At 41.5% G+C, this 246,917-nt stretch overlaps 10 protein-coding genes and 1 pseudogene across 15 annotated transcripts in view; 7 read left to right on the top strand and 4 right to left on the bottom strand.

The window, feature by feature from the left end:
- Window positions 1–5,445: 5,445 nt before the first annotated feature.
- efhd2 (EF-hand domain family, member D2) lies at window positions 5,446–19,692 on the bottom strand. The gene is made up of 5 exons (XM_003454252.5): window positions 19,532–19,692; window positions 19,130–19,431; window positions 10,478–10,625; window positions 10,251–10,385; window positions 5,446–8,216 (listed from the first exon to the last, which is right to left on the bottom strand). Exons 2-5 carry the CDS (start codon window positions 19,414–19,416, stop codon window positions 8,085–8,087), a joined length of 702 nt encoding a protein of 233 aa, XP_003454300.1. The 5' UTR covers window positions 19,417–19,431; window positions 19,532–19,692; the 3' UTR covers window positions 5,446–8,084.
- A 6,557-nt stretch (window positions 19,693–26,249) lies between these two features.
- Window positions 26,250–37,289, top strand: tbc1d25 (TBC1 domain family, member 25). Its single transcript, XM_003454251.5, has 7 exons — window positions 26,250–26,450; window positions 30,860–30,969; window positions 31,050–31,204; window positions 31,492–31,619; window positions 31,707–31,895; window positions 32,220–32,495; window positions 33,277–37,289. Exons 1-7 carry the CDS (start codon window positions 26,406–26,408, stop codon window positions 34,975–34,977), a joined length of 2,604 nt encoding a protein of 867 aa, XP_003454299.3. The 5' UTR covers window positions 26,250–26,405; the 3' UTR covers window positions 34,978–37,289.
- Window positions 37,290–43,714: 6,425 nt separating this feature from the next.
- ndufb11 (NADH:ubiquinone oxidoreductase subunit B11) lies at window positions 43,715–53,249 on the top strand. The gene is made up of 3 exons (XM_003454250.4): window positions 43,715–43,962; window positions 49,026–49,156; window positions 52,822–53,249. Exons 1-3 carry the CDS (start codon window positions 43,789–43,791, stop codon window positions 52,949–52,951), a joined length of 435 nt encoding a protein of 144 aa, XP_003454298.1. The 5' UTR covers window positions 43,715–43,788; the 3' UTR covers window positions 52,952–53,249.
- Window positions 53,250–55,805: 2,556 nt separating this feature from the next.
- On the top strand, window positions 55,806–120,669 carry LOC100709275 (regulator of telomere elongation helicase 1). Of its 2 annotated transcripts, none has more exons than XM_025901769.1 (32): window positions 55,806–56,339; window positions 59,618–59,813; window positions 64,039–64,132; window positions 64,815–64,896; window positions 81,675–81,735; window positions 83,443–83,518; window positions 85,003–85,087; window positions 85,243–85,308; window positions 87,455–87,611; window positions 87,882–87,920; window positions 88,006–88,081; window positions 89,434–89,531; window positions 89,646–89,701; window positions 89,918–89,989; window positions 90,164–90,245; window positions 90,429–90,561; window positions 91,463–91,576; window positions 104,134–104,174; window positions 105,491–105,576; window positions 106,678–106,755; window positions 106,914–106,991; window positions 114,006–114,152; window positions 114,243–114,358; window positions 114,519–114,642; window positions 115,078–115,243; window positions 115,550–115,707; window positions 115,875–115,940; window positions 116,316–116,526; window positions 117,626–117,763; window positions 119,577–119,765; window positions 119,858–119,986; window positions 120,296–120,669. In XM_025901769.1, the coding sequence occupies exons 1-32, from the start codon at window positions 56,238–56,240 to the stop codon at window positions 120,364–120,366; spliced, it is 3,387 nt and encodes a 1,128-aa protein (XP_025757554.1). In that variant the 5' UTR covers window positions 55,806–56,237; the 3' UTR covers window positions 120,367–120,669. The 2 variants fall into 2 exon arrangements, with proteins under 2 accessions (XP_025757554.1, XP_005458863.1); XM_005458806.4 differs by having other exon boundaries at window positions 55,954–56,339; window positions 115,845–115,940.
- Window positions 120,670–125,269: 4,600 nt separating this feature from the next.
- On the top strand, window positions 125,270–136,265 carry icmt (isoprenylcysteine carboxyl methyltransferase). The gene is made up of 5 exons (XM_003454249.4): window positions 125,270–125,525; window positions 127,165–127,253; window positions 127,406–127,575; window positions 128,238–128,455; window positions 134,106–136,265. Exons 1-5 carry the CDS (start codon window positions 125,307–125,309, stop codon window positions 134,283–134,285), a joined length of 876 nt encoding a protein of 291 aa, XP_003454297.1. The 5' UTR covers window positions 125,270–125,306; the 3' UTR covers window positions 134,286–136,265.
- Window positions 136,266–140,691: 4,426 nt separating this feature from the next.
- Window positions 140,692–145,748, bottom strand: LOC100699862 (troponin C, slow skeletal and cardiac muscles). Its single transcript, XM_003454248.5, has 6 exons — window positions 145,598–145,748; window positions 144,901–144,931; window positions 142,190–142,336; window positions 141,939–142,053; window positions 141,587–141,723; window positions 140,692–140,892 (listed from the first exon to the last, which is right to left on the bottom strand). The coding sequence occupies exons 1-6, from the start codon at window positions 145,619–145,621 to the stop codon at window positions 140,861–140,863; spliced, it is 486 nt and encodes a 161-aa protein (XP_003454296.1). The 5' UTR covers window positions 145,622–145,748; the 3' UTR covers window positions 140,692–140,860.
- Window positions 145,749–151,964: 6,216 nt separating this feature from the next.
- On the top strand, window positions 151,965–155,951 carry LOC100699599 (60S ribosomal protein L22). Of its 2 annotated transcripts, none has more exons than XM_003454247.5 (4): window positions 151,965–152,118; window positions 152,990–153,097; window positions 154,515–154,639; window positions 155,562–155,951. In XM_003454247.5, exons 1-4 carry the CDS (start codon window positions 151,999–152,001, stop codon window positions 155,704–155,706), a joined length of 498 nt encoding a protein of 165 aa, XP_003454295.4. In that variant the 5' UTR covers window positions 151,965–151,998; the 3' UTR covers window positions 155,707–155,951. The 2 variants fall into 2 exon arrangements, with proteins under 2 accessions (XP_003454295.4, XP_005458862.1); XM_005458805.3 differs by having other exon boundaries at window positions 152,083–152,225.
- A 2,646-nt stretch (window positions 155,952–158,597) lies between these two features.
- Window positions 158,598–177,854, bottom strand: rcc2 (regulator of chromosome condensation 2). Of its 2 annotated transcripts, none has more exons than XM_003454246.5 (13): window positions 177,697–177,854; window positions 176,440–176,661; window positions 175,965–176,058; window positions 171,674–171,817; window positions 171,467–171,598; window positions 171,129–171,217; window positions 169,217–169,331; window positions 168,381–168,547; window positions 168,078–168,258; window positions 167,196–167,301; window positions 165,733–165,805; window positions 161,088–161,165; window positions 158,598–160,274 (listed from the first exon to the last, which is right to left on the bottom strand). In XM_003454246.5, exons 2-13 carry the CDS (start codon window positions 176,638–176,640, stop codon window positions 160,170–160,172), a joined length of 1,485 nt encoding a protein of 494 aa, XP_003454294.1. In that variant the 5' UTR covers window positions 176,641–176,661; window positions 177,697–177,854; the 3' UTR covers window positions 158,598–160,169. The 2 variants fall into 2 exon arrangements, with proteins under 2 accessions (XP_003454294.1, XP_005458860.1); XM_005458803.4 differs by lacking the exon at window positions 177,697–177,854 and adding an exon at window positions 177,442–177,513.
- Window positions 177,855–186,884: 9,030 nt separating this feature from the next.
- Window positions 186,885–190,962, top strand: LOC112843294 (polyadenylate-binding protein 1 pseudogene; annotated as a pseudogene).
- Window positions 190,963–191,186: 224 nt separating this feature from the next.
- LOC100709004 (uncharacterized) lies at window positions 191,187–244,155 on the bottom strand. The gene is made up of 10 exons (XM_025901751.1): window positions 243,872–244,155; window positions 243,392–243,574; window positions 243,057–243,304; window positions 240,034–241,177; window positions 213,947–214,081; window positions 197,878–198,052; window positions 195,338–195,436; window positions 195,026–195,117; window positions 194,534–194,674; window positions 191,187–191,766 (listed from the first exon to the last, which is right to left on the bottom strand). The coding sequence occupies exons 3-10, from the start codon at window positions 243,197–243,199 to the stop codon at window positions 191,509–191,511; spliced, it is 2,187 nt and encodes a 728-aa protein (XP_025757536.1). The 5' UTR covers window positions 243,200–243,304; window positions 243,392–243,574; window positions 243,872–244,155; the 3' UTR covers window positions 191,187–191,508.
- Window positions 244,156–244,600: 445 nt separating this feature from the next.
- phc2a (polyhomeotic homolog 2a (Drosophila)) overlaps window positions 244,601–246,917 on the top strand; it is a 14,212-nt gene continuing 11,895 nt past the window's right edge. The window contains exons 1-2 of one of the 3 annotated variants that reach the window (XR_267015.4): window positions 244,601–244,927; window positions 246,025–246,187. Coding sequence is in view for 2 of the 3 variants with exons in the window: in XM_003454276.5 (XP_003454324.1) it covers window positions 246,050–246,187 (138 nt within the window). In the remaining variant the exon portion in view is untranslated. Of the gene's footprint in view, window positions 244,928–244,970; window positions 245,065–246,024; window positions 246,188–246,917 lie in introns of those variants that run through there. The other 2 variants (XM_003454276.5, XM_005458802.4) reach the window with 2 other exon arrangements.

The following is a 246,917-nucleotide window of genomic DNA, read 5'->3' as shown; positions in this document are numbered from 1 at the left end:
TACTGCCTGCTTATAGCATTTATTTTCTAAAAGGGGCTGTATGTTATTTGTGACCATTGTGTTGCAAAAACCGATTTTTAAATAAAATGATCGCATCAACCAGTGAAAGAAACCCCAGTAGATGCGTAAAAACTAGTTAGATTAAAACTAGTGGTTTGATTAAATGAAAGACTTGTGAACAGGCTGACATTGTCCATTCAGAAGAAATTCCCATTTGAGTGGTTTATAAAATAAAAGGCATGCATCACTGCGAGCTGAGATATTGTCAGAATCACAAAATTAGTGTGATTAAAACACTATTACCAACACTTTTGACTAGATGTAAATAAAAAGCATTCCCACTTTGTTAAGGTGCACTGCGAAGCAAAACGCCTTCGACTCCGCCCGCAAAACAAAGAATTGCTTTTAAGAACACATATGTCTGCATAACTGAATGTTGAGACACGCCAAAGCGATAAAAATAGTTTAATTAAAAACCCTATGGTTTGTTTAAATTAAGTTAAAAACACATGAACTCATATGACCCCAGCACCTGAACGCGCTTGCGCACACGCACGAAACCGGTCAAACCGGTTGTCAAACCGGTTTGGTTGGCCGCCATTTTGAACTAGTGCCATCTTATTACTACTACTACTGTCCAACTGCAGAAATTTATTTTAGGCTTTTCTTTTTAAATCACTTAATCAACTTGAGCCCTTTTGATCAAACACTCAATTATTTTCAGGATTTTAACCCTTTGATTGCCAATTTAAACATTTGAATGATTCATTATTTATTTAAAAAAAACTCACAAAAAGTTAAATATTTGTAATATAAATACAGGAGATTAAGTGACCTATGGAGACAAAAAAACAGAAAAAAATATTGCTGTATGAGGATTTTATGGCAGATTTTGTGCATCTAGATTTTTATCCACAAAGGTGTCGAGAGGAGTATTTGGCACTACACAAAAAATAATAATGCAATCAAACCGATTTTGATGCTGATTTTTGACATGTCCAAGACTCCACCAATACCACCAATGTCCCATCCCTGTGCTATTTATTATTTGGAAAATATTTTGGTTTTTGTGAGTTTTTTCATTAAATACTTGATTCAAATGTTTAAACTGGCATTACAGGGTTCAAATTTGATCATTTTGAAAGGGGCTGAAGTCGATTACATGATTTACATGATTTACATCCACATCAACAGAGTGTGGATGTAAGAGTAAAAGATTAAAAAGAAGTTTTCCTGCAAAGATCCATGCCACAAACTATAACACTACCAAAATGATCACCAAATGAAAAAAGAAGAATGTACAAAAATGTCACAGAGAGAGAGAGAGACTGTTACACTGCTGGAAACACAGAACATACACCCACAATACCTGTTCAATCAGTAAAATTCATTTCACTTTGATCTGGAAATTGAAGAGATTTCAATATTTTTCTCATTTCTTAGGCTGTGTTCAGTTCAGCATTCAATACAATCCACCCCTCACAACTCATCAGGAAACTGACAGACCTGGGCATCAGTTCCCTCATCTGCAAATGGTTACTGGACTTCCTGACCAACCGCCCCCAACATGTCCGGCTGGATAACTGCTGCTCATCTACAATCACAATGAACACCGGTGTACCACAAGGCTGTGTGATGAGCCCTTTCCTCTACTCCCTCTTCACCCACGACTGCAGACCTGCTGATGGTTCCAACACCATCATTAAGTTTGCAGATGACACCACGGTGATTGGCCTCATCAGCGACAACGATGAGACAGCCTACAGGGAGGAGGTGGATCGTCTGGCTGAGTGGTGCGACACAAACAACCTGCTGCTTAACACTGAGAAGACTAAGGAGCTCATCGTGGACTACAGGAGGAATGCTGACCCACATCCACCCATCCACATTAAGGGGATGGCTGTGGAGCGTGTGAGCAGCTTCAAGTTCCTGGGAGTCCACATCTCCGAGGATCTCATCTGGACGACCAACTGCTCCAAGCTGGTCAAGAAGGCTCACCAGCACCTCTTCTTCTTGAGGACTCTGAGGAAGAACCACCTGTCCTCAGACATCCTGGTGAACTTCTATCGCTGCACCATCGAGAGCATCCTGACCAACTGTATAACAGTCTGGTACGGGAACTGCTCCGCCTCGGACCGGAAGGCGTTGCAGAGGGTCGTGAAAACTGCCCAGCGCATCGCCGGAGCACCACTTCCTGCCATAAAGGACATCTACAGGAAGCGGTGTCTGAAAAGGGCTGGGAAAATCATCAAAGACCCCAGTCACCCATCACATGGACTCTTCACCCTCCTGCCCTCTGGGAGGCGCTACAGGAGCCTCCGGACTAAGACCACCAGGTACCGGAACAGCTTCTTCCCCACAGCTGTCAGACTCCTGAACTCTAACGGACTGAACATACACACACCCACAACCACTAGCACTTTACCACTGCTGTATAGTTCTGTGTAAATAATCATTCTGTACATACGATAATTTTTAATCCTACAACTGTTTATAACTTACATAGTTCACATTTCTGTATAACTGTATATCTCAGATTTCTGTATAGTTTTTATTTCATATTTATATCCTGTCATAGCCTGTACATAGCTTGTACTCACTACAGCCTGTACATACTTATAGTTCTAGAATATTCATAACATACTTCACACTGTGTACATTATAACATACCATAATAGACCCATTTCTGTAATATACTTACACATCTCTATTATTGCTAATATATATTGTAATATATCTATATCACGACTAAAGCACTTTCTGGATGGATGCAAACTGCATTTCGTTGCCCTGTACCTGTGCATGTGCAATGACAATAAAGTTGAATTCTATTCTAATTCTATTCTATTCTGTGGGACATTACACTTCAATGTTTCAGTGGATTCAGTTAAAGGTTCCAGAGCTCTAATGTGCAGCCATCACTTTAGTAAACAGCAGTTTAAAGAGTGTGCTCAGTGATAAAACTATTAACTGAAATTAAAATGTTTGTTGCGTGTGCTCAATCACCAGATTAACTGAAGAGTTGTCTTTGACATTTATCTAGTCCTTTTTACAACAGTGTTGTATTTTACTGATATGTTTTTACGATCTTTTCACACAAGCACGCTCTTTATGCTTAAGTGCTTTCTAACATTCTCACACATTCATACTGTGATGGATGCATCGGAGAGCCCAAGGATATTTACAACGCAAACTGGAGCAGCCAGGTATCCAACCACCAACCTTTCGATGAGCAGCTCCACCTCCTGAACTTTTTTTTTTCATAAAGTCTCTGGAGTTGGCTAATCTTCTGGGAAAGAAGAGTTACATGATGTTTGAAATACCCCTTTGTGACACCACGGTCATCTACACTTATTAATAATTTGCGCACATACAGTTTAATATTCACAATTCATGGTGCCTTTAGGTGCACCTCGTAAATTCAACATTTCTAATTTTTCTTTATTGGGATAAACATATTTGTAATCACTTTGTTGTTCCTTATGTTGCAGTGTTTTATATAATTCAGTTCTAAAATCATAACAATAAAGTAAGTTTTATCACCAAATTCAACAAAATGTCTTTATTTCACACATCACTGGACTCTTTGTAATAGATTTTATGTTTTGCAAACACTAAAAGTAAAATACAAAAGAAAAACTGATATACAGGCATATTTACGCATTTCTAAGAATATAATAACCAAGCTGTAATAAACTGTTATCAATTATTAACCCTATGTTTTTCAAGCTGTCTTCAGGTCATTTTCAAGTTTTATGGCTGCACAATTTTGAAATGATAACATCTTAGAAATCGGGGGTCATATGATTGTTGGGTGTTTCTCTGTATGTATAATATAAAGTGCCTTGAGGCGACTGTTGTAGTGATTTGTATAAATAAAATTTAATTGAATTAAAAACCACAAGAATTTCTTCAATTCACTGGTGCATCAGCAGATATTTAAAAATTCATAAAAAATATAAGTCAACTTGTTTTCTGCAAACACCACCATATTATTATTAAACATGTTCTCATTAATAAAAGAACATTTGAAATGATTATCTGCCACAGTCACAGCAGAATCCCACTCACTGTGTATAGGGACGTATTTGAAAATCCATAAAACATGTTGTAAATGAACTTCTGTGATTATTTTACATTTTGGTCAAAGGTCAAAGGTCTCTCTCTATGTTCAGTGCTGCCAAATGTGAATTTAATTTATTGTGACACTTGTTTTGCCCTGCTGTGTCTCTGTGTCCAGATTCTGTACAATACATGCATTTCTACTAGAAATCATACCATCAAAGTCTGAGAACTCGTCATATTACCTGACTTCTGGGACAAAACAGGCTAACGTGGACGTGATAATAAAATAAAAGCACTATGAATTATTTGATGTTTTAGTCTCTAAAACTAAAAACATAAAAACAAATGACAGGAACAGAAAACACTTGAGCGTAGAGGCTTCAAACTTGATCCTGTTATTAAAATGATTATCAGGAGCTACGGGTGTGACGACAGATGCTCCTGTTGCTGCTTTTGGTCTCGTTTGATGTTCGCTGGCTTTTCTTCTGTGCTCTGTTCACATTTCCTATTTTGCTCATTTTTTGCAGGTAAGCTTTTATTGTATTATCAGTGTGTTTAATATCATTGTTATTACCTTCATAATTACAAGCTTTCTGTATGGTGGGTCTATTTCTTAATGACATGAATTTCAGATACTGTTCAGCTGCTATAGTTTTTTGTAGGCCTGACACTTTTTCCTTTGTCCTCCACTTGTCTAGAAGGACAACTTTTTTAAAGACACACTGCACACGATGCTGAGTTTCAGCTATTTGCTTGTAAATCTATGTAAAGCAACAGAGACTGTGAATGTATCATCAACTACAGTACATAATTGCATTAAAAGATTCAGAGAAACTAGAGGCTGAAATTTTGGACTTTGGATTACAAACAGGCAAGATTCTGTCATGGAAACCACTCCACGGTCTCAGGAACACTTCCACTGTCTGTAAGCAAAGTTCACTGTACAACTTACAAATACAGGATAAAACTGTATAATGCAAAGAAGAAGCCATAGATGAATATGATCCAGAAATGTCTCCATCCTCTTTGGGCCAAAATACAAAATGAAATTTGTAATTGTTTTTGGAAAACAAAAAGCAGACTTACAAAAGCAATGACAGAAATATTTACAGTATTTGTAACCCTTAAAGTAGCCACACCCATACCTAATAATAATATTATAATAATGATAGTATTTTCAGTAATAAGATCAAATTTGGAGCCTTTTCTTGGAAGAAGTTTGTGTTCCAGTCATTTATTTTTATTGTTGTGATTTTAGTTAAACACAGTATTTTTTGACACAGTGGTTTTATTATTGTCATATTAAATACTTTCGTCCCAGCAGTCAGCTAATATGACAAATTCTCAAATTTGAACAAATATAAAAACACATTGACACTGTTGACTCAAAATGATATTTTATTGGTATTGGGGTGAGTGTAGTAAACTAGTAAGACAAATAGAGAAGAGGAGGAAAAAGCAGTGATGCTGGCACATTTGGGAAGAACTGTAACTTCAATTGATTCGTCATTTAACAGTGATTTCCTTATCTGTTGATTTTTAATCTGGCAGTTTACCTGGTAAGAAGTAAACCATCTTCCTTACGTGGTTAACCCGTAAGGTTTGTCCAAAGTGTCCTGGATAAGCCAAAATCCTGCTCTGTAGTATTTGGCTCTGGTGTGTCATTTATGAACTAAAGCATTAATTTTAGTTTATTAACTGTGTGTCTATCATGTCCTTCATGACGCTGAAAAACAAACATTTTCCAAATTAAAGGGTAAAATTGCTCATACTAGAGATTTCAAAACCTTTTTCTTTTGAAATGTGCATGCAAGTATCCAAGCTTGGCTTTTTTCAGCAGTTCAGGTTGTTGGTGTAATGATGTTGGTTAATTTACACTTTGTGCCCCCTAATACCAAATCATGGCTTCTTCCAGCAGGGTAAAGTGCACCACGTAGAGCACGGAGAGAAGTGATTTGGTGTTTTGGTTTTTTTCTCCCAGCTGTAGGTGGATGGCAGGTTGGAAGAGACACAGCGTAGCTCCATTATGTTATTTTTCATCAATGTGCCTCATACAGTATAAAACAGCCTCTTTAAATTTATTAATACTCGTACTACACTCAAAGAGCTGCAAAAGCACAACAGTAATCCAGCTGTTAAACATGTCATTCAAATTGAAAAAATTATTTAAGAACCAATCTGTTTCAATAGTCCCGTATGAAGTATAAGAAAAGTATATGAACAAACCAATTAACTAAATGCCCCAAAAATACTTTACGAAGAAAGGGCATTGTATCAGAATTACATACATCTTGTAATCACAGTTCACATTATGAGCCATTTGGGACAGTAATTTGGAAATGTGAGCAGAAACTAACTAACATCATGAATACGCAACGCACCTCAGACCATCAATGGTTCATGTGAACAAATGTCACACGCTAAATTAAGTCTTTTTAATCTAAATATACCAGGGATGTGTATGAATAAATGAAAACTAATTCATTTGAGAAAACAATTTAAAAAGAAATTTGATTAGGTGAACTTAGGCAGTAGCACCAAGTTAAACTTCCAATATGTGAAGCAAAGTTAAACAGAAAAAAATAAAAGAAAAAATGCAATCAACTAATTTAGCAACGGAAGAATTACAAAAATAAAATAAAAATTCAGAACTCAATCACACAGAGACTGCTCGACAACCCCCCCAACCAGCGATCGCAGTATTCCCCATCAGTCTGAGGGTGGTCGCTGGAGGGTGCTGGCAGTAGTTAGATTTGTCACAAAGAGGTATAAGCCTTGTATAAGGCTTGATTATTATAAGTTTACTGGGCTCCACTTGGTTCCAAGTAACATATCCTTTGTCATCAGATGGCGAGTGTGGACTTCAAAGAAGTATAACCGGAATGACAGCTCAGCCATGATGTCTGCAGCTGACCGTCTCCACAACAGGCTTTAGACGGAGACGATGACTGATTAGTTATTCCTGTTATACAGTCTGCTGCCTCAAACGCATGTTAGTGCATTAAATTCTCCACAGACGAGTCTGTGTGGTCACAAAAAATCTGGCAAGTGCCCAGATGTCTGCTTGGCCCCCATCTGATGATGACATTTACAGAGCTCTGACCAATCACCTGTGGATGAGGTAATGCAGTGAAACCTTCCTTGTGATTGGCCACTAACAGGTTTCTACAGTCTTACATCGTTACCATGGAAGACACAAAGCTGTCTACTAAAAACACTTGCAAACTACTTGCCAAGAAGCAGTGAAACTGTACAAGGATGACACAACTTAGAAACAGATGTTCAAAGCAGAAGCTGCACCTTTGAAACATGTTTTAGCATTAAGGCACAATTTTTATCAGTTTTCGGTTGTGTCACATTTTTAAGTTTCACTACCACTTGGTGAGTCGTAGTATGAACCAGGAAAGATATTTATATAATACACACTTTATCATGAACCTGGTTTTTGTTCTTATGCCTTTCATTTACACTTCAGGATAAATCATTCTGATAGTCTGATGGCACATGTGGTTAAATCAAAGCAGAATACAGTAAGGTCACATCATTCACAGCAGTTAGCAGCAAAGTTGGTGAATAAAACAAAGAAGGCTGATTTTTAAAAAAAAATAGTGCTATAAAAATATTACCTAATTTCTAAAATAACCTCATTTTAAATCTCTGTAGTACACGAAGCATGACACTGAAGAATGATGACCACTACAACTGTCCCGAGGCTTCTCAGGACCAAGTTACAACCCTGGTACAGGACCATACAATTCTTTGTGCAGTAAAAAAAAATGTAGAGCATTACACTGAGTGACTCTCTTCTAAGACTGTGCAGTACTGAGTCTGGAAATTATGACAAATGTTAGAACTGTGTTTAGTAAATTGCAATTTGATGTTCAAGAGGCTTAACAGACCGATTTTAAGAGGACAATACTGCTATTTCATATTGTAGGATTTCTATTATTACTGAGACTAAGAGTCTTCAATCTACCAATTTGAAAACTGACAGCATTAGTGATTTAAAGGTCTTGAAGTTATTTGAAAGCTGACTGCAGTTCTTTGAATGCGGCTCGTCTTTGTTTCTGCTCCTCAGCTTGCTTTTTCTTGGCCTCTTGTTCCTGGCGGATCTCCGACTCAAATCGGTTGGATTCATTGATGGCCTTGACCTGTTCAACAGAAAAACACAAAGCTGCAAGATACCAGTAAAATGGGAGCCTTAGTGAAGAAGTGAGAATCACAAAATAAAAAAGAGAAACCTCTGAACTCTAAACAATAGCTTTCAGGGTTTTCATCAATCTACTGTTAATTTGTACCTTTAGTTTTTAGTCTGTGAGTGAAACGCATGCACATGTGACATAAATGCTGAGTCATGTTGTTATGGCCCTAGCAGGGCCTCCTGAAACTACTCTTGTGTGAGTGTGGTGTTTTCTCTCCGCCTCCTCTTCTCTTGCTCCACCCCTGTCTCTCTCTTGCTCTTCTCTCTCCCCAGGACACAGCTGCTGCTCATGGGCCTCATTTACCACCTGGGCCCAGTCAGCAATCACCTCTCTGAGGTCATATAAGCTGGGGATGAACTGGATGTAGGAGGGTGGTTTTTCTCTGGTGTTCCCACATTGTGTGTTGAAGGTGTCGGGAGAGCTCCTATAGTGTGGCGTGGTGGAAGCAGTGTGCAGTGTAGCTGCTTCACGTGAGTAGTGTGGGCTTGTGGGCCTCGGCAGCAGTAAAGCTAGCTCTGCTAGTGACAGGGTGAGCTTGTGGGCCCCTGGAAGTCCCTCCTCGTGGTGTGGAGTTTTTTGTTTGGTTGTTGTGTTCTTTGTTGTTGGAAAAACAGCGTTGCCGGCTCTTTATGTTAAGGTTCTCTATAATAAAAACGATTTTATTTACTAAACACCTCTGGCTGTTCTCCTTTCATTCTGTTCTGGACCCATTTGTTACCAGTCCCCACACACACCCCTAGACCTTCATCGTGGGGATGTAACACAGGTTGATACACTCAACCGTTGGAAAATATTCTACTTCCTTGCTTGAAATGCTTTTGCAGCATGTCTTGGCTTACTGTCAACACTCATTATGAAGCACAGTCCAATCAGTACAGCAGAGGATCGGTTTCCTATATTGGTGTGTAGAACTCACAGTTAGACTCACACAGCCACTAATCACACTGTTGCACGTCAAGCAGAGATCAACAACGAGGTCAAAAAATAAATACATTAAAAGTAAGATAAAAAAATAGAACAAGGAGAAATGTCTAAAAAATGAACAACCATAGGAAGATGAATCTACACAAGGTCTGTCAGCTTTAAGCAGAAGGAAGGAAAGATTTTAAGTACCTGTTTGTTCTACACTGAGGTGCAAGGTAACGACCTGAGAGCAACTTCCCAAACTCAGATGACAAAACATGTCCAGGATGGATAATAAGGCAGAGGCCAGCCACCCCTTGGAGAAAGCTCATTTCTGCAGTCTGATCCTCTCAGTCACTACCCAAAGCTTGTCACCATAGGTGAGGGACGTTGATCAACTGGTAAATCAACAGCTTCGCTTTTACACTCAGCTCTCTCCTCACCACAAGGACCGGTACAGCGTCCACATCACTGCAGGCGCAGCACTTATCCTCCATCTCCCGCTCCCCCCTTTCCCCTCATGAACAAGACTTCGAGATACTTAAACTCCTCCGCTTGAGGCACAAATTCATCCCTGACCCGGAGTGGGCACTCCACCCTATTCAGCTGAGGACCATGGATATAATAATACAATATTCTCCAAGGGTTTCTTGTATTCATTGTGAAAACAAGATTGTCCACAAATATTTTAGTCTGTTTTTCTTAGTGTTAACGCTCTGGCAAAATAATTAGCCTTGATTTCAATTATTTATACGTTTTTAGGAAGTGCAATGTATCCCTCTTTCTGTGCCACTAATGAAATGTGTTTTTCAATAGAAAGTTAGGAATCATCATGGAGTTTCCACTGTAACTTCACAGCAAGGAGGTTCTGGTTCAAATTTCTGTGTAGAGTTTGCACATTTTCTCTGTGAGTTTGCTCCAGGTGCCCTGGATTCATCCCATAGTTCAAAGAAATACATATTAGGTTAATTGGTGATGAACTAAACTGAAGTTAGATGCAATGACTAGATGACATGCAATGATCAGAAAGACTAGGAAAATTCTATAGAATAAATCCTAGTCTATTCCATTTCAACTTACTTTAGCTTCAAAAAAGGTCTTGGCTCCTTTGACCCCCTCTGTAGAGACGTCAATTTCAGAGAGGCGAGCAAGGGCACAGAGGCCGCTGTCCTCTGCCAGCTCTCCTGCTGCTGCCTTCCTGAAAATCAGTAGGAACTGTGGAAGACAAGAACAACAAACAGATACTGAAAGAACAGGAACTTCGATTCTGACTCTGAATTTTAATTTTTTGAAAAAACTTGATTCACCTCTCTGAAGCTGAGCTTGTTGTCTAGGTCTTCATCCACCTCTTTGATCATGTTCTTCAAGCCAATGTGTGTCTGTGGAGCTCCAAGCTTCTCCATCATCAGCTTCAGCTCCATTAGGTCAATGTAGTTGTCCTTACCAGCATCATACCTTCACAGAATTAAACAGAAGAACAACTTTTGCTACATTTGCTGAAAGAGTTGGTGCTGGTTCTGACAGAAAGATGACAGAATACACAGTGCATCACAGTCAGGGAAGAAATTATTTGAACCCCTGCTGATTTTGTAAGTTTGTCCACTAACAAAGAAATGACCAGTCTACAATTTCAGTGGTAGGTTTATTTGAACAGAAAAAATCCAGAAAAATGCATTTCAAAAAAGTCAGAAATTGATTTGAACTTTCATGAATGAAATAAGTATTTGATCCCCCATCAACCTGCAAGATTTCTGGCTCCCAGGTGTATTTTATACAGGTAACAAGCTGACATTGGGAGCCTTCTCAACTCATTACCTGTATAAAAGACAACAATCAATCTGTCCAGATCAAGACCAAAGAGTTTTCCATGGATGTCAGGGACAAGATTGTGGACCTACACGAGGCTGGAATGGACTACAACACCATCGCCAAGCAGCTGGGTGAGAAGGTGACAACAGTTGGTGCGATTATTCGCAAATGGAAGAACCATAAAATAACTGCCAGTCACCCGTTGCCAAATATCAGCCATGAAACAATGACTTGGAGAGGATCTGCAAAGAGGAGTGAGACAAAATCCCTCCTGAGATGTGTGCAAAAAAAAGACACATCTGACCTCTACGATTACCAACAAAGAGGGGCAGACATCTGACATAGCCGGCTGGGGATAAAAGGAGAAAGACAACCAGAGATTAATAATAAATAATTATTAAATGCAGAGTGGTGCCTAAACTGGGGATGTTTCTAGTGACTAATCATTTTGTCGACTAAACAAAGAAAAAAGTTTTAGTCATCTAAAACTAAGAGACACTCAGATATTAAGGTGCACTTGAGAGCCGTCTAATGGAGAATATCACCAAACCATTTATCACATTTTTCAGTAATGACTTTGTCGCACCGTGACTTAAATGAGGGGCTTATCTGGAGTCCGGTCCAAGGGGCAGCAGCAGGGAATGAGGAGGCATTTGTTGAAATGCAGGGAAGGCTGGACATATTGCTAATCCATCACCCAATGAGCGAGTGGTTTGGTGACGGTGGGAAGGAAAAACTCCTTTTTAACAGGAAGAAACCTCCAGAAGAACCAGGCACAGGGAGGGGTGGCCATCTGGCGCAACCAATTAGGGGTGAGGGGTAGAAGATAGGGGCAGCATGGTGGCACGGTGGTTAGGACTGTTGCCTCTACAGCATGAAGTTCCTGAGTTCAATTCCACCATCAGGCATCAGTTTGCATGTTCTACCTGTGTTTGCGTGGGTTCTCCCTGGGTACTCTCCCACAGTCCAAAGACATGCACTTAGTGGGGATAGGTTAATTGTAGAGCTGGGCGATATAAGATTTTTTCATATCACGATATGTTTTTTTCATTTCAGGCGATAACGATATATATCACGATATAAGCCAAATAACTATATTTGTAAGATTTAAATGTGCCGTTGCTCACAAGTAAAATGTGAAATAATTAGCAGCTTGTTTTAATTAAAATATTTATTTCCCATAATAAGTTCAACAGGGTAGATGTACTTAAGGAACATGAGACTTCAGTTTCAGATAAAGGCAAATATTGTAAACTACACAAAAGGCAGCCGCTAAAGCGTTTAAGTTTCAAAATAGAACAAACAAAACAGACCACTAAATTGTCAATTCCACTTAGAAACAAAATTTTAATTCTAAAAATAAATCTTAGGTCGTTTTACAGAAGAACAGACAAAATTGACTAACTTTTGTCAATATCAAATAAACTGAGAACTAAAAGGAAATTCTCAGGCTACGTCCACACGTACACGGGTATTTTTGAAAACGGAGATTTTCCGTTTTCGTTTTAAAAAATAATCCCGTCCACACGTAAACGCAGAAATGAAGGAAAACGCTGCTAGGAACATGCCAAAGCAACAGGTGGCGATATATTCCTAACCGTGTAGAAATGTTGGCCAATCAGAAGTCTAGAAGCCTCGGTAGGAAATAGTAAACAAAGATGGGGCATAGAAACAGAACCGAGTCGTATGTGTGGAGGGACAGTAACTATGTGTGTATATGTAAGCATTTAAACACTGCAGAGAGTACAATTAACAGTAACAGTATTGTAGAAATTCATTTCACCGAAACAATAACGTGGCGCACAGTGTGACGTCAAAAAAGGCGCACACCTTTGACGCTGCGTTTTCTCCGTTTTTCTTGTCCACACGTAAATGCAAAAACGGAGTTTTCGAAAATATCCACCCTGGCAGGCGTTTTTAGAAATCTCCGTTTTCAGTGACTGAAAACGCCGTTTACGTGTGGACGAAAGGTGCAAACGCATAGAAAAATCTGCGTTTTCAAAAATACCCGGATACGTGTGGACGTAGCATCAATCTCTCCTTGTTGTATAGCTTAGCTTTTCAAACAGTTTTAACAGTTACTTTAGTCTGACAAAAGCCGAATGACGAATTAGTGCTTTCAGTCAGAGATTGAGCATGCACCGCTTTATTGTATATCCAGACTTGCTTTCGGCACAATTTACAGTGCGCGCTACTCTGTTTTTGTCAGACTTGAAATAGCCGAAATACCTTCACACTACGGAAGGTAGTCAGAGCTCTACTGAGCCAACAATCCCTTTAACGTTAACTAGTAATGACTTCATGAACTTCTTCACAAATAAAATTTTTATCATTAGAGAAAAAATTACCAATAATCATCCCACAGATGTAATATTATCTACAGCTACTTTTAGTACCATCGATGTTAAGTTAAACTCTTTTTCTCCAATTGATCTTTCTGAGTTAACTTCAATAATTAATTCCGCCAAACCATCAACGTGTCTTTTAGACCCCATTCCTACAAAACTGCTCAAAGAAGTCCTGCCATTAATTAATTCTTCGATCTTAAATATGATCAACCTATCTCTAATAATCGGCTATGTACCACAGGCCTTCAAGGTGGCTGTAGTTAAACCTTTACTTAAAAAGCCATCTCTAGACCCAGCTGTCTTAGCTAATTATAGGCCAATCTCCAACCTTCCTTTCATATCAAAAATCCTTGAAAGAGTAGTTGTCAAACAGCTAACAGATCATCTGCAGAGGAATGGCTTATTTGAAGCGTTTCAGTCAGGTTTCAGAGCTCATCACAGCACAGAAACAGCTTTAGTGAAGGTTACAAATGATCTTCTTATGGCCTCTGACAGCGGACTCATCTCTGTGCTTGTCCTGCTAGACCTCAGTGCTGCGTTCGATACTGTTGACCATAATATCCTATTAGAGCGATTAGAACATGCTGTAGGTATTACAGGTACTGCACTGCAGTGGTTTGTATCATATCTATCTAATAGACTCCAATTTGTTCAAGTAAATGGAGAGTCCTCTTCACACACTAAGGTCAATTATGGTGTTCCACAGGGTTCAGTGCTAGGACCAATTCTATTTACATTGTACATGCTTCCCTTAGGCAGCATCATTAGAAGACATAGCATAAATTTTCACTGCTATGCAGATGACACGCAGCTCTATCTATCCATGAAGCCAGGTAACACACACCAATTAGTTAAACTGCAGGAATGTCTTAAAGACATAAAGACCTGGATGGCTGCTAACTTTCTGCTTCTTAATTCAGATAAAACTGAGGGTATTGTACTCGGCCCTGAAAATCTTAGAAATATGGTATCTAAGCAGATTCTTACTCTGGATGGCATTACCTTGGCCTCCAGTAACACTGTGAGGAACCTTGGAGTCATTTTTGACCAGGACATGTCCTTCAACGCACATATTAAACAAATATGTAAGACTGCTTTCTTCCATTTGCGCAACATCTCTAAAGTTAGAAATATCCTGTCTCAGAGTGATGCTGAAAAACTAGTTCATGCATTTATTACTTCCAGGCTGGACTACTGTAATTCTTTATTATCAGGATGTCCTAAAAACTCACTGAAAAGCCTTCAGCTGATCCAAAATGCTGCAGCAAGGGTACTGACAGGGACTAGAAAGAGAGAGCAGATTTCTCCTGTTTTGGCTTCCCTTCATTGGCTTCCTGTTAAATCCAGAATTGAATTCAAAATCCTGCTCCTCACATACAAGGTCTTAAATAATCAGGCCCCATCTTATCTTAATGACCTTGTAGTACCATATCACCCCATTAGAGCACTTCGCTCTTGCTCTGCAGGCTTACTTGCTGTTCCTAGAGTGTTTAAAAGTAGAATGGGAGGGAGAGCCTTCAGTTTTCAGGCCCCTCTTCTGTGGAACCAGCTTCCAGTTTGGATTCGGGAGACAGACACTATCTCTACTTTCAAGATTAGGCTTCAAACTTTCCTTTTTGCTAAAGCATATAGTTAGGGCTGGACCAGGTGACCCTGAATCCTCCCTTAGTTATGCTGCAATAGACGTAGGCTGCCGGGGATTCCCATGATGCATTGAGTTTTTCCTTTCCAGTCACCTTTCTCACTCACTATGTGTTAATAGACCTCTCTGCATCGAATCATATCTGTTATTAATCTCTGTCTCTCTTCCACAGCATGTCTTTATCCTGTTTTTCTTCTTTCACCCCAACCGGTCGCAGCAGATGGCCGCCCCTCCCTGAGCCTGGTTCTGCCGGAGGTTTCTTCCTGTTAAAAGGGAGTTTTTCCTTCCCACTGTCGCCAAAGTGCTTGCTCATAGGGGGTCATATGATTGTTGGGTTTTTCTTTGTATTTATTATTGTGCTATCTACTGTACAATATAAAGCGCCTTGAGGCGACTTTTGTTGTGATTTGGCGCTATATAAATAAAATTGAATTGAATTGAATACGGAACTTCTGTGGCCCTTCCGTTTGACAATCTCTCCAGCATTGGAACCATCATCTGTTTTTTCTTCGGTAACCTTCGCTCACGCTCTCGGTTGATTTTTCTCTAGTCGGCAAACTCATTTCCTTCATTACCCGGGCTGCACGGCTGCAAAAACAAATACACATGTGCGCCTTGGCGCTTGTGCTGTACGTAACAAGTCATGTTACGTGACGCTGCGGCTGTGATTGGTTCGGCTCTGCGCTACTTAATTTGGATTGGCTGTTCTTTTTTTTTTTTTTTTTTAAGAGGACAAGAGAGATGAGGTCTATCGCAATAGTTTAATTTTTCTATCGAGAAAAAGTTATTTCGCAATACATATCGTTATCGTTTTATCGCCCAGCTCTAGTTAATTGGAAACTCTAAATTGCCCATATCTGTGAATGCAGGAGTGAGTGCAAATGGTTGTGTCAGGGGTGTTGAACTCCAGGCCTCGAGGGCCGGTGTCCTGCAGGTTTTAGTTAACACCCTGGGTCAACACACCTGAATCAAATGATTAGTTTATTACCAGGCTTCTGGAGAACTTCAAGACATGTTGAGGAGGTCGTTTAGCCATTTAAATCAGCTGTGTTGGATCAAGGACACATCTAAAACCCGCAGGTCACCGGCCCTCGAGGCCTGGAGTTCGACACCTGTGTTCTACGTGTTAGCCCTGTGACAGACTGGCAACCTGTCCAGGGTGTAACCTGGGCCGTATCCCATTTTGACCTTAAGACTTGCAGGCCATACCTAACCTTCCTATATACCAGGGGTAGGGAACTCCAGGCCTCAAGGGCCGGTGCCCTGCAGGTTTTAGACATTACCCTGGGTCAACACACCTGAGTCACATGATTAGTTCATTACCAGGCCTCTGGAGAACTTTAGGACATGTTAAGGAGGTCATTTAGCCATTTCAAACAACTGCGTTGGATCAAGGACACATCTAAAACCTGCAGGACACCAGGCCTCAGGGCTGGAGTTGCCCACCCCTGCTGTATTCTGTGCCAGCCGCTTGGTTAAGGCATTGCTAGGGACATAGTTACACAGCCTGCACCTGGTTTCTTGCCTTGTGTGGTAGAGCCCAGCCTCTATCAATCTTGTGCTTAGGGCTTGTTCCTATCTTTCATTCCAGCCATTGGTAGGATTTCTCAATATCAGCCACTTCTTCTATGTGCTGGAGCTGCATGCCGTGCAGGGGCTTGTCTTCCCATGATGGTTCCTGTTCTTGCTCCTCTTCTTTCTCAGTTTCAGCTGCCTAAGGTATTCACTAAGCACATGATCAGTTATAGCCATCTTTCTGATGTGCTCATGGACCTTTGTTGTTTCATCCTGGATAGTGGTTCTGAACCTCTAATGTGTTTTAATTTGCTGTAAGAAGAAACATGGTGATATTCATAGGTGAGCACAGTTAGGGGGCAGGTTAAACATGCACTGGAGCCTGGAACAGGAGGTATGTCCACAGGGAGCAGAAACTGAAGGAGTGACAGAAATACTTGTTGACTAATTGACTTTAAAAAAAAAAAAAAAAACCCTGACAGATTAGTTGACTACCAAATAATCCTTAGTTGCAGCCCTACTCTGCACCTTACTAAATATCCCCTAAATACGTTAAAATTACATTTTAAATTTGTTTTACAACGATCTCATAAAAGCAACAAGATGAAACATGTTAAAACAAAGCTTTTCTATAGAATTGTGTTTCTTCACCCTGTGTTGCAAAAGAAAAGAAACTTTCTACGTCTCCAAAAAGGAACACCGTTGATGATAGCTGTAATAAATGTGCAGTAAGGAGAAGTGGCACACACTGTTTAAACATTTACACAGCAGGTTATCAGTTCAAACTGGAATGTTTGCTGTAATCCATTAGTTCTCACAGCTACAATTACTCATGAATGGGAAATGTCTTTTCAGTTTTTTAATCAATTTAGAGAATCCTGCAAAAATGTAGTTGTTACTTAGTGTGTTTACGAGGGTAAATACACTGTTAAATTTTAATTAAACTGTTAAATCTTAAACTAACTGTTAAATTGCAGTTAATGTCAGAGTAGAATGCTTGCATGTACACGCCAGCCTCTATCAATTTGTATAGTGCGTGCAAGTTTTCTTCTTGCAACATACAAATGTGATTATGTTTGAGGACAATGTATTTTCCTTATGTTCATGGCATGAAAATGTTTGGACATTCTGCAAAATTACGTGATTTGATTATGTGATCATCTCACAAAAAAGGCGGAACAGCACCCCCATCGTGTTTCTACGTCAGTAAGTCCGGTCATTTCATGTCATTTTTAACCTTCACTGTAACTGCATCCAGTTAACTGGACAAGACAAATTTACAAGAACAAACTGTAAAGCTCTGATGTCTCAGGAACATATACTCTCTCTAATAAAGAGGGTATGTCATAAGCAAAAAGCACTTCAGTGGCCTAGACAGGCCGAGACAAGATAGAAACTTGAAGAATCTGGGTTGGGCATTGCAAAGAAGCAGCCATGACTTGTGAACATGCAAACATTTCCAAAACATTTCTGCCCCAATCTGATTTTTACTGCACTACAAAATTCTTAAATTATGTTTTAAAAGAACAAAGAAAACAAAGTAGCAAAAACAAAAAACAAAGAAAAAAAAACCAAAACTTGATAAATGTTATGAGCTTGAAACGATCGTTGAATGTGGTTTTGGAACAACCATGTCAAGATTTCTGGATACTTCCTGCTGAGAATTTTAAATGCGTTTTCTGGCATTTGCAGCAGGCATATGGCATTTAGTTTAATTATATCTATGAGAAGACAGACAGTTCTACACAACATTTCCAAACCAGGGCAACTCAATCAAAATCATCAGGAATTATCAGTTCAGAGGAGGCTGCTACTCCTCTATATTGAGAGGTAACAGGGAGAACAAAGTACATTTCTTAAAGAAAGAGTAATTGAGTACACTGAAATTAAATGTCTGCAACATCTGCAAGAGGGTTCAGGCCAGCACACGTGAGACCACGATGGGCTCCTGATGTCTTCCATAGACAGAACTTCCTTTTTATTTTAGGTTAATCTCTTATTTGCAAAGACATAAAATGAGGACTGGTCTCCTAATACACCTCATAACGGTCAGACCTGCATGTAACAGGTTATTAACAAGACTCATGCAAAGCTATGTTTGTGGTTTAGCCATTTATAGTCTTTTGTATGGGGCCAAACAACATTAACACCATTAACTGTAAATAACAACTAATTATCAGTCTATCAGCACTGTGTCAGACAACAACAACCAAAAATGAATTTCTAACACTGACTTGAGTTGCCTCCATGTTTCTTCTTTACAGTGATGATGTGACATTTTTATTGTTCTTTAGCAAATGTGTGAGTGTTACTGTTACTGTTCACCCTGGAAATCACCTATGAAGGATAATGCAGACAGCCAAAGAAACAGCACGCATATATCTATATCTATAGGGAGGGAGAGATAGTTGTTTATTCTCTGTCATTCGTAGTACTTAGATAAGGCAAGTTATTTCCTGTTTAATTACGATTTGAGCTACACCAGCAAACTGTCAAGTCAACTTCCTTAATCTCAGTGCGTAATCTCAATGCTACTTCCTTGAAAACCAGTGCTGAGTAAAATGACATTAAAATGGGAAAGCGCTGTCTATAGACATTTCCAAATTGTAGCTCCATTTAACAGGGGGATATTGTGAAACACTCACGTTTTGAACAAAGTTTCCATATCTTTGATCTGCTTTCGAGAGAACTCTTTAAACTCGGTGTAGGGGTTGAAGATCTTCATGCTGGGTAGGGAGTGTTCACCAATCCCCTCGTTCAGCTCTTCTCGCCGCAACAGTTTAGCGCCCAGCTCCGAATTTGCGTTGGCCGTATTCGGTTTCTCTTCCGAACCAGTGTGCTGTCCGGGAGCATCCACGGCGACAGGATCCTCGGCTCCTTCTTCTATCTGCAGCCGACGGCTGAGTTTGGACGAGAGCTCATCTGTGGCCATTTTCAAACCAGGAAACTAATAATCAAGAGACGGACACATATGTCTGATAAACGTTTTACAGCCCAAGAATACAGGTACGATACAGAATGTATATCAAAATCACAGAAACACTCACCTTTCTTTATTTTTCTGTAAAATAATGCAAAGTTAACATAAATACCGCCACTCCAGAATGTACAGGACGCCAGATAACTGTTCAGTACGCTGTCACGTTTATTACCACACCTTTTAAAGTGGCAGTTAGTGTAGGACGGGCGTGTTTTCAGACTGTCGTGCTCAGAAGCCACTAAAGCCTTTTAAGCCTCGAATACTGTCCTGAATTTTACAAAAAACAGGCAGCCCCCCCCCCCCCCCCCCACACACACACACACACGCACACGCACACACACACACCACCTCCAATTCCACTTCCCACGGATTAAAATTTTAAAAAGGAAAAGAAAAGAAAAATCTTAAACACAGAAACAACACAAACTGGACCAGATTAAAACACACCTGGCTGTATTTTATTATTTCATCGAGACAGCTCTATACATCCACTCCTGGATGTCTTCACCTCTCTGCACTCCTAGTTATCCTTATTATCTATGTTTTATTTATTAGTTTTAATAACATAACATCCCACAATGTACCACCTTCTACTGCACCACACTGGAAAAAGTCCCATAGTCCTTTTAACCAATGGGAAAAAATGACTGATTATTTTAAACCTAACTCAAGCAATGAACCAGTGTTGTGTTTACACATATAAACAACTTAGCAGAGAACCAATGTTGGAACTTGTAACTATGGTACTGACGACAAACAACACATAGTTTGTTCCACTTTCTTTAGCTGAATCTTGGTGTTATCTCTGGTATTTCAGTTTGACAGGCGTTAAACGGTATTTTTGCACCAACAAGTTGATTTACAAAAAGAACTTGCCATATCTCAGCCTGGTGTGCAGTGTGAGCTTAAAAACAAAACTCCCCACTGCACACAAACAAATAAACAATACAAAGAATCGTAAGACACACCCAGACACAGTCAATATTTTCGAATTTGCTCATTTATTTACACATGCTTTTCCATGGCACGAGTCTGTGAAATGACATTCACTACCCATGTGTATGCTTTGCACACTTTGTTTCTCCTTCGCACAGCATGTCCTGCTTGCGCTGTCACACTCCCACTCTCCTCTTCCACAGACCAGCTTCTGACACTGCTTTTTAGCGTCGTCATAAGGTGCTCTGCCACCTACCCTCTTACCAGATACTAAAAATAAGGGAGGCATGATTAGAAAGATGGGCACCCCAGCTACTGCCCAATCTCACTCATAAATGTAGACATTATAATGCTTTGCAAAGCCCTTGCAAGAAGATTCGAAAAACTCCCTCCATTCATAAATACATGCTGATCAAACAGGTTTTATCAAGGCAGACACTCAGCCAATAATACACAGAGACTAATTAATGTAATAGATTATTGCTTTGATTCATTCTTGATAAATTGGATGAAAACACTATACAGCTCTCCAAATGCATCCGTTAGGCCAAATTATGTTACATCCCAGAGCTTTCTAAATCTAAAGAGGGGCACCAGACAGAGCTGCCCCATTGCTTTTTATTCATTTTCATCGAACCACTAGCAGCAGCACAATGTAGATATTAAAGGAATTCAAACTGAAAATACAGACCATAAGATAAGGCTATATGCTGCTGATGTATTGCTTTTCCTTCTGAAGACAATAACATTCATAGATAAGTTCTCATCCATATCAGACTACTCGATTAACTGGAGTAAATCAACAGTTCTAACTCTGAACTGCAAATTTCAGAACACCTCCACCAGTCCACTACAATTACGTAATATTAGATATTTAGGTATAGATTTTCCGACCAAGCTCTCACACTTGGTACAATTAAATCATATTCTGCCACTAAAAATAAAGAAGAAGAAGAAGATCCCACACATTGGAATACTTTACCTATATCACTCATGGGAAGAGTCGCACCACTTAAAATGATGGTTCTGTTTCAAATAGACAACTGGTTCTCGGTGATCTCTAATAAAGTCTTTACTGCCTGGTTTAAGTCACTAGACTCAAACGTCTTGAAATGTCTGTGGAAAAATAAACCATCACGTATAAGTTGGGTTTTTTTTGGCTTTAATAGAGTTTTCAATGGTGGTCTACAACTACCAAAATTGTATTACTCCTTCTTGACCAATAGATTGCTATATCTTTCAAAATGGATCAAATCAAGCTCTCCTGTGGCTGGAAGAAGCATTGTGTGGGAAAGTAAAAATCTCTAGTCTGCCTTTCATAAGCTTAGAAAGCATTAAGCATCATAACTGCTTTAAAAGCCTTAACATAAACACCTCTCTGAAAGCCTGGTGGGAATTTTTAAAAATAGCTCATTCTTAACTTATCCCATGTAAACTAACATCCATTTAACAATCCAGATATCTGCCAGAGACTTGCTGGTCTGGGCTTTGAAAGCTCTGAGGAGGGGAGGTCCATGGGGGTTTCCAGACTGTCTGGGGTGTAATAGCAGGCAAGCAGACAAGGAGGCGAAACAGATGTCCAGGTGAGTCCAAACTGTGAGAAACAACAACCTCTAAACTCAAGGAGAACAAGGTTACACAGGGAAAAGCAGGTAGAGGAGGTCTACAAGTGCTTGCTATGTGGTCTTGTGTACCTGTCCAGAGGTTTTGGCAGAGGTTATGTGAAGACTATCCACATGGTTTAATTGCTGTATCCCACCCTCATTGAAGCTGAGCATCTTGGCTGACGTAAGTGAATTAGATATGGAAACAAAAACATCACATATAGTCCTTACTGCCCTATGCATTGCTAAGAAAACTATCCTCATAACTGCAAATGAAAAAAACAGTTTGTGTATTACTCAATGCAGAACTTTACTTCTAGATCACATTAGTTTGGAAAAAAATGTCTGTCTCCTCGAAAAAACGAACAAACAAAAAAACTATTGAATGAATTTATTTCTTATTGGTCTGCACTGATCAATTCCTTTACCTAGTTGGGGGTGGTCAGCTATAGTCACATTTCCCTGTGTGGCTTGCAGGTGGCTGGGGGTGGACTCTGGGTCTAAGGAAGTCTGGCAGTTTTCTGGGGTCTTAAAAGCTGCAGCTGCTGTTTTGTGGCACACGTATGTCTGCTTTGGTCGGTGGTGGTGGGTGGCTGTGGGGAGTGCTGCCTTGTGGTCTTGGGATGTGGGGCCTGGGGTGGTGGGTGGCTGGTCTCCCTTGCACAGATCTGGGTGCAGGGCCCAGGATGGACCAGTAGTTGAGTGGGTGGTGTCACAACAGGACCCACACACAGATTCAATCACAGACATCAAGTTCTCACACAAGCTTTAGTGCAAAACATAAAACTATACAATAAAAAGCTATTCTATTCTATTCTAAACAATTGCACAAGGAGAGATTGCTTAATGTGCTGGGAGGAGAAGGCTAGGGAGAATCTTGTGTCTTACTTGGCAGGAGGAGCAGAAGAAGCTCCTGGGGGAAGTAATATTGACCAGGTGAGTGTCCAGAGAGATGGGAGTGTGAAGTGAATCCAAATTGGTTTGTACAGTGATCCAGAGCAGTGGAAGGCAGGCAGGCAGGCAGGCAGGCGGTGAAGCATGATCCAGAAAACCTGAAGCGGCTTGAGGATTTCCAAAATGGTGAACAGCATCCGGGTAGAAATGCAAACTGCACACAATGTGAGAACGAGGTAAGTTAATTATAGATGTGACATGTGAAGCAAAGGTGGCCTGTTACTAACACGGGTTAGATAACAAACTGGCGAGGAACAGATGTGGACACTGGTCTTAAATAATAATAATAAAAATAATAATGGATTGGATTTCATATAGCGCTTTTCAAGGCACCCAAAGTGCTTTACAATGCCACTATTCATTCACTCTCACATTCACACACTGGTGGAGGCAAGCTACTGTTGTAACCACAGCTTGCCTGTTGATAGTCCTGGATCAATGACAGGTGAGCATAACAGCCACGGTGCAGAGGAAAGCACAGTGTTCAATACCGTCGACCATAATATCCTATTAGAGCGATTAGAACATGCTGTAGGTACTACAGGTGCTGCGCTGCAGTGGTTTGTATCATATCTATCTAATAGACTCCAGTTTGTTCATGTAAATGGAGAGTCCTCTTCACACACTGAGGTTAATTATGGTGTTCCACAGGGTTCAGTGCTAGGACCAATGCTGTTAACATGATACTGCCTAAGGGAAGCATGTATGTTCAGATTATTATACATGCTTCCCATTAATGGCCTCATAGTACCATATCACCCTATTAGAGCCCTTCGCTCTCACACTGCAGGCTTCTGTTAATTTGTGCATTTTACTCTGTGAGAGGAAGTTCACACTCACTTCCTGTATTTATAGCTTCCTGTTTATTGGTGACTTCACAGAAAGGGACAAGGTGAAGAGAGGGAAGAAAACTGTCCATTTTAGGGTTTTGTTTGCTTTAGTGTTGAATGTATTATTGTAAAATGTAATGGCTACAGTTTAGAAGTGTGTGTTTTGTTGCTGGTGAAAAGTAAGTAAGAGGATGATTATAATATTTAGTCTCATGTATGTGTCTTACCTGGATGACTGTATTCTATTTGTATGGAATAGCCCATTGGAGGCAATTTTGTTTGTATAGCTTGAGAGTATTTAAACAAAAGAATTTAGTTGTTCAAGAGAAGAGGACTAGGTCAGTGTGCATATGAGATTCATTTTGGTTGGTTTAAGTTTCGTTATGTTTATTTGTCCAAGTCAGCTTTTGAGTTATTGATTTTTGTAAATATTTTTTGTCACGATGTTTGTAAATAAATCACCTGCTACATTGGTCAGCATCTGTTTCCTGTGCTGCTTCAGCCACTTTGGCCAAGCCATCTCAGTCATTTTGCAGAATTTGATTTCCTGCTCTTTTAGTTGTTTCAGCTGTTGTTGGGGGTTGTACAAAAATGTTTTCATGAGCTTTTAACTGAGATTCTGAGTTTTCTAAAGCTACGACTGATGTCTGTATTTAAATAGACTTTGCATCACATTGTACTAAACCTGTTCCCATGGGCAAGAGGGGCTTAAGAAGTTAATAAATTGTATTTGGGGAACTCCGGACTGAAGTTTCCCTGGGTCAAATCACCAAGAACAATGACTAAGGAGTCCCTGTTTGTCTGCTCCACACAGCATTTGCTGAGCAAGCAAGCACTGGGCTTGACATGGCATGTACACACAGACTAGAATAAATTAATACAACTCATGTGAGGAGTTTGCAGTGAATGAAAAAAATATTCCAGATGACTGTCACCAAAGCGCTTACTAATAGGGGGTCTGTGAAAAGATTTTGTTTATTATTCAAATATGCTTTGCTTGTAACTGTGTAAAACTCTGAATGATATGCTTTGCTTGTGATTGTGTAAACTCTGAATGACGATTCACCCTGATAAACATGAAGCCTTGCCTATGCTTATCATATGCCGGTGAAGACAAGTTCCTGTGAAGAGGAACGGAAAGTTCCACTTAAGCAGATGTTTAGTATAGTATGAACAGAACATTTTAGCAAGATATGCATTTGTCTGTTAAGCAATCTATATTCTTTAGCAAGATATGCATTTGCAATCTATATTCTGAGAACAGGCGGAGACTGCCTCCGCCCTGTTGAGTAACCTACATGCCTATATAACCTGCAATAAAGAAGTGTACTGGTGTGACTCTCATTAGAGACGTTCACCCATGTACATGTGATTGATTATATTGTCTCACTGTGTCTCTGTTTTACTTTGGCAGCCTTCTATTTGGGAGATTTCCCCCAACAGGGTCATATGATTGTTGGGTTCTCTGTTGTATTACTGTAGGGTCTGCCTTACAACATAAAGCACCTTTTGGCGACTGTTGTTGTGATTTGGTGCTGTATAAATAAAAATGAAACTGAACTGAAAGCAGTGTTTCTGAATAAAATGAGCATCTTCCTCAGTGTTATTCAGTCCCATCTTTGTCGAGTCCTCCAGCAGCTCCTAGAAAACAAGTTAGATGTGTAAAGGTAGGATGTGTCAGTTTCATGCTGACAATGTTTCCGTCCTTGGCTACATCACTGAAAAGGGTCAAATCAGAGCCAACCCAGCTCAGGTCCAAGCGGTTCTGGATTGGCCAGAGCTAACCACTTGAAAACATCTTCAGCAATGCCTCGGCTTCTCTATGTCTTTTATGTTGCTTCAGTTGTCCAGTCTCAGAATATACATGTCAATATTCACCTGTCATCCAGCCAAAGTTCAAGTTCATGTTTATTGTCATATGTCATATACAGACAACATTGTAGCAACATTTACCCATAATGTGAATCCTTAGACCCGTGTTCCCCAACTTTACATGAACATATAGAAACTATACAGGTATATTAAAGAAAAGAAAGTAATAATAATAATAATAATAATAATAATAATAATGATAAAAGTCTCAGAGACGTCTGAGTGAATGTCTGCCTGTGCCACCTGTCTTCAAAACAAAACTTCTGCCACTCTCCCAGTTGGTCTTCTGCATCATACCTGGAATTGCCACTGGTCCCACATTGCACTGGATTTCGTTACCTGACTGCCTCCATCTGCAGGTAACATTGTCGTTCTCACAACTGACTGTTTTTCACACGCTGTATACTTCATTACTCTCCCCAAGTTCCTCTCTGGCCATAAAACCAACCACATCGCTTTACTTAGAAATAACTGAGGAGGTAAAAGGTATCAGGCAATATTTAATTATCTTAGACAAACGCATTTGTATGATATTCTGGTCCATACTCCATACCAGTTGGTGGCGGTAATGCACCAATTCGTTGTTTGTCAACAGCCAATAAACACAAGGAAGAAAAAAAGAAGCAGAATATCGTCAAGCATAGGAACTCGGCTAGTGCCACTTCCATCATGTCAGGATAGAAAAGCAAACAAACAGCAGACAAAGCTCGGTAGAACCATCCTTTTCCGAAACGGAGTCTTTACGATGGAAGGCGAGGAGGAGAGGGGTGTTGTTCGTGTCAAAGTCAAGGTAGGAGAATGATGGTTTCTTTGACTTCCAAATAGGCTGCCAAAGACTGCTAGCAGCGAGCAATCATATTATCGCATATGTTAAATTGGCTGTTTGGACAGACATGCTCCCGCGTTAATGTTAAACGTCGAAAATATGCACTCCGTAAACAGGATGTTTAGCAGTGTGCCATAACAGAGGGGGCCTCATCGCTGCTATTTATTTGGGTTTTTTCGGTAGCATTGCTTCTTCTCGATGCCGATCAGTCATTGTCCCTGTCAGTTTATACTGAGTAAACCTGTAAGATACACCTGACACGGTTATCGGTCATAACACGTTGACAATATCCAATGCAACGCTAAACATCGGGCTGTCACAGAGGTGAGCTGACGTCACTTGCCTGCCCAGAAAATGTGTGCCTGTAGGTATCCCCGGCGGTGTCTGTTTCCCCTGCGTCGGGAGCACGTCCGGTTGACTCCGCCTCCATTACAAACAGCGAGACGTGGAAGTAGTGATGTTTACTTTAGTGAAAAACTGAAAGATGACTGTCGTTACTTTACCGTTCAGTTTGTGGGTTACAAACAGAAAATGATACATTTATTGTTCTCACTTTATGAGATTATTTTAACAAACCGACGGCATTTTGCCCCTTAATTATTTTAATCCTCCTGTAACTTTACTGCATAAAGAGCTAAAACTCCAAAATTTCAGGAGTAGTTGATCATTGGAAGAAGTGTTTGTGAACTAAAAATCAAGAATGATGAATAGGGATCGGTATTGATAAGATTTTTACTATTCCGATTCCATTTTCGATTCTGTTTAATGATTCGGTTCTTTATCGATTCTCTTCTCGATTCTTGCTTTTAAAAAAAGGAGATTACTAAGGTCGATTAGCTTAGAACTTTGTTTTATATCTTCTCTTTAAACAAGATAGAAATTTAGGAGTAACATGGCCTTACAAACCCAACAGTGAGATCTTAAGAGATCCACAGCCTACGGCTCTTCAATGGGGTGTCACAGGGTCCCCAGGAAAAAAAAAATGTAAATGTAAAATAATAAAATAAATATTTTTCTGTAGCAATAACAAAGTATAACATAAATTATTCTGTAGCAATTACACAAGACTATCCAGTAACCTCCCTGCCTACAATTAAACACATTCACTTACCGAAAATCGGGGGCATCTGCTGTGGCAAATGGGTGCAAGCCTTTGACCACAAACTTAGTCACTGCTCGGTGACATTCGTCTATCCTGGCCTGAAAGGAGACGCTAACGGTAGACTGCAGCGAGAACTGCCAGACTCTGTCTCTCTCATCATGGTCGCCTAAATGCACAGTAATGGCAGGTTTTGTAATAAAGCAGATCGCGCTAACATAACATGCACTGTTAGTTGATTATTTACCTGCCGCATTAACGGGAGAGGACGTGCAAACGTTACCGCTGCTGCTGGGTTGAGATTCACGAGTCCGGAGCGGAATTAAAAACACGACATTAATTTAAGGTTATGGCGTGTTTTGTGAGCAAATGCTTTTGCATATTCGTAGTGTTTCCTCCTTTAAATGAAATATCTACTTTGCAAGTATTGCAAGTTGCCCTGTTGTCATCCGTTATAAGTATAACCAAACTTTTTAGCGTTTGAGCCGCGTTTCCTGCCAGGTAAATGACCCTCCGCAACGTGGTGACGTCATTCGGGGCGACTGGAATCGATAAGGGAATCGTTTCCAAGGAATTGAAACAGTGGGAACCGGTTCTCAACAAGAACCGGGTTTTGATACCCATCCCTAATGAGGGAAACTCTTTGTTCGTGATTTGGAAGCAAAGTCTGCCGGGGATGCCTTGGCAGGACAGGTGCACCAGCATTTTTGTTGTGTAATTTATTATCTGCATCAAAGACATAACAGCTTATAATGTTACGAACCTTTTTGCTGTATATTTCACAATACTTAGAAGTTTAGAGGTCATAATATGACAAACTTCATGCAGAGGAAAGAAATGTAATGGCTTTTTGTGACACGTTAATGTTGTCATTAATCAAAAAGAAGTTCATAATACTGTTATAGTTGCATAAATAAAAGTACGGTAGAATGTGTAGAAACTAAAAAGCTATAGGTTCAATATCCGAATGTACATTTGAACAAAATGTATTCAAATATTGAAACAAATAATAATGTTGATTGATATAAAAACCAGAAAAAAAAAATCCCTTCATCCTTCAAGCTCGGGTCTACCAGAGTCTTGGGAGCTTAAGGGTCCTGCGCAGTATCTTTGCTGTTCCTAGTACTGCGCTCTTCTGGACACCACTACTGTATCTGGTTGGTGGGCCATCACCAGTTTATCTGTCTGTAACCGGAAGTCCCACAGAATCTTAACTCGGTCATTCTCAACCACACTGGGAGGAGTGTCCAATTTTGACCTCGGGACCTTCAGGACATAATTGGTGCAGATGTATCTGTATACTATGCCGGCCACTTGGTTATGGTGTTCCATGTATGTTTTGCCTGCTAGCATCTTACACCCTGCAGTTATGTGCTGGATTGTCTCAGGGGCATCTTTACACAGCCTGCACCTGGGGTCTTGCCTGGTGTGGTAGACCCCAGCCTCTATGTGCCTATGTAAATGGTAAATGGACTGGTTCTTATATAGCGCTTTTCTACTCTCACTGAGCACTCAAAGCGCTCATCATACCCATTCACACAAGCACTTTATCTAAGGTTTATCGTGCTTCTACTCGCATTCACACTCCGATGGATGCATCGGAGGGCAACATGGGGTTAATATCTTGCCCAAGGATATTTGGCATGTAGACTACGAACCACCAACCTTCCGGTGAGTAGGACACCCGCTCTACCACCTGAGCTACAGCCACCCATGTGCTGTCACTCCGGCTTTGTCCAGCCACTGGTAGGATTTCCAGCCACTTCGTCTATCTGCCGGTGGTACATACAGGGGCCTTTCTGTCATGATGGTTCTTCTTCTTGGTCCTCTTCTTTCTTGGGCTTCTGCTGCCTAAGCTATTCTCTAAGCACACAGTCAGTTGTGGCCATCTTCCTGCTGTACTCATGGATGCTTGTTGTCTCATCCTGGACTGGTTCTGACACTCACCAGTCCTCTGCCTCATTCCTTCCGCTTAGTGTACAATCTCAAGGTGCTGGATTTGGGTTGAAACTCTCCACGCATTGTAAGGAGATTGATGTAATCTCTCCAGCATGTCCTGGGTCTGCCTCGGTGCCTCCATCTGGTGGGCCATACCCAGAACACCTCACCCAGAAGGTGACGAGGAGGCATCCTAATCAGATACCCAAACCACCTCAACTGGTCGTGGTCCTTTTCCAGCTGAGGACCACAACCTCAGATTTGGAGGTGCTAATTTTCATTCCCGCTGCTTAGCACTTGGCTCCAAACTGCTCTAGTGTAAGCTGGAGGCAACCACCTAGGCCACATCATCTGCAAACAGCAGAGGTGAGTCTCACTGTTTTTCCCATGTGAGCGTTGAAGTTTTCCAGTAGGATGACAGAAACACCAGATGGATCACCCTAAAGCATCCCACACAGTGACCCCAAGAAGGCCGGCTAATCTGAACTGTCCGTTGGTGCAAAAGCACAGATGACAGTCAGGACCTATTCCCCAAAGGTGCAGGAAGGCAACCATCTCATCCACCAGCAAAAACCCCAGCATATTGGCAGCAAGGTGAGAAAATACAAGAATACCCATCCCTGCCAACCACCTGTCACTGAGGGCCTCCAGACTGGAACAGAGTCCAGCCCCAAGCTGTGCATTGAGGTGAGACCTACTGTAACTTTATGTATCCGTTAACCTCCGGCTTCTTATTCACCAGAGAGGTTACATTCTATGAGTGTGGCCCCATGATACTTCTTTGGGCTGTGCCTGCCCCCCAGACGCTCACCTTTGAGCTCCCTCTCCAGGCCTGGCTCCAGGGTGAGGCCCCAGTAACCCTATTGCAGATAGAATAAGTGGTCCCTTGATTTCTATTCTTTTCAAAGGGTCAACTTAATCGCGCTTTGTCTGGCCCCTCATCCAGAACCAATTTGCCCTGAGAGATTCTAGCAGTTAGCTACCCCCCCCAACAACATAGCCCCTGGGATCACTGGGACACACAAAACATGGCAAAAACCGAGTGCAGTAGAACACAGAGGATGACGTGGAGCATTATTCCATTAATTTTATGTGTTTTGTATGCTTTACATTTAAATAGAAGAATTATTATGTATTTTGTTTTATAATTATTTTATAGTTATAGTCTAGTAACAATGCATTATTTTTTATTTTATAAATATATAGTATGCCATTGACTTTCTATGTTTCACTTATTCTCTTACTATGGTTTAACTACACCATCAAGAATGTTTACGTTTTTGTCAGTGATGAGATTGTAATATGATTTTTGTTTATTTATTTATTTTTTTCCCAGAAATGTGATGGGGCACTTCCTGTGGAGTTTCGCTCCTTTGCTGTTGATCCCCAGATAACATCGCTGGAGGTTTTGCAGCACATACTTATCAGAGCCTTTGATTTAAATGGGTAAGAATAGTTATAATGGCTAAACAGAGAAGTGCCCAAAGAATTTTTCTTAACAAGTTTAAATATCTCTCTTGAATTAGGAAGAGAAATTTCAGCGTTGGCTACCTGTCTCGCGATCGCAGTGGTGCTGAAATGTATCTGTCTCTGGTCTCTGACTGGGATTTGGATGTTGCGTTTGTCAGTGCAGCCAGACCATTTCTGCAGCTCAAGATGGATATAAAACCTTCCGAGGACAGTAAGAACACCAGCAACTTAAATCAAGACTTAACAAGACTGAAAGCAAAAATGTTTCTAATTTATGACGTAAATAATATAAATTTTAAAGATCAAAACTACGATCTGATGTGGTAGACGGAACATTTTGTTGCCCATCACATCCAAACTTTTAAAAGTCTGTTTGCACAAGACAAATGATTAGAACAAAGAATACCTCTTTCAAATTGAAACCAGGCATCAAAAAGTGACACAGGAAGGACTAAAAAACCGATGCTGTTAAATCTGCTTGTCATTATTTAACTGCAGGCCCTGTTTTGGAAGACTGGGACATCATAAGCCCCAAAGACGTGATTGGCTCTGAGCAGCTTCTCACGGAGAAGACTAGATCTTTGGCATCTGCAGCTCTTCCCTTCACCCAGTCTCTACTGTCCCAGGTTCCTTTCCCTTCCTCACTCTGTTTAACCTGACCACACTTTCTGAGCTGCGGTTTTTGCTTATGCACCTTTTTCAATTCTTTTTAGGTGGGCCGGACCCTGTCGAAGGTCCAGCAGGCCTTCAGCTGGTCTTATGGGGAGGAGATCAAGCCTTTCAAGCCCCCTCTAAGTGACGCTGAGTTTCACAGTTACCTTAACGGACAGGGACAGTTGACCCGGCCTGAGGAACTCAGACTGCGAATCTACCATGGGGGTGTGGAGCCGTCGCTGCGGAAGGTTTAGCACCTGTGTTTGATTAATATTGTATATGAGCACCTTGTACTGCACGCTCTAAATAATCTGGTTATTATTTAAACTGAATAAATTCTTGTGCTAATTGTAGCGATCTTGCTATCCTAGCTCTCCCTCTTGGTTGAGAGTTTTAACAATCAGTCAGCTTGCAAGCAGATTTGAACTGATACATTGAGTCATTTGCAATTTTTGGATGAAAAGATGGAACTTGAAGGACAATTAAGAACATATATGTGCAATTATTGAATTTGTATTTTGTGATTTACATTTCTCAAGGATTAACTCCTCTGTTGTCCTCTGTTGAGTTAGGTGGTTTGGCGTTACCTCCTGAACGTCTATCCAGATGGACTGAGCGGACAGGAGAGAATGGACTACATGAAGAGGAAGACGAGAGAGTATGACCAACTAAAGAGAGAGTGGACAACCCGGGTTAGTCATGAGGACCTTGAATTTATCCGTGGAAACGTTCTCAAAGACGTCCTGAGGACGGATCGAGCTCATCCATACTATGCAGGCTCCGAGGATAGTCCACATTTGACTGCCCTCACAGATCTGCTCACCACATTTGCCATCACTCATCCACAGGTTTGTATTGGCACATTATCTGCAGGAGAAGATTTGTGTTCCAATCTGAATCTCTTAACCCTCTGTATCCACAGAAACATCAGAATCTTGGCTAAAAGCTCACCAAGCAGCTAAAAGAACAAACAAATAGAAGAGCATGTAAACACAAATGACATAAACACAAAGCACGGATTCCCTGTTTGCAGAGTCACGCAGACAAGTATGTAACACCTCTATTGAAAACCGGCATCTCGCAGATTCCAAAACTGCAAGTTTCATCACGCTCCGACCAAAATTCACCGAACCAGCAGAAAACCAAACCACGCTTCAAGTTTGAAGAATAGTAGCATGAATTTTGTCTTAGCTTTGCTGTCTTTCATCTAAAACCTATTTTGTCACTGTTAAAGTTCATTAGCTAAATAACTCCATCTCCTACAATGCCTCAGAGCAGTTTCCATCAAAAGAAAATCGCCATTTTCTGCCCGGTTACAGAGATTGCTGTCTGACAGCACGTATGAGGAGGAAAAGGAACAAACCAAGACAAAATAACGAGGCTGATATTTTTCTTTAAGAAAAGACTGATTTGCATGACTTTATATTTTCTAATGGTTTGCTGAAAAAGCAATCCAGTTTTGATTCCTTTAAAAGTATTTTAATGATGGCTGTTTTAAGGAGGAAAGACTACAGTCTTAAATATACATTTGGTTATTGTGACATGACATTATATAACATGATTTAGAAATACATTCTTTGTGAAAACCGTCATCTTTTATAACGTTTTGCCATTGTGTTGTTTTTCCAGATATCTTACTGTCAAGGCATGAGTGACATTGCCTCCCCAATACTTGCAGTAATGGACAACGAGGCACACGCCTTCATTTGCTTTTGTGGCATCATGAAACGCTTAGAAGGAAACTTCCGGCCAGACGGGCAGCTCATGTCTGTTAAGTTCCAGCATCTGAAGCTCCTCCTGCAGTACTCCGACCCTGAATTCTACTCTTACCTAGTGTCCCGAGGAGCTGACGACCTCTTCTTCTGCTACCGTTGGCTTCTTCTGGAGCTTAAACGAGAGTTTGCGTTTGATGATGCTCTAAGAATGCTGGAAGTTACTTGGAGCTCTCTGCCCCCAGATCCTCCTGAAACTGAAGTGGAGCTGCTGGGGCCACCCCTGGAAGCCGACGAAACAATGTTCAGCAACTTTGAGGACAAGACAGTTGAGGACTACTTTCAAGATAAGGAACAAAAAGAGAAGCAGCGTCGACGGCACATGCTGCGACCTTCAAGAGAAGAAGCAGACATGAACATAAATGCCATCGCTGATGAAATGGACAGGCAAAGCGTGAGCTCGGACAAAGTAAATGTGGGTGACGAGTGTGATATCCCTCAGGTAACCATGGGAAAGACAGATCTGAAAGGTGCTCCCTTCGAGAGGCAGACTAGTTTTGGGGAGTTTAAATATTATACTGCCCGAAATGAAGACAGCTTTGATATGGAGGAGGGTGAACAGCATCCTCCATGTCAACAGGGTGCGGTGGTTTCAGAGACAATAACGAGCATCCCGAGGCGCCAATCCACAACTGACACTGAGGAGGACACGGGAGAGCAAACACCACTGTTTAAAAATTGTGATAATGATGTTTCTCCACCTCTTTTCCCAAGCAGCCAACCCATCTGGAAAACTGGCTCCTCTGTCTCTCCCATGTCTTCAGTGTCACCATCGAGTTGGCCTGGTGTTTCTCCAGACTCTCCTCCAAAGTCCACATCACCATACGCAAGCAATGAAAGTGAGGCCTTACCAAGAACTGGCCTAAACGTGTCAGCTTCTTCTACTCAGTTGCCCAGCAGTACGCGCATCAGTTCACCCACAACCCCCACTGCAAGGACATCCATCGCCTCTCTTTCTACTGCTCCAAACAGATCCCTGCTGTCTTCACCCATTTTGTCCTTTGGAAGAGGAACATCTTTGTCTGGTTCCAGGTTGTACTCAAACAGTCTCCTCTCACCTGGCAACAAATCCCCCAGCAGCGCTGCTAATACGCCCAGTTCTCTAAAAGCCGAGACCACTGGCATCAAGCCGTGCTCCTTGCCACCTCCTCAAGAGTTTGGTAAAGGCAACCCCTTCATGCTGTTCCTGTGCTTGTCCATCCTGTTGGAGCACAGAGACCATATCATCAAGAACAGTTTGGATTACAATGAGCTAGCCATGCACTTTGATCGCCTTGTGCGACGGCACAACCTGAGCAGGGTGCTGCAAAGAGCCAAGGCCCTGTTTGCAGAGTACTTGCAAAGTGAAGTGTGGGACTCAGAAGAAGGGGATGAGGTTAGCTCAGACTCCCCAACAACAGCTACTGCTACTCAGCACTCCCCTTCTTCAGCCATCTCAGCTAAGCCCATTTACAGCCCTTTAGCGTCTCCACAGTTATCATCTCCAAATTCAACCTATAATTTGGCGAACACCATTCCTTCTCTGATAGCTCAAAATTCGTTTTCCACCAGTTCCTGAATCTGTTGTACATCACTGGCTACCTTTTCCGGACTGCTTAGTGGGTTCAGCTCTTTTAATTCTGTCTCTAATTAAATACATATATTCCTTAAGGTCAGTGTAATATTTTTCATTTTTCTTTCTTGTTCTCTGGAAGTCGGGATAAAGAAGCTAAAGAGCCTTTTTCCCACTGGGGTTGCCGACTCTCAGCTCAGTAATTCGGGAATCTTATATTTGACCCTGCGCCTGTCTGAATCATACACTTGGTGCATTTAACCTATATTGCCATTTTTATTATGTTTGCTTATTATGTTTCCTCTCCAGGAAGCCATGGAAGTATCTTAATTAAAACACGGGAGTTACATTATTTAAAAAACATAATGGGGTGATGGTTTCTTGAAATCATGAGTCAAGTCATTGCTTTCACTCATCCAGAGTGCACGAGCCACTGAATAATTGTAGAATCTGTATGTTTTGTTTTGTTTTTTGTTTGTTTGCTTGTTTGTTGTTGTTGTTGTTGTTGTTGTTTTTTTTTAATAACCTCAAGTGTGACTTGTTACTCATAAAATAACATGCTTGATAGGGACCCCAATAATTTAATCTAATAATCTAAATTCTTTTAGTTTGGATATTTTTAATAAGTGTGTGTGCGTGCACAAGGAGCCACTCGCTGACTATTTAGTTGGCATGTTGTTTCATTTCTTTGTATCTTTAAAGCAAACATGCAGAACGGCATTTGCAGTGACATTCACTGTGCTCGGGAGCACATGGTGCACCATCCGGGCCTCATTTCTGCCTGAGACTGCTTCCTGTTAAAAGTAGGTTGTCTTCTAATACACTCACTTGAGGCAACTAGTTGTGAACTGATGCCATACAAATAATATTGAATTGAAAACATACTTGGCAATATTTGACACATAACACAACCATTGCTGTCCTTTTCCAGTCAGTTTCTAGTTCTTTCTAACACAGCTTGGAGTTGTGAGACTAGCTCACCATAACCACAACCTACCCTATACTGGAGCAGACAGTATGAAGGGGTAGGTTCTGATGTTGAAACTGAGATGGGGCCACTGTCTCTGATCCAACCTCTGCTGAGCCGCTGTTAAAACAAACAGTTGTGACGTCTCTTTAAAACATGTTAGCCCAGGACAAAAACTGGCTGCCATGCTGTGTACACCAGTGTGGTTTCAGTCTACTTTGTACAAATGCCTTTTTATTAAGAGACCTTGTGCTAGGGTCACAAATTAAAACTACATCAGTAGTAAAGTGAGTACTGCACACTGTAAATGTGTTTATTGAGTAATGTTTCATTTTAGCACTTTGGTTATTGCTCTTTTCCAAAGACAGTGTTTTATGAATGTACAGCTCGCATCTTCTTTTGTCCTTTTTGGATGGAAAGTTTAGGTGATCTCACAGAGTGAACCCGACTAACACAATCAATCAAAAAGCAGCTGAAGGCTGTCAGGACATGCCCAGGAAGATTGGCCCTATTTTGTTGTTTTGGGTGTTTTTTTTTTTTTTTAGTTGATTTACAGATTTATTGATCACATTAGATATATGCCTGTGAAATCAAACCTTGCATTGTGCTAGCTCTGATATAAACTCCACTTTAACAAAGCTTACATTCATCATTTTCTGTTATTGTTTGTGTCAAAGGCAGTTATGCTCATACTGTGGTTATAATAGGTGGTGGTGATGTTCTGGTCTTATTTTTTTACCAGCTCAACATACATGAAGGGAAGCAAATACATATTTATGTTTAGGCCATGACACTGTCAATAAGCTGGGCAACTGGAAAAATGCTTACTCTGGATGGGTTTTGGCCCCAGTCACATGAATCCATCCTCAGACCACATGCTCGATGTTCCAGACCTCAGCTCAGTTGTGGGCCATCTGTTAGGGATATAGGGGCACAACTACAAATTTTGGGAGTAGATCTTAAAACTTTCTTCTTCCTAGCATGGTTTACTTTACCTATTCTTAATTTTAAGGGATAGGTCTTCTGTACACACAGTACTCATGCAAAAGGTTAAGCTTATTTGGGAAATACCTTCTGAGGACTGTTTCTATTTAAACAGAATTTGAAGTGACTGATCTCTTTGGAGAAGCTCTTATGGTTATTATTCTGGGGTTCTGTTTTGCCTCCTTTTGTATGTCAGTATTTAATATCAAAATAAACCAATCTGAAGTAACTGTACTCACTAGACTGTGAGCTAGCAATATGTACATTTATTTAAAAAGGTTTATCTCAAGTTATCTATGTAAACAAAAGTTAAAACACCATGTTACTGATTGTATATTGGACACAAATAAATATTCAGTGCAGCTGATTGCATGGAGGATGATTGTTTTGAACTGATTCATGAAGGCTACAAAAGTCCAAGTGTAGAATTTGAAATATAATCCTGTTCTCAAAACTGCCTCAATTTTAATTTTACTTGGGTGGATCTAGTACTTCTTTGTTAATTGGTTAAAAGCAATTAAGCATTATAAGAAGTTAGTCTAACTGATGCACACCTGAGGTTCATGCCTGATTATAAATTCTGCTTCACACTCATCATCTGATGACAAAATTGAGTTGTAGACACAGTAGGGTTGAATTTGATGTCAGCCCATCCTTTGCAGCTGTAACAGCTTCAACTCTTCTCGGAAGGCTTTCTACAACGTTTAAGAGTCAATTCTGACCATTCTTCCAAAAGCACATTTATGAAATCGGACACTGACGTTGGACCAGAAGGCCTGGCCTATTCATCCCAAAGGTGTTCTGTTGGGTTGAGGCCAGGACTCTGTTGTGGGAGAGCTTGACTACCCTGAACAAACTCTCTCATCCATGTCTTTGACTTTGGTTTGCACATTGATGCACAGTCATGTTGGCACAGGAGGGGAACATGTCCAAACTGTTCCTACAGAGGTGAGAGCATGAAATTGTCCAAAATGCCTTGGTATACTGAGGGATTAAGAGTTCCTTTGGCTGGAACAAAGGTGACGAGCCTAACTCCTGAAAAATGAGCCCACACTGTATTCCTCCCTCTACCAAACTTCACACTTAGCACAATACAGTCACACAAGTACTGTTCTGTTCATCTGGGAACTGGTAAATCCAGACTCTTCCATCCATTTGCTAGACAGAGAAGCATGCTTTGTGTCCACTGCTCAAGAGTACAGTGGCAGCGTGTTTTACACCGCTGCATCTGACAGTTTGCATTAAGGTTTGGATGCAGCTGCTCAGCCATGGAAACCCATTCCATGAAGCTCTGTATGCGCTGAGCTAATCTGAAGGCCAGATGAAGTTTGCAGGTGTGAATCCATTGACTCTACAGAAAAGCTCTGTGTTGCCGTCATTCCCAGTTGCTTCACTTTGTTATATTACCTGTATCAGTTGACTGTGGTTGGCTCAGAGGAAATTTAACATCTGGAATTGTTACACAGGTGGCATCCTGTGTAACAGTGTACCACGCTGGATTTCACTGAGCTCCTGAGAGCAACCCGCTCTGTCACAAGGAGCAGTCTGCAGACTTAGGTCCTTGCTTTTATACACCTGTGGCCAATGAAGTGATTGGAAAACCTGAATTCAATGATTTGGATGGGTATGTGAATTATTTTGGCAACAGCATCATTTATATTGCTCATGTTAGGTTTGAGCAGGGGTAGCTTGTCGGCAGTCACGATTGGCTGTCTACCTGCAGAGAGTGTTGTCAGTGGAGGGAGTGTGCAAAATAATCAGTCCACCCAGTCTGTGGGCTGCACTTCCTGTTGTTGTAGCCAGTTGTAGAGATGAGCAAAGTTGTAACTTACAAAAGTGTTGAAGTGAAATGAAGTGGAGGACTACACAGGAGCACATTTGCAGTGGTCGAGAAGCTCTCCCTGTACATTGCCCCTATGACAATGACAGATTTGCAGGACCATAAACCTTTAATACTTATTTTATGCTTGAACGTGGATAGTACAAAGGTAGCCTGTGGGCACTCAGACTGATATAAACGTAATACAACTGGTCTTTAGGCTACTCGTAATTGTTTTTGTCGGTCCATCAGCAAAATGCTGAGAAGATCAAAGCTATTATTTACAAACAGCTCAAATAAAACAGAATTTTTAAAACAATAAAAAATGGTCATTGCAGCTACTGTCTGTTATTTTCATCCTTTATTTTTCATCATTTATGATTATTTTTACTTTTCAACTCCTGCTGGTGAATTCTGCTGTGACTCCCTTCCTGGTTCAATGTCAGACAGTCAGCATTTTACTGACAAATAAATAATCTGCGTCCAGCAACATGCAGCTGGGAACTACATAGGAACACATTTACAGTGGGTGAAAAATTCCTCTGTATGCTCTCCGAACAGAAACCAATACACAGACTAACACATTTGCAGGACCATAAATTACACTCCAGATTGTACTCTGTTGCATACAAGGACATGGATAGATAGAGACCTGACATCCAAGTAGTCATTCCTATTGTGCATCTTTGGAGTCTCCCACCTTTGGTCCATTGTAATGTATGCAATGAATGCAAAACTGTTGAAAACATGACAAAATCAAAGCTCCAGAAATGTTTTAATCTTGGGATTTAGAAGAGAATGTTAAAAAAACAAAACAAGCAGAGGACGACGGCTGTAGTGATAGATGTAGCTGTACGGAATGACAGCTGCGTCAGGAAGATGAGAAGTACCAAGAGCTGAGAGGAGAACAGGAAGAGGTGTGGGGCGTGAAGATAACAGTAGGTTTATTCAATTCAATTCAATTCAATTTTATTTATATAGCGCCAAATCACAACAAATGTCGCCTCAAGGCGCTTTATATTGTACAGTAGATCGCACAATAATAAATACAGAGAAAAACCCAACAATCATATGACCCCCTATGAGCAAGCACTTTGGCAACAGTGGGAAGGAAAAACTCCCTTTTAACAGGAAGAAACCTCAGGCAGAACCAGGCTCAGGGAGGGGCGGGGCCATCTGCTGCGACCGGTTGGGGTGAAAGAAGGAAAACAGGAGAAAGACATGCTGTGGAAGAGAGACAGAGATTAATAACAGATATGATTCGATGCAGAGAGGTCTATTAACACATAGTGAGTGAGAAAGGTGACTGGAAAGGAAAAACTCAATGCATCATGGGAATCCCCGGCAGCCTACGTCTATTGCAGCATAACTAAGGGAGGATTCAGGGTCACCTGGTCCAGCCCTAACTATATGCTTTAGCAAAAAGGAAAGTTTGAAGCCTAATCTTGAAAGTAGAGATAGTGTCTGTCTCCCGAATCCAAACTGGAAGCTGGTTCCACAGAAGAGGGGCCTGAAAACTGAAGGCTCTCCCTCCCATTCTACTTTTAAACACTCTAGGAACAGCAAGTAGGCCTGCAGAGCAAGAGCGAAGTGCTCTAATAGGGTGATATGGTACTACAAGGTCATTAAGATAAGATGGAGCCTGATTATTTAAGACCTTGTATGTGAGGAGCAGGATTTTGAATTCAATTCTGGATTTAACAGGAAGCCAATGAAGGGAAGCCAAAACAGGAGAAATCTGCTCTCTCTTTCTAGTCCCTGTCAGTACTCTTGCTGCAGCATTTTGGATCAGCTGAAGGCTTTTCAGCGAGTTTTTAGGACATCCTGATAATAAAGAATTACAGTAGTCCAGCCTGGAAGTAATAAATGCATGAACTAGTTTTTCAGCATCACTCTGAGACAGGATATTTCTAATTTTAGAGATGATTTCTAATTTTAGAAACGAATTTTAGCAAATGGAAGAAAGCGGTCTTACATATTTGTTTAATATGTGCATTGAAGGACATGTCCTGGTCAAAAATGACTCCAAGGTTCCTCACAGCATTACTGGAGGCCAAGGTAATGCCATCCAGAGTAAGAATCTGGTTAGATACCATATTTCTAAGATTTTCAGGGCCGAGTACAATAACCTCAGTTTTATCTGAATTAAGAAGCAGAAAGTTAGCGGCCATCCAGGTCTTTATGTCTTTAAGACATTCCTGCAGTTTAACTAATTGGTGTGTGTTACCTGGCTTCATGGACAGATAGAGCTGCGTGTCATCTGCATAGCAGTGAAAATTTATGCTATGTCTTCTAATGATGCTGCCTAAGGGAAGCATGTATAATGTAAATAGAATTGGTCCTAGCACTGAACCCTGTGGAACACCATAATTGACCTTAGTGTGTGAAGAGGACTCTCCATTTACTTGAACAAATTGGAGTCTATTAGATAGATATGATACAAACCACTGCAGTACAGTACCTGTAATACCTACAGCATGTTCTAATCGCTCTAATAGGATATTATGGTCGACAGTATCGAACGCTGCACTGAGGTCTAGCAGGACAAGCACAGAGATGAGTCCACTGTCAGAGGCCATAAGAAGATCATTTGTAACCTTCACTAAAGCTGTTTCTGTGCTGTGATGAGCTCTGAAACCTGACTGAAACTCTTCAAATAAGCCATTCCTCTGCAGATGATCTGTTAGCTGTTTGACAACTACTCTTTCAAGGATGTTTGATATGAAAGGAAGGTTGGAGATTGGCCTATAATTAGCTAAGACAGCTGGGTCTAGAGATGCTTTTTAAGTAAGGGTTTAACTACAGCCACCTTGAAGGCCTGTGGTACATAGCCGATTATTAGAGATAGGTTGATCATATTTAAGATCGAAGAATTAATTAATGGCAGGACTTCTTTGAGCAGTTTTGTAGGAATGGGGTCTAAAAGACACGTTGATGGTTTGGAGGAATTAATTATTGAAGTTAACTCAGAAAGATCAATTGGAGAAAAAGAGTCTAACTTAACATCGATGGTACTAAAAGTAGCTGTAGATAATATTACATCTGTGGGATGATTATTGGTAATTTTTTCTCTAATGATAAAAATTTTATTTGTGAAGAAGTTCATGAAGTCATTACTAGTTAGCGTTAAAGGGATGGTTGGCTCAGTAGAGCTCTGACTTTTTGTCAGCCTGGCTACAGTGCTGAAGAGAAACCTGGGGTTGTTCTTATTTTCTTCAATCAGTGACGAATAGTAAGATGTTCTGGCTTTGCGGAGGGCTTTCTTATAAAGCAGCAAACTATTTCTCCAGGCTAAATGATGATCCTCTAAATTTGTGACACGCCATTTCCTCTCCAGCTTACGAGTCATCTGCTTTAGGCTACGTGTTTGAGAATTATACCACGGAGTCAGGTACTTCGGATTTGAGGCCTTAGTTTTCACCGGAGCTACAGTATCCAGAGTCGTACGTAGTGAGGAGGTAAAATTATTAACAAGATAATCGACCTCTGTTGGAGTAGCGTTCAGATAGCTGCTCTGCTCTATGTTGGTACAAGGCATTGAAGATGATAACAGTGGGTGGATTATATTCTTAAACTTAGTTACAGCACTTTCAGAAAGACATCTACTTTGATAAAGTCTACTCTCCACTGCTGTGTAATCAATTATTGTAAATGTAAATGTTATCAGGAAATGATCAGACAGCAGAGGGTTTTCAGGAAACACTGTTAAATGTTCAGTTTCTATGCCATATGTTAAAACAAGATCTAGAGTGTGATTAAAGTGGTGGGTGGGTTCTTTTACATTCTGAGAGAAGCCAATTGAGTCTAATAACAGATTAAATGCCATGTTGAGGCTGTCATTTTTAGCATCTACGTGAATGTTAAAATCACCCACAATAATTATTTTATCTGAGCTGAGCACTAAATCAGATAAAAAGTCTGAGAAATCAGAGAGAAACTCTGTGTAAGGCCCAGGTGGACGATAGATAATAACAAGTAAGACTGGTTTCTGAGTTTTACAGCTGGGGTGGACGAGGCTAAGCATCAGGCTTTCAAATGAATTAAAAGTCTGTCTTGGTCTTTCGTTAATTAATAGGCTGGTGTGAAAAATTGCTGCCACACCGCCCCCTCGGCCTGTGCTTCGAGATTTCTGGTAGTTAGAATGACTCGGGGGTGTTGATTCATTTAAACTAACATACTCATCCTGCTGCAACCAGGTTTCTGTAAGGCAGAGTAAATCGATTTGTTGATCAATTATTAAGTCATGTACTAACAGAGACTTGGAGGAGAGAGACCTAATATTTAATAATCCACATTTCACTGTTTTACTCTTTGGTTCAGATGTGGATACTGTATTGTTCTTTCTTTGTGATTTTTTATGTTTAAGTTGTTTATTGCTGGTTTTTAGTTTGTTTTTTGTCTTTTTGGGAGCTGACACAGTCTCAATGGAGATGGGTTTTTGGGGGGGTAGCAGGAGGAGAGAAGCTGCAGAGAGGCGTGTAAGACTGCAACTCTGCTTCCTGGTCCCAACTCTGGATAGTCATATTTTGGGGGGTTTAATAAATTGGTCCATATTTCTAGAAATGAGAGCTGCTCCATCCAAAGTGGGATGGATGCCGTCTCTCCTAACAAGACCAGGTTTCCTCCAGAAGGTTTGCCAATTATCTATGAAGCCCACATCGTTTCTGGGACACCACTCAGACAGCCAGCAATTTAAGGAGAACATGCGGTTTATGATTTGCAGTGTTATGATATGGAACATTCATTTTCTCTTAGTGCTTAGTGCACTTCTCTTAGTGCTCTTTTAATCTTAGCAAACACAATAGTTATAGCAGGCTAATGATCTTGCAGATATGCTAGGTGGTTAGTGATGTGTGGAACTGTTTATAAGTGTACACACGTAAATGCTGCCTGACATTTTTTTTTCCGAGTGTCATTTCGGTCCACACTCCATCACAGTTGGTGGCAGCGTTTCGTTATTTGGTAACCGCAAACAAAAATAAGAAGAAGAAGAGTTGAAACTGTAGTTTCCGGTTCCGGGCTAACAGTATCCTTCACGAGTGGCAAAATGTTGACCCGAATTTCGCGGTTTGGGCTGACTTTGCCCCGGTTACTTTATAATCCACCAGCCCGGTTCGTCTCCCAGTCTAAAGCGAACAGTGCTACAGGCTCGACCGCGATGACGGAACTCCACCCCGAGGTCCAGCATTCTGGTCACGGTGAGGTCAGCCCGTATGTCAAGGTGAGTTCTGCTCGATCAGATTGTAGGCATGCTAATGTTATTTTTAAACAGTAAAGGGGCTCGTACGCCGGACGCGTACAATTTTGTGCGTTTAAATTATTTTCGGACTCGCCCATTAATGCTGCCGTTCACACCGACTGCGTTTTTTCACTGGACGAATTTGCGGCATTTATTTTTTTCCAACCAAGCTCGATTTTTGCGATTCTTCAGATCCAAATAAACTGAGATCGGTTTATTTTGCAACAAGTGCACTAAGAGCTCCGCATTGCGCGCCAGTGCTGAATATACAATTGTATGGGAATGATTAAAAATAGAAATTAATTAATTAATTAATTACTTAAAAAATACTAATTTTACCGCAGACATACAGCTAGCCTGCTCTGGGTCAATCGGTTCTCTGAAATGATTTGTCTGCCTCCTCAGATGTGCCCCCAGCTCTGCTAACAAGAGTTTAAACTGCCCGTGAGATCTGATCAAGTGCTCGTTTTGTTTTTGTTTGTTTGTTTTTTAAGCAGTGTATTTTTGTGTGAATCTTACAAAGCCTCTACAAATAATCTCAGCTATCTTCACAACAGAGAAAGGAAACAGGAAAAATACAAAGTGATACAGATTGTACAAATATTTACTATAAGATGCAAACATAACCCACCTGAGGTTTGCACAGAATTGAAACATGATTGAAGTACTGAAGTATGATTAGACTGAGTTTGAAGGTTTTAAGGCAGAAAGAGCCGCACTGAGCTGGTAGAGCAATGGGGTACTTTAACACAAAGCATCTTAATTTAAAATAAAACCTGGATATGCTTATCAGAAAAACAATTAATATTTCACAAATGTGTAAATATCACAAACTGTCCATAATATTAGGCTGATGTTCAAAGCTGCTTTAGGCTATTCCCTGTCAGAAGAGGTCACCTGATAATGCAGGAAAATGTCTGTGGGAAGTTTAAGCGTTTGGAACTTCTTCAGTTTATTCCTCAGCAGGGCTCGCAAAATCGCTAGCCCGACGGGGCTAGCGATTTTTCCAGTCGGGCTACCAAAATCTATCTCAGCCCTGCCCGTCGGGCTATCATAGGAAGGGAAAATATATGTCAATGCTTTTGCTTTCTTTCGGAAATGTAGCTGAGTAATTATGTCATTGGCATCTATGAGCCACTGTCAATATGTGACACATTGAAATCGCGTTTGAATTTGTGCTTGTTTTTTGCTTTCACTTTGCGTTCGCGCGAACGGTGTGTAGAGAGCGGCAGCACCGATTAGTGAGTGACGATTAATTGCGCACCAATTCCTCTGACATCGTCTTATCACTCATTAGCTTACTGTTCAAACGTGACAAGTGAAATCTCCCACAGCAAGCTTAAACATGTGAGAGGTTGATTGCGCAGAGAATCACTGACCGTTATGTAAGTACGTGTGTAAAAGCAGCAGGATTTACGCTGGAATTTTAGTTCTGCTGAGCCAAATAAGACAGGTCAGGGTGAAGAAGGGACAGCCAAATAAAAGCCGACCACAAAACGGAAAAGTTATGACAAATCAGACTATGAGGCAAAAAGAAAGCTCAGCTTTTTTGGTTTCATGGACAAAAGAATTTCTGTGGCTGGAATATGACGAGCTAAATGGTGAAAAATGAAAAAAGAGAGTGTAGGAAAGCTGAGCGCAGATGGAGAAAAACAAACCTCCAGGTTCATTATGACATCTATAAAGAGAAACTTCACAATTATAACTTACAACTGAGGAGTGCAAGGAGGTCCTACTTCTCTGACATCATCACCAAAAACAGTCATAACACTCGGGTCTTATTTTCTACAGTTGACAGGCTAACAAACCCTCCTGTGTCAGTGGCAGCTGAACTTCATTCGACCATGGCCTGCAATGACTTTACCAAATTCTTCAAAGAAAAAATCCAAAAGATTAGACAAGCAATTAATACATCAACAGCAGATCCAGGAAATGTACTGTGTCCACCGAAAAACTGTTTAAACACCATCAAACAGTTTCACCCTATTAACAGCAACCTGGAGGACATCTTAGGTCAACTGAACTCCTCCTCTTGCTGTTTAGAGGTCCTGCCAACAAGTTTTTTCAAAAAGATCACACAGACTTTGGAGTCAGACCTGTTACAGATCGTCAACTTTTCTTTAATATCAGGTGTGTTTCCAGAATCACTAAAAACTGCTGTAATTAAACCTATACTGAAAAAGGACAATCTTGACAAGACACAAATGAATAACTACAGGCCGATCTCAAATCTCCCATTTTTAAGTAAGATTATTGAAAAAGCAGTTTCTCAACAGCTCAATTACTTCTTAAAACAGAATAACTGCTATGATGCCTTCCAGTCAGGTTTTAGACAGAACCACAGCACTGAAACCGCTCTGACCAAAGTGTTTAATGACATATGTCTGAATACAGACAGTGGAAAAATGTCAGTCTTAGTTCTACTGGATCTCAGTGCAGCATTTGATACAGTTGACCACAACATATTACTCAAACGACTGGAGAACTGGGCAGGTCTTTCAGGAACTGTACTAAACTGGTTCAAAACATACTTAGAAAACAGGAAATACTTTGTATCAATAGGTAACTTCACATCTGAGCAGACAAGTATCACATGTGGAGTTCCCCAAGGTTCCATCTTGGGACCCCTTCTGTTTAACATATACATGCTCCCACTGGCACAGATTATAAAGAACAACAAAATAAACTATCATAGCTATGCAGATGACACACAAATATATATCACAATGTCACCAGGAGACCGAGGCCCTGTACAGGCTCTTGGTAAATGCATTGAGGAAATTAATGACTGGTTGTGCCACAATTTTCTCCAGCTAAACAAAAACAAAACTGAGGTAATAGTCTTTGGTGCCAAAGAAAAACGATTACAGGTCACCAGAGAACTTCAATCTATACACCTAAAAACCACAAACCAGGCGCGAAATTTGGGTGTAGTGATGGATGCAGACCTAAACTTAGAAAAACACATTAAGACAATAACAAAATCAGCTTACTATCACCTCAAGAATATTTCAAGGATAAAAGATCTGATGTCTCAACAGGACCTGGAAAAACTAGTCCATGCATTCATCTTTAGTAGGCTTGATTACTGTAACAGCATCTTTACAGGTCTACCTAAAAAATCAGTCAGACAACTACAGCTCATTCAGAACTCTGCTGCTAGAGTCCTCACTAAGACCAAAAAAGTGGACCACATCAGTCCAGCTCTGAGGTCTTTACACTGGCTGCCTGTCCGTCAGAGGATAGACTGTAAAGTTCTGATGCTGGTCTATAAAGCTCTGAATGGTTTAGGACCAAAATACATCAGTGACCTCCTGACCCAGTATGAACCTTCCAGATCCCTCAGGTCATCTGGATCCGGTCTGTTATCAGTCCCCAGAGTCAGAACCAGACACGGAGAAGCTGCATTCAGCTTTTATGCTCCTTATATCTGGAACAAACTCCCAGAAAGCCTCAGATCAGCTGAAACACTCAGTTTATTTAAATCCAGGTTGAAGACTCACCTATTCTCAGCTGCATTTGAATAAAGCACCAAATCCACACTTAAGTTTAAATTTCAAAACCTACTTTTTAACTACTGATTTTATCTACTGTTCTGATTTTATCTACTGTTTTGATATTTGATTTTATATACTGTTTTGTTTGTTTTTGTTTGTTTGTTTGTTTGTTTGTTTTAATCAAATTTAAATCATGCTTTTTATTTGTTTTTGTTTTTAATGTCTCTGTAAAGCACTTTGAATCACCTTGTTGTTGAATTGTGCTATATAAATAAACTTGCCTTGCCTTGCCTAAATAACATGATGTTCTGCCAGGTGTGTTGTGAGTTTCATTTCATTTGAGTCGACAAGCGCCTTTGTAACTGGGACCAGTAATTTTAAGAAAGACCCCATCAGAACCCATGAGAAATGCAAGAAATGCATTATTGCTCAGTCTGCAATATCTTTCCCAGAACAAACAGCAATTGCAAAAAACATACTAAAAATAAACCAAGCACAAGAAGAAGTCCTGAAAAATCTTTCAAAAGCATACTATGTTGCAAAGAGCGAACTACCATTGTCAAAATTTAGCAGTCTTTGCAAACTTCAAAAAGCAAATGTCCTCGATCTTGGTTCCCCTCACCCCTTACCCTTGACTTCAGTGGAAATTTCAGATTCAGGATGTGACACAGACTGATTCATGTTCGTGGCTCAAGAGTTTGGAGTTCGCCTTGTAATCGGAAGGTTGCCGGTTTGAGCCCCGGCTTGGACAGTCTCGGTCGTTGTGTCCTTGGGCAAGGCACTTCACCCGTTGCCTACTGGTGTTGGCCGGAAGGGCCGATGGCGCGATATGGCAGCCTCGCTTCTGTCATTCTGCCCCAGGGCAGCTGTGGCTACAACTGTAGCTTGCCTCCACCAGTGTGTGAATGTGTGGATGACTGGGTATGTAAAGCGCTTTGGGGTCCTTAGGCGGGACTAGTAAAAGCGCTATACAAATACAGGCCATTTACCATGTTCTACACAGTTCTTACAGGTTCATAGAAATTTCTGTTCAATTAGAAACAAGTATTTGAGTTGATGACTGTGATTTTTATACAGTTGTTGTGATTTGTATTTTAACAACTTTCTGATTAATTTTTGTTTCCGTTACAATATTATACTTTAATGTACAATTTTGTAACAGATACAAAACATTAAAAAAATTGCTCTCTTTTTTATTCGGGCTACTTAAATTTATTTTGGGCTACCAAAAACTGAAGAGTGCCTGCCCAAAGGGCTACCAGAGATTTTGAAATTTTGCGAGCCTTGCTCAGGTTCAACTTTCCTCTGGCTTGTAGTCAGTTGTCTAGATGTAGTTGGGTAAGGCAGTTTCAGGTCAGGTTCTCCTGAATTAAACAAAGAACTTTAGTTGTTCTGTTAACATACAAATCATATCAGAAAGTGTAGACAGGCCAGTATCATCTGACTAAACCTATTCTAATCTGTTGTTGTGCCGGAGCCTGAAAATCCTCTCAGTCAGACTGAAAGCATGTTGGATACTTAAACTGGTCCCCTTTTGTGTTTTTTCAGAATCCGGATTACCATGGCTTCTCCAGCGATCCAGTGGAGGATGAGTGGAATATGAAAGTGGGCTTCTTCTTTGGCATTTCAGTTGCTCTCGTCATTGGAGGAACTTTTATCCACTATTTACCCGACCATGGGTGAGTTCTCAATTTATCTTTTCATATCAGCTCGTTCATACGGTGGCTAGGCTTGGGACTTAGCTATGGTTCTTTGTCAAAGGACAGAGTGAAAATGTCAGATGTCTTGTCATTAGTTAAAATAGGATTATATACACTACTGGTCAAAAGTTTTAGAACACCACAATTTTTTTTAATTGAAAATTATGCAGTTTAATGTCTCATTGCACTCTGAAATCAAAGCATGGTACAAATAAGTAGTTGGAGTTAAAAAAAGAAATCATGGAATCAGTTTATAGACCAAATTCTAAACTTTTGACTCATTAAAGTAGCACCTGATATAACAGCTGAGCACACCTGCGGCATTCTTTCTACAATAGAAATCAAATATTCTCCAGAAAGTTATTCCCATCTTGCTTTTTTCCTGAGGTAGTTCTGGCATAGCTTGGACTTATGTTTTGGATCATTATCCTGCTGTAGGATGTATTGCACTGCAGAAAGCTGTGGTAGCTTTTTTGGTTCAGGGTGTCTCTCACTCTGTAGGAGTCACCGACCCTGGATCAGCAAACAGCCCCAGACCATCACACTTCCTCCTCCATGTTTGACAGTCGATGCCACACAGTGGAACAATCCTTTCACTAACTCGACGGTGTACAAAGATCCTGTGTGATGAACCGAAGATTTCAAATGTTAATCCATCAGTCCATAATACCTTCTTCCAGTCTTCAGTAGTCCAATGTCGGTGTTTCATGACCCAGACAAGCCTCTTTGTCTTATTCTGACGTCTGGCTTTCTTGCTGCAACTGTCAAACCTGCAGCTCAAAGTCTTCTCTTCACAGCTGAAACTGAGACTTTCTTACTACGACCCCTACTGAGCTGTGCTTGAAGCTGTTGTCCTGTGAGCCGCTGATCACACAAGCTGTTAACTCTCAGAAACTTGTCGTCTGATTCAGGTGTGTCTTTGGGTCTGCAGACCTCTTCCTGTCACAGTTTGTTTCTGAGCCTTTGGATGGTGAAGGAAACTGTGCTCACTGACACTTTGACTTTCTTTGCAGTTTCTCTGTAGGACAGACCTACATTTATAAGTGTTATGATGGTCTGTCTCTCTTCCATTGTTAATTCCCTTTTTCTGACCATTTTTGTAGCATCACACTACTTTCTGCAGTACAATACTGTTCAACTGATGCTGACGAGGGTATGGTACCACAGTGTGTTCCAACACTTCTTTTATGCAGACAGAGGAGGTTGGAACAGCTGTAGGAATTAGTAGCACCAACTTTCAAGACTTCATCAACCTCCATTTTTGCAGAACAGCTTTAAATTGTTAATCAATTTTTGTATAATTCTGAAATCTCTGGCAGTTCACCACTTTGTACCATTTCAAGCTATTGATTGGACTTGAATTGCAATAAATAACTGGAAAAATTGCGGTGTTCTACAACACATGCACAACCATGCATGTGTGCGTACACGGATTCTCTGTCACCATACCACCAACAACAGCTGGCTCCCAGCACACAATTTTCAAAACCCCTGCTGACCCCCACCTCTCAGCATAGGTTGAACATGGGATATAATTCAGTTTTACTAGAGTAAAAATCAAATCAGATTAACACCTGACAGAAAAAGACTTAAGGGCAGCGAGGTGTCCTTTCAATTTAAAGGTATGATCAATAATGGTCGGCACCACCAAGACTTATATCAAAGTTTATTTGTATGCACTTGTATGTTACTGATATATTAAGTCTGATTATATTTCAGTATAGTGCTGTGCAATTCTTTACCAGTTTGTACTTTAACCTTTGCTCATTCCTACTTGGAAAGTCCACTGGTGTCTACTCAGATCTGCAAACACTTTAAACAATATTCTTTTAGGTATTATCTAAGAAATGTGTGTTTTGTTTTTTTCGTGTTTTTATTTTTTAAGTTTTATTTTTTTTGGTAAAGGATCATGGTCAAGGGACGCTACAAACTAGTCACCAGTTTTTGAAATTGTCCCCATTTTTTGCCTCATCAGAGTACCTTGTGATTAAAAACACTATGAATGCTGTAAAGTGAGCCGTCGTTTCTGAGCCGTGGTTAAGCCAGCCGCATTTTCTCGCCCGGGTGGAAATTGGCACCCCCGCTGGCCAAATGCGGGTTAATTTATGAAGTGGTGTGTAAATCTGAACAATGCACAAGCCACTGTGGTGGGTTTCACAGGAGGCTATTGCAAGCATCAGCCTTGAAGAAGTGCAGGAGGGATGCAGTCCCTACAAGAGAGTGAGGAAGAGACAGAGGAAGATGAAATATACCTAACCAAATCGATGGACGGACATAATCGACAATTCAGGCAAAATGAGTGGCTGCTTTGAACATGAGCCACCCCCAATATCTACAGTGTAGCAATTAATCCCCACATGCTGCCCTGCTGAGGAAACTAAGATGTCCTACCCAAGCAGTAACTGTACCAGCCCGAATAAAAAGGAAAACTTTCAGTAATCAAACAGAATGAAATAAACTTATGTTTGCATGATGTCTTGATTCATAGTCAACCATCCAGGTAAAGAAATCCCCACAATGTTGATTCTGTTTATCTCCCCCTGAAAACACTACATCCAATTGAATGAACTTCCTGTCATTAAATATAATTCTTTGAGCGATCACGAAGGGCCGATTTTGTTTGTTTTTAAATCGCGGCCCTGATCAGCTGTGTTCTTAGGACTTTGGTTAAAGGCGTAGCTGCCACTGACACATTACATGAAATGACTTTGAAATAATTCTGATTCCATTCTGGCCCCTTTGAGGCCCTCCATACTCGAAGCTCATCTGTTTTTAACAATTCACATCATCTTTGTCGTGTTTGTGTAATACAAAGCAGCAGAGGAATAGTGAATAGGGAAGTATGAGTGAAAAGACTTTCTACATACTTTTGGTAAACATGTTATTGTTCACACCCTCCTGCATACATTCAGTATTTTGTTCTCATGTATTTTATTTTATTTTTGTTAAAAATACAACTGCTTAGATCATCTGTGTTTTTGTCTTGTCTAAACTTGACAAAGTCCTGTGACACTGGACTTTGTCACAGGACTGTAGCTGCTGCTTATCAATATATTAATAAGCAATACTTAGGAGCACAGCAGACGCTAACTGAATATCAAGTTAATAACACTTTATTTTTTTTAAACAGTGACTTGAGATTAAGAAACTTAAATTTTACAGTTGGAATATTTTTAAAATGTAAATACAATGAAAGTATTTGCAAAACTCTTTAGAATTGCCTTATATAGAGGATTTAAAGTATAACATGAGGCTTGCAGACAGCAGCGTTTGTAAGTTAATGTGCGGCTTATGTTCTAGACTCTCACGTGAAGAGAGAGGGTGAGCTCCTAGTTGATGACTGTGGTGGTGAGCTGGATAGGTTGGTGGGGCAGGATGCAAGACGGGCCTGGTGCAACTTAACAACTTCACTTAAACCATGCAAAGAAAAGATCCAAAAATGTACCCTTCAACTCTGAGTCTGATTTAACATGGATGGAGTAGAAAGTTGTCCTGTTGACTAAACAATCACAATTTCATATTCTTTCTGGAATTCATGAAGGTCTAAGTGGAATAATGAAATGTTTACACGTAAACTTGAGTTAATTATTGTTTAATTATAGGTTTCATTCTGGTTTTCTTACTGGTGCATTTTTGTGTTCCAGCATGCGGCAGTGGGCCAGAAGAGAGGCCGAACGTTTGATTCAGCAGCGCGAGGCCGATGGTGTCCCTCTCATAGAGGAGAACTACTATGACACAAACAAAATCATTCTTCCCACAGCTGGAGGACAGTAACATGTCCACTGTCCACTCACTGTAATACCTGATTATTGTATTTCACTGATAAAAATAAAATACGTATGTGTTGAATTTTGTTGTTATTTTTTGTGGACAGTGATAACTTGCAGTGGCATTTTCCTCAAAGCCTTGCTTATGAGCGGATGTCGATTTAGATGTCGGCCAGTCGTGTACCTGTGTTTTTGTAATGGGTTTGTAATGTACTGTAAGTATTGTAAGATGGTGACAAAAATCTTACAGTAGGAGACAATCCTATCCTACCAATCCGAGCCAATAAAAACATAGAATATGTCAACTGTCAGCCTCTTCTATTTAAAAAATACACTGTAACTTCAGACCTTACAAATCACTATGTAACATGCTTTCCTACTTATTTAACCATAATAACTGTGTAGTCATTTGGTGTACTTCTAAGTTACGTGACTTATATAAAGCTCCTAGCCTGATATAATTCTAGAAATGAAAGACAATGAGGGAATATAATAACTACTCTGAAACATTTTTACAAACAAACCACTCATCCTAAAAGACACTATGATTAGAGTAATCACACTACTACACATATTACACAAGTCATAGTTACTGTTGGGACAAAGTACTGTTAACATATACTAATTTTAATAAAAGACCTGAAATAAAACTCAAATAACTTAAAAAAAGTTTTAGATCAAAAAGGATAAATTTTACATCAGTTTCCAAGTTATGTTGTCATTTTATCCTGCGTGTACGCTACTACCTGTTGACTGTATTCATGAAATAGACTAGAACTTACAGCTACACTTTCACAACCTGCACTTTATACAGTTTGTTCACTCCACAGACATGCAGAGTGAACTAACAATGTGAAGCCTTTGTATTTTCCATAAACACTAGCAGAAGTCACAACATAGTATAACATAACAATATTCAGTACAGACAAGTGAATCATATGTAATAGCAAACATTCAAAATGGTTGCAAAAGAGCGATTCTCTCGCTCCTTTAACGTGGACCTAAATTCCCCCATTGTGTATAACACTCCCATGTTTTATTTAAATGTAAGTACTGAGTGTGTAATGCATGCTTTGGATAAATACATTTGACAGCACGGGTAAACCTTTACACAAAGTAGCCGTCTCTCACACATCATAGAGCCGTTGGTATTATGGTTTGTTTTTGATTAGTAAATTATCATAGTGAATTTCATCAGTCTGTTAGTTAAAAGCGGAGTCTGAAATTAAGGTAATAAAAATATGGTGGTCAAGTTTTTGTTTTGTTTTTTTGTGGTTTTTTTGAGATGAGAGAAGATGAAGAGTTCAGCAGATTGGTGAGACACCAAAAGAGCAGAAAGGTGAAGAAGGAGATGTGAGCATCAAAAAGACAAGCAAGAGGGCATGCAATTTAAAACAAGTCACAATAAAAGCAGACGCTATGAAGCCAGGGCTGGTAGAGCGTACCGTCAGCATACTACCTTTCAAATAAATACACTTACGGTAAGTTAATTTATGCTCAGTTTCATAAAAAATACAAGAATTATTGAGGAGGAAAAATAAATGGGGATCTGTATGGGCTGCTTCCAGGCATTGCCAGGCGCATTTTCTATTAACCAGTCTTTTGGACTGGGGCTTGTAATTACTGCTTTTGATACTACTGCTTCAATTTACTATACCCGCATGTGTAAAAGAAAATAATACCCTCTCTGTCATTATTATTTTGCTGTGGATTGTGTAGACTAGACTATCCAATCTCTTAAACACTGGAATCCAAAGGATAGTCAAATAAACATTATATAGATCTATAAATAATTCATAAATAGCTTATTTTAATGATTACTTGAGAGAAAGTGAGAGACAGAGGCTGGTGGGTGAGCTCCATTCACTCCTATCAGCAGAGAGAGCGAGAGCGGCACACTGTGCTGTAAAATTATTAAAACATCTCAATAACAACAACACACCTGCTTTAAGGAGAAAATCAAAACTGTTCTTTAGTTTTGTCTGCTTTCAACAGAAAATGTCATTTGCAGCATTAAGTGACTTCATCCTCACTACAATCAGTTACATATGCGTCCCCATAAAGAATATGTTTATACTATAAAAAGAGCCAATAAAACATATTAATTAATTACAGGCGATCTATTTCTTAACAATTTTCATGACAGATGTGTTTTTCTTTTTCTTTTTCTTATGCAGGTTCACTATTGGTCAGAATTATCCCATGAAAATGTTAACTTTTTTTATAAAGAAGGAAAAAAACGTGCATTCTTTTCATTTAAATGTATATTTTTAAATTAATTAAAATCAAACCAAACGCTATGCCAGCTTCTAGCTTTGCTTGACAGTGTGTAAAACAAACCTGATGACACGAACTCCTAGAAAACTTAAAAGTCAAACAAACACATTCAAAGTTTCAGGGCTGTGAGCAAAATCAGCTGTAAATCAGTGTGGTCGTTACAGTGAACACCGCAGTCTTTTCTCTGTATGCTTTATAAAGCAGCGCGAATGTTAACAGATGGAGAAATTTGCTGAAGCACACCGATCACTATAGTCACAGATGTGTCTTTAACAGTCTCATTATTTTTCTTCTCTTGTTTGTATGAAAACATCTGCTGATCACAATTACTGACAGTCTGAGTAGTAATTAGTAAGTGGCTTTGTTTGGAATTGTGCAGGGCATGTCTGCGTCGTTGTTACACAGAAAGGTATTTTCAAGATGTAGTAATAGCCAAATTGGCCAGTAGATGTCACTGTGGAGATGGGTTTCAGATTGTTTCAAAGCCTCGCTACAATTCCAAGTCATTTGCGGCATTTGTAGGTACAACACCGGCATCGACGCGCGTTTTGTAGTCCATCTTCTGCACGTCGTAGTTTCAGCGTGGCAGACATCAATACTTTGGAGATTGTAAAAAGTCGTTGCGATTCTCAGTGCGCCGCTTTTCTCCTTATGAGTTATCCTACCCATTTGCCCTTACTGACCTGCTCACTTTTTCCATCGAAGACGAGAAAAGTGGTTAGAAAATTAGATAAAAGGTTGATGTTGGAGTGTTCAGGATTCCGTGACCCTTTGAACGCACCAGTCGTCAGCGTCACAGTGCGCATGAGCAAGTTAAGTGAAAGCTGGCGCGAAACAACTATAGTTGGGATTGAGAACTCCTTTCTACTAAGCCTAAACGAGCCAATGATAAAAGTACATTATACCACAGTTCAGCCATTTAAACTGGTCAAACAGAAGAAGTACCTCTCTGGATTTTAAACAACAACAACAACGATTTTCGTCTATGCTGCTGCCGACTGACGCCAGAGGACAGAATGCCTTCACTGACTCTCAGCGGAGTGACTGTAAATTTCCCTTTTTCTCCGTACGAATGTCAGAAGGCATACATGAACAAAGTAATCGAATGTCTTCAGAAGGTAAGAATCGACTGTCATGTGTATGTGTGTTAATGGAAACAAACTGCAAAGGGGCAGTACTGAACAGCCACGGCTATACGGCCACCATGCTCACCGTTTGCCGCATGACAGAAGTGATCTCGCATCTGCTCGCGCAAAACGTCGCTTCCCAGAAAGCACAACGACGTATTGCCGACGTATATCTGCTGTGTCTGTCGGGATAGGCGCTGTTTCATCTTTGGGAACAGGTCGCTTAGTGCTGCTTTGCCTGCGTTTCAGGTGGCCGTGGCATCTACGTATCTTAGCACTGCTTTAGCGACTTCCTACTGCTCTCTGTGCCATATTCATACAGGCTGATCTTCTCACTCAAGTCGTGGTGTAATGTGTGCTTTAAAATACAGCGAGCATTCCTATATTCTACCATAATAGAATATTATGTGTCATGTTTCCCCCTGTTGTGTCGGTACACTAAGCAGGAGTTATAAAGAGTCAGACAGATACACACGTTAGCTGTTTACATTCCGTCTTCTTCTCTTTGTTATCATATACCTGAAGAAGTTACACACACACACACACACATAACATGGCGTGGTGCCCACTACTGGCGATAGCTTTTATAACACACAATATACCTCAGCTCATACATAGCATTATGAATTAAGCAAAAAAAAAAAAAAAAAAGCACTTAGATACTTAGTTCCTTTCTAAAATTCAGTGTAGGCTACTGCAAACATCTGCTCAGGAATGAAAAGTGATCCAGGCACATGTATAACCTCTTTTGAAACCTCAAACGCACTGAAGATGACAGAAAGACGACATATCCTTAATAAAGGAGAAAGTAATGGTTTTGCATGTTGATTTATTTTCAAACATACATTCATGCACTAATATTTCACAGCAAGACTGTGACTGAAGGGAATTCTGATGCAGCACATTTAAAAAGAAAAGGGAAAAAGAGCCAGCTGTATGCAGAATCTATTATTGTTCTGTTATAAATTTGCCACATTTTCAAATTTTGAATGAAATAAATATTTCTTAGCCCACAGCAGAATGAATAAAGGAACAAAGCACTTTAAGGGAAGGGGGGGATAAGTTACTACATGAAATTGTAATCTTCAGTTGGAGTAATCGAGTGCAGCTGAATGCACAGATATCTTTCAGGACTGTACAAATACACAAAATGAATGAATTTTAAACGGCAAGACTTTCCATCTTCTTCTTGTAGAAGAGTATTCATCATCTTCAGGTGTGTGTATTTTGATATGAATTTTACTCCTAAGATTGCAACCATTAAGGGAACTAATTGTAATCAGAGTCCGCAACATTCAACTAAAGAGGTTTCTTCCAGGTGAATGTGTTAATGGAGTTACTCTGTGGTAAAAAACAAAATGCTGGAAAATAATTTATTTTAATGTACTTTGACTTTTATGGTTGAGGAACGCTGGCATGAAATGTGTTATCTGCCCAACATAGCAGCTAAGCAAAGCTTACTAACAGGGTGCCATCCGCAACAGGACATAATCATTAACTAGTGTTAGTAAACTCTCAATAGTTTTCAGACAAACATGTTAATGTGATATGAAAATTCACTTTATTTTATGTAAATGACTGTTCATCTTCTGTGTCTTCTATTTTCAAACTGCTAGCTTCATTCAAAATTCATGCTCTATTTTCAAGACACACTAAATCCCCAGGAGGATTGGCCAGAGAGGGAAAAAGTGTTGGTGAAATGGAGGTAAATGACGTCGGCAATATGTCGCTGTGCTATACTGGATGAAGTGTGATTTATCGAATACATTCCTATGTAATGCCGATGTTGTGGCGATGTGTGCACCACTGGATTTTTGTAACCTCTTCCATTGTGTCGCTACAGTTACAGCTGGGTTGAAGAAATGATTGTACATTCATATTGGTTTTTAATTCAAGTTCAGTTTTATTTATACAGCACCAAATCACAACAACAGTCGCCTCAAGGCGCTTTATATTGTAAGGTAGACCCTACAATAATACAACAGAGAGAATCCCAACAATCATATGACCCCCTATGAGCAAGCACTTTGGCGACAGTGGGAAGGAAAAACTCCCTTTTAACAGGAAGAAACCTCCGGCAGAACCAGGCTCAGGGAGGGGCGGGGCCATCTGCTGCGATTGGTTGGGGTGAGAGAAGGAAGACAGGATAAAGACATGCTGTGGAAGAGAGACAGAGATTAATAATTATTCATAATCTAAGGCAGAGTGCTGAACACCACTCTTCACAGTGAGTGAGAAGGGGTGAGAGACGCCGAAACGCGCAGTGCATCATGGGAAGTTCCCAGCAGCCTAAGCATAACTAAGGATGGATTCAGGATCACCTGACCTAGCCCTGACAAAAAAGGAACCTGACTTTTTGACAGTGGCACCAAAAGGCAGCACACACGATAATGTGTTCCAGAGTGTGTTGTTTCATGTAAACAGGCACTGATTTTCAGCATGCCTCCATAGTAAAAGAGATCGGTGATAAACTGACTTGGTTACAGTCCAGATCTGTTTTAATACTTGATGGGGAAAAAAAGATATGAAACGAGCCTTCACATCATGGGCCTGTCCTTACAATAGCCCCCATGTAAAATTGAGAACTGATTTTAAAATCCGTCTTTTCATGTGTATGAATGACTTGATTGTTTTTGAATGATAACATATTTTCTCTGAACCACAGCTTACTTGTGGTTCTTAGCCTAAATTTATCAGGCTCTTCTATTATTGAAATACCTCTAAGTCTTTGTTCTGGAGCCAGACGCCTTCCCTGCTTTTAACATTAGGCTTCAAACCATCCTTTTTGAACTGGATCAGGTGACCCTGAACCATCCTTAGGTTAGGCTGCTGGGGGACGTCCCATCTTTGCATTGAACATTCTGGTTGTCTGCTTGCTCTGATAGTTTGTTTTGTGCCATGGCGAGGTGTATATATCCACCTTTCCATCCACAAGTCACAAGAATTTCTACTTCTACAGTGCTGGTCGGAATTTAATCAAACTTGCACACAATTATCACCTAATGGATCGTGACCCACATTGTGCTGTTTTTATTTATTTATTTATTTACCTCCTTACCTTTTAGCTGATCTGTGCAGATAACTGCCCTGATAACTGAACCTGGTTCTGCTAGAGATTTCTTCCTGTTAAAAGGGAGATCTTTCTCCACAATGCCAAATGTTTGCTCATAGAAGCATAGTCTAATGCCTGAAAGTCTCTAATACTGCAATATTGTCACCATCACAATGTGCAGTTTTTCTGTATAGCTTTACCTGTCTGGTTATTTCAGAAAGTCAATGGTGTTCTGGAGAGCCCCACAGGCACAGGTAAGACTTTGTGCCTGCTGTGCGCCACCCTGGCCTGGAGGGAGAACTTCAAGGGCACCATCTCTGCCCGGAAGATAGCAGAGAGGCTGGGCAAGGAGATGTTTCCAAACACACCTCTGTCTTCCTGGGGGACAGCTGCCACTGATGGTGACAAACCAAGTATGTTTGTATCATCTGCACATCAGTCATTTCTAATTTTACAGGTCAAAAAAGAATAACAGATACATATGCACATATACAGATACGCTGTGTGCTTACATTACTGTGCAAAACAAAATGAGCTGGCACTGGTTTCTTTAGATTTTGGTAAATGGACTACTTCCTTTGTAGTGCTTTTGTACTCTATTTGAGTGCTCAAACCACTTTTATATTTTGTTAGGAAAATAACAACTTACTGAAACATGTATATGTGTCCAAACATACACAGAAATATTGTACATAAGGCAAAATCAGCATTTGTACAAGTCTAACAAGGATGGAAGTCAATATTTGGTATGATGACCTTTATTCTTCAGCATAGTCTGAACTCTCTTAGGCAAGGTTTGTTGTGATTTCTTCAGGAATACTTCCTTTGGATTTTCAACGCATGCTCCAAAGCTCTTCTTTGGTTGTCGGCTGCGTTGTGTTCCAATCACTGTCCCACACTTGTGAGTAATGGTGAGGTCTTGGGAGGTTAATCCATGACTGATGGTCTTCCATTGTGTGTTTCTTCTATTCAAGTATGCTTTTAAAGCATTGGCATTATGTCTGGGATCATTGGCAATGGCTTAATTTTTCATAACCAGATGGTTTTAAGATGGTATTGCATGCTGGATCAAAGTCTGTATTCATAATTCCACCAGTTCTGACAAAAGTCCAACACCACCTGTTGAAATACAGTCCTAAGCCATAAAGTCTCGATTGTGGTTTACAGATGACTGTAGACACTTCTGTTGTACTTCTCTCCTGACATCCTCCAAACATATTGACAATAATTTGAACCAGAACTTTGATATTTTGATTCATCAGACCTATCACCATTGATTGTCATTGATTGTGTAATTTGGAATACTTCGTCCTTTTCTCTATATTTTGTGTACAGAGAATGTAGTGTAATTCAGTTCAGTTTTATTCATATAGCAACAAATCACAACAACAGTTGCCTCAAAGCGCTTTTTATTGTAAAGACCCTACAATAATTCAAGGAAACGGAGAAAACCCCAACAATCATATGACCCCCTATGAGCAAACACTTTGGTAGGGATGGAAATGGATAAGAATTTAGCAATTCCAGTTCCATAATCGATATCAATTATTGATTCGATTCCTTATCGATTCTTAATGGCTCTGCTTTGAGGAGTATATCAAAGACATTACCTTTATGCAAATCAGTTACATCCTGCGTAGTCTAATGTTTGTGCATGTTGGAGGGTTTTCCTCTCTTTGCTGTGATCATCGTTGGGGTCATTACTCCAAAAAAGTAAAGTTTAAAAAAAGTTACTACACAACACTTTTCTTAAACATAATGCAGTACCTTACTTAATTACACCCAGGAGAAAGACATTTGTTATACTACTCTGTTACAGTCATAAAGAAGCATTGACCAGGCTGCTGACAGTAATAGCAATCGAGGTTGTGCCTTTGACTGCAATGTATAGGTTTCTTACCACCCCTAGGGTCCAAGCTTTCAGCACTAGTTGCCCATGGAGGTTTTACCTCCACAAACCTTGGTCTCCCCACAGTCATCTATGGGGAGCTAGGTAACATTCAGCCAGATTTGCAGCTTCCTCTTCTGTCTTTGGATTGTTCTCCTTCACCCATGTGCAGACATCTGGATGAAGCATGTGAAGAAACTGCTCTAAGATGACGGTTTCCCCAATCTCTTCTTTACTCTGACTATTAGGTCGCATCCATCGCTTATAGAGCCCCTTTATCCGATTGAAGGTTTCTCTAACACACAGTTCCCCTGGTGCTCTGGAACTGGTATTTGTAGGTCTCCTCTGTCAGATTAAAGTTAGATAACACTGCAGCTTTAATAGCATCATAAGAGTCAGACTGTTCTTAATCCATGTCAGCATAAGCCTCAAGGGCTTTGCCATCCCTGTGTTTTAGCTATGCGTTCAAATCGTACAAAGAAACTTTCAGGATGCTCACCTTCCTTAAACTCTGGTATTCTTGTTGAGGCTGTGCACGGAGTGGTTGAGATGGAGGAGGCGGCTCAGCTTAGTGCTCACTGGTTCCATGAGGTGGCTGCACAGCTGATAGCTGAGGCAGCTGTTGTAGAAATGTCACTCTGGACAGAAGGCTGATAGAGAAGTTCAGAATAGACATAATGTTGCAGCTTTGGTATATTATCGCTCAGCTGTTTAATTTGTTCAAGCAGTATTGTTTCTGTTCTTTTGGCCACCAAATGAATTCTCTAATTTCATCAAGATATCAGGTTCAGAAAGATCTTTATCACTGGCTCAAAATCATCCTCGTCAGCCATCGCTCCTTCTGGTGGTGGATCTAGCTCAATTGTTTTTCCACCTTCTCTTTCTTCCATGTCAGGAAGGGGACTTTTTCCTTGTCCCACTGGTTTTTCCACAGCCTGCTTCTCTCATTTAGTGTGTTTTCCTCTTTAATTCACAGGTAATTAATCCCACTTCTGACACCACAGTTACGCAGAGAGGTGTGGTGTGGAAAACAGCAGACAGCACTCTGACTTAACTGAACAGAGAACAACCTTAGTGTCTTCGCCAATCTTTGACACACACAGCAACTTCCTAAATAGCAGCCTATCCATCTCTCTCTCCCACATCCTGCATCCTGAAATATATTTGTTTAATATGTCCATTAAAGTACATATCTTGTTCAAAAATGACTCCCAAGATTCCTCAGTGTTACTGGAGAACAAGATAATGGCATCTGGTTAGACGCCATATTTTTAGGGCCGAGTACACTGAACTCTATTTGATCTAAATTTAGAAGCAGAAAGTTAGCGGCCATCCAGGTCTTTGTCTTTAAGACATTCCTGCAGTTTAACTAATTGGTGTGTGTTATCTGGCTTCATGGACAGATAGAGCTGGGTATAGCAGTGAAAATGTATGCTATGGCTTCTGATGATGCTGCCTAAAGGAAGCATGTATAATGTAAACAGAATTGGTCCTAGCACTGAACCCTGTGGAACACCATAATTGACCCTAGTTTGTGAAGAGGACTCTCCATTTACAAGTACAAATTGGAGTCTATTAGATAGATATGATACAAACCACTGCAGTACAGTACCTGTAATACCTACAGCATGTTCTAATTGCTCTAATAGGATATTATGGTCAACAGTATCGAACGCTGCACTGAGGTCTAGCAGGGCAAGCACAGAGATGAGTCCACTGTCAGAGGCCATAAGAAGATCATTTGTAACCTTCACTAAAGCTGTTTCTGTGCTGTGATGAGCTCTGAAACCTGACTGAAACTCTTCAAATAAGCCATTCCTCTGCAGATGATCTGTTAGCTGTTTTACCACTAATATTGTGTGTTTTGGTTTGTTTTTTTTGTTTGTTTGTTTTAGATAAAAGGAAAGTTGGAGATTGGCTCATAATTAGCTAAGACATCTGGGTTAAGTGATGGCGTTTTAATTAATGGTTTAATCATTGCCACTTCTGATGAATAGTTGATAGAACAGCTGAAGGGCCAGATGCAGCTCTGCTGTGTCCTGTGCTAGGACTTTGATGGATTTCTCTCCCATTTCTCAAGGACATGACGTTTAAATATTCTTAATATTTAAACATCATGTCCTTGCAATGGAGGTGCTGAACATGGTCCACTCGGACTGAATGTCCCCAATCTCCTCGGAATGCTGTCTAAGTTCTGCAAGAGTAAGGAGTTGAAGATCCCAGCGCACCCTCATTATACGTTTCGGTGCACTAGGTCTGTCAAGCATCCTCCCCTGCCACCCGATCAAACTCACCACCAGGTGGTAATCCGTTGACAGCTCAGCACCTCTCTTTACCCGAGTGTCCAGAACATACAGCTGCAGATCTCATGACACAATTACAAAATAAATCATTGCATGCAGCCTAGGGTGTCCTGGGCTGGTGTCCTGCCATGTGCAGTTATGGGACATCCTTACGTTCAAACATGGTGTTTGTTATGGGCAAACTATAACAGAGCACCGCTTGGGTTCAGATCCGGCAGGCTGTTCCAGTGACACCCCCGCAGGTCTTGTTGCCCAGTAGGGTGAAGAAATTCAGGAACGAAAATACTGATAAATCAGATCAGTGCGTGAAATGTTCATACACACAATTTGTGCGTACACACTGTTAGTAAATGAGGCCCAATGTGCTATACGATGTTAACAGGTGTTCTATTAGGTTTTTTTCAGCAGTGTATAAAGCCCTAATTGTCTTTTCTTATTGTTCTCAAGCCTACTACACTGATGTCCCCAAGATCGTATACGCATCGAGGACACATTCTCAGCTTGCACAAGTTATTAGTGAGTTAAAGAACACTTCATACAGGTAAGCATTTCTAAAAACTACTGGATATAAGTTTTTGATTATGCATGATTGTCTGAATTAGAGCTGTTTGCAATATAAAACAGTTTTATTTTATAAAATCTGGGGAGGAATTCAAAACAACTGCAAATTTCAAGGTCATCAGTTCTTGAAACAATTGTACATAAGTAAGTTATTTGTCACCGCTGGCAAGGTCTGGAAGAAGACCCTGTTAAAACTGTTGCCATCCAATGAGAGGAAACTTGGTTAGGATGGACAACCCAGGAACCACAAAAGCTGGAGCCTACCATAACCTGGAAAATTCTACAGCATTAGCTTCACTGTCCACAGTGAAGTGGATTTTACGTTGCCATGCACTGAGGCTGTCAACCAATATGCTCATAAATCAACACTTTCAAGCTCATCTGCAATTTTCAGCTACCTACATGGATGAATCGAAACCCAAATCCATTTAAATTGTACATTGCACAAAGTGACAAAATTATCCCGAAGCTTGTTGAAAGCTACTAAAAGTGTATGATCAAGGTGCAACTTGCTAAGTGGCATTTAACCAAATATTAGTGGGGCTTTAAAGGGTGATTACATATGCTACAATGAGGCCTCACTGAGTCCAGCACCTCATGTCTGTTCTAGTTTTCTTGGCTATTTATGGTAATCCAGTTCTCCAATGTCTCTGTTGATTCAGGCCAAAGGTGTGTGTGCTGGGCTCAAGAGAGCAGTTGTGTATTAACCAGGAAGTCATGCGTCAGGAGAGCAACCACGTCAAAGTAAGTTATTAATGCAGTTTTAGAGATATAAATATAATGGGATGTTTTAATTGTTATGTCCAATGAATTGTATTAAACACAAAACACTAAATGTGCAACCTCACTACTGATTTACCAAAAAAAATCTACTTTTGACAGACTCACACAGACCAAACATCAGTTGTGCCAACTCTACTCTATTGGACGCTCAGAACAGTAGCTTCACTCTTGTTCTGCTCAGCGGCCTAAAACTATAGCATTACATAAACCAGTTCTCCATCTGCTGCAGCTTCTGGTTGGTGTGGGCCTTCAGTGTGCAGTAGATCTCAAGAACAGAGGTACTACTATCACCAGCTCTTGTTCAAGACAGTTGAGTTGCATTATATCTGAGGCATCTCGGTTAAATCAACAACCACCTCAACAGCAACTTTAGATAATCTGTAGATAAGCTTTGTTGTCACTGTTGCAGGAAAACTAAAGAATAGTTTCATTGTTCAAACTCACTGTTGGATGTCTTCGGTTTAGCATTATAAATCTATAATAGAAGATGATGACGATGAACTTTTATTTTGGACATATAAAACAACCAAAACAATACGTACACATACACACAGATACATGCATAAACAAAATCAAAATGACATAAAAATAACCACTCAATCATCAAGTCCGAATCCCGACCCCATTATCAACATTCTATTCACCATATTCATCATTACCCCCACTCCCCCTCAGATGGCTGTATACACTCGCCCCACGCAAAAAAGAGGGGAAAAAAAGAACAGACAAATGTAATGTTAAGGTTCAGAATATTGAGGGGAAATCCAAAAATAACCACAGATCCAGCCGGGTGCAAATTAGACAGCATTTTAATGAATTACACGTGTGAGTTCAACAACCCAATCAGTATTGAACTGCTTTACCATATTCAGACAACGGTTTTATAGGGTTAAGATAGTACAGCCCCCTTTTCTGTTGCTAGGCAGATTTAATACAGCATACGTCAACTCAAAACCACAATGACTTTTAACATAGTTTAAAACAGAACATCTTCTTCGGGTCGAAGCCAGGCGCTTCCTCTCAGCTGTCTTCGCTGTCGCTTATCTTCTGGGACATCTGGTGTACTTCCTGGAACAGACTACCACGTACGCACCCAAACTTTGCAGTTAGACTCATTTAGGTAAGAGTTTATATCTAATATGTGTGTGCGTGCACGTGCGGGGGCGCGTGCGTGCTGTGTACTGCGTACGTGTCATGACCTCTCTCACTATATGTGTCTGTATGTGTGTTTATGGGTGTCTCGCCCTTACATGCTCTCACATCTCACCCGTTGCACTTCTGACCTTTCACCAGAACAGAGGCTCATCCTTACATATAATAACCTAACTGGAACTATATATGTAATCTACTGAATAAATGTTTTAATCAAAAGTCTCTACTAAAAGCTTAATACAGTTTCATATCCTACTCACAGTACTTGCATTCAGAGTCTGCTTTCAGTTTCACTTCTGCAAAAGCATGCCTTGCAGACGTGTTTCCTGTCCCTGCTCTTTGAGTGCTTCACCCACTGAAGACTTCAGTATAAGAATATAAAAACATTCGAAAGCCTTTAAAATTATAGATTCAACTCAACAATTTAAAGTGGTTCTTCTGGATTTGTAATAAAGACTAATATAATACCCATATATTTGAACATCTGAATGCATCTGAATGCAACATCACTATTAATAATGAAATGGTAATGATGATTATAAAAATAGCAGCAAATAATAGCAGTAAAATATTTCTATTCTTCACAGTAAGTATAAAGATGGGTATAATAATAGATAGGATTACAATATCTGTTAGCATAGTTGTATATAATATCAGTCATCAGTGCCATTCATTTCATTTTCTTCCAAAAACAGGTTTTGAAACATTTTTGAACTGAATAATGCTTGAACATTCACAGTTTAAAAAAACATAACAAAAAAAACCTGTTGTTTGTGCATTAATAGACTTCAAATTCAGCTTTCCCCACAGGTTGTATCTCCTTCATTGTCAAAAAACATCCTCTGTACATTTCTTTTCTTTTAAACTTTATTTGCCATCTTTATAAAACATCAACACTGGTGGCACATACATGAAACATTTCAACAGTTCCAAGCCAGTCATGGTGGGGCAGTTCTGGCTCTTTCAATAATTTGAGTCCTTTCTTTATTTCATATAATAGCCATTTATCCAAAAAGCATTCTTTCATTTTCAATTAGTGTCAGAGTTTTTCCATAACTATTATGTCCTCAACAACAGTCACTGACTGTCTATAGCTTGGTATTTCAGTCTATAACCTGAGACAATGAGGGACAATGAGGGAAATGTCTACAAAAAATAACACCGTGGTCTCCGAATCTGATGAAAAGCCACAGACCGAGCAGCAGGTATAACGTCACCTCCATGTCCACCTTTGTTGTAACGTTCATGTCCCATACTAATTACATCACGTACAGTTTTATATTTCTAGGTCCATGAACTTCAAGATTTGGGACTTATAATACTAATCTTTTATTTTTTTATCTAAATCCAGCTTGATTAATGATCCCAATTACTCTTTTTTTTAATGGTTGAAGTGAAGTTTTGAATGTATTACTCTGGACTTTAAGACAGCAGCCAGTATGGTAATATAAGTGAAATACAGTACACACAGTGATTTATAACGTAGAATACATTTCGCTTTACTCAGTACAGAGATGCTTCTTGACAGTTTAGTTAGTAAGTAAGTAAAGTTTATTTATTAAGTGCTTTTCATAGACAGGCAGTCACAAAGCACTGTACACAAAGATTAAAATAAACAAGTAACAAAATAGACGATATACACAATATAAAAGGTTACATGTAAATAAAAATGTGGTGTACGGGGGACAACCAACAAGCTCTGAGTCTGTGAGCAGAGATAATGAGCAGCAGTGTATTTTGTAAGAAGCCTGGAAAAATAATCTGGGGCCTGGCCATTTAGTGCTCTGTATGTTAAAACAAGAATTTTAAAGCAAATTCTAAAATCTATTGACAGCCAATGTTAAGAATATAAAATAGGAATAATGTGAGCACGCTTGCTAGAACGTGTTAGTAGCCTGGCTGCTGCATTTTGTATAGCTTGGAGGCGAGAAAGAGATGATTTATCCAAGCTGGTAAACAGCATTACAATAATCTAAACATGATGACATAAATGCAGGTCAGCTAAGGAGACCATATTTCACAGTTTAGCAATGTTTCTTAAATGAAAAAAACAGGAACGAGACAGAGATTTTACATGTGAGTCCAGGCCCAGAGAAGAATCAAGTATTACTCCCAGATTTCAAATATTTGACTTGGCAGAAGGACAGAAAGGGGCAAGAACCTGACTGATTTTAAAATGTAGTTCAGGAGGAGCTATGATCATGGTCTCTGTTTTGTTCGTGTTTAATACAAGGTAGATGCTAGAAAGCCAATGTTACGGGTCCGAAATTGAGGACGAGAGTAAAACAATCATGGTCCAGAAGAGGTCAGTCAAACAATTGATTTTAATGAATACACGCAGCGTGGGGAGACGTTCACTGGAAACCATCAGTTGTAAATCCCCGTCCAAAAATACACCTCAGATTGCTTTTATAACATCAGGGTATTATGACGCCCCCTCATGCGTTTACAAGCACATAATTTGCATCTTAAGAACATTATTTGCCTCTTTTACAGACAATGATCAATTTTAAGAGATAAATGCAGACACAGAAGTTCCCCTTTCTGGCATCCATCCAAATATGGTGATGATCTCAGGCCTTTGAGGTCCCCATGGACTTGTCCTCCTTCTGTCACCTGTTGCTAGGCAGACTCAAATGCAACAAGAAGCTGAATACATTCAGGCCTTTGCTCAGCTACTATTTTACTGTAATAATATACTCAGCATATAAGCTTTTAAGATTATAGATTTAACTCAACGATTTAAAGTGGTTATAACTGCACCTGTAATAAACATGTTAATATTTGATTATGATAACCCCTGTAATACAAATTATAACATAATGCCAGCAACTTCAATAAATGCTTGGATGAAATGATAATTAATGCAATGATAAAGATGATGGTTATGTAAAATAATCCCTGTAATTCCACAATTCCCTGTCTTACGTCACTACACCATTTTCTTGTCTCACTCTTCGACCCACTCTGTCACCTCTGGATCCATTAATGGCATCCATCCATTCCCAGGTCCACTGCCTTCGCTCTGACCCTCTCTAGCCGTCCCCTGACTCAGCAAATCAGACAATAACCTCATGTCATCTACGTGGTCCAGTAATAAAACGCCAGCTCCCACTTGAAAACACTTCATGCTTAAGTGGTCTCTGCTCCTTTCCTGGGTCCCTCTCTAGTGGAAATCTAGTGGAATGGACCCTCGGCATCAATCACTAAGTAAACTGAATTGGCGCAGGTCTCAAATAAGAAGCAGAAGACACTTGGGCCCTCGCTCAGGCCTGCTACTAGATTTATGTGTATTGTAAGCATGCATGCAATTAACCTGCTATGTTCTCATCTTCCCTCAACATGTATCACCTGGACACTCTCACCAGTGAAGCTTAAAACCCTCTTGGATAGAACATCAACTCTAAACAAGCACAGATATGCAATGTGTATAAAATGAACTAAACCTGTGAATAGAATGAATGTGATGACAAACATATTCAATGCAATATGAACCCTGTAAACAATATTACTGATAAACAATGCTGTAAAACATGTTCTTAATGCAATCATAATAATGCAGATTATATAGTAGGAATAAAAGAATTTCTGAATCCCCACATTTCCTCTTCTGACATTCCGACAAGGAATGTCACCACACCTTATGTTGTATCACTCCCTGCCCCACTTTATGGGTTCTAAGTTCATCTAATAGATGCCCTCAACCCAGCCAGGGTTCGCAACCCTTGCCATTATCTTTACCAACAATCCTCTGACACAAGGAATGATACAACAACTAGCGATGACCAGTATTCCCAAAAATACAGTCAAAGAAAACATCACTGACATAGCCACACCTTTCCATTGTCCAAACACAGATGTCATCCAGGACGCCAGCAGATTTTCGATACCTGAGTGCTCATGCATGGTTTTAGACAATTCGATTTTGCTCTCCCGTCAGTGAACTCGGACCCAATTGTTCTGCGAACCCCATCATGGCGTCCCTGGTTTGGTTAGAGAGTCTCAGCAGGTTGTAATGAACATAATGCGGCCAACATTTTTATTAGGCGTTACCCAAAGAAATATACTCTCCAATCCTGCAGCTACCAGCTTATACTCATTAGGAACTCCCCTGGGCACTCCTATGGAGTCTATCCAGGTCGGCGAGTTCAAACGAGGATCATATGCATGTGTACCCTGGGTCCCTCTTTTGGCCAAAATGTATCTCTTACGTATGGCAGCTAAAGTTCGCGTGTTATGTTGTGGAATAGCCTTTACCTGATTTCCAATAAGCATGAGCGGAGCTCCCAATCGCACCATCGCACATGTCCCTACGCTTCCCATAGGAACACGAATATTTTCCCCACAGTAATAATAGAGCCCACTTCTTGCCAATGTTCCAATTACCGTGCTAGGGTCGCTTACATTGTTGGTGGCTCGTCCCGTGAGTGTGACAGCACACCTAGTTGGGTCGATCTCTCCCACCTTGTACTTTTCATTATCTGTAAACATGTAATTATCTTATTTTAGCATAAATGGTCCCACTGCTGTCTGCTTTGAAATGGGAGGGAAAAGTCTGGACAACAAAATACAGTTGCCAGTAGTCACTGCACTTCTAGTTAACTGTAACATACAATCATAGCCCCACTCATCCTCTAATGCAATGGTGCGGGCTCTGTAAACAACCGTGACCTAGCTGAAGCACAGGCAACACAGTCAGATACATGTTGTTCTCTAGCATTTTGAGCCACCCAATCAAGCCAGAGGTTACTGTCCTTGAAACCCGTGGCGCGCTTTATCAACTCCTTGAGCTTCAGTCTAAAGTAATCTGTTGTCAGAAGTACTCTCCCTTTTGGTTCCTGTTCCTTTTGAGCTACTGTTCCCGAAGTTACCATCTGATCAGTCAGAATGGTGATTAAGCTTTCTGCGAGCGGCCTAGACTTTGCATCAACTAAATTTACCCATAGCATATCATGGGGTGATTGCAGACCTGGAGATCATACGCTCTCCAGCTACTACTAGCTCCTGCACACTTAATGACGTCACACAAATCAAACGTGAATGAGCTGGTAGACCCTTTACCATAATTCAACTCTATGCCCTTATTCCTGCTGAGACACTCATCACCTTTACCTGACACCTCGCGCTTTTGTCTTTTTTACCGATCCTGTTTTAGCAACTACAGTCTCAGGAAGTGCTGGGCTGGACTGGCCTCCGTGTTCAGACAAGTGGTTCGGAGCGCCCTGCAAAATATAGACAATAAACAACACAGCCATAGTTAATATCATTGCATACAATAAACATGTAGTTGTAAGGAACATTCTAATCAGTTTTCTCATTACGTGTCTCTGATTCGTGTGTTTGCATCATGTTATATAAACTTTGTATACTTTGTAGTGCATTATGCTAAACAAACAAAACCTTTCAATTCCCCAACCCTATCTGTCTCCTCAACGGGTTGTATGTTTTCAATGTTTCCTTATTATTTTGTCATAAAAATAAATCAAACAAATAACTTAAGCTGTGTGACGGCACCTTGCGTTTACGCCAGGCTGTGAGCTGCCCTAAATCTACTTGCTACACCCCCTTTTTCACCTAGTTTAATTTTTTCAATCCTAGTTTAAACTATTCCTGACTTCCCTCAGTGCACATTGTAAAGTGTAAAAGATACAATTAGCTTTCTCCTGGTAAAAGGTCCTACATTATTTTCTCAACCTTTGGAAACCTCCTCTATCGAGTGAACCCATTTCATTTTTCAAACTTAGGCCTGATTTCTTCGCCCCCTTTAACGGGTAGCGCATATCCGGTCTGAACACTGGGTTTGGGCAATTTACGAATTGTTGCAGGATTTCTATGTTATGTAAAGTTCCTCTCATCCCTTTTATGCTTCCATTATAACCTGTGTCTAACAAGCTTTTGATCTTCTTTGTAATATAAACAACTAGGTGTATTTGTGCTCTGTTTTTCTCCTTTCTCTGGTTGGTTCCGTTCGGTCTGGGGCTTCCAGGATTCTTGCCACCCCTGTGGTCGCTGTGGTCCTGAAATCTTCTCCTGTAAAGGATAGAAAACAAAAAGCCTCTCTCTGCTACACCTCACTAATCTACTGTGTTCATCCAATGTTCCTTTAATTATTCAAACTTGGTTCACAATATCATGTTCTGGGCTTTATCCTTTTTATTAACTTTACTTAATCTCAATGCTCTTTATGTGTGTGAGCAACGCTTTTAGTTTTATAAAACACACCCCAGGTAAAATATACACCATCCCCATGTCAGCCTAAATCTGCGCTAGAAAGCACGCTTCAAACTTTCTATCAGGATTTACGCCTCCTTTTGCTTCAGGCATATACATAACATGCAAAAATTACTGTTAATGCCAGTTAGACAAGTTTCCATTATCTACAACATTTTGTTTCACCCGTCTCACCCTCACATGTTTCCTGTTCACTTATTGCATACTTATCTTTAACACCGTCTGCCTCACTAGTTGCTAAGCAGAAAAAAGCACCATGTGTTCCACCTTTGCCCTATAAACTAAATCTATGTCATGTTTGTGTCTGTAAGCATGTTTTGCATTCATTCATTACACTCCACGCCATCCCTGCAAGTTAAGAGCTATACAGTTAAAAGCTACAGGCCTTTGGCCTCGCCTATTTTAAATAAAGCAAGGGAGTTTCATTTTACTTTAAAAATAACTTTATTTAAAACTAACAATTTCTGCCTCAGTTTTACCATATCTAAATTATCAACAACCCCAAAAGTCATAAAATGATCCTAGAACCCATTTCAAATTACCCCTTAAATTCCCCCTTTATATTTGGACACATCAGTGTGAATGAGTGTGAACATCTATCTAATAGACTCCAGTTTGTACATGTAAATGGAGAGTCCTCTTCAGACACTAAGGTCAATTATGGTGTTCCACAGGGTTCAGTGCTAGGACCAATTCTATTTACATTATACATGCTTCCCCTAGGCAACATCATTAGAAGACATAGCATAAATTTTCACTGCTATGCAGATGACACGCAGCTCTATCTATCCATGAAGCCAGGTAACACACACCAATTAGTTAAACTGCAGGAATGTCTTAAAGACATAAAGACCTGGATGGCCGCTAACTTTCTGCTTCTTAATTCAGATAAAACTGAGGTTATTGTACTCGGCCCTGAAAATCTTAGAAATATGGTATCTAAGCAGATTCTTACTCTGGATGGCATTACCTTGGCCTCCAGTAACACTGTGAGAAACCTTGGAGTCATTTTTGACCAGGACATGTCCTTCAATGCACATATTAAACAAATATGTAAGACTGCTTTCTTCCATTTGCGCAACATCTCTAAAATTAGAAATATCCTGTCTCAGAGTGATGCTGAAAAACTAGTTCATGCATTTATTACTTCCAGGCTGGACTACTGTAATTCACTATTATCAGGAAGTCCTAAAAACTCGCTGAGAAGCCTTCAGCTAATCCAAAATGCTGCAGCAAGAGTCCTGACAGGGACTAGAAAGAGAGAGCATATTTCTCCTGTTTTGGCTTCCCTTCATTGGCTTCCTGTTAAATCCAGAATTGATTTCAAAATCCTGCTCCTCACATACAAGGTCTTAAATAATCAGGCCCCATCTTATCTTAATGACCTTGTAGTACCATATCACCCTATTAGAGCACTTCGCTCTTGCACTGCAGGCCTACTTGTTGTTCCTAGAGTATTTAAAAGTAGAATGGGAGGCAGAGCCTTCAGTTTTCAGGCCCCTCTTCTGTGGAACCAACTTCCAGTTTGGATTCGGGAGACAGACACTATCTCTACTTTCAAGATTAGGCTTAAAACTTTCCTTTTTGCTAAAGCATATAGTTAGGGCTGGACCAGGTGACCCTGAATCCTCCCTTAGTTATGCTGCAATAGACGTAGGCTGCCGGGGATTCCCATGATGCATTGAGTTTTTCCCTTCCAGTCACCTTTCTCACTCACTATGTGCTAATAGACCTCTCTGCATCGAATCATATCTGTTATTAATCTCTGTCTCTCTTCCACAGCATGTCTTTCATCCTGTTTTCCTTCTTTCACCCCAACCGGTCGCAGCAGATGGCCGCCCCTCCCTGAGCCTGGTTCTGCCGGAGGTTTCTTCCTGTTAAAAGGGAGTTTTTCCTTCCCACTGTCGCCAAAGTGCTTGCTCATAGGGGGTCATATGATTGTTGGGTTTTTCTCTGTATTTATTATTGTGCTATCTACTGTACAATATAAAGCGCCTTGAGGCGACTTTTGTTGTGATTTGGCGCTATATAAATAAAATTGAATTGAATTGAATAGATGTGTCCAAATAAATAAAAACTCAAAAACTCAAAATGCATCACCCGGGCTTAAGAAATTAAAGGAAAAAGGTTAGCCATATCATCTCTCAGAACAGCTCAGCAATCCTCCTCTCTGCTCCGGCCCTGAAAACCTGTGCTTAAGGAATGAAATCAATTTAATCATAATGATTTGACATCATTATGTCAAATCTTCTCGAACTCCTTGCTCCGTCACACACTCACTCACATGCATTAACATCAGGTCTTGCTGATAGTGTGGACTCCCTCGCAAATAATCAGAGTCTTCACTCTCAGCAACATGAGCTCATTCATTTGTTTTATTTTGTTTTCTCTTTTTTAGAAAATAGTTCTTTATGGTTTTTGTCTGGATTGGCTCGCAGCAATCTTTTAGACAGGGACTTTCAATCTGATCAGGTCCCCACAGGTAGCCTTTCCTCCACCCATTGAAATCTGGAAAGGTCACCTCATATTTGTTTGTCAGCGCTGTCAGTTCACTTTCTTCCAGGCCTGCTTAGAACAAAAATGAGAAAAAAGAGAGCTGATTATTAGCTCATCAAAGTACAAAACAAAATCACCTGACAGGTTCTTTTAAGTGCACTGTTACAAAAACTATGGGCCCTTTTAGACATGTCCATGTTTATCAAAACTCCCTCTATTAAAATGAAAAACAACAGCCCCAAAAAATCTTAAACAATCTTAAATTTCACCCATTCAATGCACTGAACACCTTGTCAAAAGCTGCACCGTTTTACACACAACCACGTCTCCTTAGACACTTCACCATACTTAGATTCAGCCTAAAATATAAACACGTTATAACAATGTGTCAACACTAAATTATAAATTTCTTGTCCAAATCTGCACCTCTGAACAGACCTGCCCACCGTAATCAATTATCGTGTTACTTTACCATTATATTTCACCAAATGATCCTCAATAGCCACCGCTCTGTCTCCTGAACTGAAAGCCTCAGACACACGCGCACACAGGAAGTGTCTTCACTCCAGCTAATTTGCATACTGATTTATCTCAACAAGTCAACGTCACAAAAGAAATACATGTTGAAACCTTAACACCTTATTGAATTATTTTCATTTTCTTTCTATACTAATCACTTACTTTTATCAATCAGTGCAAAAGCACTCCTAACTCACTCTTATAAAACTACTTTAATTACTTTTCTTTTGTTTGTTTTCCATAGCTCACTCCCCTGTCATATAACCCCTTTGAGTCAACTTCATCTTCAAGCTTAGGTCTATTTTATTACACATTCACACCATTCTATCACTCATACCAGTAGCAAGCTGGTCTTCATTGCGTATGTTTGTGTGTGTTATTTTTGCATATATGGCTTCACAGTCTCACACACACCTTTCCAATTCTCCAGTTAAGCAGTCAGTTTTCTCCTTCCCCGAATTACTAACCCTCTGTTTTAATTTCCCACCTTAAATAAAGCACTCCTAGTCTTCAGCCAGGTGTTAGGGCTTGCTTCTCAGGTTCATGGACACATCATTCTGTGAACAATTCAACCAGAAACTTGCCTTAACTTATCCATTGATGTTAACCTACAATTTCCTTCCGACCGCGGCATCTGGAGAACTGGTCCGGGTCTGCTTTACTCCTGAAAATAACAAAACTAGGACATTTTCATTATCATCACGAGTGCTTAAACGACCCACTTCTCTCTCATTCCTGTCACAAATACCAATGATGTCATGTTTATGTCATGAATATGAATGTAAGCGTGTTCTTCCTTGCAATCTACATTAATTGAATGTAAGCTGCTTTCTCCGTTGCATGTCATGTGATCATGTTAATTAAGTGTAAGCTGCATCTTCATTGCATCCTATATTGTAATCAGTTTTACTTCATGCATCTTTTCTCTAAGTTCTGGATTCAAACTATCTCACTTCTGATTCATTTCAAAATAATTTCACCTGTAACAATTTGTGTATGTGTGTTTTCAATTCATTAATATAGTTGTCAGTTATTTTCTGATTATTTTTACCTTTTGTATTGTTTACCTCTTTGTTGTGATGTGGTGGACATCCCTAAACAATCATGAGCTCAGGCTTCAATTTCAATCCAATCATATCCTGTATTCTCACAGTCAAACTCGTCCAGCTTCATCTCTCACTGGTCCTTCTCTGCACAGTGTCTTGTTCGGCCTTCAAAGCTCCAACAAACACAGTCTCAACTCAGCTGTTGTCTTCTTCTCTGTTTCTTTACAGTCTTTTCTTCCAAGATTGCTCCAAGCATGGCAAATATGAGAGTCAGTGCCTTCAAGCAGACACATCACACTATTCTTCACCAGCATGCATGTTGCATCACGTGCTTTCTTTCATACTGCTGGACTCATCAGTCGTCGTCAGTGTTACTGCTTTCGCTTGCACTGTCTTTTAGCTTCAGTTAATTCTTCTAGTCCACGATGTTCTGTCGGTCTTCATCAGGAGATTGACTGTCCTTTGAGTTTCTTCTCAGTTTCAGGGACAAAGTGAGAGGTGAAGCTATAAATCTTAGCCAAAAAGTGGCCTGTTTTTCCCAATTGTTCCTCTATCCTTTTTGCCGGTTACTCAAAGTCCCATGTTGAGAGAAATCCACCTGTATTGGCACACTAAAGCATAGAATTAATATTATATTCATTTCTTCTCATAAAGGCTTCATTTGCTTCATGTGCCTAGAGTTAACTCGTCTGTCTCTCTGTGTTCTTTCTCTACACACTCAGTTACCATTTATGGGCATGCGTTTCCTGTCCCAGACACACACACACTTCCTCTCACACACCAGGCACACAGAGCCATATTTCCTGTTTCTCTTTCCTGTTTCTACAAATTAAACAAACCCTTGTTTTTTCATATTTACAGTCTACAAACCCTCTTTAGTTTTACTAAGTCTTGGTCTAAAAACAATACACCCTTATTTCATGCACACTTTTAAATATTCCAAGTTTTTTGCATTTGTCAGTTTTTGTGACATCATTCACCCAATACTTTCATAATCGTCTCACACACACTGCCTCTTCTCTCAACCTCCCACTTTTCACTCATTCTACTATAAACCTCCCTAGTGTTATTATTACTTATTTACTCTTTGGTACAAATCACACAGAGTCACTCAAATCAAATACTGACAGCATTCACACAGTTAAAATCACTCAAAATACGCTTTCCTAAGAGTATTTTACAGGCATGCTTTTCAAACTCAGAAAGAGCAAATGAAATAAGAACAGTTGAAACCTCTAATCCTTCTCACAGCACACGCATAACTGGAACAATAAAACACCACAGCCTTTATTTCTGAAGAGAGGTTACTACTGAAAGTAATATGTTAGTCTTAAGTATATACAATGCACTCCGTACATATATATATATATATATATACATATATATATATATAACTCAAAACTCAGTCAATTACAATCCATCCACTACAGCAACTCAAAACTTTATTCATAACCCTCTAATAAACATAAATGGCGTCTTAAACACACGCATTCAGAAATGTGTAACAGTAATGTGTAACAGTCTCTATGAACTTCCTCAAACTCTAAGGACCTTGCAGCTGCCTTATTTGCATTTTTTCACACACACACACAGTCTAAAAATAATACCAGCCTGACTCACAGACTCCTCTCACACACAATTTTACACAGACGTCTTTATAATTACAACTGCAGTATTAGGCCTGACATTTCAAAACCTACACAATTTCGACAAATTTAAATTAACGGTCCAACCGATAAACTCCCTGAGTTTTTTGTCATCAATTAACCAGTCTCGGCCCCGGACCGTGGTCACATATCTAATGCCCTAACACAATTTAAAAGCGTCAACCAACTCAACCCCTGCCGAGAAGCTCTATTTTGGGGCATTTCACATCCCAGGCTTCCCCGAAGTTTTAAGTTAAAGTTACACGCCCGAAACCCGGTTTCTACTGACCAAAAAAGTGCAAACCACCGCCCCGGACGGTAAACTGACCTAGTCAGTAGCTATTTTGGGCTGTCCCCAGTTGCCCACGATTGCCAATCGGACTATCCCTTCCCAAGGAAAATCCTGACCGTCGCCAGGAAATTTGGAGCGTCACCTCCGAACAATGCACTTCTCAGAATTCCCAGAATCCCGTACTACAAAAATTTAATTACTTTTGAAGACACCCCATAAAATTACACAAGCAATGTTATTGATGTCCAAGCCCGGCTTTATATTCAATTAGGACTTAACTGTCACAAACTCTTCGCCAATAACCTATAACTCTAAATTCACTCTGCAGTCCAACTGCTTTAAATACACTTATTCTCTTTACTCTTTACTTGTTTTCAACGTTTCATTATCTTTACTTCAACTTCAATTCTCATGAGATTTTCACCAGAATCAAAACAGACTTTTACCAGTAATTTCAGTGAGTAGACTTTAATTTCTCATGTCCAATCAGGCACATTTTGGAAATAATTCAACAGGTAGTGCCTTACCTTTGAATAAGCCGGCTTATGTCCACTCACTTCGACCACTGACTCGTGTCTGCTCGTTCGAGCGCCTCGGACCCTCTCGGTCTCAATCTCCAACTCTCTCCCCCTCAACCCTCGGCCAATGCACCAAATGTTACGGGTCCGAAATTGAGGACGAGAGTAAAACAATCATGGTCCAGAAGAGGTCAGTCAAACAATTGATTTTAATGAATACACGCAGCGTGGGGAGACGTTCACTGGAAACCATCAGTTGTAAATCCCCGTCCAAAAATACACCTCAGATTGCTTTTATAACATCAGGGTATTATGACGCCCCCTCATGCGTTTACAAGCACATAATTTGCATCTTAAGAACATTATTTGCCTCTTTTACAGACAATGATCAATTTTAAGAGATAAATGCAGACACAGAAGTTCCCCTTTCTGGCATCCATCCAAATATGGTGATGATCTCAGGCCTTTGAGGTCCCCATGGACTTGTCCTCCTTCTGTCACCTGTTGCTAGGCAGACTCAAATGCAACAAGAAGCTGAATACATTCAGGCCTTTGCTCAGCTACTATTTTACTGTAACAATATACTCAGCATATAAGCTTTTAAGATTATAGATTTAACTCAACGATTTAAAGTGGTTATAACTGCACCTGTAATAAACATGTTAATATTTGATTATGATAACCCCTGTAATACAAATTATAACATAATGCCAGCAACTTCAATAAATGCTTGGATGAAATGATAATTAATGCAATGATAAAGATGATGGTTATGTAAAATAATCCCTGTAATTCCACACCAATCAGAAACCTGAGTTAAGCACTGGACTAGGGTGGACAGCCTATCCAGCTGATGAGGCTTAAAGGACATATGCAGCTGAATGTCATTGGCATAGAAATGATAAGACAGGTCACTAAAAGATTGAATAATGCCAGCTAAAGGAAGCATGTAGAAAGAAACTAATCATGGACCCAAAACTGAACCCTGCGGGACTCCGGAGGTTAGGGGGGCAATGTTAGAGGTAAATCTGTCAGTCCTGACAGAAAAGAACCTGTCTGATAAGTGGGAAGACAACCAGTCTAAGGTGGAGCCAGATATACCCGCCAAAACCTTCAGCCTGTTAAGTAGGATTTTGTGGTCAGTGGTATCAAAGGCTGCACTGAGATCAAGCAAAACGATCACAGTTTCACAATTTCCTGCATCAGAAACCATTAACAGATGATTCTAGAACCCTTAAGAGAGCGGTCTCAGTAGAGTGCTGCTTTTGAAAGCCAGACTGAAAAGGGTCAAAAATCTGTAATCTGCATAACGAACACACGGGCAAAGGCAGCAGCACAGCCAAGCACACCTGAATCAAATAGTTTATATACATGAGGTTTCCAGCAGATTTTGTAATCTATTGTTCCATCAGCTTTGAGGTGTCACCTGATGAAGGCAACAGAACCACATCATCTGCAAAAAGCAAATGAGGTGACCTCCAAATCTGAGGCCATGGTCCTCAAAAGGAAATGGATGGAGTGCCCACTCTGGGTCAGGGACGAGTTCCTACCCCAAGTTGAGGAGTTCAAGTATCTCAGGGTCTTGTTCACGAGTGATGGGAAAAGGGAGCGGGAGATCGACAGACGGATTGGTGCTGTGGCTGCAGTGATGTGGACGCTACACTGGTCCGTTGTGGTGAAGAGAGAGCTGAGTGTAAAAGAGAAGCTCTCAATTTACCGGTCGATCTACGTGCCTACCCTCACCTGTGGTCACGAGCAGTGGGTAGTGACCAAAAGAACGAGATCATGGATACAAGCGGTGGAAATGAGCTTCCTCCAAAGGGTGGCTGGCCTCTCCCTTAGAGATAGGGTGAGGAGTTCGGCCATCCGGGAGGGGCTCAGGTTAGAGCCGCTGCTCCTCCACATTGAAAGGAGCCCGTTGAGGTGGTTCGGGCATCTGACAAGGATTCCTCCTGGTCGTCTCCTGGGTGAGGTGTTCCAGGCATGTCCCACCGGGACCCAGGACACATTGGAGAGATTATATCTCTCGGCTCACCTGGGAAAACCTTGGTGTTCCCCCGCACAAGCTGGAGGAGGTGGCTGGGGGGAGGGTTATATCATCTGCAGACAGGGAGAGAGTTGAAACCTTGTTTTTCACTTAACAGTCACATGAAGATTTACCTTCTAAGGCCTCCCCCCGAAGGCCCCCTCACTCCCAAAGGTCTCTTCCTCTCCTTTTGCCAGTCCACATCTAACTTACAATACCTGTGTGTGTGTGTGTGTGTGTGGGGTGGGGTGGGGTGGGGGGGGGATATAGCATAAAACACATATATGATGCTATCCTTTCTATCTCTAACTAATATATCTATATGTATGTCTATTATAAAAACACATGATCAGTACACTAAGGTAAAAGAAATTTCCATCAGACTACCAACATGTGTAAAAAAATATATAATAGCAGATAAGAGCGACAATACAAAGAGTCACACTCCCTCATGGTAACCGTTCCTGACAATTTCAGTTCCTTCTGCAGATTTTTTCAGGACACTTAATATGAATTTATGGACAGAAGTCATTATTAGGTTCCTATTTTCATTGTTTTTTGTTTAAATACTTCTAATACTTTAATTTGTATTAGCTAATATTTTTTTATTTCATTTTTATTCTGACAGTCCTGTTGAATAATGAATTTTTTTTTTTATTTTTTCAAATTCGTAAGTTTCCTTGGTCAATCTATCTATCTTAACACATTAATTTCCTGCACAACCTTGCCAGTGATCTAGCTGGTAAAAAAAAAAAATATAAGTAATGGGTTAGTGGTTTTGTCTTAATGTGGAATCATTTTTTTGTTTTTCAGGTTCATATGTGCAGAGGAAAAGTTTCCACCAGGTCATGTGTTTACTACAACAATGTTGAAGGTAATGGTCTAACAGAGGGACTGTATCCGTGTAGCAGAACGTAGTCTGGAAAAGCATGTCCTTTTACCTTTTTATGTTTTACATACTATGTTTATTATGTTATTTGACACTAATAACTTTCGAAGTATGGCACAACCTGGGTCTCCAGCACTACTGTGAGGAAGTTTGGAGTCCAGGAATGTCCCAAATGTGGATATTAATAAAATATCTACTGCTTGCTTTCACTTGATTTAAAAAGGGGGAAAAACTGTTATGTTGAGAATCTAGTCCATACATTTGTTACTTTAATGATAGACTATTATAATCATTTATTATCGCGCTGTGTCAGCTGTTTTTCTTGCTGTGGAAAATGAGATAATTTGGCCCTGAAGATAGGCTTTCAGTGACTCCCATATAACTGAAAATGATATCCCAGGGATCTGGTTTCATTCACCTCTGAGCACATACATGTCATGTCCCTGCTGGTCATGAGCGCATTCCCAAACATTGGCTAACCGCAGCCTTAGTAAATGAATTTTGCCCTTGTATTTAATTTCCAGCTGCACCACAGGATACTTATGAAAATCCCCATTCACACACCTGATCTCCACCCACTCTGCCTCCAACAATGCCCCCGTCCAAACCAGGTTTTGGTGGGCCAAGCTCTGCCGTGCAGCGTAGTCTGGAATGTACCCCTCTGGTACCCTACAGGAACACTGTATGGCCCTCCTGAAATCAGGGCAAGGTGTTGGAAGGCTGGTGACACAGAACACCTGGCCCATCTCAATTAACAGACACTCAGAGGTTGTGCAGCTGCAGCACTCCTGCCCCGGCATCTGTGTGACCCATGGTAAATCGGGTGCAGTCGCCACCGGAATCATGGGGAGAGACAGAAGAAAGAAAAGGGTCAGTAGATCACCACAGCTGTCCCTCAGTGACTGGAGGTGATAGGAGGGAGCCAGGAAGCTTCCTTGTTGGGGCCAAATAGAGTGTAACTAAAATGCACAGACGATTCAGTTCACGTTTCTGTGTTTACAGTGATTAGTCTTTACCCGTTTTAATGTCCACAATTGTACTTCCAGTCGCCTTGCTGCCCAGCTTGGCGTCACGTCTTGTTCCTCCTCTCTTCCCAGGTCTTGGTGCAATATTAAAATACACAAGGAAGGTTTGGAGGTTTTAGTGTGCGCTGTGTTTGCTAGCCTCCCCAGGCACTGCCGCCTGAACCAACTGATTGAGTGTCAGAGCTCAAAAGTAAACACAGAGCATCTACAAATACATCAAGATAATGTCTCCATGCTCCAAGAGTGCGTCAGGCACCTAAAAAACACATGGTGGTGAGGAGCCGCCATGTGTTTCTTTTTGGATAAAGCTTGTAGTTAGGTATGGAGTAAGTTATGCTGCTAGTTATAAAGGCACTCATACATTCTGAATGTCTTAGCATTGTAATAGTATTTATAACTAATTACACTTTATATTTTGATTACGCTCTACCCTTCTGTACATAGCATTTGATTTATTATAGTCCTTCCACGGAAAATATCTGTTTGTGAGTCTGAAGGTTTAGGACCTGACTGACCTGAGGCATCGTCTGGAGGGCAATGGGTCAAACACGTGGTGGGCGGGATGCAAGGGGTCACCCGTGATGGCCCTGGTTTTAATCACATGTTTCAGTGATTTAGTATCCTATAAGTACCAGATCTCAAGCTTGATTTTTTTTTTTTCTTCTAGAAAAGAGCACTGACAGAGATTTGGTTAATTCCATCCTCGATGTGGAAGATTTGGTCCAATTTGGCACCAAACAGAGGTTTGTAGTTCATGTGTTCATTTTTTTGTACTTGTCTGTTTCAGTCTCTGTACTGCACTTTCTTATTTTGGTACAAAATGGGGAACATTATTATGCTGAAAAAGCCAAATTAATCTATCAGAGAGATGGAAAACAAAAATAAGTAGGAGTGGTCAAATCAACAATCTACAGGTGCCTGGGTGTGCCACAGCTGAAATAATAAAGTGGCCACTGGGGGATATATGGGCCACTGATATCAGGACATGAAAACTCCTCATGATGTATAGAGATCTCCATCAGACGTCCAGCACCACAGGCAACAGAAAGAGGCAAGGTGCTGAGTGAGTTAGTGTCAGAGCCACAATGCAGGATGAAACGCTGAGCATTCATGAATACATCAGCAAGTTGGGCCACCTGAGATGAGCTGCTCCAAGTATGCCAAAGACATGATCAGGAACCATCATGGACAATCCCTGCAGTGGACATACCGTTGCCATGGTAGCTAGAAAAGGCCAGCTTAAAGGACAGCAGAGTCTACCATAACGGACAGGACCCAAGTTGCAGATTGTGCAAAGGTTCCCCGGACACTATCCAGCGCATAGTAGCGGGACGTAAGATGCAAACTAGGGCAGGCTACACAGGACAATCACGTGAGTGGGATACAGGAACATCTGTGTACTAGAAGTCCCCACGTCCTGATGGGAGACAACACCAAAGGTCGTTGAGAAAAATTGGGCCTGTGTCCTGTGGGACTTTGAAGTAACAGAAAACCACAGCTGTGATAGAGTGGACAGCAACATCGGGAAGAAGGAGCACAAGAAAATAGAAAAGTGCTAAAATAGAAAATGGAGAAGGGCCAAAGTAACAACTGGAGCAGATGTGGAAGGTAAAGTCCAAAGTTGTCTCAGTGATAATGGGAATATTAGGAGCTGTAACCCCAAAATAGAAGAATGAATTTAGCAGATAGCAGGCACAACATCAGAGGTCCTAGGACCAGCTAAGATACTGTACAGAACTCTGAAACCCTACTGCAGATCAGTAAGTAGTTGTTCTGAGAGAGCACCTTTGAACAAATATTAAAACATCTCTGTCTCAGGTAGGATAGGAGTGTTGTCTTCCAGAATGATAAGGCCTTATCACAAATGAGTCATTATCATTTGAAGGATGCTTTTTGACTTTATTTCAGCAGTTGTCCTGAAGCTTCAATATTATGAAACAATACCAGAGGCATGATGTTTTCTTTCATTTTAATGTCTTTTGAACTCTTCAAATTCTCTGAGTCAAAATGTAACAGTCATCTGAGCAATAAATCTTAAAAGCCTTAACAACCTCCCCTAGCAGTGCAGCAACTCATCCAAGAACCACTGAAACGCACAGTAGTCACAGGCTAGTGGATAGGAACTATACCTTTTGTACTATGTTATCTCTTTAAACCGCTATCAGAATGAGTCAGTTTTTCCATAAACTTCACATATTTGATTTTGCATTTGTAAATTTTTCCACAGAGTCTGTCCTTACTACCTGTCCCGTTCACTGAAACAACAAGCAGATGTCATTTTTATGCCATACAACTACCTGCTAGATCCAAAGGTAAGCTCAGTCATCCACATTACATCTGAGGCTGACATCTGTGACCATAAATGAGCATCAGCAGAGACTTTAGTGTTGTGATTGGCACTGTCATTTCTAATCTCCATGAATAGCTAATATTCAACTGCCTCTCCCTCCCTCTCTCCATTCCACAGAGCCGCAAGGCACACAACATCGACCTGAATGGAGCTGTGGTTATCTTTGACGAAGCTCACAATGTGGTAAGGTTATATTTGGCAGAGATTTCCTCTGTCAAATGTATTCACTAAAAAATTGGCACTGTTGTATATAAAAGCTTCGAAGACCACAAGTGACCCACTACTAAATGGGAGTGGTCTACACTAGAGGGTTTCAAATGCATTTTAACTTGCAGGCCACATCGAGCCTAATTTAAAATCAGAGGGGCTGGCCTACTCAAACCATAAGGATAGATTAAAACCAGTGTTTCTAGATTTTCCTTTTGCACACTCTCTTTTGATTCACCCACTAATTATATGCACAATATTCATTCACTGTATCTTAAGGAAGTTGCTAACTTATATTGTAGCCGACTCTCTAGCAGCACGACCTCTTCACCTGTCCCTTCTCCACTTTCCTGCTCAGTATGTCAGAGGTTTAGTTACTCCTCAGCCCTCTTTAGTAATAACGATGCTTGTAATAAATGTGGCCCCTTTAAAAATCTGTATCTAGCCAGGCCCATGTAGCAGGTGCAGCCAAAGCTAGCATAGCCACCGTTAGCTCTCGCCCAGCAGATTGTCCCAAGCAGCCGGGAAAACGGGACGGCTGGGTGACAGTCAGGAGGAAGCGTAGTCCTAAACAGAAGCCCTGGTACACCACCAAACCCGTCTATGTCCTAGTTGTTTTTCCCAACTTGGTGACACATCCTTTGAGGAACAAACTCTAGTAATTGACGAATCTGTTTCGACACATGTGAAGCTACAGACACGAGCAACATAGTGAATTGTCTTCCAGGGGCCAGAGCAGGCGACACTGAAGGAAATTTAAAACTGCTGGCTAAGGGTAAACGTAAACTAATTGTCAGAGTCCAATTAGTTTACGTTTGGACTTACGGGTGCTTCAGAATCTGAAGCACAGGCGTTAAAGGGGGTGGGGCAGCAAGCTTCCACTCCAGCTTATTAATCAACCAAAGACGCAGACAGAGTTTGAATTCATTTAAAAGCCTGATGCTTAGTCTTGTCCACCATAGCTGGAGAACTCAATGAAAAACAGTTTCATTTGTTTTCTGTCTTTCACCTGGGCCTTACTCAGAGTTTGTCTGATTTCTCAAACTTTTTATTTAACAGTGCTCAGCTCAGATCAAATCCGTGTGGATCCACCACTTTAATCACACTAGATCTTGTTTTTTGACATATGACATAGAAACTGAACAATTTACAGGATTTCCTGAAAACCCTCTTTTGTCTGATCATTTTCTTATAACATTTAAATTTACAGTTAATGCACAATGCAAGGTGCTGCATATTTAAGGCATGATTCATTATTGAAGAATGTGATAAACACGTGACCATGAACTCAGGGTCAAGGCCAGAGGTCACGCTTTCTGAAAATCCTACTTACTCTGATGCTGAGGTGTAGCACTGGTGCCTGCTAATATTTTAATCATTTTTTGTCAATCATTTCAGCAGTAGAGAGCAAAACAAGATATTTGGTGGGATTTTTGCAAAGCAACAATCTAAGCATGTGTCATTGTTGAAAAAAAGCTCTTTTATTATGATTATTAATATGAACACTGTTCTGGAACATGCTCGCCTTGTTATTTTCATCTATTTATTACATGATGGCCACTTTTCCTGACAAAATAATGGATTGTATTTATATAGCGCTTTTCTAGACACTCGAAGCGCTGTACAATTCCACTATTCATTCACTCTCACATTCACACACTGGTGGAGGCAAGCTACAGTTGTAGCCACAGCTGCCCTGAGGCAGACTGACAGAAGCGAGGCTGCCATATCCCACCATCGGCCCCTTTAGCATTAAGCTAAACTCTCATTTAGCTTAATGCAACAAATGTAACTTGAGACAAAGGACACCTTGGTTGTGATGGTCTAATGCCAGTTTGCTCCACTAAAATCTATATTTTTGTGGACACAACATTCTCAGACAAAATCTACATTTACATTACCTGTACTGTTGTCCTTTGACATGTAGTAACCACACACAATTTAACTTTTAATTTCATACACTGGGTTTAAAGGTTCTATATAAATAAAGTTACTATTTACAAAAACATTGGTTGCACAGACTTATAATAATGTTTAAAATAAATATTTGTTATATGGATTATGCTGATAATTACTTTTGTTGATACTATCCCACCTGATGTGATGTTTCTTTTGTTTGCAGGAGAAGACATGTGAGGAATCAACATCGTTTGATCTGACTCCCTATGATGTAGCCTCGGCCATCAATGCTGTGGACAGGCTGCTTGTGGAGCAGGCTAAAGAAATCAGCCACAAAGACTCTGTGAATGAAGACGTCAATGTAGAATCCCTCAGCTCTGGTAAGAAAACCTTCACTTATACACATGTTCCTAACAGAGTTTTCCATCTAATATATAGAGTGTATAGTTGTTTATAAATGTCATTGTACTTTGGGTTACTTGTATACTTTAGAAGTTTGGATTTACTTCTACTTGTTAACTCTTTACTAGCCTTAGTTTTGCCTTGGCCTTAGTTTCATTATTACTAGTAATTTTAGTTTATTCTTTAGTGAAGCAAGAAAAAGATTGTCAGCTGCAGGTCTGTTGATATTTTGTCTTTTTTTGTTTTAGGTTTAAAATTAGATTTGTCCACCATCGCTAAAATCAAACGTAAGTATTAAAGTATTGTGGAGTGGATCGTCCTGTTGGTTGGTGATTTGAGGTCTTTTTCTAAACTTGTTTTCTGCTTTAACAGAGATACTACTGGATCTGGAAGCTGCCATTGATTCCTATGAGGTTCCAAGTGATAAAGGCATTACCAAACCTGGAATGTAGGTGACAGCAGCGCTATTCATCTGAGCAGGCTTTCAAAATAAGAACCTATGGAAATAGAGTCATCTGAGTGTATGGGTTGCCCATTAATAAACTGATTGAGCAGTTGTTCCAGACATATGAAAATGAATAAATAAATCTCAAAGCATACTTGTTTGAGCCGGTCCAAGAAAATAATGATTATTGTCCAAGCTTTTCCACCTTCAGTAATACAGGTTTGAAATATGATGGCATTAGAATGTTTTAGCTTCACTAAGATACACATATCCTTACAGAACAGATAAGAACATGTATCTGTTCATGTTTATTTTGTTGGTTCCCTGAATGACGTCAGTGTCACTTTAAGTTAAGGTCATGTGGAAAAAGCAGACGATGTAAGAGAGAAAGCTGTGCTCCTAAGACAACAAAGCCAGACTTGGAGTGCAGTTAGTGTAAAGCATCAGTGGGATGAGGGCAAGAAACAAGACTTTAAGTGATAACATCTGACCAGGATGAGAAACAGACTGTCGGCATTTGTTTTTACACACGGTCTGAGTCGGTTCTGTTCCATAGAGTGTGATTCAGGTAAGAAAACACACGTCACAGGTTGGTGTGTCTTGTCGTTCGTGTGTGTTTTATGCATAGATTTGTGCGTTTGTGCTTCGTATGATGTCTGTTATGTTTAAAGGCTGTCTGCATCCAATTTTCAATAATGGGAATGAGAACTTCCTGACATTTAGCACATGGATTGTAACTGGAATTTATAGAGTGATTAAGACAAATTGAACATTGGTGACGTTTTAGATCCTACATGTTATATAATTACAGAATTATATTATATAATTTTTTGCACCATGATGTTGTAATAGAAGGAAACACTGAGATATCACATTTGATTTGATATTTTATTAGCAGCATGAAAAATGCTTTTCTTCTACATCCATATTTGAAATAATCATCTATAACGTTTTGTGCGAATCAGTGTTAACTGCATACATTTTTAAAATGTTTTTTGTATCTTAGTCAACCACTGTTAACATGGACACACAGCAGAACAACAACGAGCTCTGAGTCTGAGATCAGTTTTACTTATGTTGTCGTTTTTATCATACTTTATTGCAGGAAACTGACACAATTGTTCCCAAAGTATTTTTAGGGTAGTGTGGTGACACTGTGACAAATCTGTGGTTGGAGTCAAATATTTAAAATAAAACGACAAGAAGAAAGTGGTCAGAGACTGTCTGTGATGGTAGTCCTTAGACTACCATCACATAAACCCTATGGACCCTAGTGGGGTTCTTCCTTAGCTGGTCAGAGAATGATTCTGAAGGTTATAATAACCTGCACTGCATGTCTCTCTGTTGTGTCTTAGCTTCATCTATGAGGTGTTAGAAAGAGCTCATCTGACCTACAGCAACAAGACGGCAGTCTATGAAGCTCTGGAGCAGATCAGTGGATACCTGGCAGGACGTAGGACACATTGTCACTTCATTTATCATCTGTAACATTTGCTGGGTTTATTATACAGATCGTCTTAGTGCTACTAACTAACAAATGACCTGTTTGATGCATGTTTCTCACCAGAGCCCGGAATATTCCTCAATACAAGTGGACTCCAGAAGCTGTCTGATATCATACAGGTACACTTCGTATGGATATTAAAGAAACAGGTCAATGTTAAACTTCTTCTTTGTTTGGGTTTTTGCATTGGTCCCATAATATTTGTGTGGCCTACCAGAATTGATTGAGATCATTCAACAAAATTATAGACTTCATTACTATTTATTGCATAAAGAGTAATTATTTAATCACCTCATGGCGTGTTTGAGCGTTCCCCTCTGTTCTGGTGTTTTCAGCTGGTATTTTGTGGTGAACCATCAGAGAAGGACAGACGGCACCAGATGGAGACCAACACGGCTCATTTTAAGGTGTGTTTTTGCACAGTTGTGTTCATATTGGAACCAGCTAGCATATCTTTGCCACGCTTGATTGAGAAGTAACTGAAACCATCACCATTGTTTCGGCATCTTAAATGTTTGATTTCTTTTTTTTTTATGAAATGAAATGACTAATGATGAGCTTGTGTCATGTGTTTGGCTCAGGTTCATATCCATCGGGACAACAGCGTTCACAAAAAGAAACAGAGTGTTGATGTGTGGGCTTCATCTTCATCAAAAAAACAAGGTAATGATGCACAGCGTGACGCGTTGGTGGGTTACATGGAGTCACATGAACTGAATGTAATATCATGATATTTTCTTTATACATTTAGGCCAGAATGTGAACCCTGTTAAAAGTTCAATAGTTATGAGTGTATGAACTATTTGTACTGTAAGTAAATGTGATTTGTTTCTCTGCATATTGCAGGAAATATTCTGAGTTACTGGTGCTTTTCTCCGGGCTTCAGTATGCAGGATCTGGTGAATCAAGGCGTTCGCTGCATCATTCTGACCAGTGGTACCCTCTCTCCCCTGTCGTCTTTCACATCTGAGATGAGAATGTGAGTTAGCTGTCACTCTGACTGCACGGATGCACAGTTACATTTTTCCCACACTGACTTGAGTAGAAGCTCATTTAAAAAAACAAAACAAAACACAATGGCCTTTATACCTGTTTAGTCTGAACACTGTCTACAGTGAACTGTTCTTAAAATGTAAATCTTCCGCTCCTTTGGTGATTTTTGTAACAAGTGAACTACACTCGCCATAAAAGTTAATGATTCATTTTAAACTCAGCATAAAAAGTTGTCTTTAACATGGTTAAACCAGGAATGCTGATACATTATGTTGCATTTATCTGTCAATAAGTAAGAATGACTGACATTAGACAGACCTGTGTTCATTTCTTAGCATCCAAAGGCAGTATGGCACATGCTGATGAATTACATCTAAAACATGTAACATATAGGTTTTTGGAAAGTGTAATGTGTTTTGAAAATGTTGTAACCACACCTCTAAACACCACCAGGGTGGATTTTAAATTAAACAGTCAGATTGTCCAAATGATTGCATTAACTGTTCAGAGGTTTCAGGCATTTTTTACCCCTTAAGGTTGTGATTGTCACCAAGCCTGGCAGGTGGGTGGTGTGGACACAGGTTTGTGAATGCGATAAATCAAGAACCGGTTGGTGTATGAGTTTGAAACTGACACCGTAGCTTTAGATTTAATAACTCGTAACTTTAGCATATTCACTTGTTTGTCAGTGCAGCCCTTAATGAAACAGTGTTATGCATGTATCTGGGCCAAATATATTTACTGTAATGCTGTAATCTATACTTTTCTGAGAAAATTATCAGGAAGTATCAAATAAAAAGCATTACTGGGAAGCTTTTGTTTGCTGCATGAACAGCGGGGTCACCCTGAAACTTGATGCCAGTGAGTTTCTGCTCCTGCTGTTACAGAGAATTCCCAGTACGTCTGGAGAACAGCCATGTGATTGAGCGGGACCAGATCTTTGTGAGCATCATTGCACAAGGGCCTGATGGAGCGCACCTAAGTTCAGCGTTTGATCGGAGGTTGGTATTTGTTTTTTTAGCATATGATTACTTTCTAACAGGTCGGTTTGCAGCTCTTAGGAATGAATAAGTTTTGCCTAAATACAAATGAAGGCGCATGGCAAAACTCATTCAGCTCATTTATTGGATAGTTTTTCTGACCTCTGGGGAAAAGTTGTCAAACCATATTTTTTCTCATCTTTTGATTTATTAGAAAGTCAAGTAAAATCCTGCTGTGTGTGTGGAAGACTTCAATTCATTTTTATATAACACTAGTTCAAGAAAACTGTCTTCTCAAGGTAGTTTGTATTGCACGATTGCACTCCAACAATCAGACTGTTGTGCATTAGAGGGTAAACTGTAAATAAGCTGGTTCTTATATAGTGCTATTCAAAGATTATCAAGCTAAGCACATAAAGTGGAAGAGTCATAATAGCAATAAAATCAGTGTTCCCAAGACATGAGATTCCAGATTATCTACTTTGTTTCTACTGTATTACCAAAAATGAAAACACACTCACTGAAACACTGACACACACTGAAATAAACAACTCGGCTACATCTGGAAAAAACAGCTGCATCAGTCAGACAATTGCAGAATATAATAAACTGGAACTGAGACCATTTAAGCACATGGAATGTAATGCACAGGATTTGGAACACGAAATAGATCTAGACAACAACAACTTGCAACTGCAGCATTTATTGGATGAGATAACTAATGAAATAATTAAATTGAAGCTTTGGCTTGATAAAAACAATTTGTCATTAAATTTAAATAAAAATAAAAATATTTATTTGGAAATAGCAGTTTAACTACAAATGTTCAGCTTCAAATAAATGGTGTTGATATTGAAAGAGTCAATGAAAATAGATTTCTTGGGGTAATACTAGATAAAAGACTTAACTGGAGAGCTCACATAAGATATATTCATTCCAAAGTATCAATAAGTATTGCAATACTAAACAAGGCAAAGCAGATATTAGACTAGACATTACTTCATATTCTCTACTGTTCACTGGTTTCACCTTACTTAAGTGGTGGGATTAAATAAGTTTGCACTTCTTCCCACTTCTTTTTGATATGTAACTGAATCTTTGCTAAATGAACTTTTGTATATTGTTTACATGATTGAAATAAAAATTAGCAAGCAAACAAACAAAACACCAGGTTAAACTTATTACTTATTGACAGGGGATTTCTTTAAATCACCCTGCCGTTCTTTCTTTAGCCAAGACTCCTGAGTTTAGAAAACACACAAACACTGCAGTTCTTCTTTTACTCGCGAGGGCAGCCCTTTAGACGCAGGATCCGCGTCTATTGACTGTCCGCGTCCTTTATTTATACAAGATGTTCCTGTGTGTGTGTGTATGTGTGTGTGTGTGTGTGTGTGTGTGTGTGTGTGTGTGTGTGTGTGTGTTTGTTCAAAGGTAACAACGTCATTAAGAGCAGCGGGTTTTTCCCCTTCACTACATTTAGTCTTCACTTCTCTGTTCTCTGAAGACAGGAAGCGGTTAGTAGCTGCACACAAGTTACTAGGTGATAAGTCACTTGGACATGTCCTTAATAATAAGATAAAAAGATACATTTCATATAGCTGATCATATTATACAATATTTAGTGTGAATGCTTGTAAAAGCATTCACAGTATTGTTCTTCTAATCTTTATTATTATTATTATATATTCCGTACGTTTTTTGGCATCTAATTCCTTCAAAACCGCTCAACTTAGAAAAACCATTCAAACACCTTTAGATTCCTCTTCTTTTGGACATGACTGCTTGTATTTTTCTCATTCATAACATTTATATTTTTAAAATTATTTAACTTTTTTCAACAAAAATTTCCCATGTATTTCAATGGGGAGACCCTTCAAATTCTCCTTCAACTTACTCATTTTTAAACTCGTATTACTTCCATATACGTTGACATAGAGCGATCATTCAAACTTTAAAACGAAGACAAGACATTCAACTATTCAACTTGTATTTATCTTTTCAATATCTGTTATACTTTTTCTTCAGTTCCAGTTTAAGTTTCATGATGATTTTTCAGCCGTTTCAGAGTTTATAATGGGTGTGTATGGGACGGAATGTTGGGGCTAGAGTGAGACAGCTCAACTGCTAGAGTGAGAGGAGCGAAAAAATTAATCTTAAAATCTTTTTTAAAACTGCTGCTGTGTCCGCAGCGTTTCCTCTACAGGTATGATTTTACCCTCAAAACGTAGCCATCGCTGTCCTCTTTCATCCAATGTGTTTACTATTGTGCTAGGTGTTATGGTTCTTTCATAAATGTCACCAAATCACAGCCTCCTCCCTCCAACTCCTCCATAGACTCCAATGTTAAAATGGCTCAGAAAGTTCCTTTGAAAATCAGAAGAGCAGGCTGTCTTTACACTGTCACCACGTCCATATAATAAACTCCACAGGCATGAAAACTGAGAATTAGGTAGACTGGACATTGCTGCCGCTCACGGTGAAAGAATTTTGTCAATACGACTTATACTTTTCATTTGGGAGCGATTTGTTTTGGCCTGACTTTTCTGTTCATTTTAAGCAGCAAAAGTGAGGTGCATGTCTGCGTGTGTATGGGGCCATTGGGTGCAGTCACTATAGCAACCAGGCTCACACCTGCCTGCCTAACGAGCTCTGTCCCTCACTCTGCCAAGATTCATCTTAACTACTTCTCTTTCAACTGCTGCTGTGTCCACAGTGTTTGCCCTACAGCCATCATTTTACCCTCAAAGCGTCGCCATCGATGTTCTCTTTCCAACAGCATGTCTTTCAAAGCTCAGAAATATAAACTTTTTAAACTGTGTGGATCCAAGTGGAGGGATCACATTTCAGTCATTCAGTGATTCAAAGAATATGAACTTTTAATATTCATTCAGGTGTTTTCTGACTCTAAATTTTCTGTTCTCATTTCTTAGGTTTTCCAAATTTTAATTTAAAAACTTTTCAGCTATTTTCCAACTTCTTCTGTGTGAACATCAGCTTTCAAAAGTTCTGCACTTTTGTTTTCAGGTTAAAAACTCTGCATTTTCCAGCTCATTCAACATTTTTATTTTTAACTCAAAATTCAGCAATTAATTCATTTCAGTGCATACATTCAGATTCAAGCATTCACACTGCAGTTTCTTCAGAAAATGCACTTTCTAGTCTCTTCTGACATTCCCTCCTGTTGATCACGAAATGAAATGTACAATTCATCAGTGAGTAACTACTTGTTTCTCACGTTTTCAGTTACCACATCATTAGTTACACTTCATCTTCATCTGACAAATAGGAAAAGAAGTCTTCATCGGTTTTGGTACATCTGCGTATGCTGTGAATGACAAACTAATCATCTGTGAAATTACAGCTTTAAACAAAGAATAACATAAGTAAAGCAAAATAAAATCAAGAAAAATTCAATGACGATCAACAGTCTCTTTAAAACTTGGCTTCTTCCTGGATCAGGATGTTGATGTTGTTGTGCACCTTACAAAAGTCATTAGATCAAATTTGGTGCACTTGTTCCAGGGTGTTTCTCATACATGGCTGTGTCAATATGCTCGGCATGTGCGAGCAAACATAACAGTCTTTCTCTGTGGTTTTGTTAAACACATATCTGTATCAGTCACCTTTCATCCAAGGATGGATGTGATCTTGTGTCATGTCCATTAGGTGTAAGCTGTCGTGCGTCCATCTTCTCTGTCTGCCTTGTGGCTCGGCTGCTGTTGGCATCAGCTGGGATCCTGTAAGGGTGAGCTTTTATAGTCAAGGTAACCAGCAGGGTTCCCCTTCACATTGTCGCACATAGGTCCATCACACCTACACCTGGCTGCCCTAAAGTTGATCGGATGGAGATTAGAGTGCGGGCTCACCCTACGGGGACCCAATCGCACTGCTCCCCCTCACCCCCGAAGCAACCAAGCGTAAGTGAGGCTTCCCTAATGTGCTTCCTCCTTGGTGTCGGGGCTTCTCGGGACCTCAACCTTTTTGCAGTGGCTCTGATGTATCCAGGAGGGTCTCTCTGCAATTTTACAGGCTGTGGGTGTTGTCAATAACACTTGGTATGGACCCTCCCAGCGAGGCATACTCCAATTTTTCCTCTGGAGCACCCGTAACAGGATCCAATCGCCTGGTTTCAACCTGCAAGAGACTGGAGAGCCTTACGGCAGTTTACTGTTCAAAACAATATCCTTATTTTCTAGTAGTTTTGCCATCCATTCTGCCAGAGTTGTTTCTCTGACGGATTTTTCTAAAGGTTCGCTTGTCACTGGCAGTGGAAAAGGTCTCCCATGAACAACCTCAAAAGGTGTCAGTTTTTGGGAGCCTTGTGTTAATCTCATCCACATTTTTACTAGGCCTATGCATTCAGGCCACGGTCTTCCTGTTTCTGCCATGCATTTTCTGAGTCTCTGTTTTATTGTGCCGTTAGTTCTCTCTACCAACCCTGCACTTTGTGGATGATAAGCACAATGGTTTTTTATGCTGAATCCTAGTGCTTCAGAGACTTTACTAATCACATCATTAACAAAATGTGTCCCATTATCTGATCTTATCAGAGTAGGGATACCATATGTTGGAATGAAATGATTGCATAAACATTTTGCAACTGAGATTGCATCTGCTTTTTTCACTGGATAAATCTCTGGCCATTTTGAAAATACGTCTACAATCACTAGAGCGTATTTTGAGCCTTGACTTTCACTTAATTCAATAAAGTCCATGTGAATGGTGTGAAATGGATGAGGTGGTGTGGGGAAATGTCCTCTTTTTGTCCTCAGATTGCCTTGTGAATTGTGTTTTTGACAGATCATGCATGTCCTCACAAATTCCTTTGCTGAAGTTTCAAAATTCAGAGTATAGAAGTGTGTGTTTACAACTTGGACCATTCCCCCCGTCGAAACATGGGTCACCCCATGGGTCACCAGTGCTGCTGTTCTGTGTAGGGACTTTGGGAGTATTGGTTTACCTTCACAAGTCATCAAATCTTTTTGCAATTGTGCTCCACACTTTAACCATTTCTTTTGTTCTGTAGTTGGTGCAGCTTTTTGTTCATCTCTAAGTACATCAAGTGGTATTTGCATAGCGGATGCAGACATTAACGTGTCTACAATTTGTTGTGCGGCTAACTTTGCTGCTCGATCTGCAAAGTTATTGCCTTGAGTTATTTCTGATGTATCCTTCTGATGTGCAGCACATTTGCATAATGCTAACCGTTTTGGCAATGTTATCACTTGCAACAGTGCTTTCAGAAGATTTCCATGTTTCACTGGATTACCAGTAGAGGTAATCATTCCTCTGTTCTGCCAAATTTTAGCAAAATGGTGCACTGCTGAGAAAACATACTGGCTGTCAGTGTGGATATTTATGTCTTGGCCTGCGTGCAATTCACATGCACGTATCACTGCTGTTAGTTCTGCACTCTGTGCAGAGTGTGAGGATGTTAGCGGTTTCGCTTCTACGACTCTATCTGCTGTAGTTACTGCATAACCTACACAGTTTCGTCCTAGGCTATTTTTAGACGCTGAACCGTCTACAAAAATGTCAGTGAAACCAGCTTGTGGTGTGCTGTAGATGTCAGCTCGTGGCTTTGTCTCCTCATCTAACTTTGTCATACAGCAGTGCGGATAACCTTCGTCGGGTGAGGCCAAAAGTGTGCCAGGGTTTAATTGACCACACTTCTCAATGCTGATGTGTGATTGTGACAACAAGATTCCAACATATGACAGTTGTCTTGCGTGTGTGAGGTAGGACAAATTGGCTTGGAGTAGTATTGAAGTCACTGCATGGGGTACTTTGATAATCAAAGTATGCCCTAAAACAATGTCAGCTGACTTTTTTACTGCTTCTGCTGCTGCTGCACAGGCCTGTACACACGTAGGCAGGCCTGAAGCAACAGAGTCTAATTTACAGGAGTAAAATGCAAGCGGGCGCTGTTTTTCTCCAAATGCCTGTGTTAGCACGGCTTTCATGTGACCTGCACCTCCATCTACATGTAAGTAGAAAGGCTTTTCATAGTCAGGCAAGGCCAAAACTATATTTGTCTGTAATGCCAGTTTCAAGTTACTGAATGCTTCCTCTGCTGCTGGAGTCCATTGTATTTTGTCTTTCAGTCCCAAATTCCTGCCATAGATCATACTTTGCAGGGGTTCAACCAGTGAAGCAAACTCCGGTATCCAACTTCTTGAAAAATTGCAAAGTCCTAAAAAACTCATCATTTGCTGTTTTGTGAGAGGTTTTGGAGCGTTCTGTACTGCTAGTTTCCTGCTGTCTAACAGTTTCTTCCCCTCTCCTGTGAGTGTGTGCCCTAAGTATGTAACTTTGGGACTCCACAATTGAAGTTTGTGTTGTGACACCTTGTGTCCATGCTCAGCTAAATGATGTAGTACTGCCACTGTGTTAGCTTTACAGTCATTCTGTGTGTTGCCTGTAATCAGGATGTCGTCCACATACAAGAGAAACTGCCCTGGTGCGGGCAATGTACAGAGTGACATAGATTTCTTTAACGCCTCTGCATACAAAGTTGGGCTGTTTTGAAAACCCTGAGGGAGTCTCGTGTACGTGTATTTCTGGCCATTAAATGTGAATCCAAAAAGGTTTTGTGACTCTGGATGTAATGGCACAGAAAAGAATGCATTTGACAGGTCTATGACTGAAAACCACTGTTCTTTAGGTGTCACTTGATTCAAAATTGTGTGTGGGTTTGCCACTACGGGTGGGATTTGCTCCGTTACTTCATTTATTGCTCTGAGATCATGCACTAAACGATATTTTCCCGTGCTTGCTTTTTTTACTGGGAAAATAGGTGTGTTGCAAGTTACTTTATCTGTTTTCACTAGAATGCCTGCTCTCTCCATGTCTGCAATTACCAGTTTGATCCCTGCTTTTGCTTCTGTTGTCAGGGGATACTGTGGTTTAACTGGTCTGTACGTAGAGGTTGTTTTTACCACAACAGGGTCTGCACCTTTGATTAGTCCAACATCAGTTGGACCTGTTGACCACAGGTTTTCAGGGAACTGCTTTAATTCTGGGAAGAGCTCTAGTGAGAGTAAGTGTCATTCATTATTTGTGTCAGACATGTGAGTATCTGCACAGTCAGATAGATGAGTTGCTGGCTGTGTCGTAAGTACCCACCCTAATGTGTACCTCATACATCCTGTTCTACGGCCCTGAAGCCATCCTTCATGTGTTTCTTCAGTTTTTTCATATCTGTCTCTTTCAACTTGAGTCAGAACGTGACCTAACTCCCTCCATTCTGTGTTTTCATTTCGTGCTACAGACACATGCGGTTTTGACATTCTATTCATTTCCTGTACTCTTCCTGTTTGTATCACTGAGCACACAGCATTGCCACTTTTAGTTACATAGAGGTGCTGCAATGTAAGCTTCTGTGGGCCTAATCTGTGAATTTGTGTGTCATATGAAGGATCTGGGCCTGGGCTTTGTTTGAGTCTTAGAGTATTGTGATACTCATCAAAAGCAAGTGGTCGGGAGTCTGGTGGCAAATACTTTTCAGCCAATCTCTGTAGAGGCTCTAATGGTGGAAGGTCTAGAGTCCAATAGTAGTGGGGCACTCCTTCTCCCTCACTGCTATAATTAATCTGTCCCTCCTCTCCTGCCTCTTCATAGTTTAACATCAATTCTGCGTGCATGCCTTGTGCTCCTGGCACTACGCCGATTTTTAATTTCTCCATGCTGTCTCTCCCTAGGAGGTTGGCTGGACAGGATGGATCATATATACATTGATTTTTACAGCTCCTGCCACTTTCTTTATGCACTAGCAGAAGCCCTTCTGTTAGAGATTTTACACTAGTATGACCTGATGCAGACTTAACTGTCAGGGTGTCTTTTGAAAATTTCAGATTTTTAGGTTTTTGATTTAGCACGGTTTTGCATGCACCTGTGTCACATAACATAGTCATAGGTTGGCCATTTACATGAATTTTTAGTATGGGTTTGTCTTCTAACAGTGTGACTAGTTCATACACATTAAACACTTCTGTGTCATCCTGTTTTTCCTCACTTCCCTGTTCTCTGTCTAGTCAGTCTTCATTCCTTCCTTCTCTTTTCTTTCCTGATCTACAGTCTCTAGAAGAGTGTCCCTCCTTTCCACATTGCCAACAGGTATTGTCTCTTTCCCTGTCGAAACGTTCTGATCTGTTATTTCCTCTGCCTCTATAACCTCCTCTGCCCCTTCCTCTGTTTTCACTCCTACGTCCTTGCATCTGTCTTCCCGAAAATGCAATAAATCCTGTCTCTGGATCTACTGTGAATGTGCCTACATTCTCATTTTTCTTTTTTAGAACACGGACAGCATGCTCTGCATATTGCAGTGCATCGGGCAGTGATCCTGTGTTCATAGTCACCCAGTGTTTTTCTACATGTGCTTTCACTGGTGGTAGGAGGCCATTTAAAAAGGCATTCTTTAGTTGTTGTTGATATGGGGTCTCTGGACCCTCTTCATAATTTAAACCTGAATGTTGTCTAAAAACTGGACGCAGGCGGTCCAGAAAATCAGAAGCTGTTTCGGCTTCTTTTTGTTTCACCTCTCCTATTTTTCCATAGTCAGCCCTTGGGGCCAACCGTACTCTAATTCTCTCATATAAATTTGTTAGGGCATTGATTAGGTCGGTGCTTCCTGGTGCATATGCTACACCCCCAGCATTTGAGCCGGTAAAATCTCCTCTAACTGTTCCTATCTTTAATCCTAATAAATCTTGCACGACCTGAAGCATTTCATGACCGTTTAAATACCATTGTCTTCTGATCAGTTCTACAGCATCCCTCCATGGTGTAAAACCTTCATTCAGTGGAGGAACGTCTTTCAGGACATTTTGTCTGTCTTTTTGTGACCACGGACGAAAAATATGTATGTTTGGGCGGTCATCTTGCTCTTCTTGTCCTTCTGGCCCTATTATTAGGCCAAATCTGGGGTTAGCTACTGCTACCATTGGGTAGATACCAGTGGCTGGCGGGTCGACTGTGTCTCCCCAGATGTCGGTCCCAGTGGGATCACGACCTATTTCTTCTTGTGGGTTATTTTTGAGTGAAAGTTCGTTTAGCATTGTCTGTGCTTTTACATAAGGATGATGATGTGTGTGTGACCTAGTTCTTCCTGATATGGGTGAGTGTGTAGTAAGTGGTGCTGTAGCTGCAGCTGTGGCTGCAGAAGTGGGAGGTGGCGGTGCATATGGTGGTGGATTAATACGCATATTGCGAGCACTGCACAGTGTCTCGTCTTCTGGTTTTACTAAACTGGCGGTTAAATTCTGTTTTTCTGACTTTTTATCTTTTTTCTCTTGTTTTTTCTTTTTATTCTCCTCTCGTCTAGCTGCTTCTTCTTTCCAGGCCTGGAAATATTGTGATTCCTGCGAGCGTTTTCCTTTCTTTTTTAAGTTTTTTGTTTCTGCTATTTCTTGCAAAAGAGCTTCTTTCAACTGTGTAAGTGCTGAGGGGCTGCATTTCCCCTCCCAAGTGGGACATTTTGTTTTTTTAGGATTTCTCCATCTACAAGCACTGATTTGTCCGGCGCCTGGACATTTCTTTTCTAACCACTGCTCGTCAGCAGTGAATTTTGTGGGCTGATTCCCCATTGTTACAACACACCTGCAGAGCTTTCTCTGGTATGAGACTCAGGAGTGGTTGCTGACACGCCCTTCTACTCCGGGGCTACTTCCGCGGAGCGGTGTCAGTTTTACGGGACGGAACCCAACCTACTTCTTCGTCACCAGTACTTCAGCGTCTTACAGCAAATAAAACAACAATAACAACTGGAGGCAACTCAGCAGCGTATTGTGCTGTAAAATTAGTTTACTTCCAACAGACAGAAAAATGACATACACAAAACACATATATTCACTCTTGTTTCTTTACGCGCGCGGGTCCTTGCGGCGGACCAGGCCAGTTCTAACTTTTATGCACCCGTACAGTGGGTCAGCCTAATGCGCTATTAATCCTTGCGGCGGATAAGACCTATGCGCTTCTCTTTTGTGCACCCGTGCAGTGGGTCAGCCTAATGCGCTATTAATCCTTGCGGCGGATAAGACCTATGCGCTTCTCTTTTCAAACCCTTGCGGCGGGTTAGACCTAAAAAGTGTTTTCTTACCCTCAGTTGTCTTTTGCTGGTTGTTCAGGTCATCTGGCTGGACCCCAACGCCGTGGACCAGGCCCGGCCTGGATACGAATTTACGCCCAGGGCTTTCACCTCTACCTAGAGAGGGCTGTCGACAGACTTCGGTTCTGGCTTCCCCACGACGTCAGGATGCAGCAATCAGACCTTATTGGAGTCACAGAAACGTGTCTGGTGTTTCCATATCCGGCTCGAAGGACCAATTTAAATGACAGGGGATTTCTTTAAATCACCCTGCCGTTCTTTCTTTAGCCAAGACTCCTGAGTTTAGAAAACACACAAACACTGCAGTTCTTCTTTTACTCGCGAGGGCAGCCCTTTAGACGCAGGATCCGCGTCTATTGACTGTCCGCGTCCTTTATTTATACAAGATGTTCCTGTGTGTGTGTGTATGTGTGTGTGTGTGTGTGTGTGTGTGTGTGTGTGTGTGTGTGTTCAAAGGTAACAACGTCATTAAGAGCAGCGGGTTTTTCCCCTTCACTACATTTAGTCTTCACTTCTCTGTTCTCTGAAGACAGGAAGCGGTTAGTAGCTGCACACAAGTTACTAGGTGATAAGTCACTTGGACATGTCCTTAATAATAAGATAAAAAGATACATTTCATATAGCTGATCATATTATACAATATTCTCTTCTGACACTTATTCAGACATTCTCATAGATGCAAATCTGAAAGTGCTGCTGAGCCTGCACCTGTTCAACTTGCCTTTTATATTAGACCAAACATGGTCAGAACTGCTGTCTATTCTCCATCATGGTTACAGCTTTCCTTGCTAATGTATTAAAGGCATTATTAACATTATTAATTTTTCACATACTTTGGTACGCTTTAATTTATGTCTATTTGTAGATTTGACAAAGAAAGCCCTACTTTGCCTTGCTTGTCCTGACAGAACACTACAGTGTTCAGTATATCAGTACGCCAGTGATGAGTTTAAAGCTTTTGTAAGTTCAAGCCTTGGTCACAACCAGTCCAACTGACAAGGTGACAATGCAAACAAAAAAAGAAGTTGCTGAAACGGTGACACCAGGATAAAGGAGATCCTTTTATTGTAATTCTAGAATGCTAGTAAGGAAACACTACTATAATTTTTAAAAAAAAAAACAACTACCAGACTTACGGTTAGGATATACAAGAGAGATACCTGGAAGCTAGCAAGAATTCTGGAAATGCATGAGTAGCTAAGATATTTCCGAATACACACACAACATGGAAGGGAGTACAAGAGAAATGGGAATTGAGGAAAAACAGACAACACTGACAATAAAGGCTGTCAGTGGCAATGAGCTATTAGATCCACATTCACAAGAAGGAAAGATCAGTGTCGCAGCCAGATACATAAACACTTATATTGAACCAGGTCAGGGAGATGTATGAAAAATCCTAGGAAAAAATTCCAACCTTATTTCCTGTTTATGTAAGAAAAGGGGCCTTCACATTAACTGACCACAGAATGTGTTTAGTTGATAAGAGTTTAAGTAACTCTTAGTTAAATCGAAATTGTAACTGGAAACTATGTTAACTTATTATGAAAAACCTTTCAATATAGTGCTGATTCATTTGTAAGACGTTTGACAGTTTTGTTTTGTTTTTTGTTTTTGTTTTGTTTTTTAAATAAAAAACAAACAAACCCTGATTTATTAACCCCTTAAAACCAATGGGAGCGCTCCTGTAGGGTTTTGGTCAGACTTTTAGATCAAATTACCATAACTCTTAAAACAACGGGGCAATCAAAAAATTTCAACAGTTTCTGAAAGTATGACCTTTTTCAGTGATATTAGGGTCACTACGGTAATCCCAGGCAGGGCACCACATCTAAATCTCAGCAAACAACACAGGAAACAACAAACAGCAAAACGGTAAAAAAAGAACCCAGATGCCCAATAAAATGTCAGTTTTCTGTAGAGCTTCATCACACTCACTCCCTCTCTCTTCTCTCAACCAACGTTAGTCTTTTGGGAGTGCTGCAGCACTGTGCCTGGGTTTAACATTATGACCCAAATAGCACTGTATCGCTGCTTTCAGGAACCACGAGGATGTCTTTCAATTGAACAGATGGTTCAGGAGTTACAGATGTTGAAAAACCTGTCTGATGCCAGCAACAGGTTAGGTTTTATAGGGTTAAAAGAGGTGTAATGTATTAGAGAGATGTCCCTCAGAGGCACCCATACACTTTTCAATTTATGGAGGATGTGTCACTAGGAGATATGAGCTGTTGTGGCTCAGTAAACAATGATGTTCTAAAACACGGGTGGGGAACTCCAGGCCTCGACGGCCGGTGTCCTGCTGCCTCATCTGCCTTATTTGTATGACACAGACAATCCCTTTGCAGTAGCAGTTGGTGAGAGTGGGAACGAAAAACTCCTTTTTTATATGTTCTCTCATATATATTTTACTGGTTCGTACTTTGAAGTTGTTACTTGAATGCTAACCTCAAACTGTAAATTTGTGTGGCAGGTTTGTTCCTGAAAACATGGCGTCTTTGGGCAACACTGTTGGTAAGATCACAATATACAGCATGGAAATTGTTTGATTGTGCTGACATCACCAACATTGTTAACTTTTAGCTCTGTTGTTCATGGTTATGTCATATTGCTTATTACCTTTTTGATATTGTGTTTAAGGTAGCACTTTCTACTACAGCTTGGCAATAACAGGATCATAAGGTGGAAACAGAAGGTACTCTCGTACCTGTGCCTATGATATGAAGCAAAATAGAATAGCAATATATTAATAAGACTTAATAATACTGATACTGATACTGGTAATAATACTAATACTGGCTGATGCTGTGACATATAACATGTTAGTATTTCTACAATAAATTGCCAAAAGTATTGAAGACAAGTGTGCGATTGTTTTTATCACCATTTTAATGATGGTGCTCGTATTAATTTGGTCCATGGTTGCTGATCAGTGGTCATGACAATCATGACAGCTCATTGTTCTTCAGTGCTGCTGGTTTCAGTCATCATGCAAATGTACTGTTTATAAGGTTGGGGAAACCTGAGCTGAGACAGTCACCTGGTAGAGTGACGAAATGTCTCTACTGCTGACAACAATACATCTATATGAACAGGATTAATGTTTTAGGACTATCTATAAATTGTTTATTTGCCAGTGATGTAAAATAAAATGGCCATAACATGATTATAACATTTACATTTAACACACAGACGTGTTTTTCTTGTTCTGTTTTTTTTTTAATTATGGGAAATATACAGACAGATTGTGCAGATTGTTTAATGTTGTACTAATACACCACATTAAATAATATTTACATTGTTACCTTCAAACAAAGAGTAAGGTTGTGAACACAAGGCAGGATTAAAGTCCGGCATTATAATAGAGAGTATCCTACTTTTTAACCATTAGTTACTATTGCTTTGTTATTATAAGGTTAATGTGAGGGGCCAGTATATACATATTCAGATGCACAGATATAGGAATTTTATTATTAGCAGGTATATGTCATATTGCCAATATATTACTGTAACTAACTGGTTTTGCCTCATAGGGATACGTTTTTCTGTGTTATTACACCTAATTTTGGCCCATTACCACAATTCGCCTTTCACCACTGTTGATACGTTGATACGAGGTAAAAAATGAAAACTACTTAGATATTATTCTGATGATTAAATAGTAGTAATTTGCTACTTCCATATTATTACCTTCTTGGCCTTTAATGCCTTGTTATTACCACATTACTGCTGAGCCATCATAGGAAGTGCTACCATGTTGGATTGTATATGGAGTGTGAAATCTTTGTTTTGATTTCGATATATATTTGTAACTTGTGTCCTTTCCTCAGCTAACCTGAGCCGTGTGGTTCCTCACGGACTTTTAGTATTTTTCCCTTCCTTCCCTTTAATGGAAAAAACATTGGAATTCTGGAAAGTAAGTGGAAAGTCAGCAGAGTCACCTGTGGAAAAAAATAATATTTTGGGGGTTGAGGGGGGTGTTTTGTTTTTTTTAGACCTGTACAGTGTCCGCATCACTGCAGCCGCAGCACCAACCTGTCTGTCGATCTCCCACTCCCTTCTCCTGTCACTCGTGAGCAAGACCCCGAGACACTTAAACTCCTCCTCCTGGGGAGTGAGAAGCGCTGGGAATGAGAATCAGCACCTCATTCCCAGCGCTTCACACTCAGCTGCGAACCATTCCAGTGCAAGCTGGAGGGCATCGCCCGGTGAAGCCAACTGAACCACATCATCTGCAAAAAGCAGAGATCAGATTTTGAGACCATAAAACCAAATGATCAAATCACTTGAACTATACTTTTTCATTTAACCTACTCGGAGCTAATGCTGATTCTCTTCTGATCTTTGAGAGGAGAGAAAGAACCAAAGAATGTTAAGCCAAATTGTAAGTCCATAGTTTGGGCAGCAGTTGATCCCTCTGGTGTCTCTGCTGGAATTTCCAACTGTGAACTATGAGATCCAATTTTTTTTTTTAACTGCTCATCGTCTAGATGACAGATGGAAAACCCTTTATTTTTTCTGCACTAAAGTTTTATACTTGGTCATCCTTTCTCCCACCTCTCCTCCTGGATGCCACATCTCCTGAGGTGATGTCTGGGCTCACACCCATTGTGACATCCAATCACTGTTGTTGGCATTTAATCACTACACCTTACCATCCTCCCTGTCTGTTACTCTCTGTGACCTTACTTCATCATGATTTTAAGCATAGTTTAAACTTCCAAATCACTTGTACATTTTTTTATTTTCTCATCATTATTTCAATTACATAAATACTTCTTATACTAATACTAATTAGAAGCTAAGAATTGCTTTCTGAAGTGTGCAAGAAATACATAAGAAATGCTGATTTAAAAAAAGCATGTAAAGATATCAAAAGAGTTAATCATTAAAAGTCAAAAGCCTTGTAACCTGTATGAACTAATTTATTTATGTTACATTTTATGTTACAAATTAATCATTTATAACAATCTAAGATGCTACTGTAAATCATTTCCTGCATGTGTGTCATCACCAGGCTAACGGACATGCAAACCGCATTGAGAACATAAAGCCCATGTTTGTTGAACCTAAAGGGAAGGGCACCTTTAATGACGTGAGTATTTTTTAGGTATCTAATCACTTGGCTGTAAACCCCTCTATTCACATTTTCACATCTAAAAATATTTCCTAAGCTGTTTATAGTAAAAAAAAAAAAGAAAAAAAAAGGTAAAGCTCTGATTAAAAAATGAGTCTCCATCTGTCTATTCCTAGGTTATTGATGGTTATTACAGCAAAGTCAATGATCCAGCATCCAAAGGAGGATCCTTCTTTGCTGTGTGTCGAGGGAAGGTGAGGAGGCTGTCCATGAAGTCTGTAAAAGTCCGAAAATGTTTTCTGTTGTCATGTTTCACCTCAAAACTTTAGCTGTATACAGTGAGTATGCAGTTGTGGTCCGAAGTTTACGTACACTCATCATGAGCATGAATGTACAACAGGCAGCAAATCATCCATCTGTATACTTGATAGTTGGCGCAGTGTTCTTAGGTTTGAAGGCCTCACTTTTACTCGTCCAGTCCGGTTGTCATTGTCTGTGAAGGTTCTTAGTCATCCAGGTTATCGTAGTCTATGGAGCTTGGAAAGAAAACCATTTGACCCTAGAACTGAAGAAGCTGAGAGGTGAAACGTCTTCAAGCAACTTAAGGAAGTCCAGACACTTTTCTTTCCAAGCTCCTTAGACTACCTGGTCAATGTCAACAACAACACAGTCGCTGTCTTGTTTGTCCAAAAAACTTTTCTCCAGAAATCATTTGGCTTATCTGTGTGGGCAGCTGCAAATTCTGTTGTTGTTGAATATCCTATTTTCTCAATCTGAGGCTGACTGTTTGAGTCTCCTTCCAGAGCTTGGTAAAGTTGTGAGACATTTGAATAACTTGTATTTACTTAAAATTGTTTGAACTGATGATCTTGGAATTTGCTGCTCAGAAATGTTCCAAGAGACATAAATCTACAGTTCTCATTATTAGCTCTTTACTGAGTTCCTTGGATTTTCATATTGTTCTGAGTATTGGTCAATCCAGACAAAACTTAGTTGTAGTTGTAATGGATCACAATCACTAATGAGTTTATAGGCGTTGACCTCAAGTTAAAAGACATTATGAAAGATTTTAGCAGATGTATATCAATATTTGAGTTTATGCATGAGAAAATCTAAATTAATTTAAAGTAGTGAACCCAATTTTGTGAAAGTCATAAGAGATGAATGCTGTAAAATCATTCCACCCTGAATAAAGCAGTTGAAAGAAATCATTAAAAGCCCCAAATAATCATTATTTTCATACCAAAGATGATTGTATGTAAACTTCTGACCACACCTGTATATGATATTCAAAGGTCATGTTGACACGAGAGGACAGGGGTGCCAAACATGTGACATCAGGCACTTTTCTTTTGTTGACAGACTACACAGTGTTTTTGTAACGATGGCTCATGAGTGTGAATGGTTGTCTCTCTTTGTTAGCAGTTCTATGCTTGTCAGGAGTTTTCCTGTATTGCAACCCAGGTCGGAATAAAAAGGCTCAGGTTTACGTGTACACGGTCGAGACTCAGGGAGAGACTCGCACCGCTGCAGAAAAAAGGAAGAGTCTTTATTCAGAGAGCACATACAGGAAGAGAGAAAATAGAACTGCAGGCTTCCTGTGTAACTTCCCCATTTAGGAGTCTGCACAGAGTTGCAGAGTTTAAGCTGAATACTGAAAAGAGCAAACACATCTAGATAATGAAACGTACTTTTAAGCATAACATAATAAAAATCCCAAAATCCTAAGAAATCTCTTAACATTCCCTCCTGTTGTACATATGTATATGTACAGTTCATAGCTCATTGTATCAGTCTATGGCCACTTGTAAACATTTTTATTTTATATGTTTTATATGTTACATCTAAGTGTCTATCTCATTATCATCTTCTTCATTCTGTGACAGGGTGACGTAAGCATGAATTGAAGCAGAATAACAGTATTATAACACCAACAAAAACAAGTCCTTTAATCAGCAGGGACTTCCAAGAGCCGCTTAAAAGCCACGTAAGCCAGTCTTCTGTGTTTGTGGCATAGTCTCGTTGTTGCGCATCCAGAAGTTGTCTGAGTGTTTTCAGAGCATCAGTCATGTTCGGTGAGTGCACATTATCTGGAATGTATGTGCAACATGTGTTGCTAAAGAGAGTTCTCCTTTCTCGGCGAGAATTATGTCCAATGCTACCCTGTGTTGCATTACTGCAATGCACAGAGCGTCAATCTCCTGATCCCATTCGTCGTTGAATTTACATGAAGCATTCAGAACCTTTTGTCTTTCAGTCCAAAGTTTAAATTTCTCTGGGACATCGGAACCCCATATGGAATCATGCTGCTTGAGGTCTGGGGTGCTTCGTCTTTTCCTTGTTGTTGACGTTGAAGTTGACGTGGTGTCCATGGTTATCTTGAAAGTGTGGTCAGATATGAAAATGGGAGCGCACTGACCTGTCCAATTCCCAGGAAGGATATCCCAGGCCATCCCTTGCACCCAGAAGGTGCCATTTGAGATGTTGCTGCTCCTCACGGGCCCTCCAGGAGCGTGTGTCTGTACTGCTTTGCAGTTGGTGGTGGTATTTCCCATTGGCGTGGATCCGTTCTCTTGGCGGTAGCATAGGCTGTGGCTCTAATTCCCATTGTTTCCAAGAAAGACTGGGAATGATTTAGCCTTACTTCTGTGCTTCACTTTCAGGTCAACCCAGAATCATTCGTCACATGTGCCATTCCGTAGTCCTATCTGGAGAGGTTCCTCATGGTTGACCACGATTCCCTGGAATTGATGCCCACGGCTGGCGTAGCTTGCGGCACACTTTGCTTGAATTATGTCCATTCCCTTCGCATACAAGGGGGCGTATTGTGTCGTTGGGGGCATATAGGAGCAAACATAGCAGTCTTTTCTGGGTGTGCTGTCATGTATATATCAATACCATGCGTTGTTCATCTTCTTTCTTTCGGGTGAGTGTTAATAAACTCACCAGGAGTGCAACATTAGCCACTAGGAGGACAAGTGTCTTCATGATGACCAGACACACCTGTGACCTCTGATGAGTAGACTACTGGCAAGAAGAAGAAGGCGGGGTATACCCGATCAGCCCTCCCTCCACCAATAGATCACCATACAGGAGTTAGGGGTGTCGGCGTCTAAACGTTTAGGTTGTCACTCACTTTTTTGCAGTGGCTCTGATGGATCCAGGACGGTCTTTCTGCTATTTTGCAGGCAGTAGGTGTGGTGAGCAGCACTGATAGGGACCTTCCCACCTTGGTGAACTCCAGTTTTTCCTTTGGAGTACTTTGATCAGGATCCAATCACCTGGTTTCAACCTGCAAGATACTGGAGAGTTGTTTAGAACAATCTCTTTATTTTCAAGTAATTTAGTCATCCATTCGGCTAGTGTAGTTCCTCTTATTGACTTATCTATAGGTTCACTTGTGATTGCTAGTGGAAATAGTCTACCGTGAATGATTTCAAAAGGTGTGAGTTTCTGAGAACTTTGTGTCAGTCTCATCCACATTTTTACCAGGCCTATACACTCAGGCCATGGTCTCCCTGTTTCTTCCATGCATTTTCTCAGTCTCTGTTTTATTTCCTAGTGCTTCAGAGACCTTACTGATTACTTCATTAACAAAATGTGTCCCATTGTCTGATCTTATCAGAGTGGGGATGCCATATATTGAAATAAAATGGTTGGACAAACAATCTGAGATGGCGTCTGCCTTTTTACTGGATAGATTTCTGGCCATTTTGAGATCACGTCTATGATCACTAGAGCGTATTCTGAGCCTTGGCATTCATTTAGCTCAATAAAACTCATGTGGATTGTATGAAAAGGATGAGGTGGTGTGCATTATGCGCATTATGTGCATTATGTTTTTGGCAAATCATGCATGTTCCGACAAATTTCCGAAATTTTATCTACCACTCCTACCCCCCCTCCTGTTGACAATAATGCTGCTGATATGTGTAGGGACTTTGGTAGTATTGGTTTGCTATTACAAGTCATCAAACCACTTTCTGGCTGTGCTCCACCTTTTAACCATTTCCTTTGTTCTGTAGTTGGTGCGGCTTTCTGTTCGTTTATAAGCACATCAAGTGGTATTTGCATTGGGGAGTCAGACATTAATGTGTCTATAGTTTGTTGTGCTGCTGCTTTTGCGGCTTTGATCTGCAAGTGACCTCTGAACTGTTTTGGCAGTTTTGACAGTGTCATTAGAAGATCTCAAAGTGTTGCACAGCTGAAAAAACATACTGTCTGTCAGTGTATATATTTATATCTTGGCCTGCGTGTGTGAGGATGTCAACGGTTTCGCTTCTACAACTCTATCTGCTGTGTAGATGCAACACTACATTTTGACTTAAGGCATTTTAGGCAATTCCTATTTCTCAAAGAATTCATACATCTTACATATTTCAACTTTTAAGTTAGGAAAAACTTTGCATTGCTTATAGCTCATAGCTCACAGCTCTAAAACTCGTCATTGTTAAATCATGTGCCTAATCATGATATGTCACTGTGATCCACAAGTATGATCACAAATTTGTTTTCCAAACTTACAAAACAAACAAACAAAAACAAAAACAAATTGCCTATGGCATCAAGGCTTTGCGTTCATATTAATTGAGTGTAAGCTGCTTTCTTAATTGCAAGTGTTTGAGTATGTGTTGTCTATTCATTCTATTCATAGAGTCTATTCATAGAGTTCTGTTTCTCTCTGTGAGCTGTCTTGACACACCACAGGCACACATATTTCCTGTTTCTGCAGACTAATCGAACTCTTTTGTTTCTCTTTGTATTCCTAGTCTATAAACCCTCTTTAATTCTACTAAATCTTGATCTAAAACGATACACCTTTATTTCACACACACTTTAAAATTGAGCTCTTTCAGACATCAGGAATCATCACACACACTTCCACTCGTTCACTCACTCCACTATGAACCTTTGTAGTGTTATTATTACTTATGTTTTATTATTTTTGTACAAATCACACCCAATCACTCAAAACCTACTACTCACAGCATTCACACAGTTAGAATCACTCAAAATATGCTTTCATACGAGTATTTCAGACATGCTTTTCAAGAGGTCACTCACTGTACATCCACAGTAATGAATTCAAACTCTAACTACAATTGTAGTGAGCAAAACCAGCATCTCCATGCGCGTCACCGCTCCTCATTAGCTTGGTAGTGTCCACATATTTAATTCAGCTTCTTATTAGTTGTTAGTATAGGTCTTCATCTTAACAAAGTCTCATCTAAGATGACAGGTTTACAAGCAGGTCAAGTGGCTCTATGCACCTGATTAGTGTAGTTATTTCCTTATTTTCTTCATCTCATATATCATTGTACTGAGTTTGAGCAAACCTTAAGCTTGAATCAGACTACTTTTAACAATCTTCCACCTCGCATCATAACTGACTGAGGTGCCTCTTCTTATTAATAGTATGTCATTGTTAATGTTATCATTGTATTGTTTTTCCTTTTTTATAACAGCAACAGTATATTACAATACACTACTTTACTACTAATATACAATAGTATATTAGTTTATATTTTATTATGTATCCATCACGGGTCTGTGTGAATCTGCAGCTTCACACCTTCCCAAGCTGGAGACATTTTCCTTGGCTGAACAATGACGCAGCCTTAATATACCTTATGCATCTCTCTTTTTTATGTGATATATTTGTGTGAATTATCTGGTTTCACGCATTCTATTCATTCAGCTTCCCAATTTTGTTTCATTGTTAATACCAGTTTACAGGTTGTTAACCTTCCTATCATCTCCTATTATCATGCTTATCACTAGATAAGCTCTACTTTAAGTTAACCTTAATTTAACCTTTTGTTTATTCCACTTCATTCCTCTTTCCATGCTTTAAAATATTACAACTCTTGTGTATGCTTTGATTTCTTTTTAGCTTCCTTTTCAGTATTTATTTCTGCTTGGAGGGTTTCTTATAATTTAGTTAATGCATTTTCCCTCCCACGTGGGACATTTAGGTGTTCTTTGGATTTCTCCATCTACATGCACTAATTTGTCCGGCGCCTGGACATTTCTTTTCTAACCACTGCTCGTCAGCAGTGAGTTTTGAAACTTCATTACCCATTTTAATCCTTTTAATTTTAATACTTTACAACTACACAACTGCGGCACCTTCTCTGGCACGAGAACAGAGAGTGGTAGTTGACACGGCCTTCTACTTTCAAGCTATTCTTGAAAGCGGTGTCAACACGACCTGTTTCTCTCTTTTCACCAGTACTTGGGTGGCCAACAGCAAACAAAATAGTGGAATAGTTCAGCCTCCTTATTGTGCTGTAAAATCAACTTATTCCACCAACAAAAATAAAACAATACAAAACAAAATAGTACTTTTATACACGCGCTACCTTTACCCACTACGGGGGAGCTACCAGTCCCAGACGAGCTCAATCTTTATTTTAAAACGCTACCAGCCCCTCTGGGCGAGCCTACTTTACCCACTATGGGGGAGCTACCAGTCCCAGACGAGCTCTATTTTATTTTAAAATGCTACCAGCCCCTCTGGGCGAGCCTAAACGTTTTACGCGAGGTGTCTGAGTGTTAATATTCACCTGGTTGCTGATTCACTGCCGGTCTCTCAGGTCTGCCTCATCGACCCCCACCGCCGTGGACCACTTATAAGAACGCCGGCCAGAACCCGAATTCACGTCTCTGGTCTTTATCCTGTACCTGGACAGGAGCTGTCGACAGACTTCAGCGTGGGCTTCTCATGACGTCGGGGCTCGATGAGGCTTTCCTGTGGGGTCACACAAAGGTCGCTGTGTCCCATCCGGCTCGAAGGACCAAGAAATGTCAGGAGTTTTCCTGTATTGCAACCCAGGTCGGAATAAAAAGGCTCAGACAGGTTTACGTGTACACGGTCGAGACTCAGGGAGAGACTCGCACCGCTGCAGAAAAAAGGAAGAGTCTTTATTCAGAGAGCACATACAGGAAGAGAGAAAATAGAACTGCAGGCTTCCTGTGTAACTTCCCCATTTAGGAGTCTGCACAGAGTTGCAGAGTTTAAGCTGAATACTGAAAAGAGCAAACACATCTAGATAATGAAACGTACTTTTAAGCATAACATAATAAAAATCCCAAAATCCTAAGAAATCTCTTAACATTGCTGCTTTTCCATGATGCACGCTACCTCCTGTTCTGTGATGCAGGGACTAATTGGATAAACATTTAAGAAGATGCATAGACAGATTTTCTTTCATGTTAATGTAGGGTTACACAAAAAGCCGTTCTGTAATGATATCTTCTTGTACTAGGCGAGCGAGGGTCTGGATTTTGCAGACACCTATGGTCGGGGTGTCATCATCACTGGCCTTCCTTTCCCTCCAAAGAACGACCCTCGAGTCATCCTGAAAATGCAATTTCTGGATGAGATGAATCGAAAGAAAGCTCCAGGGCTCAAGGTGAAAGAAAATTAACTATTGATGTACACTAACAAGTTACTCTGTCATATTACGGTAGTTGGATCTCTCTGTCTTTGTGTGTGTGAACAGTACTTATCAGGGCAAGACTGGTACAAACAGCAGGCTTTCAGAGCTGTGAATCAGGCCATCGGTAGAGTGATTCGTCACAAGGAAGACTATGGAGCGATCTTCTTGTGTGATCAGAGGTCAGAGCTGGTTTACTTCAGTAACATCATATCAGAGGGAACATCCTCCGCTATACCACACAGCAGCACACAAGCTTCAAATAAGTGCTTCGGTCACCTTATTTATTATTTATTGATGATAAAAAATTATTGTTAAACTAAAGGAAAACTTTCCCCACAGATTTAAAAGTGCTGATGCCCGGGCTCAGCTTCCATCGTGGGTGAGGTCGTATGTGCGCCTCTGTGACAGCTTTGGCAACGTGGTCCGTGATGTTTCGCAGTTCTTCAGGATTGCACAGAAAATGGTGAGTTGTCGCACCTGCACGGTTCATACAATGCAGCAAATTCTTGCATTGTTCAGTTTTGTTAAAGAACCAGCTCATAGTACTGATTCAGATCTGGAGGGAAATCTTTTTTAAGCACTGAAAAAACATTTTGATTCAAAACAAAAAAAAGTGAATAATTACTGGCCATAATTATTAATGGCTATGACACTGTTTATCGTGCTGAAATATAATTTGATCTAAGTGTTATCTGTGAGTTTCTGTAGAATAAAGGTGAAGTTAGGGGTTTTTGTAACACCATGTCAACCTTTTTACTTTTATAATAAATGTCTACTAACATGTCTGCTGGTGTTTGTCTGGTTTTCATTCATTGCATGTGCAGTAAAGGTGTGTAGACACTTGGTTACAGTTCAGCTTGTCAGCTTATACTCACAGTTTGTGCATTAAACATTTAAGAGGCCTGTGGTTGAGAAGAAGGCTCCAGCAGACAACTGTGCGACTGTGTGTTCATCAGACACTCAGTCCTCCAGTTTCACCTCTTGCTCCTCCTCGCAAACGTCTCACACCCAGAAGGCCAAAGTGTTGGACACCTGCCTTCCCAGCCTGAAGAAGAGGAGACTCAGTGAGTACACAGATGATGGATGTGGTTTGATGTTTTGCTATTAAAGATGAAGGTGTTCTTTTGCTATACTAGATATGTTTTGCAAAGGGTTTCACAGAAATGTCTTTAGATTTCATTATGCAGTTGAAATGTAGAAAAACTACAGTAGAAACACAAAGAGTTCAATAATAAATGGTAGAAATTCAACTAAGAGCCAGTTAACCCTAAACCTACAGTTGGAAGGACTAGTTTTAAAATCTCCAGCTACAGCTGCTCTAAAGTGAGTCCTTGATTAATTTTAATCTGTCCCCTTGTTTTTGTGATCAGATGAGAACAGTGGAGCCAGTGGAATGGCCAGCATCTGCCATGAGTATGAGAGTGAGGTGCTGGACAATCAGAGGAGACCAGCCAACCTGCTGGATGCTTTGGAGCAAGGCAACCACAGCACTGGAGAGGACAGTGGTTTTACCATGGGAGAGGAAAAGGTAGCTCGTTTTATTAATTCACATCATGAGTAACAGACTGTGTGTGTGTGTGTGTGTGTGTGTGTGTGTGTGTGTGTGTGTGTGTGTTACACTATAAATACCAGTTTCAAGATTTTCCACTTGTTTTGCTTCTGAAGGCAAATCATTTGTCCACACTGTCTCTTCAATACGATAAGAGGATGGAGGATGAGTTGCGGGGTGGAAAACGTAAAATCAAGTTGGTCCAAGAACAGGTAAGTGGTGTTCTCAACAATGCACAGCTGGACTCGGTGAAGACGTGTTTTCTGACTGTTGAAAGTTGGTGATGAATCGTTAAAGATTAAAGTGTTGGGATAATTATGTTTATCTGTGGCCTACTGTTAACTGAATTTGAACTTTTAAGCAAATATTTATCTAGTAAACCTATGGTGCAGACACCTGGTGAAAGTGCAGAGGATTAGTAAGAATGATGTGAGGGTGAAAACAGGAAAAGCTGTTGGTCCAGATGACATACCTGTAGACGTACGGAGATGTCTAGCACAGAGGGCAGTGAACTTTGAACCAGATTGTTTAACATCATTTTGAATTTGCACTGCTGCTGCTTTTCTTTTCCTCCATGGTTACTGAAGAAGCCGAGTGTCTCTGAGGATTTGTCTGAAGAAGGAAAAGCCAGCAGGGCTAAGAAATTCCTGGCGGACATGAAGAAGTCCCTGAGTCAGGTCAGCTTTGACCGCATCATACAGGCTCTGCAGACCTACAAAAAGACCGACGACCTGGATCAGCTGCTGACTGAGACAGCAATTTTAAGTGAAGACACTAATACTCAGAGTCTCCTCCATGGTAAATCTTCTGCTCTAATAAACACAAAGTTACCTGCACATTCAGACTCATATCTGAACCTCAGTTTTGCATGTGGTAGCACTGCATGTTGTGTACTGATGCTAGAAGGTACTGCAATACACTGCTATTAAAACGATAAAATACCACACATGGTTAACACTGAAGAATGACAGTACGCTCTGTCACCTATAAAGTATACCTGCTTTGCAGGTCTGAACTCTACAGAACACGTTTTCTCAATTTACGATTAGTCATTTTACGCTCTTTGTAAAATGTGTCTAACTAGTGCAACTATTTACAAATCCGTTAAAGTCTTTGCACTCTTTTCAATAAAGTGTTTTAAATTATTTTAATATGTATAATTAGTATGTTTTAAATCGTACACACCACAATAGTTTGAATATGTGCAGAATGCATTGACAAGCAGGGTTTCTATGAAAATCACATTTTCTAAACTGCAACATTCAGGTTGTTTCATTTGCTTTACAACCCACTGTGGTCGTGCACAGTGCAAAATTGTAAAAGTTGTGTCTCTGTTCACATGGTAAGGATGAGATAAGCTTTAATTCAAAGGGTAAGTATTGCTTTAACTGTTAAGGAATTATAACGTGCATTTTCAGAAGCTCAAAGTAATTAGACAAACCAACATAATTTTAAATAAAGATTGTTTTTAATAACTGGGTGAAAATCTGTTGCAGTCAATGATTGCCTAAATTGTCCATGGACATTGCCATATTTAGTTTTTTCCAAATTCATGTTGATTTACACATGTTTGGATTATAAAGTCTGAACATGTTTGGATACAGTGCAGATCATAGTCGGTCAATATGAATTTTCAGCCTTGTGTCTTACAGAGATCTACAATAATAGAATCCTCGCGTTCTTTGTAGTTTGCCCAGTTTTTCACAGTAGAGTAAGAACACCTCACCCAACGTTACTTTTGAAAAACTGAACGTAACTGTCATCATTATTAGTCTTGATATTTACACAGGAATACTAACAATGTCAAAGCCATAATTTCAGTATCAGCGCACCACTATAACAGTGTGTTAGTGCAAAACAGTTTGTAGTTGACTGCTGTTGCTGCCTTGTGTCACAGGCTTCTACCAGTTTGTTCGCCCACATCACAAAAAGAGGTTTGATGAAAATTGCCAGGAGCTGACAGGGAAGGGCTGTGGATACAAACCTGATCACACTCTGTCCAAGGATGAGAAGAAGACTGTAATGCTGCAGAACGGTATGAAACACATATTTACTCAGTGCTCTTCATTTTCCTCTTGGAAATGTGTGTGAGATACATGGATTAAGAAAAGAATGTCAAGGAAGAATTTTGCAAGAATAGCACAATATTCCCTTTAACATAAAAAACAAATTCCAGCCCATACTCGGCACAGATGACCCTGACCCCTCTGTATACTATGCCGGCCACTTGGTTATGGCGTTCCATGTATGCCCTGCCTGCTAGCATCTTGCACCCTGCTGTTATGTGCTGGATTGTCTCAGGGGCATCTTTACACAGCCTGCACCTGGGGTCTTGCCTGGTGTGATAGACCCCAGCCTCTATGGATCTTGTGCTCAGAGCTTGTTCCTGTGCTGACATGATTAGTGCCTCTGTGCTGTCTTTCAGTCCAGGCACTGATAGGATTTCTGGATGTCAGCCACCTCCGCTATCTGCTGGACAGGCCCCTGCACGGTATGTACCATACCGTGCAGGGGCCTGTCCTTCCATGATGGTTCCTCGTCTCCCTCCTCTTTCTTGGGTTTCTGCTGCCTGAGGTATTCACTGAGCACACAGTCGGTTGGGGCCATCTTCATGATGTATTGTGGATGGTCGTTGTTTCATCCTGGACTGTGGTGCTGACACTCACCAGTCCCCGGCCCCCTTCCTTCCGCTTAGCGTACAGCCTCAGGGTGCTGGACTTGGGGTGAAACCCTCCATGCATGGTAAGGAGCTTTCTTCTCTTGATGTCAGTGGCTTCTATCTCCTGCTTTGGCCAGCTTATTATCCCAGCAGGGTACCTGATCACGGGCAGGGCGTAGGTGTTGATAGCCCGGATCTTGTTCTTACTGTTCAGCTGACTCCTCAGGACTTGCCTGACCCTCTGCAGGTACTTGGTGGTTGCAGCTTTCCTAGCGGCCTCTTCATGGTTCCCATTTTGTCTGTGGGATCCCCAGGTACTTGCAGCTGTCCTCTATGTCAGCAATGTTTCCTTCTGGTAGTTCGATCCCTCAGTTCTGACTACCTTCCCTCTCTTTGTTATCATCCGACTACACTTCGGGTGGCTGTGGCTCAGGCGGTAGAGCAGATCAGCTACTGATTGGAAGGTTGGTGGTTCGATTCCTGGCTCCCCCAGTCTGCATGTCAAATATCCTTGGGCAAGATATTAACCCCAAATTGCCCTCCGATGCATTCATCGGAGTGTGACTGTGTGTGAATGCTTATTAGTTGCACTTGGCTTTAGAAGTGCTTGTATAAGTGGGTGTGATTGGGTGAATGTGGCATGTTGTATAGAGCGCTTTGAGTACTCTGGGAGAGTAGAAAAGCGCTATATAAGAATCAGTCCATTTACCATTACTTCTTCAGTCCGAATGACCTTATGATGTCATTGCTGTAGATCCTGGTGGTGTGGATCAGTGAATCAATGTCTCGTTCACTCTTGGCATACAGCTTGATGTCATCCATGTACAGGAGGTGGCTGACAACTGCTCTATTCCGTAGTCGGTAGCCAGTCTTGTCAGAGTTCCTGATGAAGACTCTTAGGGTCCTGTTGATCTTGTATAGTTCTCGGCATTCCAGGATCCAGGTGTGGGGCATCGAGTCATCGGCCTTCTTGTAACCAATGCAGGCAGTGCACAGGTTGGTCAGTCTGGTCTTGCAGTCTCTGCTGACTGCTCGGTCCACCAGTAGCTGATGTTTTCACCTATTCTCTGCATATAATGCTGCATTTTTGTCAAACAGTAATGAAGTTTACTTCATACATACCCATACAAAAAACTTGTGCCATGTAATGTGTGTCAGTGGTGTTTAACCATAAAACTATGTTGATCAGGTTCTGCATCAAAGAATGAAGTCCACACTACTTTTCTGACTGATGTGAAAAAAGCTCTTGGAGCAGAGAGATCGACACAGCTCTTTCAGGCTATTCACACCTACAAAAAGACAGACAACTATGAAAAACTGGTGACCACAGCAGTGAGCTTATTCACTGAGAGAGATGAGAACTTCGGCCTTCTTGTCAGTAAGTGTTCTTCCAGATCATGAGATGTTCTCTGCTATCTTCCTGTAAATGTTTGCAGTTTGAAAAGAGTTTCTTGTGTTCCTTTTCTTAAGGATTTGGTATGTTTATTCGTCCTAACCACAAGAAGCAGTACAAAGACATGTTGGATGGCTTGATAGGTCAGCCAGTCTCTGCTCCTGATGTTCCTGTTATGATTGAGGAGCAGCAAGAACAACCGGAAGGTAAATCCCTGTGGTTTAGAAAAGTGTGCTTTACCTTGTGACTAATCATTCTCATTCATTCAGTTTTATTTATATGGTGCCACTTCACACTACACTGTACTTTATATTGTAGGGCAGAGTGGGCATTTAACTTTGCTGAATATTCAGTTCTCATTTAGTTTTTTATTTTTTGGTTTCTGTCAGCGCCTTAACAGATAACAGATACAGATAACTCTTTATTGTCATTGCACAGTCATACCGAGAACAACAGTACAATGAAATTGGAAACTTGTTTCCATGTGTCATCCTGTTGTTTTCTTTGTTTTTCAGCTTCGCTGTTGTCTCCTTTGAGGTCCCAAAGCAAGATTTCCAGTTTTTTCTCAAGCAGCCAAAGAAGATAGAATGCAAGTGAATGCTAAATGAATAGTCCAGAATTCCGTATTGAATTCAGGTTATTATAGTTCAAACTAACTTGAGTCAAATTTCTATGTCTGTCTTCAGTGACCATCCCAGGAACAAGTCTGTTCCTCTGCTGAAAACAAATCAGAGTAGATCTTTTTTTTTTTTAAACTTGTTCTTGATGTTTGATGTTTTGAATGTAACTGTAAATAAATTGGCTTTCTTTCCATGTGATGAAATGTAAATCTGATATGGATAAATAAAATCTTTTTCATTTTTTAAGATAATTGAATTGATGAAATATTCTCATGACCTGAGTTTCATTTGTATTTCCAGCAATGCTCAAAGCAATATACACCAATGAAAATAATTAGTATTAGCATTACTTTAGAATTACATTTATAGAAAGCAGAGATTGCCCCCAACACACACACACACCTTCCTCCACTATTTAACAGTTTCACAAGAATAATTCAGATCAGATCAAATGACATAACAAATCATCTGTGCTGCCTGTCTGCACTACATTCCTTCCAGGCTGAAGAATTAAAATATTTCTATGTATAGTTAAGTAAATATTGATGTTGTTACCAAAAATATTGGTTGTCAAGTAGTGGAAGAATTTTATTCAAATCATTCTATTAGTGAGTTACAACTCACTACACTTAAAACCGTATTGTTGGAAAATTGCAACATCAAATGGACTAATGTTACTGCTGCATATCTTTGACACGTGGATTGAAGTTGAAATCATTTAAAATATTTTATATTTAAATTCCAGAGTCATATTGGATAAATTGTGTGTGTGTGTGTGTGTGTGTAGTCGTTGTCTTGGGTGTGTCTCTCCAAGTATATATTAATTTAAAAAATCAGCTTAAGTGAAAGACTTGAGCAGTGTGTGACATTAAGTGTCAATATCTACAGGTTGGATTAAACAGATGTTTAAATGTATTACTTTCAGTCAACCAAGTAATTTATCATAGACGTTAATCTGTGAGAAATCACACACTTGGTCAGCTTAACTCATTGTTAACAGGAGACACAGTTTATGGAAGTGTATTTATGTCAAAAGTTGTACATGAGAAAAAATATATTCTATTCAGTGTTATTTATACGGCACCAAATCACAACAACAGTCGCCTCAAGGTGCTTTATATTGTAACGTAGACCCTACAATAATGTAGATAATCACGAGTAAATTGTTAGGCCTAGTCTCGGAGTACGGTAGCACAGCATACAGGTTTAACAGGGCGTCTCTGCCCCAAAACCAGAAGGCCAGTTGCAAAATCAGAATTCAAAGGGATGTTTATTGCTGCTCAAATAACACCAAAACCTAAACTCCAGTGTTGACCACGGTCAAAATGACAAACAAAACAAGCTATTCTAAAAAAAAGTGCTACCTAAGTCCAACATGAAACAAAAATAGTGCTACCCCTAACTCCTTAGTTTAATCAACGAGAGACGACTGTACAGGAGTAAGTTACGAGTTTTCCCCTTCTGCTTCAATGGACAAAGCTGCTTACAAAACACTGTGTACAAAACTTAGTTGCTCTCAAAACAAAAACAGGGTTAACACTAACTAAGCCACAGACCGAGCAGCAGGTATATTCTTGCTTCGATGTACTGTATAGTCGAGCCAAGTAGGTACTAATGCACAGGGCTACACGGGCTTTAGATCCCTCAATGACACATTCTTCATTAGTCAGGATAGTTACAAAGCTTTCTTCTTTATAAAGGAGCAGTACATGTTTTTATTAAACATTTGAACATAATACAACGCAAATTCTCGCAGAGGACACAAAGTCAGAGAGATACAGTTGAAAATGACAGGAACACGTAGAGCGGCTGCAAAAAATGACGTAGAAGCAGAGCGCAGCGGCCAGTGCAACACTCCTGAGTATCATAGTATGAACCCTTTTGAAGTGAGGCCAGTAACTCACATCCACTCCATCATTTCCTGGGTCATCACTGTGTGGAGTAAGAGCAGACTGAACAAAATCAACACTTCTTAGTTTTTTTTTCTAGTTTTGCTCTTTGTGCTGAAGTGACTGATAACTGGCAATGAGGTGTTCAGTTTCATGGCATCAGGACCAAACTGGGTTTCCTGGGTTCAGAGGTTTGCAGAAGCTTCCTCCCTTTGTTTCATCACAGCCGTCCTGTTGTTCTGTTGGCCCACTGAGAGCGACTTCATGTCAGAAACATCAGGAAGACTGAAGCTAATCTGTAGGATGAGTAGGACTCATACTCTTCACCAGCAGCACTTTCAGAGGAATGTCTTCTTCTCTCACCAAATCCAGAACTTTGTAAGGACTTCGCCACCTTTGTTTGTGTGATGTGACAAGTACTCCACATCATTATCAGATAAAGCACAGCGGCTCTGGACTTTTACATAATGATGTTATATTCAATCCTGCAGCGTCTGACTGCACTCAGGATGTGTCCTGGATGAAATGTGGGAACACCAGATTAAGGCCGATATTCCAGAAGGTATTTGTGATGAGCAGATCCCGTTTGAGCGTGTTGGCATAGGCGTCATTGGAACATTCCTCTGGAGTGCACAGGGATATCATTTTGTAGTAGTTCTAATGAAAACTGCAACACAATATCCCGAAGCACTGCCGATGCACACCATTTCCACAAAGTGTGTGGCACAGGCACTGTTTCAGGTCCTCTACCAAGTCGGTATCCCGAAAGAGATCCTGACTGACTGGGACACTTTGTTCATGTCTCGCAAACTAAAGGAATTAATTCAATTCAATTCAATTTTATTTATATAGCGCCAAATCACAACATCAGTGGCCTCAAGGCGCTTAAATTACTGGGCATTAAATTTGGACCAGCATCTACCACCCTCAGACTGACGGGTTGGTGGAGCGGCTGAGTAAGATGTTAAAATCCATGATTTGTAAGTTCATTCATGATTGAACACAGTTGTGATGGCTGGTTAGACCCTGTCTCCCCGCTGCATAGAGCATAGAGTATTTGTAACACGCCCTGGCATGACGGTGCCTTCCTGGTCCTGTCGGTTACCAAAAGACAAACTGTTCAAAAGAAACTGGGGGAAATGCTAAAAATGTAATAGAAGAGTCCACTGCTCACTGTATAGCCCTGTAGTTGTTGTGGTGAAGACAGTTGAGTGTATAAGGTTATGTGTTGTCTGCCACAAGGTGAACCAAGTCTCACAGGTTGACGAGCTCCTGGACCAGTTAGGCGCTGCCCGTTTTTTCATGACACTGGATTTGACCAAAGGCTACAAGCAGACTCTCTCTTCTCCGGAGTCTATGGAGGAAATGATCTTCTCCCTTCTGTACTGTTTGTACCAATACAAATAATTATTGTGGGTGATTTTAACATCATGTAGATTATAAAAATGACAGACTCAACATGGCATTTAATCTGTTATTAGACTCAATTGGCTTCTCTCAAAATGTAAAAGAACCCACCCACCACTTTAATCACACTCTAGATCTTGTTTTAACACATGGCATAGAAACTGAACATTTAACAGTGTTTCCTGAAAACCCTCTGCTGTCTGATCATTTCCTGATAACATTTACATTTACAATAATTGATTACACAGCAGTGGAGAGTAGACTTTATCACAGTAGATGTCTTTCTGAAAGTGCTGTAACTAAGTTTAAGAATATAATCCACCCACTGTTATCATCTTCAATGCCCTGTACCAACACAGGATATAATTGCTGCTGGGGGATTCCCATGATGCACTGGGTGTTTCTTCTTCACTCACTATGTGTTAATAGACCTCTCCGCACTGAATCATTACTTAATATTAATCTCTGTCTCTCTTCCACAGCATGTCTTTATCCTGTTTTCCTTCTCTCACCCCAACCGGTCGCAGCAGATGGCCCCGCCCCTCCCTGAGCCTGGTTCTGCTGGAGGTTTCTTCCTGTTAAAAGGGAGTTTTTCCTTCCCACTGTCGCCAAAGTGCTTGCTCATAGGGAGGGCCATATGATTGTTGGGATTTTTTCTGTTGTATTATTGTAGGGTCTGCTTACAATATAAAGCGCATTGAGGCGCATTGTGATTTGGCGCTGTATAAATAAAACTGAATTGAATTGTTTCAACTCAGACTGTAGTATCATTGTATGAGCTTCCTGTTTGACAATTTCCTCCGTGCTCCTGCACAGCATATCTATTCCTGTCACCAGCACATGAGGTTGGTTGATTGTTTTTAATGATGAATGCCCACCAGCTCTGCGCAAATACAGTGTTTGCATTCCAAACCAACCCCATTAACCCCCCCAAAAAGGAAAATCACATATAGCTCCTATATAAGAAGTAACAAATGACAGCTATCATTGTAATCACTCTGTCTTAGTTTCTGATACTCTAAGTATCAGGAAGTAAAGGGGTAGCATCTGGATTGATGTGTTTACAGACAGCATTTTAATCATGATTTTAAAGGCTGTAGGTTGCAGTCATCACTTTAACACTGTGTAGAAATGCAACAGGGCTCAGTGCTGATTCTTATAGTTGGATCTGCTTCAAACTGTAAGAAACATGCGAAACATCAGAATGCTAAAAACGCCCTGCAGGTTGGACGTACCGGATTAAATCTATATTTTAATTTGGAATTCGAAAATCGTTTTTGAAAAGAGGTTTTATTGAGTGTTTAATTCTTTGTTTGTGAATTTTATTTTCATTTTGAAATATTTAATCAATTTTGAAATATTAATTTATAAATAGTGCTTTCATTTTCAATTTAATTATTAAATAATAAAATCATTTAAAAATGCATATATTAACGCATATTTTATTGCACAATTCATTATTAAAGCACAAAATTGTTTATTTGATCCGCATGACTCTGCTGGTCCTCTGTACTGGCAGCTGATAAAATACAAAGGCAGTCATATGACCTCACGAGATTGTCATTTAGTTCTCGCGATATCTCGTTTTACCACCGTACAGTATTTCCATCATGGCAGGCAGTAAGTTGGTATTAGAGGCTAGAGTAAGTATAAATGGCTTTATTTTAGGGCTTAGCGTGGTTGTAATCCCTCTGATCAGAACCTGGTTTGGACGTCACGACTGGGTCTTTGATTATCTGACCGAGACTCCCGGGAAAATTGCGATTTCTTCTCATATTGCCCTTATTAACGGCCTCTTACTTCTGATATACAAGGGACCTCTGTACAAGGTAGGTGCTGTCATAAGGTTACCAACTTCCTGCTTTTGTGCTGAATCTTATGCTGAAGTCGTATTTTTTGTGACCTCAGTTTTTTGGCATCCTGCAGTTAATATAGCAATCTAGTTTTACGCCATTTAATATTAAATGCTAAATCTTGCTGCTAATGTTATCAAACTGGGTCGCCTAGCTAGCTAACAGTAGCTACCTGACAGTAAGTTAACAGCTAACACTGAGTTAATCTCATTAGCAAAAGAAGAGAGGCTGTTGGTATTGATGTGCTAAACATAGAAGTCTATTAAGCTTAGGAACTTGCTGATTTTAGACAGTTGAAATGCCTAAACTCGATAACTGGTACTAACAGTTACTTTATGTGCTGTGAAAAGAAAGTAATACAGAAGTCCATTCAGAAATCTGCTCATTTAGTCCTGTGTTGGTTTGTATCTAATATAATTTACTTATACAGCATTCCTTGAGTTGATGAATGGAGAAAGAGGCAGTGATATATTACAAAATGAGAGAAAGGGGGACAGTTACAGGATTAGGAAGCGCATAGGATTAGCAAGGAGGATGTGAGGGCAGCTATAAATAGAATGAAAAGTGGAAAGGCGCTTGGTCCACATGACATACCTGTGGAGTTATGGGATTGTCTTGGTCTCTCTGAGAGAGCAGGACAGTGGACTTTGCAAACACATTGTTTAATGCAATGCCTGAGAAATAGAGGAGGAGGATACTGGTACTGCTTCTCAAGAACAAGGGTCATATGCAGCACAGTAGTAACAACTGAGCGAGAAAACTCTACCAAGAAGCTATGGGAAAGAGTTTTTGAACTAAGACTGAGAAGACCCCTACAGATTGTATGTTTGCATTGGAGACGTATAGATAAGTTACTGCCTTTCTGGATGTAGACAAAGCATATCTTAGGATGCTCTGAGACACACTGTGGTACTGTATGAGTAAAGTCAGGAGTGACATAGAAGTGTGTGAGGTGTGCAGCTGGAATGAGTTCGGGGGGATACATGGTCTGGTACTTGTATACTGTGCACTCAAACCACTTTTTACTACACGACGAATTCATCCAATAATACACACATTTATTCAAGCGGTTTTCCTATCAATGAGTGCCTTGTCTGTCATTCACACACACTCACACTCTGCATTGCAGATGCACAGGGGGCAACTTGCCCAAGGATCATTTGACATTCAGACTGGAGGAGCTGGAAAACAAACTATCGATCTGTACATGACCCCATCTGAGCCACAGGTGGGGCTGGGATTTGCCTTGACCCCCAGCTTGTTCACAGGTTGAAGATGAAGTCAGGCAGGAGTCTCCTTGGACTTTGATATTTGCAGATGACATTGTGATCTGTAGTGAGAGTACGGGGCAGGTGGGACAGAGTTTGGAGATATGACAGAGGTGGAGATATGCTCTGGATAGGAGAAGAATTAAAGTCGGTAGAAGCAAGACAAAACACATGTTTGTGAATGAGGAGCAGACGGGTGTAATAGTGAAGGATGAGTTTTAAATACCTGGACAGTGAAAAAGTGAGTGCAGAGTGGGCAAAGAGAAATATCTGAAAAAATAAGCAGACTTGGAGCACAAATGCAGCAGCACAGCCTGCCCTGGGTTAACAGCATGTCCTCGTTCTAGGTTGCTGTGAGAGCCTGCTTTTTGGGAGTGACCTTTGGCTGTGGTTTAATTATAAGCTTCTCTGAAACCACTTGGACACATTTTGGCTGGTATGTACTTTTGTTATGTTGTGTAAAACTATATATATGTCACACTTTCTTGGTTAAATTCGACATAAATTGTATACGTTGACATCAGGATGTGTTTTTGTCTAATATAGGCCGGCTACAGTTGAACGTGAAGTAATCATGTCTCTCTGCAGGTACATGTGTTCCCTGTCGTTCTTCCATTACTCCGAGTATCTGGTAACAGCCATCATCAACCCTCGCAGCCTGTCGTTGGACTCATTCCTGCTCAACCACAGTGTGGAGTACACGCTGGCTGCTGTCTCATCATGGGTGGAGTTCATTGTGGAGAAGCTGACCGTTCCAGGTTGGTGTGTCATCTGTGTAATGACCTGCACTCAGTCCACTCAGAACTGTTAAGAAGAGAGGTTGCCTGTTCCAGTATATTAGCTCATGCTGAAATAACAATGATCTCAGATTACATACAGACTGTGGAGCGTGTGGATGGGCTAATGGATTCATGGCTGACTCACAGCCTATGTGCAGAGCTTCTGGCTGTGTCCTAGTACCCAGTATGATGCTGGCTGCTGCCAGAGGTGTGTCACTTTCCATGCTGTCACATGGGTATGACAATCAACAGTTCCAAAGAGTGGTTGGAGATTGGCATTTCAAAATAGGAAGTAAACATGTCTGTTAAGTTTAAGTACCCTTATAGTTTAGCTGGAAACCTGTGGCCACATGCAAAACGCATGAACAGCTATTCATGTAACCATCAACATCAAAGAAATGTAATTATCTACTTATCTTTTTAATAGATAACAAAGAGAAGGAAGGAGAAAGAGGCCAGCCATCATCCTTTCATGGGAACATACTGACACCTAATGTGCTCACACCTCTGTTGAATAAAGGAAGTGATGTACCCTGATTTCCTGTTGACCTGCAGACCAGCAGCTGGTCAGGTCCTGATCTGCGCTCTGAGGCTTTTTATGTGTTCACCAGTATTTCATCGGTCTTTCTTTTCTCTTATAGAACTGAAGCAGCTCAGTTGGTTGAGCTTCTTGGGTCTCTTCATGGTTCTGTGTGGTGAAGGATTACGGAAGGCGGCCATGTTGACCGCTGGTTCCAACTTCAATCACATTGTCCAGAATGAGAAGGCCCAAAGCCATGTGTTGGTCACCAGTGGGGTCTATGCCTATTTCAGACACCCCTCCTATGTGGGCTGGTTCTACTGGAGCATAGGAACACAGGTGAGCTGCAGCAGCAGTTATTAGTGTTTAACTTCAGCTTATTTTCCCACCTGGCGGGGTTTGTTTGTGCAGGTGTGAACACGCTCAGGTGCAGACCAAAGCAGCCTCACCGAGACTGTTTGTTTGGAACCACACAGAACCAAACTCCAGAGTGACTGTGGATCACAGTTTATGATGTGAACGTGATCACACACTAATCCGAACCATCTACCAGGTGTATGTTATAAGTTTGAGCTCAAAGAAAACGTCCTGTAGCCACGTATGCTTCGTATTCTCAGTGCAGGAAGGTGTTATAAGCTCTGTGTGGGTTAGCAGCTAGCTGTGAAATGTCTAAAGTCTTCAGTCTCTGAATGTTTCTCCCACTGTAAACACTACGACCAGATGAACACAAGGAACTTTCTGGGGATAAAGAAGTCTTTTCACTTTCTTTTCAAGCTCTCCAGACAACCTTTGGGATGAATTAGAGGAGAGACTGAACCAGGCTCATCCAACCTCACAAATGAGCTTCTAGGAGATTGTTCAAAAATTCCTATAGACGCACTCCTAAATTTGTTGAAAGCCTTCCAGACGAGTTGAAGCTGTTATGCTGCAGGGTGGGTCGACATCCTAAATCCTTAAACCCTGTAGTTTAAGAATGGGATGTCAGTTAAGTTCATATGTGTGTGACGGCAGATGAGCAAATACTTTCAGATCTGGAAGCTACGTCCATCTTTTACAATGTTTGTTAAGCCCACACAGTCTAACGTGGAGTCTGTTTACAAACTACAAGGAGCGAAGAGGCGGAGCTGCAACTGAGACGCTGAGCTCAGGTTTAGTGAAAGAAAACATGTTTCTGTCATCTAAAACAGCAGCGCTGTTCCTGTGGTCACCATTAAAACTTTACTGGGAGAAACTATCAGGAGTCCTTCATCAAAGCAGCTGATCAACAAACTCCAACATGAAGAAAAGCAAACTCAGCTGCTCCATCCACCACTGTTTGTTTTATACAGAGAAAAATCTGCAGATGAACTGTGAACTTCTGATAGCATGTTTAAATGATACTGTTTACTGAAGGCTGACGGCAACCGTCCTATTTTACATGGAAGTGAACAGGGGTGAGCCTAAAGAAGGGGCATGGGGGGCACTAGACCATATTAACTTAGAATAGAATAGAATAGAATAGAATAGAATAATCCTTTAATTGTCCCACAAGGGGAAATTTGGTTGTAACAGCAGCCAAAAAGACACATATACAAACAAACAAACAAACAGTACACAGGACACAGAACAGAAACATACACAATTTTTCTTAAATATTTACATTAAGGACAATGGTTACTATATACTTCAACTTCAATGCTATCGTAACATGTTTCACATTGAAAGTAAAATAATATAAAAATTTGTGTTTGGTACATTGCATTAATATTTTTGTACATGGGCCAGTAGAAGACTGAGCCCCTGACCTGAGGGTTGTGAGGTAGATGTTGGTAAACTTTAAAACATTGGTTTCCATTTTAGAAATTGCAATGAGCAGTTCATTTTCAAACCTGTTGTTTTTTTCTCTTTTGAATATTAATTATTGCTTGTTAATAGAGCTCGCTGAGTGATGTAATGAGATCACTCTGTCATGGATCTTCTTAAAAATGAAGAATGTAATTCTTAAAAAATGTAAATAAGCCCATTTGAGCTATAAATAAGTCAATTGGGCTTACAAACGTCTTCAAGCAACTTAAAGAAGTCCAGACGCTTTTCTTTGCAAACTCCTTTGACTACGATGACCTGGATGAGTGAGAACCTTCACAGACATATTGCCGTACATTTTGGGAGGAACACCCTTCAACTGGTACGGGAGTATGAAAGGGAATCAAGGAAACTGGCGGATTATAGGAACCACCTTTGTTTCAACCTAAGATGCAGACAAAGCAGAGTTGTTCCTAAGAGCTTGCTCCTTGGATCCACTGTCAGAGGACACAGAGCAGACTTGATTCTACAGAGAGCACAGAATCACCTTTTAAGTGAAAGGATAAGACAGGTCCATTTCACTATAGATGCCCTCCAGATCAAGATCAGCCAGACTCTGCAGGAATTGGAAACCCTTCTACCCTCTCCAATCTTAGAAGAGGTTCACAAGTTTGTGGACAAGGCTCAGCGGGCCCAACACTCTCAAGGATAAGAAAGACAACGCAGGAAATTTCACACCTTGCTTTCAAAAACCCACACTCCTCAGTCTGAAACCACACAACCCAGAGAAGAAAACACACCTGAAGACAGTCAGGAGAAATGGGTAAAGAACTTTTCAGACCGGAATCTCACTGAACCTGAAAAGAAGGTTTCAGCCAAAGGACTCAATTTCGCCATTTCTCCGCAACAGTTGCCCATAGTGGACCTCATCACAGCCACAGAAACGGCCATACGGATTAATAAATTATCACAGACAGAAGCAGAGCAAATCAGGATGAAAGTCTCAGCCACCCTCTCCAGTGCCAAAGTCCCTCCGTCTAACCTCACACTACAAGAAAAGAAGGCCGTCGCTTCCCTGAGCAAAGACCACAACATCACTATATTACCAGCGGATAAGGGAAGGTGCACCGTGGTCCTAAACACAACGGATTACCACACAAAGATCACTACTCTCCTCAGTGACAACAACACCTACGAAGCTTTAAAACGAGACCCCACAAGCAGCTACAAAAAGAAAGTTATAGCTTGCCTTCAAGACCTTGAAAAGGACAAAATCATTGACCGCCTCAAATATCACCGCCTTTATCCAGGGGATGCCATACCCTGCATTTATGGACTTCCTAAAATCCACAAGGAAGGGGTCCCACTCAGACCCATAGTCAGTAGCATAAACTCAGCCACTTATAACATTGCGAAACACCTTGCTACCATCCTGGCACCTCTCGTGGGGAACACCCCACACCACATCAAGAACTCCACCGACTTCACCGACAAGATCCAGAAACTTACCCTGGATCCAGATGAAACCATGGTGTCCTTTGATGTAGTCTCTCTCTTCACTTGCATACCCACCATCGAAGCAGTGGAGACTGTCAGAAAACGACTACAAGAAGACAGCTCCTTGGAAGACAGGACCAACTTCACACCCGATCAGATCTGCACACTGTTAGACCTCTGCCTTACCACAACATACTTCAAATACAACGAAGGCTTCTACAGACAAAAACATGGCTGTGCCATGGGCTCCCCTGTGTCACCTATTGTAGCCAACCTTTACATGGAGGAAGTGGAGAGAAAGGCTCTTGGCTCTTTCAAAGGAGGAGTACCCAGCCACTGGTACAGATATGTAGACGACACCTGGGTCAAAATCAAGACACAAGAAGTGGAATCCTTCACTGCGCACATTAATGCCGTGGATAAAAACATCAAGTTCACCAGGGAAGACACAAAGGATTACTGTTTGCCTTTCCTGGACTGCGCTGTGCACATTGAAGAGAATGGCAACCTCAACATTGAAGTTTACCGGAAGCCCACACACACGGACCAGTACCTCCTCTTTGACTCCCATCACCCTCTGGAACACAAACTTGGAGTAATTAGGACCCTACACCACCGGGCAGAACATGTTCCCTCTAAGCCTGAAGGGAAAAAGAAGGAACACACACGTAAGGGAAGCACTGAAAACGTGTGGTTATCCTAACTGGGCGTTCATAAAGTCAGCAAAGAGGCACAGAAAAGAAGATCAGACACCAGCGAGGGAGGATAAGAAAGACAGACGCAACAACGTTGTCATCCCCTATGTAGCCGGTGTATCAGAGAAACTCAGGAGAGTTTTCTCCAAGCACGACATCCCAGTGTACTTCAGACCCAGCAACACACTCAGACACAAACTGGTTCACCCGAAAGACAAAACTCCAAAACACAGACTGAACAACGTGGTGTATGCTGTACAGTGCAGCGAGGAATGCCCAGACCTCTACATTGGAGAGACCAAACAGCCACTTCACAAGCGCATGGCACAACATAGAAGAGCCACCTCCACAGGACAAGACTCAGCAGTCCATCTGCATCTTAAGGATAAAGGTCACTCTTTCGAGGATGCCAATGTTCACATATTGGACAGAGAGGACAGATGGTTTGAAAGAGGAGTGAAAGAGGCCATCTATGTCCACTGTGAGCGACCATCTTTGAACAGAGGCGGTGGTTTACGACACCAACTGTCTGCCATCTATAATCCAGTTTTGAGTTCCCTCCCCAGACGACTTAACGCCCACTCACATCCTGGGCCATCTGACCTCAGGAATTCACATGACAAGGTGGGGCCAGGTTTCACAATGGGCTCACCCAAAACCCTGGCTGATTAGGTCCCACACCCGCTTTCACACCTTGGCGCATGTGATTAGAGGATCACCAGGGGGTCCTTTGTCCCTCCTTGGGGGGATACTCCCACTAGGTTTAAATCTGGGACTCTCGGCCTTTTGACCTTAGAACTGAAGAAGCTTCTCGGATGAGAGGTGAAACGTCTTCAAGCAACTCAAAGAAGTCCAGACGCTTTTCTTTGCAAACTCCTTTGACTACGATGACCTGGATGACTGAGAACCTTCACAGACAATTGGGCTTATTAGTTTTCAAGTGCTGTTTATGTGCATCTGATCCTCAGCAGTTGTTTGTTCATCAGTGAGTTGAATCAGAATTTGTAATGAACATTTTAGAAACCCTGAGATGATCTAAATATATATCTCAAATGATTTAGATGCAGTTTTCTATGCATCTAACAGCTCTGTCATATCTAAGAGTAATGAGCAGCACTCCACCACTACAATAATAAAGGTAAAAGAAAATCCATTAGGATATTGATACTGTGTATTTTTACAATTAGGATCATTTTATCTTGTTGTTTATCAAACACAGGGAACACAGTTTGATCAGAGTATAGCATCAAGTCAGTTAAACGTGGGATATTGATCTGGTCAGTTAGGTAACGGGATTATTGCGTTTCAGCTGCTTTGGAGTTAAAAAATTAACAAAACAGGAAGGTTTTACAGGTGGAGGCTATTTTATTTTATTTATTTTAAATTAGTCTGTCATTTGGCTGTGTCAGTGTCACTGCTAGCAGTATGAAGCAATGCCTGTGGCCTGCAGGTACCACCTGTGGTCCAGCTGCTCTGTGATGATACAGATTGTGTCATTGCCAGAAGCTTTGCTGTGTCGCACTGATAGGCTGTTACTGTAGAAGAGCTGGACAGGGCCATAGAAGGTCCTTACACCATCTGTTCTTTGTAGGAGGGACGTAGTGAACAATTAATAAAAAATACATTTGTCAAGATTTAACTCTGAGATCCAAACTTAAAACAAACAAAAACATTTCAGAAGACGTAACGTTTGATGTGGGAGATATGAGCGATCGGACACAGAACAGGATATGAGGGATTGCTGCTCGGCTGCTTTATTGAAGCTGTCAGTGTTTCAAAAGCTTCATTTGTGGTTTATATGTTTTGGAACACTTTGTGTAGAATTATGAAAGATTTATTAAAGTACTAACTATGACCTAAATGTCCCACTCCTGCTGGTACACGGACCTCAGTCACTGATTATTTGGTTTGCTATTGGGGTTTTTTTTTTGGTTTTTTTTTAATTCAGTTTAATTAATTGTTTGTTTGTTTGTTTGTTGTTGCTGACATCTGTTGTCTTTTTCTGGCTGCTGTAGGTGATGCTGTGTAACCCACTGTGTATCCTGGCTTACACAATAGCCAGCTGGCGGTTCTTCCGAGAGCGGATAGAGGAGGAGGAGCTCTCCCTTATCCATTTTTTTGCCGAGGACTATGTTGAATACAAGAAAAGGGTTCCCACCGGGCTGCCCTTCATCTCAGGCATCCGTGTCAACTAGACCAAGGAGGTGGACGCTGGACGCAATAGACTTAAAGCTCTAAAGCAAGTCAGACCTGATGGGTGTGTGTGTGTCGTGTCTCGGCACGGCCCTCCCGAGGTAAAACCCTGCAACTGACTGAGAGTCCGTAGCTCACAGGCAGAAACCATGATAGCTGCGACAGTGTCAGGCTGCTGGACTGCTGTTTTTATATCAACCTCCAACATTCAGTTTAAGGCCAGACAACCTGCACTCTTCTACATGTGTCCCATTTCATTTATTTCTCACGTGTCATTTGTACACTTGTAGCACGCTTTGTGTTCTCACTGATTACCTGTGTTGTTGGAGAGTGATGTGATCATTCTCTCAGGGGTTAGTAGCAAATGTTTGGACAGGAAATCAACCAGGTTCAAAATCATTAGTGTACAAATTCTTGTAGTACTTCTCCATTAAAGCAAACTATTTTTGATATGAGACAGACCCACACGAAGACTCATTATATTCAAGTCCTGATGTCTAAGTCTGTGTTTATCATCACCATGATTTTAGTGGCAGAGATGCAGAATAAATGTCAGTTTATTCTCTAAATCTGGATTTAAATGAACAAGTCTGATTGGTTGGGAATGTTTATATTTTCCTTCTAAACATGTCCAATTCCACATCGTCCCTGCTAATTCCAGTTTGTCCAATCACACCTCCTCATGTGAAACCTGCAGTCAAGGCCTTGCTATTAGATGTTTGTGTCAGCATATAAATAAAAAGACTTTTTGTAGGGTCATCTGTAGTGTGATGCACAGGTAACAAAAAAAGTCTTTTCTATCTGAAAAGATCAAAATTACAAAGAGTGAAATTCAATAGCACAGGTTGGCTCAGTGCGCGTCCTCAAAACATGTGATCTGGTTTAAAAAGAGTTGGATAATAAAACATGTCATGATTTATGGAGACAAATAGTCCCAGTTCTCACTTTGTACCTCAGCTTTTCTCCTTTTTTTGAGCTGTGAACAGAGAGGAAGATGAGCAGAGGTGTTTCATATTCTAGAGTGACGTTTGTTCAATTTTAAATAATGTTCACGAGAACTTTTATATTTACTCTTAGTTCCATTGACAACATGACACAGTGTGACAAGAGTGTATCAATACCATACAGTTTTGTTTAGTTACACTCTTGCATGTCCCAGAATGTCTAACAGAGCATTTCATCGTCGTATATGACTGACTGCAAACGTAGACCTTCATGTGTATATCGTCCCTGTTTGCGCCTCCTGTAGGCCTGTGATGTGACTCAGAGGCAGGACAGGCGAGAGAAGTGACAAGGTAGAACAGAGTGGAGTAACAGGAAGTGCTCATAGAGAGCGGTTCGTCACAATATGAATATGTGAAAGGTTGGTTTTTATCAAGTTAACTATACAAAAGTACAGAATTTTACTAATGCATGGACTGATGAAATAATTGAAGCTATACAAAATTCAGCCCCAACATTAAATCTACTTACAGCTTAAAAATGTTGAGCATTACTAAATAAATGTCTCAGAACCAGAGACCAAGTGACATCACCAGAGGTCCTCGGCTACAGCTGTTTTCAGCTCAGGTGGAGCTACACAGCACTGGGCACATGGCTTTAATGTTGTGGCTGACAAAAACTTGATTAAGGATCGTTTCCAAGCACCTGAGTACAAGAAGGACTTGTGCATACAGCATTATAAAAGTGTTTAGTGCTGTATGCTCACATTACAAAGTACCTGAGGCTGTTAAAGTAACATGAGCATGATCTGAATTCAACAGGAAGTGCTAACAGCGCTCCGGTGCTGTAGCTCCTTTTGTGTTTTAGGAACTGATTTTTCTTTTTGTCTCTCCTGTCAGCCTGTGATGCTCAAACTGTTATCCAAACCAACCAAATGACTTTATACTGTCGGGATGTAGCCTACAGTATAAAGCGCCTTTAGGGAACAGTTGTTGTTAATTGGAACTATATAAATAAATCTGAGCTGAATGACTGAGTTATATTTGGTGTACTTTGGATTACCCTTATCTGACTGTGTGTTTAAGGCTTTAGTATCAAATTTCTACTCATGTAGTAAAAACACTGAAACCACAATATTGTCTGTAGATGCAGAAAAGTGTTTGACAGAGTTAACTGGGAATTTTTATTTGCAGCTTTACACACATTTGCTTTTGGAAACTCTTTCATAAACACTGTGTCAGGGCAAATGAGCAAACATCCCCCAGCTTCTGTCTCCAGAGGGGCTCCAGGCAGGGATGCCCACTCTGCCCTTCACTGTTTGCAATTTTGATCAAACCACAGCATCAATCAGACAGGCTTTAGTGATTAAGGGCATTAAAATCAGTCTTTATGCAGATGATGTGTTACTTTTTCTCCAACAACTAAGACATACCCTCATAGATGAGCCTGGTTCATCAGAACAGGCACTATGCAATAATATAGAGACCATTCATTACCATTCATCAGCTCAAACATCAAACAATGCTGTAAAGCATCAATATTCAACTGCTCTCTGACAGCAGGGCGGGAGTTTCTATACATGAAATGAGATTTAAAGACAGGGTGTCCTGTTTTCTGTTAGCAGTGAAAACTTCAGTGACGCACTCATGAAAGCGAAATGTTTTGAGGGGAATGTACTCGTGCGCCGTGAGCAAGTATAAAAGTGTAATTCAACAGGATAGAACTGAAATCTGTATCCAGATGCCTTTGCTACGACAGAAAGAGAAGCTGAATGGGAGCAACGATGGTGCTTTGATGAACCGAGGGGCCAAAGATGGAAACTGCAGAAAATGTGTGTGTGCACAATAAGTTAGCATTTTTTGTTTGTTGTTGTTTTCCCACATTCTGCCCTATTCTGTGTTCCATGAATCACATGAGTTGCTTTTCCTTTTCTTTGTTGGAGTTTAATGTGAAATATTTTACTTTAGGTGTGAGATGACAGTAATATTACGGTACTGTACCAACCATCTGATTCAAACAACCAGAACACCCCAGTCATTATTAAACAGACCTACCCGTAGATGCTATGTGACCATCAGAAACTGGGAACATGGCAACACTAAGAGCGTAGGCCTGTTTCTGTGTTTAAGTTTCAGCATGGCAGGGATCTGACCTCACCTGGCAGGCAGATGTCTTGGCATTTCACCTTCACTCAACATGGTGTTTGATTAGTTTCACTGTTTACCTGGTAACTTATTTGTATGTGTGTTAACTGAGACATCCATCAGGGGAGTCAGCAGGAAGACCCCCCGCAGTGAGACAGCACCCTGACCCGAAGCTTTACCTGCTTCTTATATATAATAAACCAAACACTACGTTTCCAGGTGTCTGGTGGTTTTAGTACCTCATGGTAGCAGTGGATACCATATACACCACATGTGCAGCACATCTACAGAGTATTAACACAAGTTTAATTATTCCACATTTTGTCATGTTACAGTCTTACTCCAAAATGGATTAAATTCATTTTTCACCATAAAATTTGACACACAATGGCACATAATGTTAAAATGAGATCAGATCATGAGTGAATCAGATGTTTCTACAACTTCATTGGAGTCCACCTGTGGTAAATTCAGTTGATTTGGAAATACACACACTCAGGCTGTCAAAGCACAAACTCAAAACCAAAGTCCAAGAAATTGTGTCGAGGCACAGATTTCGGGGAATTGCACAGAAAGATTTCACAGTGAGCACTGTGAACCCCAAAATTACTTAATGGAAGAAGTATGAACCCTGCTTCCAAGAGCTGGTTGCCCCGACACGCTGAGCGATCGGTATAGAGAGGGAAATGATCTGGTTCTTAGTAATACAGTAATGCTGTGAGGAACCTTGGAGTCATTTTTGACCAGGACATGTCCTTCAACGCACATATTAAACAAATATGTAAGACTGCTTTCTTCCATTTGTGCAACATCTCTAAAATTAGAAATATCCTGTCTCAGAGTGACGCTGAAAAACTAGTTCATGCATTTATTACTTCCAGGCTGGACTACTGTAATTCATTGTTAGTATTATTATTATTATTATTATTATTATTATTATTATATTAATCCAAAATGCTGCAGCAAGAGTCCTGACAGGGACTAGAAAGAGAGAGCAGATTTCTCCTGTTTTGGCTTCCCTTCATTGGCTTCCTGTTAAATCCAGAATTCAAAATCCTGCTCCTCACATACAAGGTCTTAAATAATCAGGCCCCATCTTATCTTAATGACCTTGTAGTACCATATCACCCTATTAGAGCACTTCGCTCTCGCACTGCAGGCCTACTTGTTGTTCCTAGAGTATTTAAAAGTAGAATGGGAGGCAGAGCCTTCAGTTTTCAGGCCCCTCTTCTGTGGAATAAGAAATACTATATGCATAAGTTGATATATAGATATATATACTTGTTCTCTGGTTAATTGCTGGTTGAAAACTGAGCTGTGCTGATTAACATTATTAATGTCATCCAAAACGTTGATTCTGTTCATCTGGACGTTGTCAGTGAGAGAAATGTGTCGTCACTCATCCAGGTGACTTCTTCAGTCTCAGCTGACTGCAGGTTTCTAACCTTATAAACAGAAGCTCTCCCTTAACACCTGTAGTGATCCCGTATGTGTCAGGAGTGTCAGAACAGTTGAGACGCATTTTTTCTAAACACCGGGTCTCTGTGGCTTTTAAACCTTAAAACACGATGCGCCAAAAATTGATCCACCTCAAGGATCCCCCGACACAAACAGAGTAACATAGTGTACGCTGTTAAGTGCCAGGAGGATTGCCAGGATTTATACATCGGGGAAACCAAACAACCTCTGGCGAAGAGGATGGCACAACACAGAAGAGCTTCCTCGTCAGGCCAGGACTCTGCAGTCTATTTACACCTACAGGCCAGTGGACACTCTTTCAATGATGAGGATGTACACATCCTGGACAGGGAGGAACGCTGGTTTGAGCGCGGAGTCAAGGAGACCATTTACGTGAAGAGGGAAAGACCATCTCTGAATCGAGGAGGGGGCCTAAGGGTACATCTGTCACCATCTTACAATGCTGTGATTGCAGCCATTCCCCAACTCTCTGTGAATGGGACTCGTGGACATTGATCAGTGCAGGGGAACCTGCAGTCAGCTGAGACTGAAGAAGTCACCTGGATGAGTGACGAAACGTTTCTCCCACTGAAAACATCCAGATGAACAGAGTCAACCTTTTGGGATTTCTTTGCCTGGATGATTGAGCATCAAGATATTTTCACTTAGGTGTAGAAAAAAGTGCTTGTAGGAAAGGGTCTGAATGGGTGAATGAGGGATGTTGTATAAAGTGCATTGAGTGCTCAAACAGTTTAAAACAGCCATATAAGAACCACCACATGTACCGCTTAAAGAAGTCCAGTCGCGTCCTTTTTTCAAGCTCTTAAGAAAGGATCAGGCCGTTGAGCAGTATCAATATTGTAGCACTATAACTGATAATAAGGTTACCCTTGAGCTTTAGGTGGATGCTGTCTGTAGAAAAGCTTCCCAGCACATCTAATTTTAGCTTACTGTTTTATTCAATCTGCTCTTCCATTCTCTTTTTTGTCTGCTGGTACAGGTACAACGATACTTCAAGATACAGTGACAGAGTCCAGCACAATCGCAGGTGTGACCCTGAATGAGCTTCCACACCTGTAGAAGGTTACGACTTTGAAAAAGGTCCGAAAAGTCATGGCAGATCCTCGACACTCCTTATTAGAGGAGTTTGATTCCATCTGGTTGTAGACAGAGTTTCCCAGCATACAGGACTCGAAGTCCCCAACCATTAGTCTTTTAAATAACTCACCATGTTCTCAATGGTCATATTGCTTTGTTGTGTATTTATTGCACATTATTGCATTTTGCTTGATGGTTGTGTGATTTCTACTTACTGCACAACAAATGTGCATTTGGGGATAATAAAAACCTCCCTGATCCTCCAGAGTCAACTTATCCTTCTGTCCTCCACCCGTTGTCTCTGTCTCTCTCTGTGTCTTGCCAAGTGCGTGGTGTATATGGACGTGGACATATGAATGTCCACAGTCATAATATATATGGACATACAGTAATAAGTCGAGAGATGTGATAAAATGCCAGGCTTCTTCCCGCTAACCATCAGATCATTCCACCGGAATGTTGAATTCCATGTTTTGTTTCTTGTGGGCTTGTCTTTGCTCTCATCTCCTTTGTGCATAGCCTCATGTACCAAGGCGGGATGCAAGTGGAAAACTTGGAATTACCTGCCCGCCCTCATCCATTCTGTGGAGCCTTGGAAAAGCCACAACTTTTATTCCTGCCTCGTGTCCTGCGCCGGAGTCCAGTGTCCCATTGAAACTATAACACGACTGTGCAGCCCAGTTAATCACTATAGAAATTATACTAATTGACTTTCAGTTAAGCTAATTTACACAAAATATTATGACAGACAAAACAAACATGTAAGTATTTTTATTCAGAAAAAATATTTTATTCAATGAAATCTCCTGGAAAAGCTGTTAAGGCCTTGAAGGTACAGTCTTAGAAAAACCAGTGAAGATATATTCATGAAGGCCTTTGATGACATTGCCAACACATGTAGAAGATAGAAGATGTGAAGCGTCCGGTAGAATCCTTTATTCAACTCCTTTCATGAACTCCAGGAACTCTGTCAGAGACAACGAACAGGTCAGTACATCAGCAAAGCTAATTACTAATTATCCATGACTAGGTACAATGGAGTTTTCTACACAACACTATTTGATTTTAAAATCAAAGTCCATAAATATCATTCTCACAGTTACTCCCCATTACTCCTTTGGATTTTGTTTATTTGCCTTTTGAACTCAGTTTCTGATTTTTGTAAATGGTAAATGGCCTGCATTTGTATAGCGCTTTTCTAGTCCATAGGACCCCAAAGCGCTTTACACTACATTCAGTCATTCACCCATTCACACACACATTCACACACTGGCGATAGCAAGCTACATTGTAGCCACAGGTGCCCTGGGGCGCACTGACAGAGGCGAGGCTGCCGGACACAGGCGCCACCGGGCCCTCTGACCACCACCAGTAGGCAAACATGGGGTTAGTATCTTGCCCAAGGATATTTGGCATGCAGCTAGGATGCAGCCTGGGATCGAACCACCGACCTTCTGATTAGTGGCTGACCTGCTCTGCCACCTGAGCTACAGCCACCCCTTGTTACTTTATACACTTTGTCAGCCACAATAAAGAGCTCAATGACTCTGTAATCATTCTCAGTGAAATGGTTTGTGAACGTGATGAAAATGTCCTCCTTATGTTGTAAGGAGAAAGCTGTTTTGTGCACATTTTAATTGCAAATAAACTGCTTCCCATACCATCATAATCAATTTTGCCATCATTGTTTTTGTCTCCATCCTTCATCAACTCTTCGATGTCATCTTCAGTGATGGCCTCTCCAGTGGACTCCAGCATGGACTTCAGCTCTTCTAAGTCTATGTATCCATCTCCATTCCTTAACATAAAAATACACTCATCAATCCTACGTGCAATGCTCGCTGAGGTGCGTCTTTTGGCATTAAGATTATTACTGTATGTGTACTTTACAAGCACAAAAATATTCAAAACATCCCTCAATCGCCTACTGGCAGTCAGCAAAGATTTGTCTTGTATCAGGCTGGTGGTATTTTCTTTGTATTACAGCTGCGTGAGAACACAAAAAAGACCTACTTGTCAAACATGCGAAAAAGTTCAGCCAACTCCTCCTCAGATTTTCCTTTGCTCTCCTCCTTCATGCAGCGGACCATCATCACCAAGAACTCATCGAAATCTACTGTCCCGCTGCCTGTGAAAATACAGCAAATAAATAAATCAGGACTATAATGTCTTTTTCACCTTTTTTTTTTTTTTTTTTTTTAAATATGTTAACCATGTTATGAAATAAACATGTTCCTGATCCCGACATACTAATAGTGACATACCATCTTCATCCACCTCGTCAATCATCTCCTGTAACTCCTCAGGAGTGGGATTCTGTCCCAGCATTCTCATCACCTTTCCTAACTCTTTGGTACTGATGCAGCCGTCCTCTGCATCCTGGATGAAGATATCAAACGCAGCTTTGAACTCTGAAAAACAAATTGTTGTCGTTACTGAGATTGTTGTTAAAGTTGCACACAACAACAAACAGCCGATACAGACTAGACTGATGCTGAAAATATAACATCTGTCAAGACAAAACTAACTTTGAACTGTTTCTTAAACTGTTTCTATCAAGGGCTTGTTTAGTGTTTACAGCATCTAATATTACAGGAATTCACTGATTATTCTTTGTTATGATAAAATCTGTCATTTAACCACAAAGATCCGAATCCTATAATCTTATAATTTATCCACAATGGAAAACAGAAAATAAAATATTTACACTGGAAAAATGTATCGTTTTAATGTATATTTGATGGCAGCAGCACATCTCGTGTTCACATTTGTAAGTAAAATGCAAATATTGAGCAGCAGCAATGAGTAAAACTTGAGAATCTTCTCTGCCAGTGCCAAACAACTTCTACTCTGTTACAGTGGCTTGCAAAAGTATTCGGCCCCCTTGAACTTTCCCACATTTTGTCACATTACAGCCACAAACATGAATCAATGTTATTGGAATTCCAGGTGAAAGACCAATACAAAGTGGTGTACACGTGAGAAGTGGAACCAAAATCATACATGATTCCAAACATTTTTTACAAATAAATAACTGAAAAGTGGGGTGTGCGTAATTATTCAGCCCCCTGAGTCAATACTTTGTAGAACCACCTTTTGCTGCAGTTCCAGCTGCCAGTCTTTTAGGGTATGTCTCTACCAGCTTTGCACATCTACAGACTGAAATCTTTGCCCATTCTTCTTTGTAAAACAGCTCCAGCTCAGTCAGATTAGATGGACAGCGTTTGTGAACAGCAGTTTTCAGCTCTTGCCACAGATTCTGGATTGGATTTAGATCTGGACTTTGACCGGGCCATTCTAACACATGGATATGTTTTGTTTTAAACCATTCCATTGTTGCCCTGGCTTTATGTTTAGGGTCGTTGTCCTGCTGGAAGGTGAACCTCCGCCCCAGTCTCAAGTCTTTTGCAGACTCCAAGAGGTTTTCTTCCAAGATTGCCCTGTATTTGGCTCCATCCATCTTCCCATCAACTCTGACCAGCTTCCCTGTCCCTGCTGAAGAGAAGCACCCCCAGAGCATGATGCTGCCACCACCATATGTGACAGTGGGGATGGTGTGTTCAGAGTGATGTGCAGTGTTAGTTTTCCGCCACACATAGCGTTTTGCATTTTGGTCTCATCTGACCAGAGCACCTTCTTCCACATGTTTGCTGTGTCTCCCACATGGCTTGTGGCAAACTGCAAACGGGACTTCTTATGGTTTTCTGTTAACAATGGCTTTCTTCTTGCCACTCTTCCATAAAGGCCAACTTTGTGCAGTGCACGACTAATAGTTGTCCTATGGACAGATTCCCCCACCTGAGCTGTAGATCTCTGCAGCTCGTCCAGAGTCACCATGGGCCTCTTGGCTGCATTTCTGATCAGCGCTCTCCTTGTTCGGCCTGTGAGTTTAGGTGGACGGCCTTGTCTTGGTAGGTTTACAGTTGTGCCATACTCCTTCCATTTCTGAATGATGGCTTGAACAGTGCTCCGTGGGATGTTCAAGGCTTGGGAAATCTTTTTGTAGCCTAAGCCTGCTTTAAATTTCTCAATAACTTTATCCCTGACCTGTCTGGTGTCTAAATCCAATCAAGAATCTGTGGCAAGATCTGAAAACTGCTGTTCACAAACGCTGTCCATCTAATCTGACTGAGCTGGAGCTGTTTTGCAAAGAAGAATGGGCAAGGATTTCAGTCTGTAGATGTGCAAAGCTGGTAGAGACATACCCTAAAAGACTGGCAGCTGGAACTGCAGCAAAAGGTGGTTCTACAAAGTATTGACTCAGGGGGCTGAATAATTATGCACACCCCACTTTGCAGTTATTTATTTGTAAAAAATGTTTGGAATCATGTATGATTTTGGTTCCACTTCTCACGTGTACACCACTTTGTATTGGTCTTTCAGGTGGAATTCCAATAACATTGATTCATGTTTGTGGCTGTAATGTGACAAAATGTGGGAAAGTTCAAGGGGGCCGAATACTTTTGCAAGCCACTGTATTTATTCTGGCAACATTTATGGCTTTTCTATGGTGTGAGATTTATTGTCAAACAATGAAATAATCCAACAACCACAAATTTACCAATTTAGTTCTATTTATTTTATTTGTTTTCTGTTTAACCATCTTTGATTTGTCTAAAATATTTGTTTATGCTTGCTTGAAAATGTAGCTTCACATATCAGAGACTTTACAACAGCGGCCATCTCAGGCCCTTTTTCACACATGGAAATCTGAGGCAACGATCACGAATCCCTCAAAATAATAATAAAAATAAAAAAATAATCAGGATCTGTAACTGAAACAAAATGAACACAAAACATAATAAAAACAAAACATATTCATATTATTAATATAAAGTGCCTTAAGGCGACTGTTGTGATTTTGTGCTGTATAAATAACATTGAATTATAATTATATAACTTATTTGTCAAATGTGGCATTTGTCATTTCATCTAATAAAGAGAAAGACAGTAATAGAATAAGTCGTTTCCTCACCATTTTTCTGCTCCTCTGTTAAGTTCTCAACCTGGAGGAAAACATCACATTTTAATTTACATGAAATTCATCTGACTTGTGTTTTTCCTTTGGTGATTCTTTGTGCCACTCAGCAGCAGCAGAGGTTCACGTCTGCAGCTTCATTCCTGCTCTCAGTATGGACTGCAATGTGACACTAATTTCTCCACTTGCTATTCTTGTTTATGGAAGTTGATTTGACGGGGTCAGCAGCTGTCACTTCTCTTCTTCCCTTCAACTGTCCAGCTGTTCTTTGTTCTCTTGTCAGGCACCATTTATTTATACTTATAAAAGTGACATTTTCAAACCTTTTTCAGACCAGCGGCTTGACTCCAACATGAGTTTGGTGACCTCGGGCAAATATTCAAATGAATCCTTTTTCTTTTCTATGAACTTACTCCTAAAACTCTTCATTGCACTGTATTGTGAAGTTGGTCAAATATATCACATTGGTACACAAGGCTGACTGAGCTCAGATTTCACTGTAAAGCTACAGTAATGCAAAGCTTACAATAATAACATAACTTCATATTTTCAGGAGGATATTGACAGTTGTTAAAAAACAACTATATAGTCTGTCTTATAATATAATGTTATAATTGTCCAATAAATATGTATATCATAGAAGACATGTTATAGAAGGAAATATAACAGCATACTCGGCATTATCAGTACTCACCGCTGCTTTATATACATCATCCATGGCTGCTTATCTGATCCTGCAGTTGAAACAAGAGCACACTCAGACACAGGACGAGTGCTGGCAGTTATAACTCCCTCTACCTTTATTGTGAGAGGACTGTGAAACTAAAAAAAGGCTCTTGACCTATCTCACAAAATTCAAGGAGGATGGTGGGAGGGGTGACAGAGGGATTACAAGAGAGAAGTCTATAAATAGGAAACAACAGAAGGCAGCAAAGAACAGTGAAACACTGTCAGTAGCCCCTCAGCTCTCCACTGCAGCAGATTTGAAACAAATCACTGCAGGCTTCAGCTTTTTCTTTTGGTCTGTGAAGGTTACTCCCAGTAAACACCAGGACTGCTGTAGTTCCCAGTGACCTTCACTTACAGGACTGTAATGGACCGTAATATCTTAAGAGCTTCTCCGATTTTAGAAAAGACATGGTGTCATTGAACCACTGAGTGCTGGAGGGAGCTTTAGTCGACTTCCAGTGAAGAAGAAGATAACGTCTTGCCATTAAGAAAGTAAACGTTAAAATATTTATTGGTTAGAGGTCAACTGGGACATGGCAACATGGGGGGAAGGTTTAATGATCACTGAAAATGTCCTTTAAATGAAATCCAAATAATTCTGCCAAAAGTGAGTAAGTGGTGAGTCAGAGTCAGTGAGACTGGGATGGATTTGTGACAGTCAGGTTTTAGAGAACAGGACTGTATGAGTGAAAGCTGAACGCAGACTGAACCTGTGTGATTCTTTTAGAGCATTGTGTCACCAGTCATCTCCCAAATTTAGACCCAATTCATGTTCCCAAGCAGCCTTTAGTAACTGGTGAGGAATCAAAAGATGACATTTCATTATAAACTTTAGAGATAATTGGCTTTTGAAGAGGATCTTGGCTCATAAGCTCCTCCCACTGCTGTGGAGAGAAAAACTGGGAATAAAACTTTGGCACAATGTCTAATCTGAAAGCACTGAAACAGGTTGGAAGGATGGAGATCTGAGAGATCTGTAACGCTGCGGAAAACACCATCATTGTAAAAATCATTAAAACATGCCAGCCCCTTATTATATCACGCTAAAATGGTTGAAACAGATAATTCCTCAATAAAGGAGATAAAGTAGATACTTAGAGAGTTAAATTTGACGTGCCTCCTAAACTGATATCAAATTTTCAGTGTGGAGTGAACTACTGGGTTCATTGTGAAGCCAGAGAGGTTGGATGGAACAGGAGAGGTAAAGCATTTAGAGAGGATGAGAAACAGGACGGGGGCTCTACATTGCACCATAGAAGGTCCAAAGATCTGAACCAAAAGGAGATTTTGTGGATATGCGCTGACCAGTAATGCAACAGGAAATTAGGAAGTGACAATCCGCCATCTGGAGTTACAGGAGTGTGGATTTGTTCAAATGTCCATTTTAATCCATTGATTCTGCCAGTAAGCGAGAGAAGTAAGCTTCCCCATCTTTGGAGGTCCTGTTTAATTAGCAGAGAAAACAGCATTTAATGTTACATTGATCCTTAGATGTTTGAAGTCAGAGGGGCCTAATTTAAAAAAGGGACATCAGAATGTGTGAGATAGCATTCACTTTTAGCAATGTTCACTCTATAGCCAGAGATTGAACCAAAATCTCTGAAAAGCAGATAAAATTAATGATTTGGAGAGAACAGGATCTGAGACATACAGCAATAAATCATCAGCATAAAGCGATAACTTAAATTCTGTGCCTAACTGTGAAATTCGGCTAAAAATAGAGGTGGACCTCAGAAAGATTGACAGGTGCTCTATGTGAACAATAGAGGGGATAATGGGGACGCCTGTCTCATGACACAGGAAAGACTAAAAAAGCCTGAGTGAATGCTATTGGTGGAGATGCTGGCATGAGCAGATGTATAAAGGACACTTATAGAAATGAGAGCAACAGATTTTGAAATTAACCCAGTATTAAGTGAAACTACTGCAGTTGTCAATGGTGACAAAGGCACCTGTTTGTTCATTATGGAAACTGTTAGCCGATAAAAGTCTATTCACTAAAAGTGCTCCTTTCTGTCACTGACTGCTCTTATTATAAATGTCTACAGAAAGATGCTTAGAGAGAGAGATTTTTAAAGAGTCTGATCATTTTGGTTTAAACAGAAACAACAGTTTTATGCCAGAACGTCCTGTCCTCCCTGTTTCTCCTCACTGCTTCTCTGATATCTGCCCCTCCTCCTTCTCCTCACCGGGTGTTTTCATACCTGCTGTGGCGAATGAAGCCTTTGGGCCTAACCACAGTTGGTCATTGAACAGTGTAAAGGTAAACCAAAACATTTTTCTTTTTTGTTTCTGTCAATCTTGAATGAAATGTTTTTTGTGATGCTAAAATTACTGTTTCTGTAAATGGAGCTCTGCTTTGAACAGAGAAGTAAAGATGCTTTTTCTGATAGAAGAAAATTATTTGATTCATTTCACAAACAGATGTGTCTTTGTAAAAATTTCCATAGTGCTGACAAACACTCACACCTGTACATGTCTGTAATAAAACAAGTACTATCAATGAGAATACATTGATGGCATGAAAGAATGTAACAAAGGGCAAATTATTATGTGTAAACACAATACTGGTGTAAAAAAAGTCTGGCATGCTCAGTCATCCAGATCCTGACCGGAGAGGTGATGAAGCGTTTCTCCCACTGAAAACATGAAAATAGGACTAAAAATAAAATATTAGTAAAAGTAGCAATTTATGACAGCTCTTGCATTGGATTGCATCAGTTTTCCTAATGAATTGCTTAATGAGAGTATATTAATGTTACAAATGGTAATAATGTTACAGAAGTACTACATATTCAGATTTTTGTACACATAGCAGTGTTTGAAGTATAATGTTGTTTTTCAGAGAGTAACTTATAATTGTGCTAAATATGCCTGTGACTTTGGTGTGGTTTTGTTTGTTGCACTCTCCTTTATAAATGATCTCAATAGGGAGCTGGAACAAGTTGTCCTGGTGGCATCTTCACCATCAGTGTTGAGACAGGCGATGCTCTTGGCATACATGGATTCTGCATGTGCAGATTCAGGAACACTGAATCTTATTTACCCTCAGGAACTGAAGCTTGCTGTGAAGCACTTCAGAACATCTTCCTTCAGCTGGATGCCAGCAGGCTCTTGACCAAAGTACAGCTGCTCCATAATAATGTGTATGAATGAGCCAAACATTCATTTGGATGCTGAATGTTCTGACAAATGGGCAGAATTTTATTTTAGACCGAAAGTGAATAAAATGATCAATTGGTTGAAAACAGCAGAGGAGGGAAAAACTACACTTGAGAAAATGTTAGCAAACTTTGTAAAGTTTGTTGAAGGTTGGTAAGTTGAAACTTTATGTTTATGAGGTATGTTGTATTTATACTCCATGCAGCAGTATGTAAAATGTAACTGCAATACAGACAGAGAGTAAAGATAAATATGTGATTTTGACTGCAGGGTGAATGTACGTAAACATACTTATGTGTGTATGACTAAAGTGTCATCTTATCAACCTCTTATGTTGGCAGAAATGTTGTTAAAGTGTTTTATTTGTTTTGGGTTTTTTGCAGATATGGATGAAATGTTGATATTGTGCATCCCTTATTTTTGTCCTCTCTCTGTTGACAGACAGACAGAGGACATCAACGCTGGAGACTTGGGTGGCCTCCGCAAGAGACACTGCCCTGTCGTCGGGTTGGAGGCAGGTGGGGGGGGAGTAGGTTCGGCCGGATGGCTCCCCGGCCTCAGACGGGTGATGGAGGGTGTGGTGGGGCGTGGTCTGGGATGCCATGCAGACGCACCTGCACGGCATCTGCAGATCACGCCCACGGTGTTAAATCACGGGGAAGCAGGGTTGAGAGTGTTGTGGTGGTGTGATGCAAATTTTAAATAAAGATAGCTCAAAACACGGATCTGTGGTCCCGTCGTGCCTTAATTCCACCACAATTAGTTTGTCGGGCACATGGCATTGTATGAACAGGAACAAAATGGCAACTACGGAAAGTCATGTGATCAAGGTCAACGGCAAGGGTCACTTGGAGCTCATTGCTGATTGGCCAAGTTACACAACAACAAATAATCTGTCCACATCTTCCCTTAAACAAACAAACAAACAAAAAGACTAAATTGTTTACATCATACACCCAAAAATTATTTTCCACTGCTCTTTTTTTCTAGCTGGGCTACACAAGATCATTAAGATCTGTGATATGCTCGGACTCAAGTTCATCATTGGCTAGTTTGCAAGACAGTCACTCGGATAGCAGGTCACACATTCTGAGAGATTCAACAAACACTACAGAGTCAATACAATGGGGCTTATGGGTACCAGCGCATCGTGGAGTCAGGGGAAATTAAAAGGCAGACAGGAAGCTACAAAGAAGCTTTCAGTGGATCTGGTTATCTGTGTTAGTAGGACAGATATTAAGAGTGGAAGACAGTAGAAAATGGAAGAAAGGTGAGAACGAGAGGAAAGGGCCATGGTTTTACAAAATCCAAATGAGAAGCACAGGAAGGAACAGGAGAGAGAAGACAGTTATATCTCGACTCAGATTTGGGCACACTGGTTTAAATAGCACGTTTGTCTTAACAGGAAAACACCAGGAAAGTGTGACTGCAACAAAGAAGAAGAAACAATAGGACATGTTTTAGTGCTTTGTCAGAAATATGATACTGAAAGAAGACAACTGATCTAAAAGCTCGATAATATGAAAGTGAAACTGGACTTGGCTGATTTATTTTGCAAGAACTCAAGAAGTGAAAGTTATCAGGCCATATTTTGTTTTTTTATTTGTTTGGAAAGATTTGATTTATTTTTTTTTGAAAGTTCGGTCCGCACCCCACACCAGTTGGTGTTACTGCACCATTTTGCTGTCGCCAAACACAAATAAATAATTAAAAGAAGAAGATGAAGATGAAAACATGCCTACATTAACTGGTGATAGACCAGGGGTAGGCAACTCCAGGCCTCGAGGGTCGGTGTCCTGCAGCTTTTAGATGTGTCCTTGATCCAACACAGCTCATTTAAATGGCTAAATGACCTCTTCAACGTGTCTTGAAGTTCTCCAGACGCCTGGTAATGAACTAATCATGTGATTCAGGTGTGCTGACCCAGGGTGAGATCTAAAACCTGCAGAGGCCAGGAGTTCCCCACCCCTGTGATAGACATATGCAGTCAGTGGTTACTGTGAATAAAAAAATCATCTTTAAATAATCAATCCCAGGTGTCATAGGGAATGTTATGGGCAAATACTATGCCGAGTAATTGTATTTGTAATGTAAGTTTATTCAATAAATGAGTTCAGGGCACTGAGAATTTAATTCATAGAGTCGTGTTAGCAATTCACTACAGTCCCCTCAGACAATAAATGTGCTTTTGTTTTATCTTTAGCTTAATTTTAAGACGATGATCAGCTAAAAGTACTCAAACACATTTCTCATGCTGAAATAAAGAGCACTTATCAGCCTACTGGAAACAGATTATTTCAGGCCGGTTTCTTAAACCTATTTGTAAGCTGACCAGCGCCTCAGTGTCCATCACTCAATCCTGTTAAATCCCGTTTGTCATTTTTAACCCAGATCAGTCACTCTGAAGGGAAACACAGGCTCCAGCAGCTCTGTGCTGAGGAAACGAGCTGCAGTTGCTTATTTTGTGGAGAATATGGGATGACGTTACATAACATCAGGGGTGGCCAACTTCAGGCATCAAGTGCCGGTGTCCTGCAGGTTTTAGATCTCACCCTGGGTCAGCACACCTGAATCACATGATTAGTTCATTACCAGGCCTCTGGAGAACTGCAAGACATGTCAAGGAGGTCATTTAGCCATTTAAATGAGCTGTGTTGGATCAAGGAAACATCTAAAACCTGCAGGACACCGGCCCTCGAGGCCTGGAGTCCCCCCCCCTTACATTAAACAGCAGCTGTCCAGGTTAAACTGTCACGTGGGCGTGTTTCCTGTAACAGCAGCAGGTGTTTAACAGCTGACAGGTAAATCCGCGGGCTCGTCGAACTAATCGGTGTCGTGAGGAAAATGTCGACTCGTTGTTTATGTTACAAAAAGACGGACCAGGCAGAAGGTGTTTTGATTTTTTTTTTATAAAATAATTTAATTGTTATCTGAATATAATATTGATACGTGTATATATTTGAACGAGCTGGAGATGTAGACCTTTTTTGGGGAGGTCTTTAATCTTGTCAAAACGATCAGACGGTTCAGTGAAAATGACGAATCTGCCGATGCAACATTTTTAACACGGAGAGTGGAAAATGTAAACAAATCTAACCAGTTAATGTAAAAACTAATTAACGAGGAATATCGGAACTATTGCGAGGTCCATTGCTGTTTAAAAAAAAAAAAAAAAGAAAAAAAAAGAAAAAGTCTATTGGTTGAATGGAAATGAAGCGATTTTGGGACAAAACGAATTCCATCAATTTTTCGGCGTATGATGTTGTAGCGCATGCGCACCGCTTGCTCTTCCTTTTTGATAGCTTCTTCACCATGGCGCCTATTGTAAGTAAAAAGTCGTGCTAAAATCTGTCGACGTTGTATCTTTTTCCTACATGAAATCTGGAAAAACTAGCTTGTTACAGCTACATGGACTAAAATGCAGGGTTTGGGTGCGTTTGTGATGTTTTTTTTCTGTTACACAGCTGAGTTTTTTGTGGCCTATGGCTGTCTGTGAGTTAACGTTAGCTTAGCAGCGTCGCAGAGCTAACCACGTTGCTAGCCCTATAACGATACCTTTGTTTAATAAGGTGCGCAGATAAGGTTTTGGAAGCTGACAGTATCTACGGAGCTATCGCTGTTTGTTTAACTTGTTTGTTAGTTAATAGCTCCGAGACGTGAACGTTACTAGTCGGGGGATTGACGCAGAGCTCAACTCATGGAGATGTTTTTACTTTTAGTCGTACTTATCAAAACATTGAAGGGTCGAAAATAGCACTTATACATACTTAATGTTGTGTCATTGAATGTTCTTATAATTACACTCAAGCTTTGGCTAGAAATTAAGTACAGTTGCATCATCACTTACATTAAACTGTTATGCTGAATACACACACACACACATACACATATATATATATATATATATATATGTGTATGTGTGTGTGTGTGTGTAACTCTGTAGAGTAAAAGCAAAGTCCGCTGTTAATTCAGATTGCAGGATTTTTGAATTAATCAGTTGAATGTGATGGTGACCAGGTTTTAGTAATCGTTCTTTGTACTGCACAAACAGGAAATTTACATTTTGATACATTGGAATGTTAACAGTTGGTTGTTGTTGTTTTGTGTAAACCTTACTAAATTTTGTTCATATAAATGCAGTGGACAGCCTAGAGCTTCTTTGTAGTGAAGTAAATGTTTGTTCTTCCATTGGCAGAAGAAGCAGAATGCCAGCAAAGGTGGTAAGAAGAAAAAGCAGGTCCTAAAATTCACACTGGACTGCACGCACCCCGTCGAAGATGGCATCATGGATGCTGCCAACTTTGTAAGTTGTAAGCTGTAACTTTTTCCGAGTTATTTTATTACCAATTTAAGACTAGAGGCTGTCCTGGAATGGATTGCACAAGCTGCACGGCCTCTTTGAGGTGACATTCCTAGCCAGATCTGGCTCACTCTACACCCTTTTTGAGTTCAGCCTCCATTTGGATTGGCTTGGGAAACCACACCTTTACACACACCCAAGTTTCGGGACTATATTTTTTCTTCTTCTCTTCAGTCGGTAACATTTCTTGCTACAGATGTCTTTAGGGCCGCATGACGCTAAGGATGAATGTCATTAGCATTTTCTCAGTACTGGTAGTTGTCAGCACCTAGTTACTGATACTCACCGTAATTTGGTATGAAAGGCTTAGTGACTGGTTGTACTTCTTATGACTTGTTAAGAACAAACTAACAAGGCCAATAAGGTTGTGTATTACAAAGCAGAGGTGATGGCAATTTTTCTAGCAAGTGGAAAGAAACAGTGTTTTTACATGTTTAAGATGATGATATCTGAACCAAATAAGATCAGGGTTTTTTTTTCTTCTGTTTTAAGCAACAAGAAAATTAATAAGTACCAACCAAATTTCTGCACGTTGAACAGATAATGAGGTAAAGGTCTCCTCTCTGTGTGACTCCTGTCAATTGATGAAGCCTTCTAGGTGCTAATTAACTTTCCAAACTGCAGTTATTGGTTATTGCTCACAAGCATTTTGATGTCAACACAACAGCATAACAGCTGTGATTGGAACACCTGAATTCAACAACTTGGGTGGGTGAGTGAATACTTTTGGCTATGTAGTGTACGCGCCACCAGAATAGCTGCGCCAAATATAATAAACTTTTTTTTTAAAATATTTTTTTAAAATATCAACAACTGGGTGGTGGATTAAAAGCTGTCCACAAGGACAAACGTTCTCATAATGCCAGTAACTGTGTCTAGAGTAAAGAAATGCAGATCTATTGCTTAAATAAAAATGGTGCTCGTTATTTTGACTTGAGGTGGAAAAACACTTGAATGTTTAGTTTGTGTTACATGTAACTATAAAGCAGTTACATGTAACACAGTCAAATGTGCTGCACAAAAAAGTCAAAATGAATTAACACTGAAGGAATAACCCCAGAAATGACTGCTTTTTGAATATGTAATTATCTACTTGGGGACAAGTTTAATACCAGGGTTCTGTAGCCATCGAACTCGCAGCCATACAATTGGAAAACAGCTCGTAATAATCCATACTACTGTTGGCTTCACTTAAGCAAAAAGGCCTGGTGCATTTAAAATCCAAAAACTCACTCACCCAAAGAGATTTGTTGGTTTTATTAGAACTTTCCTTGTTACTCTTCAGTGACCTTGTTGCTCATCTGGATCATAAATAGAGCCGTCGGTATAAAGTAACATTTTTACTACACATTATTTGCAGGAACAGTTTCTGCAGGAGCGCATTAAAGTGAACGGCAAGGCTGGCAACCTTGGTGGCGGTGTGGTCTCCATTGAGAGAAGCAAGAGCAAGATTACAGTGTCCTCTGAGGTGCCCTTCTCCAAAAGGTATCAGGCACTCACTTTGTTTTTTTGTTCCTAATGTAAAGTTCTGAGTAAGATGACAAGACCACATTACTAACAGAAGCAAACGTAAAGACCAGTTAACTCAACATCTGCATATAGATCATGTGACGTTACTAAAATTTACATTTGCCAACTGCTGTTGGTGATTTCACTGTGCTGAATGGTTCATGCAGCTGCAGCCATTCACAAATACTAACATTAACATTTTCATTTTAAGACATTAACATTATGGTGGCATATCAGTGTGAAATGACAGCTGACACACATCTTTAATCCTGAATGACTGTAATAAATGTAAAAATAATAATAATGAAACAATGTGTAATAAAGTGTCAAATATGTTGCACTTTATGTATATGCAAGAACAAAGATGCATAGGATTTTTTTTATTTTTTTTTTATTGAGTAGAATCACATCATCATGTGACGTGAGCTGGGATATTACAACTGAGGACTGGAACCTGTAGTAACTCTTAAAAAAACATGGAACTTATGACAGCTAGTGGTATCAGTCATTTTTTATTTAATAGAGGATTCCAGAAAAGTCTTTTCAAAACTAAAAATCCATAAATGTATTTGCCACGTAGGCAAATAGTTTAACAGTTATTAATGATGATGTCAGGGAATGGATATTTAGGGAGTTCATCATCATCATCTGTGGGAAAACTGCCCATGGTAAACAGGATTCAGTTCTTAAAGGTATAATGGCAGTTAAGAGTTCACAGCCATGCCACCAGTCTGTTGTTTGTGGGAAAAATGTGCTCTTGTTAAAGCAAGGTTTGCATAGCTTTTTGTAAAATTCCATACACCAGAGAGCTACCCATAACCCAACCACTCACCCACCGTGCTGCTGTTCCCTGAAGGGGATTCAACTGATGATTAAAATTCGTCTCTTGTTTTTCCAGATATCTGAAGTATCTGACAAAGAAGTACCTGAAGAAGAACAATCTCCGTGACTGGCTGCGTGTTGTTGCCAACACCAAGGAGAGCTATGAGCTCCGCTACTTCCAGATTAATCAGGATGAGGAGGAGGAGGAAGATGATGATTAAAATGGCAATTAATCTGATTTTGTGTATTTAAATAAATGTTGTTTACAATACAAAGATTTTGTTTAAGGTTCCTTTTCATAATGTTCCAGTGTCTAACCTGATGACAGATCATGAGAAACGTTATTCATTCCAATGTTACTGCACTGTAGAGCAGTCAGTGTAGGAATCATGGAAACAAGACTTTAAAAAAAATTGCAAAATAAGCAGTGAGCTCAGATGGGCTGAAATAAAACTGAGCGATGTGATTTTGTTCATTCTTCATTGTTATGAAGTGGGCGGAGTCTTCATATGGTCAAATATGAGTCGGTTGTTGCTGGAGTTGAAAACAAACTGTCTGTAATTTGATGTTAGAGTTCTTCACAGGGTTCTTTCTGTCCTGTGACAAACCAAGTACACCCTCTGACTTATTAGTTTGTAGATCCAGCATTAGGAGACCAATAACTTGGAAGTTATTGTTTTCTGCTTGTCTTGCGTTGTTGTAGAGCAATTTTGGCCCCACTACAACAATCTGTTGTGGATTTGCTGGTGTGCTTGGGGTCACTGTCCTGTTTCTCAAACCAGTTTTGCTCCATTTTAAATGGCGCTGTTTTTGTAGTGTTGATGGTAGTGATTTGGTGGGCACAGACCATTTTTATGTCACGCCACATGATACCACTCAGCCAATCAAATGTGTGTATTCTGGGCAGCAAACACTACAACTGTACAGATAAGATTTAGAGGCAAATCATACAGAAAAAGATGGTACAAAGCAAAAGAAAGAGAGGTACAGTACAGTAATGAAGTACCAATACTTCATTACTAAAGTAGAATTTTCAGGTTTCTGAACTTTTTTTTTTTTTTCTGACAACTTTTTGCTTTTACTCTCTACATTTTTAAACAGGTACATCTACTCCTTTCAAAACAGGTTGTTTGCTTAAGCTATAGACAACTGGTCAAACGTTTTAAAATACCCCAATTTGTCCTGTTATCTATTGTAATTCAGGTTGTTCCATTACAATGAACAGCTTGAAATGGTACAAAGTAAGCGGTGAACTGCTAGAGGTTTGAAAAAAGGTAAGGTTGTTCAAAACTGAAAAATCATGTGCATTTCAGAATGATACAACATAGGTTAACAATTTAAAGCTGTTCTGCAGCTTGATCAAGGTTGATCACGCCTTGAAAGCTGCTGCTACTAATTCCTACAGCTGTTCCAACTTTCCTGGATTACTTCCCCCTCTGCATAAAAGCAGTGTTGGAACACACTGTGTTCCAACACTGCTTCATCAGCATCAGTTGAACAGTGTTGTACTGCAGAAAGTAGTGTGTTGGTACAAAAATGGTGAGAAAAAGGCAATTAACAATGGAAGACAGAAAGACCATCATAATACTAGCCAGCTGAGTCTAACCATAGTTTGAATTTAATTAAATTTGATGCTGTCATTTTTAATTTTATTTTTAGAATAAGGCCCAGGTGGATGAAAGACAGCAAATAAGACTGGTTTTTGAGTTTTGGTTAATAGGCTGGTGTGAAAAATTGCTGCCACACCGCCCCCTCGGCCTGTGCTTCGAGGTTTCTGGTAGTTAGAATGACTCGGGGGTGTTGATTCATTTAAACTAGCATAATCACCCTGCTGCAACCAGGTTTCTGTAAGGCAATAAATCAATTTGTTGATCAATTATTAAGAGACCTAATGTTTAATAATCCACATTTAACCAGTTTTTGTTCTTGTTTATGTTTAAATGTCTATTTTGCTGATTTGTGGTGGTTTGGGAGCTGACACAGTCTCTAAGGGAAAAACTGCAGAGAGGCATGTAAGACTGGTCCCCACTATAGTCACGTTTTGGGTAGGTTCAATAAATGGACCCTAAAGATCTTTAAAATATAATATCTAACCAGATTCTTACTCTGGATGGCATTACCTTGCCCTCCAGTAACACTGTGAGGAACCTTGGATTCAGTTTTGACCAGGATATGTCCTTCAATGCACATTTAAAACATATGTGGTACAACTTTCTTCCATTTGCACAATCTCGCTAAAATTAGAAATGTCTCAGAGTGATGCTGAAAAACTAGTTCATGCATTTATTACTTCCAGGCTGGACTACTGTAATTCACTATTATCAGGATGTCCTAAAAACTCCCTGAAAAGCCTTCAGTTAATCCAAAATGCTGCAGCATATTTCACTTACACTGACTTCTCTTCATTAGCTCCCTGTTGAATCCAGAATCAAATTTCTCATCCCATACAAGGTCTTGAAAAACTCAGGCCCCATCATAAAGACCTTGTAGGCTGTTAATTTACTTGTTCCTAGAATATTTAAAAGTAGAACAGGAGGCAGCGCCTCCACCTTTCAGGCCCCTCTTCTGTGGACCCAGCTCCCAGTTTGGATTTGGAAAACAAGATGCCCTCTCTCCCTTTTGGATTAGGCTTAAAACTATGTAAGTATTCAATAAAGCATATAGCTAGGGGCTGGATCCGGTGACCAGTTAGTTACACTGCTGGGGGGCTTCATTTGATGTGACGGAACCCCCCCCCCTGCTTCTATACTACTCTGCATTAAACCAGTCACCATTTATCTCTGGTTTTCTTCCACTGCATTGTTGTCCTGTCTTCGTCATGAGCGCCCCTCCCTGAGCCTGGTTCTGCTGTAGGCTTAATGTTAAAAGGGAGTTTCTCTTTCCCACTGTCACCAAAGTGCTTTCTCATAGAGGACATGAGATTGTTTAGATTTTCGGATAGTCTTAACCTTACAAAATAAAGCACCATGAGGCAACTGTTGTTGTTTGGTGCTGTCCAAATAAAACTGAACAGGCCACCATTCACACACCATCCCCATCAACCTCCCCACCTCTGAGGTGGATGGATGGCTGAATCGTTTTGGTTAATCTGATGGCTGGACTGCACAGAAACTGATTTACAGGAATCTTTATTCAACCATTTCAATGAAATAAAAAAGCAAGAAACAAACCAAACAAAAACATAATACCCAGAGAAATTTCACCATTAAAAAAAGAACGCACTGCACCTTATCACGTCGAACTAGTTTAGACAGTGCATTGGTGGTTTTGAAGGTTCTGACCTGTTTGTGAAATCGCTTAGAGCTGTAATAGTTAAACTTAATGAAATAAGCAAGTGAAAAAAAAAGAGCTAAGAGACTCTATGGTCTTGGAAGGACTGAGGTGCGCATCATTGATGCAAACATTGAAGAAACAAGGAATGTAACATCAACATGAAGTGCACAGAACATGACTGCTGTGTCTCAGGTAATATTCTTCCATACACTTACTGTTTAATGCATAAGTGTGCTCACATTGACAAGTGCGACTGCATAGAGTAAACAGAGTACCTGAATGGTATACTCAACAGCTGGACCAGGATGCATACGAGCCATCCGTGTTGTTGCACCAGATCATCTTTTCTTAGTTTCCTGTATATCCATAACAAGAATCAGCTTGGCATTTTTCAGACTGTTGGCAGCTGTTAATAAAGCTGTGGTGTTGTCAAACTGTATGTGGATGCTCCAAAGCTTTTTAAACGTCATTCTGGGGCAGTCTAAAGCGTTTTAATCAGATTTGACTTGAGATTCTATGCATGCAGTTTGGTCCTGGTGAACATTAAAGTCAAACCTTCTATTCAATCAAAAGAAGCTTCAGAATAGTTGCCCAGAGGCAGTACCAAGATGGCTGCCAAACATCAAGACAACTTTAGTTAGTGATCTTGGGAGAGAATACAACCAACTGTGTTTAATCTGAGTAAACACCATCCTGTCAACCTTAATGCAGTCTGCAAGTACTTAAGTGCACTATATGGAAGCGTATTACTGCAAGTATTCAAAATGAGACACAGTGTATGTTCCAAATCCTGATTATAATCTGCAGCAGTCGCATACACTCGGTCACAGACAAGACGGATCAGCTGATCCTCGGAACCAAATAAACAAGAATTCCATAACCTGAACATACATGTAGAAAAAGGCACAGGTATGGAGTGTTGGTCTTTAAAATGCCCCCAGTAGGAAAAGACCGAGGGGTCCTGGAGTAGCACCTGTAAATGTCACAACTATCAATACTGAAACAAACAAACAGAATTAAGAGACCCGACATGAATGACAAAAGAAACTGGAATGGGTTTTTGGGAAGCACAACTTTGCTGGATGAGATGTGCTTAGAGCAAACCGTTGCAGGCTCATTGGGAAATAAAGATATCGTGACCATTCATTGTGAGAGCTGGACCATCCAGAGCATCTGTCAGTCTCCAGTCCCATCTTCTCTGATTTGAGTGTCCAAATTGTTGTGGAGTCTGTTGGGAGTCGAGATGTGTGGATAACCTTCAGACTCGTGAACACCTCTCCCCTCAACTCAACCATCCCACAAGCACGATGCTGTGACTAGTAGCGGCTGAACAGGTCAGGTATTCCTGCTGATCACATGGTTGTTCCTCTGCTCTGTGAAACGGGTTGAGGTGTCACTGCTGGTGGGCCCTTCAGATTGTTCGGGGGTTGTACTCAGGCAGCTTTTTCAGTTTCTCCTGTTCCTGCTGAGTATCCTGTCTAGCAATGACCAGAGAGTGAGAGTAGCCCATCACCACCTGGAAAAACAACATGCACATTATTTGAAAGAGAAGGACATTTCCCTGCTTCGTGGTAAATAGACAGGTTCTTATATGGCACTTCTTAAATCTACCCGAGTATTCAAAGCGCTTTGTACAACCCGCCTCATTCACCCATGCACACCCAGTCACACACGCACTTTCGTCGTATGCTTTTTCAATTTAATTTAGCTCAGTTTTATTTATATACCACCACATCACAACAACAGATGCCCCAAGGAACTGTACATTGTAAGGTAAAGCCTACAGCAAAACAGAAAACCCCAACAATCAGACCACCCCCCTATTACTATTAGTTATTATCATCATTATTAATTGCTACAACGTGTAGCAATTAGTCTACAGGTTTAAGGACACATCACTACTGAAGCTGAGTACAGGCAAACTAGGGCTGATTTAACACTTATTTACATTTTTACTTTTATTCAATGCAATCTCACACACATTCTACGGTTTATCTACCCCTACGCACATATAACTTATAAGACACACACAAACATATGCAAATCAGGGTTCAGTATCTTGCCCAAGAATACTTGAGTTTTTGTGAGTCTGGGATTGACTCTACGACCTTCTGATTGGTAGCTGAGCAATCAGGCCACGTTCTACCACCTGAGCCACAACCGCCCCAGTACAAATCCAAGACTGTCTCAAACTATGGATCGGATCACTCATACATTCACACATTCTAATTATGTGAAACTTTGGCAATGCTTAATTTGATCAATGGCGACTGTAACAGTATGCATCTTAATGACTCTACTTCAAATAGTTACCACCTTGTCCATTTACCTGCTCAATGTAGATGCCATCCAAGGTCTTTACCTCCTGGGCGGTGGTGGAAGATTTGGGTTTGGTGTCTCCGTATCCCTGCAAGATCAATGACAGATGTGATCAATGTTCATCTCCTAGCTTACAACAAAACAGACGATATTCACAAGCAATATTTCACTTGCATAAACATTGTTCGAATTTGGAAGCAAGTCACTGGTCAAATTCATCTTCATGTGAATGTCAAAGAGATGTGGAGACTGTAGCAAGACTACAGCACACTACAAAGTTTCAATGTAACACAGAACGACAGCGTGGAGTCTTATGACCGTTTTCCAATTCATCCTCCGACTTTAATTTTCCTGTGTCCCACTTATTTAAAGTTATATTAAGGTAAATTAAGTACTAAGTTAGTTGTTTTGCATCCTTTTTCCCCGTTTTCCCTCGCTGCTTACTGAACAGCCATCGGTCTTCTAGTCTTTCGACTTCGCAAACTATACAACACACTGATGGCCCTGGATACTCATACTGCAGTCAAAACTAGAGATGGACCGATCCGATATTACGTATCGGTATCGGTCCGATACTGACCTAAATTACTGGATCGGATATCAGCCAGAAATAAAAAATGTAATCCGATCCATTAAATATTAAAAAAAAAAAGCACCTCACAAAACTTGCGACACGGCGTAACTCGGCTCATAACCGTAGCACGTCGGAGCAGTGTGCTCATGTGATAGAGCGCCTGTGTGTATTTGTAGCCTCGCTACCAAACCAGCATTTCATCTCCGAGGAAGTTATCCCAGAGAGAAGTAAAGCAAGTGTGTAAGTTCATCTCTGAATGTTTGTAAAGCGTTCCCACGTTAAGCTTAACAACCGATATATGGAGCGACTGCCTCTCTCTCTCCCTCTCCTGCCGCTACTTCAATTATGAAACTGATCAATGATCAGCTGATCGGCTTTTCTGTCGCGAGTCCGTCTCTCTTCTTTGTTTTTGGCCCACTTTGCACCAGAAAGAGGAAACCAGCGGCTGAACAACAGCAGCACGTTTAAGCTTGATAAGCTGTTGTTAGAATGTATTTAATATTACTTTCTAGACCAGGAAAGAAAGGCTCTTGGCTCTTTCAAAGGAGGAGTACCCAGCCACTGGTACAGATATGTAGACGACACCTGGGTCAAAATCAAGACACAAGAAGTGGAATCCTTCACTGCGCACATTAATGCCGTGGATAAAAACATCAAGTTCACCAGGGAAGACACTAAGGATAACTGTTTGCCTTTCCTGGACTGCGCTGTGCACATTGAAGAGAATGGCAACCTCAACATTGAAGTTTACCGGAAGCCCACACACACGGACCAGTACCTCCTCTTTGACTCCCATCACCCTCTGGAACACAAACTTGGAGTAATTAGGACCCTACACCACCGGGCAGAACATGTTCCCTCTAAGCCTGAAGGGATAAAGAAGGAACACACACACGTAAGGGAAGCACTGAAATCATGCGGTTATCCTAACTGGGCGTTCATAAAGTCAGCAAAGAGGCACAGAAAAGAAGATCAGACACCAGCGAGGGAGGATAAGAAAGACAGACGCAACAACATTGTCATCCCCTATGTAGCCGGTGTATCAGAGAAACTCAGGAGAGTTTTCTCCAAGCACGACATCCCAGTGTACTTCAGACCCAGCAACACACTCAGACACAAACTGGTTCACCCGAAAGACAAAACTCCAAAACACAGACTGAACAACGTGGTGTATGCTGTACAGTGCAGCGAGGAATGCCCAGACCTCTACATTGGAGAGACCAAACAGCCACTTCACAAGCGCATGGCACAACATAGAAGAGCCACCTCCACAGGACAAGACTCAGCAGTCCATCTGCATCTTAAGGATAAAGGACACTCTTTGAGGATGCCAATGTTCACATATTGGACAGAGAGGACAGATGGTTTGAAAGAGGAGTGAAAGAGGCCATCTATGTCCACTGCGAGCGACCATCTTTGAACAGAGGCGGTGGTTTACGACACCAACTGTCTGCCATCTATAATCCAGTTTTGAGTTCCCTCCCCAGACGCCTTAACGCCCACTCACATCCTGGGCCATCTGACCTCAGGAAATCACATGATAGGGTGGGGCCAGGTTTCACAATGGGCTCACCCGAAACCCTGGCTGATTAGGTCCCACACCCGCTTTCACACCTGGGCGCATGTGATTAGAGGATCACCAGGGGGTCCTTTGTCCCTCCTTGGGGGGGATACTCCCACTGGGTTTAAATCTGGGACTCTCGGCCATTTGACCTTAGAACTGAAGAAGCTTCTCGGATGAGAGGTGAAACGTCTTCAAGCAACTTAAAGAAGTCCAGACGCTTTTCTTTGCAAACTCCTTTGACTACGATGACCTGGATGACTGAGAACCTTCACAGACATATTTCTACACCAGGATCCTTTTCTACGTAGCTGACAGCTGGTAACTGTGCAGGGGCGGATCTAGCAAAGTTTAGCCAGGGGGGCCGATAGGGCATGAACAGGGAAAAGGGGGCACAAAGACATACTTTTCTTTCTTATTCTCATTTAAAATGTCTAGCTTTTAATAAATAATTATCTGAATCTTACACCCAAAGTTTTAATCTGATGTAAAATGTATAGAAGTCCATTACTGTATATAGTAACTGTTAAGTCTAATATACCCTAGTAAGCTATAGTACTTTTTCCTTTGGGAAGGTACCATCTGTGCAGTCTGCAATTCTGTTGAAGAAAGATGTTGAATCTATTTAATTATTCTTGAAAAATAATTATTTCTGTGCATTTTTTTTTCACCCTGCATCAAATTAAAGTTGATTACGTCGATTAAGCATCATGAGGTGGAGGGTGGGGGGTGGTTCCCTATTTTTTTTTTTGCTGGGAGTTTGCAACCCTATTAGTTAGGTTGCTTAATATTTCTGCTAAGTACTCTTTAAAATACCAGAATAGGGAGGATGGAGCAGGTTTAAGTTTATTAGATTGATCAGTGTTGCTGAACTATGAAATATTTTGGGTGCAGTGTATTTTTTACATACAGGTATAACAGAATAGCTTTAGTGTTGTTGTTTATTTAAACTTGAGTATGAACTTATACAAAATGCAGCAAGATATTAAAAAAACAGTTTTATTGATTAAAAAACACACTATATCGGATTCATATTGGTCTCGGCAGATATTCAGATTTATGGTATCGGTAATAAAAAAGTGGTATCGTGCCATCTCTAGTCAAAACCAAAAATGCCTGGTAGCAGAAGGCTGGAATCAGGCTGACAGGTCAACGGTGGGATAAAATTGTCCTTAGTATACAATGAAGTGCAACCTGTGCCAAGTTGCAACTCTCTCAGTTTAACATGTCAGGTCCATTTCAGTCTGGACTGTCAAAACTGATTCCAAAATAACTGACCGATGTAATGCCTCTTCTTGCAGCCTGAGCCACATGTTTCCATTCCTGGTGTCAAATGAACAAATGTTGGACTGACTACTTCATGATCATGTCTAAGGTTTTAGGGACACAGGTAAATGCGGAGCTTTTCATCGCTATTTTTGGGGGTTCCGCTTGTTCCCTTGTAGATTACAAGTCGTTCTCTGTTAGGAAGATATATCCTCCTTCTCTGGAGGTCACTTTTGACTTCCCCACGTTTTTGTGGCTCAAAGACGAGATTTCTTAAACTGGAAAAAGATCAATTTCACATTTAAAAAGGTAGCTCTTAACCAATAAAAGAAATTTGACAGAAATTAAATTTTTTTCCAACTATGTCTAGTTTGTATACCCTGTAAGTTGATTCTGTTCATCTTGATGTTTTCAGTGGGACAAACATTTCTTCACTTATCCAGGCAACTTCTTCAGTCTCAGTTTCTCCCACTGAAAACCCAGCATGCAGCAGGGGTGGGCGATATATTGAATATAATCAGTGTATTGTGAGTTTTTCCACGCACGATGGCTTAAATGACTTTATCATAACCATCGAGTATAAATTGCCATGGCAATATTAAGTTGTCTGGGGGAGTTTCAGACGAGCAATGAACGAGACTCGCTCGCTCATTTTAAGGAGGATATCAAACAAAATGCGGTAATTTCCAAAACGTGCTGTAAAACTATTCAATTTTTTTTTTTTCCTCAATTCAATTTTATTTATATAGCGCCAAATCACAACAAAAGTCGCCTCAAGGCGCTTTATATTGTACAGTAATTGCTGCAAAAGGGAGCAGTGGCATGAATTTATTCCACCAGCTGAAGAATCATCCACTGCAGAATTAAGACTGTTTTACACTCTGCATGCCAACATCTCCCCACACACCAGCTGTGACACCTGTGACTGTTATTGGTCAGTAGTTTTTACAGTCACTAACTAGACTTTTGTTTCTGTAATTTGAAGGCATCACATTTTTTATTTGACAGATTTTATAAGCACAAAAGAGCACCTATGTAATTTCAATCGTTTTATTTTGTCTCATGAAATATTGATATTTTAACTAACTAAATTTTAATTTTATTTTAACTAAACTACTATTTTAACCAAACAGAACTATTGTTCTGTGTGTTTTTTGTTCAGGTTTAAAACAACAACAACAACAACAACAGATTATGTAGATGATGGCCTACAAAGCTGTGAACACTGGACACGTGATGTCTCATGACTCTTACCAGCTCTCCAAATGTGGGCGAGGGTCCCCAGCTGATTGTACTCTCATCTGCAGCAATGATGATGCTGCTCTTCCTGATCGATACAAACATGCAAACAGAGTCAGAGCTCCGGATGTAGATAAGAAAACAACAACAACAAACAGTCCCAAAAGTGTATGTAAAACACTATTAAAAGTGCTTTACAATACATATAATGTAAGTACTATGCATATATATATTACACATATAGGGTGTTGAATAATGACGCCCCATCTTATCTTAAAGACCTCATAGTACCGTATCACCCCAAAAGAGCATTTGGCTTTCAGACTGCAGGCTTATTTGGGTTTCCTTCAGCTTCCTGGCGCCTCTTCTGTGGAACCAGTTCTCAGTCTGGAGGCAAATACCCTCACTACGTTTACTACAATAGGTCTTGTGCTGCTGAAGGCTTCCCGTGACAAGTGTTTTTTCTTCACTCTTTTTTCGTTCACTGTGTTTTTACGCCACTCTTCATTTAATCAGTTATCCCTGAACCTTGTTCTGCCAGAAGTTTCTTCCTTTCAAAGGAAAGTTTTTCCTTCCCACTGTTGCCAAAGTGGTTGCTCAAAGGAGGTCATGTGATTGTTGGGGTTTTCTCTGTATTATTGTAGGGTCTTTACCTTACAACAGCGGTCCCCAACCTTTTTTGCGCCACGGACCGGTTTATGCCCGACAATACTTTCGCGGACCGGCCTTTAAGGTGTCATGGATAAATACAACAAAATAAAACTAGTACCGGTACCGAAAAAAAGACAATTTATTCATAACACACGTGAAAAGACCCAGGAAAACTGAGTTAACGATAAAAACGATAATAAAATAACACTGAAAACCGATAAAAACCCTGAAAACCATACATTTCACACCTGAGCCTCAACTCTCGCGGCCCGGTACCAAACGACTCACAGACCGGTACCGGTCCGAGGCCCGGGGGTTGGGGACCGCTGCCTTACAATATAATGCCCAACTGTTGTTTTGATTTGGACCTATATAGGTTAAATTGACTTGAATATGCATATGATAATATATTACAGTGTGCGTGTGTGCGCACAGTGAACCTACAAAGTTGAGTCTAAATCAAAGCGTGAGAGAACTGACCCTGAGGAACTGTCCAATTAGGGCAAGATAATCCCAAAACCAAAAAATACTGCCGGCTGTGAGTGGTACCCCTTAGCAGCACCTATGGCATCAATTTGAAAATCCTAGGCGACTTCCTTCCAGACTTATCACGTTCACAATATTTTCAGAAAACGTGCCTTCTGATCTTGTGGATCATCTATGGTATGAATCTACATCAGCTTGTTCTTTAGTTATCACATCAACAAACCGTCCACGCTGTCCACCCACCTGGTGGGGTCCCCACAATACTCAATCAGGCTTTTATGGCTGAAGGGTAATAAAAACCAAAAGCAAAGAAAAAAAAACAAAGTAACGACAGCACTCACCCACATGCCAGGCTGCGGATCTTCCAGCCACAAAGATCCTGCACAGCTTTGGGGTACATGGTTGACTCTCTAGAAGTATTGGTCACCCCCCAGAAAAACAGCCCCCCTGTAAAATACAACATGTACAGATTTATATGTGTGCTCCTCTCACACCTCTCATTGAAATTTTAGTTTCTGTAAATAACCTTGCAAAGTAAAAAAAAAAAGTTTCTTCTCTCTGTAGAAGACAGAAAGTTAAAGAAGCCTTTCTTTTTTTTATTTTTTTTTTATTTATTTGTTACCTTAGGCACGATTACTTCTTTATGGTTTCAACAATTTGAATACATTAAAAATGGAAAATAATAATCACAGCTTGTAATGGCTTTGTGTAGCAGGGAATAGTCGTGGTACAGTTTTTGTTCTTCAAGTCCACTAGGGTCTGAATGGCATACACGTCATCATCAGATAGTCTTCTGCTTCAGTGATGTCTGAGGTAGTCCATCCTCTTTATATTGAAGAACTGATTTATATTTAATTGACTTAATTCTTCGCTCTGCCAGTGTAATCTTATGCAAATGACTACAACACAAGTCTAAAGTATGAGCAGACTGACAGGCGCCCCTTTCATGCTCCTAATTTCCTTCAAACAAATTTGCTCTGTGCAGCTACAAAGTTACATTTTAACTCCATGAGACTTGTTTCTAAAATGCATTCGGCTTGTCTAAACTGTTGATGGAATGGACTGGAAGGACTCTTCTTACTTAGAGGCAGTTCTGCATGAAACCTGACTTCACTTTCCTGAACATCCAAGTTAAACAAGAATCTGTGAAAACTAACAGTATCAATGTTCATGCAACCTACTTGAGCGAGACTGTTCAGAGATCTTGTTGCAATGTGACATACCCATCTCGCTGACAGCAAACGAACATTGGTAGCCTGCATAGATCTGACTGGCACCACGGCCAGGAAAGTCAAACAGCTTGACCAGCCGGGGAACCATCTCATCCTTCTGCTCGGTATGACCGAGGCGCCCATAGCCACCAAAGCCCCAGGTGAACACGCGCTTCTGAGAGTCCAGCACCAGCTGAAAACACAAACAGCAGCAGTTTGTAAACCCTTTTGCAAAATTAAAGAATAAAGAAATTAATAAATCGCTGGCCATCTAATTTGATTTGGTCCTGTTAAGACTTCTGGGAAACCTCTCACCGTGTGATTAGCCCCGCAGGCCACATCTCTCACAACCACGTTAGGCACAGGCATGATCTGGCCATCCTTGGACTTCTCAATGAATATCGCGACACGACGAGGGATGAGCTCACAGTCGAACTCAATGCGCTGGGCACGAGCTATGAACTTTCCATCACTGTTGTGGCCTGCAGTGACAGAGATGCAGAACAATAAAAAACTAAGAACGGAGTTTATCGTTCCCGACACATCAGTGCTTTCTAGTGCACAAACTACACTACTGTGTCTAAATGATACATATCCCATGGTATGAATGTCAGAATCCTATGCCACCTCATTCTCAAGTTATCACATTCACAAACTTGGATGTCCATGCTGTCAGCCCAAGTCTAACCTGGGAAATTCACCATGATGGAAATCATTTACATGCATTTAACTACACTTTTCTAGAATCAATCAGCAAGAAAGGTTTTTTGAAACATGTCAGTGATGGTGAACTGTAATGGGCTCGATATAAAATGTCAGTGTGTAGTTTGTTTAAGTATGAAAACACTTTATTTACCAACCCCCTCCCAAACTTGTCCAAACAGATGCACCTACGGTATCAATTTCAAAATCTTGAGTTAACACATACACAACATTTTCGGAAAACTTGACCTCTGAACTTGACCCTGAGGTCGAGATCGCTGAAATTAAAACTGCTCTAAGAGTTTTAGTAGATGCACCTATGGTAACAATTTAAAACTCCCAAATCGCTGAGGAGTAAAACTGGTGAGACTGCAAACAATCTTCCGCAGTCTTAAACAGTGACCTTTTAAACTGTAAACAAACATTAAAACACTGTGTTGAGAGCTTACCCAGCTGTCCATACTCTGGGCAGCCGAATGAGTACAGGTTTCCTTTGCAGTCCACCACCATGCTGAATTCAGCACCACAAGCTACCTTCACCAGGGGCTGCCCATTGTAGGAAATCTAGAGAGAAACACAATTCAGTTTCATTTATATTAGCAAATCACAACAGTTGCCTCGAAGTGCTTAATACTGTATGTTGGCACCCTAAAATAATGGAGAGAAAACCACAACAATCAGACAACCCCAGCAGCCTAACCCCATCACAGCAAAACTAAGGGAGGTTTCAGGGTAACCCGATCCAGCCCCAACCAGCTTTATTAAAAATGATGCTTTAAGCTTAATCTTAAAAGCCACAAGTGTATCCGTCTCTTGAAATCTCAAGCTGGTTCAACAGAAAAGGGACCTGAAACCTGAAGGCTCTCTCTCCCATTCTACTTTTAAATAGCCTAGCAGGCAGTCAGAGAGGAAGTGATATGGCTCAGCACGAGTAACAATAACTTTATTTGTATATCACACTTTAAAACTGAATTTGTGCTTCACAGTTTGAATAAAAGACACACATTAAAAGTATACATGTTCAAACATACAGACCAACCACATGGGGTGAAACATTCATTCCAACGTACACACTTAGATGTAAACTACAGCCCAAAATAAAGAGGAAAAGATTAAGGGAACGCTAACCCATAAATGTGTTTTCAGCAGTCGTTTAAAAGAAATCACACACTCAACCTGACAGGGTGTGTGGGCACCACAACCTCACCAACATGATCGCCTCTGGTGGGACTGTTAGGAGACCCTGGTTAGAGGAATGGACAGGTCAGCCGCAATGGTAAGCTCTCTGAAGTTTACCTTTGCGGCTGACTTATCACAGCTCTGCAGGGTGCTCAGCCAGGGCCCTGGGACTCTGTTTCTCAGATCATTCCAGGTGCTGTATGTTTGTTTTTTATTACAGGTCCAGCAGTTTGCCATACATTATACAGGGCCTGAGACTAACTTTTTGCCACGGTTGCACTGGTGCACCTAACTTTTTTTCTTAGCACAAAAGTTGGGTGCACCCAAATTTTTTCGACCGCATCGTTACTTTACTTTGACTGAAAGGGCGTGCTTCACCGCTCCACTTAAGATCAAAGTGGGCTGTATGTGACCCATGATGTAAAATGAATTTGATACACATTGATCATAATTTAAGATCAATGCATTAATTAATCAAAGGAGTAATTAATCATATTATTGGGGTTTTCTCTGTATTATTGTAGAGTGTTTACCTTACAATATAAAGTGCCTTGAGGCAACAATTTGCTACATTTATAAAATGTAATTGACAAATAAAATAAGATTAGCAGAATTACCTTTCATAACAGTCATTGTTTGCTGTGTAGCAGGGGAAATGCTGACAACTGTCACTGAGTTACTGTATTGCTGAAGAAATCCTTTAAACCAGTGGTTCTTAACCTGGGTTCGATCGAACCCTAGGGGTTCGGTGAGTTGGTCTCAGGGGTTCGGCAGAGCCTCCGCCGTGACATGCATGGCTCATTTTGTGCACCAGTAAAAAACATATCTATGTCTTGAATTTGAAAAAAATGATATTTTATTTTTCACTAAAGAGGGGTTCAGTGAAAGCGCATATGAAACTGGAGAGGTTTGGTACCTCCAACAAGGTTAAGAACCACTGCTTTAAACCAAAGGATTCTAAGGTAAACTATGAAGCCACTGCACTGCTGCCCCATTAATTAGCAATTTTGTTTGATAATTTTATATATTTGTTTTGAGTTTGTTTTTGTTATTTTGAAACCATAAAAGCTATGGAATATTGTACAGCAGATTAACTGTATTCACTTGACGAGCAGTGACACCTACACCAGCACACTTACAGATGAGAAAGGAAGGAAAAGTACGAGTTACACCCTGGCTTACCAGTGCTGGGGTGAGGACTGCATCAGTCTGGTTTCCCTGACCAAGCTGGCCCAGCTTGTTCTCTCCAAATGAATACACAGCGCCATCCTCTGAGGAGACAGAGTACCATCAGCAAACACGTTAAAAGCACAGAGCCATTACTGACTGGATTTCAGTTTGGAAACCTCCTTAGATGACCTGTGCAATCAAACCAATAATGCATAATCCAATCCCAGAATGCAGTGGTTTTTCATTTCAACAAGCGGCTGCATTACACGATCTTGTGGCTGTTCTGCACAACCACTGAAAACAGCTGCTGTTGTGTAAGGAAAACCCACACACTCCCCAGTGAAGCCTACCTGTGAGTGCAAGGGTGTGATTGCGTCCACAGGCTACAGAGACAATAACATGCTCTGCCAGGGCCTCGATTAACTTGGGAGCTTCCAGGCGCTTGGTGTCTCCATGACCCAGCTGACCTTTGTCATTCCGACCTAAGGAAGCAGGAACACAAGCTCAGTGTCTCATAACACAAACCAACACAGACAACCACTGAGCATGTTACTTACCCCAGCTCCACAGCTTGCCCTCTGTGGTTATGAAGAGACTGTGAGCAGCACAGGGGCCGGACACCACGCAGCTAACCTGGACATCATTTAGACAGCCATAACGATGAGGGCCCCAGAGATTTTGGCCCAGGTTGCGGAAAGCAGCTAAGAAACACACACAACCCGTGTCAAGACCCAACACACACAAATGCACAACGCTGTCAACGCTGGCACAACGCTTCCTCTGTACCTTATTTTGTTCATAAACACTGCATTCTTTAAGAACGCTGACATTTCTATAAACGGAGCACAAAAAAGGAAGTTTGTGTTTGGTTGATCATTTCTTGTAACAATGCTTCTTTGTAATAAATAATGTGCACGATTGGTTTGGAGAACTTAGTTTAACTTATAATAGTTTAACTGCACACAACATTGTCAAAAAAAAAAAACCCAACACATGATTGTATTTACGTGCCAAGTCCAAAATATATTTTCTAAAGAAAATATTTTTGTTAAATGCAAAAATATATAAATAATCTCAAGTGCAGGTCAACATTTTTATTTGTCTGTGGAAAAAAAAAATTTTTTTTAATCAAATGCAATTTAATTAACACAATATTTTATATTATTTCAATCTGAAAAATATTTCAAGTTGATGTGGTCTGATCCTGCCCACGGCCCCCTTTAGACTCACCCTTGGTTGGCCTTCAGCGAGCTGTGTAATTTAAACATGCTAAGTTAACAGTTCATCTGCTGATTTCAATACGATCTCTGAAGGTTTACGGAGGATTTTTCACTGTGTAAAACAAACAGCGGTGGAGACAAAGTTTACTTTTCTTCACGTCAGTGTTTGTTGATCAGGTGGTTTGATGAGGACTTTGCTAGCTTTTCCCAGTAAAAGGTTCTAATGGCGATTACAGGAATAGTGCCGCAGGTCAGCCTGACCTCCCTATGTTGTTTTTACGGTAAGTTCACAATGATGATATTCATTTGTATCATCCCTGTGCCACTAGAGCCGTTTAGCAAAAATCAGCCTGTTTAAGGTTCTGATATCTTTTCCATCTGACTTCAAACAGTGCACATATACAAGCACTCCCAGGGTCATGTGCACTTTTATTTTTTTTAATCTTTGTTATAACCAAATTCATTGGAATATATATATACACTCACTCCATGTAGTTAACACCATCATCAGCTGGTTAAATAAACAAGCCCATTCACTCATGTGGTGTCCAGATATCAGCATGAATGAACCTATTTCAGACTCTTTGGCTGCAATGATTTTTTAACCCCAGGATCACACAGACTGTGACGCGTACGGCCGGTTCATAGTGAACAGGCTGCATCATCCACTGACTTCTCGTTCTCTACTGCAGATGTAAACTAATCAAAAGCTTATTGATTTTGTCTGGGTCTGTATGCCCCTGCATCAGTTCTGCACAATAATGAGAACAGCAGTCAGGTAAAGACAAGAGCATCCACACAGCAAACAAAAGCACTCACATGCACAGAGACTGCTTTTTCTTTAAAGTCTTGAGCCAATTTCTTTTTGTTGTTTGGAAAACGGGTGCAGCCATTTATTGAAAGTTTTGCAAATATAAATGAAAAAAACAGTGCAGTTCTAATGAGCTTGAAAATGCATATTTGATGTGTCTTTGTTCTTTGCTGTCCTCTATGAAGATAACACCACAGCGCTTCAATAATGCTGAAGCTGAGCTCCAGTAATGCAAATCCATACCTGACAGTGTTTCATTGTGTTTTCTATCCAGGTATGATGTTACTGCACTGTAGCATGTTTGGGATCACTGTCATGGTGTCAGATGGTGGATCAAAATTTTGATGGTACTTTTCTGTGTTCAGTTTTGACAAACACACATAACCACTGGTTGAAATGCAGCCTCAAACCATTTTTACACACTGCTGCATCTCTCTCGACCTCCTCCATAGATACTGGATATTGCAAATTTGCATTTGTCACTCCTTAAGACCTGCTGTCACTGAATTTCAGGAAGCTTGTGAGAGTTTTCCTTAGTAAATCGAATTTTTGCCATTTCTGTCTTGAACAAAAGTGATGACAGGATTCAAGAAAAATTGACTCTAGAGGGTAAAGAATGGCTTCTTGACAACCACACGTCTACTTCTGATGAGGCTTGCCATACAGTGGACGGATCAACTGACAGGCCAGATGCATCTCTTAGATCCTGTGTTGAGTCTTTGCTTGATTATGTTCCTACTTCTTATGGACATGAGTTCTTGAAGATCTCTGGAAGCCTGGAGGATTATCGTTTACGACTATTAAGCAAAGTATAAAATAGAAATAAGATGGCTCAAGATTTTCAAGGAATCATTTTCAATGAGCTGTTAGTACTTTTAACTGGTTGTAACGAAAGTGACAATCAATGTGACTCAAACTGCTCTAATGTTACATGCTTAAAGCTTTCAACATGTTCCGATGTTGTCTCCACACTCTCAGATGTCCAACTAGGGGCCAGTTTGATGAGTGACTGGAATCTAGTTAAGTGCAAGTGGTTCAGCTTGCAGTGCAATAAGTCTGCAGCAGAATATCACAGCTGATAATATTCGTCTAGACGACGTTCAATGATTTCTCTGCCCCTGCTGCCCCTGAAGACAACAACACAGGAACTTAATTTCTACAATATGGTGAGGAGATTCTTCATGGGGGGGGGGAGGTACCACATCTTATTTCTATCTGTTGACAGTAACTAGAGATGGAACAGGCGGACATGCAGACGTCATTGTGCAATGTAAAAACGACACAGATTTCCCAACAATTCTACATTACCCTGCATCATTCAGCAGCAGGCGATATGTGCAATATGACGACTCCCATCACGGAGATCAAAATTAGCATCTGGAACTTTTAGCTGAATATGGTAACCTGTTACGAAACACAAAGATCCGATGGTGCAGGCGGGGCGAGTTTGGCAGTGTTTTTGTCACTTTTGAACGAATCCAACGAGTTAATGCAAACCCAAGATGAAGACATCTCGCTGTAAATGCATTTAAAGCTACGATGAAAATTCTCTCTGTACATTTATAGAGGAGGAAAAAAAGTCCTGCACTTTCCCTCTGTGCAGTCAGTGCTGAATGACAATGTTTCTGCATCTGGGGCTTTGGACAAAGCTGCAGACAAGTACGCTCAAGTCTTAAACAGACTCGGGCAAGAGTTTGAGAACAGGTTTAGTGACTTTGATCAACTTTAGCCTTGTGTGTGTTAGTCATTTGAAATCGTTTCATGTAAGTGTACACGACATGCACTGCTGAACAGCTAAGTTCAACTTGGATACTGGACAAGATTAAAATCCTAACACAATGAGCTCCACACATCTACAAGACTCACTCAGAGGTGCAGTGTTATTTATATTGTAATTATAGCCCAGATTACAGTACACTGGTGTACAGCATATCTGTTAGTGGGAAACCAGGCTTCCCACTAACAGATATTTACAAAGACGTTTTCAGTAAAAGACACCATAGTTCTGTTAAACTCAAATATTGTACAAAAATGTGATCAGTTCAAATAATAATAAAAAAAAAGTTACATGATTTGAAGTTGTGACAGTTAATGATTTCTTAAAGAAAATGTTACAGAAATTGTTGCGATTTTAGACAAAATGCTACAAATGTGTTCATTCATACAAAACTGTCAAAATATTTACAAAAATATCACAAGTGGAAACCGACTTTCAAATGTTGATACAGAAGATTTACACAAATAAATAATGTTGTATATTTAAATCTGCGTTTCCCAAATAATTGCAAATATTTATTCTGGGGAATCCTCGACACAACTGTGATCAGGTCACCCATTCTCAGATAGAAATACTAGCACTAAAGGTGAACTGCTGAACTTTGTTACTGAAGACATACAAGTAGCACCTTGTACTACTCTGTATCCTTCAAGTAACTCTCAGTTTAACCAAAGGTCAGTGACCCTTGACCTAAAGCACAGTATAGGTTGACCTTACAACTACCAGCACCATGGAAGCTCATGGAAGGTGTGTTTGTATCAAACAACACACGAACTGTTCAACAGAATACAAATAGAAATGTAAAAATAACATTTTGTAGCTTTGACTACGCACTGAAACCTTTTCTTGATAATAAATAGTTTGTCTAACAGGCTCAGGACTACAGTGTGCGCTCTCTGTACAAGAACCTCAGGAAGCGTCTTAATCACGCCATCATCACCAAAATATGGAAAATGACTACGTGGCCATGCTGACATACAAAAAGTTGACTATCCTGTGACACAGGTACTTTATATGATAGCCATTTGAATAGTGCTCACCTTGCTGTTTGGGAACCTCTTTTCTTCCAATCAAATCCCAGTTGGTTGCCCCAAAGATGAGCAGTTGGCCCTTTACCTTTGGGCACTCGAGTTTCTGCAAAAAGAGGACAATAATTAAAAAACAATGAATAAACAATAAATAAATGAATCTAAATTTTCTGGGTTAAAGGGAAAAGTAGGTTTTATTTTGTATTATTATTTAGCAATCACCAAACAGGAACAGCTTTAACACAAACTTTTCATACTGTGAGTATTTCTTTTTAAATAAGAAAGCTGATGAAAAAATGCTGACTAAATTTCATATTACAGGTCAGGCTGTACTAGAAGGAAAAAGCACGAACACACATGCTGATGAAAAACAACAAAGACGAACGGTTTGACTGAGGGTCATTATCAGGTAATAACTGAGAAATCTTTGTCACACACAACACTCTAACTTTCAAAAACCAGTCAGTCTTTGTTTGATCAAACGCACTATTTTCTCTTTCACGTCGTCTGCCACAGTGACCGGTTGGAGACCAGACTTGGTGGTGGGTTTGCCGGATTTCTTGTTGTTTTCCTGCTCAAAGTCAAACTCGTCATCACTGCTGAAATCCCTCTCTCTCCTTTTCCCGCTGGCTCGCTTCCTTTTCATCCCACCATTCCCTGAGACATCTGTCACCTTCTTGCGTGGCATCTTTCAAACTCAAGCTGTTTTCTGTGGAAAAGAAGAAACCACAAAGTGTTATTAAGACCACATGGAAACTTAATTGTCAAAGAAACAAAGGCTGCGATAAAGACCAAACAAAGGCTTGTTGAATAAAACTACTAACGTGTTAAATTACAGAAACACTTATTTGAAGTACAGCACAACACAATAAGATGTGAATGGAAAAACACTGTGCAGAAGTTAATTACCAAAAACCTCAACTCATTAAACTCGTGGGCTGGTTATGGCGGAATGGACGTTATTAAAAATAACTAAATGTTTCAAATCGGTCTTTGGTTAACTTAAACTTAAGAATTGGCGAACTTCACTGGCTACAAGTTCACAAGCTTGACTTGATGCTGCCAGTACTATGTGTGCCGTTATATAAGTTTGCCACATTCAAGAAGCCCTAATTCATCTCTATTGTTACGTACAAGCTAATAAAATTTGTCCGGTTTTCTTAAATTACATTCTTAGTGGCTGTCTAATACTCGGCTGTTCGACATTGGCGTCGGGGGAAATAGACAAACAAAAACAACCACCTAGCTTGTTACGCACACACAAAAAACAGCAAACTATAACAGTGCACCGGTTTAAGTTTACGAGCTAGCTGCTAGCTTCATTAGGCTGAGCGGCTAACCTCTGTCGCTCTTTGTTCACATAATGGTTGGGTACCAAGCTAGCTGATGTGCTAACGCACGGCGTACGAAGTTAAATAGTTAGCCGCTACACAAACAAGCTGCGCAAAGTTTGTATATTGTACAAAAACACCAACACTCTAGAACCCACCGTAAAATAATGTCGCATAAAATGGGAAAAATAGACGACTTGATAGGTTTCATTAAGCTAACGTTACCTCTCTACTGTATGCTAACACACATTTAAATAGACATAAACACAAACACTCTATAAAACGATGATACAACATAAAACTTTATCCACGTTTTCTTGGCTGGAAATATTTTTTAATAAGCCCACGTACAATCTGTGTAATTTCGGAAAATATCATTATTAATTTTACACAACTAAAAATAAATCAGATACCGGCGATTTCCTGATTCAGCGGCTCTCTGTCCGTCTCCGGTTTGATTGATTTGAACAAAAGAAGCTGCAGTCTGCTTTTACACCACGTGGTCTGTTTTTCGTATTCATACAGGAAGCCGATACACACAGGGGTGCCGCCGGGTGATATGGGGCCCCGTGAAGAAAAATAGCACTGTGGCCCCCACCACGTTCATATTGCAAACCATGCGAGCCCAAAAAATATGACACTGTGCAAACATGGGTCAATATTCTGCTTGGATAAATACATTTTTTATGATAATGTTTGCTAATGGTTGGTACCTTATACTAAATACAAATAAAAATACCTTAACTACTATTACTATTTAGAAATATATATATTTTTACTTCCTGCACAGTTGGCGTGAAGCACCCATAAGTTTGCTGTACAAGTACAATGACAATAGAGGGCTATTCTCTTCTATATAAATTAAATAATCCTCTGGATATGTTTTTTTTTTTAAACAAAGTATTGCAACATGAAATATGTCTCTGTCCAGAGACCTGGTGGAAATAAAAATAGATTTTAATCTGTTTTAGCTTCCTGGAAGCTCTCACCACCTGCAACAGTCAAAGGCAGTGTGCAAAATACACCCAGAGCTGTACATCTCTAAAAGTTCTCTGTTCATGTTACAAAATTAATAATGTGTAGAAAAATATATTTCCCAAAGGGCCTCCTGCAACTTTTGACATCACCTACTTCTTGGGTCCTACCTCTTCTTGCCACACAGCACAACCTTGACAATAGCAGCCATGGCAGTTTGTCTTCGTGGACCTCTTGGCTGTCTTACAGTCCCAGTGTGGGAATGATCACTGCCTAGAATAGAAATAAAAACACCTTAATCTGTTTTATTTTATCTTATTTTTCTTTTCACTGTGGTTCATTCATTCATCTAATTTGTTTTGATTAGTGTGCGTGGACATGAGTGATTGTGTTTATGAATACTGCTGTGATGGTAACTGTGTTTATTTTATTAAGAAATAATATTTTTTCCATGTGTTTGACTCGGGTGGTTTTTGGCAATAAGCTCTCTAGCTTTGGAGTAAAACCCTTTGACATGATACTGAAGATAGAAGGGTGTACAAGTGTTGCACAGCAAGCCTCGAGGGCCGGTGTCCTGCAGGTTTTAGATCTCACCCTGGATCAACACACCTGAATCACATAATTAGTTCATTACCAGGCCTCTGGAGAACTTCAAGACATGTTGAGGAGGTCATTTAGCCATTTAAATCAGCTGTGTTGGATCAAGGACACATCTAAAACCTGCAGGACATAATTCACACCAACACAACACTCAAACTACCTTCTGAAACAGCGAGGCTTCAGACTGCAGACATCATTAGATGTCAACAACATGATTGGATGTCACAGGGTCACAGTTTCAACCACTGTCCAAACTGTGAAACCTAAAATTAGTTTTGCTTTTTTGGCTTTTTTCTCTGCTCATTCTTGTCATGCTAGAGCAGGGGTGGGCAATCTCAGTCCACGAGGGCCGGTGTCCCTGCAGGTTTTAGATCTCACCTTGGTCAACACACCTGAATCACATGATTAGTTCATTACCAGGCATCTGGAGAACTTCAGGACATGTTGAGGAGCTAATTTAGCCATTTAAATCAGCTGTGTTGGTTCGAGGACACATCTAAGACCTGCAGGGACACCGGCCCTCGTGGACTGAGATTGCCCACCCCTGTGCTAGAGTATAAACTCCATAGTATTTATATATCCATTGTTGGCCTTTGGACTTTACTTCTCTTCTATTGTTATCCCTACACAGAAGAGAGAGGGGAATTGGTGGCCATTGCACACTCATTTTCTAAACTTCTTCCTCACAAGGATCAGTACACAGTAAGCATTACAGCATAGAATAGAATAGAATAGAATATATACACGTGTACATACGGATACACCGACACATACATACACACACATATTTCCACATACATATATATACATACACATACATGCCATCTGAGGAGCAGGTGCATTGTGAGGTGCAGTGTTATCAGTGATAGTGCACATTGAGTGTGTGGGGATGTGCTGTTGCTACTATAATAAATACGGTTATAATAATTACAGTTTAAAAAGGTAGGAATGTTGGTGGCAATATAGTAAAAATAAAAATACGGTCTATAAATAAAGTGTAATGTCCATGAGTGTTGGCAGTGCATTTATCCTTCAATCAGGGTGGAGGTAGGGCATGTTTGACAGCCTGTGGGTAGAAGCTTCCATTGAGTCTGTTTGTCTTTGACCTGATGGACCTGCAGCGTTTATCAGAGGGAAGGGGGGAAAGTGAGTGTCCAGGGTGTGAGGGGTCCTTGATGATGATGATGCTGGCTTTCTGCTGAAGTCTGCCAGTATAAATGTCTCTGAGGGGGGTTAGTGAAGTGCAGATTGCCCGCTCTGCTGCCCTCACCACCTGCTGGAGTTTCCTCTTGTCCTCCGCAGTGCAGCAGTTGAACCAGAGTGTGCAGCAGTAAGTCAGAAGGCTCTCGATGGTGGAGCGGTAGAAGTTTACTAGCAGTCTCTGGGGTAATTGTGCCTGATGCAGCTTCCTGAGAAAGTACAGCCTTTGTTGTGCTTTCCCTACCTGGTGGGAAATGTTCGTGTACCAGGTAAGGTCGGCCGAGATGAAACTTAAAGCTTTCTACCTTTTCTACTTCCTCCCCATCAATGTAGAGGGTAGAATATCTCAGAGTAGGTTAATTAGATAAGTATAATTTCAGGTTTTGATTATTATTATTTGATTCTGCTTTTGCTCTTTGTGAAGCAGTAAAGATAAAAACTTGAGTATCAGAATCAGAATCAGGAAGGGTTTTATTGCCAAATGTTGAGCAGGTTTACAACATTAGGAAATTGCTGCGGTACTTAGTGCAAAACATACTGTCAGACAAAGTGCTAAGCAGATAGATATATACATGAGTGCAGGTGGTGATCAGTGCCAAACATGGAATGATGCAGTGAACACAGTGTAGGGTCATGTGTTAGTGGTGGGAACAGTCATGTGGTTATTGTTCATGAGTCCAACAGCAGAGGGGAGGAAACTGTTCTTATGGCGAGAGGTTCTGGTGCGAATGGACCGGAGCCTCCTGCCTGAGGGGAGCAGGTCAAACAGACTGTGTCCAGGGTGAGAAGGGTCAGCTGTGATCCGAGCTGCACGCCCCAGTGTCCTGGAGGTGTACAGGTCCTGCAGAGATGGGAGTCTGCAGCCAATCACCTTCTCAGCGGAGCGCACAACACGCTGCAGTCTCTGTTTGTCCCTGATAGTGGCTCCAGCGTACCACACGGTGATGGAGGAGGTGAGGATGGACTCGATGATTGCAGTGTAGAATTGCATCATCGTCTGTGTTGGCAGGTTGAATTTCTTCAGCTGCCTCAGGTGATGGTGGGCTCCCACTTCAGGTCCTGGGTAATGGTGGTACCCAGGAAGCGAAATGGGAGGAATGGGAGGAAGAGGGAGGGTAGACACCCAAAGGGCTTCTATCAGCTCCCCCATTGATTGTGAATGTTAGACAGAAAGTGTTTAAGCAAAAAAGTGCTTGTACTCAATACAAAAGTGCTTGTATTAAATGGTGTGAGTGGGTGAATGAGGCATGCTGTATAAAGCGCTTTGAATGAACTGGGATATTACTTGAGTGTATTAATGCAGCTGCAATCACAGCATTGTCCTCCGTTCAGAAATGGTCTTTCCCATTTTACATAAATGACGTTCCCTCTTCTTGTTCGTCTGTTTTCTGCCATTTGTTTAGGCTCAGGTTGTTTGCTTTCCCGAATGGTAGATCATGCATTTCTCCTGGCACTTAAAAGCATATGTTACTCTGTGCTAGGGGTCGGACACATTTTAACACTGGTTTAAGGTACACATCAACTTTTAATTGTCCCCTATTACTAATGAAAATCTCACTATTGAAGAAGTCTAGCTTGTCCCCCTTGGTAAACTTGATTTGTTTTATAACCAGGTTGATATGATCAGTGAATTGTGGCATGTCTTGAGATTTAATTTTGACCCAAAGTCTTTGCCATTGTTAAAAATCTGAATTCCTGTGGATTTGACTATTGTTCTACCTAACTTATTGCCATCTGTATTTTCTTTTCAATATATCCACATACCTTAACCGATGACTTGGTGGTGTTCCAGGCTAGGATAACAGAGCGCTCTTTTTCACTTCCTCTATATACAAATTGGTGTCAATAGGTAAAACTGGAGAACCCATAGCACATTCACGTTTCTGCCCTTTAGTACTGGCCCTTGTATGTGAAATATATGAAATAAAGACAGTTCCAAGAGCAGATGCACTTAAATTGGTGCTGATCCTGTTCCTGATCCTGCGGTGATCCTGTTGCTGATGTTGGGACTAGCCTGGAATTTCTTACAAACCTCTGGGGCTTTCAAACCCCAAAACATGCCAAAAACTGGTCCATGCTAAGGATAAGGTCCTTCGGTGCAAATAATGCTACTAAGTGTCAGGGGGATTGCCATGATTTATCATCTTTCTGGGATATTACCTGAGTCTTTGCTGTTGCTGGTATCAGAGGCTGTAAATCCAAAGCTGTTCTACATATCTGTATGCAGTAAAGGATAAAACATTAATGTGTGATACAAATTATGAGGCAGTTTTACAATATACAGTAATGGGGGTTTATAAGCCTTAAAGATGAAAATAAATTCTAAAATAAGCAAATATGTATCCACTAGTTAAATTTGAAGTCTAGTAATTTTTTTTTTATTTCCTCCACTAACTCTGAGAAAATGTACTGTTTAAGCAACACGGTTGAGTATTTATAAATACTCAACCGTGTTGCTTACTATAGTAAGTGAACTAAACAACTGAAGTTTTGCCATATTGGTAAATAATTGAGTTAAATTCCACCAACATCAACCTCTGATACAAAGTCAATTACAGTTACTTCAATTATAATGAGTAAAGCCCCAGAACACCTGCAGCAATGGTCATCTCACTCACTGTCAAAGCCTGGTCTCACAGTCACATGTTAAGCTGCAGGCAGCTGCTGCAGTACTCTCCTGAGCGATAGGTGTCGCCACTCAGACAGTATCTCCACATAAGCATCTCAGCGTCTTGCAAAATACAGTGCTGCTCGTTGACTTTGTTAGTTGTTCCCCGTACACGACTCAGGGGGACGATGCCGTTCAGTCTGTGGCACCGTGTGTGTGTGGAACCGTCACCACCACAACAACATTTAGTTGACTCTGTGGATTCTTTGAAAAAGCAGCTAAAACAAAAGTTTTTAACAGGCTTGCTGTTGAGAATGTTATATTGAATTATTATTTATTTAAAATTACATGTTTATTTTACTGTCTTTATTTAGTTAATTAATCATTTTTTGTAGCCTTTTGTGTACAGTGCTTTAGGACCACTTGTCTGTGAAAAGTGCTTAATAAATAAACTTTGCTAAACTTTTTCTACAGGAGCAGAAAAAGTCAAAACCAGAACAAAACAGAAAGCTGGTTTGTTGCAAAATGTTTTCCACAAACTGTGGAAAACCAGCTGTTCCAACACCTAAACTTCTGCACTGGAGTCTGTGTTGTATAATTAAAATGGTGACAAAAACCAACAGGATTATACGCTCGTGTTTTCATGCCAGCTGCGGTGGCCACGGCACAATGCGCCATGTTACAGAAATTGAGCGGTGCATGAAGTTGCACAACACATGATGTCTAAATCAGCGCTTATGTCTGTCTACATCCGGTAGACAGACATAAGCCAGCCTCAAGGGGCCACTGAAGGAACCACTTGTCCATATTGGACACATGTTTCCTCCCCAGCTTTGCTCCTTGGGTTTGACAAGCATAAAACAAGCTGAAACTCAATATGAACGTTCATAGCTGAAGACTCAACTGATAATGAATCTAAAGTGTTTCCTATCACTAACACTTTTCACATTTCACTGTTCCTGCATGTCCATGATGACTTCTGGGGCTAAAATGTGGGAAATTTCCAAAACAAATTCAGCAACCTCCAAATGTACAATTTTAACAAAAAGCATATAAAGTATAAAATACAGAGCTACACAGTACCAGCTGTACTGTGTAGTATTGTGGCATCACAGCAGAAGGTTCTGTTAGGACACCGCGGTTGTTGACTCAGTGTTTTATGTTTTTGGTTCTTTGTTTCCTCTGTGTGACTTGTTTTCTGGTTGAGTTATTTCTATTTGTAGTTTAGGTTGTCTGGTTAGTTGTTAGGTCCCTTTTCATGCCCTGCTCTCGTCTCTGTCTCCTCCCCTGTTAGGTCACTCTTGTCTTCATGTTGATCTGTCTCTTTCCTTTCTCATGTCTCTGTGAGTCTGTCTGTGCTCTCTCGTCCTCTAATCCCTCGCTCTCTCCTTCATTTGTTCCCTGGGTTTTCTCTGTCTGTGTCACCGTGCGTGTCTCATACTTCCTGTTTTAGTTTGACAGTCTCTTGTCCTGTGTGTACTATGTTCAGCTGTGCTTACCTTGCCTGGTCAGTTGATTGTGTTCAGCCATGTTCCCCAGGTCTCTGCCCTGATCCCTCATGTGTTTATTATCTCCGTCTGTCTAGTGTCGTGACCTCCCGCATTCCTGGCTCTGTGTTCTGCCTGTTTGCTTGGTTCCTAGTTTCTTCCAGTTTGCTTTCGTGTATTTCATAATCCAGCAATAAAGCTGCATTTTGGGTTAGTCCAGTCTCTCAGAGTCTGTATTTTGGGTCCTCAATCCTACCTGCTTCACACCGCCACTTGACAGGTTCAAATCCACTAGGTGGGGCCTTTCTGTGTAGGTTGTGTTTTCCCTATGTCTGCCTGTGTCAATCCAGTGGAACCAGCTCACCTATGAGTGTTACCCAGTAGGCAAAGCAGAGCTTAGATGGGGGAGGGAATTTGCCCAGTCCTAACTGCTTCTGGCCTCTGAATGTCTACCCTGCCTCCTCTGATGAAAAACCAGGGACCCTGAGTAGATTTACAGGCTCAGCATCCAGAAGTGACTCGTTAACAGTAGCTTACCTCTAGATCAGAGTTTAGTTTAGTGTCTTAAAAAGTTAAGCCCCAGGGTCTGTCACTTTTAGAAAGCTGGAGCTCATAAGAGCTATTTCTACCACTGTGGATTAATACTCGGACTTTTACCTTTACTGTTTCACAAAGGATTAAAAAAAGAAATGGCTTCAAAAAGAGACTCATTGAATGCAGGACATTTTATTGACACACGTTAGCAGGAGCAAATCAAAAGCATAATCAAATAATCAAGCAAATCATTTGAATTATACTAATCTAACCAACCTACTCTGAGCTAATGCTGACTTTATTTTGATCTTTAAGAGCAGAGAGGTTGGAGAAGAGAGATGGGCACAACATGGCCACAATGCATCTATCTCTGTGTGGATATAATTCAAGAGGAGAGGAGCCAAGTTCTTGTTTCCGATCAGAAACAATGGAAATCCCAATCCTATTGAATTTATAATCCAACATGGCAAAACTGAGCAGAGAAAAAGTCAAAAATCATAAATCCAATTAGTGGGCCCACAGTGTTGGCATCGGTTGCTCCTGTGGCGTTACTTGCTATAATTGCTAATTCACATCCCCCGTCTCTGCTCTCGGGATTGACTTACAATCACCTCATATCCAGTCACACCTCATCATCATTTCAACATATATGATTTAAAACAAAGTGTAAATCTCAAACTTCAAAATCTTCACATTTTCTTCTTTTCTATGTTGTACTTTAACATCACTCGTCAATAATTCAATCAGATACGAACACGTAGTGATGTATGAATATACGTTACTTCATGTTTCATTCAGTTTATTTACTTCAGTTAGAGTTTTCATTAGCTCATTCTCACATCCACTTCAGCATAAACCCTTTTTAACTCAAATACAGAGGAATACTTTTTCTCACTTTTTTCTTCAAAACTCTGACAAACTGTGTTTGTCAATTACAATATAATCAATACAATTTCTTTTAATTAAATCAAGCATTTCAAAGTCAGACATTCTTAGCTCCTTAGTGTCGTCACACACAGCCTCCAAGGCCATCTCCACAGACTCTCAGTGAGGCCTGTCTTTAAATCATTACTATAGTTTCTTATTCATTAAACTGTTTAACCTTATACCTGATTATATTCCAGTATTAAGCAATTAAACGTGATTAACTATCAGCAAAATCACATTATTAGAATTATGATTCTGTGTTCAACAATTACAAGACACATTAGCATTACTCTTATTCAAAATCATGTATAATGATGGGTTGGGACACATTTAGGATCTTTTCCACATTCCTACAGTCACACACAGACACTAATCTGTGAAGCTGGATCCTGTCCACACACACAAAATCCAGAGAATAATTTTCATTACTCAAACTGCACTCATTCAACATATGAATCAGAATTATATTCTTTATCTTTCGTTAAGAATAAAGATGATTTACTATTAGCAAAAGCACTCTACATCATTTTAAACACTAAAGGCTGGATGTTCATCCTCTCTCAGGTGTGATGGGAGGTAAGCCGGGGGGACTTCAGTCTCTCTCTTTCCCACCTGTTGACTGTGGGTTCCCTTCAGGTACTCTGGCTTTCTCCCAGTGATATGCAGTTAGTAAGGTTAGGTTAACTAAATTGGCCATAGGTGTGAATGGGAGTGTAAATGGTTGACCATCTCTGCATCTTAGCCCAGTGACAGAATGGCAACCTGTCCAGGGTACACCCTGCCTCTCACCCAGTGGCAGCTAGGATAGGCTCCAGCACCCTTTTGACCCTGAACTGGATAAAATAGATGGATGTCTGGAGAGCAGGATATGAGCATTTAAACATGCTTTTGCTGCAATCAAAGTAGTGGAGAGCGTACCACCAGGATGATACATATTGGCTGCTAAAGAGAATTCAGTCACTCAGCATTACGGCAGTACTGTGCAAAAGTTTTGAGCCACCTCATTCTTCATATTTTGCATCTAATAATCCAGACTTTCATTCTTTTAAAAAATAACAACAACTACAACAACAAACAATTATATTCAGTTCTCCAGTCTTTCTGAAGTTCTTCAAAGTTTTTCTTTGGATATTAGCCACTTTTATTTGTTAAGCCACTGTGGCGGGGTGTGATTATTGTGCTATCTACTGTACAATATAAAGCGCCTTGAGGCGACTTTTGTTTTGATTTGGCGCTATATAAATAAAATTGAATTGAATTGAATTGATTTGTGGCTCGGTTGCAGGGGAGGGGTGGAGCAGTGGGTTCAGGGTGTGGTGTCAGGGGAGGCCGGCCCACACAGCTGCTGTCCATCACATGGTCATGCTTCCCTATTTCAGTAGGATGCCAGGACCTGACAGCAGAGTGTGTTGCATTAACAAGGCAGCTGGAAAGCTGCACAAGTATTTAAATAGTTATAAATACAGGAATTCACCTGTCTGTAACACTGTGTGCTCGGGTGCTTTCTAACACAGCAAATAACCAATGAAGCAATAAAAAAAGTACCTACGTCAAGGGATGAGCTACCATTGAGTCTACTGACAACAGAACACTTAGCAAAAAAGAAAAAAAAATATTTATATATATTTTTATATTTATACATATATTGATTATAATTCTCCTCATTTTGAACCATAACTAGTGCTAAGGTGATGATGGAGCGAGGCCGCAGCAAAGGCTTTGGCTTTGTGCGCTTCTCTTCTTCGGAGAAAGACACTAAAGCTGTAACAGAGATGAATGGGCATATTATGGCTACAAATCCACTGTATGTGGCCCTTGCCCAGCGGAAAGAGGAGCATCAGGCTCATCTAACCAACCAGTACATGCAGAGGATGGCCACTATCCGAGCTGTGCCCAATCCTGTCCTTAACCCATACCAGCCTGTTCCACCCTCAGGATTTTCATGGCAGCTATCCCACAGGCTCAGAACCGTGCTGCGTTCTCTGCCAAACAGCTGGCCCAGCTGGAAGTTCTGGAAGTGCGCCCTCAGCACTTCCAGAACATGCCGAATGCTATGCGTCAGTCAGCACCCAGGCCTCAGGCCTTAAACACCATCTGTACAACCACCACCACCACCAACACCCAGGTCCCATACTGATGGCTGCTCAGCGTATGCCCACACAGGCACCCTGCAAGTGTTTCAGCCGCCGCAGCCCCAGTGCGTGCCATGCCCCAGTACAAATATGCTACCGGTCTCTGTTACTAGCAGCTGTCAGGAAGCCATTCTTAAGGAACGGAAACAAGGGGAAAAGGCTGAGGTATGCTAAATTAAACAACAGGACTGAAAATCAGTGGCATTAGTTGTTATGGAGTGATGAAAATTTTGACTTAAACTGTCATCAATTGTGACACAAAGGACCCCACATGTACACATTGCTGCAGTGTTAGTGATGTTTTTGCAGCTGTCTAGCCTCTGCTGAAGACTGATTAGCCGATCAAATTCATACTAGAAGGCAATTTTTTTCCTTAGACTCTGGAGACAACGGAATCTGCCTGTAGCCATTGGTTAAATCCAGTGTCGTGAAAAAACGAGCAGTGCCCAACTGGTCCAGGAGCTCATCGACCCGGGGCATGGGATAACTGTGACACTTTATTCATGGTAGTCAACACAGAACCGTATAGACCCATCTTGGGGCTACACTATACACTCTGTGACTCTTCTATTTTTCTCATTTTCAGTCTTTCAGCCATTTCCTTCTGAACTATTTTTGTCTCATGCTCAGGTAACCTGTAGGGCCGTGAACTCATCGTCATGCCAGGTCCCATGTTAAAAAGGTGCTCTAATGACATACGACTGGGCAACATACAACATTGTGTGGCTCGTCCTTTGTCCGACAGTACCATCTCATAGTCAGTGTCACCCATTCGTTGTGTCACTACGAAGGGTTCTTGCCACTTGGAAAGTACCTTTGAGCTCAAAGCAGGAAGCAGTATTGCCTGATCCTAGACCCTCTGTTGTACATGTGTTGCAAATTCTCTTGTAATAACAATGTGTGTGGTTTTGCTCTCAGGTCCAGAACCTATTGAATTTTGTTCTTAGCTGGGCTTGGGCCTTCCTCCTAGTTTTTTAATTAGGGTCAACATGCCCTGTGTCTTCCTGCCAAACAGTCAAGGGGCACCAACCGGAATGCAAACAACCGAGGGTCTAACTAGCAATCCCAATTGTGCTCATCCTCCTAAATGAACTTCTGAATCATGGACTTTGAAGTCTTATTCAGCTGCTCGACCAGCCTGTCAGTCTGAGGGTGGCAGATGCTGATGCAAACATCTCTAATGCCCAGTAATTCATACAGTTCTTTTAGTGTGGGAGGCATGAATGCACTGGGATCTTTTCTGGGATGCCGACTTGGGAAATGACATGAAAGAGCCCCTGCGCCACACTCTTTGCAGGAATGGAGTGCAGGGGCACTGCTTCAGGATATCGCATTACATAGTTCACTAGAACTAATATAAAGCAATATCCCCAATTTAAAGAAAAAAGACTAAATGTGTGTGGCATGGTGTGGTCTGTGGCTCAGCTGCAGGAGAGGGATGGGGCTGTGGGTTTAGGGGCAGTGCCAGGGGAGTGTTTCTAAATGTCGGCGCTTCAGAAAATCAACACAGTGTCATCCACAGAGAAAGCTAAAAATAACTATACTAACATAAACCTAACAAGAATACAAATGTAAATAAGCAAAAACTAAAAACGAGGGGTCACGATATAAAGGAGTATAAAACTCTAAAACAAACAAACAAACAGAACATCAAATAACAAGACTTCAGTAACAAATACCCCTCAAAACTGGACCAAAGCCAAGGACCATATCAAGTTTGGACTTTCAAGCTTGTTAGATTTGCACAGACTCTTTGTATGTGTTATATACTATATTTCCACGTCTGTTTGCACGTCGCTGCACCTATTCCCAATTTTCAAAACATAAAGAGATAAAGGGTGGCTCAAAACCTTTGCACAGTACTGTAAACTGACATTAATTCTATCTAAGGCCTACCACATTAATGTAGCATCCATTGTTTTTAATAAGCTGTACAAACAGTAATGGTCTGGAATGTATTAGACAAAGTTGTTCACAGAACACAAGGACATAAACCTACAAACACTGAGGCCCACACAACACAAGGAATATCTAAAAGGTTCTTCTTCTTCATATGAAGTCAAATAAAACCTAAGAAGTAGAAACCTTCACTGATCACATCAACTCAGTGGATACAAACAAAGTTTAGGGAGGAGGATACCAAGGATAACAGGTTACCATTCCTGGACAGTGTTGTGCTCATTGAAGAGGGTGAAAGCCTCCACACTGAAGTTTACCAGAAACCCACACACAAGACAAGCATCTACTCTTTAACTCCCACCACCCAGTGGAACAAAAGTCCAATGGCAGGACATTTCTCTTGTCGAAGATCAGGCTGGCTGTTCCACCTGATCACGCCCCTCCAGATCTAGCTGTCATTGTCTACATGACTGTTGAAGTCTGTCAATACGAAGTGTGGCATCATCCAGAACCCCACCCAGCAACTCCAAGAGATTTGAGTACTCTGAACTGTTATTCAGCACAGGAAACAAACCTTTTGTCTACTGGGAGAAAGCAAGAAAACCCACTCCTGCCCACTGCCTCTAAGAGACACTCAAGATTGGAACAGAGTCCAGTCCATTGCCAGGAGACTGGTTCTGGGGCCATTTTCAATATCACTATTCAAGCCTAAATACTTTGAGCCAATGACTTTGGAAAGAAATTTGACTCAAAAGGATTAAAAATGTGTATGGTATGTTAATAAAGATTTACAAAAATGTTCAATCAACACAAAAATATAAAGCAATTAGACCACATGTAAACTATTTTACAAATGCATGCACCCAAACATGAATAACTACTGATCATTTACACATAATTTATGAAGTTCAGCCTCACAAATCCAAAGATTTTCACTTTCAAAAAGTTTTCCGTGCATCTAGATGTCTAAACTACATGTAACATCCTTCTCACTTATAACCTTAAATACGAGTGCACAAATAGCACAGATCACATGCCCACGTGGGGACGAATTTCATGCTGCCAGCTTCACACAGACTCACAAATGTAAGCTGTGTTTAAGATCTTGCTGTCATCTGGCCTTCTTCTAAACAGAACTCTACTGGAAAACATATATTTACCAATTACAGACACTACACAGTAGCCTGTGAAGGTTGACATAAATAGTTTAAATAAGCTGATGCTGTGGATGATACAGTATGCATTTATAACCCTTTTGATCGTGGGTCAAGAGTTGGGAGTTCGCCTTGTAATCGGAAGGTTGCCGGTTCGAGCCCCGGCTCGGACAGTCTTGGTCGTTGTGTCCTTGGGCAAGACACTTCACCCGTTGCCTACTGGTGGCGGTCAGAGGGCCCGGTGGCACCAGTGTCCGGCAGCCTCGCCTCTGTCAGTGCGCCCCAGGGTGGCTGTAGCTACAATGTAGCTTGCCATCACCAGTGTGTGAATGTGTGTGTGAATGGGTGAATGACTGGATGTGTAAAGCGCTTTGGGGTCCTTAGGGACTAGTAAAGCGCTATATAAATACAGGCCATTTTTGAGTCAAAGTTCTCTCCATAGATAACCACCTTTGTGTGTCTGCTCGGCCTGATTGACACTGTTGGGGTGTGTCTGATGACAGAATGCTAACAGTATGTCGAACTTTCTTTGTAATACTTGGAACGAGTGAGTCTTTCCAACTCAAAAGTTCAGGAAGGAAATTAATATGAGTTGAAACTTTTTATGTCAGGTGACAATGAACTATGTCATTTAGCTGTTATAGCACTACCTGCAACAAACTAATTTCTCACATTTTCTTAGGTTTATTTATGCTGGCAGAGTTATTGGTTACACATGTTGGTTGGAGACAGGAACCAGATCAGGTTTGAGTCCACTGCTATGCTGGCTGGGTTGAGGACTTTTATCTCCTCCCTGCAGTCCTCCGATCATGGAGCCAAGGGTACTGCAGCTGCTGCTGTAGGTCTCCATCTGAGCTGCCATTCTTTTGCCAGGTTTGTCTTGTGGTGGCTGTGGCGAAGTTTGGTTCATGAGAAGAGAAACCGGAGTGGTAGCCTTCTCGGTCAGACTCTGCACTGTTACTGATGACTGGCATAAGTACATATGTAAGGCACATTCATATTAGAAAAGATACATTGCTTTTTACACAACTCCATATGATTGTTATTCATCATAGTCAGTTTTAGTTTAGTTGTTTTTATTAACATAATATTGGAAGAGGGTTACAAGAATACCATATGACCAATCATATAACTGTCCCACTCTCATATCTTATGTTCCCATTAGTCCCAGTATATACTAAACATTAGCACTGTTTTCTGTAATCTGCCTGTAACGCTCTTTTTCCACATTAAAACCACCCGAATTATGAATAACAAGGTTGGGAAATTTTCTTATCAATTTATATTGCGTACAAATGTGAACAACAAAAAATAACATTAAAAGTATGTTTGTGATGGTGCTGTGGGGATATATTAATTCACTGCACCAGACTGCTACTGGCAGCAATACTGACTATGAGGTGAATTGTGTACTTGGTATTAGATGATAGAGCCACACTAACTGTGTCATATAAGTGTCATTAAATAAAATTATGTTAAGTGTTTTTGCTCTTATAAATGTATTCAGTTCAATGCCTTTTTGAAGCTTTTTAGCTATTCAATTAAATTAAATTAAAATGTACTGATGCAGCACCAAATCACAACAACAGTTGACTTAAGGCGCTTCATATTGTAAGGTAAAGACCCTACAATAATACAGAGAAAACAGAGAAAACGCCAACAATCATGATCCCCTATGAGCAAGCGCTTTGGTGACAGTGGGAAGGAAAAACTCCCTTTTTAACTGGAAGAAACCTCCAGCAGAACCAGGCTCAGGGAGGGGCGGGGCCATCTGTGCCGTGATTGGTTGGGTGTGAGGGGAGGGAGATGAATTGGTGAATATGGAGAGCCAGAGACGAATAACAATTAAGAGATGGGGAGATGAAGAAAGGGGCACAATGAGTGAAAAAGCGTGAGCAAAAAAGAAACAGTCAGTGTATCGAGCTAAGGGAGGATTCAGGGTCACCTGATTCAGCCCTGGCTATATGCTCTATCAACAAGGAAAGTTTGAAGCCTAATCTTAAATGTACAGAGGGTGTCTGTCTCCCAAATCCTAACTGGGAGCTGGTTCTACAGAAAAGGGCCTGAAAGCTGAAAGCTCTGCCTCCCTTTCTACTTTTAATTACCCTGGGAACCACAAATAAGCCTCCAGTCTGAGAGTGAAGTGTTCTATTGGTGTGATACAATAGTATGAGGTCTTTAAGATAAGATTCTATTGTGATGTTAAACAATGGGTTCAGGGGGCAGGCCCAGGGGAGGCCGTCATCACACTGGGCAGTAATTGTGTAATTTCTGCCTCTCCTATTCCAGGACCTGAAGAGGAGAGCTAAGCAGTGAGCAGGAAGTAGCACCAGAGATGGGTTGGAACTGCCGGCCTGCATGTGCTAAAGTGTTTGTGTGCAAAACAGTAATAAAAGAAACCGTACTTCACCATGACCCTCTGGCTGTGTGTGAAGTCCTTAGTGCTCCAGTGGTGCCCAAACCCAAATCTGCGTGATGACGGATATGTGACCTGCACAACTGGTGGAGGCCCTAGCACAAATGGTGGTGGAGCTTGCTATTATGGACTAGGAGCAGCCAGTGGCCACCTGTAAAAATAACCTGTAGAACCAGTCTGAGAGCCAGACAAAGTTAACTCCCACAAAAGAGGAGACCCAGTTGGTGAATATGGTGGTCCTGGAACAATTCATGGAGGAGCTCTCAGTGGGAATGGCAGAGTGGGTCTGCTGCCACCGGCCCTTGGATCTGGTGGTGACCCTGGCCAAGGATCACCTGGCAGCACGGCCAGGGTCTCAGCCCTGAGGAGGAGGTTCCACAGGTCCTGGTGACTATGGATACGGAACCCCGCAAACTGGTTGCCGCATGAGCTCTGGGGCATGTTTTGTTTCTTTGTGCTACCAAATAAAGTTGTGAGAAAAGTTATCCTTGCTTCCCATACTTGTATCCACATCTGAGTTCATGTCCATGTACTGGCCTCCGGGCGCTGTAACATGTGGGGTTAAAAAACTATCAATCTACCAGTGTATCTGCAATAGACTGGTGATCTGTCCAGGGTGTACCCCTCTTCTTGATCTATAATAGCTGGGATAGGCTCCAGCCTAACTGTGAAGCTGAACTGGATAAGAAGAAGATGGATGGTTGGATGGATGGAGGACACTGACAGACACTGGAAGATGTGTTGCACTGGAATAGGAAAGAGCATAGAAAAAAAGTGCTTATGCAAATGGGTGTGAATGGGTGAATGAGGCAAGTTGTGTAAAGCACTCTGAGTGCTCAGAGTACAAAAAAAACGGTATATTAATGGTATATTTACCATAAGTCAATGAGAAAATAATGCTAACATCTGGAACAAGATTGTAACATGCTTTGAGAACCAGTTTTCATTAGCTTGGTGCTTACACTATGGGTTAATTGCTGTAATACCCACGTGAGACAATTGCAGTAAAAACATATACATACAGAACACAAACATAAAAATATCAAAACAAAATTGTAATAAATTGATGAACATGTAAATTTATAGACACCTAAAGTTGGTCAGGGAAGATGTAACACAGAAATATAAGGAAAATAAGGAAATGGGAACAAATTAGTATAAACCTGTTTTTATACAACAAATGAATGACTACAGTGCTATTCACAGCAGAACAAACATTTAAGGCTCAATGTTAAACTATGTAGGACAAAAGCTGGAGGACATGCACGAATGCTTCACTAATGGAACATATTCAGAATATTAAAGCACTTTAACTCACATTGCTCACAGATACCTGGCTCCCTGCTAACATCTTCTTCTTTCTGGCCATGTTGGGATTCCAGTGGCAAACCAGGCTGTCATTCTGCACGCTGTAGTTCTTGTGGCCAATCAGCCAGTATGTATACATTTTGCCCTTACCCTGGCAGGAGAAGACTGCACGTGAAAAAGGAGCGATGACAAGGCACTGTTCACCAAAAACACCAAAATTAAAACTAAGCACTGCATATTTTTGTGTATATGTGGAAATTTTAAGAAATCTCTCAAAGTAGACTTGTGTTGAACATGAAGTAAGAAGATGTTTTATAAAAACTTGGGCTGAAGACTCTTTAACAAACATAAAATTTCCACCAAGTTCCACTTTTTTGTCTTTTAATTTAAATTTGGAAGGTTCTTAAAATACATAAAATAATATTAATGATACCATCTCAATCAGACTAACCCACAGTTATACAGGAGTTTAATTTTATGGCATGGTTGGAAATTCTTTTACCTTAATCTCAATCTCCCCACGAAGCTGCAGTTCATAAGCATTGTCTTTGATCAGAGCCAGGTATGTTTCTGAACTGATGTGGATTTTCTGAGCTGGCATAAAGAAAAATTAAAATAAACAGAAAATAAAATCATGTAAAGATTTAAGATTTTCCAGATTTGTATTTGTATATTTGTGCAAGAAAGAGCCAAGAAAGCTGTTTTTGGTACCAATTTCTAATACAACACATACAGTCTATTTAGTTTCAATTCATTTCCACTATATTGTGCTATACTGTGTGTGTTCTTGTATATTGGGACTAGATTCACATACGCAGGCTGGTTGATTCCATTCTAGAGGCTGTGTTGACGGTATCTCCAAATAGACAGTATCTTGGCATCTTGTAGCCCACTATTCCTGCCACACATGGACCTGTGTAGCAGGAGAAAAAGAAGCAACACTTCACAATCTTCTAAAAAAAACCTTTAGCGATAAACATTCAGAACATTCATCAAAGAAAGAAGACTGGAAAAAAAAGCAACGACATATCAACTGTAATTTTTGTAAAATATGTGGTGGCGGGGTGTGGTTTGTGGCTAAGCTGGGAGGGGTGGTGCCAGGATGCTAGCCATCACCTAATTGTGCCTTTCCTATTTTACACAATAGGACACTTGGAGTGAGGGGCTTGTGGAGACAGGAGAAAAGCTGCAAGCAGCAGTCAGAGTGACATTAAAGTGGCTAAAAGCAAGCATGAGAGATATGCCTGAGCGACGGCACACACTAACCAATCTATGGCTACATGCACTGCCCTGACTCACGGGAACTCGTGCAAACGCCAGGACGCTTCTGCCGGGTGGATCTTCTAGGCGGATGGTGTGTGTTCTGTGGATGGTACTTGTATAAAGTACTTGTATTACTCTTTTCATCCAAATCTGCCAAGTGGCAAGGACCTTTTGTGGTCATGCAGTGAGAGAGTGATGTTGACTATAAAGTGGTGCATTCAGACAGGGGTGGTCCACCCCTTAAAGCATGGAGGGAGACAGAACCTGTATCTTTGTGGACCCTGGGGAAAGACCGTTGCGATAACCATGTCACGCTGGTTCAGACAACAGCGTTCTCCAGAGGTATTCTCTCCCTTGCCCATTCACACCACACTCAACACTTTGAAACTCACCCAGGTGTAACAGTGTGTTCATGGTCCTACAGATTATCTGTAAATAAAAGACAAGTAGTTCAGAAGGAACTGGCTGTAATGCTGGAGATGAGTGTAATAGGAGAGCTGCACAAAGACGGCTCTATATGCTCGTGCGCTGACTAAAACAAAGTGAATGAGGTGTCATTGCTTATCCCATGCCGCAGGTTTTTCACCACACTCGCTTCTGGCAGATTCACAATGTGTATATAGGCTTAGATGGCTTGGTGCATGTTAGGCGCATGGCTGCCAGCCATCACCTTATTGTGCCTTCCCTATTTTACACAGTAGGACGCTGGAACCAAGGGCCATGCACAAGAAGCAGTCAGAGCAACATTCAAGTGGCTGAAAGCAAGCATGAGAGCTGCGGCTCACACAGCTGTGTGTGTGCCAAGCAGTGAAAAAATGAAGACTGTCTGAACTGCCATACCTCATGTTAGACTCGGTGTTTTGCGTTTGTCAGTAGCCTCTTGTGTTGCAAAATAAAACTAGAAACTGAAATACAAATTCTAATCAAAAGCGTCTGTTGCTTTATCCATAAAAGTTAAAAACTGTACCTTTTTCAAATTTTTACAATCTTCCCTTCATGGTTGTCTCTTTGTGCACATCTGGACTGCTCCCAGCACTCCATATAGGCTCCTTATAAGTCCTGTTCAAGAATGTATACATGAACAACAAACTTAAACAGAGCCCAAAAATCTGTTTCTGTGTCAAAACAGAACCAATAGCAAACTGTGTCTTCAACTGAAACCCTGTTAGTTTACCCTGTGAGTGACTGCCTTGCAAAAATCTTGGCAGCACAGATGCCCCCCCCCCCCCCCCCCCCCCAAAAAAAAACAAACAAACTTCAGGCTCATCCATTGTCACAAGTTGCAAGAATGTGAGAATCTATTAACATGTCGAAAGGAGAACAGATACGCCAACAAAATCTTTGCTCCCCACCGTCATTGCAATTTCAAAATTCTTCCAAAATAAATTTAAGTTGAAAGGGCTCTGTTATGACCGCATGATCAGGAGCTCCACCATGGACTGCAGATGCACGAGTGCACGGAAACACTGTGGGAGTTTCACAGAGTGCAAATGAAGTTTCTAAAAACAGCAACCACTCTCAACGTGATGCACTACTGCACAAGGAGACAACCTTCAAGAGGAGATTTGGCAAATGTAAATCAGATGTTCCTCAGACCCTTATATACTCACATATGTGGAAAGTACAAGATTGAATTAATGCTGGATAATGCTTAAGGAACTGTAAAGACTGTGTAAATGCTCAAACAATGTGGACAACTTGAAATTGTTTGAAGAGTAAGTATACTGTATGCAAACTAAAAAGCACTCAAACACCTGGATATAGGCTCTGCAAGAGCTACTAAGTGTTATTGAGTTTACCTGATGTCTATCATCTCCAATAAATGTTGCGGCTTTGTTCTGATGGTACACAATTAAAGCTCCGTGAGGATGCCAACATTTTTAATGTTTAAGATTTTCAACAGAATCCTCCTCTGAGGATTGTGAATATCCAGGAATTGTAATCTGATATGGTTGCTTTACTAGATGGTACTTACCACAAAGCACCTGACCAAGGTCACTGTAGTGATTCACATTTTTATCAATCCCCACAGAGATGATAATTTTCTATAACATAGAAAACATCTGCTGTGTCTTAGTAAATTCCTCTGACCTGTGTGGATGCCAGCTCTGAGCTGAAGCCTCTCATTGGGCATGTGAGGAATGGAGACCTGTCTGACGGCTGCTACCAGATCCAGAGCCATCTTGGCAATTTCATCCACATGTCTGTCTCCGTTCCTTTCAGGTAGGCCGCTCACCACCATGTATGCATCTCCAATAGTCTCCACCTGGATTGACAGATTTTTACAAATTTGCATAAAATATACATCCCAATCATGTCTAGGAAAATGCCGGGATCGGTGTGGGATCGACTCGTCTGATTTACATATTTTGCAATGTCTTTTGCAACAATTTTGCAACTTTTTTCCACTCGATAAAAGTTGATTTGAGGGTTCCTGGTGGTTAGAGACAAATGCAATCGCATGGCAGGATGCTGTAAACGGACCAAACTTCAGTCAGGAGAACAACTGAGATAATCCATCCACAATACCAGGTTAGTCATTAATATACTGCAACAACATGGGAATAGAGCAGCTGTGATAGAATACAGCATTAATGAATCAATGGTACAGAAGTGGAGGAAGCAAGAAGAATGAGTTGAGTAAAGTTTGACTGATCTGACTTATCTGTTTCGTTTAATGCGCCTTATAATCCGGTGGAGAGAGAGGTGGTCAGATTGTCCCAGGTGGGGTAGGGGTGTTGCTTTGTAGGTTTGATGTTACTGTACACACGGTGCAGTATCCTGTGCCCCTGGTAGGACACTTAATGTTATGGTGGAATTTCGGGTTTACAGATTTCAAACATAGGTGATTAAAATCCCCAGCAATGATAGGGAAGCCCTCAAGCTGCTCTCTTGGCTGTTTACTGATGATAAGTTCTAGGTTCTAGGATTTTTAAAGCTCTTGTAATATGCTTGCTTCCCCGCCCCCTTTTGTGAGTGTGGACGCTTCCTCTCTTTGCTCTTCATATGCTTTGCTTCTTTTATTGATTTTTATGCTGATTTTTTCCCTTTTTTCTGTATGAGCTTACCTGCGAGAGCTTCTGGACACTTATAGATCATTAGGACTAAAGTGTTCTTAACAGAAACAGCAACATTTTTAGTTACCTTATCCTCAGCGCTCCGTGTGTCTGTGGCCTAGACACAGCTGAAGCCTGATTACAGCGTCTGGGCACCGAACAGCCTCAATAGCCTGGAAAGGTGCTAACCGCTAGGCTAACTAGCAACAAGATGCCCTCCCTCTCCACAGATGACTACCACAAACTCCTGCAGAAGATTGCAGTACTGGAGACAAAAATTCATCGCTTAGAAGTAAATGTGGAGGTAAATGGACTGTGTGGAAATGAAACAACCTTGCCTTTGATTCAAAGCAATGGCGATGATCAAGCTAGTACACAGCTAAGGAGCACAGATAACATGACCAAGAAAGTAGACTCTGTGCATTATTATAAATCATCAAGCGAAAATCCCCCCTTGGACTGTCCTGGTGCAAAACCAAGACATAAATCATGTCTCCTGGAAGGGGGAGGACGTATCACAGGCAGAGCACAGCGAGCTGAAATCTCTGAAACCGACTGGCCTTCACTTCCTACGAGACAGAGAAGCTCTTCTACCCCTGTATACGGGAGGAAACAGGACTGGACAACCGTGAATAGGAAGGTTAACAACAAACCTCCAAAACAACTGAATGTGAAACTGCAGAACAGATTTGCTCCACTATCAAAGGACCCTGCATCTATATCAGACAACCATCCATCTAAAAGTAGCGAAGTAAGGTCTGAAAATCTGTTGAAAAGTAAAAGGCCACAGGGAAAGCTAAAGGCTAGGCCTGAAACTCTGATTGTGGGTGACTCTGCCGTAAAGGATGTACAAAGGATGTGCGGTAAGAACACTAAAGTCCTCTGCTTTCCTAAGGATATGGTCAACAACCTGAAGGAGAGAATTCTTCAGATTGCAGATGAATATCCAACTGTGACAAATATTGTTCTGCACACAGGGTCAAACGATGTGTCCAAACAACAATCGGAGGTTCTGAAACGGGACTTTACTGGATTATTAAATACTGTAAACTCTCTGAATGCAGCTGTATTCATCAGTGGACCTGTACCGCCTGTCAGAGGAGGAGACGAGAGATTCAGCAGGTTGTTTGCACTGAATAAATGGCTCATATCAGCATGTACTGACCACTCAGTGCATTTTATCAACAACTTTAATATTTTTTGGGAATGCAGGCATCTGTTTAAAGCAAATGGATTTAATTTTAACAAGTCTGGGGTGAAACTGTTCACCTCCAACCTGTTTTATTCCATACGTCATCCATCTGTGCTTGGTGCCAAAGCTGAGATAAACGAGGAGTTATCTCATAAAGAGGAACAAACAGTACTCCAAGAACAAACAAAGCCCAGCAGAAACCTTGAGGAGGAGCTCCATCTGCCCCCACCCGGGAAGAGCCTCAGAAAGGAGAGATGTCTGAGGCAAGAAGAGGGGTCCCTATTTGCCTCCAACTCTCTCAACAACACCAACGACCAGGACCAGGGACCACGACCTTCCCCAGTCCCCCAAACCCCTGACAGGTCATCACCCTCCTCCCCCTCCCTTTCTCCCTCCTCCCCACACCTGAAATTCACTGAGGAGATGATGGAGCGGGTCAATGCTGGGCTCAGATCTACCCCCCGGCCCAATCCCTTTTGTCCCCCATAAACCCCCCACCAGAGCAGCCAAAGGTTCGCCATCGGGCCCCGCCCTCAACAGAGCAATCAAAGTTACACTGCGCAGCCTCGCCCCCCTTAGTTCCTCCTTACCACCTTCATGCTCTGTCTCCGCAGTCTGATGTGTGATGTGTGGAGGGTCCGGGCTGCGAGGATTATGACAGTGGTGACTTTTCCCAGGAGAAGCTGGGACCCTGTTTACTAGAAGGTTTTAAAATTTCTGTACTTTTAGGTGACAGAAGGAGACATGTGGCCTGGTCAAAACACAGAGAGCTGCACTCTAAAAGATCTTTAAATATAGTAAACATACCTTGTGTGCCACAGACTGCTCCCAAACACGAGGGGGCAAATAATACCTCTAAAACACTTAAGTTGGCTTTATTAAATGTTAGATCTTTAGCTGGGAAAACATTTTTAATCAATGATTTAATCACCGAGCACAGCCTTGATTTTATGTTTTTAACTGAAACTTGGTTGGACCAAAGTAACAGTGGAGCTGTCCTCATCGAGTCGACCCCTCCTAACTACAGTTTTATCAGTGAGGCCAGGGTGAGCAGGAGAGGAGGAGGGGTTGCTGTCTTATTTAATGAATCATTTCAATGTAAGCAGCTATCTCCTGGAAGTTTTCAGTCTTTTGAATATGTGGCGTTACAGCTGAAGGCCCCATCCAAAGTTGTGTTTCTTAATGTTTACAGGCCTCCCAAATACTGCACAGACTTTTTTAATGACCTCAGTGAACTGCTGTCTGTGATCTGTGTTGATTTCGACTGTGTAATTATTGTTGGGGATTTTAACATCCATGTGGACAACCCTCAGGACAAAGGGACTAAAGACCTGAGTAACACTCTGGGCAACTTTGGGCTGACTCAGCATGTAACAGAGGCCACACATAATAGAGGACACACTCTTGACCTACTGATCTCCAAGGGCCTGAGCATTTCAAAGGTTACTGTGTCTGATGTGGGCCTGTCTGATCATTACTGTGTTTTCTTTGAAAGTAAAATCTCAGCCCACACAAATATATCAACAGCAGTAATCACAAAACGGTGTATAACTGAACACAGTAGTGAGATCTTTAACCAGGTCTTCCCATTAACACCTGACCTGTCCAGAGGTTCAGTCAATGAGCTCGTCACCAGCTTCAATGCTAAAATGTTAAATGTAATGGACACTATTGCTCCCATTAAGGTGAAGGTTATCTCTGGAAGGAAGAAGTCTCCATGGAGAAACTCCACACTGGTGAAAAATGAAAAAAGAGAGTGTAGGAAAGCTGAGCGTAGATGGAGAAAAACAAACCTCCAGGTTCATTATGACATCTATAAAGAGAAACTTCACAATTATAATTTACAACTGAGGAGTGCAAGGAGGTCCTACTTCTCTGACATCATCACTAAAAACAGTCATAACACTCGGGTCTTATTTTCTACAGTTGACAGGCTAACAAACCCTCCTGTGTCAGTGGCAGCTGAACTTCACTCGACCATGGCCTGCAATGACTTTGCCAAATTCTTCACAGAAAAAATCCAAAAGATTAGACAACCAATTGGTACATCAACAGCAGATCCAGGATATGTACTGTGTCCACCAAAAAACTGTTTAAACACCATCAAACAGTTTTACCCTATTAACAGCAAAGACCTGGAGGACATCTTAGGTCAACTGAACTCCTCCTCTTGCTGTTTAGAGGTCCTGCCAACAAGTTTTTTCAAAAAGGTCTCAAAGACTTTGGAGTCAGACCTGTTACAGATCGTCAACTTTTCTTTAATGTCAGGTGTGTTTCCAGAATCACTAAAAACTGCTGTAATAAAACCTATACTGAAAAAGGACAATCTTGACAAGACACAAATGAACAACTACAGGCCGATCTCAAATCTCCCATTTTTAAGTAAGATCATTGAAAAAGCAGTTTCTCAACAGCTCAATTACTTCTTAACACAGAATAACTGCTATGATGCCTTCCAGTCAGGTTTTAGACAGAACCACAGCACTGAAACCGCTCTGACCAAAGTGTTTAATGACATATGTCTGAACACAGACAGTGGAAAAATGTCAGTCTTAGTTTTACTGGATCTCAGTGCAGCATTTGATACAGTTGACCACAACATATTACTCAAACGACTGGAGAGCTGGGCAGGTCTTTCAGGAACTGTACTAAACTGGTTCAAAACATACTTAGAAAACAGGAAATACTTTGTATCAATAGGTAACTTCACATCTGAGCAGACAAGTATCACATGTGGAGTTCCCCAAGGACCCCTTCTGTTTAACATATACATGCTCCCACTGGCACAGATTATAAAGAACAACAAAATAAACTATCATAGCTATGCAGATGACACACAAATATATATCACAATGTCACCAGGAGACCGAGGCCCTGTACAGGCTCTTGGTAAATGCATTGAGGAAATTAATGACTGGTTGTGCCACAATTTTCTCCAGCTAAACAAAAACAAAACTGAGGTAATAGTCTTTGGTGCCAAAGAAAAACGATTACAGGTCACCAGAGAACTTCAATCTATACACCTAAAAACCACAAACCAGGCGCGAAATTTGGGTGTAGTGATGGACGCAGACCTAAACTTAGAAAAACACATTAAGACAATAACAAAATCAGCTTACTATCACCTCAAGAATATTTCAAGGATAAAAGATCTGATGTCTCAACAGGACCTGGAAAAACTAGTCCATGCATTCATCTTTAGTAGGCTTGATTACTGTAACAGCATCTTTACAGGTCTACCTAAAAAAATCAGTCAGACAACTACAGCTCATTCAGAACTCTGCTGCTAGAGTCCTCACTAAGACCAAAAAAGTGGACCACATCAGTCCAGCTCTGAGGTCTTTACACTGGCTGCCTGTCCGTCAGAGGATAGACTGTAAAGTTCTGATGCTGGTTTATAAAGCTCTGAATGGTTTAGGACCAAAATACATCAGTGACCTCCTGACCCAGTATGAACCTTCCAGATCCCTCAGGTCATCTGGATCCGGTTTCTTATCAGTTCCCAGAGTCAGAACCAGACACGGAGAAGCTGCATTCAGCTTTTATGCTCCATATCTCTGGAACAAACTCCCAGAAAGCCTCAGATCAGCTGAAACACTCAGTTTATTTAAATCCAGATTGAAGACCCACCTATTCTCAGCTGCATTTGAATAAAGCACCAAATCCACACTTTTAAGCTTAAATTTCAAAACTTACATTTTAACTACTGACTTTATCTACTGTTCTGATTTTATCTACTGTTCTGATTTTATCTACTGTTTTGATTTTTGATTTTAAATACTGTTTTGTTTGTTTGTTTGTTTGTTTGTCTTAATCAATTTTAGATCATGCTTTTTATTTGTTTTTGTTTTTAATGTCTCTGTAAAGCACTTTGAATCACATGTTGTTGAATTGTGCTATATAAATAAACTTGCCTTGCCTTGCCTTGCCTTACCAGAGTCTTTGTTGCAGTCCTGGCGGTGAAGCATCCGATATTTGTGGATGGAGCCAAGATTCAGTTATAATCAGTAGATAACATGCCCAGACAAAACGGTTGTAGTAAATCTCTGATTGTAGCTCTTCCATTTTGTTTGTGAGGGATCCGTCGTTAGTTAGGAAGATGAATGGAAGCAGGGGTTTGTGCTGCTGCTTTCGCAGTTGGACACGATAGCCAGCACTGCATCCCAGCTTTTGTTTCCTCTCCTGCCATCTGTTGCTGTTCCTGACAATAACCAATGGAGCTCCCGGTGGTCTCTCAATCCTGATAGATACTGTGGGTCTAATCCAAATAAAGTCTGGCTTCAGACTGAGGTCAGTGTCTATAAGTTCCTGACTACTGAAAGTGATCAGTGCATTGCAGGAATTAGCAACGAAAAAGCATAAAAAACACAAAAAGATGCACAGTAGCTGGGAGCGCTGTGCCTCAGCACGCGCCCGTATGTATTTCAATCTTCGAATTTAGCTTATTTGAAACTTTAGGGTACCTTGTTGACATCCTACTAAAGTCCAAGTTTGTGGTGAGAATAGCCAGCAGTGAAATACTGAAAATATTCTTTGGGACTAGCGTCCAGTGTTGGGACTAACGCGTTATTAAGTAACGCGTTACAGTAACTACGTTATTATTGTGGTAACGAGCACGGTAACTAGTTATTATGCCAAAACCAGGAACGCGTTACTCGTTACTGGGATTTAGATAGGCTCGTTACTCGTTACTTCGTGTGGTGGATATCGCGGAGCTTCCACAGATTCAATAACATTAGCAAGTGGTGGAGGCCAGCAGGTGGATGAAGGAAAAGGGAGGCAAGAGGAGAGACCCGAAGCGGCCGCCGGTCCGAGTGTCAGGTGAACTGAACTTCAGGTAAGAAGTTATGACCTGCAGTCTATCTGGGTCAGATATAAACCAAGTTTAGGTGGAGTTTATTTTCGGTATGCTGACATTTTTGTACTGCGTGCTAGCTAGCATGACGGAGTTTCTATACAGCTGGGTGGGTGCTATGTTACTGATGTTGAACTTTATTTTGTTCATACGGTTAATTATTAGAGTTGCCAACCGTCCCCTAAAAAACAGAATCGTCTGGTATTCAGAGAAAATATTACGCGTTTCGTACTGAGGTGAAAAGGAGCACAGTTTGTCCCGGACTTCAGCTACAATGAAAAAGACACAAAGCTGAAGCTGCACAGCTGCCTCTTCTTCTCTCATTCTCTCCTGTTTCTACTTCAATCACGAAACTGATCAATGATCAGCTGATCGGCTTTTCTCTCTTGTTTATTTATCGCCCACTTTGCGCCAGAAAGAGGAAACCAGCGGATGTCGCGCTAAACAACAGCAGCACGTTTAAGCTTGATCAGCTGTTGTTAGAATTTATTTAATATTAATTGCTAGTATCAGCTGATGTTTGCTGGAGCCACAGCTGTAAAGCTGCTGGTCATGATATCGGTTTGGTTATCTGGTGAGAGGGAAACATGAAGATGAAACCAGGAGATGTCCTTACTGAATCATCAGAGCTGAACAGGTGATGGAGAAACAGGTTTACCTTTTAGGTCACATGGATGAGTTGAAGGGAAGTTATGAACTGTTTCTGAGAGACAAATAACACCAGGATCCTTTTCTACGTAGCTGACAGCTGGTAACTGTGCAGGGGCGGGTCTAGCAAAGTGTTGCCAGGGGCCCAGGTAGGGCATTAACAGGGAAAGGGGGGGACAAGGAAATACTTTTCTTTATTATTCTCATTTAAAATGTCTCGCTTTAAAAAAAAAATAATTATCTGAGTCTTACAACAAACAATTGATAGATTGATACATATATACCATCAGAACAGTGTACATCACTGTCACAACAGTGTTTGTTTTCATTCAAAGGCTTTATGATTTTTCCTATAATGGTGGGCCGGTCTCTAGTCAAAATGCCCGGGACGATTGTTTTGTCCCAGTCCAGCTCTGTATGCAGCTCATCTGCAGTCTGGTGTTACCTACATCTTCCTATTCAGAAGGCAGAATTTCCAAGTTCTGAGTACAATCGAAAGCACCACGACTGCAGTTTTTGTGTTGGATGTAAAAAGCAGGCTAGAATCATGGCGGCGGTCAACGACGGTCCAGGCGTGGGATTTCTCTCGTGGAAATGTGCACATTATTTTTTCCTTTCTATTGGTAGGTGGCACAGTGCACTTGTGGCAAGTAAGCAAGCTAGAAGACTGGCAGTCTGGCTGGTATCCAGTTACGGAAGCAACACATTAACAAGAGAATTCTGAGTAAAACCAAAGTTACTTTCCCTAGTAACTAGTTACTTTGAAAGTAACGAGTAACTTGAAGTAACTGAGTTACTTTTTTAGAGAAGTAACTAGTAATGTAACTAAGTTACTAATTTAAAGTAACTTACCCAACACTGCTAGCGTCACACTGGAGTACTGCATTCCAAGTGAAGCATCACAATGAGAATTATGTGACAAAGTACCAACATCAAGTCAGAATCAAATCACTGAGCTATGACCCGTCCATATTTGCGAACTTAGCAGAGGAACTTTAAAACATTCTCCTGTTGTACGGCAACACTTTCACATGATCTGGTATGTAGCCGGTCTATGATAAGAGCAAGACAATGGCATTTAACACAGATGAAGAACTGATTCTATGTGACAGTCTTGTAACTCTTGGAGAAAAAAATGTTAAAAAATGTCAGACGTTTCAAGTATCTTGGTGTGGTGCAGCTGCAGGGTAGGGGTAGAGCAGAGGGTTCAGGGGCAGTTCTAGGCGCACAGCCACACTCTGCCAGCCACTATTTTAACTCAGTAAAATTCTGAGACCGGTGATGTGCACCAGAGAGAGTAAGGAGAGCAGCAGTGAAAGAACGCTGGAGGAAAAGCTGCAAGTGAAGCACACGTGTAAAACAGTAATTGTGAGAATAAACGCGACCTGTTCAGTTGAAACTGAGAGTCTGGAGCTGGATGGTGGGTTTCCCATGACTGTGGTGTTACATTGGCACCCAACTTTGCCCATCAGACAAGATGCAAGGGAGCTGGCCAATATGCACCAAGAGCAAGAGGCAGCACTGCAGCAGTAACTGGAGACGCTGCAGGCCCAAGCCGAGCAGCACACACAGATATTGGAGAAGTAAAGTAAAAGTAAAGTTTATTTATTAAGCACTTTTCATAGACAGGCAGTCACAAAGCGCTGTGCACAAAGGTTAAAATAAACAGTAACAAAATAAACAATATAGTCAATACAACAGGTTACATGTAAATAAAAATGTAAAATTTACAAAAGCATCGATCAACAGAAGGTCTGTTTAGACAAAAAAGTTTTAAACTGCTTTTTAAAGAATCCACAGAGTTAACCAAACATAGTTGTGGTGGTCGACTGTTCCACAGCCTTGGTGCCACAGACTGAAAGGCTCTGTCCCCTCTAGTCTTCAGTTGTGATGTTCCGCCCGGGCTGCCGGAGGACTTGTGGCTCCGTACCTGCTAATCCTGCGTCTGTTCCTGCTGGGGCGTCTGAGGAACTGCTTCAGCCATCTGTCTTCGCTGAAGGGTCAGAGGAACCTCTTCAGCCGTCTTCTGTTCCTGCTGAAGGTCCCGAGGGGTCGCTTCAGCTGTTTTCTGTCTCCGCTGAAGGGTCCGAGGAGCCCGTCCAGACATCATCAGCGCCACTAGATCCTCCACCTGTGGTTTCTATGCTGTTGCCTGCAGCGCCACTACCTGCAGTTTCCACACTGTCGCCTACAGTGCCACCACCTGCTCCATCACCTGCGGCTGCCACACCGCCATCGGGACCTGTGCCATCCCCGTCCTCCACATCCTGCTCAACTTCGTTCAGCTCCTCACCATCGTCGGCCACTTTCCAGGCTGTTGGCTGGACATCTTTGCCGTCATGGCCGGCCCCCTGAACTGTTGTGTCGCCATTGCTTTTCATGTGGCTGGCCCCCTGAACTGTTTCCACGCCACCGCTGCCTTCAGCATGGTCGGCCTCCGGACTTGCTTCATCTGCGCCGCTGCTGCCATCCGCGTGGTCAGCCTTCGGATTTGCCTCACCCGCGCCACAGCTGCCTTCTGAGCAACTGGCCACCGGACCGGTTCAGTCACCTGTGCCATTGCCACTTTCCTTGTGGTTGGCCTTCCCAACTGTTTAGCAATGGACTGTTGTGTTGTCGCCTTCCGGGTTGGCCACCTGAACTCTATGCGAACAGTGTTCGTGAGCTCCAGTATTTTCTGTGGAATCTGTTCCTGTTCCTGCTCATCATGTCCTGTGTTTCTCTGGTTATCATGTCATATTTCTCTCCGCATGTTATAATTTCACGTTTGTTTATTAGGTTTCCGAGTTCAGAGTATTTCTTAGTTCTGTCCCTGCCACCCTTGCTTTTGTTTGTTTTCACCTATTGTAAATAAAGCTCATTCACATCAATGCCTATGTCTTGGGTCCTTCTCGTATAAACTCCACATGTCTGCCGTAGACATGTTTTATTGTAAAGGTCTCGTGTTTCCATGTTCGGTGTGTCTACCTGAGGCATCACGTTAATTCGTGTCAGCTGTGTTCCCCATGTATTCTCACTACCCTCATTATCCTTCTGTGTATTTATGTCAGTGTCTCCCTCGGTCCTGTGTCGTGATCACCCTCATACCTCACTGTGTGTTCTGTCTGGCAGCCTGCCTGCCTGTATAGTTTATTTTGTATCTCAGTTTAGTTAATGTTGGTTTTCCTAGTGTTCCCCTCTGTTTATTCCCCCAGGGTCGAATGCTTAGGCAAATGAACTTAAACACCTTGACAACATAAGACTACCTCACTGATATGTGAGTTCGGCGCTGGATCATGACACCAACCAAAAAGAGTTGCATGTCTTCTCTGACAAATTCCAACATGCATATCGTAGTCTGGGATATCTGCGCACAGGACTAGAATTACATGTTTAGGTAGTGTTTCTTACAGCTTGCTCCCGAGCGGCTCCAAAGTGCCAGCTTTGTATGCCACATCTTGAGTTTAATAGACTGTGGCCAGTCTATTCCATTACAAAGAGTGAGGATTTCACAGAGGAGCAAAGACAGTCAACACTCTGTCATGGTTAGGCTGTGTGCAGGCAGGATGAGGACCCAAATGCAAACTCACGGGAAAACAGGACTGAACTCAAAATACAGCTTTATTGCTGACAAAAGATAACAGCGATACAAAATAGCATGAAACCAAACTGGGAAGTACTAAGGAACTGACTTACGAGGAAACACACAGAGGGGCACACAGTCATGAGGGAGAACGCGACACAGAACTGAGGGAGACGCAGACATAAATACACAGAGGGTTAACGAGGGAAGTGGGAGCACACGGGGAACACAGGTGACACTGATAATCATAACAAGACACGGCAGGAGTAAACGCAACACTGACGGGAGACTGTCAAAGTAAAACAGGAAGTACAGAGGTTCAGACAGGAGGAGAGAGAGCACGGGGAGAGCACAGACATAACGGGCTGGGGAAAACATGGAATAAAACACAAGGAGAGACGAGGGCTCACAGATACACAGAGGGACCCAGAGGGACACACAGGGGGTAAGAGTCACAAGGGGAAAACACATAAGGAAACAACGTAACAGAGCAAACCCAGGAAGCATGGCCTAAATAAGGAACAAAATACATGAAAACTAAGAATACTGGGCCAACATGGCCCAGGACCATGACACACTCTGCTTAGTTACAGCAGTAACTACTGCTGCACCCACACTACCGCATGCTCAGCACTTTAGCAGCTTTAGTGAACTAGTGAAGGCAACTGCAAGGTACCTTCATGGGCTGTCTGCCACCCCTGGAAAGACTCCTATAGCAGTGGAATTCCAGAAAGCAGAACTCGGCATATTGCGTTCTGCTCAAAGTGACATCTTTCCTGAAGAAATCCAGTGATTAACAATGGGAAAACCAGTCCCTTCATCTAGCTGCTTAATGACCTTGGTCCCACAATATGATGAATCCCTTAATGTTGGGTGGTCACCTATGGCACTGTCAAACTCGGAATGATGTTATTCACCCTATAGTTGTTAATCTAATAAGTAGACAGTGACTTAAAATACCCAAGTGCAGAGCGACTCTTTGCTGAACTGAGAAAAAGTCGTGAATCCTTCATTGTCGTGAGGCTATTAGAAGAGAACACCGCTCTTCTTGTCCTGAAGACCAATTCTGTTTACATTATACATGCTTCTCTTAGGCAGCATCATTAGACGACATAGCATAAATTTTCACTGCTATGCAGATGACACGCAGCTCTATCTATCCATGAAGCCAGGTAACACACACCAATTAGTTAAACTGCAGGAATGTCTTCAAGACATAAAGACCTGGATGGCCGCTAACTTTCTGCTTCTTAATTCAGATCAAACTGAGGTTACTGTACTCGGCCCTGAAAATCTTAGAAATATGGTATCTAAGCAGATTCTTACTCTGGATGGCATTACCTTGGCCTCCAGTAACACTGTGAGGAACCTTGGAGTCATTTTTGACCAGGACATGTCCTTCAATGCACATATTAAACAAATATGTAAGACTGCTTTCTTCCATTTGTGCAACATCTCTAAAATTAGAAATATCCTGTCTCAGAGTGATGCTGAAAAACTAGTTCATGCATTTATTACTTCCAGGCTGGACTACTGTAATTCATTATTATCAGGATGTCCTAAAAACTCCCTGAAAAGCCTTCAGCTGATCCAAAATGCTGCAGCAAGAGTCCTGACAGGGACTAGAAAGAGAGAGCAGATTTCTCCTGTTTTGGCTTCCCTTCATTGGCTTCCTGTTAAATCCAGAATTGAATTCAAAATCCTGCTCCTCACATACGAGGTCTTAAATAATCAGGCCCCATCTTATCTTAATGACCTTGTAGTACCATATCACCCTATTAGAGCACTTCACTCTCACACTGCAGGCCTACTTGTTGTTCCTAGAGTATTTAAAAGTAGAATGGGAGGCAGAGCCTTCAGTTTTCAGGCCCCTCTTCTGTGGAACCAGCTTCCAGTTTGGATTCGGGAGACAGACACTAGGGCTGGGCTATATCATACCGTTCACTGTAATACCGGTGTAATTTTGGGCAATGATAGGAAAATGAAATATCGCAATAGAATATGAGTAAAATGCGCATGCGCAGTGCTTATGTTTACATACGCACATGGCGGCGACGCAGAATGAGAGGAGCAAAAGTGGATCGTTTAATGAAACGGATGAACCAGAATTGATTTGTAAAAATGCTGCAACTTCAGTGGTGTGGAACTGGTTTAGCTTTCGTCCGTCAGATACACAACAAAGCACTATTTTTGGTAGCGCATGCTAGCGGGCGTCGTTATTACCGTGTTGTTTGGAAAATACCGCACACTTAAAATCAATCCTTTGATTTTTCTGAAAATCGACAGTGCCCCTTATAATCCTGTGTGCCTTATGTATGAATTCTGGTTGTGTTTACTGACCTCGAAACGATTTTATGTGGTACATGGCGCTGGAAAACCTGTCAAATGTTTCAGTACGACTTTGCTAAGCTACCATGCCGCACCGCTTGATGGAGCATTACGGCTATCGGAGGCAGGAGCCTCGCGGAGTGATACGTACTGTACTTCAACATAATACTCCCGTATTGTGTGTGTATAACCTCTTTTTAAGTTTTGTGGATATTACACATGGTTATGCTGAGGATATGTCGGCCAATTTTCTTCCACAGCATGTCTTTATCCTGTCTTCCTTCTCTCACCCCAACCGGTCGCAGCAGATGGCCCCGCCCTCCCTGAGCCTGGTTCTGCCGGAGGTTTCTTCCTGTTAAAAGGGAGTTTTTCCTTCCCACTGTCGCCAAAGTGCTTGCTCATAGGGGGTCATATGATTGTTGGGTTTTTCTCTGTATCTATTATTGTGCAATCTACTGTACAATATAAAGCGCCTTGAGGCGACTTTTGTTGTGATTTGGCGCTATATAAATAAAATTGAATTGAATTGAATTGAATTGAATTGAATTGAATTGAACTGAATTGAATTGAATGTCAAAGAAGTACAGCCCAACCAGTCAACCATAAGATGGCTGATTTGCATCCGGGTCGGCTCAGATTGCATACTCTGACCTTTTTCTCAACAGGGATTGACAGATTTGGGCCACTGCAGTTCAGATGTCAACATGAGAAACATTGGGGTCTGTTTTTCAAATTTCAGAGGTGGGGACTGGGAGTTACATGAAACTTTCAAAGCCCTCCATCCTTCCCTACAGGCCCAGCTGGCAGGGCAGCAAATAAAATTCCACTTCAACCCACCTAGCACTCCTCATTCTGGAGGCTCCTGGGAGCATGAAATCAGGTCTGTCAAGGCTGCTTTGACTGCAGCCCTGGGTTCGCAAGTTGTCAGCAAAGAAGTGTGGACAACTTGCGAACCCAGGGCTGTTGCTGATGGGGTGGCCAGACCATTTTTTACCAAAGGCAGTGTATTGCTGCTTGGACGTCGGCACTGGAGGACCTGCCAAGTGCTATCAGACCACTTCTGGACACGGTTCCTGCACCACTACCTGCCTGCCCTGCAAACTCCCTCTTAGTGGCAGTCAGATACAGCCCTTGTTCAATTGGGTAGTGTTGTGATAATCGCTGATCCCCAACTTCCCAGAGCTTCATGGCCTGTTGGGAACATTAGCAAGGTTATTCCTGGCAGCCTTATTTGCACTGCAGAGGTTAAAGTGATGGGCTATACCTATGGATGACCTGTGAGATACCTCATTCGGCTTCCTGCTGTTCCAAATGAAGATTTACAGAATGGATTTAGTATTGCAAACTTGCTGGAGCAAGTTTGGGGGTGGCTGTTCTGAAGATGTAGCAGGCATGTCATTTACCAGCCTATCCACAAGGGGCAGCTGTGTACTGTATTTAGTGCAGTTGGACCAGTGATAACCGGTTCAGCCATGCAGTCTCTTGGTTGGGGGCTTCATCAGATCCACAGTTGATTGCTGTTTGTGTTGCTGTGTGTGCATCCAGAGAAATCTAAGTTGTAACATCACAACTGTTCATTAAGGCATGCAGGCTGTGAACAAGTTTTCAGTTTCTGATTAACTTTAATGTGCTTTATTTTATTGTGAGGAGAATGTTATTTCACGCTAGCCTGCTACATTGCATAGCAACTAAGCTGTGCCTTGCATATTGTTGCTAAATTGACATATAGTGTATAGCTCATGCTTTTGCATCTTGATTTGTTATAACTAAGTAATTAATGACAATCCTGATTTACTTCTGGTTTTTCAGAACCACATGCATACACATATTCTCTGTGCTGCCTTAAAGAGCAGTAAACCCATCAACTGTGTCATGATTCTTTGTCTGCATTAATCCTGAGGGAAACATAGGGAGTGCATTCAAACTGATGCACACTCTGTGATTATCACCAAGTGTAGTTGGCATGGTAGTTTAGAGCCTTCACCACAATAGCAACACAGCATAATGAACAGGATCCATACTGTCTTAATATCGTTCTTTACAGCAGAGACTTCAGGCTTCAATGATGGCTGCAGATAGAGAACCAGGGAAACTCAGCTGCAGCTTTTCAGACTGATTAGTAGTCTGAGGAGCAGCCCAGAACCCTGCTCTGTCTCTTCTGCAAGTACTGCAAAGGTTCTGTTGAGGTTTCCTTGTGTGTAACGGCACACACAAAATACCTAAAACAAATTTTGGGAGCACTGGAATGCATGCTAGGGTGTTATTGATTGACGGTGCATATTGTTACTGAAATCTCTTGAAGCCTAAGCAACAACCAAAATTAGGTTTTACAGAGGTATACTGAAAGGCTACAACTACTAACTAGCCATTTAATAAATCTGCATAAGTGCACACACCCCAGATTTTCATAATGTATAACCTTAAAGCCCAGAGACATGCCCACAGAACAAGTAACTAAAAAAGAATGATTTCAATTGAAGTAAAAAAAGTGATGAAAGTGAAAGTAAAACCTGTGTTACCTTGTAGACATCATAGGAGTCAATGCGCGTATCAAAACACATGTAGAGGTTGTTGAGCATCTCCACTACTTGCAATGGAGTACAGGACGCAGAGATAGAGGTGAAGCCCACAATGTCTGAGAAAAAAATGGTAACCTGGAACCAAAGGTAGAAAAGTAGTTCCATTAATACATAGACTTACTGTTTGTAGTGGAAATATGGTAAAAAAAAACAACAACAAAAAAAACAAAAACAAAAAAACATCTAAAAGAGAAATAACATCTTTGGACGCAGAAAACTTGTATCATATCTATCTAATAGACTCCAATTTGTTCATGTAAATGGAGAGTCCTCTTCACACACTAAGGTCAATTATGGTGTTCCACAGGGTTCAGTGCTAGGACCAATTCTGTTTACATTATACATGCTTCCCCTAGGCAGCATCATTAGAAGACATAGCATAAATTTTCACTGCTATGCAGATGACACGCAGCTCTATCTATCCATGAAGCCAGGTAACACACACCAATTAGTTAAACTGCAGGAATGTCTTCAAGACATAAAGACCTGGATGGCCGCTAACTTTCTGCTTCTTAATTCAGATAAAACTGAGATTGTACTCGGCCCTGAAAATCTTAGAAATATGGTATCTAACCAGATTCTTACTCTGGATGGCATTACCTTGGCCTCCAGTAACACTGTGAGGAACCTTGGAGTCATTTTTGACCAGGACATGTCCTTCAACGCACATATTAAACAAATATGTAAGACTGCTTTCTTCCATTTGTGCAACATCTCTAAAATTAGAAATATCCTGTCTCAGAGTGACGCTGAAAAACTAGTTTATGCACTTATTACTTCCAGGCTGGACTACTGTAATTCTTTATTATCAGGATGTCCTAAAAACTCCCTGAAAAGCCTTCAGCTAATCCAAGATGCTGCAGCAAGAGTCCTGACAGGGACTAGAAAGAGAGAGCAGATTTCTCCTGTTTTGGCTTCCCTTCATTGGCTTCCTGTTAAATCCAGAATTGAATCCACAATCCTGCTCCTCACATACAAGGTCTTAAATAATCAGGCCCCATCTTATCTTAATGACCTTCTAGTACCATATCACCCTATTAGAGCACTTCGCTCTCACTCTGCAGGCCTACTTGTTGTTCCTAGAGTATTTAAAAGTAGAATGGGAGGCAGAGCCTTCAGTTTTCAGGCCCCTCTTCTGTGGAACCAGCTTCCAGTTTGGATTCGGGAGACAGACACTAGGGCTGGGCTATATCATACCGTTCACTGTAATACCGGTGTAATTTTGGGCAATGATAGGAAAATGAAATATCGCAATAGAATATGAGTAAAATGCGCATGCGCAGTGCTTATGTTTACATACGCACATGGCGGCGACGCAGAATGAGAGGAGCAAAAGTGGATCGTTTAATGAAACGGATTAACCAGAATTGATTTGTAAAAATGCTGCAACTTCAGTGGTGTGGAACTGGTTTAGCTTTCGTCCGTCAGATACACAACAAAGCACTATTTTGGTAGCGCATGCTAGCGGGCGTCGTTATTACCGTGTTGTTTGGAAAATACCGCACACTTAAAATCAATCCTTTGATTTTTCTGAAAATCGACAGTGCCCCTTATAATCCTGTGTGCCTTATGTATGAATTCTGGTTGTGTTTACTGACCTCGAAATGATTTTATGTGGTACATGGCGCTGGAAAACCTGTCAAATGTTTCAGTACGACTTTGCTAAGCTACCATGCCGCACCGCTTGATGGAGCATTACGGCTATCGCAGGCAGGAGCCTCGCGGAGTGATATGTACTGTACTTCAACATAATACTCCCGTATTGTGTGTGTATAACCCTTTTTAAGTTTTGTGGATATTACACATGGTTATGCTGAGGATATGTCGGCCAATTTTCACTGGAAATGCCTTTTGGTTAAACTGTCAGCAAGGAATTTGCATTTGCACTGTTAAATTTTTATATAACTTTAATACACATAAAAAACAGCTGCTTGTATAAGTGAAAATACATTGATGGGGTTTTTTGCACTAATAAAGTTGTGGAGTTGTAAAGGATTTTGTCTAGTATCAATTATATCGTCAGTTATATTGTTATCGCAAATTTTCAAATGTATATCGTGATAAATATTTTTGGTCATATCTCTACTTTCAAGATTAGGCTTCAAACTTTCCTTTTTGCTAAAGCATATAGTTAGGGCTGGACCAGGTGACCCTGAATCCTCCCTTAGTTATGCTGCAATAGACGTAGGCTGCCGGGGATTCCCATGATGCATTGAGTTTTTCCTTTCCAGTCACCTTTCTCACTCACTATGTGTTAATAGACCTCTCTGCATCGAATCATATCTGTTATTAATCTCTGTCTCTCTTCCACAGCATGTCTTTATCCTGTCTTCCTTCTCTCACCCCAACCAAATGCAGCAGATGGCTCCGCCCCTCCCTGAGCCTGGTTCTGCCGGAGGTTTCTTCCTGTTAAAAGGGAGTTTTTCTTCTCACTGTCGCCAAAGTGCTTGCTCATAGGGGGTCATATGATTGTTGGGTTTTTCTCTGTATTTATTATTGTGCGATCTACTGTACAATATAAAGCGCCTTGAGCTGACTTTTGTTGTGATTTGGTGCTATATAAATAAAATTGAATTGAACTGAATAGAAAACGAAGTTAAACTTGTACCAGAATTATTGGAAGATAAAACTACAGAGAAAAAACAGAACAGCTTATGATCCAGAGCGCATCACGTTATCTATCAGACATGGTGACGGCAGTGTTGTGCCATGGGGATGTACGGCTGCTAAAGGAATGTGCCACTACTCTTTACCAGTGTTGGGACTAACGCGTTATTAAGTAACGCGTTACAGTAACTACGTTATTATTGTGGTAACGAGCACGGTAACTAGTTATTATGCCAAAACCAGGAACGCGTTACTCGTTACTGGGATTTAGATAGGCTCGTTACTCGTTACTTCGTGTGGTGGATATCGCGGAGCTTCCACAGATTCAATAACATTAGCAAGTGGTGGAGGCCAGCAGGTGGATGAAGGAAAAGGGAGGCAAGAGGAGAGACCCGAAGCGGCCGCCGGTCCGAGTGTCAGGTGAACTGAACTTCAGGTAAGAAGTTATGACCTGCAGTCTATCTGAGTCAGATATAAACCAAGTTTAGGTGGAGTTTATTTTCGGTATGCTGACATTTTCGTACTGCGTGCTAGCTAGCATGACGGAGTTTCTATACAGCTGGGTGGGTGCTATGTTACTGATGTTGAACTTTATTTTGTTCATACGGTTAATTATTAGAGTTGCCAACCGTCCCCTAAAAAACAGAATCGTCTGGTATTCAGAGAAAATATTACGCGTTTCGTACTGAGGTGAAAAGGAGCACAGTTTGTCCCGGACTTCAGCTACAATGAAAAAGACACAAAGCTGAAGCTGCACAGCTGCCTCTTCTTCTCTCATTCTCTCCTGTTTCTACTTCAATCATGAAACTGATCAATGATCAGCTGATTGGCTTTTCTCTCTTGTTTATTTATCGCCCACTTTGCGCCAGAAAGAGGAAACCAGCGGATGTCGCGCTAAACAACAGCAGCACGTTTAAGCTTGATCAGCTGTTGTTAGAATTTATTTAATATTAATTGCTAGTATCAGCTGATGTTTGCTGGAGCCACAGCTGTAAAGCTGCTGGTCATGATATCGGTTTGGTTATCTGGTGAGAGGGAAACATGAAGATGAAACCAGGAGATGTCCTTACTGAATCATCAGAGCTGAACAGGTGATGGAGAAACAGGTTTACCTTTTAGGTGACATGAATGAGTTGAAGGGAAGTTATGAACTGTTTCTGAGAGACAAATAACACCAGGATCCTTTTCTACGTAGCTGACAGCTGGTAACTGTGCAGGGGCGGGTCTAGCAAAGTGTTGCCAGGGGGGCAGGTAGGGCATTAACAGGGAAAGGGGGGCACAAAGAAATACTTTTCTTTATTATTCTCATTTAAAATGTCTCGCTTTAAAAAAAAAATAATTATCTGAGTCTTACAACAAACAATTGATAGATTGATACATATATACCATCAGAACAGTGTACATCACTGTCACAACAGTGTTTGTTTTCATTCAAAGGCTTTATGATTTTTCCTATAATGGTGGGCCGGTCTCTAGTCAAAATGCCCGGGACGATTGTTTTGTCCCAGTCCAGCTCTGTATGCAGCTCATCTGCAGTCTGGTGTTACCTACATCTTCCTATTCAGAAGGCAGAATTTCCAAGTTCTGAGTACAATCAAAAGCACCACGACTGCAGTTTTTGTGTTGGATGTAAAAAGCAGGCTAGAATCATGGCGGCGGTCAACGACGGTCCAGGCGTGGGATTTCTCTCGTGGAAATGTGCACATTATTTTTTCCTTTCTATTGGTAGGTGGCACAGTGCACTTGTGGCAAGTAAGCAAGCTAGAAGACTGGCAGTCTGGCTGGTATCCAGTTACGGAAGCAACACATTAACAAGAGAATTCTGAGTAAAACCAAAGTTACTTTCCCTAGTAACTAGTTACTTTGAAAGTAACGAGTAACTTGAAGTAACTGAGTTACTTTTTTAGAGAAGTAACTAGTAATGTAACTAAGTTACTAATTTAAAGTAACTTACCCAACACTGCTCTTTACTGATGATGTGACTGCTGAGAACCAGCAGGATAATTTGTGTAGTATACAGGACTACACTTTCTACTCAGATTCACCCAGATGCTTATAAACTGATCTGAGTGACTATGAATAACAACCAAAATCAATTTTAAAGTTTCTCAAGGCAAAGAAACTGTTGATTGCTTTGTTGTCAACTCATGAGAACATGCTTTTCAGTTATTACAGATGAAACTGAAAGGAGAGAGATACACAAACAAGCAGGAGGAGAGTGGCTGTTGTGAAGGCCTGGCTGAGCATATCAAGACATGAAAGGCAGTAACTGAGGATGTCCATAGGTTCAAGACTTTAGGCAGTCACTACCTGAAAAACAAAAATGTTTATTCAGTTATTAGGAAACATTCTTGTATTAAAAATTTTAAATTGTTTTCAGATGTTTTCAGATGAAAGATGTCCAAAAAGTATGGGCCTACACTATACTGTAGCGGGCCAGGGCTGTTCGGGGTTTTGTTATTGACATTTATGTTCTGTTGCCATGGTTACAGGTGACGCTCTCTCTGCAACTGTGTGTTTCCGGGTGAGAGAGCGCCATTTTGTGTTGGTGTTGTGCTAGTGCTGCTGAGCAGTTTGCTAGCGGCAGCGTGCTCGCCTGTCGAATGCCAATAAATGGCTGTGCTCCCTGGCTAGCTCACGGGAAGCAAGACCAAACCATACCTCTGTCTCCTCCTTGTCTGAGCTCGCCACATTGGTGTCAGAAGTGGGATAGCTCACCCTCGCCGGAATGGAGAGAGACACTCAGAGGCTGGAGCAAGCCGTCGAGGAGCGCATTCGCTGCTTGGGAAGTGGGCGATTGAAGAGAGAGCAAGCGAGCGGCCATGTAAGTCCCCCGACGGGTCCCGACGGCGCGAGCGCACCGCGGCAGCGGCCCGTCGCGACCGACGCTGGGACAGTGCTTCATGGGCTGCCTCTGTCGACCAACACGCCGGGCCCCCGACAGCAAGCAGTGATGCCTGCAACGCCAGCTAAGGTACCGAAATACAACGGGCTAACCCCACTAGAGCCCTACCTCTCACAAGTACGGCTAGCCGCGAGGCATAATGGCTGGAGCGACGAAGAGGCTGCTACACACCTAGCGCTAGCATTGGAAGGAGATCCACTGCAGGTACTCCCTGACCTAGCCCCGTCAGAGCAGCATGAGCTCCAGGCCCTCACCATAGCACTCGAGAGGCGATTTGGGCAGCGGCACTCCACTGATCAGAGCAGGGAGCAGCTGACCAACCAGAGCCGTAGGCCGGGGAAGAGCCTGGGCACCTTTGCAGCGGATGTGTTGCTGTATGCTCGTCGTGGCTACCCAGAGTTCCCAGCAGCAGCCCATGAGGAGCTTAGCCTGCATGCTTTCCTGCGAGGACTTTTCCCAGAGCGACTACGCCAACACGTCTGCCTGGCCATGCCTCAGACTCTCCGTGAGGCGCTCCTTGAGGCCGAAAGGGCCGAGCTTGTGCTCACATCGCGACCTGACCAGCAGTTGCGCCCCCCAAACTACCCTCAAATCAGAGCCGCAGACTGCGACAGTGAGGGGGAGGTCGCGGGGATATGCCAGCTGCAGCCCTCGGTGCCCTGGAGGCGTCCCCGTCGACCGACCGACCGCTGCTACCGGTGCGATGAGCCTGGCCACGTGGCGCGTGACTGCCTGGCGCCCACCCCGAAGGCCAGAACGATGTGGCCTCAGGGGGTTGAGAGGGGGAGCGGTACAGCGAGGGGACCACCGCTCCAGGTTCCTGCCCCCCTCCAAGAACGATGCACGGTGGTGGGCCTAGTCGGGCACCTCAAGGGACTCTACCTGAACTGCTGTGTTGAGGACCAGCCCTGCCAGGCCCTGGTGGACACGGGGTCCACCATTTCCCTAATACGACCTGGTGTGTTTCCTGGAACATCCGGGCCGCTTGTGATGGGTTGGTCGCCCATCGACACCCAGCTGATGACAGTGACGGGGGAGAGAACTGACATGCGGGGGAAGAAACCGTTGCGGATCCGAGTGAAGGATCTGGAGCTGATGCACGACTTCTGGCTTGCTGACATCCAAGGCCAGTGCATCATCGGCCTTGATCTGCTGACCCGCTGGGGGGCCTGCATTGACACCGCGAAGCTGGCTATCACTCTTGGTACAGAGACTCTGGCCCTCCAGTGCGGTCAAAAGCAGGGAACCAGAGACTGCAGGCAGACGCGGCTGGTTCAGCACACCATCGACACCGGCTCTGCTCAACCCATCTGTCTGCGCCCACGCCAGCTGCCCCTCGCAAAACGGCAGGGAGAGCGGGCCCAGGAGGCACGGGGCGTGGCTACTGCTCGGGCCACAGCCGGCGGAGGGGGATGGCTCTCGTTGACCATGCAGCAGCTGAAGCAGGAGCAGGGGGCTGATGCGACGTTGGTTCAGGTGGGGGCCTGGCTGGAGGCAGCACGACGCCCAGGCTGGACAGGGGTGTCAGGACAGGGGCCCGAAGTAAAGGCCTACTACTCCCAGTACAACAATCTGGAGACCCACGACGGCCTCCTGTACCGGAGATGGCGGGCCCCCGAACAGGGCAAGGATCTCCCGCAGTTGTTGGTGCCTCGGTTGCTGCAGTCGCAGGTGCTCGAGCTTGTCCACGGCTCGGTGGGGGCCAGCCACTATGGGAATGCTAAAACTCTCCGCCGTCTCAGGGGGCAGTTCTACTGGCCTGGTTGTCGACGAGATGTGGAACTTCATGTGCACTGCTGTGACACCTGTACGGCACGGAAGGGCCCCACTCAACGCCCCACTGCTCCCCTGCAGCAGCATCGGGTGGGGGCCCCGATGGAGAGAGTGGGAGGAGACGTCCTAGCGCCTTTCCCCGTCCCCGAGGCAGGGAACCGGCGCGTGTTGGTGGCCAGGGACTGCTACAGGAGGCTGAGGGAGCGGCCGCGAGTGGGTCATGACTACACCCACCAGGCCCAGGTCAGCGCCGGAGTACGACAGAAAAGAGCCTGCGACACCAGGTGCCATGGGGAGAGCTTTCGTGCCTGGCGACAAGGTTTGGGTGTACTGCCCAGTTCGCAAGAGAGGGGTGTCCCCCAGGCTGTGCGGTCACTGGCAAGGGCCGGCGGAAGTCGTGGGGCGGCTAACAGAAGTGGTGTACCGGATCCGCATGCCGGGCCCAAGGTGCGTGGCGGTGTTGCACCAGGAGAGGCTCTCACCGTACCGCCCGCCCGCTCCAGCAGCTGCTGGGGCAGGGGATGCTGGCGGCACCCCAGGTTCTCATCCAAGTGACTCTTCCCCTGCTGGTCGAGATCGGCCTGCGCGCCGAAGAAAGACACATGGACATTTGCAGGACTTTGTGTTGGGTAATGGGGTTGTCGGGGACGACTGACCCCTTAGGTGGGGGCTATGTAGCGGGCCAGGGCTGTTCGGGGTTTTGTTATTGACATTTATGTTCTGTTGCCATGGTTACAGGTGACGCTCTCTCTGCAACTGTGTGTTTCCGGGTTAATCAGCATTAACAGCGCACAAAATGGACAATCACGTCTCCAGTTCACACTAAAAAAATAATTAATGTGTTATAACCTCAGGATAATGCTTGGAAACTCAGGTGCCACTTTTAGGACATTTACTGACCACTTTTAGAAACATCCACAGCTAGTCACAACACATACAGGAAAACAGTTTCTCACATAGCATTCCGACAGGGAAGAACCCTGAAAAACCTCTGAAGGTTGCGGGGTGCAACACCCCCAAACATACATTAACACCAACACTGTCTATAACAGAATGGAAGAAAAAAGAGTGTGAAGGCAGGTGATAGTTTCATGTATCGCAGGACAAATCACCAAGATGCTGTCAAGAAGGCAGGGTGTTTCACTTTGCACTAACCTACTTTGTTTTTGTGTGTCATGCCCAGTGAACGACTGCAACAGCAGCAGGCACTGGTAATGGTAAAGCCATGCCAATCCCAAGGAACACCAATGTTTACTTTGTCATTGGGCTACAGCATCAAGGAGAAATGATGGTTCAACTGTGGCAGCACGTTAGTGGTGTATGACCTGCCTGCAGACAGCCTCTGTTGTGAGATGTGAATAGTTTCAAAATTATTTTAATAATTTTATATGTGTCAGGATCCTGGCTCTCCTGACCCAGTGTTGAGTTTCTTGTGTCTCATTGTTTTTGTATTATAAAGTATGTTCTAAGTTCTCTTTGTTGCCCCAGTTTATTCTATAGACTCTAGTGTCTTAGTTTGCGTTTATTTGTATGCTGTTTAGTTTTCTGAGTATTTAGTAGCTGCCCTCTGTGCCTCCTTTATGTTGGTCTCTGTGTTTCTTAGTTGTTCTGTCTCCCCTGTCAACTGTATCCCCTAGTAACACAGAGACGCGGACTTGACATTTCCTGTTTTACTTTGAAGGTCTGTGTCCTACGTGAATGTATTGTTTCGCTTCCCTTGACTCTCGTTATGTCTGATTTCTCCCAGCTGTGCTCCCCTTCTGTGTCTCATTCCCCTCGTTATTTCCCAGTGTATTTAAGCCCTGTGTTTATCTGTGTCAGTGTTACGATCTCCCTCATGCTGTGTGTTTCTCCCTGTGTCTCCATGTGTGTGTTTTGTTAGATTCTTCCCAGTTTAGGTTTTGTAGAGTTTTCTGTTCGGCAATAAAAGCTGCCATTTTGAGTTTAAGTTTCGCCTCAGTCGAGTCGGCATTTTGGGTCCTTTTCCTGCCTGCACACAGCCGTTCCATGACAATATGACTGCACAGGAACACATTTTCATTGGTGGAAAACAACAATCATAGTACCATAAATTAGTCATCACTTGTCACTTGGGCTTGTGGCTACTTTCCCAAACTTTCCAGAGGAAGCAAAACTCTCTCCAAACTTGCTTCAGTAACTGACTTTTAGACAACCAAAATGCTAACCGATAAAAAACTCTAATGTCCAATGCTCCACTGAGAAATAGCCAACTTCTGCATCTCCACCACACACAGTGTGAGAAGTGTCAAAGACACTTTTTTGGACTTGCAGATAGGCTGTTTGGATACTACATCTCTCCTGCCCACGAAACAACGGAGACAGAGCTCACAGTCATAATTTGGTATCCTTACATAACAGCACAGTTGTACTCTGTACTGCATGCCCATGCCATAAATTGTCCCGTGTATGGGGCTGCACGGCGTCAACGTGTTAGCTCGTCCAGCCCCACACACGGGGCGATCGGCGCTAACTCGCTAATGGAGATTTGCCGCATTAATGCGGTTATGGCATTAACGTCATTTTAACAAGATTAACACTCACTCACTATGTGCTAATAGACCTCTGTGCATCGAATCATATCTGTTATTAATCTCTGTCTCTCTTCCACAGCATGTCTTTCATCCTGTTTTCCTTCTTTCACCCCAACCGGTCGCAGCAGATGGCCGCCCCTCCCTGAGCCTGGTTCTGCCGGAGGTTTCTTCCTGTTAAAAGGGAGTTTTTCCTTCCCACTGTCGCCAAAGTGCTTGCTCATAGGGGGTCATATGATTGTTGGGTTTTTCTCTGTATTTATTATTGTGCTATCTACTGTACAATATAAAGCGCCTTGAGGCGACTTTTGTTGTGATTTGGCGCTATATAAATAAAATTGAATTGAATTGAATTGAAATTGAATTAACACTGACAGCACTACTAAATAATTATCTGTATGATCTGGAACATTTGGAACAGAAAAATCAAAACATGAAAAAAGTCTTAGTATTGGCTAGTTTGTTTGTTTTTTTTCTTAAATCAAGCAGTCCTATAAAGTCCCCATATTTGGGATTGTTTTCTGAAAAACACAAAGTGACGCCAGGAACCATAGTAGTCCATGGTCACATTGAAGGATCCCTGAAAAATGGCGGGCGGACACACGCAGCGGCTTCTGTCTTTCCCAACAAAACGGTGTTCCTGTCTTCGGGAATGCGGAGCAGTCACAGGCATGGGCTGAGGCTCACTGGCGGCTTGCCAGACGGCCCTGCACGCTACCCTCCAGTTGATGCGAGGCATATCCCGCCGGTACTCAGACCCCCAACTCGACCATGGTGGGTCCGTCCCGTGCTCTACCCACCGCCGACCCCTGACTCCGGCTGCACGGGACTCTCCCAGACGCTCTCCACCAGCTCCGGATGCGCAGGTCCCTCTCTTGCGCTGACCTCCGGCTCTGGTTGCACAAGACCCTCCCGCACGCTGTCCGCCGGCTTAGGTCAAGCACCTCACTACGGCGCCTCGACCTCCAGCTCCGGCAGAGCAGGTCCCTCTGGTGCTCTGTCGGGTCGGGCTGAGCAGGTGGTGGAAACGGAGGTTGCTCGACTGCCCTCCTCTGTGGAACAAGAACAGGTGAAGGCACCTGCTGGTCACCAGCCGCCCCCACCCGCGGATTGGGAGTGGGGGGTGCTGTTTGCACCCCCCCCAGGGTGAGGTCAGCAGTCTGGAGCAGTTTAGACATTAGCCACTCCCCCTTGGGGGCAGCGGCGGTGTCGGCCAGGAGTCGATCTTAGCAGCCAGACTCTATATCACGTGCATCCGGCGCTCAGTCCGGTTCTGCAGTTCTTCCACCTCTCTGCGGGACACCGCTGCCCGCTCCCTCTACGTGGCCACGAGCCACCATTTGAGGATCCAGTTCAATCCTTTTATATGCAGGGGAGGCTGTTGCAGCTCAGGTGTGTCCGCCTCCCCCGCAGTCGTGACACCGACCATGCCGCACCACAGAGACCTACCACAGGAGTAAGACGGCATCACTGGTCAGTAAAGCCCAACAACAACTCTACTTACTCTGCAAGCTGAGGAGAGCAAGAGCCTCAACACCCATTATGAGCACCTTCTACAGAGGCACTGTTGAGAGTATTCTCACCAGCTGCATTACTGTGTGGTATGACTCTTGCACTGTCCCGATGGGAAAAGCTGCATTGAGTAGTGAAAGGATCGTGGGTGCTTCTTTTCCCTCCCTCCAGGATATCAATTGCACCCACCTCACCTGAAAAGCCCTCTGCATTACAGGTGACTCCACTTATCTGTCCAACAGCTTTTTCAGTTTGCTGCCATAATCAATGCACTTGATTTCATCTTCTGGTTGCCATCCTCTTCACAGTTACCCCTTAATAATACTCAGCACTTCCCGATTCACTAAATTACCTCCATCTGTGCTCTTCTCTCACTCATTTTGTTCATCAGCTCCTAAAACTACCCCTCTCATCTTCTCAATACACATTTTCATCCCTTTACCAGTCAATTTCCCTACATTTTATGTCAGGTCTATAGTAAGAAGCGGGCCCAAACGCAGGACTCATGGTGATTTTCCCCAAATTCCACACAGTGCTTGTGAGGATGTCTGTCTATCTGCCAAGCAGCGCACACACAAAGTTTTCACTAGCAAACAAGGGATATAATGACGAGTAAACTCAACGATCCAGCGTCGACTGAAGCTCACCCACACAGTTAAGTATGGAGGCTGCTGATGATGACAATCAGCTGCAGCTGGCAAGGGCTGATGAGCAGCAGGAGTGGCTGACTTCAGCATGCCAATACTTTCCAGTCAGATGATGCTCGAAACCGCAGTTCCAGAAACACACACACATCAAAACACAGAAACACAGAAACAGGAAAATAGGGAACTGGGAGGTGAGCCGAGACAAAACAAAACAGGGACACCGGCGAGGACTGCCAGGTCATGACATTTTAATTTACTTCCATGTCTTTCATTTTCTCTCACTGGTTCTGAACATGCCCTTACCCGATCCTCTTCTTTTGTCTTTAACCAACAACACCTGACTTTATGGGCTGGTCTGGACTGGCTTCAACTGGGATACATGAAAAGCATTATGAATTTTCATGTTGCAGGGAAGCATGAACAGTTACAAATACGGTTGATGATAGACCGGATTTCAAAAGGACCAATGAACTGTTCTTACTTGTAAGAGAGCCAAACCTTCTGGCCAGCTTGGTAGGAGGGAGCTGGGACACGATGTTGATCAGCCAGATTCTTGTTCTGTTCCACTGACCTGAGGAAAGCTGCCTGTATGGTCCTCCATAAATGGTGGCAGCGGTGCGTGTGATGCTGCACGGAGAGTAGTTCTCCCTCCGTGATGGTCAGAAGAGGAGGTTGGTATCCCAGGGATGCCTCAAAGGGAGAAACTCCAGTGACAGCCGACATCATGGAGTTGTGAGCATACTCCACCCAACTGAACACTTCATCTGGCTTGATTCGATGAGGCCACACAACGGAGAACGATTTCCAGCTCCTGATTAACCCTTAGCTGTTTGGCCCTGATTGGCCCTTAGCACTTAGCTGTTGGTCTGAGGATGAAAACCAGAAGATTGACTGACTTGGGGCTCCAGTTCCGTGCAGAACTCCTTCCACACCCGGGAAGCGAACTGGGGACCGCGATCTGACACAGCATCCTGAGGAATGCCATGAAGTCGGAACACATGATTGGTAAGTAGTTTAGCAGTTTCAAGGGCTGTGGGTAACTTTGGTAGAGCAATATAGTGGACCACCTTGGAAAAACAGTTGATTGTGGTGAGGATGGTTGTGTTACCTGATGAAGGCGGCAGGCTGGTGAGAAAGTCTAGAGCAGGGGTCGGCAACCTTTCTGATGATGAGTGCCATTTAAAATTTCCTCAGAAGTCAGTGTGCCATATGATTGCATTAGCAATAAATTTAATAACGCTCTATATGAACAGTTACACATTATATAGAACCACTTTATAGAATTATATTTGTTCGCAGATGTTGGCAGCTATCAGCGAATAGTTATCAGCTATTTTGAAACAAAAAAAGACACTTTTTATCCATAACGGCAAATGAACTGTACAACAGAAAATACAAATGCTATTTATGGTCTCCTCACAACAATGATAAGAAAAATAAACTCAGCCAATATGGCATGTCTGTTAATACAGAGACACACATGTTAATGTGATCTCTGGTCTCCCACTCAGAGACACAGGTCTCCGAGTGTCCAGCATTCAGACGGCTGAGGACACTCATGTGAGAGAAAATCTGCTCACACAGATATGTAGAGCCAAAAACTGTCAATAAGGCCTCTGCAATGTTCTGAAGACAGTTAAACTTGTCAGGTAGTGATGTCCAGCAGGTGAAAATGCAGCTCCATGAACACGCACAGCTGTAGATTCCAGCTGCTTCGATGTCGCATTAACTGGCATTAACTCAGCCAGCATTTTGACTAAAGACCGGCCCACCAGGTATTAAAGCCATAAAGCCTTTGAATGAAAACAAACACTGTTGTGACAGTGATGTACACTGTCTTGTTGGTATATGTATGATTTCTATACATTTTACATCAGATAAAAACTTTGGTTGTAAGCTTCAGATAATTATTTAATAACAGCTAGACATTTTAAATGAGAATAAGAAAATATTTCTTTGTGCCCCCCTCTCCAGACGCTATCACCATAGCGCTCCACACTGCGCTGAGTCACCTGGAGCACCGAGGAAGCTATGTGAGAATGCTCTTCCTGGACTTCAGCTCAGCATTCATTCATATCATCCCAGAGATCCTGGTCCAGAAACTGTCTCACCTGGGACTCTCCACCCCCATCTGCCTCTGGATCAAGGACTTCCTGACAAATAGACCACAGTCTGTCAGACTCGGCCCCCACCTGCCCAGCACCGGGTCTCCACAAGGATGTGTTCTGAGTCCCCTCCTGTTTACGCTCTACACTTCCGACTGCTCCCCTACCCATCTCTCAAACACCATCATAAAGTTTGCGGATGACACCACAGTGGTTGGACTCATCTCAAGGGGGGATGAGTCGGACTACAGAGATGAGGTCAACAGACTGACTGAGTGGTGTTCAGTTAACAACCTCCAACTGAACACCACGAAAACTAAAGAACTCATCTTGGACTTCAGGAAGGGCAGAGCAGACCCGGCCCCACTTTACATTCACGGGAGCTGTGTGGAGAGGGTACACTCCATGAGGTTTCTGGGCGTGCAGATCTCTGATGACCTCTCCTGGACTGCAAATACCACGGCGGTGGTAAAAAAGGCCCAGCAGCGTCTTCACTTTCTGAGAGTGCTCAGGAGGAACAACCTGGAGGAGAGGCTGCTGGTGACATTCTACAGAGCCACCATAGAGAGCATCCTAACGTACGGCATAACAACATGGTATGCAGGGTGCTCAGCTGCAGACAGGAAAGCACTGCAGAGGGTCATCAACACAGCCCAGAAGATCACTGGCTGCTCTCTGCCCAGCCTGGAGGTCATTGCAAACTCTCGGTACCTCAGCAGAGCTGGCAATATCATCAAGGACCATTCTCACCACAGCAATCATCTGTTTGAACTATTACCGTCAGGCCGACGATACAGGTCACATAAAACCAGGACAAACAGATTCAGGGATAGCTTCTTTCCCAGAGCTATCACCGTAGTAAATAAGCACAAAAACAATTGAACCTGCTTTGCTATACCATACTGTCACTGTCATTATATTATATTATGCTGCTATTCATACTGTCATTATGTTAATGCTGCTATCCTGTATATATATCGTACTTACTATTGTTTGAGTACTTACGATTGTTTTATTGTACCTTTTATATTTTACATTTATATTTATTATTGCATTTTGCACCAAGGAAGTGGCACTCCAATTTTGTTGTACCCTGTACAATGACAATAAAGGCTATTCTTCTTCTATTCTTCTTCTTCTAATGCCCTACCTGCCCCCCTGGCAAAACTTTGCTTGATCCGCCCCTGCACAGTTACCAGCTGTCAGCTACATAGAAAAGGATCCTGGTGTTATTTGTCTCTCAGAAACAGTTCATAACTTCCCTTCAACTCATTCATGTCACCTAAAAGGTAAACCTGTTTCTCCATCACCTGTTCAGCTCTGATGATTCAGTAAGGACATCTCCTGGTTTCATCTGCATGTTTCCCTCTCACCACATATCCAAATCGATATCATGACCAGCAGCTTTACAGCTGTGGCTCCAGCAAACATCAGCTGATACTACAAATTAATTTTAAATACATTCTAACAACAGCTGATCAAGCTTAAACGTGCTGCTGTTGTTTAACGCGACATCCGGCGGTTTCCTCTTTCTGGCGCAAAGTGGGCGATAAATAAACAAGAGAGAAAAGCCGATCAGCTGATCATTGATCAGTTTCATGATTAAAGTAGCAAGAGGAGAGGGAGGGGGAGAGAATGAGAGAAGAAGAAACAGCTGTGCAGCGTAACGACAGAATAACTCCAGCTTTGTGTCTTTTTCCATCCTGGCTGAAGTACGGGACAAACTGTGTTCCTTCTCAGCTCAACACGAAATGCGTAATAATTTCTCTGAATGCGGGACGATTCCGTCTTTTTACGGAACGGTTGGCAACTCTACTAACTAACCTTATGAATAAAATAAAGTTTACTATCAGTAACATCACAGCACCCGCCCAGCTGTATAGAAACTCCGTCATGCTAGCTAGTACGCTGTACGAGTTATTGTAACTGACTGTAAAAAGTCAGCACAACGAAAATAAACTCCACCTAAACTTGGTTTATATCTGACCCAGATAGACTGCAGGTCATAACTTCTTACCTGAAGTACAGTTCACCTGACACTCGGACCGGCCCCGCCTCGGGTCTCTGCTCCTCCTGCCTCCCTTCTCCCTCATCCACCTGCTGGCCTCCACCATTTGCTAATGTTACTGAATCTGTGGAAGCTCCGCCATAGCCACCACCAAACAATTGAGTTATTTTTACACACCGGCCAACATCTGGCCAATCCACCACCTTTCATTGTTTATACCGTTACAAAAAAGAAAAAAAAAGAAAAAGAAATCATCGGGCCACCGAGCAAATGCCCGGTATGCCCGATGGCCAGTCCAGCTATGGTCGTGCCATCAGTTATCAGGGTTGCCGACCCCTGGTCTAGAGCAATGTCAGACCACGGCCTCTTGGGTGTAGGCAGTGGTCAAAGCAGGCCAGCGGGAAGGGTGTTTGGCAACCTTCTTCCGGCGCCCCCCGTGTGCGGCAGCCTGTTACAGCAGCTCTGCTCATTCTGAGTTTCTTTCCTTCTTATCTTTTTTCTTCTAGTAATTTTTATAACTAACGTATTAGTAATTAGACTCTGCAACCATGTTCTACCGTTTTGTGCTAGTTCTGGTTGTTTTTCTTAGTTTTTTTCTATTTTTTTCACCCGTGTCTGCGGACCCAGAGCAGGGATCCTTTGTTTACAGTAGGGATCAGCTGTTAGCGCTGCGTCCCGCAGCGGTACTGCCGGCGGACAGACCCGACATTCCCAGCGAGCTGAGGAGGAAAAGACGGGGGTGTCGTGCTGGGAAGGAGCGCCGTCGCCCGAGAAGGAGACGTTATCGACCATCTCTTCCTTCTGTAATTATTGGAAATGTAAGATCTTTGCCCAATAAGATGGATGAGCTAACGTCGCTAACCTGGTCACAGAGGGAGTACCGGCAATGTAGCATCATGATGCTAACGGAGTCGTGGCTAACACCGCTAACTCCGGACACCAGCGTGACACTACCGGGATTCCAGCTGCTGCGAGCGGACAGGACGAGAGAGAGCGGTAAGAGGAAAGGAGGGGGACTGACAGTGTTTGTGAATGACAGATGGTGTAACCCCGGGCACATCACTGTGAAAGAACAACTCTGCAGCAGAGACATTGAGCTGTTAGCCGTTAGCATGCGTCCATACTACCTGCCCCGGGAATTCTCGCATGTTATCGCGATAACAGCGTATGTCCCCCCCTCGGCCAACGCGGATGCAGCCTGTGACTCTCTCCACTCTGTGGTCAGCAGACTGCAAACACAATCTCCGAGAGCCCTTCTCATAATATCAGGGGACTTCAATCATGCCTCACTGGACTCCACACTGCCCACCTTCACCCAGTATGTGACCTGCCCAACCAGAGACAATAAAACACTGGACTTACTGTATGCCAATGCTGAAGAGGCATACAGTTCATCACCTCTCCCTCCCCTAGGCAGATCTGATCACAACCTGGTGCACCTTGTCCCTGTGTATGAGCCCTTAGTGCGCAGGGAGCCACCAGCCACCCGCACAGTGCAGAGATGGTCGGAGGAGAGCGAGGAGCCTCTTAAGGATTGTTTTGAGTCGACTGTGTGGGAGGTGATCTGTGACGACCACGGAGAGGACATCGACAGCCTTACTACATGCATTACTGACTATATTAATTTCTGTGTGGATAACACCGTACCTACCAGGACTGTACGGTGTTTCTCCAACAACAAACCCTGGATTACTTCAGAAATTAAAGCTGTCCTCAAGCAGAAGAGGAGGGCCTTCAAATCCAAAGACAAAGAGGAGTTGAAAAGGGTGCAGAGAGAGCTTAGGGGACTGATAAGGAATGGGAAGGACAGCTACAGGCAGAAGATGGAGAACCAACTTCAGCAAAATAACGTTGGTGAAGTCTGGAGAGGCCTCAGAACCATCTCAGGCCACAAACATCAGAACTCTCTGCCTGGGAGGGATGTGAGGTGGGCAAATGAACTGAATCATTTCTTCAACAGATTTGATTCAGCCATGAGGCAGTCTCCAACATCGGCTGCAGACTCACCCACCCCCACTGCTGCTGTTCCACCTCTGACACCTCAGACACTTCACACCTCCTCTATTCACCCTGCTCACCCCTCCCCACCCCCAACAACAGCATCCAATACACACTCAACACAAGGCTCCAGCCTGTCTCTCTCAACCACCCAGGTTCGGAGGGAACTGAGGAGGATTAAAGCCAAGAAGGCAGCGGGTCCAGATGGCATCAGCTCGAGGGTCGTCAGGTCCTGCGCGGACCAACTGTGTGGTGTGATGGAGCACCTCTTCAACCTGAGCCTGAGGCTGGGAAGAGTCCCACAGCTCTGGAAAACTTCCTGTGTTGTTCCAGTGCCAAAGACTTCACGCCCCAAGGACCTCAACAGCTACAGGCCGGTGGCTCTGACATCCCACCTGATGAAGACCCTGGAGCGGCTGGTCCTGGCTCAGCTTCGGCGCCTTGTGAGCTCATCACTGGACCCACTTCAGTTTGCCTACCAGCCTGGCATTGGAGCGGATGATGCCGTCATTCACCTCCTACATCGTTCCCTCGCTCACCTGGAGACCGCTGGGAGCACTGTGAGAATCATGTTCTTTGATTTCTCCAGTGCCTTCAACACCATTCTTCCCTCGGTTCTGAAGGACAAGCTGGAGAACTCTGGAGTGGACCATCACCTCACTACCTGGATTTTGGACTACCTCACCGACCGACCACAGTATGTGAGGACTCAGGGCTGTGTGTCGGACAGGGTCGTCTGCAGTACGGGGGCCCCACAGGGAACGGTTCTGGCTCCGTTCCTCTTCACCATCTACACTGCAGACTTCTCCCACAACTCCACCCAGTGCTTCCTGCAGAAGTTCTCTGATGACTCTGCAATAGTCGGCCTCATCACTGATGGGGACGACAAGGAGTACAGAGGACTGACTCAAGACTTTGTGGACTGGTGCCAGCTGAACTACCTCCAGATCAACGCCAGTAAAACCAAGGAACTGGTGGTAGACTTCCGCAGGCACAAGCATCCTCCACTGCAACCACTGAACATCCAAGGTATGGACATCGAGGCTGTGGACAGCTACAGGTACCTTGGTGTTCATCTGAACAACAAACTGGACTGGACTCATAACTCAGACGCCCTCTACAGGAAAGGGCAGAGCAGGCTGTACCTGCTTCGGAGACTCAGGTCGTTTGGAGTGGAGGGCCCACTCCTGAAGACCTTCTATGACTCTGTGGTGGCCTCAGCCATCTTTTATGGTGTGGTCTGCTGGGGGGCAGCATCTCTGCTGGGGACAGGAAGAGACTGAACAGGCTGATCCGAAGGGCCAGCTCTGTTCTAGGATGCCCTCTGGACCCAGTGGAGGTGGTGAGTGACAGGAGAATGGTGGCTAAGCTGTCATCCCTGTTGGACAACATCTCCCACCCCATGCATGAGACTGTGACAGCACTGAGCAGCTCCTTCAGTGGGAGACTGCGGCACCCACGGTGTGGGACGGAGAGATTTCGCAGGTCTTTCCTCCCCACTGCTGTCAGACTCTACAATAAAGACTTTTGCAGCTGATCAAACACACAAACCCACACATGTGCAATAAGACTGCTATACGTGCAATTCTTCTTCTGACGAAGTTGTGTTTTTGTATTTTCCTACTCAGTTGTATATAGTATTTGTATTTCTATTTTATTCTATTGTATATATTATTCTATTCTATTTTATTCTATTGTATATAGTATTTTATTTTATTTTATTTTATTGTATTTTATTGCATTCCAGTGTTTTCTAATTTCTGCTACATAACTTTGCACTTTTGCTGTAACAAAACAAATTTCCCACCTGTGGGACTAATAAAGGCCATCTTATCTTATCTTATTTTGTGCGCATACAGAGCAGGCAGCCACATATTCTTGTGTGTCTTTCACCAAAGACGGCCACTAAAACAGATGATGGGGAAACTGAATCGTGCGATTCTTGCCTGGGTGGCAGGCGAATCTGGCCGCGTGTGCCCCAGTCAATGACCTTGCCTCGGACCGCCATGGGCCTGTGAGTCCAGACCCCAGGTCGGGTTCATTCTGTTGAGCCTCCTGCATCAGCTTCTCAATCTCCCAAGTGAGGGAGCCCACTATGCATGCGGAGAGTAGGATGGGCTTCTCCTTCTCCAAGGCTTCCTGGTGCAGCACAAACTGGCGTGACACAGCTTCTGGTTTCATATTTCAAGATTTGGGCCTGTAGGTAATATGAGGTTAAATCTGGAAAAAACAATGCCCTCCTGGCTTGAAGGATGTTCAGGCGCTTGGTACACCAGATTCTTGTGGTTCATCTAGATCAGTACAGGGTGCTCACTTCCCTCCGGCCAATGCTGCCATTCTTCCAAGGTAGCTTGATGGTCAGCAGCTCTCGGTCACCCACATCGTAGTTTTGTTGGGCCTGTGTGAGATGATGAGAGAAAAAGGCCCAGGGATGCATTTTACCTTCCACTTGCTGGGAAAGGATGACCCCCACACCTGAGTCGGATGCGTCCACTTCCACCACAAAGTGTTTGTTGAGGTCCGCTTAAATCAAGATGGGGGCGGAGGAGAACAGCTGCTTGAGCTGGTTAAAAGCCTGCTGTGCAGATGGAGACCACTGAAACAATACTCTTCATGAGATGAGTTGGGTGAGGAATGTTACCACTTTACTGAACTCTCTGATAAACAGTCTGTAGAAGTTTGCAAATCCCAGGAATCTCTGTTGCTCCTTCTGATTCTTCGGGTTGGGCCATTCCACCACAACCCTGAACTTGGCTGGGTCTGCCTGCAACTGCCCTTGCTCCACAAAGAAACCCAGGAAGGACATTGTTTTCATGTGGAATTCACACTTCTCCCCCTTCACGAAAAGACAATTCTCCAGCAGATGTTGCAGGAGGAGGTGAACATGTTTCACATGGTCGGCATGACTCTTGGAAAAAATTAGAATATCATCCAGGTAGACAAAAACAAAAAGGTTAATAGAGTCCCTCATCACATCATAACCTATAAAACAGCAGGTGCATTGGTGAGTCCAAAAAGCATGGCTAAATACTCAAAGTTGCCCAGGTGAGTATTAAGCATGGTTTTCCACTCATCATCGGTTTTTGAACAAGGTGGTAAGCATTGTGGCGGTTGAGTTTAGAAAAGATGGTGGCCCACTTCAGTAACTCGAATGCTGACGAAAGCAGAGGTAAGGGATATTTTTTTTTAACAGTGATCTTGTTAAACCTCCTAGGACCTGCCATCCACATATGTGGACATCACATTAACCTAACACCAAAGAAGTACTTGGTGCTTGGAACAGAAACAGGCTGACCTCCTCCACATGGTTGCCCAACAATGAGTTATGTCGACTAATTGAGACCCAGTAAGGGCAGAACCCTGCAAGGGTTCAGAGAGAGGGGTTAAGGAAGCCTTCTTGGTGAGGGTCTCATGGATAAAATTTTGTTCTGCCCTGGAGTCAACACATTTTCAGTTAGCCCTTTCAGTATCCCCACAGCTACTGATGGGCAGCATCTTTTAGCTGTGAGGGGCAGGAATCGGCAAAATGCCCCTTCTTCTCACAGCTAAATTTCAATTCAAGTTTTATTTATACAGCGCCAAATCACAACAACAGTCGCCTTTAAGGTGCTTTATATTGTAAGGTAGACCCTACAATAATACATACAGAGAAAAATCCAACAATCATATGACCCCCTATGAGCAAGCACTTTGGCGACAGTGGGAAGGAAAAACTCCCTTTTAACAGGAAGAAACCTCCAGCAGAACCAGGCTCAGGGAGGGGCGGGGCCATCTGCTGCGACCAGCTAAAGCATCTTATTTTTCAATCAGGGAAGGAGAGCTTGGCATGGCCCAACTGGATTGGCTGTTCCTCCCCGTCCACCTGCTCTTGTTCCACCGAGCGCCGTTCTGCAGACAGAGAGCCTGCCCAGGGGCTCAAGTTTCTACCAGCCTGCCGAGGTCCACCAGTCCATTTTCCATACTCACGCATATGATCATCCGCCCTGACACACATAGCAATGAAAGCATCCAAAGATTTTGGCAGTCCTTTTGTAGCCAACTCACATTTAAACTCCTCATTTAGGCTGTTCAGGAATGCTCCATGGAGCACTTTCTCCTCCCAGCCCGTCTCCTCAGCCAAAACCCACGCTTTTACTGCCCTTTTTGAGGGTGAATATCCAGTGTGCGGCCGTGTCAGGGCTGCAACCTTTATCAAAAACCTTTATCAGAATTTAGCCAAAAAGTCATAATATGAGATCTCTGGGTGCGTTCTTAGTACCACTTGTGCTCATTTCAGTGCTCAGGTTCGCCCCATCACCAGTTCCACCACAAATGAAACCTTGGCAAAGTCCGAAGCATAGGCTCGACTCTGCTGTCTGAAAAGCACATTGCATGAGAAAACCTCCACTTTTATCCAACTCTGTCAATAATTTTTCCATCACCAGTAGCGGGTGCTCCCAAGGAAAGGGTGGAGGGGAGGTAGAGGACAGGCAGCAGAAATGTTAAGTGAAGGCAGAGAGGGTGGAACATTTTCTGCCACGGTGAGGTTGAAACATACCTTTCAGTTTGGTAATAAACTGGAGGAGCACATTCTGTTCCTTTGAGATATGCGGCAGCATTTTCTCATGGCGATCCAACAAATCTGCCTGAAATGACAGCTCTGAATAGGGCTGCAGTCTGCTGGGTCCTTTGCTGGCTGGATCGTTCTGTCAGGTCTGTGGTAAGAAGCGGACACGAACGGAGCACTCTTCCAACACAAAGTTTTCACTAGCGAACAGGGGATGTAATGGCGAGTACACTCAACGATCCAGCTTCGAATGAAGCTCTGTCACACAGGTAAGTAGGGAGGCTGCTGACGATGACAATCAGCTGCAAGCTGGTGAGGGCTGATGAGCAGCAAGTGTGGCTGACGTCAGTCTGGGAATACTTCCCAGTCAAATGACGCTCGAAACCGGACTTCCGGAAACACACATCAAATCACAGAAACAGGGAAATAGGGAACCGAGAAGGGAGCCGACAAAACAAAACACACGGACACAACAGGCAGGTCGACCGGCGAGGACATTTTAATTCACTTCCATGCCTTTCATTCTCTCTCACCAGTTCTGAACATGCCTTCACCAGCTTCTCTAGTTTTGTCTTCTGGTGGATTTCCTCTGTGCTGGTCAGTGTGTGAGTCTGGTCTATATGTGGAAAAGGCCTGCTGTGTGTGTGACCAGCCCCACCGTGCGTGGCTCTTTGTGAATAACTCTCAACTGAGCAGTGGTTTTTCTTAAGTGAGCAGCCTCCATTTCTTGGTTTGGCCTACCTGGTTTTATTGCTAAGAGCAGCGTAGCTGTCTTTTTCTGTTGAGTCGTTATCATTGTTTTCCTAGTTGAAGCGGCCACCATTCCTTTGGGCTGGCCTGTCTAATTTATCATTAAAGCAGTGTTGCTGCCTCTTTCTGTTGTTACTGTTTATATGATTATTGGGTTAATTGATTATAATAAAGATTTATTTTGTGTTAAACACCTCTGCCTGGCATCCTATTCATTCCAATCCGGATCCAGTTGTTACTGTCCCCCACCCTCTTCGCCTAGCTTTCATGTGGGGACATAACACCCTGGCAATAGCTTAAAAATAATGCACTTGAACAAATTAAAAATCTTCTTTTTAACATTACACAGAGGACATGGCTGTAAAAAAAAAACAAAAAACACCACACACACAAGCCTACAGTCAGTTTAGAATCACCAGTTAACCTAACCCCATACACGTCTTTTATAAGAGGAAGCTGAAGTACCCAGAGAGAACCGCCAATCCCCACACAGAAAGGCCCAGGCTGCATTCAAACCCAGGAGCTTATAGTATGAGGCACCAGTGCCACCACACCACCATGCTACCTGAAATGCCAAATGTCTAGCGAGTGATAGTTTAATCTTTGATGTTTGTTTTTAAAAGATCAGTGCATAGCATTTATAGGCATTTAGCCATAAGTTTACAAATTGAAACTCACTAAATATACCTTTCACTTTCCAAAATGCAAATGCCTAGGGCAGCCAGGGTTTGGTTTGTCCATCTGGTCTACTGTGGAAACATGACAGCATAACAGAAGAAAACCCACGACCTCTGCAGATATGAAGGGCTGCTCTCAGGAGGAAGAGCAGGTCAGTTTGTGTGAACGGTTGAAGGAGGCATGTTGTATTAAGTGCTCACAGTAGAAAAGCAACATATAAGACCCAGTCCATTCTAACAAAAACAAGGCAGTTTGTAGGTGATTGTAAAGAAAAGATGAGATAATTATTTATACTACGTTTCAATTTTGGCACTAGACCCCCCTGTAGCCTGAACAATGGTCCTTTATATAGAGAGTCAGTAATAATATCTTGAAATATCAGAGTTACATTTTCAACTACCTCTCACTTTGTCTTTTTCATATCTGACTTTTTGTGATCTGAGTACAATGTGTCAGCTTGCAGCTCAAAGTCTAGGATTTTTCCCATGGTTAGCCCACAAGAGGCATTGCATCTTATGTCCCATATCATAGAGCGCTTTATATTTTATATCGGTATCTCTATCCTGTTCTCAGTTGGAATTGTTCTCTGTTTTCATTTAGTTTGAAACAAATTAACAAGGGGTATTACAGTTTCCTCCCAGAATACTCTAGAACTTGAAATTTGTTTAAAATTTACCCTATCAAGTCGTATTCTGTAATCGCCCCACAGCCCTGTTCAGACGGCTTTTTTGCTACAGCTGCTTCAAATCTCTTCAAAAAGCCAGATGCAATTTTCACTCATACGATATGTTTTATCTTCCAATGAATATGCAACAGGGCAATTATAGACAATTATGCTAACAATAGCAACAAAGGCAGCAAACACACACACACATTCATTGTGTGTGTGTTTGCAGATCTTCCAGAAGTAACCCCCTCGCAGCAACATCCCACAGCTCTCACAGCCGCACATGCTCTGGATTTGTTTGGTTAAATGATCAAAGCAAATGGCAAGTGTATAAGGTAAAGGTTGTTGTCTTCCCTTTCTTTGCCAAAGTTGCAACTTGCATTTAAGGTTTTAGGTTTTTGCATCATCAGAGGAATAAAGGTTGAAATGCGCCTGTACTGAAAGCTTTTTTTTTTCATTAATCTTCGTAAAATAGTAAAAGATTACTCTTAGAGATATAAAATCTCTTTCCTCTCAAGAGGACTCTCCATTTACATGAACAAATTGGAGTCTATTAGATAGATATGATACAAACCACTGCAGTGCAGTACCTGTAATACCTACAGCATGTTCTAATCGCCCTAATAGGATATTATGGTCAACAGTATCGAACGCTGCACTGAGGTCTAGCAGGACAAGCACAGAGATGAGTCCACTGTCAGAGGCCATAAGAAGATCATTTGTAACCTTCACTAAAGCTGTTTCTGTGCTGTGATGAGCTCTGAAACTCTTTAAGTAAACCATTTCGCTGCAGATGATCAGTCAGCTGTTTTACAACCATGCTTTCAAGAATTTTATAGAGAAAAATAAAGTTTATCTCTCTATCCCTGTATATTAATTTAGTTCAGATTTTTACATTTCTCTTCTAATTTAGATTTCTGGGTTTTCAGAATCAGATTCTTCTAATTATAAAGCTACTAAAGATTCAGACACAAAGCCTGCCTCATTACTGCAGATTAATTTTCTTATTTTGTGTTTTTCCTGTTGCACATTTCTAACTTTTCTTTTATTTCATTAGAAAATGTACAAATTAATATGACACAAGATACAATGAAAGCTGACTGCATAAACAGTTTCTAATGCAGAATTTATTTTGAAACTGTTCTGGTGTATATTTTGTTTCCAAAGACCAATGACAGGCCAGTAGTAGCCCACTGGTCCAGTCAGGTTTGAAGGGGGATTTAGACACCAGCAATCCTTCACTGTATAACCTGTTATAGTCATAGCAACCTCTTGCACCAACCTTTTCATAGCTCTCAGCTTCAACGTGTTTATGCTGGCGGAGCTGTTTGGCAACTGACTTTGGCAGCATTTGGTGAAGCAGATCTTCAGCCAGCTGCCTCTGGTGCTTGAGGTCTTGTGTTTTCTCCTTCAGACTGTGGGCATAGTTCTGTATCCACTCTGTCATCTGTTTGAAAGAGAACATCACCACAGGGTAGATAAGGCACGCCATGGCCAGCAGGCATATCCTCATACTGAGGCCTGAAGAGATGGATCGAGAGCCCACCCTGAGAGCCAACACTGCACGATCAAATAAACACTGCTGAGTGTTTGTCAGAGCTTGAATTCCAGTGTGAGACCCAGACAGACGTTCGGTACTTGTGCCAGAGATCTGCCATTGACTTGTGTCAAAAATATAGGAATGCTGAACATCCAGGGTAGTGTTTAACTTGAGGTCTATGTTTTCTAGCCAACAGTCATTCAGTTTCTCTGTCAAAACCCTGGCAAAGCTGAGGTAGCTCAGAATGCATGACCATCTAAACTGGAAGCCAGTAGGAGTTTGCATGTGGCCAAAGTCTCTCAACTGGTGGTTGAGCTCAATAAAGGTGACCAACAGTCTTGCAGACAGTACATCTCTCCAATTAGAATTCTGTTTGGCCTTTACCAAAGTATCTTCTACTGTACACCAGATGTCAAGAAGTCTTTCAATAGCCAGTGAGAAAGCAAGAATTCCATTTTCACTGGTAATGTTTGTATCCTGTGAAGTATTTAACAATCCTTGAATGCTCCTTACTAGCTCTTTGCAAAAGCTAGGAAACTCAGTACCGCAAGGAATCCCAATGTCATTACTTCGACCCACCAGTTCGTCACAATGATTATCAAAGATGAGAAAAAGCATCTTAGAAAAACTTGCCTCAGCTGTCTCATTCCCTGCTTTTTTGGAAAATAAATGTCTCGTCTTTTGAAGTTTACTGACAAGTTGCAGGAGAGTCAGAGTCCTGCATGAAGTCAGCTCGCTGTAAGCTGCTTCTGTAGTGTACAGCAAGTCAAAGTTGGAGTTGATGTCGATGAATACAGAGCCGAGCAGGGCCATGAAAGAGAGGAGGCAGGCTGTCAGAATCCGGCGAACAGTCTGGTTGCTGCCTGAATGGGAAAATATGGAACATCTGCAAAAGAAGAAAACAGTTTGTTCAGTGTGCTTCAGACAAACTACGCAATGCTAAGCACTGTCTAAATGCTAATTACAGGCACTGTTTTTGTTCCTTTATAGACAAAGATAGAAAATACAGGTTTCTAGACTCTGTATTTTTAAGCTTTAATGTTATTGCGCCCACTATGCTGGCACACATGCAAATTAGTGCCAAGTGAAACATTTAAAAAAAACGAAAATGTAACAGCTCATAGCAGGCCATTTTATTTGGCAGGTGAATATGCAAATACATATTATTTGCATTACAAATATTCCGAAAGACATCACTACCACACGTTTAACAGGGTTTTAGTCCCTTTTTTATGTATTTTGGTGCGACTGTTGCAAAGCAACACATCATACAACATATTGTTGTTGGATTATTGTTAATACTAGTGGGAAGAATCTCACTATGTGTTTGTAAATGACCATGGCAGACCCGGGTGCACGTTCATGCTTTGGAGCATACTTTATTAACACTTTTACGGTTGCTGTACATCCACACCCAGAGCTGCAGCTCTCCCGCTGCCAGCTCAACATAACGACAACAACCCCTACTACAGGACCCAGTACAATATTTAAGTCGGCGGGGCGTGATTGCAGGTGCCGTGCAGGTGCATCCGCCTTCCCTGCACAGCACCGCAGGCCATGCCCCGCCACAGTGTTATTGTAAAGGTACATTCTTTATTACTGTTATATTTTGTGGTAGAATTGTTACAAAACAATAGATCCTACTATGTGCTATTGTCAAATATTATTATTATTTCTCAAGGACTGATACAGGGACACAATTCTTGCCCAAAATCATTTGACTCTGTGGTGAGATGGCTGCTTCTACTTCTGTCAGGCGTATGTCTTATGGATCTTGAATTATTTATAAAAAAAAAAGGTCCTAAAAGCATCTCCCTATTTAAGTGAGGGAGGACTGGAATAGACTAATTAACTGAATGTAGAATGGGAGAAATAGAAAAATTCTAGTGAAAATTGAAGATTTGTCTTCTTTCTTATGAGGTGTACTGTTTGGTCTGGACATATTTGAGTGCCCAGTATAGTCCAGTATATTCCTATTATAACTTGATCGTGGATTTTCAGAGAAAAGCAGAAAGAACTTCTTTTTACATCTGACCCAAACACACGAATGGAGACGAGCTACTTCAGTTTTTGTTTTTATTATATATTTTATCATGACAATATAACTTGTGGTTGTGAATTTATTAACTTTTTCAAATGAATAGTGCTGAGTGGCATTTTGCAGATTCAATTAAGTGAAAGAGACCAGCCACTTTATTAGGTACACCAGGCACCTCCCTTCAGCCTTTTTAGCCAACCCATACTGCCAACTCGTTAGTAGCAAGCCTCAGACCAAATCCCTCCACAGTTTCCACAGAACGTTTCTTTTTGTTGTCACTTTTTTGATTTTCACCGAGTTCTTAATTGCTTGGTGTGATGCTGCAGTTTCTCAATGCAAAACAATTATACAACAGAACACATTAACCTTAACTTTAATGTTGTTGAGTGCAGAGGTCCAGAGTTCAGGTTTATCCTTTAAGATGTCAACAATATTTAGATGTACTCTGAATAAAGCTGATAATCTCTTCATATTCTTTGTTTAGTGCAAATAAATAAACTCTTGTTTTCCGCTAAATAAGAGGGGAGATCCAAACTTATCTGATTATTATGAAGACAACATAAACATGAACCCTAAGAACAGCAATCTGTCAAGTAATCAGTCAGCAGAATCTACAGCAAATGTGGGAAATGTATGTATTTATTTATTTTTTAAAAGAACCATATACTCCAAATGTCTGCCTGTGTTTTGGGTTTTTTTCTCGGTGTGTCCAAACTTTCTGTCTCACCTGCACAGCTGACACTCGCTGCCCGCATCGTGCTGCCTCCCCGGAGCGACCCTGCTCTTCTTTATGAACCTTCTTTTGAGAGAAGCTGAGGACAGCGTCCCAGATGCAAAACACTGTTTTTTCATCAAGTCCAAGGACGTCATGAGACTTGAGCTGGAGCTGCTGTTATTTGACTCACCGCAGATGAAGAACCGCTGATAGAAGTCAGCGCAAGTCACCAGCCACGTAGTGTCCACTTCGTTTGTGGCCTTAAAAATTGAAAATGCTGATACAAATAAATGTATTCATTCAAATAAAACGCATTTAATCCAAAACACACATTACGTTAATTTTACCGTAAAAGCTGTTTCTGCCTTTCTGAGCTCTGTGATTGCCGGCCTGTGCGGGGTGTAGTGCGCAGCCTCTCTCCCGAGCGGCGGGGCAAGACTAAAGCTGCATGTCTCTTCGGTGGCACAGGCTCCAGCGGTTTTATTATGAAAGTGATCTCGGTGGGCAGGAAGTCGTGGTTTTCCTGCCAACTATTTGATGTTTTATTGGTGATAATGATTCAAATTTGATTTAATAACATGGCCATGGTGAACTTGGCACAAGTCTATCGAGTCTATAATGTTTAGGATACATAATCATATTTTCTATTAAACTGTAAATCTCTGCGACAGCACACAGTTATTCAAACAGTGTAAATTCCCCTAATGTTAATCAGCCTGAAAATATCCCGTTTACATGTGGAAGCTGAACTGAACTGTGTCCACAGGCTGATCTGCGCGGTCTCAGATTAACTTAATTAAATGCTATACTCATATAATCCCATTCACCTTTTTGTTTCTTTAGAGAATCGTATGCCATTCACTCTTGTTGTTTGTCTTGTCTTTCTATTCTCCTCTTTTTCCCGTCTTTCTCCTCAGCCGACAACCAGTGGGACGGATGGCTGTTGCCTGAAGTCCTAAAAGCTCTCTTCCTCGCCATGTGCGTGTAGTAAGGTTCACTGTCATTAGGGTTTATTGTATCACATCTACCTTGCGATATAAAGCTGACTGTTGTCGTGAAGTGGGGCGATATAAACAAAACTAAACTAAACTGGCTGAAACGTTTCACTGGTCCGATACGTTCACTACCCAGACTTTTGTGTTTTGCAGTGGTTTCATATGGAATCAGAACGATGCCACCTTGAAAGGAAACCGAAAAAAATATTGAAACCGAAAAAATTGCTTACAAATTTTTTTTTTCAGTTTCAATCCATTTTTTTTCAGCTTCAATCCATTTTTCGGTTTCAATCCAGTTTTCGGTTTCAATATTTTCTTCGGTTTCATTTCAAGGTGGCATCGTTCTGATTCCATAGTTTCACTGTATTTTATAAAACGTTTATTAATTATTTGTTATCTCACTCAAAAACATTTCTTTCGATTTGATGTAAAGAAAGAAGTTCATGTTTTCCGAAGAGAAATCAGGAAATTTGAGTTTAGATTCAGGAATCGAACCGCAGATATTTGCACAGCTCCTTTTTCTCTCGGTTGTGGCTTTTAATTTTGAAAGTGCTTACCGGAAGTGCTTTACGTAACTTTATTTGGCTTGAGAAATGAACACACACGTCCAAGTGTATAGTATTGTGTGCAGAAAGAAGGAGAATGGTGAAACATAGTGCGGTTATGGTAGGGTCGCTAACTTTCCGCGTCCTCGTGTAACGCGGTGGGCCCGCTGCCCGGTAAAGATTCCCGGGTCGGACTCCTTGCCGTTCTCACGGAGGGAGTGTAATCAGTATATGAAAGCGTTGTTTGGAGCCGTTGAACAAAGAGCTTTTCTTCCCTCTACTATTGTTACGGACTGGGACGGCTGGTATCCCTCCGACCCAGAGGCGGTCTCGAACCGTAAAAGTAAGTGAACTCATCTTAAATGTGTCTTTTTTTTTAAGGCGAAGAAAAGGTGCGTTTGAATGCGCTAATTTTATCCACTACGCAACCCGCAGGTCCAAGTGTCCGCCTGGCTAAACTGATTTGATACAAAGCTAGCTGTAAGTTTACGCAACACTGCATATATATAATAGTATTTACAGGTATATTTGGTTTACACGGGTCTAACTTCTACTGTTTCGCTTAAATGTAATGTGTGCGGTTTAAATTTGAGCCACACGCGCTGTTATGTTTTCGTTAGCGAGTTTGGATTATTAACACTCTGCGCTCTTACTGTTCAAAGTCACACAGCCTATAGTGTTAACGTTATCCAGATCACATTCATATATATGGCAGCGTGATTCCACGGTTCTTTCATTTTTGGTGCTTATTAAATCGTGGGTTTCCACAGCAACCGCGCACGCACAACCCCACGTTAGCCTAACGGAGGTCCCCCTTTGTAAAGAGTGACTCACGCCATTCTTAAATCTGGAAATTCAGATTCAGTTAAGGCAGATATATACGCTCAAATCGGAGCGGGACACCTTTGATCTTCATGTCAGCATGAGTTACATTCTCAGATTAGTGCAACAAGTTTGCAAAAGAACCAAAGTTTACATGACTGAAAAAACAGGCTGTAACGGATACAGAATCCAAACGTGTTGCTGAAGGAATAAAACTAACACTTCGTGACACTGCCCATGTGGAAAAAAAATAGAAAAAAACTTATAAAAGACTTGCATAAGATGTGGCCTGCTTCATATAGTGAATCATATAAGGCTTATATGATTTACTCATGAAAGTGGCCACTTTCATATATTGTATCCAAAACATACAAGCTTCATTTATATAATTTTTCTAGGGATCTTATATCTGTTTCCACTCTTGTATGCTTTTCATACAAGTTTCACACAAGACAGATACAAACTTTATAAGATTTAAATATATCTTTTCCATATGGGTGAGTAACATTTAATTGTCTCTTCCAAATAATGTGAGCCTGCATTCTTTGTCTATTTGACCAGCATCTTCGTCCATATGGCGAGCACTTGTTGACTTTGTTATGCTGCTCCTGTTGACAGGTGAGGGGTGCCCTGTGCTCCAGTCATGACCTCTGGGAATGGGAACACTAACAGCACCCAACACAATGGAGAGAGTAAACGTGCCCAGGCCATAGTCAAGTCTCACATCCTCACCCATCTCATAGAAGGCTTCGTTATCCAAGAGGGTGCAGAGCCTTTCCCTGTGAGTACTGGACCTATGTATGTTTCTATTAATGCAAATGTTTGTTTAGTGCATGAATACACAGCCTGAAAGTGACAACAGAAGATTAGATTTGATACATCTGACAGAATATAATGTTTTGTGTTGTGTTTGTCAGCTGTTCCACTCAGACTTCAGGTTTCTAACAGTTTGAGTTCTAAGCCCTATAACTCAGTGCACAGTGTTTGGCTCTTTCTATCAAACGACTTATTTCTAATATAAAAACAATATTGATTTTCATTCATCCTCGTCTCTTTTCACCATTGTTAAAGAGAAACACTTGCGTGAAACTTACACCGAATTATTTGTTGTTAGCTTGCCTGCAGTGCTCTCCTCATCCTCCCTCTTTGGGAGGTTTGAGCCACTAATTGACATTTTCTTGGCAGAACTGGCTTCATGTTTCTATATAGATTATAGTGCATTACGACATTATAATAATTTGCCTCACTTAGTAAATTTGTCCAGTAATGTATAAAAAAAAATGAATGCATCTTGTTTTCTTATATTTACCTGCTGTGTAACTGCTCTACGCCTCCCTGTTTAGGATTTCCGTGACTGCAGTAAAATTCCCTTCATCCATCACTTATCCCAGCTGCCCTGAAGAAAAAAAAAAAATTTATGATGATCCCAAAGACTGCAGTGATTCCACTTATACAAAACCTTAAATACATTTTTATAAATTAACATAGATCATAATCTTGAGCTTGTGTAG

The sequence above is a fragment of the Oreochromis niloticus genome, linkage group LG20, assembly GCF_001858045.2.
Source record: "Oreochromis niloticus isolate F11D_XX linkage group LG20, O_niloticus_UMD_NMBU, whole genome shotgun sequence".
NCBI classification, from domain to species: domain Eukaryota; kingdom Metazoa; phylum Chordata; class Actinopteri; order Cichliformes; family Cichlidae; genus Oreochromis; species Oreochromis niloticus.
The sequence above is the reverse complement of the archived record's forward strand: the minus strand, read 5'-3'. Positions and strand labels throughout refer to the sequence as shown.

Coding starts and splice junctions, on each gene's coding strand:
- LOC100709275 (XM_005458806.4), top strand. CDS start 56,238: ATGCCTTCACTGACTCTCAGCGGAGTGACTGTAAATTTCCCTTTTTCT. Junction 106,992..114,005: donor TTGCTGTGTGTCGAGGGAAG/GTGAGGAGGCTG, acceptor TTCTTGTACTAG/GCGAGCGAGGGTCTGGATTT. Junction 116,527..117,625: donor TACTCAGAGTCTCCTCCATG/GTAAATCTTCTG, acceptor CTTGTGTCACAG/GCTTCTACCAGTTTGTTCGC.
- tbc1d25 (XM_003454251.5), top strand. CDS start 26,406: ATGGAAGGCGAGGAGGAGAGGGGTGTTGTTCGTGTCAAAGTCAAG. Junction 30,970..31,049: donor AGAGCCTTTGATTTAAATGG/GTAAGAATAGTT, acceptor CTCTTGAATTAG/GAAGAGAAATTTCAGCGTTG. Junction 31,620..31,706: donor CCCAGTCTCTACTGTCCCAG/GTTCCTTTCCCT, acceptor AATTCTTTTTAG/GTGGGCCGGACCCTGTCGAA.
- LOC100699599 (XM_003454247.5), top strand. CDS start 151,999: ATGGAAATGAAGCGATTTTGGGACAAAACGAATTCCATCAATTTTTCG. Junction 153,098..154,514: donor TCATGGATGCTGCCAACTTT/GTAAGTTGTAAG, acceptor CATTATTTGCAG/GAACAGTTTCTGCAGGAGCG. Junction 154,640..155,561: donor GAGGTGCCCTTCTCCAAAAG/GTATCAGGCACT, acceptor TTGTTTTTCCAG/ATATCTGAAGTATCTGACAA.
- LOC100709004 (XM_025901751.1), bottom strand. CDS start 243,199: ATGACGTCCTTGGACTTGATGAAAAAACAGTGTTTTGCATCTGGGACG. Junction 198,053..213,946: donor ACTCCTATGATGTCTACAAG/GTAACACAGGTT, acceptor CTGTCAATCCAG/GTGGAGACTATTGGAGATGC. Junction 194,675..195,025: donor GTGGGGAGATTGAGATTAAG/GTAAAAGAATTT, acceptor TTCTCCTGCCAG/GGTAAGGGCAAAATGTATAC.
- rcc2 (XM_003454246.5), bottom strand. CDS start 176,640: ATGCCACGCAAGAAGGTGACAGATGTCTCAGGGAATGGTGGGATGAAA. Junction 171,818..175,964: donor AGAGGTTCCCAAACAGCAAG/GTGAGCACTATT, acceptor TGTGTTTCTTAG/CTGCTTTCCGCAACCTGGGC. Junction 165,806..167,195: donor ATCCGCAGCCTGGCATGTGG/GTGAGTGCTGTC, acceptor TGTATCGATCAG/GAAGAGCAGCATCATCATTG.
- efhd2 (XM_003454252.5), bottom strand. CDS start 19,416: ATGGCCACAGATGAGCTCTCGTCCAAACTCAGCCGTCGGCTGCAGATA. Junction 10,626..19,129: donor ATGGAAACTTTGTTCAAAAC/GTGAGTGTTTCA, acceptor AATTCTGTGAAG/GTATGATGCTGGTAAGGACA. Junction 10,386..10,477: donor ACAAGCTCAGCTTCAGAGAG/GTGAATCAAGTT, acceptor TGTCTTCCACAG/TTCCTACTGATTTTCAGGAA.
- ndufb11 (XM_003454250.4), top strand. CDS start 43,789: ATGTTGACCCGAATTTCGCGGTTTGGGCTGACTTTGCCCCGGTTACTT. Junction 43,963..49,025: donor AGGTCAGCCCGTATGTCAAG/GTGAGTTCTGCT, acceptor GTGTTTTTTCAG/AATCCGGATTACCATGGCTT. Junction 49,157..52,821: donor CACTATTTACCCGACCATGG/GTGAGTTCTCAA, acceptor TTTGTGTTCCAG/CATGCGGCAGTGGGCCAGAA.
- icmt (XM_003454249.4), top strand. CDS start 125,307: ATGGCAGGCAGTAAGTTGGTATTAGAGGCTAGAGTAAGTATAAATGGC. Junction 125,526..127,164: donor ACAAGGGACCTCTGTACAAG/GTAGGTGCTGTC, acceptor TCCTCGTTCTAG/GTTGCTGTGAGAGCCTGCTT. Junction 127,576..128,237: donor GGAGAAGCTGACCGTTCCAG/GTTGGTGTGTCA, acceptor TTTCTCTTATAG/AACTGAAGCAGCTCAGTTGG.
- LOC100699862 (XM_003454248.5), bottom strand. CDS start 145,621: ATGGATGATGTATATAAAGCAGCG. Junction 142,054..142,189: donor TGACGAGGTGGATGAAGATG/GTATGTCACTAT, acceptor GTATTTTCACAG/GCAGCGGGACAGTAGATTTC. Junction 141,724..141,938: donor CTTTTTCGCATGTTTGACAA/GTAGGTCTTTTT, acceptor TTTTATGTTAAG/GAATGGAGATGGATACATAG.